Consider the following 260,515-nt stretch of genomic DNA (forward strand, 5'->3'; position numbering starts at 1 on the left):
TAATCTATGTATGCAACAGTCAACCTCGACATACATACAATATATAGATATTCATACATACATACGTACATCCATACACACACATACACACGCACGCACACATACACACACATAGTGTGGACCCCCCCCCCCCCCCCCCCCCCCCCCCCCCCCCCCCCCGTCCTCCCACCTCAGTATAAAATCCTTGCTACACCAGCGCTCCTTTCAGAAATCACTGCCATGTTGTTTGTGAATTGTCTATTGGTGGGTTAACGTCACCAGAAGGAGCTTATGTCTGATTCTTATTAATGTTCAAGTATGATGCTCTGGTAAATCTCTCGTCTATTCCAGCCGTCTATCCAGCATACATATCTGGGCTCAATTTCACAAAATATCGTAAGTTTACGTCCGCGACTAGCAGTTATACCGGGTATACATTTACAAGTGTTTGGCATCGATTTCACGAAGAAAATCACATCATTAAGGAAGATGGAGCATTTTAAGGACAAAAGAAAATGAAGTATGTGTATTTCTAATTATATTTGGTGTACTATAATAGTAATAAGAGTTGTGGTTTAGTCGTAGATTTACGTTCATGTGCAAAACTAGGTGTGACGGAACATGCTCTTAATTTGTTTTCGCCTGTGGCGATATTAATTGTTTTAGAGGGCCGTGTGCAGTTCCAATATGCACTTAAGCCCAGGTGGCCAGTAGTTACGTAATACCTCCGCGAGTGCGGTTTTTACAACCGTGATTTGGCGACTAAGCGTTAGGAAGTCTAGGCTTGTAAGAGAAAAATACCGTTTGGTTACTGTGGAAATATACACATCATAGTATTCGGTGCCGCGATGTACCCCCAGGCGATATTCAGGTTTTATGATAAATAGCTAGGGTTTTAGAGATATCAGGGAGAAACATAGGAAGGCTTCCAGGGATCGCTGTCCGTCCGGACTGGTAATTATATATTTTCTGCTCTGTGTATAACCTTGATGTGATTGATGTGACTTTAAATATTTTAATACTGTATTATACCAATATTATTTAGACGGTGCTGCCGGTCATCTGACGCAGTAATACTGTAGGCTCACTGTTCTATATATATAAAGCTTATCCAGTCATCCCAGAGGACCTAGGTAAACTGTAGGTTATTGTCTTTATTGTGATAGGTACCAGTATTAAGTCTGTATTACAAGGTTATTGAATGAGTAGTTAGGGTTAATTAAAAATTAACCAGTTAGGAATAGAGTTGTAATTCCTTTATTAATTAAGTTCCCCTGGAAGCGTTTCTCCATTATCACACGTGTGTGTGTTAGCGTTTCTCAATTATCACACGTTACTGAATGAGTAGTAAGGGTTAATTAAAAATTAACCAGTTAGGAATAGAGTTGTAATTCCTTTATTAATTAAGTTCCCCTAGAATCGTTTCTCAATTATCACACGTGTGGGTGTTGTGTCACGGTGAAGTGATTAGCGTATTGTGTAAACTATACACCTAGAGATTAACTAATTAAGTGATCAGTCCTGGGTTGTTATTATTTGTTGTTGTTAATTAACTACTGCGGCAGTACATTTGTCAGCGTAGGTTAATACAGATTCCAAAGTGTATTGTGTTTTTGTTGTGTTTTCTAGTGAACTAAACGTGCTATATTACATATACTTTATATAAGATCGTATCTCTGATCATACCTAGACGAGCCACACTAGGGTATAACCGCCCGTTACAGAGAGATCTAATAGATATACAGTTAGGAGAGATATTTGGACAATCGTGTTTCAGTCAGTTACGGGTATTATAGGATCCCCGTGACACTAGGCTTACTATGTTTTGTGAAATTGGGCCCTGAAGGATAAAACTGTAGCACATGGCCAGGGCCGTATCCCTGCACAATAGTCGAAAGTTGAATGGCCATTTGGTAAAATAGTGGTTGATTCCACGAATCTCTATCTAGTTCCTCGTCTATAGGAGGATAGCCTTGTCTATAGGAGGACTGCCACTCCTGAGGAAATCCTTTACTGGAGATTTACAGCATTTTCAAGCAAAAGATTTACAATTACTGTTATATGTTCGAAGCACATTAAACGATGCTAATAATAAGGAAACATTTACTTGTGTTCAAATATTATACCCGAAACTCATCGTTTTGATTAATAAAGTACAATTGTAATTACAATATGGATTATTTAGAAGTGTGATAACGAGTTTGACTGCACGTGAAGTACTATTTGTGTAACATCACGTGAAGTACTAGTTGTGTAACATCACGTGGAGTACTATTTGTGTAATATCACGTGAAGTACTATTTGTGTAATATCACGTTAAGTACTATTTGTGTAATCTCACGTGAAGTACTATTTGTGTAATCTCTTGCATCTCTATATGTCTTTTCTTCTTCTTCTTCTGTTCTTTCATATTCTTCTTCTTTTCTTTCATGTTCTTTTGTATATAATATATAGGGAATAACTGGTTGCTGTCTTAAGATATCGGCTTTATATTGCGAATGGCGAGGAGGTGCATTCGCCATTCGACCTGAGCAATTTTTGTTGGACATTTATATTTAAAATAGTGTCAAAACAGATATTTATTTCATAGCATTTTATGTGATACTTTGTAGTATACAATGCATTTTTCAAAATGTGTATATGCTCTGCTCTTCATTGTTCAGAAAGGAAGTTATTCAGATAGAAGGTAATTCTATACGCCCATGATAATGACATTAACATAAAACATTAAAACACCATTAAGGCAACATTCACTGTCCAGATCAAAGGCAATTCTATACGCCCATGATAATGACATTAACATAAAATATTAAAACACCATTTTGGCAACATTCACTGTTCAGATAAAAGGCAATTCTATACGCCCATGATAATGACATTAACATAAAACATTAAAACACCATTAAGGCAACATTCACTGTTCAGATCAAAGGCAATTCTATACGCCCATGATAATGACATTAACATAAAATATTAAAACACCATTAAGGCAACATTCACTGTTCAGATCAAAAGACCGTGGTATGTGCTATCCTGTCTGTGGGATGGTGCATATAAAAGATCCCTTGCTGCATTAGGAAAAATGTAGGAGGTTTCCTCTGTTAGAATTAGACAAATGTTTGACATCCAATAGCCGATGATTAATTAATCAATGTGCTCCAGTGGTGTCGTTAAACATTCACTGTTCAGATAGAAGGTAATTTTATACGCCCATGATAATGACATTAACATAAAACAGTAAAACACTAATAAGGCAACCATCGACGTTCAGTTTATTTTATATTCCCCTGATAATGTCATTAATAAACATAACACATTAAAACACCATTAAGACAACCATCGACGTTCAGTTTATTTTACATCCCATGATAATGGCATTAATTAAAATAAGACATTAAAACACCACTGACGCAACCATCGACATTCAGTTTATTTTATATCCCCATGATAATGACACTAATTAACATAAGGCATTAAAACACTATTGAGGCAACCATCGACGTTCAGTTTATTTTATATCCCCATGATAATGACAGTAATTAAAATAAGACATTAAAACACCATTGAGGCAACCATCGACGTTCAGTTTATTTTATATCCCCATAATAATGACAGTAATTAACATAAGTCATTAAAACACCAATGAGGCAACCATCGACGTTCAGTTTATTTTATATCCCCATGATAATGACAGTAATTAAAATAAGACATTAAAACACCATTGAGGCAACCATCGACGTTCATTTTATTTTATATCCCCATGATAATGACATTAATTAACATAAGACATTAAAACACTATTAAGGCAACCATCAGAACAGAACAGAACAGAACTTTATTACACTAAGCCATCTTTCGATGGCATTTGAGGAACACATATATACATACATATCAGCGTCAAGATAACAGGCAACAATAAAACAAATAATTCATATACTGTACATACCAGAAGTCTTAGGAGGAACAGAAAGTTATGTTAATAATAGTTATAAATTTACATAGCTTTCTAAGGATGCCAATTTTTTTACAATTAAAAAGCTGCTTAAATTTATGAATATTTAGTCTAATGGTATAATATTTATGAATATATTTACATCTTTCTTCAGTAAATTTTGTACAAACAAATAAATAATGAAATTCATCACCAACGTCATCAGTAGAACAATAAATACATTTTCTCTCTGCATATAAAATATTGGACCACCTTCCTGTCTCAGTAGGTAAAAAGTGATTAGCAATACGAAATCTAAGAAATACACTACACATAGTTTTATCCAATATATTAAAATACTTTTCAAAATTCAAGTTCTCTTTAAATAATCTGTAAGTTAAACCTTTATTAGATTTTGAAAGATCGCTTTGCCAGTTCTGCAAAAACTGGTCCGAGAGTCTTTGTTTAGCTAATGTTTTTAACCACGTAATTGACGTAAAAGTTTGCTTATCCCAAATATTGTTTAATCCAAGCCTATAAAATATATCTTTAACATTAATAATCCATTTATGGTTTGTTCCACATTGTAAATAGTCATAAAATAATAGTTTGTAGATCTGTACTGATGGCTTGGAAGGTTTATCAGTCAAAAGACGAGCCCAAAAACACACAATACGCAATGACAGTATAAGTAACAGTGATTTTCTTCCAAACTCCCCATACAACATATAAATAGGAGTACTTTTTCTTGCATTTGCTAAGTATCGTAAAAACTGGATATGTACATTTTCTAATACATTAATGTTATCAAATCCCCAGATTTCACAACCATAAAGTAATATAGGAACAACAATTGCATCAAATAATTTTAAACGATATTCAATGGACAAACAGTATTCATTTGATTTCTTTAAAATATAAAACATGGCTTTGCGAGCCTGCTGTGCTAAATATTTTTTGCATATGTTAAATTTTTTTTTTTTTTTGAACCATATTCCTAAATATTTATATTCGCTTACATTTTCAATCTCAAGAGTACCTAAGTGGAAAACTTTCTTATAGTCCTTTTTTGTACCTCCGAATATAACAATCTTTGTTTTTGTTACGTTTACTGTTAGTTTCCATGTTTTACAATATATGTCATAAGAATTTAACATGTGCTGAAGGTCACTTTCGTTTCTTGTCAATAGGGCTGTATCATCAGCATATAATATAATAAATAGTGTTAGACCAATGTCAAGATATATATCAAAATCCAAAGCACTAATTGTAATTCCTTTGCACTGTTGAGACTTCAAATAGTCCTCCAAATCATTTAAAAACAAGGAGAATGAAAGAGGTGATAAATTTTCTCCTTGCCTCACGCCAATGTCACAAGTGAAATATTTAGAAAGTTCACCGTTCTTTCTAACACATGATTTAATTCCACTATACATACTATGAACTATTCTGAATTTTTTTCCATCAATGTTATATTTCAATAGTCTGGACCAAAGTCCTACTCTCCATATAGTATCAAAAGCTTTTTTTAGGTCAACAAAAGTACAATATAATTTTTCTTTTTTTCTTTTTAACAATTCAGTTATTGCATAAAGTAAGAAGACGTTATCATTAGTGGAATTTCCTTTTCTCAAACCAGCTTGGGATTCCGATAAAATATTATTGCTCTCAACATATTCAGTTAATCTGTTAAGTATGTTCGTGAACAGTAAAGTTATAGGTCTATAGTTCTCAACACTTCTCGTGTCTCCATGTTTTTTATATAAATTTGTAATAATACCAATCAGCCATTCTTCTGGGAAAATTCCACTGTCCATAATTAAATTAAATAATGTTACATAAACCAAAAGGAATTTGTCAACTGTAGTTTTGATATACTCATTTATAATGCCATCGTGACCTGATGATTTATTATTTTTAAGTTGTTTCACAGCTTTCAGCACGTTAACAGTAGATATAGGCAAATTTAAAACATTGTTTGCATCAGCTGATTCAGCAATCTTATTTACATCACATAAATTATCACTATAATCATTTTCATACATGTAATTATTATCTTTAAAATAACAATAAAACTCTTGTAACGAAGGACTATTGATTGGCATGTCTTGTTTTTGTTTCATCAGTTTAAACATACTCATGGGGTCAGTTTGTAAAGTTCTAGAGAGATCATTCTCTAGTTTCTTCTGATGTGCGTTGCTGTATTTTCGTATTATAGTTTTGTATTGTTTACTCGATGATTTTAGGGCTTGCAGACTATCTCTACTGTTTTGTTGACGGTGATTTCGTTTGGCTACATGAAACTTATTTTTTGCCTTTACACAGTCTTTTCTAAACCACGGCTTGTGAATAGGTTTAACGCGTTTGACACTGTGGTTGATATGTAGTGTTACAACACCAAACACCGCACCGGCTTTTTCAACAAAGAGCTTGTTAATTTCATTAACTGCTGAGGCGATGGCTTTCTTTGGGTTGTGAGTAGTGTTTAATAAAGTATTCAGTATAGTGTCGCTCTCTGTCTGGCCAACAGCGTCTTTGAAGTTATTTTGTAGAGTCGCATTCCATCTGCGTGGCTTTGTTTTATATTGATGACACGTGAACGATGTTGGGGTGCCTTGAGTATTGCAGTTCACTTTCAGTTCAATTGCACAGTGAATATCCGAATATAGTGGGTTGAAATCGCACACCTTAAAATTATATACAAAACTAAAAACGTCATGCGTAGCAATGGCCTAGTCTACAGTACTTACACCTTTACATGTTACTTTCCCGACATACTTATCATCGCCAATCCTACCATTTAAAATATAAAGATTGTTCATTTTACACATTTCAATAAGTTTGTAGCCATTATTATTTGGTTTCCCGTTATCTTGGTTATGTCTTTCAGTTGGTACATGTAAGGATTGTAAAATATTACTATCATCCATGCAGTTGAACATAATATTATTAATGTTATTAAAACACACTATATCATTGTCAATATTTACATAATCAGATAACAAGTTAGTTCTGGCATTAAAGTCACCAAGAAGAAGTAACGGGATATTCAATAGTAAGTGTTCACTTATCTTCATTATTGTATGGTGATCCTTCAGGTGGGATATAAACAATTCCAACTATCATACTTACATTGTTGCTTAGCAACTCTGAATTGATTCTAAACCATACTATATACTTAGATTTACCGCTAAACCAATACCATCAGACAATTTCACCGAGTGACATTTTCTATTTTTCATAATAAATGTATAACCAGGTATTTCTATGAAGTCTAAATCGCACACATTCAAACACAACAATTTTAGGCAAGCAGGTAGGCACACTTTGTTAGCTAACAGATCACAATCTGATCCTCCTAGCCACCCCTATACGTGAGTCATCTCCGAACATGTAGCTTGGGATTGGACTGGGGCTTGGATTTGGCGATTGTGACAACTGCGTTTACTTGCATGCATTTCGGGTCTTGTCTCACTTCTAGGTCGAGTCTGTCGAGTAGAGTTCAGTGGTTCTGCAACATTTTTTTCGGATAATCACGATTTCCATCAATAAATAATTTGTCTGCAACAAAAGAAACCCTCTGATTTTTTTTGTTTCGCCTCTCTGAAAAGCGGGAAAAGTAATCTTCGCCTCTGTACTATTTCGTAGGGGAACTGTTCCATAATTCCGTTTGGCTTTCCTTTTAACATGAACGACTTTCTACGCCCACTTTCGCGGTCATAGAATCTTTCAAATCTCGCCACTATGGGTCTTGGTCTAGGATTTATAGAATTCCCCTCTTTGTCTAATCTTACTTTTCCCAATCTGTGTACTCTATCAAAATACAAATTTGACGTATCCATGTTCAAGTCATTTTGAATAAAGTCATACAAAACATCTTCGGTGTTTTCATTGGCACATTCTTTTATTCCGGTAAACAAAAGATTTTTTTCATGGATCTTGTTTGTAAATCACATATTTTCTCGTGTAGTTCAGACTTATCTCTGCTCATCTTTTCAATTTGTATTCGAAGGACCTCTACTCGCGCATTAACCTCTGAAATATCTTGGTTTATTTTTTTCTCAACACCTGTAACTGAATGCTTAATGCTACCTCTCTCGTGTTTTGCTGTGTCAAACGAGTCGCTTAAAAACTGGTAACTTTGTTCTAATGCACCAACTCTGTCGTTCGTTGTTTTAAGTTCATTACTGAGTTTACTTATAATATAATATTCAATGTTTGTAAGTTTACTTTCAATTGTCGGTAAACAAGCAAGCTTTGAGGTTTGATGCTCGATATTCGCCAGTCTGTCCATTAAGCTTCTAGCCCATGCGGGCGGTGATAAAGCATTACTACTGTCAGTACTCACTGCTTGTTGATCTTGAGGCATCTGATGACGAGCTTGGGGTGGCTTGGTGGTGTTCATTCGATACATGAATTCAGCGCCTGCTCGATGTACCTCGGCCGCCATATTTCCTATACATTAGTTTAAACAATATTTATTGCCGTCAAAATGCGGTTTGGGATTGGCCAACAGGCAAGAGCCTATATTAAGGCCTCTCCTACATTTATAAATACAAGTTTGATACATCAAGATGACAGAAATAGTATAATAATTTAAATTATTTCAAATTAGCTAAGATGAGAAGAATGGAAGAGAGAGAGAAGAAAGGAAAAATAAAAATAGATAGTTGATATGATATTATTTAGTCACAGTTGGGAAGGGAGAAGGAGGAATAATGAATGGTTAGTTATCGAAACGTTTGCTATTAATTATAAAGTCTTGAACAGATTTAAATATAACACTATTTTCGTGGGTACTAAAATTTGGGTCACCAAATAATAAAGTCTTGCAATTAAGATTGTGATATTTTGACAGGTGAGTATTACGAATTACATTATATAGTGGACAATAACATAAAAAATGTTCTGCATCTTCAATAAGATGTCCACAAGTACAAAATGGACTGTCACTTACGTGTCTTGCAAATTTATGACCATTTAGATCGCTGGTTCCCAAGCGGAGTCGACTATGTAATATCTGTTGCCTTCTATCACCATCGTAAAAGTAGCACGGTACAATTGGGTCTGATTTATTTAATTCTGATTTAAATCTATTTAACGATGAAGAATTCCTAATATCGGACGTTATATTATTCCATAATTTAACTGCGGAAGGAAAAAAGGAATTCGCGAAAAGTTTAGTTCGACAAAAGTATAAAGGAGGCGATCTTCATTACGAGTGTAATATGGGGTTTTTGCAGAAATTTCCTATACGTTGTTGACCATTGTCATATGACATATTGTTCATGCTTTCACCATGACTCATTTTAAAAGTATTTCACTGAAGTTGTCATGCACACTAGTTCGACATTGTTTACCAATGTTCAAAAGCAGTTATAGCAACGAATAAAACCATTTACAAACTCAAAATGTATAAAAATTGCGAGAGCTCCTAAAGACTTCGACCTACCATCTTGACACATGCGCATGACGTAACAAGTGGAAAAAAACGTTGTGTTTATTTTATATCCCCCTGATAATGACATTAATTAACATAAGACATTGAAACACTATTAAGGCATCCATCATTGTGAAGGTACTAAAGTAACCGTGTACGTCATTGATAATGGTATTAATTAACATGAATTTTATCACACGAAACCATAAGGCTACTGAATAGCGGGTGCAGTGTGCACGAATCCAGCTTATTATGTTACACAGTACAAGTTTAACTTCGATATATAGTTTACTTTAAAATGGCGCATGATACAAAACCTAATGTCAAAAGATGTTATACCATTATTTAATGGTGCCCATATCAAAGTTACATAATGACTGATAAAGAAGTAATAGGTTTTTTTTAGGTAAGTACAGGCACAGTAGAGCAGGTGTGTGGAGGGGGGTGGGGTGGGGGTGGAGGGGTGCTGCACCAAAAATATTGGTAGTAAATCTTAAGGCAGAGGTGAATTTGACTTGTTGAATACAGGAAATTGCTTTCATGACATCTAGTTTTCATACTTTTATAGTGGAGCATACCCCCGAAACCCCTAGAAACTTTGCTTTGCACTCTCGATCTCAGTCAGCCACCCCCCTCCCACCCGAGCGCTTTACCCGAGTGGTTCACGACATCCCAGCGCGAAAATACGTCGGCTATTGGGTGTCAAATAACTTGAAAGTTAATCGGAGTTCAATTTGAACGAAAAAATCGTTATCAAGACCGTGTCTCTGGGGATTTGGAAAATACTGGCTAATTCCATGAATTAAATCTAGTGCTTCGTTTATAGGAGGACAACCACTTCCTTTACTTGGGAATTCATCCTTTCTGCACCACCTCAAAAAGGTAAGACACTCCCAGACTAGTTTACTATATGGAATAAAAACTTTCTCCTGCGTAGGATAACCGGGGTTTGGGGGTATGCTCAACTATAAAAGTATAAAAACTAGATGTCCTGAAATGCAATTTCCTGCATTCTACAAGTCAAATTGATCTCTGCCTTCAGATTTACTACCAATGTTTTTTGTTTTTTTGTACGTACGAAATTATTTGAAGACAAAATCCTGTTTGGGCTTCTTACAAATATTAAGACGACCAGAAACACATTGAATATACAGATATACAGACACTGATATTCTAAACAAGAAAATATATTTAATATATAAGTTTAATCGTAGAAATATTTTATTAGTCGGAAACATCTTACAAGGCAGCAAACTCAGGAATGCCTCAGATTGAGTTGACGGGGGTTCACGGGCGTGATAGCGCAGGCGCCCGTCAAAAACGAAAGTCTGTAATGGCGTTTTAATGTTTCAAGCATGGTTTACTACGCTTCGAACAGCTATTTGTGTCATTTATCGCGTCCGGTCATAGTCGTAGATTTACGTTTACGTGTAAAACTCCCAGACTAGTTTACTATATCAGGGTTGAAAATTAACACGAAAACCATGGTCGCCAGCAGGGCCAATTGAAGAAAAATCTTACTGACCCTTCTCAAATTCAACTAGCCCTGCAATTTAACTGCACAGCGAAAATCAAAATTAGAATTCTCTTTGTTGAATAATAACGATGTATAATAATAGCCATGTATATAGACAGTTTGCGTCGAAAGGAAAACGATGAATTGGCATGTAACTTCATAAGTAATGAAGTTAAAATTCATATTAAAAAAACATATTATTAAGTTTTAAACCCATATCAACCCAAATCACTTCTTCTTTTTAAAAAGACATTCATTATAAATAAAAATCTTTCATTACAAATTACAATTAAATGATACAGATTAAATGTCATTTTTAATACGGGTAAAGAAAAATGCTAAAACAGCCAATTTATGCAGCTTGACGTGCATTGTCTCTGAAATAATCGATAATGCAGTATAAAGAAACTAAAACCTTAAAAGATAGTACTTTAATAGTGAAAAATACGTCGTAGTGTTTAAAAACTAGGGTCTGTCACTTTAATAGTGAAAAATACATCGTAGTGTTTAAAAGCTAGGGTCTGTCACTTTAATAGTGAAAAACATGTTGTAGTGTTTTAAAACTAGGGTCTGTCACTTTAATAGTGAAAAATATGTCATTTTTAAAAACTAGGGTCTGTCACTTTAATAGTGAAAAATACATCGTAGTGTTTAAAAACTAGTGTCTGTCACTTTAATAGTTAAAAATACATCGTAGTGTTTAAAAACTAGGGTCTGTCACTTTAATAGTGAAAAATACGTCGTAGTGTTTAAAAAAAAACCCCTAGGATCTGTCACTTTAATAGTGAAAAATACAGCGTAGTGTTTAAAAACTAGGGTCTGTCACTTTAATAGTAAAAAATATATCGTAGTGTTTAAAAACTAGAGTCTGTCACTTTAATAGTGAAAAATACAGCGTAGTGTTTAAAAGCTAGGATCTGTCACTTTAATAGTGAAAAATACATCGTAGTGTTTTAAAACTAGGGTCTGTCACTTTAATAGTGAAAAATACATCGTAGTGTTTAAAAACTAGGGTCTGTCACTGTAATGTCCTTATTAACAATCATTTAAAAACATCTACTCAGTCGATCTCTGAAGTTGATGAATCATGAACGCCAGCTGCTACAGAACAAAATGATTCTACACAGTATAAATGGACACACTCGGACACACAACAAGACGAGAATACAAATACATAATTAATATGTAAGACAAGAATGGGCATTGACATAGAACACCGTCCTCGGTTGCGCTGGAAGGTTCTGGGTTCGGATCCCAGTCGAGGCATGGGATTTTTAATCCAGATACCGACTCCAAACCCTGAGTGAGTGCTCCGCAAGGCTCAATGGGTAGGTGTAAACCACTTGCACCGACCAGTGATCCATAACTGTTTCAACAAAGGCCATGGTTTTTGCTATCCTGCCTGTGGGAAGCGCAAATAAAAGATCCCTTGCTGCCTATCGTAAAAGAGTAGCCTATGTGGCGACAGCGGGTATCCTCAAAAAACAAAACAGTGTCAGAATGACCATGTTTGACGTCCAACAGCCGATGATAAGATAAAAAAATCAATGTGCTCTAGTGGCGTCGTTAAACAAAAGAAACAAACTTCTTTTTTTGACATAGAACTGGCGCGGGACCTAGTCCAGTGGTAAAGCGCTCGGCTGATGCGCGGTCGGTCTGAGATCGATGCCCGTCGGTGGGTACATTGGGCTGTTTCTCGTTCCAGTCAGTGTGCCACGACGGGTATATCAAAGACCGTGGTATGTGTTATCCTGTCTGTTCATATAAAATACCCCTTGCTACTAACGAAAACCTGTTGCGGGTTTCCTCTCGAAGACTATACGTCAAAATTACCAAGTCGTTGACATCCAATAGCCGCCCCGTCAGTGAGCCCATTGGGTTATTTCTCGCTCCAGCTAGTGCACCATGACTGGTACATTAAAGGCCGTGGTATGTGCTATCCTGTGTATGGGATGGTGCATATTAAAGATCCTTTGCTGCTAATCGAAAGAGTAGCCCATGAAGTGGCGACAGCAGGATTCCTACATCTCAATATCTGTGTGGTCCATATGTCCGACGCCATATAACCGTAAATAAAATGTGTTGAGTGCGTCGTTAAATAAAATATTTCTTTCCTTCCTTCCAATAGCCGATGATTAAAAAATGAATGTGCTCTAGTTTCGTCGTTAAACAAAACTTTCACTTTTTTGTTTTTCAGAGTGTAGTGATTATCAAGGCGTTTGTAGTTACCATCACTGTTATGGAAACACGCATATGGTTCCTTACCAATGTGTCACCAGTCAACAAATATGCTGCGTACAAGATGCAAGTTGAACAAAAAACAATGTGTGTGTGTGTGTGTAGTAAGCAGGCGCGGATCCAAGGGGTGGGTAGTTGGGATGCACTTCATGGGCGGATCCAGGAAATATTTTTAGGGGGGGGGACCAAAAAAGAAGGGCACATTGACTCGTCAAAAGGGCACCTTACTACAAGTTTTGATATTTACAATTAATATGAATTCCTACAGTTCTACGTCATAATATACTAGCAATAATGAAGTAAATTGGCGTCACTCGCGTTAGAACCTCAATGGGGCCCCATTGAGACTCAATAACACAGACACATATCTGCAAGCTTGCGCATGTACACGAAAATCTTGATTTCATTTATCTACAATATAATTATTGTTTACTTAAAAAAAAAAAAATTCTACAAACAAAAAGGGCACTTGGACATTTTGAGGGCACTTGAACAATGTTTTGGGGGGACGCGTCCCCCTGGTCCCCCCCCCCCCCCCTTGGATCCGCCCATGCACTTAGTAGTGCATTGAAAAAAAACCCATAAAGTAAGCAGGCGCAAATCCAAGGGGTGGGTAATTGGGATGCACTTAGTAGTGCCTTGGAAAAACCCATAAAGTAATCAGGCGCGGATCCAAGGGGTGGGTAGTTGGGATGCACTTAGTAGTGCCTTGGAAAAAACCTATAAAGTAATCAGGCGCAGATCCAAGGGGTGGGTAGTTGGGATGCACTTAGTAGTGCCTTGGAAAAAACAGTATAAAGTAATCAGGCGCAGATCCAAGGGGTGGGTAGTTGGGATGCACTTAGTAGTGCCTTGGAAAAACCCATAAAGTAATCAGGCGCGGATCCAAGGGGTGGGTAGTTGGGATGCACTTAGTAGTGCCTTGGAAAAAACCATAAAGTAAGCAGGCGCGGATCCAAGGGGTGGGTAGTTGGGAGCACTTAGTAGTGCCTTGGAAAAAACCTATAAAGTAATCAGGCGCGGATCCAAGGGGTGGGTAGTTGGGATGCACTTAGTAGTGCCTAGGAAAAAACCTATAAAGTAATCAGGCGCAGATCCAAGGGGTGGGTAGTTGGGATGCACTTAGTAGTGCCTTGGAAAAAACAGTATAAAGTAATCAGGCGCAGATCCAAGGGGTGGGTAATTGGGATGCACTTAGTAGTGCCTTGGAAAAAACCATAAAGTAAGCAGGCGCGGATCCACGGGGTGGGTAGTTGGGATGCACTTAGTAGTGCCTTGTAAAAACCATAAAGTAAGCAGGCGCGGATCCAAGGGGTGGGTAGTTGGGATGCACTTAGTAGTACCTTGAAAATCCGCTCTTTAATGGATGGATATAATGGTGAAGATATAATATCCAAGTCAGCTGGTTATTTCTGTGAACAATATATAATAATGTGTAATCCGGATTTCTTATTAAACCGTTTTGATCTCAAAGTCCTGTTGGGTATTTCTGGGAACAATTGTATATGTGTAATCCAGATTTCAGTGTGAACCGTTTCGATCTCAAAGTCGTGCTGGGTATTTCTGGGAACAATTGTATATGTGTAATCCAGATTTCAGTGTGAACCGTTTCGATCTCAAAGTCGTGCTGGGTATTTCTGGAAACAATTGTATATGTGTAATCCAGATTTCAGTGTGAACCGTTTCGATCTCAAAGTCGTGCTGGGTATTTCTGGAAACAATTGTATATGTGTAATCCAGATTTCAGTGTGAACCGTTTCGATCTCAAAGTCGTGCTGCGTATTTCTGCAATATGACGCCAGGGCATACCTAGGGTTCCAAAGGGTGTACTCACTTATGTATTGAAGGGACATTCCTGAGTTTGCTGTATTGTAAGATATTTCTGAATAATACAACATTTCTACGATTAAACTTACATATTAAATATATTTTCTTGTTTAGCATATTAATGTCTGTATATTCAATGTGTTTTTTTGTCGTTTTTATATTATTAAGAAGCCCAAACTGGATTTTGTCTTCACGAAAAAAAAAGAAAAAAAGGAAATAAAATAAAATTTAACCTAGTACAAATATTAGAACGATCAGAAACACGTTTAATATACAGCCACTAATAAATATATATATATATTACGCAGACAAAATTAATATATTTGATATGTAATTACAATCGTTAAGATGTCTCTGTTAGTCGATAACATCTTAAAAATTGCAGCAAACTCAGGAATGTCTCTTTAACGGGCGAAACGTGTTAAACATTGGTGTTAAGTTCCACGCCATCCATTTCTCCAATCTTACGTTTCAACGAAAACAATCATTTTGTAAACGTTTCTTATGTTTTTTTAAACAATATTGTTTGGTTACGATTTTTGTTACTGATACCACTGATCATTCGGCATAATGAACACTAAGGAACCCTTTGTTATTTATTTATTTATTCATTCATTCGTTCATTCAAGGGATCGGTCTAGGATCGATCCCCGTCGGTGGGATCATTGGGCTATTTCTCATTCCAGTCAGTGATCCACGACTGGTATATCAAAGGCAGTGGTATGTGCTATCCTGTCTGTGGAACAGTGCATATAAAATATCCCTTTCTACTAATGGAAAAATGGTGGGGTTTCCTCTTTAAGACTGTATGTCAAAGTGACCAAATGTCTGACATCCAATAGACGATGATTAATAATTTAATGTGCTCTAGTGGTGTCGTGAAACAAAACAAACTTTTTGCATCCATTCAATCAAGGGATTGGTCTAGGATCGATCCCCATCGGTGGGATCATTGGGCTATTTTTCGTTCCAGTCAGTGCACCACAACTGGTATATCAAAGGCAGTGGTATGTGCTATCCTGTCTGTGGAATGGTGCATATCAGAATTACCCAATGCTTGACACCAAATAGCCGATAATTAATATATAAATGTTCTCTAGCGGTGTCGTTAAACAAAACTAATTTTACTCGTAATCAAGGCGCAGACCCAAGTTTCAGCCCGTGAAAATGGACACTAAGTTTAGTTAATCTACAAACCTGCAAAAGACATTTGGATAAGGTTATAACGGAGATAAGCTAAAGTCTTTGATGTTTAGACGGAGAAATAACATCTAAAATTAACTAGAGCATATCTCAATATCCATTAATTCTCAGACAAACGTGCGTTTTTATAATTCTAAAACCTGGATTACAAAATCCTGGATGACCAGAACCAGTATGTGTACGAAAATTAATATTCTAAAAAATAAAATAAATGTAAGTACTTTTAAAGGGACATTCCTGAGTTTGCTTCAATGTTTAAGATGTTATCGACTAACAGATACATTTTAACGATTGTAATTAAATATCAAATATATTTTTTTACATAAAATATTAGTGGCTGTATATTAAACATGTTTCTTATTGTTCTAATATTTGTACTGGGTTAAATTTTGTTTTATTTCCAAAAAATGTTTTTTTCGTACGTACGAAATTATTTGAAGACGAAATCCAGTTTGGGCTTCTTACAAATATTAAGACGACCAGAAACACATTGAATATACAGACACTGATATTCTAAACAAGAAAATATATTTAACATGTAAGTTTAATCGTAGAAATATTTTATTAGTCGGAAACATCTTACAATGCAGCAAATTCAGGAATGTCCCTTTAACTTAAATTATAACAAAAACGGCTCTAATAGTGAAAAATAAATAGTAGTGTTTAAAACATAGGGTCTGTGTCTTTAAGAGACCATTTAGAGGGTACCGATTGTATTACAAGTGGACCCTAGGGTGCTCGTAGTCTAATACATTGTAGTCTGAATAAATGTCCTCATTTAGAATTGAGTCATATTGTATGGGCTGTTGTTGATGTTGTTTTTATTTGTTGTTCTTGCTGTTGCTTATTTTTTTCAGTGAAAGTGACTCCGGAGTTTTTGTTTCCTTATAACTGGGAACTGTCCACCACTTCGCTTTTCGCAGTTAATGATATATCCTGGTGGCATCAGATCTGTAACGAAGCTCAAGTTTCCAACTTTCGGGTAAAAATAAAATAAAATATTCCTTCTGTATTTGTGTTTATTTATTTATTTGATTTTTATTTCTTTATGATCATGTTTATTTATACTCTGTAATAAAGTCTCTAAGACTAACCCTAAACTTAACCTTAAAACTAACACTAACCATTGAAAGGGGGGTACGGGTCGAACTACTACTACTACTATTATTATTATTATTATTATTATTATTATTATTATCATCATTATTATTATTATCATTTTATTATTTGTTTTAATAAGAAAATGGTTTATTTAACGACGCACTCAACACATTTTATTTACGGTTATATGGCGTCGGACATATGGTTAAGAACCACCCAGATATTGAGGGAGGAAACCGCTGTCGCCACTTCATGGGCTACTCTTTCGAATAGCAGCAAGGGATCTTTTATATGCACCATTCTAGACAGGATAGCACATACCACGGCCTTTGATATACCAGTCGTCGTGCACTGGCTGGAACGAGAAATAGCCATCGTTATTGGTTTAGAGCCCTAATTCTAACATTAAAGGAAAAAACAAAATAAAATAAAGGTATGTTAGTTTCAGTTGGCGATTACGTAATAAGGATCCTGGTGAATGGAAGACCTTAATCAAATAAACATTTGTGGAAAACGGAGCAAGAAATTGCTGAATACTTTTTATTTCTAAACAACTGATTCAATTTTGTATTCTCTTTTCTTGGAAGGGGAGGTGGATGATAATTCTTTACTAAGTATTTAATGACTGGCAGGCAAAATTACAACCCTTCTACAAGTAATACTCTTTGTTTTCGTTCAAAGCAATACTGAATTTTTATATATATATATATATATATATATATATATATATATATATATACAGGCCTTAAGCGAGGTCAAAATCATAGAGCGAAGTCACTTCTCTCTCTCACATTTTTGGGACAAATTGTAAGGCCAGAAAGGATTTAATTATCCCCTGCGCCAGTGCGTTAATATCTATGTATGTAACAGTCAACCTCGACATACATACATACAATATATAGATATTCATACATCAATACATACTAACCAGTGCCAGGTCTGCCCACTGTTTCATGCACGTAAGCGGGATCGACCGAGTAGATTGTAGGCACCATGCATGTAGTTGAGTTAAAGAGCATCCTTTTTATGGATGCCTCAATAACTCAGACCACATCATGGCTAGTCTGCAGTTTGCGGACCATTCAGTGCCACAGGTTCGAGTCCCAGCAACGGCATGGGACCCAGCAACGGATTTAATTATCCCCTGCGCCAGTGCGTTAATATCTATGTATATAACTGTCAACCTCGACATACATACACTATATAGATATTCATACATCAATACATACATATATATCATATGGATTTCTGGTGACTTTCCTTCTGATTGAAGAAAAACCATTGTCATTACTATTCCTAAGCCTGATAAGGATCCAACAAATCCTACCAGTTACCGCCCTATTACTTTGACACGTTGCATTTGTAAAACCATGGAAAGAATAATTAACCGTAGACTTGTCTGGTATCTCGAGTTCCACAAATTGCTTACTAACGTGCAATGTGTGTTCAGGTTTAGACGTAGCACGGTCAATCATTTTGTTAGATTTGAAACGTTTTGTAGGAATGCTTTCATCCATAACCAGCATTTGGTATCGGTCTGTTTTGACCTCGAGAAAGTTTATGATACTACGTGGAAGTATGGACTTTTGAAAGACCTCCATGACATGGACCTAACTTTATCTTAAATTTCTTACAGAATAGGTATTTCAAGGTACGAGTGGGATCTACGTTATCGGATTCTCACTCGTATGACGGCCATTCTGCAGAACGCCACGGTTGTTGGCGTTTAGTCTCTACATGTCCGAGCCTGTCCTAGCAGCACTGGAAGATTGACCGTCCCACTCTAAGAAGAAATAGGAAGCGGGGTCGGCCCCTTCTACTCTTTTCTAGACTTTACTTTGTTTTATTGTGATACCATCTCGTATCCTCCGGAGTCGGGCCCGTCCGCACCACTATACCAACCCATGACGACTGGACTATACCCTAGTCTGATTCTCTCTCTCTCGTTCAAACGGATCCGGCTTCTCAAGATCTGTATTTCAGCACAGCACTACACCTTCAACGTCTATTGACTGTCAATCTAGGGGTTTTCATGACGGGATGCAACCCATCTCGTCCCTACAAGCTGTGCACCCTAACGGCCTTAACGAGGCCACTCATGTGGACATATAGATCGGACTTTAAACTTTTAGACCTTCGTTCAAAAGTTTATGTCGAAATTACTTCTTTTTTTTAAATATTATTAAATAGTCCGATCGTCTCTTCTTTCTCTTATTTATTTTTGTACTGTCCTTCTAAAATGCTCCAAATTATATAAATATTCGACCGAGCAGTCAATTCTTTTTATTTTTGGCTTGTAACGTTTTTTTTTTGTTGTTTTTTTTAAATTCTATTAACTTTTTTACTAATTGCTATTTTCAAAATTCTGCCCATTTTTAACTCTACCCCCCCCCCCCCCCCCCCTCCATCCCGAGTCAGGCCACCGATCTTATCTAATTTCTTTTTGACCACCTGATCTAATCTAGCGACCAAATTTAATGAGTAAAATTTTCTTTATTAATTATATTAATTAGAGATGCGCATCAAAATTTTAAAGGCCCACTATTTCATTTTTGGATGTAAATTTTAAAATTGTCCGCTTAATTTTTTTTCTGTCCTGGGACAAGCCCCTGGCTATCCAGAGACAGGCCCCGGGACGGACATGCTCGAAACTCTAGTGGTATATGAGCATGTAAAAATTATTCGTACTCGCACTTCAACAATGGGCAACTGACAATGGATTTCGATTCTCAAAGTCAAAAACCGTCTGCATGCATATCTACCAGAAAAGAGGTCACCATTTAGATCCTCAGCTCTTTCTGGACAAAAATTCTGTTCCAGTTGTGGATGAGACCAAATTTCTGGGGATTATTTTTGACAGGAGGCTATCTTTTGTTTCTCATTTACAGTATGTTAAAAAGAAGGGCTTGAAGGCCATCAATATCTGAAAAGTTATTGGCAAGACTGAATGGTTGATCGAAAGGTTATGCTCCGACTTTATAGATCTTTAGTTAGGACTAAACCAATCTAATTAAAATTAGCTCCACTATTACATGTGGATCTAACATCAGCCAGTTGGAGTACATGTCCACCAATCAAAACCTTACTTGCATAATCATGCCAGTCGATAACATCTTAAACATTGCAGCAAACTCAGGAATGTCCCTTTAAGATATTTTTGTTTTACATAACGTTGGTATTTCGTATACTGACGTAAACGTCACATAAACATAGTCTATTCACTAAATTTCTTTCAGAGTTAAAAACATACAAATCAGTTGGATAGGTATTATATAGCCCTGTAGGTAGTACTAAACCAAATAACTTCCTGCTAGGTCAAAGTTCGAGGTGCACCCAACTTTTGATACAGAAGTGAACACCACAAGTCTTGTGTTGGTTGTAAAAAAAAAAGAGTTTCATCTGGGCAAAAAATGAATGCAATTTTATTTAATCTAGTACCACTGTGTCAAGTAGCCTTGTATTTGAAACATGTATGGTAAAAAAGAGTACTCGAATTTTGTGCGGAACTAGGATAGTCATAGACTCTACCCGTTATCTCATAAATGAGCAGCTTGACCCCCATTGTTTTCTGATTCACGTTAAGGGCGAGGAGTGGTATGCATTTATATCCGTGACGATTGTTGGGGCGGTACAGCGTCGGAGGGCCCATTGGGCTATTTGGGCACCACGACTGGTATATCAAAGGCTGTGGTATGTACCACCCTGTCTGTGGGATGGTGCATATAAAAGATCGAAAAGAGTAGCCCATGAAGTGGCGACAGCGGGTTTCCTCTCTCAATATCTGTATGGTCCTTAACCATATGTCTGACCCCATATAACCGTAAATAAAATGTGTTGAGTGCGTCGTTAAATAAAACATTTCTTTCTTTCTTTCCGTGACGATTGATACGCTGCATGTAGGAGTTTTAGCCACATATGTTACTAGTGTCGTCTGTGAGGTTTGATTTGGTAGTATACACCCGGTATACTTGACATCGATCCATGATTATTTAGCTTTTTCAGCTTGTGGGGATCTGTGTTATTTGAGATTATAAAATGTGTTGCTTCAATATGGACTCAGAATCCTTTAGATACGGAATGGCACTGTGACTTGCAAAGATGGGATGTTATGCGTTCGACATGCTCGTCAACGGCCATTGCCATTGCTGACATCTCCAGTTGGCAATCCAGAGACTTGACCAGCGACGGACATACCTGAAATCTTAGTGGTATATGGGCATGTTAAAAATGCTCTCTCTATCTATCTCAGTTTTTAATCTGTATTTTAGACTATCTCGGAACCTCGGTGGATCCGTTCGACTGATTGGGTTTTTTTCTCTTTCCAACCAGTGCACCATAACTGGTCAAAGGCTGTGGTATGTGCTTTCCTGCCTGTGCCTATAAAAGATCCCTTGCTGCATTGGGGAAAATGTAGCGGATTTCCTCTGATGACTACGGATCTAATATTTGACATCCAATAGCCGATGATTAATTCATTAATGTGCTCCAGTGGTGGCGTTAAACAAAACGAAATTTGGAACAAACAGAGGAGACCCGCTACATTTTTCCTTATGCAGCATGGGATCTTTTATATGCACCATCCCACAGAAAGGATAACACATAACAAGGCCTTTGATATACCAGTCGTAGTGTACTGGCTGGAACGAGAAATAGCCCAATGGACCCACCGACAGCGAGCGTAGTTTACTGGGCTACGTTCCGCCCCCCTCAAAAGCAACAGATAGTGAAAAACGGGGTCAATATATCAAAATTGTCTGGGGGGAAAGCCACCATACACTCGTCTTGTCTTGTCACCTTCGGTGCTCGTCTTTTCGGACTATGCTGTTCATATATTATGCCCCACCAAAATACCCCCCCCCCCCCCCCACCCACCCACCCCCCGCCATGTACGGGCTTGTATAAATTGTAATTCGCTCATCTTGCCTTCCAGTCAGGACCTATTGTTTGTCTCTCGTGCATTTCACAATCCCGTAAAAGTTGGCGCTAAAAGACTCCCAAGGGTAGCTCCCTCCAATATAAAATTGTCTTTACACCAGTGCCTATGCCATAAAGATAGCATGCAATAATACAATAATTTATAACCGTTTCGGAGGCGGATCGGGAGGGGGGGGGGGGGGGGGGGGGGGGGCGGGCTCCCTAAATTTTGCGATGCTTATAATTTTATTATATATTCATTTTCTTCTTTTTTTTACGATCCCCCTCCGAACCTCCCACAAAGTTCCCTTGGCATTCCACCTCACGTCCCCCCCCCCCCCCCCTCCCCAATGGATTTTCTGTATCCACCACTGCGTTTATTGTAAACCTTACAGTGAAATCCCACTATACGGGATAGGCCTATCCACGGGACCAAGTAAAAAAAAAAAAATCAGTGTGTGTGTGTGTGTGTGTGTGTGTGTGTGTGTGTGTGTGCGCGCGTGCGTGCGTGTTCCGTTTATACCTTTTTGACTGTATTGTTTACAACAAACGGGTACATAGTTCTTGTGATGTTTCATACTGTCTTTGTGACATAAACACTGGTGTAGTCAGGATTAAGTATTGGAGGAATACCCGAAATGTTTTTTTGTTTTTTTTTCAAACGTAATTACTGTTTGTGAAAATAACATCAATGTATGTCTAACATTGTAACTTGCATTGAGTAATTTAAATTACATGAACAAAATAAATATATGGTATCTGGATTTATGTTGTTTTATTCTTATAAGTAGAAACTAGTTCTGTGCGTGTAGTTAAGCATCTTTCCCATCTGGATGTTGTTCACACCATTTCTGTCGCAATTACAAAAATAGCTAACTTTTGTTATACATTTTGTTGAAAAGAAGAAATTTTATTAACACCCAGAAAGAAATTTGTTAGTGTCACTGTTGGGGCCCTGATATGCATGGGCGTACGACCCGGGGGGTGCAGGGGGGGGGGGGGGGGGGGCCCCCCCCCCCCCCCCAAATTCGGGCAAAACAGTGGGAAAACAGTGGGGGAAATTCGGGCAATTTTTATCTGGGTAAAATTTCGGGCAAATCAACCCCTCCAGCCCCCCTAAATCAAAGAGTCCCTATACGCCCATGCTGATATGACTACTTTACCGTAATAATACACTAGTAATAATGTAATTGTATTAAAAAAGAGAGTTTTTTAGGGGTTAGCAGCGAAGAAAGAAAGAAAGAAGAAACAAACAAAGAGTGAAGGAACAAGAGACTGAATTTTAAGAACGAGAATAGAACACTTTGTATTATTATTCGCATACCACACGCGCACACACGTATGTATGTATATATGTATGAATGTAGGTATGTATGTATGTCAAAACTCCGAATGAAAAATAAGCAAAACACCGTACCAAAATTAAAAAAAGTAAAGTTTGTTTTATTTAACGACACCACTAGAGCACATTGATTTTTTATCTTATCATCGGCTATTGGACGTCAAACAGCCTGTAGACCGATGGCCTAACCACGACACCACCGAGGCCGGTAGTACAGAAAATAGACAAATAGGGAGATGTGAGTATATTAGTATTATATACATTTGATTAACCATCATAGTGCGCATCTATCTGGCGTTCGTTACGTTACATATTTACTTCCAGAAACATTGTCTCTTATTTACTGACTGCTAGATATCCAGTGTACGTTTGTAATAAACAGTGTTTTTATGTCCCCACTGACGACCCCCGAACCCCATCCCCTTGCACGCGCTCCTATAGCGTTATGATGACCTGTTACTATATATATAATATTTAAGCTATTCTCAAAGCTCTGTTATTGCAAACATCTTACAATGGCTGCAAACTCAGGACAGTCCCTTTAAACTTATTGTTCATTTATTTGTACTCAAGGAAACAATATCTAACAGTATCTCCCCTAAGAACGCAACAGACAGCAAAATTGAGAGGCCATGTGAAAAAATAAAAACATCAACAAAGGCTCACTTTCACCCATTATGTATCAGCAACATTCATCAGAGCATGTAGCCTTGTTGGCGACTACTATTTCATACTAAATACATTTTCTTGTTCACAATACCAGTGTCTGTATATCGAATGTGTTTGCGATCGTATACTAATTTTTGTAGCACCCAGGTTTTACTTTAATTCGTGATATATATGTTTTCGTACGTACGAAATTATTGGGAGGTAAAATCAGGTCTGGGCTACTACAAGCATTAGGACAACAACAAACACCTTGTAAATACAGACACTGATATTTTATATGAGAACATGTATTTATTTTGTATGTTATGTCATCAGAAAGGCTCTATTGGTCGGAAACATTTTACAATGATTGTAAACTCAGGACTGTCCCTTTAAAATGTTTAATGATAAGTATTAAGTGCGGGACGTAACCCATTTGTAATATGGTCACTTGGTGCGCAGTTAATCTAGGATCGACGGATGCTCGTCATCTGGTCTTGGCTGTTGCTTTGAATCTTCTTCTGCCTCGAGTTGAGCCATTTCACAAGAGACAGCCCTTCAAGATGGTCGTCAAAGTCTTGCTGATCGCTTCGTATATCACAGCTGGTATTCTACACCACAGCAACTGCAATCCAGGTGAGGGCATTCAAAACATATTCATATTTATTTTGTAAATCATAAAATATTAGCGATCGTCAAATTTAGAAATCCAAGTAAGTGACATATTAGCGACATAAAACTTCAGCAAGATCAACATTATCAGTGATTAAAAAGAAATAACTTTTAAGTTGTAGGATCGGCTGAAATATTACTTGTAATATATTATTATATTGCCGTTAGTGACGTAAAGACAGTTAAATTTAGTAGAAAAATTGCAATAATATATGCATGCTAACTAATTATTGTTATCATCAATAGCATATAGCCACTGTGGCGTATTCAGTTAATCACTAACAAAACAATCGCACAAAAGCTTTTCAGACCAATAGCCGATGATTAATAATTCAATGTGATCTAGTGGTGTCCTTAAACAAAACAAACTTTAATGGGGTATTTTCCTGATATTGTGGATGAGGGTTTTGGTTGCAGTATTCTGTCAAAATTCATAGATCTTGTTATCGTTTATGGCCTCATTCACTTTATTCGCCTTTTAATCTTACGTCTTGTTACTGGAATTGGTCCTGGATAAATTACAGTTGCGTTTATATATGAAATGTTGTTACTCGATACCTACATGTAGAGTAATCCTGTAGATCTGGAAAGGCATCTGAAAGACGGAACTTGATCACCATAACATATAATTAACTACATCCAAATCAGCAGGGTTGAAAATTAACATGAAAACCATGGTCGCCAGCAGGACCAGTTGAAGAAAAATCTTACTGGTTCTTCTCAAATTCAACTAGCCTTGCAATTTAACTGCACAGGAAAAATCAATATTAGAATTTTCTTTGTTGAATAATAACCATGTATAATAATAGCCATGTATATAGACCGTTTGCGTCGAAAGGAAAACGATGAATTGGCATGTAACTTCATAAGTAGTGAAGTTAAAATTCATATTAAAAAACATATTATGAAGTTTTAAACCCATACCAACCCAAATAACTTTTTTTTAAAAAAAAAACCCATTATAAATAAAAATATTTCATTACAAATTACAGTTAAATGATACAGATTAAATATCATTTTTAATACGGATAAAGAAAAATGCTAGAACAGCCAATTTATGCAGCTTGACGTGCATTGTCTCTGAAGTAATCGATAATGCAGTATGAAGAAACTAAAACCTTAAAAGGTAGAACTGCCGCGTGTTTTAGTAAAGTAGTCTGGGAGTGGCAGTCCTCTTTATGGCGATGCAAGATGGATGAATTCTCCAGTAAAGGATTTCCTTGGGAGTGGCTGTCCTCCTATAGACAAGGCACTAGATAAAGATTGATGGAATCATCCACTATTCCATATATTTTGTCCTTCAGATTTATCTTGGATGTTCCATCAAGATTTAACCCATGCAGTTTTATAAATATATATATATTTTATTAACACTGAACTTCCAAAAAAGGTTATTTTAGATGGTATGGGTTTACAATTTAATAAATTACTACGTTTTTATATGAATTTTATATTTACATGCCAATTACTAGTAATTGACTTTTAGAATAATCCCTGTAGTAATGGGGAAATGTCATTGTTAGTGTAAATTAAAACTACAAGATAAATTTTTATTTTGTCCCAGAATAAAATACTAGTAAGTTAATTAAACAGGATTAATTTGTCCCATAACATTTAATAATGTCAAAACATAGATCTACTAGATAATTATGGTGTATCCAGTCCATTCCAATAAGCTGACGACTTTTTACAAAAAAATTCAAGTGTCTACAATATTTAGAGCTATATTTGTTTACAAAATATAGAACATGTTCAATAATATCGTCTCCTGCCAGAATTGTTGTTCCCGCCAGCAGAGACGTGGTGTCTTTTGTTACATTGGTCATTCGATTCAGTTTTAGTGCGTTTCTTTTTTTAACTGTTACCATACTCACCACTCTAAAATCGATGGTCGCCCAACGGACTACCTTTATAAAATACTTAGTCGCCCTTAGCAAATATAGGTCGCCACGGGCGACCGGGCGACCGCTAATTTTGAACCCTGCTGATAACTAGTGTAATTATGATTATCGTTTTGTCGTACCTACCATATATAACATTATTATGAATTAAAAATGTATGTTTACCGTTTCAGTGTTAAAAGCAATACAAGGGAACCGACTTAGTTTCCAGATTTTGGCACCTACTTTGGCTCCGACTTCGATGTCAGCTACAATCCCAGATGTGCATCCGAAGGTACAGTCGCCAACAGACGACAACGACAGCCCAATGCCATCGAGTGTCATGGCAACCCCAGAGAACGTCGACGACGAAGACGGTCTCTCGGAATCCGGTGACGGCGACATTAGCAACATTATGTACCTCGCGATCCACAAACAACTGAAAAAGTTTTCGCGCACTATCAGCCTCATGAAGGAAAAACGTCACCTACGACGGCACAACATCTACGACCAATGGAGACGTCGACATTTTGGACACAGGGTCGGCCACCGTACCAGCCCATTGTTCGTTGGATGATTTCAACAATCATACAAGGGTTCAAAGGGTGACAATTACTGTTACATGGTGGAAACACATTAAACAATGCTAATAATATAGACATATTTACTTGTATTCAAATATATATTAAATAAACTCATCGTTTTGATCAATAAAGTATACTTTCAATTACCGTGTGTATTATTTATAAGTGTAATACCAAAAGTTTGGCTGCAAGTATTATTTGTGAAATCTCTGTAGTTTCTAGTCAAGTTGCTAGTTGTCACTTTGGGGTCGAGACAATCTAATTAAAATTAGCTCCACTATTACCTGTGGATCTAACAGCAGCCCGTTGGAGCACATGTCCAGTTGACCTTTCATTCGACCAATCAAAACCTTACTTGTAAAATCATGCCAGTGATTTGAAAAGAATTTAAAAACATTCGGGATTATGCCGAGTGTATACGAAATGATTCGGGTGAATTACGAAGTATGCCGGAAACTAATTTCAATATAAATTTTATATAAAATTAGTTTCAAGACGAAAAAAAACCCTGTGATGGTATAGCCATAAAATCTGTTTATACTAGTATACAATCCAAAGTTTATTACTGCACTTTTCCCCCTGTTTTTTTCAATGTTGAAATAGACCAACAAGTTCGCCTATTGCATAAATAGTCTCGCCCGATATTTTTAGAATTTGTATGCTCCCGAATAACGCTATAAAAGGCGAAGTGTAATTGGTCGATATTTAAATTGTTATTTATAGATGAAAGGTCACCTGGACATGGGAGTCCACGCAATGCTGTTAGATCTACTGGCTAGACCCAGTAGAGCTAATTTTAATCAGATTGGGGTCGAGGTGTACACAGTTTGATGCATAGTTGTTCTTTGCAAATTTTGACTCTGTTGGGGGTCCACCGGCCTCGGTGGCGTCGTGGTTAGGCCATCTGTCTACAGGCTGGTAGGTACTGGGTTCGGATACCAGTCGAGGCATGTCATTTTTAGTCCAGATACCGACTCCAAACCCTGATTGAGTGCTCCGCAAGGTTCAGTTGGTAGGTGTAAACCACTTGCACCGACCAGTCATCCATGACTGGTTCAACAAAGGCCATGGTTTGCTCTAACCATGTGCCAATGTTCATGCTTTCACGGAAAAGTGCACAATTGATCACCTAAGCCGCCCCACTACTAGCATGGATAGTAAACATACCGTTTAGAAATCTACACTGATCAGTTAGATAATGGATTCAGCCATCATATTCATATTGAATTGTTAGTGTCTACGAAAGAAGGTGTTTACTTAGCTGAAATGTACATTACCCGGTCTGTTAACTGATGAGGGCGGGACTTAACCCATTGGTAAAGTGCTCGCTTGTTGCGAGATCGGTCTAGGATCGATCCACGTCAGTGGGACCAGTGATCTATTTCTAGTTCCAGCCAGTGCACCATGGCTGGTATATCAAAGGCCATGGTATGTGTTGTCCTGTCTGTAGGATGGTGCATATCAAAGATCCATTGCTACTAATGGAAAAATGTAGCGGGTTTTCTCTAAGACTATATGTCAGAATTACCAAATGTTTGAAATCCAACAGCAGATGATTAATGTTAATATAGGTGTTAAAACTGTATTGATATATTTAATACTTTATGTGATATTGAGTAAAATAGCTTGATGATGGTGGCCATCTTGGATTTCAAGATGACAGCCACAAATTCGATGTCATCATTGGATTCTTAGACCCCTGAAATGTCAGTATAGGTGTTAAATCTGTATAAGTATCTTTAGTACTAAATGAGATATTGAGCAAAATAGCATGTGGACGGCGATCATCTTGGATTTCAAGATGGCAACTACAACTTGCAAACATTTCTGTCACCATTGGATTCCTAGTCCCTTAAAATGTAGGTATAGGCATTTCAACTCTCTCGATATGTGTACTAGTTAAGGAGATATTAAACATAACAGGTCCACAATGGTGGCCATCCTGGATTTCAAGATGGCAGCCATACGGGATGCGATTTCCAGTGGGCCCTGGACTAAATATCATTGTATTGGGTTACTCTAAGTATGTGCCAATGTTCATGCTTTTACGGAAAAGTGCACAATTCGAACTCTGAAAATTGTAAGGTACAACTAAGTCGCTCCACTACTATCATGGATAGTAAACATACAGTAAGGTTATTCACATATATTTGATTACAAAATAAAAACATTACATACAATTTAGACATCTACACTGATCATTTAGATAATGGATTACTTAGCTGAAATATACATTAGTTAACAAATATGTAAATTGTCATGTCTACATTAGAAGGTGTTTACTTAGCTGAAATATACATTAGCCAACAAATACGTAATGTAATATACCATGATAAAGGAAAGGTACCCTCGGTGGATGATATCGATGTACACTCGGTAGTTAGGTACCGTACTGTAAAATCCACCCTTTTGAAATGTTAAGGATCTCCTTTTCTGACAAATACCCGTGACATGGATAGTAAATATGCAATGAGGTTATTCATATCTTTATTTTAAAAAATATAACATATAAAAATAAAATCTACCCTGATCAGTTAGATAATGGATTAAGCCATCATATTCATATTGAATTGTCATGTCTATATCAGAAGGTTTACTTTGCTGAAATGTAATATTAGCCAACATTATATGTAATGTAATATACCATATTAAAAAAAGTATCCTCGGTGGATGATATTCGTGTACCTTCAGTAGTTAGGTACTGTAAAATACACCCTTTTAAAATTTAGGGATCTCCTTTTCTGAAAACTACCTTACATTGATAGTAAATATGCAGTAGGATTATTCACATCCATTTATTTTTAAAAAACATTAAAATTTTACATATAAAAATAAAATCTACCCTGATCAGTTAGATAATGGATTAAGCCATCATATTCATATTGAATTGTTAGTGTCTACGAAAGAAGGTGTTTACTTAGCTGAAATGTACATTACCCGGTCTGTTAACTGATGAGGGCGGGACTTAACCCATTGGTAAAGTGCTCGCTTGTTGCGAGATCGGTCTAGGATCGATCCACGTCAGTGGGACCAGTGATCTATTTCTAGTTCCAGCCAGTGCACCATGGCTGGTATATCAAAGGCCATGGTATGTGTTGTCCTGTCTGTAGGATGGTGCATATCAAAGATCCATTGCTACTAATGGAAAAATGTAGCGGGTTTTCTCTAAGACTATATGTCAGAATTACCAAATGTTTGAAATCCAACAGCAGATGATTAATGTTAATATAGGTGTTAAAACTGTATTGATATATTTAATACTTTATGTGATATTGAGTAAAATAGCTTGATGATGGTGGCCATCTTGGATTTCAAGATGACAGCCACAAATTCGATGTCATCATTGGATTCTTAGACCCCTGAAATGTCAGTATAGGTGTTAAATCTGTATAAGTATCTTTAGTACTAAATGAGATATTGAGCAAAATAGCATGTGGACGGCGATCATCTTGGATTTCAAGATGGCAACTACAACTTGCAAACATTTCTGTCACCATTGGATTCCTAGTCCCTTAAAATGTAGGTATAGGCATTTCAACTCTCTCGATATGTGTACTAGTTAAGGAGATATTAAACATAACAGGTCCACAATGGTGGCCATCCTGGATTTCAAGATGGCAGCCATACGGGATGCGATTTCCAGTGGGCCCTGGACTAAATATCATTGTATTGGGTTACTCTAAGTATGTGCCAATGTTCATGCTTTTACGGAAAAGTGCACAATTGATCAACTAAGTCGCTCCACTACTATCATGGATAGTAAACATACAGTAAGGTTATTCACATATATTTGATTACAAAATAAAAACATTACATACAATTTAGACATCTACACTGATCATTTAGATAATGGATTACTTAGCTGAAATATACATTAGTTAACAAATATGTAAATTGTCATGTCTACATTAGAAGGTGTTTACTTAGCTGAAATATACATTAGCCAACAAATACGTAATGTAATATACCATGATAAAGGAAAGGTACCCTCGGTGGATGATATCGATGTACACTCGGTAGTTAGGTACCGTACTGTAAAATCCACCCTTTTGAAATGTTAAGGATCTCCTTTTCTGACAAATACCCGTGACATGGATAGTAAATATGCAATGAGGTTATTCATATCTTTATTTTAAAAAATATAACATATAAAAATAAAATCTACCCTGATCAGTTAGATAATGGATTAAGCCATCATATTCATATTGAATTGTCATGTCTATATCAGAAGGTGTTTACTTTGCTGAAATGTACATTAGCCAACATATATGTAATGTAATATACCATATTAAAAAAAGTATCCTCGGTGGATGATATTCGTGTACCTTCAGTAGTTAGGTACTGTAAAATACACCCTTTTAAAATGTTAGGGATCTCCTTTTCTGAAAACTACCTTACATTGATAGTAAATATGCAGTAAGGTTATTCACATTTATTTATTTTAAAAAACAAAATTTACATATCAAAAGAAAATCTACCATGATGGGGGGGTGGGGGGGTTGTTGTTTTTTTATTGTGTTTTTTTAGCTATTTCCAAAACACTTTTACTTTTCTTCTCACGTCAAACCAAACTGAAATTATTTACAAAAAACCAGAACATTTTTCTAGGAGGACGGGACAAACTATAGATGTAAACACACGATGATTATCAATCGAGTTTAAATACATGCATATCTGCGCCATTGGCGTAGCCAGGAATTTATATTGTGTGTGTGGGGGGTAACCCATATTAAACCATCATATTCATATTGAATTGTCATATCTACATTAGAAAGTGTTTACTAAGCTGAAATATACATTAGCCAAATATATGTAATGCAATATACAATATTAAAGGAAAGGTACCCTCGGTGGATGATATCAATGTACTTTCGGTAGTTAGGTACGGTAAAATCCACCCTTTTGACATGTTAAGTGTCTGTTTTTATGAAAACTACCACTGACATCGGTAATAAACATACAGTAAGATTATTCAAATATACTTAAAAATAACAACAATATAATTTTAATGGAAATGGAAATGCACATCTGTTATGAGATGAAAATCTACCCTGATCAGTTAGATATGGATTAATAAAGTTGGAGGGGGCGGACGTAGCCCAGTGGTAAAGCATCTACCTGATGCGTGGTCGGTCTAGGATCAGTCCCTTTTGATGTTCCAGCCAGTGCACCACAACTGGTACATGTATATCAAAGGCCGTGGTATGGTGCATATAAACAATTGCCTGCTACTAATGAAAAAATGTAGCGGGTTTCCTCTCTAAGACCCTATGTCAGAATTACCAAATGTTTGACATCCAATAAATCAATGTGCTCTAGGGGTGTCGTTAAACAACAAAAAAAAACACCGATACGGTGTTTATTTATACATAGGTATGTACATACGTATTTATGTATGTATGTATGTGTGTGTGTGTATATATATATATATATATATATATATATATATATATATATATATATATATATATATATATATGTGTGTGTGTGTGTGTGTGTGTGTGTGTGTGTGTGTGTGTGTGTGTACTTCATCAAAAGTAGGGGAACTCCAATAAGAATTTACAATTGCCAAAATTGTAAGGTATATTAGCTGTGTGGAATGGTTATATGATAATAATGAATTAATTGGACAAACATTATAACCGGTAGTTCAGTATTACAGTAGGTTTTATGACCACCAAAGATCTTGAAGGACGATTGGGGTCAGAAGTGAAACTTGAAAGTTGACGTTTGTTATCAGTAGTGGGTGATACCGCCACGATGTGTCAAGATATCCATTCAGTCGACGAGGCATACTGCGTGTGAGTCTCCCAATGGTCATTTGAGGGAGTCTGTTCCACTCCACTTGCAGTGCCTGACCAAGTTCCGCTAACGTTGACGCACACGTCTCCCTATCATGTCCGAGACGTGTTCAATGGGGGAAAGGTCTGGGCTCATTGCTGGCCATGGCATTCGATAGATGTTGTGCTGCTGGGGGTGAGCATTGAGGGTGTCAGTATGTTGTCCCGGTAGTACTGCCCAGTGACCCTTCCTTGCACAATATGGAGGGGGGTTCTGTCAGTCATAGTGATACCACCCTACACCATAACCGACCCACCGCCAAATCTGTTGTAGAATCGCATTGTGACGTTGACGTGCCGTTCATTTCGCCGACCACGCCTGTCAAGGAAGTCCAAAGTGAATGGGGACTCATCTGGAAACGTGACACGTGAACAGCGACGAATACCCAAGTTCTGACGCTCCCTACACCATTCACGTCTGAGGGCAGTGTGACGATTTGTCAAGGTAGGCACAACCCGGGGCCGTCGAGCATGAAGATGGGCTGCATAGTCTGCTAATCACTGACTTCGAAACATTGAAGGTGTTCTGCCAGTTTGCAGCATGTCACCATTGTAATTTCATGTTAATCCAAGATAATTCAAACTGTTAATTGCCAAAAACAAATCGGACAAAATGAGCTGGCCTGAACACTTTACACCGTGTATTTCCATTATTCTACCCACAATATTAGTTATAATCCATGTAAAAATTGTGTGGCAATTCCTTTGCAACCCTATATATATATATATATATATATATATATATATATGTTTGGCAGTAATGATAATATGAATAAAGGTTGAAAACCAGATTCGGACAGACCCTCGACGAATACCAATTAAAATAGACTCCATTGATATTTTCTATATTAAAAAAAACATTCGTGACGAATCCTCTATTTAAAACTGAGGTAAACATTTTAAAGACAACTGGTCAATGTTATACCTTGTGTTATACTATAATTATTCGTGTTGTTAGCATCTCCTTTCTTATACAATGAAATAATGACACCTTCTTCTGACCAGCTACATGGGAAGTTTCCACTTTCAAATATAACATTAAACAGACGACATAAAATAGGAACAAGAAAATCTAGAATAGTTATAAAATATTCATTAAATAAATTATCTTTTCCATGAGATTTTTTTTTTTTTACATTTCAAACTCTTTATAACACATTCTTAATTTCTTCCTCAATGAACGGGTCGCCTAACTCGGGATAAATGCAATCTGCATTATTACAGGTATACATATCAGGAATTAATGTCCTAACTTAGCATAAATGCAATCTGCATTATTACAGGTATACATATCAGGAATTAATGTTACCATATACATCTTTAAAATGTTTTGTAATGTCATCAAGAGTTAACTTAGTTACAGGAGCACGTGTGCATTTAAAACAAAATTAAAATAAAACAAAACTTATTTGGGTTACTTTTACTTAAATAACCAATTCTATTACCTTCCACTCTTAAAGGGACATTCCTAAGTTTGCTGCACTGTAAGATGTTTCCTACTAATAAAATATTTCTAAGATTAAACTTACATATTAAATATATTTTCTACTTTAGAATATCAGTGTCTCTATATTCAATGTGTTTCTGGTCATCTTAATATTTGTAAGAAGCCCAAACTGGATTTTGTCTTCAAATAATTTCCGTACGAAAAAATATATTTTCGGAAATAAAACGAAATTTAACCTAGTACAAATATTAGAACAATCAGAAACGTGTGATATACAGCCACTAATATTTTATGCACAAAAATATATTTGATATTTAATTACAATCGTTAAAAAGTTTCTGTTAGTCGATAACATCTTAAACATTGCAGCAAACTCAGGAATGTCCCTTTAAGATATTTTTGTTTTACATAACGTTGGTATTTCGTATACTGACGTAAACGTCACATAAACATAGTCTATTCACTAAATTTCTTTCAGAGTTAAAAACATACAAATCAGTTGGATAGGTATTATATAGCCCTGTAGGTAGTACTAAACCAAATAACTTCCTGCTAGGTCAAAGTTCGAGGTGCACCCAACTTTTGATACAGAAGTGAACACCACAAGTCTAAATATAGAACATGTTCAATAATATCGTCTCCTGCCTGAATTGTTGTTCTCGCCAGCAGAGACGCGGTGTCATTTGTCACATTGGTCATTCGATACAGTTTTAGTGCGTTTCTTTTTTTTAACTGTTATCATACTCGCCACTCTAAAATCGATGGTCGCCCAACGGACTACCTTTATAAACATTTTAGTCGGCCGGGCGACCGCTAATTTCCAACCCTGTGATAATCAGTGTCATTATGATTATCCTTTTGTCGTACGTACCACATATAACATTATTGTGAATTAAAAAGGTATCTACAGATGCAAACTACATCTTTGAAACCTTCCTTTGATAAAAAAAACACATCAAAATAAAGCATTTGTTTTCAAGAAAATATACCAAATCATGTTTACCGGGTTTTCATATAATTATGATGCACATAAAAAGCACACCATACAAACATTAATGTTACTGTAATTCCTATTTGCATTTACAGACATGATCCTTGTCTGTAATCAAATATATATATATATATTATTTTAGTTTTTTTTACTCTTTCAGTGTCAAAAGCAATACAAGGGAACCGACTTAGTTTCCAGATTTTGGCACCTACTTTGGCTCCGATTTCGATGTCAGCTACAATCCCAGATGTGCACCCGAAGGTACAGTCGCCAACAGACGACAACGACGGCCCAATGCCATCAAGTGTCATGGCAACCCCAGAGAACGTCGACGACGAAGACGGTCTCTCGGAATTCGGTGATGGCGACATTAACAACATCATGTACCTCACGATCCACAAACAACTGAAAATGTTTTCGCGCACTGTCAGCCTCATGAAGGAAAAACGTCACCTACGACGGCACAACATCTACGACCAATGGATACGTCGACATATTGGACACGGGGTCGGCCACCGTACCAGCCCATTATTCGTTGGATGATTCCAACAATCATACAAGGGTTCAAAGGGTGACAATTACTGATATATGGTAGAAACACATTAAACAGTGCTAATAATAAAGACATACATTTACTTGTATCCAAATACATATTAAATAAACTCATTGTTTTGATCAATAAAGTATACTTTAAATTACCGTGTGTATTATTTATAAGTGTGATAACAAGAGTATGACTGCACGTGAAGTATTATTTGTGCAATCGCTCTAATCTTTAGTCCAGTTGCTAGTTGTCACTTTGGGGTCGAGGTGTACACAATTTGATGCATAGTAGTTCTTTGCAAATTTTTACTCTGTTGGGGGTCCACCGGCCTCGGTGGCGTTGTGGTTAGGTAATCTGTCTACAGGCTGGTAGGTACTGGGTTCGGATACCAGTCGAGGCATGGGATTTTTAATCCAGATACTGACTCCAAACCCTGAGTGAGTGCTCCACAAGGCTCAGTGGGTAGGTGTAAATGGCCATAGCTTGCTTATAACTTCTACCCCATGGTTTTAGGAGCCAAGGAAGACACTGCATAGTGGCGGACATCTTGGATTTAAATAATAATGCAATGCCTTAATCAACTTGGTATAGTTCAAAATGGATTAATGATTTGGACCCCCAATAGGCATCCATAAAAAGGATGCTCTTTAACCAAACCACATGCATGGGCCTACAATCTACGCGGTCGATCCCGCTTACGTGCATGAAACAGTGGGCAGACCTGGCACTGGCTAGTATGTATTCATTTATGAATATCTATATATTGTATGTGTGTCAAGGTTGACTGTTACATACATAGATGTTAACGCATTGGCGCAAGGGATAATTAAATCCTTTCTGGCCTCCCAAATTGTCCCATGCCGTTGCTGGGACTCGAACCTGCGGCACAGATATGCCCGCAAATTGCAAGACTAACCACGATGCGCTCTGAGCTATTGAGGCATCCATAAAAAGGATGCTCTTTAACCCAACCACATGCATGGGGCCTGCAATTTACACGGTCGATCCCACTAACGTGCTTAAAACAGCGGGCAGACCTGGCACTGGCTAGTATATTCATGTATGAATATCTATATATTGTATGTGTGTCAAGGTTGACTGTTATATACATAGATATTAACGCACTGGCGCAGGGGATAATTAAATCCTTTCTGGCCTCCCAAATTGTCCCATGCCGTTGCTGGGACTCGAACCTGTGGCACCTAATCGCCAACAAATTGCAAGACTAACCACGATGCGCTGTGAGCTAATGAGGCATCCATAAAAAGGATGCTCTTTAACCCAACCACATGCGTGGGGCCTACAATTTACGCGGTCGATCCTACTAACGTGCTTGAAACAGCGGGCAGACCTGGCACTGGCTAGTATATTCATGTATGAATATCTGTATATTGTATGTATGTCTAGGTTGACTGTTACATACATAGATAATTAAACCCTTTCTGGCCTCACAAATTGTCCCATGTTGCGAGGTCCGTCTTGGATCGATCCACGTCAGTGGGACCAGTAATCTATTTCTCGTTTCAGCCAGTGCACCATGGCTGGTATATCAAAGGCCATGTTATGTGCTGTCCTGTCTGTGGGGTGGTGCATATAAAAGATCCCTTGCTACTAATGGCAAAATGTAGCGGATTTCTTCTCTAAGACTATATGTCAGAATTACCAAATGTTTGAAAGCCAATAGCCAATGATTAATGTTATTATAGGCGTTAAAACTGTATTGATATATTTAATATTGTATGAGATATTGAGAAAAATAGGTTGTGGATGGTGGCCATCTTGACCTTCAATTAATTACACTATGTTTTCTCATGTAGCTCCATTGGCTGTAGCACTTTTATTAATTTCACCAGGCCATTGGCATTTTACAAGAAACGTTACCTGCCTTCCTGGGACAAATGAACACTCAAAAGGACGACGCCTGTTGTCCAGCTGCCTAATTCACTAAACTTTCGCAACTTTGCGATCCCGCAGTGCAATGCTAAAAGACTTGCAAAGAGGATGCTTTGTTGTCTAGCAGAGCCTAAGAGACCTTTGTGAATTAGTCCATAGCTCTTTTTCATGTTATACCGGCCTCGGTGGCGTCGTGGTAGGCCATCGGTCTAGAGGCTGGTAGGTACTGGGTTCGGATCCCAGTCGAGGCATGGGAATTTTAATCCAGATACCGACTCCAAACCCTGAGTGAGTGCTCCGCAAGGCTCAATGGGTAGGTGTAAACCACTTGCACCAACCAGTGATCCATAACTGGTTCAACAAAGGCCATGGTTTGTGCTATCCTGTCTGTGGGAAGCGCAAATAAAAGATCCCTTGCTGCTAATCGGAAGAGTAGCCCATGTAGTGGCGACAGCGGGTTTCTTCTCAAAATCTGTGTGGTCCTTAACCATATGTCTGACGCCATATAACTGTAAATAAAATGTGTTGAGTGCGTCGTTAAATAAAACATTTCTTTCTTCTTTTTTTTCAAATTATATCAATGTAAACAAACGCACGTGGGCTAAGGGACCGAATCACACCCATTTCTGTGCATTTTACACAAATGTTGCAGTATCCAGTGTAAATCAAGTGCACACATTCACTAACTGCATCCTCTTCCCTGTCAAACCCAGTATAACAAATTCAGCATACAAAACAGCTCCCCAGCCATTAATCACAAGAAAACAATATTTTCTCGCATTTATTTCCGCAACCAAATGGTTGGATAACACTAGTCTGATGCCAAATGCTAGGGATCTTCGTGGATTGGCTCATTATTGGGTTTTTTTTAATGTTAAGTTACTGTTGCTACTACAAAACTTGCGACTGATTCTCCGCACAATGAGTTTCGCTTATTTTTATGACTTTGTAAGCCTATGGTTGCAGACCTCTCAAGACTCATGGTTTTCCGCAAAATCTCACGGTTTCACGGGGGTTTTTTTTTCGAAACTCTCAGGGTTTTTCTCTTGCGATAAAAATCCATTGAAGTTAAAACAATTTCTGTTCTTGCTCAGTCGAGTTCTCGGCACATCCGGCCAGAAATAACAAACAAAGTGAGAGAAATGGACACAACAATCTACATTTAGAATACCAATGCCAAATAAGGTTATCGCACAATCTTCATATTGAACTTGGAAGATTCTGTAAACCTGAAAAACTAATTGAACAGTGGACTTGCTTTGCTTGTAATTCTCAAGCTGTGGAAGATGAAAAACATTTTATTTTAGACTGCCCTAATTATTATGTTGAAAGGCAACAACTATTTGATAAACTATTTAGTTAAACTTCTTTTCCGACTTCTCTACTCCAAATAGCAATTTACAATTTATATTTATTATGTCATACAATAACGGTGACATTGAAATTCTTAACTATGTATTAATATTTATTGACGGCTATATTTCTAAACATAAAGTTCTTGTTCCAGCTATCAGTGGGGCAGTAATTTAATTTAATTATTTCCAAGTACGTTAACCATTTATTTTTATAATATACTTTATTCCTAGAAATATAATACAAATTTTGTTTCTCTGTCCGGCATGTACATTAATATTGTTATTATTATTAATTGTTGTTGTTGTTGTTATATATATGTTATATGTATGTTTTCATTTTATATTTTTGGCTGACACCAGCTTGTTTGGTAATATTTCAATAAGGTATTGAATGAATTGAATTAACTATCAGTCTCTCGCTGTGACATTAAAATATACTTTGATCTATATATGTCACTACGGCGCATATATAGCCTACATATACAGTTTTATGATTCGCACATGCCGAGATAGCTTTGAAAAACTGGGCTCTGGCAGTTGTTTAGTGATGTGCATGGAAATTAGTTGACTACAAAAGGACGTGAAAACTAATCACAACATGGCTCTATAGGTTTCACTAAAGTCAAGGCAATGAATGCTTTTCCCAAAATATGTTGCCCGAAATAGTGAAGCCTGAAATAGAAAACTTCACCTCAAAAGCACTGAAATGTTGAGCTTTAACCAGAAAATAACTTCATATGCATTTTTTTTACTCCAAATTCTTCAGCAAATGTACAGTCTCAAAATTGACCGACATTGGCTGTAGTACAGATATTCAGTCTGGTAAACTACCGAATTCACTCCGGCTGTCTCTTGCGCTCAAAACATGACTGACTCAAACTAATGTGCAAATATAAATGTGAAATAACTGCCGTCCATTTTGTGATGTTGACCAGCAAACACCGGTCTGTACGGCAGTATTTTGACCCCTGCTGTACTAAAAAGAACAGATGAAAAAAACCCTGTTGTGCCCAAAGGAGTCTGATCTAAAGACAGCTATTAGAAACAGAACATGTTGACATGCACATACTGAGTAAGTGTTGGGAGAAAAATACACAGTTTAATACCTGAGCATGTTCATATACCTACTGGTGTATTTGTCTAGCTCCTCACAGGCAAATCTTAGGCACTTTTGTCACAAGCAGTCAGTGTGTATAGATTTATATGCTGCTAAGTATTGTTGTGACAGATGACAAGCAGGACTGGCTACACACCCCGAAAGTAATATTTCAAAAGGAAAAACAAAGTTTAAAATTTCAGAAAGTTTGCGAAAGACACCAATTTTATGTTTGTTTTTGTCTGTTTATTCTTATTTTCATGCTTATATCCAATTAAGGTTCAAGCACGCTGTCCTAGCATGGTACTGCTATTATAAACTTTTTCGATGCACTGTGATGAACAACAAACCAATTTTCAATTGACTAGAAATATTGCTGATTGCAATTTTGAAAACAAAACGTTCCCTGCTCTGCAATGAATGTCGGATAAGTCTGATCAGGACAAAAAGAAGCTGTTCAGTAAAATTTTGTTATGAAATAAATTAAATTGTTAGCCATTGTGAATAAGACGAAATGCAACAATTACTGCACATTGTATGGTTAAAGGCTGATGCCTTCGTACTGCACTGTACAACTATGAACAAACAGGATTCAAAATACAGCGTATATTTTACATATCTCCACACGTAGATATGTATGAGTTATATACACACGCACTTCTATTGTGTGTGTAATAAAATGGATTTGCTTTGTGTAGTACATAGTATCCATAGGGGTGTCCCCATACACCTACCTCACGATACGATACGTGTCACGATAATGACCCGCGATACGATCCGTATCACGATATCAGATTCACGGTGTTTTCACAGTAAAACAACAAGTTGAAGCTTAGGTGAAGTGATTTAACGATACGATCCGTATCACGATATCAGATTCACGGTGTTTTCACAGTAAAACAACAAGTTGAAGCTTAGGTGAAGTGATTTAACGATACGATCCGTATCACGATATCAGATTCACGGTGTTTTCACAGTAAAACAACAAGTTGAAGCTTAGGTGAAGTGATTTAAAAATTAAAAATAAACTTGATAAAAGTAGAAATACCACATCACAGACATATTGACATAAGCATGCACACATTCTATCCACTGTCGTCTTTTGTGAAGAAAATAACTTGTCAGTATGTACATACCAGTACAAATTGGTGTTGGTAAATTAATACAGAATTAATACAGTAATCGATACATGGTCAATATAGGAATCGATACACAAGCAAGGGTATCGTGTATCGTATCGTCGACATCGGTGTATCGTGACACACCTAGTATTCAGCTTAGCTAATAAATATTGATAATATGACCGACAAGCAAGTCTTGAAGATAACATAGATGAGGTATAAAGAATGCCTAAAAATGTGATTCTGTACAAACTATTTACAAGTGTAGTCACTTTAAAACACAATGGTATATACAATGCTAACGATGTTTTTCTTTGTCGAGATTGCACTGTTCAGTTTGCACCATTGCTGGTGCGTCAATAAATACAACTTGCACACAATAATATACACGATTCACATGGACGCCATTCCCAGCGACTCACATTCGTACCTCGTGACAAGCACACTACCCTCTTATTCACCTAGAACCCATCGACTTCTTTAAAAACAACATGCATGCATTTCAACACAGATGACGAATGTTCAAAACATTAAATTAATATGTTGTCTCCGTTCAGTCGGTCTATCTGTAAGTATTTAGGGGTTAATATGCTAAAGTACTTATTACCTTTGGTAACTAAAGGAAAAGCAATCAAATGTGTTTCCATCCCAATAAAAATGCTACAAAAATAACCTAATATTGAAAAAGCTAAACAAGTATTGATGTATGTAAATAATTCAAGTAAAACTAGTGGAAAGTTTTTATTTGCCACTGAACAGTCTGAGATCTACATTGTGTATGCGTTCCTGTCTGATGAAGTTTGTAAGTTTCTTTGTATATAAATCTCGCAAAGAACATCAGAATGTTAATCATGTATGCATTTTAATCCTGCAACCACTGTTCCTATTGGCCAATTACCGTGACTGATTAAAGCAGTCATAAACGGATACAAGCAGATTATGACGTTTGACGTCACGTGCATAGGTACAGGACAAAATCGTTCATTTGATCTCTAGGCCGAATGGGAAATTCCACTTGGCAAGCCTTGCAGAATTCCCCATTCTTACCATCACAGGTTAAAGCCGATATTCCGCGTCATTAACTAGTTATTCTCTATGTCTGTAGGCATCAATGGCAGCATGCAACAAGATTTTTAAACCATTTGTGACATGGACAACACTTTTGCCGTCATCACCGAAGACACATGGAGATGGTGTAACACCCTACAGAGAGCACCATCTCATAACAGGGTTTGAAATTCTCTAAATCTAGTTAACCTAAATATACCATCTCAAATAAGCTTAAAATGAAATTATATTTATATTTGTTTACAATTCTAGAAACACGTGTACCGGTGAGAAGTACAGCTGTGGAAATGAGCTGTTGTGTATTTTGTATTTACAACTTTATCCAGATGTGTTGCCCGTTTATAGATTAACTAAACGTAATGTCGATTTTCACGGCTTCAATCTAGGGTTTGCGACTTTAATAGTTACTTGGTAATTATCATTAATTACATTACGGTAGTCTACATATTATGTACACTCAGACATATATGGTAGGTACATTAAAAACAGTAAAACCCAGTTGAAATTGTCAAAGTACCTATCACTAGAATATATTATTTTGGGTTTTACACCTGCGAATATACTTACATCTTTCTTATTTATAACACTAATAATAATAATTTTAAAAAAACCCAGTTGTGGCAAATCTATGAATATGTTTAGATCTGTATTATTTATAATAACGATACTTTCCTAGACCAATCACGCATCAGGCGACCGCTTTTCTTTAAAATTAAATGTTAGGTTACTGTTGTTACTACAAAACTTGCGACTGATTCTCCGCACAATGAGTTTCGCTTATTTTTATGACTCTGTAAACCTATAGTTGTGTGTGTGTGTGTGTATTTCTATCACTGTGCAAGCATATGGTAATATATGTCGGGTATGTGTAATATGCTACCGTTTTGCTACCATGGCTACTGGTGCCGGAACTGCTTCATTCGTGCTGGCGATGAAATGCGTCAGTCTGTGTCCGTCTGTGATGTGTTAAGCCTGGTTTCCATAAATTCAGTAAACTGTTGTCAATCAACGCAGACTGCAAAATTGTTTGATGACGAGAGAGAGAGAGAGAGAGAGAGAGAGAGAGAGAGAGAGAGAGAGAGTCTAAAATACAGATTAAAAACAAACAGACTCATTGTTCACATTGTTTATTAATATTTGCACATCAGCCAAGATAGTTATAATATATCTACATGAATAGCATCTTGACGCAGTACAATCAACTGTATTTGCAATACTATAATAATAATAATAATAATTGGCCAAATACAGCAAAATTCATAAGATATTGAATTAATTTTACACCTCATTGAATGTTTTAAATACAAGCCAACGTAAATGATTTGCCACTTTTCTTGTATGTAACATTGATGCAAATTTTCTTGAATGCGACATTCTAAAAACAAGAACCTTAGTAGTTCTAGTAACATTTTGGCACATGGAGCTTGGATATAGTTAAACAAAAATGTCTGCTAGGCCACAAAGAGGAATTGAAACACCTCCTATTGCTATATTACTATCTGAAAGTGTGTCATTATGTACAGGTATAGAGGCAAGATATTGCTGTATTGTTTTCATATCCCAACAGTCGATTTTTGTATTCTTTCACATTTTGGAGGTGCCAGGGGGGATATTTCTTTACAAGGTATTTAGTGACTTGAATTAACTGAAAACCTGTGTTCCTAACATTAAAACAGAACTTTGATCTATGATGTCACTACGGCGCATGCCATAGCCTACAACAGTTTTATGATATTGTTATGCCGAGATAGCTTTGAAACTCTGGGCTCTGGCAGTTGTTTAGTGATGTGCATGAAAATTAGTTGACTACAAAAGAAAACAAAAACTAAACACTAACATGGCTCTATAGATTGCACTAAAGTCAAGGCAATGAATGCTTTTCCCAAAATATGTATGCCCGAAATAGTGAAGCCTGAATTAGAAAACTTCACCTCAAAAGCACTGAAATGTTGAGCTTTAACCAGATTAAATAACTTCAAATGCATTTTTGAATATTCATAATTCTTCAGCAAATGTACAGGGGTCAAAATTGACCGACATTTCTTCCAGATATTCAGTCTGGTAAACTACAAATTCTGCCGGCCCGAATCAAAACATGACTGACTCAAACTAATGTGCAAATATAAATGTGAAATAACTGCCGTCCATTTTGTGATGTTGACCAGCAAACACCGGTCTGTACGGCAGTATTTTGACCCCTGCTGTACTAAAAAGAACAGATGAAAAAAACCCTGTTGTGCCCAAAGGAGTCTGATCTAAAGACAGCTATTAGAAACAGAACATGTTGACATGCACATACTGAGTAAGTGTTGGGAGAAAAATACACAGTTTAATACCTGAGCATGTTCATATACCTACTGGTGTATTTGTCTAGCTCCTCACAGGCAAATCTTAGGCACTTTTGTCACAAGCAGTCAGTGTGTATAGATTTATATGCTGCTAAGTATTGTTGTGACAGATGACAAGCAGGACTGGCTACACACCCCGAAAGTAATATTTCAAAAGGAAAAACAAAGTTTAAAATTTCAGAAAGTTTGCGAAAGACACCAATTTTATGTTTGTTTTTGTCTGTTTATTCTTATTTTCATGCTTATATCCAATTAAGGTTCAAGCACGCTGTCCTAGCATGGTACTGCTATTATAAACTTTTTCGATGCACTGTGATGAACAACAAACCAATTTTCAATTGACTAGAAATATTGCTGATTGCAATTTTGAAAACAAAACGTTCCCTGCTCTGCAATGAATGTCGGATAAGTCTGATCAGGACAAAAAGAAGCTGTTCAGTAAAATTTTGTTATGAAATAAATTAAATTGTTAGCCATTGTGAATAAGACGAAATGCAACAATTACTGCACATTGTATGGTTAAAGGCTGATGCCTTCGTACTGCACTGTACAACTATGAACAAACAGGATTCAAAATACAGCGTATATTTTACATATCTCCACACGTAGATATGTATGAGTTATATACACACGCACTTCTATTGTGTGTGTAATAAAATGGATTTGCTTTGTGTAGTACATAGTATCCAGTAGGGGTGTCCCCATACACCTACCTCACGATACGATACGTGTCACGATAATGACCCGCGATACGATCCGTATCACGATATCAGATTCACGGTGTTTTCACAGTAAAACAACAAGTTGAAGCTTAGGTGAAGTGATTTAACGATACGATCCGTATCACGATATCAGATTCACGGTGTTTTCACAGTAAAACAACAAGTTGAAGCTTAGGTGAAGTGATTTAACGATACGATCCGTATCACGATATCAGATTCACGGTGTTTTCACAGTAAAACAACAAGTTGAAGCTTAGGTGAAGTGATTTAAAAATTAAAAATAAACTTGATAAAAGTAGAAATACCACATCACAGACATATTGACATAAGCATGCACACATTCTATCCACTGTCGTCTTTTGTGAAGAAAATAACTTGTCAGTATGTACATACCAGTACAAATTGGTGTTGGTAAATTAATACAGAATTAATACAGTAATCGATACATGGTCAATATAGGAATCGATACACAAGCAAGGGTATCGTGTATCGTATCGTCGACATCGGTGTATCGTGACACACCTAGTATTCAGCTTAGCTAATAAATATTGATAATATGACCGACAAGCAAGTCTTGAAGATAACATAGATGAGGTATAAAGAATGCCTAAAAATGTGATTCTGTACAAACTATTTACAAGTGTAGTCACTTTAAAACACAATGGTATATACAATGCTAACGATGTTTTTCTTTGTCGAGATTGCACTGTTCAGTTTGCACCATTGCTGGTGCGTCAATAAATACAACTTGCACACAATAATATACACGATTCACATGGACGCCATTCCCAGCGACTCACATTCGTACCTCGTGACAAGCACACTACCCTCTTATTCACCTAGAACCCATCGACTTCTTTAAAAACAACATGCATGCATTTCAACACAGATGACGAATGTTCAAAACATTAAATTAATATGTTGTCTCCGTTCAGTCGGTCTATCTGTAAGTATTTAGGGGTTAATATGCTAAAGTACTTATTACCTTTGGTAACTAAAGGAAAAGCAATCAAATGTGTTTCCATCCCAATAAAAATGCTACAAAAATAACCTAATATTGAAAAAGCTAAACAAGTATTGATGTATGTAAATAATTCAAGTAAAACTAGTGGAAAGTTTTTATTTGCCACTGAACAGTCTGAGATCTACATTGTGTATGCGTTCCTGTCTGATGAAGTTTGTAAGTTTCTTTGTATATAAATCTCGCAAAGAACATCAGAATGTTAATCATGTATGCATTTTAATCCTGCAACCACTGTTCCTATTGGCCAATTACCGTGACTGATTAAAGCAGTCATAAACGGATACAAGCAGATTATGACGTTTGACGTCACGTGCATAGGTACAGGACAAAATCGTTCATTTGATCTCTAGGCCGAATGGGAAATTCCACTTGGCAAGCCTTGCAGAATTCCCCATTCTTACCATCACAGGTTAAAGCCGATATTCCGCGTCATTAACTAGTTATTCTCTATGTCTGTAGGCATCAATGGCAGCATGCAACAAGATTTTTAAAGCATTTGTGACATGGACAACACTTTTGCCGTCATCACCGAAGACACATGGAGATGGTGTAACACCCTACAGAGAGCACCATCTCATAACAGGGTTTGAAATTCTCTAAATCTAGTTAACCTAAATATACCATCTCAAATAAGCTTAAAATGAAATTATATTTATATTTGTTTACAATTCTAGAAACACGTGTACCGGTGAGAAGTACAGCTGTGGAAATGAGCTGTTGTGTATTTTGTATTTACAACTTTATCCAGATGTGTTGCCCGTTTATAGATTAACTAAACGTAATGTCGATTTTCACGGCTTCAATCTAGGGTTTGCGACTTTAATAGTTACTTGGTAATTATCATTAATTACATTACGGTAGTCTACATATTATGTACACTCAGACATATATGGTAGGTACATTAAAAACAGTAAAACCCAGTTGAAATTGTCAAAGTACCTATCACTAGAATATATTATTTTGGGTTTTACACCTGCGAATATACTTACATCTTTCTTATTTATAACACTAATAATAATAATTTTAAAAAAACCCAGTTGTGGCAAATCTATGAATATGTTTAGATCTGTATTATTTATAATAACGATACTTTCCTAGACCAATCACGCATCAGGCGACCGCTTTTCTTTAAAATTAAATGTTAGGTTACTGTTGTTACTACAAAACTTGCGACTGATTCTCCGCACAATGAGTTTCGCTTATTTTTATGACTCTGTAAACCTATAGTTGTGTGTGTGTGTGTGTATTTCTATCACTGTGCAAGCATATGGTAATATATGTCGGGTATGTGTAATATGCTACCGTTTTGCTACCATGGCTACTGGTGCCGGAACTGCTTCATTCGTGCTGGCGATGAAATGCGTCAGTCTGTGTCCGTCTGTGATGTGTTAAGCCTGGTTTCCATAAATTCAGTAAACTGTTGTCAATCAACGCAGACTGCAAAATTGTTTGATGACGAGAGAGAGAGAGAGAGAGAGAGAGAGAGAGAGAGAGAGAGAGAGAGAGTCTAAAATACAGATTAAAAACAAACAGACTCATTGTTCACATTGTTTATTAATATTTGCACATCAGCCAAGATAGTTATAATATATCTACATGAATAGCATCTTGACGCAGTACAATCAACTGTATTTGCAATACTATAATAATAATAATAATAATTGGCCAAATACAGCAAAATTCATAAGATATTGAATTAATTTTACACCTCATTGAATGTTTTAAATACAAGCCAACGTAAATGATTTGCCACTTTTCTTGTATGTAACATTGATGCAAATTTTCTTGAATGCGACATTCTAAAAACAAGAACCTTAGTAGTTCTAGTAACATTTTGGCACATGGAGCTTGGATATAGTTAAACAAAAATGTCTGCTAGGCCACAAAGAGGAATTGAAACACCTCCTATTGCTATATTACTATCTGAAAGTGTGTCATTATGTACAGGTATAGAGGCAAGATATTGCTGTATTGTTTTCATATCCCAACAGTCGATTTTTGTATTCTTTCACATTTTGGAGGTGCCAGGGGGGATATTTCTTTACAAGGTATTTAGTGACTTGAATTAACTGAAAACCTGTGTTCCTAACATTAAAACAGAACTTTGATCTATGATGTCACTACGGCGCATGCCATAGCCTACAACAGTTTTATGATATTGTTATGCCGAGATAGCTTTGAAACTCTGGGCTCTGGCAGTTGTTTAGTGATGTGCATGAAAATTAGTTGACTACAAAAGAAAACAAAAACTAAACACTAACATGGCTCTATAGATTGCACTAAAGTCAAGGCAATGAATGCTTTTCCCAAAATATGTATGCCCGAAATAGTGAAGCCTGAATTAGAAAACTTCACCTCAAAAGCACTGAAATGTTGAGCTTTAACCAGATTAAATAACTTCAAATGCATTTTTGAATATTCATAATTCTTCAGCAAATGTACAGGGGTCAAAATTGACCGACATTTCTTCCAGATATTCAGTCTGGTAAACTACAAATTCTGCCGGCCCGAATCAAAACATGACTGACTCAAACTAATGTGCAAATATAAATGTGAAATAACTGCCGTCCATTTTGTGATGTTGACCAGCAAACACCGGTCTGTACGGCAGTATTTTGACCCCTGCTGTACTAAAAAGAACAGATGAAAAAAACCCTGTTGTGCCCAAAGGAGTCTGATCTAAAGACAGCTATTAGAAACAGAACATGTTGACATGCACATACTGAGTAAGTGTTGGGAGAAAAATACACAGTTTAATACCTGAGCATGTTCATATACCTACTGGTGTATTTGTCTAGCTCCTCACAGGCAAATCTTAGGCACTTTTGTCACAAGCAGTCAGTGTGTATAGATTTATATGCTGCTAAGTATTGTTGTGACAGATGACAAGCAGGACTGGCTACACACCCCGAAAGTAATATTTCAAAAGGAAAAACAAAGTTTAAAATTTCAGAAAGTTTGCGAAAGACACCAATTTTATGTTTGTTTTTGTCTGTTTATTCTTATTTTCATGCTTATATCCAATTAAGGTTCAAGCACGCTGTCCTAGCATGGTACTGCTATTATAAACTTTTTCGATGCACTGTGATGAACAACAAACCAATTTTCAATTGACTAGAAATATTGCTGATTGCAATTTTGAAAACAAAACGTTCCCTGCTCTGCAATGAATGTCGGATAAGTCTGATCAGGACAAAAAGAAGCTGTTCAGTAAAATTTTGTTATGAAATAAATTAAATTGTTAGCCATTGTGAATAAGACGAAATGCAACAATTACTGCACATTGTATGGTTAAAGGCTGATGCCTTCGTACTGCACTGTACAACTATGAACAAACAGGATTCAAAATACAGCGTATATTTTACATATCTCCACACGTAGATATGTATGAGTTATATACACACGCACTTCTATTGTGTGTGTAATAAAATGGATTTGCTTTGTGTAGTACATAGTATCCAGTAGGGGTGTCCCCATACACCTACCTCACGATACGATACGTGTCACGATAATGACCCGCGATACGATCCGTATCACGATATCAGATTCACGGTGTTTTCACAGTAAAACAACAGTGAAGTGATTTAACGATACGATCCGTATCACGATATCAGATTCACGGTGTTTTCACAGTAAAACAACAAGTTGAAGCTTAGGTGAAGTGATTTAACGATACGATCCGTATCACGATATCAGATTCACGGTGTTTTCACAGTAAAACAACAAGTTGAAGCTTAGGTGAAGTGATTTAAAAATTAAAAATAAACTTGATAAAAGTAGAAATACCACATCACAGACATATTGACATAAGCATGCACACATTCTATCCACTGTCGTCTTTTGTGAAGAAAATAACTTGTCAGTATGTACATACCAGTACAAATTGGTGTTGGTAAATTAATACAGAATTAATACAGTAATCGATACATGGTCAATATAGGAATCGATACACAAGCAAGGGTATCGTGTATCGTATCGTCGACATCGGTGTATCGTGACACACCTAGTATTCAGCTTAGCTAATAAATATTGATAATATGACCGACAAGCAAGTCTTGAAGATAACATAGATGAGGTATAAAGAATGCCTAAAAATGTGATTCTGTACAAACTATTTACAAGTGTAGTCACTTTAAAACACAATGGTATATACAATGCTAACGATGTTTTTCTTTGTCGAGATTGCACTGTTCAGTTTGCACCATTGCTGGTGCGTCAATAAATACAACTTGCACACAATAATATACACGATTCACATGGACGCCATTCCCAGCGACTCACATTCGTACCTCGTGACAAGCACACTACCCTCTTATTCACCTAGAACCCATCGACTTCTTTAAAAACAACATGCATGCATTTCAACACAGATGACGAATGTTCAAAACATTAAATTAATATGTTGTCTCCGTTCAGTCGGTCTATCTGTAAGTATTTAGGGGTTAATATGCTAAAGTACTTATTACCTTTGGTAACTAAAGGAAAAGCAATCAAATGTGTTTCCATCCCAATAAAAATGCTACAAAAATAACCTAATATTGAAAAAGCTAAACAAGTATTGATGTATGTAAATAATTCAAGTAAAACTAGTGGAAAGTTTTTATTTGCCACTAAACAGTCTGAGATCTACATTGTGTATGCGTTCCTGTCTGATGAAGTTTGTAAGTTTCTTTGTATATAAATCTCGCAAAGAACATCAGAATGTTAATCATGTATGCATTTTAATCCTGCAACCACTGTTTCTATTGGCCAATTACCGTGACTGATTAAAGCAGTCATAAACGGATCCAAGCAGATTATGACGTTTGACGTCACGTGCATAGGTACAGGACAAAATCGTTCATTTGATCTCTAGGCCGAATGGGAAATTCCACTTGGCAAGCCTTGCAGAATTCCCCATTCTTACCATCACAGGTTAAAGCCGATATTCCGCGTCATTAACTAGTTATTCTCTATGTCTGTAGGCATCAATGGCAGCATGCAACAAGATTTTTAAAGCATTTGTGACATGGACAACACTTTTGCCGTCATCACTGAAGACACATGGAGATGGTGTAACACCCTACAGAGCACAATCTCATAACAGGGCTTGAAATTCTCTTTATCTAGTTAACCTAAATATACCATCCCAAATAAGCTTAAAATGAAATTATATATGCATTTGTTTACAATTCTAGAAACTCATGTACCCACGAGAAGTACAGCTATAAAAACGGATATTTTCCCCGTTTCCGTGTCGGAGACTCTCGTTTCACTTCCGTTGTAACTTTATCCAGATGTGTTACCCGTTTATAGATTAACTAAACTTAGTGACTATTTTCATGGGTTCAGTCTATGGTTTGTGACTTTGAAGGGACAGATCCTAGTTTTTAAACACTAAGACATATTTTTTCACTATTAGAGCCGTTTATGATAACTGAATTCAAAATTTACTTATATTTTATTGTTTTGCTTATCCATTCCCGTAGGCCTACAACTGAAGTTTTTCTGATCATCCTGGTATTGCGAATATTATAAAATAATTTTTTTATATTTTAAAAAAATGCACATGAGTCTGAGAAGTAACAGTTATGGAGTCGAGTTACAGTCTATTTTTAACAGTATATCACAGACACTTGTTTCACTCTCTTGTAATATTATCCTAATGTGTTACAGATTTGTAACTTAATCTATGAATAAGCTTACATCTTTATTATTATTTATAGTAATAACAGTACTTTTCTGGAGTTTACATCTTTATTATTTATAGTAATAACAGTACTTTTCTGGAGCTTACATCTTTATTATTTATAGTAATAACGGTACTTTTCTGGAGCTAAATAACATGATCAATATCGTTTTAATATTGTTATAAATAACATATCAATATTACATTTCAAAATTTTTGGTGGGCAATGAGATAAAAATACAGAGAAATGAATATGCAGTAATACATTAACACAGTGTATCACAACAGCTGTTTCACAATCTGTAGAGATGTTTACCTTTACAACTCTGCATTTTAAATGATGCCTGTTTTTCTTGAACAATTTTAACTATTTTTTTAGTTACATACAAGTAAGTGAAAACCGGGCTTTGTAAATTTGGCCCACCGAGTTTGCAACTGTTAATTAGTTTCTCACCAATAGAGCCTTTTCAATGACTAAAATTGCATATTAAATATATACTCTTTTTTTTTTTATGAATATCAGTGTCTGTATAGCTTAAAATTTAAAGTTAAAAGTTTATTTTGTTTAACAACAACAGTATTGCACATTGATTTATTAATCATTGGTTATTGGATTTCTAACACTGTAATTTTGACATATATAGTCTCAGAGAGGAAACCTGCTCCATTTTTCCATCAGTAGCAAGTGATCTGTTATATGCACCATCCCATAGACACAACAACACATACCACAGCATTTGATATTCCAGTCGTGGTGCACTGGCTAGAACGGGAAATAGTCATATGGGCCCACCAACAGGGATCAATTCTAGACCAACATCTAATGAGCAAAAGTGAGATGGATACATTTTTTAAACAAGTTGTAAAATAAATGGTATTCTATTTCTTACATATTCTTTAAAATCAGTCCAAAAACAGATTTAAACACCTTTTCCAACTAAAGGGTATTCTATTTCTTACATATTCTTTAAAATCAGTTCAAAAACAGATTTAAACACCTTTTCCAACTAAAGCCTATTTACGAGGGTAGAGCTTGTAGTTAACTCATGTTTAACCAGCTAATCTATCTCATGGTCCATTCCTTGACGTGGTAAGGTAGCTTGCATGTCTCAATGACTCGGAGAGCTATGCCAGCTGGAGCATCAGCTCCGGGTAGGGTCACCAAGCTGGACTGGTCAAAGGGTAGAGACTAGACTAATATGGACCGGACAGACAGAGGACGCGAGTCAAGAAAGACAACTGTCTAGGAGAAGCAAACTTCACCATCAAAACTCGGCTGGAGAGGCTCAGAATTCTAGTAAGGAAACTCTCCAAGGAGAAGGAAAACTCCAAACTCAAAACAAGTCCACTGAAGTCAGAGTACAGAAGCTATGCAAAAGCATCAGCATGGAAACCGAAAGGAAATGTTTGTACATGCACCAAGCTCTATCATCATCATCATCATCATCATCAACAGGATAATCAAAAAGTTTGTTTTATTTAACAACACCACTAGAGCACATTGATTAATTAAGCATCAGCTACTGGATGTCAAATTTGGTAATTCTGACTCGTAGTCAGGCTAATCAATATGTACATCACCAAGTGATCAATTTCGATTGTGCTTTGTTTTTCATTGGATGATATGGCATTGGTGACCTGATCATCACCACGGAGCAGCCAGTCTTATGTCTTTAAATTATCACACGTGTGTTAACAATGTGTGTTATCAAAAATAACCAATGGTGTTCTCGTCAATGGGTGCATAAGAAAATGTATTTATGATGTTACTTCATTCTGGGGCGGGAGGTAGGCCAGTGGTAAGGATGGTGCATATAAAAAGATTCCTTGCCGCTAATCGAAAACAGTAGCCCATGAAATGGCGACAGCGGGTTTCCTCTCTTAATATCTGTGTGGTTCCTAACCATATGTCTGACACCATATAACCCTAAATAAAATGTGTCGAGTGCGTCATTAAATAAAATATGTCCTTCCTTCTTTCCTTCAATCCTTATTTCAGTCATGAAAAAGCTCCATTAGTAGAAAACATGGCAGTCAACTGAAAACAGCTTGTTAAATGTTAAATGCAGTCATTAGTCTTCCAGCCGAGAAACCCGTTCCCGACAAAAACACATTGTGACGATCTCCATAGCAACAAGTAAACTACTGGGTATTCGTCTTTTGAACTCCTCTCAATTCACAACTGACTTCACTCAAACTAATGCACATGAACAATAATATATTGCAACAAACTAAATCTTTGAAACTTATTTTCTTGGCTTGTTTTTCAAAATCTATGAAGATGGTCACATACTTTGTCTGGTTTATATTATTCTTGCACAAGACATTTTCATTAAAAACAGCAAGCCTTCTGTGAGAATAAAACACGACTTGTCTCAACCAATATAAAATGTCAAATTTATGGAATTTATTTTGACTTGAATAAAAGATGAACGTAGATCTACTCGAATGGTAATTTCTAAAAAGTCGTCAACAGCCTTAATAAAGAACCTCATTCAGAAAGACATTTACTTCTATTTTGACTTGAATAAAAGATGAATGTAGATCTACTCAAATGGTTATTTCTAAAAGGTCGTCAACAGCCTTAATAAAGAACCTCATTCAGAAAGACATTTACTTCTATTTTGACTTGAATAAAAGATGAACGTAGATCTACTCAAATGGTTATTTCTAAAAGGTCGTCAACAGCCTTAATAAAGAACCTCATTCAGAAAGACATTTACTTCTATTTTAGTGTTTACTCAAAAATAGTTGTGCATGCAATACTTATGCAAAGCACTTTGTAGTTATTGAAGAACATATGAATTACCCTACCTTATTGATATAAATGCTGAAATGTCTACTAATATAGCACCAACATCTGCCAAAGATCACCTTTAAATTTAACCTTAAAATAGCCGTCTGTCTCTCTCTCTCTCTCTCTCTCTCTCTCTCTCTCTCTCTCTCTCTCTCTCTCTCTCTCTCTCCCCACACAAAAACAAAACCCCATCTTAACTCCTTATTCAAGTACTAAACTTTTAGCCTCCTTTTGCTAACAAACCCCCACCCCACTCCCAACACAATGTCTAGACCTGCATCTGTGTAATTTAGATTTCTGTTTAAACAGACATGATCTCAAAACTCTCGTTGGGTGACAAGTATTTATAAAAATCTATCTTATGCAGATGTGTGAAAATCACCCAGGGTGCATTTTGTCAGTTCCACATGAATTCAATTTTTAGACAGGAGCCCACTGTGATAGCAAAATTAGTCATTATAAAAATGTCTACCGACCATGTCACTATTAAAATGGCAGAAGCAGGTAACTTTCAATGATTCCCATCAAGATGATAATAATATGGAGGCGGAAGTATGTGACAGAATTGGTTTCTGCCAGAGGGTAAAATGGGTATGGTACCATATCCGAATGTTATGCAGATTTTGACCAAATTTACGCCTCATATCATTATTGTATGATTTTCTTAACCCATTTTCTTTCTGTTTGAGCAGGGCTAGTTCTGGGTGAGCAAAATATTTCGCCAAATAGTCTATTAAATTAAAAAAATTGCAGAAATCAACAGTTATTTTCTTTAAAATGTCAATTATTACATCAAATTATTTCGCCAAATTAAAATAAAATTTGCCAACTGCTTTCAAAATTTGCAGTTGGTGAATGCCAGAGCTAGCCCTATTGAGGTGCCCATACCCACTATTGACTGTGGTTGCATTCAGCACACACATTGTAAATATTCAATTCCATAGCACCATACCCAAAACATTTCTTTCCGGCAGAAACCCTGCTGAAGTATGTGACAGCATTGGTTTGTCGATGAGTGTGTGTGGTCGTGCGTTGAATTAACTTAATACTGTTAGATAACATAAAGCACTAGATCTAAATACATCTGATGCTACAGTTTCTTCCAGAAGTGTTAGATAACATAAAGCACTAGATCTAAATACATCTGGTGCCAGGGTTTCTTCCAGAACTGTTAGATAACATAAAGCACTAGATCTAAATACATATGATGCCAGGGTTTCTTCCAGAACTGTTAGATAACATAAAGCACTAGATCTAAATACATATGATGCCAGGGTTTCTTCCAGAACTGTTAGATAACATAAAGCACTAGATCTAAATATGTCTGCTGACAAGCCTTCTTCCAAAACTGGTTTCTTGCGGATATGGAGTCTTGACTGTATCCCCACTTCTGAAGGCAAATGAAGTCATTACATGGTTTGCTTTATAGATGTAAAGCTTTAACCACGGAGTGTCCGAGAGGCATACATAGCAACAAATGAATGATAAGTGAAGACTGTGGCTTGACTAGGTGGCCATGCATATAGCCGTGGCTATATACACAGCAAAAAAACAAAACAACATATAGTTGCCATGTATAAAGTCTTGAATTCATTATACACGGCCACTATGATGTAAATAGTTTCTCCATTACGATGTAAATATAGCCTCTCTGTTACACTGCTGCATGACACGGACTCCTTGAAAAAGCATCCACGAAACAATTCAGCTACTTTTGAACTTTCTCAAGATAACACCACTCGCAATCCGAACCCTTAAAAAGAAAACCACATTCAGGGTAGGGATTTGTTTTCACTAATTTTTACCCTGTGAAAAAAATTCCTGGAAGCTTTTTTCCGCGGTGCCGTGTGTATATACGTATGTATGTCCTCACTTCACGCCCTGGCAGTTCGAACCAAACATGGGACCATTCAACACGGTTTTCATAAATCATCCTAAAAAATCCTCCTCAACGAGACGTAAGTCGTCTTTGTTACTTCATGTTTGAGAAAAACACGGTAATTAGCGAGCTGTGGTCTAGATCACGCTAGCCGGTAAACTGTCGAACATGTCATTCTTGCCAGGCTGGGTACTACCTCGTCGCCGTGGCAACGTGGGATGTTCAGGACAACCGTTGCTAAGGAGCAGTTCACAACATTCAGTAGAACCTGAGCTTTTTGCATACCACAATGCATTTCTCCCTTCATGGTCCACCACCTTGACACTGGCATTATTCTGAAGAAAGGAAAAAAAAAGAATATTATATTAAATTACAGTTTCATTGTTATGGTAACAGCACAGCATGTTGCAGCACAACCATGTTTTTTTTTAAAACAAGGTTCATAAACAATTTTTTTTTTAAATTCAAGCACTTTTTTTCACAGTAAAATTATAGTTTTCAAGGGCTTTTGCATTCACCATATTCCGACGCCATATAACTGTAATTAAAATGTATTGAGTGCGTCATTAAATAAAACATTTCTTGTTCCCTTCCTTCACTGTATTCAGATTGGTAAAACTTATCTCATATATATTTGTCGTATTCTTAACAGAGTATCCAACAATTTTCAATATTTGTGAGAATGTAACTTGACTCGATAACTCGATAATATGACCAAAAAAACCCTGTTAATAATACTAGCTGACTAATTTGGGAATTACAAGAAAAAAATTTGAGGAAGATAAATTTTAACATTTATCAGTGGAAATATGCAATTCAAGCGTTCGCACACAGAAGATGTGAACACGAAAAAAAGAAAGAAGTGTTTTATTTAACGACGCACTCAACACATTTTATTTACGGTTATATGGCGTCAGACATATGGTTAAGACCACACAGATGTTGAGAGGAAACCCGCTGTCGCCACTACATGGGCTACTCTTTCCGATTAGCAGCAAGGGATCTTTTATTTGCACTTCCCACAGGCAGGATAGCACAAACCATGGCCTTTGTTGAACCAGTTATGGATCACTGATCGGTGCAAGTGGTTTACACCTACCCATTGAGCCTTGCGGAGCACTCACTCAGGGTTTGGAGTCGGTATCTGGATTAAAAAATCCCATGCCTCGACTGGGATCCGAACCCAGTACCTACCAGCCTGTAGACCGATGGCCTAACCACGACGCCGGTACATGTGAACACGACGATTCGGGCACATTTTGTCCAGTATCGCGTCGCGATTCACTATACAAGTTGCTGAGATCGCTACACAATTCTAAAATGTTAAACAGTTTTCAAAGTGACAAGCAATTGCTGAATTTGACACTAAAATCAGTTTGACCGGCCTCGGTCGCGTAGTGGTACATTAGTGTCTAGGATCTTTTAAGTGTATTTTATCACAGAAGATGACACCTAGTAGATGATGTGTAGTTTTACATCATTAAATATTCATTCATTCATTCATTGATGGGGGCAGGATGTAGCTCAGTGGTAAAGCGTTCACTTGATGCGCGGTCAGTCTAGGATCGATCCCCGTCGGTAGACCCATTGGGCTATTTCTCGTTCCAGCCAGTGCACCACGACTGGTGTAACAAAGGCTGTCTATGTACTATCCTATCTGTGAGATGGTGCATATAAAAGATCCCTTGCTGCTAATCAGAAAGAGTAGCCCATGAAGTGGCAACAGCGGGTTTCCTCTCTCAATATCTGTGTGGTCCTTAACCACATGTCTGATGCCATATAACTGTAAATAAAAATGTATTGAGTGTGTCGTTAAATAAAAACATTTCCATCCTTCATTCATTTATTGATGTTTACAAGACCCATCGTTCCACGTACCCACAACAACATCTGGACGAAGACGACGTTCCCGAGGGCAGCAGCAATGTGTAGCGCCGTGCGGCCGTCATCCTTACTGTAGGGAGCGTTGATGTCGTCCGGCTGGCCGTGACCCAGTATAATAATGATGTTACGGATATCCTCTCTCACAAGAGCATCGATTAATTGCTGAAACAGCAACACCAAACACATTACACACATACACATGAACCAGGATTATAATGATCATGATGTTACGGATATCCTCTCTCACAAGAGCATCAATTAATTGCTGAAACACCGAGACCAAACATAATATATTACACACACATACACATGACACAGGATCACAATGATATTACGGATATCCTCTCTCACAAGAGCATCGATTAATTGCTGAAACACCGAGACCAAACATATTACACACATACACATGGCCCAGGATCACAATGATGTTATGGATATCCTCTCTCACAAGAACATCGATTAATTGCTGAAACACCGAGACCAAACATATTACACACATACCCCAGTGGGCACACGACGTTTTTTAGACGTCTATTCTTGGTCATGATTTTAGACATATTTTCTTTGTTGTATTTTGGTCGTTTACACGACGCGACTTAGTTACTTGAAAACTACATGTTTTAGACGTCTATTTTTGGTCATGTTTGGGATGCATATTTTAGACATATTTTATTAATTAGTTCTGATATCCATATGGATCATAAAAAAAGTGCATAAAGACCAAAAAAATAAAAATAAAATTGACATGCATAATGGAATATATATTTCTGTAGAATGAGCCAGAACATGTTTTTAAGTACGTGGAAACTGTGTCAGCGCATGCGCCGACATTTTGACGCAGTCTAGTTAGCACACGTGGTGTAACAGCGCTACACTGGAGTAGTGTTGATAGGTATGTTGCCTTTATTAATATCAATTACTAAGTTAATTACCCATAGAATCAGATTAAGTACAGATGTATGTTGGACATTGTGCCTTAAGACGTACAAGGCTGACAATGTAATTAAACTGAATGATAATATCGCAGATCAAATCAGGCGCCATTTTATAGGTTTTTTTTACTGTGATTTTGTTGTGGTTTTCGGTGATCACATTGGAATCTGTGGTAGCAAAGTACCTAACCTTTGTTTTTAAGCTTGCTTTAGCACCTTTAGGTTATAATATTTAGATACAAAATTGCCCTGGGAGTCATTAAAAAAAAATGCCCGGGGGTCGGGGGGTAACTAATTTAAAAAGGGGAGGTAATTGAAACCTATATTTTTATCAATATCGTTAATTTTGTTGCCAAATAATGATTTATTTTGCATTGGTGGGGAATTTATGTGACTAGCATTTTTGTGTAGTTGACTCCCTCTATGTACAGGATCTGCCTGTTGATCTGCCAAGCAGATGACAAAATTATAGTTTTGGCCTGTTTTATTGAGATACTTAATTGACGTATTAAAAAGATGTCTAAATGGCGCATTAAAAAAGACGTCTAAAAGACGTAATCAAAAAGACGTCTAAAAGGCATATTATAAAAAGACATCTAATTGACGTATTAAAAAGATGTCTAAATGGCGCATTAAAAAAGACGTCTAAAAGATGTAATTAAAAGACGTCGAAAAAATATGTCGAAAAGACGTAGTAAAAATTGCGCAATAATTTCTTTCACTGGCAACTAAGATTTGTCAGTTATTAGACGTCGTTAAAAGACGTCTTTTTGACGTCTATTTTATGCAATTGTGCCCACTGGGACACATGGCCCAGGATTATAATGATCATGATGTGACGGATATCCTCTCACACAAGAGCATCGATTAATTGCTGAAACAGCAGCACCAAACATATTACACACACATACACATGGTCCAGGATTATAATGATGTTACGGATATATCCTCTCTCACCAAAAGCATTGATTAATTGCTGAAACAGCGAGAACAAACATATTACACACATACACATGGCCCAGGAATATAATGATGTTACGGATATCCTCTTGCACAAAAGCATCAATTAACTGCTGAAACAGCCACATGAAACATATTACACACATACACATGGCCCAGGAATATGGGTCGATACCAAAATTGGTAACATTTTGTGTCCCGGCTCTAAATTATATTATAAAATGTATATATTTCCCAATTTTTTTCACAGAATATTACTTTGACATCAATGTACGAAACCACACATATTTATAATACATTTCGAACATTAGTTTTAAAAAACATCAGTATTTTATTTCAGAAATTATGCCGAAATCTCATGTCCCTTGCAAGCGGTGACGTTATATAAAGTTTAATATTGTGTTAAAAAAGATATTATTCTTTAACTTTTTCTGCATAAATGTAAACATGAGATATTAAGTAATAATACTGTGCTATTATACTTTATTTCTGATAATTCTATTTTAGGAATTTTTTACTAAATATGTGTGTCCCTTATATACATGTCCATACTGTTACCTCCATCATAAAATGTTCATAATTGGAGCTCCATGAACTGGGTCTTGTACTTTCTACATACAAAGGATCTTCCACTTTCTGTCTTATCATTTGAATGTGGCCTTAATTCAGTAACTTGGACCAGAAGACACAATATTTTGAACAAGTATATTTCTTTGCATACAAATTTTGAGCATCCATACTGTTACTGTCTTAGCATATGTCAAAATTAGAAATTACATTTTAAAACATTTAAGGAAATTATGTTGTCTAAGAGCACACCATGTACCAACCAAGCATTCTACATTTGACCTTGACCATGTGTACATAATTGCTAAAATATTCAAAAATTGTCCATACTGTTACTTCACCCCTTGCAAGGGACATAGATTTTGGCACGATTTCTGAAATAAAATACTGATTTTTTAAAAACTAATGTCTGAAATATATTACAAATATGTGTGGTTTTGTGTATTGATGTCAAAGTAATATTCTGTGAAAAATTGTGAAATAATATAATTTAGAGCCGGCACCCAAAATGTTACCAATTTTGATATTGACCCATATAATGATGTTACGGATATCCTCTTGCACAAAAGCATCAATTAACTGCTGAACGACATGAAACATATTACACACATACACACGTACCTACGGACACAAACATACAAGCTGTGTCAGGCCAATACAACTGTCATTGGACCTATAAAAAGACTAATATGAAAACATTCATTTAATAACATAATACTACACACATACAACCAGCCTCAGGCCAATACAACTGACTTTAGACCTATAACAAAACCAATATGAAAACACCCACTTAATAACATATATACAGCTAACATACAACCAGCCTCAGGCCAATACAACTGACTTTAGACCTATAACAAAACCAATATGAAAACACCCATTTAATAACATATATACAGCTAACATACAACCAGCCTCAGGCCAATACAACTGACTTTAGACCTATAACAAAACCAATATGAAAACACCCACTTAATAACATATATACAGCTAACATACAACCAGCCTCAGGCCAATACAACTGACTTTAGACCTATAACAAAACCAATATGAAAACACCCACTTAATAACATATATACAGCTAACATACAACCAGCCTCAGGCCAATACAACTGACTTTAGACCTATAACAAAACCAATATGAAAACACCCACTTAATAACATATATACAGCTAACATACAACCAGCCCCAGGCCAATACAACTGACTTTGAATGAATGAATGAATGAATGAATGTTTAACGACACCCCAGCACGAAAAATACATCGGCTATTGGGTGTCAAACTATGGTAATGCACATAAATAAAGTGATGATCAACATCAATATAAAAATTCAAGGTTTAAACAAAAACAGTGTAAAGAACTGTGCAAAAATACAAATACAAATATCACAGAATTTTACGGACACCAAATTTTACTCTAAACTTCAATTTGTGCTGTATTGGCCATTCTCAAAGAGAATGTTACACCCCTGCACCACGGTGAGGTTACAGCACACGCAGGGGCACAACTGACTTTAGACCTATAACAAAACCAATATGAAAATACCCACTTAATAACATATATACAGCTAACATACAACCAGCCCCAGGCCAATACAACTGACTTTGGACCTATAACAAAACCAATATGAAAACACCCATTTAATAACATATATACAGCTAACATACAACCAGCCTCAGGCCAATACAACTGACTTTGGACCTATAACAAAACCAATATGAAAACACCCATTTAATAACATATATACAGCTAACATACAACCAGCCCCAGGCCAATACAACTGACTTTGGACCTATAACAAAACCAATATGAAAACACCCACTTAATAACATATATACAGCTAACATACAACCATCCCCAGGCCAATACAACTGACTTTGGACCTATAACAAAACCAATATGAAAACACCCACTTAATAACATATATACAGCTAACATACAACCAGCCTCAGGCCAATACAACTGACTTTAGACCTATAACAAAACCAATATGAAAACACCCACTTAATAACATATATACAGCTAACATACAACCAGCCCCAGGCCAATACAACTGACTTCGGACCTATAACAAAACCAATATGAAAACACCCACTTAATAACATATATACAGCTAACATACAACCAGCCCCAGGCCAATACAAATTACTTTGGACCTATAACAAAACCAATATGAAAACACCCACTTAATAACATATATACAGCTAACATACAACCAGCCCCACGGCCAATACAAATTACTTTGGACCTATAACAAAACCAATATGAAAACACCCACTTAATAACATATATACAGCTAACATACAACCAGCCCCACGGCCAATACAAATTACTTTGGACCTATAACAAAACCAATATGAAAACACCCACTTAATAACATATATACAGCTAACATACAACCAGCCCCACGGCCAATACAAATTACTTTGGACCTATAACAAAACCAATATGAAAACACCCACTTAATAACATTAATACAGCTAACATACAACCAGCCCCAGGCTAATAAAACTGACTTTGGACCTATAACAAAACCAATATGAAAACACCCATTTAATAACATAAATACAGCTAACATACAACCAGCCCCAGGCTAATAAAACTGACTTTGGACCTATAACAAAACCAATATGAAAACACCCATTTAATAACAAATACAGCTAACATACAACCAGCCCCAGGCTAATAAAACTGACTTTGGACCTATAACAAAACCATATGAAAACACCCATTTAATAACATAAATACAGCTAACATACAACCAGCCCCAGGCCAATAAAACTGACTTTGGACCTACAAACAAAACCATATGAAAACACCCATTTAATAACATATATACAGCTAACATACAACCAGCCCCAGGCCAATACAACTGACTTTGGACCTATAACAAAACCAATATGAAAACACCCACTTAATAACATATATACAGCTAACATACAACCAGCCCCAGGCCAATACAACTGACTTTGGACCTATAACAAAACCAATATGAAAACACCCACTTAATAACATATATACAGCTAACATACAACCAGCCCCAGGCCAATACAACTGACTTTGGATCTATAACAAAACCAATATGAAAACACCCACTTAATAACATATATACAGCTAACATACAACCAGCCCCAGGCCAATACAACTGACTTTGGACCTATAACAAAACCAATATGAAAACACCCATTTAATAACATAAATACAGCTAACATACAACCAGCCCAGGCCAATACAACTGACTTTGGACCTATAACAAAACCAATATGAAAACACCCATTTAATAACATAAATACAGCTAACATACAACCAGCCCCAGGCCAATACAACTGACTTTGGACCTATAACAAAACCAATATGAAAACACCCACTTAATAACATATATACAGCTAACATACAACCAGCCCCAGGCCAGTACAACTGACTTTGGACCTATAACAAAACCAATATGAAAACACCCACTTAATAACATATATACAGCTAACATACAACCAGCCCCAGGCCAGTACAACTGACTTTGGACCTATAACAAAACCAATATGAAAACACCCACTTAATAACATATATACAGCTAACATACAACCAGCCCCAGGCCAATACAACTGACTTTGGACCTATAACAAAACCAATATGAAAACACCCATTTAATAACATAAATACAGCTAACATACAACCAGCCCAGGCCAATACAACTGACTTTGGACCTATAACAAGACCAATATGAAAACACCCACTTAATAACATATATACAGCTAACATACAACCAGCCCCAGGCCAATACAACTGACTTTGGACCTATAACAAAACCAATATGAAAACACCCATTTAATAACATATATACAGCTAACATACAACCAGCCTCAGGCCAATACAACTGACTTTGGACCTATAACAAAACCAATATGAAAACACCCATTTAATAACAAATACAGCTAACATACAACCAGCCCCAGGCTAATAAAACTGACTTTGGACCTATAACAAAACCATATGAAAACACCCATTTAATAACATAAATACAGCTAACATACAACCAGCCCCAGGCCAATAAAACTGACTTTGGACCTACAAACAAAACCATATGAAAACACCCATTTAATAACATATATACAGCTAACATACAACCAGCCCCAGGCCAATACAACTGACTTTGGACCTATAACAAAACCAATATGAAAACACCCACTTAATAACATACATACAACCAGCCCCAGGCCAATACAACTGACTTTGGACCTATAACAAAACCAATATGAAAACACCCATTTAATAACATAAATACAGCTAACATACAACCAGCCCAGGCCAATACAACTGACTTTGGACCTATAACAAAACCAATATGAAAACACCCATTTAATAACATAAATACAGCTAACATACAACCAGCCCCAGGCCAATACAACTGACTTTGGACCTATAACAAAACCAATATGAAAACACCCACTTAATAACATATATACAGCTAACATACAACCAGCCCCAGGCCAATACAACTGACTTTGGACCTATAACAAAACCAATATGAAAACACCCACTTAATAACATATATACAGCTAACATACAACCAGCCCCAGGCCAGTACAACTGACTTTGGACCTATAACAAAACCAATATGAAAACACCCACTTAATAACATATATACAGCTAACATACAACCAGCCCAGGCCAATACAACTGACTTTGGACCTATAACAAGACCAATATGAAAACACCCACTTAATAACATATATACAGCTAACATACAACCAGCCCCAGGCCAATACAACTGACTTTGGACCTATAACAAAACCAATATGAAAACACTCATTTAATAACATATATACAGCTAACATACAACCAGCCTCAGGCCAATACAACTGACTTTGGACCTATAACAAAACCAATATGAAAACACCCACTTAATAACATATATACAGCTAACATACAACCAGCCCAGGCCAGTACAACTGACTTTGGACCTATAACAAAACCAATATGAAAACACCCACTTAATAACATATATACAGCTAACATACAACCAGCCTCAGGCCAATACAACTGACTTTGGACCTACAAACAAAACCAATATGAAAACACCGATTTAATAATATAAATACAGCTAACATACAACCAGCCCCAGGCCAATAAAACTGACTTTGGACCTATAACAAGACCATATGAAAACGTCCATGTAATAAGATACTACTACTACTACTAATAATTATGTGTATGTCAAAAGACGTGCATAAATTAAATGCTTATGTTCATGAGCTATTCTGTCTTTTAAACTTCAGGTACTACAGCAAGTCTATTAATTTTTTTTTTACCATCTATCAATTTAAAAAAAAAAAAAAATTGTTTAGCACCATTTTATCTCGAACACCTATGCTTGTGCCCACCATATCTCCCGTTCCCTGAAATACATGCACACACAATTCCAACAACCCAGTCCATAATCATACCACAACATGCTTCAAGGAATATTTATCATCCATTAAAAGGCTTTTGTAGGAGATATCAATAGCACTATAATTTGCAATATCTCCTGCGATATTCTCCTAGGAGATATTGCTTACGTCACTGTTTATGTTTCAGCACTAAACCTGTCAATAATTCGGGACTTCGCGCCACTGTCGTTCTGCTAGTTGACAAGTCTACCGCTGCCAAATATAGTGACATTCAACCCACATTACTGACATTATTTACAATTGTCACAAATGAAAAGAATTATAATGGATGATAAAAAGAATACCCACCTCATGTCTTGTGATATCATAATTTATCAGCACTTTTTGATAAAAGTATAAAATCCTCAGCATGCCTCGGATTTCATACTTTTATCAACTCGTGCTGATAAATTATGACATCACAAGACACTCGGGGAGTATCCTCTATATATTTTACCTGATTTAGAGGTATATCAACGTAAGGTAATTGAGGCAAAAATTCCTTTTCTCCATATTTTGCCCTTATCCACCTTTCTTTTTCATCTCTGCAAAAAGAAACAATAATAAAAAATAATAAAAAAATACATTTTTTTATTTTTTTAATAAAGCTGAATACACAATATGGGGAGGGGGGGGGGGGGGCTTTTTTCTTGAGGTTTCAAATCCATGGTTGAAAAGCAATTGAGCTATTACATGGCACATCTACAAACTGCTTGAAAACATATATGAAGAGTTTATTTCCAAAACATGATAATATAGAGGTTATTACCTTAGGTGTTTTGGTATGGTAAGCATAATGCATTATTTGTATTCCTAATATATGATACTGACGATATCGAAACACATGAATGTAATAATCTCTTTATCGTATAATCTAAAGCTTAATATTTTGCTTTAACTGGTCATTATAATAGTCCAATAGAAACAGAGGTTACAGGATAAAACCATTTTAATAATACCACAGGCCTCCGCGGTGTCGTGGTTAAACCATCGGACATAAGGCTGGTAGGTACAGGGTTCACAGCCCAGTACCGGCTCCCACCCAGAGCAAGTATTAAAGACTCATTGGGTAGGTATAAAACCATTTTAATAATACCACAGGCCTCGCAGTGTCGTGGTTAAACCATCGGACATAAGGCTGGTAGGTACAGGGTTCACAGCCCAGTACCGGCTCCCACCCAGAGCAAGTATTAAAGACTCATTGGGTAGGTATAAAGCCACCACACTCTCTTCTCCCTCACTAACCACTAACAACTAACCCACTGTCCTGGACAGACAGCCCAGATAGCTGAGGTGTGCACCGAGGACAGCGTGCGGGAATCTTAATTGGATAAAAGCACAAAAATAAGTTGAAATGAAATGAAATAAAATAATACCTTGGCGAGTTCCCTGAAGGTTTCTGCCGGCCTTTCATGTTTCCTTCCCAGACCGAGTTACACGTCAAGTTGCCGATTCCCGTCATCACTTTAATAAGCTCAGGACTGAAACATCAATCAAAGATTCAATGATAGATTCAACACCTAAATAGGTTTTATTTTGAAAAACATCACAGGGTTCATACTAGAAAGTTTGTTTTGAAAGAAAGAAATGTTTTATTTAACGACGCACTCAACACATTTTATTTACGATTATATGGCGTCAGACATATGGTTAAGGACCATGCAGATATTGAGGGAGGAAACCTGCTGTCTCCACTTCATGGACTAATCTTTTCAATTAGCAGCAAGGGATCTTTTATATGCACCATCCCATAGACAGGGTAGTACATACCATGGCCTTTGATATACCATTCGTGGTGCACTGGCTGGAAGTTTGTTTTGTTTAACAACATCACTAGAGCACATTGATTTATCAATAATCAGCTATTAGATGTCAAACATTTGATAATTCGGACATATAGTCTTACAGAGGAAGAAGAAGTTTGTTTTGTTTAACAACACCACTAGAGCACATTGATTTATCAATAATCAGCTATTAGATGTCAAACATTTGATAATTCGGACATATAGTCTTACAGAGGAAGAAGAAGTTTGTTTTGTTTAACAACACCACTAGAGCACATTCATTTATCAATCATCGGCTACTGGATGTCAAACATTTCGTAATTCAGACATATATAGTCTTACAGAAGAAACCTGCTACCTTTTTTCATTAGTAGCAAGGGATCTGTTATATGCACCATCCCACAGGCAGAACAGCACATACCAAGGCCTTTAATATACATGTTGTGGTGCACTGGCTAGAAAGAGAAATAGCCCAATGGGCCCACCAACAGGAATCGATCCTAGACCGATCGCGCATCAAGCGAACACTTTACGATAGGGCTATGTCCCGTCCTGGGTTAATATTAGATTCATAAACTAAAATGTGAATGGACAAATCACAGGTTTGTTACTAGATTCAACATCCAGAGGGTTTTTTATGAAGCGATCTTAGCACTAAGATCACTTTAAGTATACGAGGCAGCTATGCACTTAAGATGATCTCAGCACTAAGACTGCTTCGTAAAATGGGACCCAGGGCCTCTGCTTATGAAACTTTAGAGTCTTAGACTCAAATATTTAATGATGGAGTATGCATGCAATTTGTCTGGCATTGCCATGATAATAAACATCCCAGACTTGATTTTTATAAACTCCGGGTCACAAGTTCATTAGATTTTCTCAAGTGAAAAAGTGTATGTTAACAATGCCCAACCAAAGACTAAAGTAGTATACAAACCCTGAGAATGAGACGAAATGACCATATCAACAAACACACACACACACACACACACACACACAGACAGAGAGAGAGAGAGAGAGAGAGAGAGAGAGAGAGAGAGAGAGAGAGAGAGAGAGAGAGAGAGAGAGAGAGAGAGAGAGAGAGAGAGAGAGAGAGAGAGAGAGAGAGAGAGAGAGAGAGAGAGAGAGAGAGAGAGAGAGAGAGAGAGAGAGAGAGAGGTAGAGATAAAGATAGAGAGGACAAAACAATCACACAAAACTTTTTTCAAAAGAATCTGTTGTACGTCTCTTTAAAACTTAACGTCATAAAATATTAGTGTCTTGTATGGCCTCGCTAAATTCCCTAAAATGTTATGCTTGCAAATCATTCCTGATTTAAAGTACATAAAACAAAGACTCACGGCCAGTCATCAAGATTCAAGGACCTGACTTTAGATATATGAGTTCCTAAGTTTCTGTGAATGCCCGAACACTCAATACAGATTAAAGTACATAAAACAAAGACTCACGGCCAGTCATCAAGATCCAAGGACCTGACTTTAGATATATGAGTTCCTAAGTTTCTGTGAATGCCCGAACACTCAATACAGATTAAAGCACCCAAGTTTATACTTGACCAGTCAGGATCTGGAACAGAAATTTAGCATAACAATAAAATAGACAATGGAACAAAAGGAACATTTCTTTAACATCCTCAAAGACCAAGAAAACATTAACAATGTTAAAGTTTGTTTTGTTTAACGACAACACTAGAGTTCATTGATTTATTAATAATCAAATTTTGGATGTCAGTACATTGATTAATTAATAATCAGCTATTGGATGTCAAACATTTGGTGATTTCGACATTAAGTCGTAGAGAGGAAACCCACTACATTTTTCCATTTGTAGCAAGGGATCTTATATGCACCATCCCAAAGACAGAATAGCACAGGATGTTCACGGTCTGTGATATATACCAGTCATGGTGCACTGGCGACTACGGGAAATAGCCCAATGGGCCCACCGACAGGGATCGATCCTAGACCAACCATGCCATCAGGTGAGTGTTTTACCTCAAAGTTAAAGTTTTGTTTTGTTTAAAGACACCACTAGAGCACATTGATTTATTGTTCCTCCACTTACTTGGAGCACCACAGTCTGCACAGACATTGTTTCCCCGGACATTACGTATTGCCTGGATCCCCGCAACATCAGTTGCCGACAGCTTCTGAAACATACAAACAACACTACAGCACACGACAGGCGAGCTTGTAGCAGGGTTTTTGTTTTCAAATATGACTTGTTGCCTATGGCTTTCACTTTGAGAATTTTAGTTATGTTCAGTAAACTGTGGAAAGTAGGTCACAGTGACTTACATGTAGTAATAGTACACGACACACCGCCATCCCAAGTTGTTCCTACGTGTGAGGTTTGATGGTCCTGTATGCATCTGTATGCAAGATATGGTCCAGACAAGAAAATGTTAACAGATGGACATATGTACAGACAGATGGATGGACAACACCATACCATAATACGACCCATCATAGATGGGCGTAAAAAAAATTGGGAAGTTTTAGTTTCAGTTCAAAAACATCTCATTAAGCTAAGTTAGAATTTAAAAGAGTAATACTATGTAATACATGTACTTGTATTTATTCTAATTACTGTTATCTATTTTGTATTTTGAAATGCTATAGGGGAGGGAAGGAGTATTTGTCAAGTGTTACGTACCACTTTTAAAACATATCTTTATATAATAATTAAAAAAAGGTGAATTATTTACATTCAGATTGGAAATATTTTTCTCCAAAATTGGGAATAAAAACCGACATCACCTTTGTGGAATGGTGGAGAATGGTGCTGATTATCGGGGTCTAGAAACATAGTCGATAAAACCTTGTGAAGTGTCGGGAATCGGTTGTAATCCCATCATCAACTATTGCATTATAATTGGTTTGCACTCTCAGATCAGCTTTCAATTACAAAATCGATTAAAATTATATCAACATAAGAAAGATTTGAGTTACAAGCACTGTGCACCCATATTGTTGGATTCACTGGGATAGAGGCTATAAATTGCTAATTTTACCTTTAATCACTAAAAAAATAATCATATGCAAACTTATTTGTGAAGGGTTTCACCGATTTAACATAATTTGCGGATGGTTTTATTTTTGGTTCATACCCTGAAAAACGTAAAAGAAATAACAGGTGATCCTTAAATGTTGTTAAAAAACATCCCTAAACAAAATCAGTATTTGTGATATATGCTTTAACCATACATAATGGAAGGTTGTGAATGGCAAACATTAATTCTTAAAGGCAGGATGATGAAAAACATGTTTTCAGGTGTTTAAGAGACATTAATTTAAAGGCAGGATGATGAAAAGCATGTTTCCAGGTGTGTTTAAGAGACATTAATTCTTAAAGGCAGGATGATGAAAAGCATGTTTTCAGGTGTGTTTAAGAGACATTAATTCTTAAAGGCAGGATGATGAAAAGCATGTTTTCAGGTGTGTTTAAGAGACATTCATTCTTAAAGGCAGGATGATGAAAAGCATGTTTTCAGGTGTGTTTAAGAGACATTAATTCCTAAAGGCAACATCATCGGCAATTTTTAGGTGTGTTTCAGAAAAACAGATATATAATAAGTATTAAAGGTAAAATAAGCGATAGTAAAAACAAAAGGAACCTCAGGTTTCAATCAGTAGCAGTCACATACTTTAAAATATCCCAGTCAAACTTCACTACAAATCATCTTTTGTACAGAGGCATTAATGATGTATAATTTTAAATAATTAAATTTGTGTTACATTCATTACAATATAACGTCATCCCATTGGTCCACCTGTAGAAAGGGAGTTTGGTTCATTTCTCGATGAATGTAAAAATTATGTCGTCAGGGATCGTCATATCATTTAATGGCATTAAAGGGACAGCACTGAGTTTACAACCACTGTAAAATGTTTCAGACTAATAGAGCCTTTTCGATGATGTAACATACATAGGGAATAACTGGTTACTGTATCAAGATATCGGCTTTATCCTGTGGTGGGTAGAATGGCGAATGCAGCAAGGCTCTGCCATTCGTCCTGAGCAGGATAAAGCCGATATCTTAAGACAGTAACCAGTTATTTCTTTTATCCCGCAATCCTACAGGGATATTCGATTTTTTTTTTTTTATTCCAGTTTTGTGTACGCGCAAATAGAGTATTGTCAACCTAGCAAGGCTTTTGCCGTATGACGTCATACAAGATGCATGACGTCATTATTTGTAAGACGCTAGCTACATTCTGTCACATTAAAAAAGCGTTTTAAAACTCTATTTCATAAATAAATATACAAGTTTGTATTGTTATTGCAAAACTAAAAATTATTTGTATTTACTGACTTCAACAAATGATTTAAAAGAGTATGTTTATTGAAAATATACTCTGAAATACTCAGTCAAGTTTGGCTTATGTCACGTTGCATATATTTTTGGTCAGTGACCGAAAATATATAGATTTATCCAATCATCATATCTTGCCAATGTATACAGTGATTGCTGGATACAAATTAAATACATTTTTTTATTTAAACTATCAGTGTCTGTATTTACAAGGTGTTTGTTGTTGTCAAAATGCTTGTAGTAGCCCAAACCAGATTTCACCTCCCAATAATTTCGTCCGTACGAAAAAATAAATATCATGAATTAAAGTAAAAACTGAGTGCTACAAACATTAGTATACCACCGCAAATGCATTCGATATACAAACACTTGTATTCTAAAGAAGAAAATGTATTTAGCATTAAATAGTAGTTGCCAACAACACTGTTATTGCAAACATCTTACAATGGCTGCAATCTCAGGACAGTCCTTTTAATGATGTAAATTTAAATGACTATTAGTGGAAAAAGTAACTAAATGTAGACCTTGGATTTGCAACTGTCATTCATCTGTAAGCTGGTGAGGATCTGTTGTTCTATTGCAGTGACCCACTGATCCCGCTCCTGAAAAACACACAATTATTATCCACATGGTTCAACATAGCCGAGTCAGTAAAAACCATACAAAGCACATGACATGTGTAATATCATGTGTAATGACCACATGGTTCAACATAACCAAGTCAATAAAAACCATACGAAGCACATGACGTGTGTAATAACATGTGTAATGACCACATGGTTTAACATAACAGAGTTGATAAAAACCATACAAAGCACATGACGTGTGTAATAACGTGTAATGACCACATGGTTCAACATAACCGAGTCAATAAAAACCATATGAAGCACATGGCGTGTGTAATAACATGTGTAATGACCACATGGTTCAACATAACAGAGTTGATAAAAACCATACAAGCACATGTGTGTAATAACATGTGTAATGACCACATGTTTCAACATAACCGATTCGTTAAAAACCATATGAAGCACATGGCGTGTGTAATGACATGTGTAATGACCACATGGTTCAACATAACAGTCAATAAAAACCATACGAAGCACATGACGTGTGTAATGACATGTGTAATGACCACATGGTTCAACATAACCGAGTCAATAAAAACCATACAAGCACATGTGTAATAATAAGTGTTATGATGTGATTTTGGAAATGACATCATAACATAACCTTGCTTTCAAAGACCTAGTTCAGACTGTGCATGTGAAATATGACGTCATTTCGTTATCTCTTTCTAGTTGTGATTGAAATATTTTGAGACTGCCCTTGTTTTTCATTAAAAAACTCCCACAAAAAACCCAATATGGATAATAAAGACATTACACTCGCATGCAAGAGTACTGATGTTATAAAACTCATGACAGGATTCATGTATCACCCTCGCTTTCACTCGGGCAATACAAGAATCCTGACACTTGTTTCCTAAAATCAGTATGACACACAAGCTCATACAATAATCTCTATTTAGAACATTTCTTCACACTGGAAAAAGATAACATTCCCTTTAACACATTTGTATGTTTAAGGCCTCCCGAAATATATATTTGGTCTCTGATCAGACCAAAATTGATGTGGAAAATCATTATTGGTTCGGGTTTTTTGTTTGTTTTATGGGTTTTTTGCTTTGTTTGTTGAAAAGCATGGATTAGACAAAAAAGGTGCCAGTTTTGTGAAATAGGCCCCAAGTGTCGGGCCTAGCCATGGAAATTTTATGTTAAAAGCATGAGCCATCTATGGCTGACATCTTCAGTCTGAAAAGTGTTAATTAAGATTTATTCTTTTAACAAATCTGATCTTACATCATTATTCTGAGCTTCAAAATGCCATTGTTTATTTTCCAGAGAAACTATAACAAACTCATAGCCATCAGAATCTAAAAAAAAGAAGAAAAAAGAAGAGAAAATGTCACAGCAAATTTAAAACATTTTTAAAAATGAAGAATCAAATGATTAGCATCATGGAAATAAAACTATTATTTTATGAAAAATCTAAGGATAGTTTTTATGAAAAACCATATAATTAATTTTTCATTAAAAATTAGTTTTATGAAAATCAAAATGATTATTTTTATGAAAAAAAGAAAAAAAAGACTGCTTTTATAAAACAACAAAATGAATAGTGCCACAAAAATCTAAAACTTATTTTCATGAAAATTAAAGGATTATTTCATGAAAATCAAAGGATTGTTTCATGGAAATCAAGATTAATCTCCAAAACTTAAAGGATTATTATTATTTTCTAATTAAAATTCCTGAAAATATATCATGAAAATCAAAGAACTGAGAAAAAAAGGCTTACCATCTCCTTGACTAGGATCGACATTTTTCACTCCTCCACTTTTGGCCCGCCGGTGCCGTTTCTTCACATTAGGGGTGTCAGCCTTGGTGCCCATTGCCGTGTTGTTGATGCCCAGTCGTGGAACGGCTGAGGTTTTCGGTCGCGGTGGTGGACGGACGGACGGACGCGGCGATTCCGACCCATCAATAACACCTGGTGAGTAAAAGTTAAACAAATCTTAAAGGCGCAAAGTCTAGTTTCAACCTGTGGAAACGAACACTAAGTTTGGTTAATCTACAAACCTATAACATAACTGGATAAAGTTACAATAAAGTTAAACAACGAGTCTGTGTCATTGAAACATTGAAATATCCTTAAAAATGCTTATAAAACTTAAAAGTCTAGACTTTAATAAAGTCCAGACTTTAATGTAATGCTATTTGAATGGCGTTGCCATGACGTTTAAAGTCTGGACTTTATTAAAGTCTAGACTTTAGGGTTTATGACCACGGGGCCAGAGCTTGTCTCCATAACAGATATTTTCTCAGACAAGTGTCCGTTTTTAAAAATATGAAAAAGTGTATTTTGTGGTATTAGAAACACCAGAATGACCAGAAACACTTAGGATGTACAGAAATGGATAAATTAAACAAGTAATGTCTTATTTCAATTATCAAAAATGGCTTTAATAGTGAAAAATATGTTGTAGTGTTTAAAAACTAGGGTCTGTCACTTTAATAGTGAAAAATACACCGTAGTGTTTAAAAACTAGGGTCTGTCACTTTAACAGTGAAAAATACACCGTAGTGTTTAAAAACTAGGGTCTGTCACTTCAATAGTGAAAAATATGTTGTAGTGTTTAAAAACTAGGGTCTGTCACTTTAATAGTGAAAAATATGTTGTAGTGTTTAAAAACTAGGGTATGTCACTTTAATAGTGAAAAATATGTTGTAGTGTTTAAAACTAGGGTCTGTCTCTTTAATAGTGAAACATACGCCGTAGTGTTTAAAAACTAGGGTCTGAACCTTTAATAGTGAAAAATATGTGGTAGTGTTTAAAAACTAGGGTATGTCACTTTAATAGTGAAAAATACACCGTAGTGTTTAAAAACTAGGGTCTGTCACTTTAATAGTGAAAAATACATCATAGTGTTTAAAAACTAGGGTCTGTCACTTTAATAGTGAAAAATATGTTGTAGTGTTTAAAAACTAGGGTATGTCACTTTAACAGTGAAAAATATGTTGTAGTGTTTAAAAACTAGGGTTTGTCACTTTGATAGTGAAAAATATGTTGTAGTGTTTAAAAACTAGGGTCTGTCACTTTAACAGTGAAAAATATGTTGTAGTGTTTAAAAACTAGGGTCTGTCACTTTGACAGTGAAAAATATGTTGTAGTGTTTAAAAACTAGGGTCTGTCACTTTGATAGTGAAAAATATGTTGTAGTGTTTAAAAACTAGGGTCCGTCACTTTGATAGTGAAAAATATGTTGTAGTGTTTAAAAACTAGGGTCCGTCACTTTCACAGTGAAAAATATGTTGTAGCGTTTAAAAACTAGGGTCTGTCACTTTAATAGTGAAACATACGCTGTAGTGTTTAAAAACTAGGGTCTGTCTCTTTAATAGTGAAAAATATGTTGTAGCGTTTAAAAACTAGGGTCTGTCACTTTAATAGTGAAAAATACACAGTAGTGTTTAAAAACTAGGGTCTGTCACTTTAATAGTGAAAAATACATCATAGTGTTTAAAAACTAGTGTCTGTCACTTTAATAGTGAAAAATATGTTGTAGTGTTTAAAAACTAGGGTCTGTCACTTTAATAGTGAAAAATATGTCGTAGTGTTTAAAAACTAGGGTCTGTCACTTTAATAGTTAAAAATACATCGTAGTGTTTAAAAACTAGGGTCTGTCACTTTAACAGTGAAAAATATGTTGTAGTGTTTAAAAACTAGGGTATGTCACTTTAACAGTGAAAAATACATCATAGTGTTTAAAAACTAGGGTCTGAACCTTTAATAGTGAAACATACACTAGTGTTTAAAAACTAGGGTATGTCACTTCAATAGTGAAAAATACATCATAGTGTTTAAAAACTAGGGTCTGAACCTTTAATAGTGAAACATACACTGTAGTGTTTAAAAACTAGGGTATGTCACTTCAATAGTGAAAAATATGTTGTAGTGTTTAAAAACTAGGGTATGTCACTTCAATAGTGAAAAATATGTTGTAGTGTTTAAAAACTAGGGTATGTCACTTCAATAGTGAAAAATATGTTGTAGTGTTTGAAAACTAGGGTCTGTCACTTTGATAGTGAAAAATATGTTGTAGTGTTTAAAAACTAGAGTCGGTCCCTTTGATAGTGAAAAATACGTTGTAGTGTTTAAAAACTAGGGTCGGTCCCTTTGATAGTGAAAAATACGTTGTAGTGTTTAAAAACTAGGGTCTGTCACTTTGATAGTGAAAAATACGTTCTAGGGTCTGTCACTTTAATAGTGAAAAATATGTTGTAGTGTTTTAATCATTTGGTCATTCCATATTAAATCAGTTAGCATTTGTTTGGGTCAAGAAATCAAAAGTAAGTAGACATTTAATAAATGTTCATATGAAACAAACATTCATGTACAAAACATTTACAACAGACTCAGTTATATTTCTAAGTAGCTAAATGCTTCATTTTAATGACACTTAATTTTTCATTCAATTATATTTACCTCATGCCCATGTTAAGAAAAATCCAAAATGGTTAGAAGCATATATGTGATGGTATTACTGAGCTGGAGCTGAGGGTTGATGTGGGAAAGCAAAGTCAATTGGGTGGAGAGGCGTAGAAAACCAGGGCCAATAAGCGAGGTTCATGAGGGTAGGCACAAGCCATTAATTGGCAAATTAAATTAAATATTAAGCGTTGGCTCCTCCTTTTTTTTTTTTCAATGAACCATTCCAAAATGCACCTAAATTACTTCAAGAAATTTGCACAAATATTTTATGTTTTTTATTTAATCCTATGGGATATTGAAAATTCAATAGCACCACAAGTTTGATTCAGTATAATATTTAGAGAATACTCAACGAGCCCATTATCAATCTTTATCATTTTATGGAAGATTTTTAAACGATATTGTTAATTATAAACAAGTTTGCAAGTTGAGAACAAGAGACAGTGTTGCATCATAGTTGTGACGTATGTATCGCTGATGATGTAAGTTAGTTGTTGACATGACTGCCACCATGGAAACGTAAGACGTCAAAGCGTATAGTGAAGCACTGATTATGAGAACAAGAGACAATGTTGCATCATAGCTGTGACGTATGTATCACTGATGATGTAAGTTACATGTAGTTGTTGACATGACTGCCACCATCGAAACTTAAAGACGTCAAAGCGTATAGTGAAGCACTGATTGTGAAGCAAGGAAATATTTTATTTAACGACGAACTCAACACATTTTATTTACGGTTATATGGTGTCGGACATATGGTTAAGGACCACACAGATATTGATAGAGGAAACCCACTGTTGCCACTTCATGGGCTACTCTTTTCGATTAGCAGCAAGGGATCTTTTATATGCACCATCCCATAGACAGGATAGAACACACAACGACTTTTGTTACACCAGTTGTGGAGCACTGGCTGGAATGAGAAACAGCCCACTGACGGGGATCGACCCTAGACCGACCACGCATCAAGCAAACACTTTACCACTGGGCTACGTCCCGCCACTAGAATACATGTAGATATCAGGTGCCAACCCTTCTGAACACACAAGTAGAGGTGAAGGAAGGAAGGAAGGAAGGAAGGGGTGGGAAAGCGGGGACAATCAGATACCATTGGGCTCGGATTTGGGTGGGTGCTGGAAAGCTAGATGTATCGGATACTAATGGGGCTGGAGGTGGGTGGATGTAAAAAAAGCTGGGTCAATTAGAAACAAATCTATTTGGTCCACTTGTTAATGATTTACTGTTGTTAACTTTTAACAGCTTGAAATCATGGGGGCGGGGTGGGTGAAGGTCGTCAGTTCACAAGGTAATGGTACTGATATATGGTTAATAAAAATATGATTTTAATATATAAATATTTACATTAATTCGTTTTAGATACTTGTTATTTTACTGTTTATAAACAAAGCAAACTTTAATATTTAGATACGTTATTGTGTTTAAATAAACATGAAACAAAGCAAACTTTAATATTTAGATACGTTATTGTGTTTAAATAAACATGAAACAAAACAAAATTAATATTTAGACACTTACTATTTATATAAACACACATTAAACAATGCATAATTAATACAAAATGGTTAATACCGAGTTATAGCTTATACTTTATTAAAACATTTTAGATGTTAATTTGAAGACCATTTTTATCATAAGTTAAACCCTATACCAGCCTTAATTAAAAGTGTTTTTTTATCAAATAATTTCAGTTAGGCTTAACATAAAAAGAAAACTCTTTTGGAAATAAGAAACAATTTTTTTTATATTTAGGTATAATTTGTTTATAAATAATGGAAACATGAAAACTGCATCATCGTGACGTCATTGTGAGTCATAATTTGTTTACAAATAACAGCTGAAAGGACCTTTGAAAAGCAGAAACAGTCATTTTGAAGCATTTTTTATCAAATCTAGTCTACCTTGTGAACAGAAAAAACTAAAACCAGATAAAACCCCTAAAAAAATACAACCCTGTGTTATTTTCAAAATGTTTTTCTTTTTACATAAAAGCAGACTGAAATTACTGACAAAAAGCACTTATAGTGGAGGCTGGCATGGGGAATGAGAAAAAAAATTTGTAAGTATATTTATACGAAGCTAAGGTTATGCTTAGAATTGAGAGTTGCGCTACCAGCCCCAGGGAAGGGTGGCTTACCCGACGGAAATCGAGACACGAACAACATCGGTGGAAGACAGCGTACACAGAAAGAGGGAGAGAGAGAGAGAAAGAAAAATAAACACCATCAATTTATTATCTATCACTTGACACACAGCTCTTTACATACAACCCATCATTAGATACTGAGAGAGAGAGAGAGAGAGAGAGAGAGAGAGAGAGAGAGAGAGAGAGAGAGAGACAGACGGACAGACAGAGACAGAGAGACAGACACAGAGATAGAGATAGAAATAAACACCATCAATTTATTACCTATCACTCGACACACAGCTCTTTACATACAAGAACCACCATTAAATACTAATAAACGAGAGAGAGAGAGAGAGAGAGAGAGAGAGAGAGAGAGAGAGAGAGAGAGAGACAGACAGAGACAGAGACAGAGACAGAGAGAGAGTTTTATTACCCATATGTAGACACATAAATCTTTACTTACAAGAATTCAACATTAAATGCTGTATTTCTCTGAAGTTAACACACTCAAGACAGAGTTACAAAAATAAGAAAAGTCGTTCAGGTTACCAGAAGGTTACAACATGTCAAGAAAGTCGAGAACAGTCGTTCAGGTTACCAGGAGGTTACAACATGTCAAGAAAGTCGAGAACAGTCGTTCAGGTTACCAGAAGGTTACAACATGTCAAGAAAGTCAAGAACAGTCGTTCAGGTTACCAGGTTACAACATGTCAAGAAAGTCAAGAACAGTCGTTCAGGTTACCAGAAGGTTACAACATGTCAAGAAAGTCAAGAACAGTCGTTCAGGTTACCAGAAGGTTACAACATGTCAAGAAAGTCGAGAACAGTCGTTCAGGTTACCAGAAGGTTACAACATGTCAAGAAAGTCGAGAACTGTCGTTCAGGTTACCAGAAGGTTACAACATGTCAAGAAAGTCGAGAACAGTTGTTCAGGTTACCAGGAGGTTACATGTCAATAAAGTCGAGAACAGTCGTTCAGGTTACCAGGAGGTTACAACATGTCAAGAAAGTCAAGACCTGTCGTTCAGGTTACCAGAAGGTTACAACATGTCAAGAAAGTCAAGAACTGTCGTTCAGGTTACCACATGTCAAGAAGGAAGGAAATGTTTTTATTTAACGACGCACTCAACACATTTTATTTACGGTTATATGGCGTCAGACACATGGTTAAGAACCACACAGATATTGAAGGAGAAAACCTGCTGTCTCCACTTCATGGGCTACTCTTTTCAATTGGCAGCAAGGGATCTTTTTATATGCACCATCCCACAGACAGGATAGCACATACCACGGCCTTTGATATACCAGTCGTGGTGCAATGGCTGGAGCGAGAAATAGCCAAATGGGCCCACCGACGGGGATCGATCCCAAACCGACCACGCATCAAGCGAAGGCTTTACCACTGGGCTACGTCTCGCCCCCACATATCAAGAAAGTCGAGAACCGTAATCATTCTCCACAAAATTTTATTAAACTGAAACTAGACCTCTAAATGTTTATTTGCGGTTTGTTAATCAGATATTAGAAATACATATATGTCAGTATCAGTACAATGAGTACAAAGACATGAATGAAAAGTTAAAAGTTTTTTGTGTAACAACATCACTAGAGCACATTGATTTGTAAATAAATTGTTCATTGTAAAGTGGAACATATAGGAATTTTTTTTTTTTTTTTTTTTTTTTTTTTTATTATTTTTTTTTTTTTAAAAGGATACCACTCTAAAAATATTGGAATTTTCTTCTTATTATTTTTATTTTTTTTAAAAGGTGACCACTCTAGAAATATGTGCTATCAACCCACCTGGTGTAATTGATGAATTCTGTATGACTAATGATGTGTCCAAATGACTGTCCGTCACCCCATCCAATCCTGAAAAATATCTCACAAAATTAGGAAATAACACATAAAATATAATTATAATATACAATTGACAAACTCAAAACCCAACAATTAACCACTGCTAAATATATATATATATATATACATATATATATATATATATATATATATCTATATCTGTGTGCGTGTGTGTGTATGTGCGTGTGTGTGTGTGTGCGTGTGCGTGTATGTATGTAAGTATGTATATGTATATGTATGTATGTATGTATAGTATATATGTATAGTATATATATATACTATATATATATATATATATATATATATATTTTTTTTTTTTTTTTTTTAAAGCAAGAAAATTAAAAAGCTCTACACCAAGATCTTTTCGAAAATGGTTTGGTAAGGATAGAAGGCTATGCAGACGAGAGTTATCACCAGAATGAAAATGTTACTTGTGACTTTTTGCTCAGCTGATAGGTCATAACAATTTCACAGTACATGATGGGCTAAGTGCTGGGCTAGTTTGCTTACGATGGTCACGATGACATCACGATGATGCAATGTTCGTGTTTTTATTATTAAGCTGGTTAATTCAGCTGATATCTCACATAGCCCGCACATGGCTGTAAATATGAAACATGATAGATATTTTTCTCACAACCACAATTTATGAAAAACTCAGCAAAACCACCTGGACACGAGAGCTATTATCTGATATATCACATAGCCCACACATGGCCATAAATACGAAACATGATATTATTTCTCTCACGACCACGAGAGATGAAAAACTCAGCAAAAACCACCCGCACACAAGAGCTATTACCAGAGCAAAAAGTCTCAAGTTACTTTTTGCTCAGCTGATATCTCCCGTCTCCGATAGGTTTAAACTAGCCAAAAAGGTGGTATATCTATACATGATTTTTGGATTACCTTTTTAGCAAATTAGTTATGAAATATATTCTCAAAATTCAACTTTGATTAACAGCATTTGGTAACTTATCTAACGACGGCTTAAACCCAGAGCTCGAATTAGAACGTAAAATATGGCCAGCTGTTATTTCTTAAAATAGCAGGCCAAAAGAAATACAATGTATGTCCTGCTAACAAAAAATATGGCCTGCTGATATTAAGAAAATGGGGTGATGGGAGGGTTTCAACTTTGGGATAGTGTGTACAAAATTAGGACCTCTCAAGTGTATTTTAGAGCATTATGAATTTAAAATATAATAGAAACGGCAGAAAAGATAATGACCTGCAATTTTTGGGTGGTTTTAGCAGGTGAATTTTTATTTCACCTGCTAGGTCTAATAAATGGATTACATTGCAGGCCGCTATTTCAAGCCCTGAAACCGTGCAAATGGTTAAAGACAAGGAAACTCCACCACACCTGTGCTGGCCGACAGGTTGTTGAGATCTCCGTTAGCCGTGCTGCTAGTGGACGCTGTCCGAGACCCGCGTGGCCGCATCCCCGGAATCTTGACCGTTGTGTGAACCAGCGGGATCTCCTTGCGATGAATGTCATCCATGTAGTCCTAAAGACAGAAAACACTTCAGATTACTCACCCAGACTTGTCGCATGCAATCAGATTATACTCAGTGAGAATACCCGACACGGAAAAACTTTAGTCTTACACGTTCCTAGTTTTGTACGGTTGACAAATTGCATGTGACAAGTTATCAGTGAGACTAATTGCATAATGAAATGTTTTATTTAATGACACACTTAACACATTTTATTTAGGGTTATATGGCGTCAGACATATGGTTAAAGGAAACATGACACGAGACCATATTATAGCTCATTTTAAAAGAAAAATGATATAAAAATAATATACAAATAACTTTATAACAATAAAATACGTGTAGTTAACTTAAAATGAAGAAATTACGCTCATCAGTATCAAAGTACGATTTATGCATATTTCTTCGTGAGCGTTCGGAAAAAAAGGGAAGTGACGTCAGAGCCGCTGTACTCTTCCATTGTTGTTAACTGTTTATATATGGAGTAAGGGGCTTACGATCTTTTCAGTCCAACAGTGCCGTACTGCGCGGCCTTTGGGTGTAAAAATAAACAGTTTAAACGATCGGGATTGTCTTTTTATGGTTTTCCAAAGGATTGTATCCGAAGAAAGACGCGTGTATTTTATCGCAAAAGAAAAGATTGGACACCAACACCGCATAGTACTTTGGTGTCGGCCGATTTACAGCCCGGAGCCCGAACGTTACCCGGAGACAAAAACAGTACTCGGTTGCGAATGCCGAGGTGTACATTGTACATATTTGGCACAAAGATACACCTCAGCATGATGTATTTATATATGTTAAAACAAAAATGTAGAATTTTTTTTTTTTTTTTTTTTTTTGGAAAAAAAAAAGATTTTTCATGTTAGGGCTGTAGGCCTACATAACAAAATCTGTATTCACCGTCCGAAGAAGGAAACGTCAATAAGTAATTAAATATGGCATATACAAACATGGGATTTGGCATGAGGATACATCTCAGTACGATGTATTTAAATATGTTTTTAAAAAACGTGTAGAAAACAATAATAATTTTAAATAATGTTTTTAATCTTCGGGCGGAATACGTCACAAAAACGTTCCTCATCGCCCGAAGCCCCAAAGCAACACGAAGTTCAATACAAAATAAACCACTACTGTCGGTGTCGAAATAACTATTATGTTTCATCCACGGGCTGACTTGAGAATCGGAGTGTTGTTTTAGTTAATTGGTCCTTTCTTTCCGTGGCCTGCACATGTGATTCCTGATTGGCAGGTGTATATTGCAGGGTATCGACCAGGTAAGTGATTACCACGGTCTAGACATACGTACAAAATACGTGCCAGTTTTTTTAAGATCACAGGGTATTGTGGCGTAACCTGTCGCGACTATAGTACAATGTTAATGGACATTATCAGCCGCCCTGCTTCATTACTGTAAATAATGCTGTAAAACCCTTGATTAAGTAGACTTTCCCCATCTAAAATTACAAAACTGACCAATTACGTAGCACCAAAGAAAAGAAAATTATCACTTGGGTATCGTGAGTGGTCGTTTTTACTCTAACGCACCCTACCAATAGGCCTAATAATATGCTACTTTTTTTTTATGAGAGAAAAATACTATAACCCCATTTCGTTCTATTGATGCATAGAAATATATTTAGTTTAAAAGTTGATTATACTCTCAAGTCATTTATGTTGTTTTACAAGCCAGGTTAATGAAAGTGAAGCGCCTTGTCGTAAATTAGAGCGTTTGTTTACACTGTGCATACAGATTTTATTATGTACAGCCCGAACATAAAAAATGCGATATTTTCTAAAAAAAAAAAAAAAAAATACATCATATCGAGGTGTATCTTTATACTAAATATGAACAGTATACACCTCGGCATTAGCATCAGAGTTTTGGTTTTGTCTCCGGGTTACTTTCGGGCTCCGGGCTGTAAATTGGTCGACCGGTCTGGTCTGGCACCATCAGTTTCTCCACCCTCCGACTCGCTATCCGTTTTGTCTTCAGTATCACTGTTGTAAGTAAATGTGTGTCTTTCTTCATTTACTAACAGCTCATATTGATACGGCAAAACGTTTTGCGAACGAACACTCATTGTTTTGGTAAGCTGTGCAAGTCTTAGATTCTTTATGAGTGGTACGGACTAATGCTTTTAAGTGTAAGGCTTCAGATCAAGCGACGCGTCTCTGACGTCACGGACCTCGTGATTGCCCTGCTCATTAAAGATCGGCAATTTCCGCTAAGAGCTCGTATCTGGGGTTCTTTTATGGAGATATTTTAAGTAATTTATTTTTTATAAAAAAATTTTTTAGGTGATTCAATTTATAATTAATTGTACATGGTTGGTGCCAAATATGGTTTATGTGACATGTTTCCTTTAAGGACCACACAGATTTTGAGAGGAAACCCGCTGTCGCCACTACATGGGCTACTCTTTCCGATTAGCAGCAAGGGATCTTTTATTTGCGCTTCCCACAGGCAGGATAGCACAAACCATGGCCTTTGTTGAACCAGTTATGGATCACTGGTCGGTGCAAGTGGTTTACACCTACCCATTGAGCCTTGCAGAGCACTCTCTCAGGGTTTGGAGTCTCTATCTGGATTAAAAATCTCATGCCTCAACTGGGATCTGAACCCAGTACCTACCAGCCTGTAGACGGATGGCCTAACCACGATGTCACCGAGGCCGGTCAATTGCATAATGAGAACATTGATTAACTAATGATTAGCTGCTGAATGTCAAATATTTAACAATTCTGACACGCACGGTTGTATTTATAAAACTCGCTTTTCTTAAATACAGGTCTTTAAACAATATAAATATATATGATTGAATTTTCAAATCCTCTTTTTGTCTTACTACATTCACTTACAATGCTTAAATACCTGTGATTAACAAAAACAGGCTTCGAAAGTTCGGTTCATATAAAAGAAGTTTGTTTTGTTTAATGACACCACTAGAGCACACTGATTAATTAATCATTGGCTATTGGATGTCAAACATTTGGTAATTTTGACATATAGTCTCAGAGGAAACCCGCTACATTTTTCCAATAGTAGCAAGGGATCTTTTACATGCACCATCCCACAGGCAGGATAGCACATACCACAGCCTTTGGTATACCAGTCATGGTGCACTGGCTCGAACAAGAAATGATTCAAGTAACATAAAATTATACATGTGGAAACTGTGATGTATGTTAAAAGCTCACATTAATGCACCCTGTATATATACCAAAGTAAAAACGTAATTGAAGACCATGGTGATATGTTAAAAGTAAAACAATATTATGTTGTAGATCAACCAGCTATATGTCGTGTATATAGACTGAAACGTACGTGGGGACTCCGGTGATATGTTAAAATATTTTAGATATACGCTGTACTACAGACATACTAAAAGTAATACAATATTATGTTGTAGACCGATCAGCTATATGTCGTGTATATATACTGAAACATACGTGGAGACTCCGGTGATATGTTAACACGCCATCATCCTGCAGACAACAGTATTTTTTCTTCCACTCTTTATTCAGTCCATGACTTTTCTTATACAAATAGCCCTGGAAATAACAACAGAAAATAAACTACTTCCTATCACACTGGTCATAATCATAGCTATCACACTAGTCATAGTCATAGCTATCACACACATCATAGTCATAGCTATAACACTAGTCATAATCATAGCTATCACACTAGTCATAATCACAACTACCACACTATCTATAATCATAGCTATCACACTAGTCATAATCATAGCTATCACACTAGCTATAATCATAGCTATCACACTAGTCATAATCATAGCTATCACACTAGCTATAATCATAGCTATCACACTAGTCATAAGCATAGCTATCACACTAGCTATAATCATAGCTATCACACTAGTCATAATCATAGCTATCACACTAGTCATAACCATAGTTGTCACATTAGCCATAATCATAGCTATCACACTAGTTATAATCATAGCTATCACACTAGTCATAATCACAGCTATCACACTAGTCATAATCATAGCTATCACACTAGTCATAATCATAGCTATCACACTAGTCATAATCATAGCTATCACACTAGCCATAATCATAGCTATCACACTAGTCATAATCATAGCTATCACACTAGTCATAATCATAGCTATCACACTAGTCATAATCATAGCTATCACACTAGTCATAATCATAGCTATCACACTAGTCATAATCATAGCTATCACACTAGTCATAACCATAGTTGTCACATTAGCCATAATCATAGCTATCACACTAGTTATAATCATAGCTATCACATTAGTCATAATCATAGCTACCACACAAGTCATAATCATAACTATCACACTAGTCATAACCTTAGCTATCACACTGGTCATAATCATAGCTATCACACTGGTCATAACCATAGCTATCACACTGGTCATAACCATAGCTATCACACTGGTCATAACCTTAGCTATCACACTGGTCATAATCATAGCTATCACACTGGTCATAACCATAGCTATCACACTAGTCATAATCATAGCTATCACACTAGTCATAATCATAGCTATCACACTAGTCATAATCATAGCTATCACACTAGTCATAATCATAGCTATCACACAAGTCATAATCATAGCTATCACACTAGTCATAACCTTAGCTATCACACTGGTCATAATCATAGCTATCACACTGGTCATCACCATAGCTATCACACTAGTCATAACCATAGCTATCACACTAGCCATAATCATAGCTATCACACTGGTCATCACCATAGCTATCACACTGGTCATCACCATAGCTATCACACTGGTCATAATCATAGCTATCACACTGGTCATAATCATAGCTATCACACTGGCCATAATCATAGCTATCACACTGGTCATAACCATAGCCATCACACTGGTCATAACCATAGCCATCACACTGGTCATAACCATAGCCATCACACTGGTCATAATCATAGCTATCACACTGGTCATAACCATAGCTATCACACTGGTCATAACCATAGCTATCACACTAGTCATCACCATAGCTATCACACTAGTCATAATCATAGCTATCACAGCTATCACACTGGTCATAACCATAGCTATCACACTGGTCATAACCATAGCTATCACACTAGTCATAATCATAGCTATCACACTAGTCATAATCATAACTATCAAAACTATCACACTAGCCATAATCACAACTATCACACTAGCCATAATAATAGCTATCACACTAGTCATAATCATAGCTATCACACAAGTCATAATCATAGCTACCACACTAGTCATAATCATAGCTATCACACCTATCACACTGGTCATAACCATAGCTATCACACTGGTCATAACCATAGCTATCACACTGGTCATAACCATAGCTATCACACTAGTCATAATCATAGCTATCACACTAGTCATAATCATAACTATCAAAACTATCACACTAGCCATAATCACAACTATCACACTAGCCATAATAATAGCTATCACACTAGTCATAATCATAGCTATCACACAAGTCATAATCATAGCTATCACACTGGTCATAACCATAGCTATCACACTAGTCATAAACATAGCTATCACACTAGTCATAATCATAGCTATCACACTAGTCATAATCATAACTATCAAAACTATCACACCAGCCATAATCACAACTATCACACTAGCCATAATAATAGCTATCACACTAGTCATAATCATAGCTATCACACAAGTCATAATCATAGCTACCACACTAGTCATAATCATAGCTATCACACCTATCACACTGGTCATAACCATAGCTATCACACTGGTCATAATCATAACTATCACACTAGTCATAATCCTAACTATCACACTAGCCATAATAATAACTATCACACTAGCCATAATCATAGCTATCACACTAGTTATAACCATAGCTATCACACTAGTCATAATCATAACTACCACACTAGTCATAATCATAGCTATCACACTGGTCATAATCACAGCTATCACACTAGTCATAATCACAGCTATCACACTAGTCATAATCATAACTATAACACTAGTCATAATCATAGCTATCACACTAGTCATAATCACAGCTATCACACTAGTCATAATCATAGCTATCACACTAGTCATAATCATAACTATCACACTAGTCATAACCATAGCTATCACTTTAGTCATAATCATAGCTATCACACTAGTCATAATCATAACTACCACACTAGTCATAATCATAACTATCACACTAGTCATAATCATAACTACCACACTAGTCATAACCATAGCTATCACTTTAGTCATAATCATAACTATCACACTAGTCATAATCATAACTACCACACTAGTCATAATCATAACTATCACACTAGTCATAATCATAACTACCACACTAGTCATAACCATAGCTATCACTTTAGTCATAATCATAGCTATCACACTAGTCATAATCATAGCCATAATCATCGCTACCACACTAGTCATAATCATCGCTACCACACTAGTCATAACCATCGCTATCACACTAGTTATAATCATAGCTATCACACTAGTCATAATCATCGCTACCACACTAGTCATAACCATCGCTATCACACTAGTTATAATCATAGCTATCACACTAGTCATAATCATCGCTACCACACTAGTCATAACCATCGCTACCACACTAGTCATAATCATCGCTACCACACTAGTCATAACCATCGCTATCACACTAGTTATAATCATAGCTATCACACTAGTCATAATCATCGCTACCACACTAGTCATAACCATCGCTATCACACTAGTTATAATCATAGCTATCACACTAGTCATAATCATCGCTACCACACTAGTCATAACCATCGCTACCACACTAGTCATAATCATCGCTACCACACTAGTCATAACCATCGCTATCACACTAGTTATAATCATAGCTATCACACTAGTCATAATCATCGCTACCACACTAGCCATAACCATCGCTATCACACTAGTTATAATCATAGCTATCACACTAGTCATAATCATAGCTACCACACTAGTCATAATCATAGCTATCACACTAGTTATAATCATAGCTATCACACTAGCCATAACCATAGCTATCACATTAATAATCATAACTATCACACAGTGTGATACTAGTTATAATAGCTATTAGCACTATACCAAATAACACCCCATTGGTTCAAAGTTAATAGTGACTTGAACCCTGATAGAGATGATAAAATTGGCAGTACTGCTATTAGTAATAAATATGACAAAGGTGTTGTTCAAAATGTTTTACCTCAATAATAAATTTACACAAATATATTGTATTGTAAGTTCCACTTACTTCAGTTAATAATCTTTATGAGATATGTGTAGTATTCTAATTTATGGTTCATAGATATATTGCACATAGTATTTTTCTAAGCACACCCATGTATTTTAAAATTGTGAGATTCTATTTAGTGTAAAACAACCTTTATTAACAAGGGATCACAAACCTGTCTGAGTGGAATGACTCGCCCACTGCCCAGCTTCTCTCCGTCAGGTTTCTTCTCTTCTTCCTTCTTCGGCTGTCAATATAAACACATACATGTTCCAGCCACACACATTTGACTGTCAATATATAAACAAATGTGTCCCAGCCACACACATTTGACTATCAACATAAACACCAAAATGTTTCAGCCACACACATCTGATTGTCAATAAAAACAAGAACAAGTGCCAGTCGCACACATTTGACTGTCATTAAAACAAACATGTCCCAGCCACACACATTTGACAATCAGTACAGCCACAAAACTGTCCCAGCCATGCACATTTCACTGTCAATATAAATACAAAACTGTCCCAGCCACACACATCTGACTCAATATAAACACAAAATGTCACAGCCACATACATTTGACAATCAACATAAACACAAACATGTCCCAGCCACATACATTTGACAATCAACATAAACACAAACATGTCCCAGCCACATACATTTGACAATCAATATAAACACAAACATGTCCCAGCCACACACATTTGACTGTCAATAAAAACACAAACATCTTCCAGCCACACACATTTGACTGTCAATATAAACACAAACATCTTCCAGCCACACACATTTGACTGTCAATATAAACATAAACATATTCCAGCCACACACATTTGACTGTCAATATAAACACAAACATATTCCAGCCACACACACTTCAGTCAAATGGTGGGAAGGTAATGTAATCAAATAATCAACACAAACAGGTAAAATAATACATTACCCGACACTCGGTTATTAAAATGACTGACTGGCGTTTGAAAATAATTATACATTATATTAAGTTAGACAAGATATACATGTACACTCACAGCAGAACGACACAGACAACACAATTTAAAAACAGATTTCTGAACGTTATACATGTATTCATAGAGACCAAATCCAAAAACGTAAGTTTGAGATGTTAGCAAAGAACCAGTTAAGAACAAGATACACTATAAGACCACGCACCACACACATAACATGCACTAGTAAAACAACAGGAAAATCTGTACTCTTTACATGTTCAACTCTTTTGTTAATCTGTTAACCCTTTTACATATTCAACTCTTTTGTTAATCTCTCAGATATTTTACATGTTCAACTCTTTTTTTTAATCAGTCTACCTTTTTTTATATATTCAACTCTTCTATTAATCTGTCTACTTTTTTTAACATGTTCATCTTCTATTAATCTGTCTACTTTTTTTAACATGTTCATCTTCTGTTAATCTGTCTACTTTTTTACAGGTTCATCTTTTGTTAATCTGTCTACTTTTTTACATGTTCATCTTCTGTTAATCTGTCTACTTTTTTACATGTTCATCTTCTGTTAATCTGTCTACTTTTTTACATGTTCATCTTCTGTTAATCTGTCTACTTTTTAACATGTTCATGTTCTGTTAATCTGTCTACTTTTTTACATGTTCATCTTTTGTTAATCTGTCTACTTTTTTACACGTTAAACAGTTTTGTTAATCCACATATCCATTACACATTAAAATTCTTTGTTATTTTGGGTTAAGATTGTCAAATATTTGTGGGAAGGAAGGAAATGGTTTATTTAACTACGCACTCAACACATTATATTTACGGTTATATGGCGTCAGACATGTGGTTAAGGACCACACAGATATTGAGAGGAAACCCGCTGTCGCCACTTCATGGGCTAAGCTTTTCGATTAGCAGCAAGGGATCTTTTATATGCACCATCCCATAGACAGGATAGCACATACCACGGCCTTTGATATACTAGTCGTGGTGCACTGCCTGGAACAAGAAATAGCCTAATGGGAATATTTGTGGGAGTCAGCATGACTCCCCTGAATTCAAAACTGGGAGCCAACAAGAGTAAATTAGGAGTCACTATTTACTTGGGATTACTTAAACATAATCTTTGTATTCACAACTCAAATGTTAAAACATATCAATCTAGACAATAATTAATTAAAAACTTGTACAATGTCAGCAAATTATTTTTGTCAGTCTACCTAACCTTTGACACACTAATCAATTAAATACAAGCAGATATTGTTTGGCTTTTTTTTCTTCTAAATATAGTAAAAGTTAAAATACAGCTTCTTCACTCATAAGGTGTCAATGTTGTTACATGTTCTTAAAGTTAAAAGTAACAGACCCTAGATTTTAAACACTACAACATATTGTTTAACTATTAAAGACGTTTCTGACAATTTAAATTACAACTACTTAAATTTTATTATTTTAAAACTACAAAGAATTACAAATATATTTACTGACATATAATTAATTTTGTTAGGTATTTTAGGTTTATTACTGTATTCAAGAGTTATCTTAACATGGTAATAAAATGTATGCCGTCTTTAACAGCAGATAAATAAACAAGTATTCAAGAGTTTATCTTAACACATAAACTTTGTAATGTAAATGAAACCTATGCCATCTTTAACTGAAGAAAAACAAACAAGTGACTGCTGCAAGTCTTGACAAGTCCTATATTTATCACACTCTACCGTATTATTTTCTTACCATGTTTCCCATAATGCTTAAAAAAATAAAAGTTCAATGTAAAGAAACTATCCTAAGTTTGCTGCCAATCAAAAGATATTTACGGCTAACAGAGCCATTTTAGTAACTAAAATTACATAGTAAATAAAAAAAAATTGTTCTGTATATTCAGTGGTTTTGTTTATCTTAATGTTAAACTTAAAGTTTGCTTTGTTTAACACCACCACTAGAGAACACTGATTTATTAATAGTCGGCTATTGGATGTGAAACATTTGGTAATTTTGACATATAATCTTGGACAGGAAACCCGCTACATTGTTCTATTAGTAGCAAGGATCTTTTATATGCACCATCCTACAGACAGGATTGCACATATTATATATACTGATGGAAAGAAATAAAAGGATCACACAGGTAGCAACAAGAAATAATGACTGCCTCAAAAATCAATTCATATTGTCTTTAGTTGACTGGGAACTATAGGCAGCACAGTCAACACTACAGACATTCAATCCCACATTATAACTTGGTATGAAATACAGACATTGCTACACTAGTTGTGAATTAAATTTAGTCTACAATTCTATGTGTTCCCTTGTTTCTTTCCGTCAGTATGTAATAATACATGTAGTAGTAAAATATCATTTATTTACAACACATTTCTACCCTGTATGAAATGTCAATTTTTTTTAGTTTTTAAATTAAATTTTATTTTAATTCAGAAAAATTATATTGTATTTCACTTGTATTAGATATTTTAGCTGTTAAGCCCTAATAACTTACAAATTTTACTTTAAAATCAACTAGTCAAAAGTAAAACAACTGAAACATAAGACTGTAATCTAAAATCCTTGAAAAATCACTTCAGTGAGAATTGAACTTAAACATTCACTTCGCATTTAACTGTAATTTAACTTAAATGTTCAAGCATTACCTGTACTTCACATTCAGTGTGAATTTAAATTTTCAAGTACATTTCATGCTATTATTTTTGTGAACTAAAATCTACATCATCACATCAAACTAAGTTTAGGAAACCATTTGATAAAAAAAAATAATATATATATATATATATAAATATATAAAATAATTATTAATGGTGGAACAGTACACAAACCATTCATATCTGTAATGCATATATACACTTCAGACATACAACTTGCTTTGGTAGTGACACTTCTAATCGACAAACATGCCAAACTTGAGAAAGGGAGATAACTGCACAGCAATTCTTCAACGGCTAATCAAATTAACTCAAAAGAATCTTGTGTAACAGTGACAGTCGATACACATTTAAAATTATTGTCATTTATTGTTTGCTTAAACATTTATAATTTGAGATATACATACTATTTACAATTCTAAGAACAAACAAAAACATGCTTATTTAAAGGCATATTGTCACAGACCACTGACCTATTAAACAGCCTAAGAAAGTATTACCTAAAAATATATAAATTTGATTTGTCCCTAAATGTACTTTATTCAACCATCTACGTAGCCATCATACACCACTTATTAATGATATTTTGTAAAAATAATTGAATTATGGTAATGGTCTATAATTCAAAAACTAATATTAGCAACAGGGTTGACATGGATTTCTCTCCATCGTGGTTCAGTTAAGGTGATGCATAGCTAGATTTGATTTCCAAATATTAATGTAATTTTCAATTATTATCCATTTTTAGAGAAATAAGGTTCCTAAATCTGTGACAGTATGCCTTTAAATCAATTACTCCACAATGAGATTGACTTATAATGTAACAGTAACTATACTAGAATCCAGGGCTATAGCTAGGATTTATTTTATTGGGGGGGGGGGGGGGGGGGGGCAGATGAATTCTTGGAATGAAGGAGCATGGAAGGTGCAAGACACTAGGGGCTCCAGAGGCATGAAATCTAAAGGCTTTGAAATACCACTTTGCAGTCATACTTAAAAAAACAACCATATTAATAACCAATAAAAAAAAATATTGGGGGGGGGGGGGGAACACAACTGCCCCCCCTGCTAGCTATGGCCCTGGAATCCACTTTAAATTTTAAAATATTATACATTTAATATTTCCTCAAATGTATTTTATTCAACCAACAACAAACTTACAGTTATTATCATTTTGGTATATAATTATAATTTTTTTTTTTTTTTTCAGATGTCGAGTTTTTCCACAAAATTACCAAAAGCCAGGTATTTTAAACAAAATGTTGCAGTCATTTTTTAAATAAAAATTAGCAGTTGGTTATGGGTGGGTGATGCTTGGGCTACACAGTCATAATTAGAAGAAATAGCTTTATTTGTTTGTTTTTTTAGTTAAAGCGGTTTAAAAGTATTTGAAAAATGGCTTGAAGTAGCGAGTTAGCTGTATGTTTCAAATAACGTTTAAAAAACAAAAATGTGACGTCTTTTAGTAAATCAACTTCCGTGTGACCTAGCCTTTATCAAAAAAAATTTAGTTATCTTTAAATCAAGGCCTACAAAAATTAATTCATAAAAACTAACACACTTCCCCAATATTTAGGAAAATGGATGTACGTACCAACTAGTACCAAGAATACGTTTCCACGCATTAATCCCTGCTGTATTGGTAAAACAACACTGTGCACTGATTAATAGAATTATATTGTGGATCCCTAATATCCCAGTGGAAGGAAGGAAATGTTTTATTTAACAACTGAACTCAACATATTTTATTTACGGTTATATGGAGTTGGACATATGGTTAAGGACCACAAAGATATTGAGGTAGGAAACCCAGTCGCCACTTCATGGGCTACTCTTTTCTATTAACAGCAAGGGTTCTTTTATATGCACCATCCCACAGACAGGATAACACATATCACGGCCTTTGATATACCAGTCGTGGTGCACTGGCTGGAGCAAGAAATAGCCCAATGGGTCCACCGACAGGGATCGATCCCAAACTGACTGCACATTAAGCGAAAGCTTTACCAGTTGCCTACATCCTGCCCTAATATCCCAGTGGGTCATGTTCCCTATTTTAATTAATCTATTGAAAAGAAGTTCATGTAAGAATGTGCTTCCAGTATCATTGTTTGGAGAAAACCAATTTCAGAAATACTGCTAATAACCATAAACAATTTCAATTTACAAATTATTATAATTCGTTTTAAACTTTTGTTTTTATTTGATAATAGATGAAGCAAAGCAAGATTGTATTAAAAAGATTTTAAATGGATAAAAATAAATAAATATAAATAAATAAAATCATTATAAATAAATAAATAAATAAATAAATAAGGTCTCTGGTCAGACCAAAATTCCAGAATTGATGTGGAAATGCAGCTCTTTTTTGTTTTGCTTCTTTTTTTTAAAGCATGGATTGAACAAAAAAGGTGGGTATATTTGATACCGAAATAAGTGGCATATTTAAATTGAAGTCAGAATGTATGTCTTAATTCATGGGCAGTGGCATTATGACTCCAAATGCGGTTTTACATCATAACAAGAAAAGCCCGGCAAAAATTAAAAATATTTAAAAAAAAAAAAAAAATGTTGACGTGCGAGGGTCAATATCGACGCGCGAGCTGACCAGAGATCACAAATTTATTTTGTTTGGCTTATCTTGATCATTATTATTATTTTTTTTAAATCCTGATTTGAACTTGATATTTAAAAAAATACATTAATAACACTATGGACTTGAAAATACAATAAAAAAATAGCCTAATTCAGTATTTAAATAAAATATCACTACGGAAGTGAAAAGACAACAAAGAAAAGTGCAGTAGTGTCACTGTTACACAGATGGCTTACATTGAATAGATTTGATCTTCTCCGATTTTTCCTACTCTGTGTGGGTGTGGAGGTTGGCGTAGGCAGGTCTTTTCCCTCGCTCTTACCATCCTGTAAGGTATACATATATACATCGCAAGTCAAGTTAGTGAGCAGGTCAAGCAAACACCTTACACATCAAGCACATCGCATCATCACCAGCAGATCATGCACATTTATACGACCAATACTTTTTATTTCCTGGCCTCTAAAAACTGAAAATTGGTGGAAACTTATTCCTGGGTTATACCAAAATATTTTCGTTTCCAGGCCTCGGAGAATTAAAAATTGGTGGAAACTTATTCATGGGTTATACTACAAAAAAAAATCATTTCCAGGCCTCCGAGAACTGAAAATTGGTGGAAACTTATTCATGGGTTATACTAAAAATATTCCAGGGCTCATGCTTATAAAACTTTTTGAGTCCTGACTCAAATCTCAACTGATGTCACACACATGCAATCTGTATGGCATTGCCATGACGACAAAAGTCTCAGACTATTAAGGGTCTTTGAGTCAGACTGTAAAAGTTTTATACGAGCCAGGCCAGGTCACCCACTTCTATTTGTGTATATCCCTTATGACCATGTACAAAATGTCCTGAATCCAATGCACGAATGATATACAAGGCGTGCAAAACTATTAGTGAATGAAACTATAATTCTTGCATCTATCAGAGGCCTGACTCGACTCTACACCAATGCTTAGGACAAACTTCCAGCAATGTCAGCTAATCAGAGGTTTTGTTGCATAAACCGGCCAATCAAGAGGGTCTGTTGCATAAATGGGCCAATCAGAAGTTCTGTTGCATAAACGGGCCAATCAGAGGTTCTGTTGCATAAACGGGCCAATCAGAGGTTCTGTTGCATAAACCGGCCAATCAGAGGTTCTCTTGCATGGACGGGCTAATCAAGAGTTTCTGTTGCATGAAAGGGCCAATCAGAGGTTTTGTTCCTGACTGAGTAGACCAGTCAACAATACATGCATACAAAATGAGGACTTCCTCGACAGATATGAGGGTATGATGCTGAAATATTGATTCTTCTAGACATTGAAGACATGTGACATTATACTCAGTTGCTATATGGTTCAATGACCACAATACTGTAGATATACCAATGATTTGTTTGTCACAGGCAGTGGTATGTGCTGCCATGTCTATGCAAAACTGCATGAGAAAATGTCTCAGGAGTATCTATGTAATGACCATGTGTTTCATCTCTCAAGCTAATCAATTAATCTTCATCTTGGACAGTTAGCCCAAGTACCAAGTTGTTTGCCCAGGACAGTGTGCTTGTACCCTAGTCCATTAAAAGTATGTTGAAAATAATCCATTTGATAGCCATGTCTTGGTATCAATATTTGTCAAATCCACTGAATCAGAAAGGTCAGAAATCGATCTGGCTCATTAAATGGACTCAATAAAACATGCTCAGCAACTGACCAATGGTAATCAAGGTAACAAACACCCACTGCATAGCTAACCAATCACAACGCTGATTGCTTGAAGGCCAGCCAATCCAAATACTTCTTAATGTATAAAAATTAATTATAAACAACAAACATTAAAGGGGGGAAAAAAAAAAAAAAAAAAATACTTTTGCAGAAAATATTGTAATTTTCATCAGTTCAATAAAATCACATCTTTCTTTTGTACATATTAATTGGAAGCTTTTACAAAAAAATAAAATAAAAAAAAAAAACAAAAAAAACAAAAAAAAAATTAAACATTAAACATTAATTTTGTCAGAATCAAAGGTATACATTTGTATATTCATACATCTGTAAACTCTCCAGACTGTTAACTTTTTAACCATTATGCTAAAACAAGATTTCATTTCACCTCGACCTATTTCAACTCCAACTGCTAGGTCAAAATGTAAAAACCAACATATAACAAATTACAAAAACCTGTAGAAAAAAAAAGCTCATCGTTGGCACTCTTTCTTTCTTTCTTTGTTTTCAGTTAGTTCCCCTTATGTATTACACCTTCTATCCTTTAGCAACATGAGCTGAAATTTATTTATTTTCCAGATGCCAATTACTGAATGTTACTATAAATGGTTTGTTGGAATTTTCTTCTTCTTTTTTCATTCTGAAACTGTTTGATTGATATTGGAATTACCTTGAGGTAATCATAATGTATAATGTTGAGTTGTGGTGGTGTTTGGGGGAGAAAAATCTAAATTTCAATCACAATAGTTTATTACCAATACCTGTACCCATCATCCATTTTAGCCTATTAACATATGGAAGGTGGCTTCAACAAGACAGTATGGTAGGTTTCCGTGCACGCTGTTAATACGCTTTTTTGTTAATACAAACATTAATCAAACTGTGAATTCCATGCAAAATATACCATGCAAAATTTTTTTTTAGTCTTTAACAAAAATTAATACAATTTAAAAAAAGTATTAATTAAATTAAATTCACTTGTAGAGGTAAGGAGTTTTTTTGGTGTTTTTTAAAGTAAATATAAGATTGTGTCATCAGCATTGTTTTTTGGGGGGGGGTTTTCCGGTTGATTTTTCTTTCTTCTCTTTTTTTTTTTTCAGTTACAAGCAGGCATTACTCATTTGTATACAAGAAATATTTTGCTTATTAACAATAAAATATTATTGCAATATTACAATTTATCATCAATATTGGGACAAACTGAAAAAATTATTTCTTATTTGTTGTTTTCTATAAAAAGAAATCTCATGAATTTTAGATTAAATACATTTTCATTTTTCAAATGCAAAACCAAAGCACTCCTAACCTCAAGCTGAATGGGTTAATTTCTGCATGCTCGGCATGTGTTAATTGTCTAAATAGTCTACCTGAACAAACAATCACAAGTTGGAATCTACTCCCACAGTCCCTAGATACACTTACGAGGACAAGACTGGACCGTACCCTGTTCATTCTAGTGAGGAGAGGGGTGAACGGGCTAGTCTCGTGAATTTGTAACTCCATCATGTACCTATCCATTTTATCCTAGAAAAACAAACACACTAATTCATCAAAGAAAAGAAAAAGAAACGAAAGGCGAGGAAAAGAATGTTTTGTTATCGATACCTGACCTCATTTTTAAACCTCGGATCTGTAGAGTCTTATGCATATACGTATGTATCATTAGTTCAACACTTTGTAGAAAGAAAGGAAAACCCCTGATAGGCTATTAAGGTTTTACACTGAAGCCTATAAATATTAGCAATAAAATTCTTTAAAAAAATAAATAAATAAAATAAAAAATTAGCAATTTGGCAAATTTGCTAAGAACATCTGTCATCAAATTCAAGATTCATTTTTTTGTTGGCCAAACAGCAAACATGGTGGTACATCCATAAACAACAAACGATTTTCGAATTAGCTTTTAGGTGAAATAGTAATGGAAAGTTTTTTGACAAATTAAAACTTTAATTCGCATTTGGCGATTTGGCAAGCAATATCTTTATCCCTGACTACTTATACCAACAAAGCAGCAGGAGATCTTTTTTAATGCTTTTCCCATAGGCAGAACAGTACATACCATGTCCTTTCATGTATAATAGTATTAGTCATGGGGCATTGGTTGGAATGGGAAAAAAACCAGAGGCCATCGAGGGTGACCAATCCTGCAACCCACCATACCTCAGGCGAGTGCTCTACCACTGAGCTACATCCCATCAGTTTATCGTAAAAAACAAACACACTATAGTCCATCACTGCCGAATTTGGTTCATTCATACGCTGTTTGGTCATGGTCAAAGAAAAAACAAAACACTTTTACTCTGGGTTTGAAATAAAACACAACAAAATTACTAAGGCAACATAAGAGAATTTTTTTTTTTTTTAAAGCTGAATTTCACTAGCAGAGTATCAACTATAAAACATAAAATAAAAAGCAAATGAAGAATACAAACAAAATAAAGTGTTAACATAACAATTTCCTTTGACTAAAACGTTGAGAAGATTCATGGAGTGACTTCCTTTATAAAGTTATAAAACAAATAGAAACCATTGTAATACAAAAGTAACAACTTCATATAGACACATAATGTTTTGACAAAGTAATTCTTTTTTTCTTTTTTTAAATATGCTTTGCCAGTCTTTGGAAGTTGTGACCTGTTATGCAAGGAGCATGACCAATCTGAACTGAAAGGTCATAACAGTGATTGAAACTGGCAATAGAATGTGCAAGCATCTCTGGAGAAGGTCTGAAGACCATCTTGAACATTTTAATTTTAGATTATGTGCATTCCTAAACATTTTAAATAAGTGTTTATTTATTTTGATATGGAGAAGATAACGAACTCCCCAGCCCCATGGCTAAGTTTGTTTGTTTTGTTTAATGACACCACTAGAGCACATTGATGTATTAATCATCGGCTATTGGATGTCAAACATATGGTGATTTGACAGTCTTAGAAAGGAAACCCGGTACATTTTTTCCATTAGTAGCAAGGGATCTTTTATATGCACCATCCCATAGACAGGATAGCACATACCGCATCCTTTGATATACCAGTCATGGTGCACTGGCTGCCATGGCTCAGTTTTGAAAAATTGCCATTCTAAGATAATCAAGGCTCTTTATGGATGACATCAGTTCCAAAATAGAAACTGCTGCTTCATGGGTTATTATATGTATGCATCTTATCTTTCTCTCTCTCTCTGTTTTCAAATATTAAACAAATATTCCTCCAGTTCAGGTACAAAGATATTATTTATTTATTTATTTATTTATTTAAATGTACATACAGAAAAATTAATTAAGCACACTCTGAATACTGATTAACCAATTTGATAAAAACTCAAGTTTTATTTGATATATCAATAGAAAGTTAAAATTTGTTTTGTTTAATGACACCACTAGAACACATTGATTTATTAATCGTTGGCTATTGGATGTCAAACACTTGGTCATTCTGACATACATGTACTTCTTTAGTCACAAAGGATCTTTTATTTGCACCATTCCACAGACAGGACAGCACATACCATGGCCTTTGATATTCCAGTCGTGGTGCAGTGATTGGAACAAATGAGAAGGGTAGAGGCCATTATCCAGGCACAGCCTGGATCCACTAATACCTATTGGGGCTGTGGTTATCTTTATGAGATAGAACTTTCCATATCCATAGTTATTGTGGCTCCTGCTTTGCCATAAATACAGTACTGTTAAAACTGTGTTATTAATGCAATTTAAAAAAAATTGAACATTGCCGTAATTTGTGTTTTTATTCATAAACGAACTCATCTTTCAGATAATATGATTTAAAAAAAAACTAAAAAAAATCAAGACTGGACACCATTAAGAACATTTTGTTGAAAAAACGACAGTGCTTAGTTAAGTTTTCTGTGTATATATACATATTAATGAATTTTTAATTATCTACAGTTCATTTCGAAAAAGAATAGAAAGTTTTTACATTATTGATTCATGTATCGGATAATGTTAAAACTATTATTATTTTCTACCATAAAATATTTTTTAATACAAAATATATAAAAACAAAAATACTAGTAACAAAATCAAAACTTAATTATTTAATTACAACAGTACAAAACAATTAACGCAAGAGATTCACTAATAATTAAATAATGATTTATTGTTTGAATACTAGTTATGTAAAAAGGCTAAAGCAAGGCATAAAGTACACATCTGTTAAGAGGTTATACATATCTGACTTAATCAGGTTAAATGTTTTAATATTATTTTTGTATTTTCAATTTATTTATTATACAAGTTATGAACAATTTTATATACAGCTAATATTAAGGGGGCATACTTTTAGTACGTACGCATTTTGGGGGGTGGGGGGGTTGAAAATTTAAGAGCCATTTTGCGTACGGCGGGGGGGGGGGGTGTTATTAGGGTAAAATTAAAATATATATATATATATAGTTAATTTGATTATTTACGGACGTTCTAGATCGTCGGCACCTGTTTTGTTCCCCATACTAACCCTTTGCGTCATTCCACTGCATGACCTTTGTGTCATTTGACGCACGCATGCATGGCCAAGAAAATGGCCTCCGGTGGTGATAATTATGACAAATATTCCCAACTTTTGAAATGTATTAAATGTGTAAACCCAACCAAGAAGGCGGGCGAGGTTCAGGAACTATTAGTATAGTATACCATGATGACATCGACGGTGGCATTGTCTACATTTACTGGTACTGACTGACGATCTTTTGTGTATGTACGCAAGGGGGGGTATGGGCACTGGCGTACGCATGCGTACGAGGGGGTGCAAAAAATCTGAAAATTGTGCGTACGTACTAAATGGATGACCCCTAATGTGCAAATAAAGATCATGACTGTAATGGTTGCCAAAAGCACAATTAAAAAATTAAATTGGCAAATAATGTTGAGCAAAAATAGATGTGAAGAAAAATATTTCAAAGCTTAAACAAAAATTTAAATTAATAAACTAAAAGAGAAAATTTATTTTAAATATTTGCATGGATATTAAACTTTATATTAAAAATATGTTTGTAAAGTGTAAAACTTTTTCACTTAAAAAAAGGAGAAAATTTACTTTAAATATTTGCATGGATATTAAACTTTATATTAAAAACGTTTGTAAAGTGTAAAAAATGTATATAATAAAATAATAGAAAATTGATTTAAAATATTTGATTTGATATTAAAACTTTATATTAAAAATATGTTTGTAAAATGTAAAAATTATTTTAATGTTCTTTTTTAAAAATTCTTATTTGATTTTAAAACTCATTTAATCATAAATATATGGCTAGCTAGTTTTAAGCATATACTTTATACCATTAGATTTGTAACGGTATTATATATGTTGTGCCACTAAGCATTGGTTTCATAATGTAAATGATACCATACAGTGTTGCAATACAAGATATATTTCATGCATACAGCAAGAATAAAGACAGAATTATGTTTGAAGAAAAATAGTACAGTAACTTTGGAAAAAAAAAAAGTGAAAATTAAATTTCAGTTACAGCATTGCCTGAAAAGCTGGTCACAAATCTTATGAAGTATTAATGGTGGATAGACCACAACAATTTTTAAATACTTTTTTATTAAGAAGATTTAAAAAAGGCAGTTACTTGTTAAGGTTTTTTTTACAGATGATAGCAAAATCTGGTTTGGCATAATTATGAGCTCCCTGATAAACAAAATATCAGATATTAATTAGGAGATAACCATAATCGAGTTTTTAAGATTTGCGGGTGTTAGGGTCTACTTTTGATCCCGCTAATGTCATTGTTGACCAAAGGCGTTAGCCTGAGGTAAAAAATGAAACATTTGCGGGCATCAAATAGACCATAACACCCGCAAATCTAAAAACTCCATATGGTTATGTCCATTGTAAACTGAATCGTTTTTCTACGGAACTAACTGTATATTTTGTATTTCTTGAAAAAAATGCCTGACTACAATATAACTGTAGACCCTTGACCTGTTCCAATTGCTAATGACATTAGCTTTCCTGGGTGTTATTTTCATTTGATCCCGGAAAAAGAATGTAATTAACCAATCACAATACATAACACACTTGCCATCAGTTTACAATCATCAATACACACACAACAGGAAGAAACCCAACAGCACCCCTTTCAATAATGTTCTGGTTAAATATGTATTTGCTGAGAGGTTTGTTCCTGTATTAGTGATTAATATGAGAAATTTGTTTTATCAGAAATCTCGAAAATTATCAATGTAAAGATGTTTAACGTTAAAAATAGGATTGTTATTGTATTAGAGCAGTAATATTTGACTACCATTTGGTAGGCAGTGATTGTGAAGAATTTATATAGATTGGTCTCTGACAGTTAGAGAGCATTGTAACTGTCCAAATGTCCGTCTAGCTCTCTTACCGTCAGAGAACTCGGGCTAGCGTCAGCAAGACACGGCTCTTTACCTACTGGGCATCAAATTTGTGATTTCACACATACTGACTCGTGCCATTATTTAGGAAATGTTTTATTTAACGACGCACTTAACACATTTTATTTACGGTTATATGGCATCAGACATATGGTTAAGGACCACACAGATATTGAGGGAGGAAACCCGCTGTCACCACTTCATGGGCTACTCTTTTCGATAAGCAGCAAGGGATATTTTATATGCACCATCCCATAGACAGGATAGCAAATACCACGGCCTTTGATATACCAGTCGTGGTGTACTGGCTGGAGCGAGAAAGAGTCCAATGGGCCCAATGACGGGGATTGATCCTAGACTGACCGCGCATTGTTGATTTATAGCCTTTGGTTTTCGGGGTGTGTGTGTGTGTGTTTTTCTTTCTTGTTTTTTTTGGGGGGGAGGGGGGGTTTACCTCGGGGAAAATGGCAAAATGTATTATTTTATATACACTACACCAATGGAAAATAAAATACCTGTATATTAAAATGTATGCACCGGTTGCCTGTGCATATTACAAATTGCCAAACCTATGAAATGATATCAATACTGTATTTGATTTGATTAATAAGATGAATGAAGCTCGTTCAGCACAGTTGTGAATTTATACTTACAATTTGTAATATTTAATAATAAAATATTATAACAATACACAACAATAATATTAAGCATTATGTTAACTGTAATGTATAAATGTATAGTATGTTACTGAAATTATCTAAGTGCTGATATTTTGAATTAATCATCTTTGTGATAATAAAAGAATATAACAATACAGAGCATAATATGAAGGCATTTTGTTACCTCTAATGTATACATGTTAATATATATTACTGAAATTATCCGAGGACATATATTCTGTCTTAATCATATTTGTAAGCAAAGTAACTTGAGAGTTATAAAATAGAGACATCGACAAAAACTAGAAATACATCCAAATATTGCTCATGTCCTTCTTCTTGTGCAATAATGTAAATGAAGGAAGAAAGGAATGTTTTATTTAACGATGTACTCAACACATTTTATTTACGGCTATATGGCATCAGACATATGGTTAAGGACCACACAGATATTGAGAGAGAAAACCCTCTGCTGCCATGCAATGGGCTACTATTTCTGATTAGCAGCAAGGTATCTTTTATATGCAGCATCCCACAGGCAGGATAGTACATACCACGGCCTTTGTTATACCAGTTGTGGAGCACTGGCTAGAATGAGAAATACCATCAGAGATCGATCCTAGACCGATGGTGCATTAGTCGAGTGCTTTACCACTGGAATACATCCTGACCCCTAATATAAATGTTAAAACTTTGTTTTGTTTAACGACTAGGGCCTCCACGAGTCCATAATATTGGACTTGAGTACTCGAGGGTCAAACTCGACCCGGACCCGAGTACCCGACACTTACACTAGTTGATGATGAGATTAAAGAATAAAGTTAAACAGAATTATACATTTTAATTCCAGGGCTGAACATGGATGCCAAATCATGTCATTGTATTGCATTTAGAAACCGGTTGATATATTTAGTGTTATGGTGGATGGACGGCGAGTTTAAAAAAAAGAAACTAGCGCATGATCTTATAATTATTCTGTCACTTATATCGTTGATTATCTAAGCCTGAAATTATTGTCCTACATTGTCCAGTGTATTATAATTGATTCCACCTCGAGTACTGGGTACTCGAGTCCTGTGAGTGGATTCGAGTCTTGCTAGACTCGACCTGTGCCTGAGTACTCAAGTACTCAAGTACTCAAGTACTCATGGAGACCCTATAATGACACCACTAGTGCACACTGCCTAATATAAATGATGAACGTTCTACTCCAACACTCCTTACAAAACTAACAGACTTATTCTGATTCAACAAAAGTCAATTTAATGTTATCATTTTCTCAATTAAGTCTTATTAATTAAAAATGAGTCGATAATTTGTAAACAGAAATAGGTATTTAATGTCTAAGATCCATGACTGCATACTGAATAACATTTAACTATTAATACTGAAATGTATTGGTCTAGATAATCTGACACTGTAGGCCTCAACCTTAGCATTAGTCTGGGATATTGTGGCATATACACACTGTGACAGAGCTCAAAGCATAGTTCTAAAATGTAACCTAATAACCTGTTGATCAAGTCATCATATTTTCAAATTAAACAAAACGTTTGAAGAAATATTAAGAAGTGTTTTCTTCTTAAACAATACAACTAGAGCACATCAATTAATTCATCATTGATTAATTAATCAAACATTTGATCATTCTGACAATAGTCTTCAGGTAAAGTTTTGTTTAGCAACACCACTAGAGCACATTGATTAATTAATCAACTGCTACTGGATATTAAACATTTAATAATTGTAAACTGATGTAATCCAGGTATTTAATACACCAGGTGATAATTTTGTAGCACAGATATTTAATACACAAAACGCTGACTTTGTAACACAGATATTTAATATAACAAAGTGCTAAATATAACCATTACCCATACATGTAGCTAAGCACCAACTGCACGAGCATGAGATTAAATAAGCTTTACACACACCCATTAGCAGTTTAATATAGCTAGTGCTGCTGTGCGGTCTACATACGCATATGTATATTAATTACTATACAGCATACAAACATGTATATATATATAGCTGGACCCCGTTCCACGAAGCGATCTTAGCCCTAAGATCACTTTGAGTGCATAGCTACCTTATGCACTAAGGTGATCTTAGTGCTAAGATCGCTTCATGGAACGGTGCCCTGGCCATCAGTGTTAGGATGTAGGTGAATACAATATTACACACCGCTTGGTCAACAATTAGGACTTACAGTAAAAAAATTTGCCTTGAACATTTGTTTGTTTTTTCGAGCATGTATATTTGCTGAAACGTGAGCATGATGTCGCAAGTCAGTTGCCCCCTGTGAATAAGAAATTGCCACTCATGCAGAACATAAAAAAACACATAAGCATGAAGCAAGACTAGATCAAATGCAAAATAGTAATAAAATAAAACCATCTACTCTTTGAACTGGCTCTGGTAGTGTCTTGTGATCAAATATTCACAATGAAAGGCTAACGTTGTTCTTTTTATTGTATCTTGATACGCATCATTTGTATTTCTTTATAAATAATGATATTTATTATAAGAGGTTTCAAAATAAATAGGTTATTAAAAAATGCTGGGTCAACGTTCTGATATTACAGATGCAGCTACATGTTTCTAAGAACATGTTTTAATAGGTTATTTAAAATGAGATGTTGCTCTTTCTCTTTTTCTTTGTTATTTAATAGTTGTATTATTTGCTATTTTTCAAGCTTCAAGGTATTTCGATTTTAGGCCACTTATCAAAAATATAGTATCATCATCTGTGTGAGACTCACACATGTATTTCCTAATTACCAACTGATATTTGTTACAAATGCAGTAGAAATGTTTTTTAAAAAAATAGGTTACATCATACTATATAACTTTAATATTTACAGAAAAAACCTAAACATTCTATTGTCTTCACAGACTGATGTTTTTTTATGTTTAAAAAATCTTAATTAATAAATTGGTTTTAGCAACATAACATTAGTTACCTCCCTTAATTTATTTCACTCTAACAATGGTTGCCTTCCCTCAATTGTGTAATCAAACACAAGTTATCTCCCCTTATGAACAGTACTGTCTTCACAGATTGGCTTTTAATGTTTAATTAACAAAATGTTTCATGTAATCTAACTTCAGTTACCTCCCTTGATTTATGTAATCTAACAAAGGTTGCCTCCCTTCATTTGTGTACTGACACAAGTTACCTCCCTTTAGGAACAGTACTGTCTTAATTAACAAAATGGTTTATGTAATTTAACAGTAGTCACTTCCCTTGATTCATGTAATCTAACAAAGGTTGCCTCCCCTTATTTGTGTAATCTAACACAAGTTACCTCCCCTTGTGAACAAATGATCAAAGGCAGCAGCTTGTTGGCCATGAATCCCAAAGCAAAATGCACAAAAAAAGAAAAGAACAATTAATTTACCAGATTAACAATGCCTTGTTCAGACTCGTTTAACTGAAAATTTACCTTTAAATGAAAAACAAGCTTATCACAGATAGCGGTTTTATAGGCATGACAATTGAGAACTCGAATAAAACCAGGCCATAAATTACTATTCACCTGACTTCGACAGAACTCTATAGAAGACACAGATATTTGTGTCCATTGAACAGTTAACTGATGGAAGCATGTCAAAATTTATTCACATTCTCTTTACATAAACAAATCAAATAAAAATTTAGTAATAAATGTATTTATCATGGCCCAATTTTATTACAACTTATTTTAACAGATATTGTCAAGAGAGAAATTGAAAAAAATAATACATGTAAATAAAAATATTCCCATTATTAGAATTTTCTGTTCAATTACATTATTTATGTTTTTATTTATTAATTTTGTTCCAAGTTTACCCATGATATAGATTAAACAAGTGTCCAGTTTACCCAGGATGTAGTTTAGAGAGTTTCCACATCTACCCTTGATATAGATTAAACAAGTGTCCAGTTTATCCAAGATGCAATTGAGATAATTTCCACATTTACCTATGACAAATGTTGAGTTAACTCAGGGTATTGTTTATACAAATTCCATCTTTATCCAGGAATTACTTTAGTCAAGTTCCCAATTTACCCAAGATGTAGACAGTTTTGCACTTTAAATTATTACTTCAGCGAAATGTCTACTTTACTCAGGGTTTAACTAGTATAAAAGTGCATTGCAGATGTTTTACAAACTGCTAGTTATTAAGAATATGTACATGTACTATGGAAAGATATAAAACAGCAAGGAGAAAATTTAATGTTAAAGAATGACCACTGAAAAAACAAAAAACAATATACTACATTCTAAAAATAAACAAACAAGAACAGTCAATAAATTAGACATAATTAATATTAAGAAGCCATTACTAAAATAACTATACAAAAGAAAAACTAAAACAGGCTGCATGCTAAACTAAATGCAACTAAACTACTTGGCAATAGTGTTTTTCACAAACGTGCAAGTTTATTTCCTAGTGGTTTGGGATCAAGCCTAGATAACAGTATACGATGCCACTCAATTAGACAGTCGGGTCAAGCTGTAAGCCACGACTGGTCATGTCATTGATTTCATTCACGATAAACAACATGACACAACTCAAATGCTGTATTTAGACTTAAAACGCAATTGGAAAATCATAATCCTATGTTAATGCTCATTAAAAAAAAGAAATCTGTATTATTTCCAATATTTGTAATGTATCAAAATGTGTTACTAAACAATGAAGTGTTTCCCCCAGATGTTTTCAGAAAGTAGCAGTAAAGCTTTTTAATTAACATATGTACACGTGCAAGGATAGATAGTACACTTTTTTTCTTCTTTTTTCAGATTTTTTTAAGGCAACGTGGTGACATGTTTTGTCTTTCTATAATTATTTTATTAAAGACAAGCTTTTCGATGTAGTCCTAGGCCAAATATTTTTCTCTCTCTCTAAAGCAGTATTTCATATTTTATTATTTTGGGTATTTCATATTAATTTTTCATTTTCACTAGCTTTTACATGTACAAGTATACACAATCCCATTTGGTTGAAGTATTTGACTGCAAGCGATTTATATTGGTCACCTGTTCGCTAAAGATACATGCACAATATTGCAAATATATAAAGGCAGGGCTTGGGATCTCAATAAATTGAGCACATCAAGTTTTTTGTCTGTTCTGAGCACACCAAGGTCTTTTTAGCTGGTAAAGAGTTGTACATATTCAGAAATGCATTTCAAATTATCTTAATCTAATTTTTCAGGTGAAATGTTTTGAGGTTAGCATGCTTGTATTTAATTTGGCAACCCTCCAAGTTAACTTTTCTATCTAGGAGTCAGATGGCGCCTACTTGTATTTTTATATAGATAATATGAAATGTTTTAGTCACCAAATGAACAAAAAAATGGTCGCATGTGCGATTAAATCGGTGGCAATGTAAAGGGCTGCTTGGGCTTGCTTATTTTTAGTATACTTATTTTTAGTACACTCATTTTTAGTACACTCATTTTGAGTACACTTATTCTGAGTATCCTCATTTTCAGTATACTTATTTTAGGTACAATGTTTATTGCTTCATCTTTGGTGCAATCTAACGCCCTGAATGGGCAAAGTCCCGTCCGAGGACCGACCTCTGATTGATACAACTCATTTTAATTCTTCCTAAATTACCTGAAGAGAATACATGATAATCACAATTACAAACAATCATGTGAACTGTGTTCGTCCCACAGGGAACGTCTTTTTTCATGCTATGGAATTTACTACAGTTTATTTATTTCTGAGCTGATACGTTTTTTCAATTGGACACGAAAATTGTATTTTTGGGGTTATTTCCAAAACATTTTTACTTTTCTTATGTCAAACCAAACTGAAACCATTTACAAAAAAAAAAAAAAACTTTTTTTGTAGGAGGATGGGATCGACTATAGGTACAGATTTTTTCACTAATTAATTTTATTTGCATCGTATAGTGTGATACAGGCTTTAAACATTTAAAATGGTCCAAGTGCAAATCTTACCAATTTTTTTATTATCGTTATATTTTTTCAATATTTTTTATACAATGGGATATTCATGAAATAATGCTTAAATGTCAACAGACCTGCAGGAAAAAATTCATTAAATTTGAAAACAGCTTATTGTAGCAAAATGAAGCCTTGTGAAATATTGTTTTTGGATATGTGTTTATACATCTGCTTGCTATGCTGGCTTGTAATACAAAACATAATATACAGGTCTGTATTTGAACATAATAATAAAGTTTTAAAGTGACAAACCCTAGTTTTTAAACACTAAGATGTATCTTTCACTGTTAAAGTGACAGACCATAGTTTTTAAACACTACAATATATATTGCACTATTAAAGTCGTTTTTGATAATTTAATTTAGATGTACTTACATTTCATTATTTAGAATATTAATTTTTCGTATGCCTGAAGTGGTTCTGGTCATCCAGGTTTTTGATAATTTAATTTGACACATTGGTGTTGCAATTACAAACAATCATGTGAACTGTGTTGCAAGACTTCATATTTATAGTTACGTCTTTTTTTTCATGCCATCCCAAAATGCATTTTTTTTTAGAATTTTAAAAACACACATTCATCTGAGAAGCAATGGTTATCAAGACAAGCTCTAGTTATTTTAGACAGGATTTCTCTCTTTAAACATTACAGACTTGAGCTTCTCTCTATTATAACCATTTCCAAATTTGTGTTGCAGATTTGTAGATTAAATAAACTTAGTGTCTATTTTCAATGGCTGAAACTAGAGTCTGCACCTTTAAAAATAAATAAACAAACTGCACTTTAAAATGAAACATAAAATTATATGAATTTATAACTTCTGTTTAATACATTACTTGGCTGTCATGTACTGGCAACTGAAACATTAATTTAAAAAATATAAAAAAATTAAATAAAAAACAACAAAATTAACAAAATATTTACTGTTCAAAATACCTTCATCATAATTGTTTACAGTGTTACCTATGGTTCACATTTATTAAATTCTGCTTTATTAAAGGTTAACTTTATAACACTGATAAAAAATGCTTTGCCAAGTTGTAATCAAGTATCAGGTGATGACCTTTCATAGGTTTTAATTTCCAATAACAAGCTTTTTGCCAGAGGGTAAAACGGGTATGGCGCCATACCCAAAAATGTTTGCAGATTTTTTTTTTAAAGTAGAACTTTTGAGAAAATTAATTACTCTTATCATTACTGTATGATTTTCTTAATCCTAATCCTAATCTTAACCCATTTTCTTCCCCACCCCAATACCCCGTTGACCATGGTTGCATTTAATTCCATAGTGCCATACCCAAAATGTTCTTTCTGGCAGAAATACTGAATAAAAGCTATTTAATTTTTATAAAAATTATTAAAAATCCTCCATTAAAATTGCTTTTTTGGTTAAAATGAAAATCAACCCTAGTATAGTGCTGTAAAGCGTGAGGATTTTTTTCTGACTGCATAAATATGTCATTCTTGTTTTCAAATAAACTTCAATCTTTGCCCAGAGCAAATTAAAGGCGAGCTGAAGATCACTCTCCTGAAAAGGATCTAGGCGAGCATTCAAATGAAGTGTCAAATAAAATGTATTTTAAAAATTTGTATTACAAGGTGATCAATTTGCTGCTCTCCTCAACTGTTCCTGGTGAGTATGAATAGGACTAGGAGATTCCTGGTTAAGACTAAATTTGGAACATTTAGTGTAGGACTGGGACCTCTTTTTCCATGCCCATAATGAATGTTCAGGCACGCCAATCTAGGGCTTAACCTCTGACTTCACCAGTGACTAACTCCGGAATAGAAGGGGGAGGGGTGAGGTGGGGGACAAGTTTGAGGTTGGCGGAATTTCGAATAAATTTAGTGTAGGTATTTTGTATTTTGTAAGACAATTTGCCATGCTTACGCGAAAGCAAAAATGGGAATAACAATTTTAATTTATTATTAGGAATATAAAAGTATACAGTAAAATAGATTTAAAAAGAATAGCTCATAGTAATTTTATTGTAAAGTTAACCTATAAGGATGCAAGTTATAGATGTGTCAAAAAGTATAAATATAACTGTAAAACTGCCTATTTTCTTCTTTTAATAAAACCAGAATTATTTTACTCATAGTTTTTACAAATCAAGCTATATTCTTTTATACCATACAAAAAAAAACCCAACACATTTCAAAAGTTTTTTGTTTTTTTTTAAAAAGGGTGGATTTAAAATAAACAAAGGAACTGAATAACTCATTTTCATTTTTTCAACAACCATTTTGCTTTTCATATACATATCCAAATTTCAGCTACATGATACAAAAACAATTGTTTGGGGTTTTTTACCTAAAATAAGCAGATACAGAAAAATTTGCATTCCTTGTCAGTGCAGCATAGCCTCAAGCACAAATATTTGGTTCTGTACATGGGAGATTGCAAAATATTTGTGCAAAAACATAATCTTACTTGCTATTTATTTTGGAAGAAAACCACTAATTTCATGGTGAATCTGTGAAAAACACTAAAAAAGCAAAGGAGGCTAAAAAGTCACTACAGAAAAAAGAAGCTAACTACGATACTACTGGAAGGCTTAGGACAGGGTGTGGCAACAGAATGCAAATAATAAAATAATATATGATGGTAGACAATACGTGATCCCCAATATATATATTTTAAAAAATGTTGTATTTAATGATGCACTTAACACATTTTATTTAGTTATATGGCGTCAGACATATGGTTAAGAACCACACAGATACTGAGAAAGGAAACCTGCTGTCGTCACTTCATGGGCTACTCTTTTCAATTAGCAGCAAGGGATCTTTTATATGCACCATCCCACAGACAGGGTAGTACATACCATGGCCGTTGATACACCAGTCGTGGTGGACTGGCTGGAACGAGAAATAGCCCAATGGGCCTACCGATGGGGATCGATCCCAGACCGACCGCGCATCGAGCGAGTGCTTTACCACTGGGCTATGTCCTACCCACCCCCTAATACAACTAATATAAACTTGTCAAATCTTTCATTTCCCAAAATTTACATTATCATAGATCATATATAGGACATTTACAAAGCCTGTTTTTCTTAAACGTAGGGTGTTTAAGCATTGTAAATGTATGTAGTTACATGTGTGTAAAACATAAACTGGCTTTGTAAAATCGTCCCATTATATTTTACATATTATTAAGCTAACAAATGATCTAGAAAGAGAGAGAAAAACACATATGTAACTTACACCAAACAGCAGTAAAGGATCTATTAAACTGACTTTCCCATGAACAGGACAGCACATACCATGACCGTGTGTGACCAATCCTACAACTCGTTACTCCTCAGGCCAGTGTTTTACCACTGTACCATATTAAAGTCCCTTTTGCCCATTTATATAAACTCATGTTACCCCAACCCCCAAATAATTTATTTAAATAAACAGTTACATTGTGTTAAATTATTTAATGTACAACTTGGAAGAAATTAGCATTATCTGAACATCACCTATACTAAACCAGAAGGAAATAATAAAAAAAAATAATTTGGGACAAATTTACAAAGCCTGTTTATGTCTTACACGAGTTTAAGAAAAACAGGCTTCATAAATTTGACCTTTAGTTTTTAAAAATACTCTGGCTTGGTATATGCTATACAGTTTATGATTATCAGGCAATGAATTTGAGGATTTTTTGTTTTTAGGCTTTCAAACCAGAATCATAAAATGAGTTAACACAGATACTTTGGGATTCCATCTCCTCCTAACTTATGCTTGCAACACAAAATCTGGGATTCAAAGAAGGACGGAATCCTACTAAAATTTGCAGGCTGACCATTGTACACTTAAGACAGGTTTTCACTAGAACCAACCACACTTTTCCACACACACCCTTTCTACTCACTGTCGTCCACGAAGTTGTCCTGGGCCTAGCGCTAAGATCACCTTAAATGCATAACTACCTAAGGCACTTAAGGTGATCTTAGTGCTAAGATCGCTTCGTGGAATTGGGCCCTGGGTGTGTAACCGATTATTCTGCCAGCTTAATGGAAGCAGAGTTGTCTCCCTTAAAAATGTCTGTTGAGAGAACAATTTCTAGTCACATGAGAAAGAGAGACACAGAGAGAGAGAGACGAAACCAACACCGAGAAATAACGATCTGCAAAGCAAAAGCGAAAAGCAAAACAGAGAGCTTTGCAGAAATGAATATTCATGATGAAAGATGTGATTTGTTGAACCCAACAAAATTTTGTGTAGAATTTTATCTCTAAGATTAACACAACACTCACTATTCAGTTTCGTGAAGGTATTTTCTCATTATTTTAACTTCAATGACTCACTTTGTTCTTTGTTACAGGAAAGCAATAAAGCTATTAACTCTTTGTTTCCTACATACGTACCTTTTGTATTCCACATAAAATTAATTTTGAGCTTCTACGGACAGATTTGCCAAAATTTAAATTTTAAGCAAAACATTATAAATAATGTGTAAGCTAACGATAAAAGAAAGCTAGAACCGGCAACAGAAAGCTAGAACCAGTGAAACTATTTTGCACAGCTCGTCACATTGCGTAGTTGTCAGCGTCTTTAAAATAAACAAAAGCTGAATACTATGGAAGTCTGAATGACGTTCATTCAGTACTCGCAATTTTAGTTATGTTAACAAACCACATCCTCAGAAGATTCAGATCTCCCAGTCAAATACAACTGTATAAAAAATCTAACTATAAAATATTTATTTATTCACCCCCATTTTATGTTATTTCGTAGAACATACAATGTACTAAGAGTCAGATGTTTTTTGGGGGTTGTTTACACTTTATTAAGTTTTTGCTAACAGCTCAATTGTTTTATAATTCATTTTAATTTTTTATTGGACTATTTTTCATAATTGACAAATGATATTTTAATTAAGGAAGTCTTTAAGCTGGTTGTTAAACTAAACTTAATTAAAATTAATAGATAATATCTCATTAAGTATTTTAGGGTTTTGTTTTAACAGATGTTAGGGGGAGTATGTTAAACTGAACTTCATTTAACTTATCATATTTAACTTATGTTTACTTTAACATAAAGATCACTTTAGGAGAAGGGGGGGGGGGGGGGGAGAAGATGAATTAAACTGAACTTTAACGAATATTTAATTATGTATTTAAGCTGCATGAAATGGTAAATTGAACTTACTTAAATTAGATCCGTTTTGATTTATTGATCTTTTTTTTTCTTTTTCTTATAATAACGCTCAAGACAAAGTACTAACATAAAATGACGTCATCAGATATGACGTTCTCTAACAATTTTTACATTCATCGACAAATGAACCAATTTGCGTTGGACTAATGGCGTTAAAATGCAATGAATATAATAGAGATTTAATTATTAAGTATTTAACCTGGGGGTTTTTTAGTTTAAAAATAAAATAAAAATTTAAACATAAAGATCACTGGGGGGATGGGAAGGAGGAGGAAACAGAACTTAATTCAATGATCACTGGGGGGAGGGGGAGGGGGAGGAAACAGAACTTAATTCAATTAACAGATACCATTAACTGAGCATCATGGATGTCCCAACTAATTAACTCCGGAAGTATTTACCACCTGGTAGATCTGAACCGACGACAGAAGAAGAAGAAGAAGAAGAAGAGAGAGACTTACGCCGAATGAATTGGATTTCTGTATTGATGCTGATTTTTTATTTTTACGGACAGCTAACGGTGTGGATGAAATCACGTCCCTAAAATCCACTCTATCCTCCTACAACGAACAAAGCCATGCACAATAATAGCAAACAAAATACAATAAAAGATCTTACAATAAGGAAACAAAAATCATCAAATAATAAAAAGGCTGGGACACGAAATATTAAATAAAGTCTTGATAGGGCAAACAAAATACAATAAAAGCTCTAAAAATAAGGACACTGAAAATCATCAAGTAATAAAAAGGCTGCGATACAAACACATGAACAGATGGACAGATGAATATAGCAGGGTGTTCATTTTACAGTTGCCAGGTTACCCCAGGAGAGTGAAAACAACATCAGGTGAGTCAAAACCTTATCGTGAGTCACCTGCCTGGCGACTGAAATTTTGCGTATTTGTTACAGCGTATTATTTCGGAATATCCAAAAGGTAAATTCGGCTACTAAAAAAATTGCACGGGCAAGTCAAAAAGCTGACATGACTTGCCCACATGGCAAGTAAAAAAGAAAGCCCCAGTGCACAACCTGGATGGATGGATATAATATTGACTTGTCAATGTTAATGAAATTCTCTGATATAGCAATCATCATAACATAAATTAGTATTAGTAATGCCAAGTGAGCATAACATTCGTAAATTAAAAAAACAAATGGTGAGGAAAAACAAAATATTTGTTATCACAACACAAAAGATACATGCGTGTGTGTGTGTATATATATATATATATATATATATATATATATATATATATATATAAACATCATGCAAATATTATTAGAACTTTGCAGTCTTACTTTAATAGCACATATCTCAAATGAAGTTAATTGCTGTTTAGAAAAAAGATCAAAGTTAACTGTTAATAAAAAAAAAAAATTAAAGTGTAACTTACATGTAGCAAAACATGCAGTTGTGCATTTAAGAAAACAACATTAATGCAATATCCAAAATTAAAATGGACTCAAAAGAAAATGATTATATATATATATATGCATGAAATTGATCTATTTGTGTAATACTTTAACAAAAAAATGAGTGTTTAACAAATATTTCAAATTTGTTGAACCCTGAAAAATGGACTGCTTTAGTTTCAAATTTTGAAGTGGTTTCAGTAAAAATAAAGAAATAATAATAATAACAATTTTAGGGTATTAAGTAGTAAACATCACTTGTAAAAGAATGGATGATGGGTTTCATTGATACTACAACATGTCACCTAGCAATGTAGTCCATCTCAGAAAAAATCCAAGTTTGTTTTGTTCAACAACACCACTAGAAGGCATTGCTTTATTAATAGGCTATTGGATGTCAAACATTTGGTAATTCTGACATAGTTTTAGAAAGGAACCCTCTACATCTGTCCATTAGTAGTAAGGAATCTTTTATATGCACCATCCCACAGACAGGGTAGCACACACCACTGCCTTTGAAATACCAGTCATGGTACACTGGCTGGAACAAGACTGGCTGCACTATCCCACAGACAGGATAGCACACACCACTGCCTTTGATATATCAGTCATTGTACACTGGCTGGAACGAGACTGGCTGCACCATCCCACAGACAGGATAGCACACACCACTGCCTTTGATATATCAGTCATTGTACACTGGCTGGAACGAGACTGGCTGCACCATCCCACAGACAGGATAGCACACACCACTGCCTTTGATATATCAGTCGTGGTGCATTGGCTGGAACGAGACTGGCTGCACCATCCCACAGACAGGATAGCACACACCACTGCCTTTGATATATCAGTCGTGGTGCATTGGCTGGAACGAGACTGGTTGCACCATCCCACAGACAGGATAGCACACACCACTGCCTTTGATATATCAGTCGTGGTGCATTGGCTGGAACAGTAAATAACCCAATGTGCCCACTGACAGGAATCAATCGCAGACAAACCAGTCGTGGTGCACTGGCTAGAGCGAGAAATAGCCCAATGTGCCCACTGACAGGAATCAATCGCAGACAAACCAGTCGTGGTGCACTGGCTAGAGCGAGAAATAGCCCAATGTGCCCACTGACAGGAATCAATCGCAGACAAACCAGTCGTGGTGCACTGGCTAGAGCGAGAAATAGCCCAATGTGCCCACTGACAGGAATCAATCGCAGACAAACCAGTCGTGGTGCATTGGCTGGAGCGAGAAATAGCCCAATGTGCCCACTGACAGGAATCAATCGCAGACAAACCAGTCGTGGTGCACTGGCTAGAGCGAGAAATAGCCCAATGTGCCCACTGACAGGAATCAATCGCAGACAAACCAGTCGTGGTGCACTGGCTAGAGCGAGAAATAGCCCAATGTGCCCACTGACAGGAATCAATCGCAGACAAACCAGTCGTGGTGCACTGGCTAGAGCGAGAAATAGCCCAATGTGCCCACTGACAGGAATCAATCGCAGACAAACCAGTCGTGGTGCACTGGCTAGAGCGAGAAATAGCCCAATGTGCCCACTGACAGGAATCAATCGCAGACAAACCAGTCGTGGTGCACTGGCTAGAGCGAGAAATAGCCCAATGTGCCCACTGACAGGAATCAATCGCAGACAAACCAGTCGTGGTGCACTGGCTAGAGCGAGAAATAGCCCAATGCGCTTCCCCTTAGATGTGAATAATGATATCAATATGGTGACCATAATTTAAATAAATAGCTCAACATAATTTAAGTTATGGGAGAAATTAATGCTTGTTTTTTTTACTGGTGAAGTCTGATGACACTAATCTCTGTGACAATGCACAGTTTCAGTTGATGGTTACTGTGAACATTTCATTAAAAAAGGACAAAAGAGTAAAGTTTGTTTTATTTAACGACGCCACTAGAGCACATTGATTTTTTTATCTTATCATCGGCTATTGAACGTCAAACATATAGTCATTCTGACACTGTTTTTAAGAGAAAACCCACTGTCACCACATATGCTACTCTTTTATAACAGGCAGCAAGGGATCTGTTATTTGCGATTCCCACAGGCAGGATAGCACAAACCATGGCCTTTGTTGAACCAGTTAAGGATCACTGGTCAGTGCAAGTGGTTTACACCTACCTATTGAGCCTTGCGGAGCACTCACTCAGGGTTTGGAATTGGTATCTGGATTAAAAATCCCATGCCTCGACTGGGATCCAAACCCAGTACCTACCAGCCTGTAGACCGATGGCCTAACCACGACGCCACTGAGGCCAGTCATTTCATTAAAGAAGGACAAAAGCATTTTTTGGGCCCTTGTTAAAATCTATTTCAGTTTTAATCCTGTTTATGACCAAGACCAAGACTAAGCTGTTGTAGCGCATGCCTGTCCTGGGCACAGGTGCCGGCCTCGACCGGCTCCTCCGTCCAGGAGAGGAAAGGGTTGGGGTGGGTGGAGGAGGGACCGCCTACACTGGCAGGTGCAAGGGAGCACCAGCAGTCCGACCGTAGCCGGTAACAGACGGAGGGGGGTATGGTGCTATGTAATTTGGAATGTCCCATAGGATGAAGGAAATTTGGCACAATTTTGATGGTCGTTCTAAAAATAAAGGGTAGGGAGCTATGAATAGGTTTGGATTTTAGTAGGCAGAGAGTAGCTCGTTATTAGTAATGGTTTATGGTAATGGGGTCACTGAAATAACCTAATTCATATTTTTAGTGTTGTGTAGACATGAGTTTTGAATTTTCCCAATATAAACACTAGTTGTTGATCCATTTGTTTCCCACAGTTCTGTAAAAGTTAAAGATGGTTAGTGATCAAATTACGTAATATGGATCTAATCTGAGGCATGTTCAGGACAGTGAGCACTGCAGTGGTTCGATAAGACTGGTTTCTGCACCTAATGAATGTGATAGCATAGAACACAAAGGTACCAGTCCAAATGTTTTCAAGCACCCGGCCTTCTGAAGTACAGTAAAACTGATCCACCAAGAAAAGAATATCAATAGCCCAAGACTAATTTCACTTACAATAAAAATCTAACAAGTATTCTGAGAGTATTGCTAAAGCAATATATGTCCCCTATCAGGTCCAACAAATTTTGTTATCTCCTAACTTCTGGGGTCCTAACTCTGTAAACAAAATGGATAAATTGCTATGAAAGTCACACACTATTTTTATCAGTACATGATAAAGTTATATACAAAATTTCATCTCAATATCTTGAGGCACTGTGAAAAACAAAAGGTCCGGAAAACTATATATAGGATATACGGACATACAGACAGATGGACATACGGACATACAGACAAGACAGACAGACAGACAGACAGACAGACAGAAGGACAGAGATGAAAAATATAGTTTTCTCTGGTTGGGACCGGTAGGGAACTAAAACAATTCGCAGCATATTTCACTGAAAAAGGTAAATTATTTTCCCACTTGTCCAAAAAATATTTTTACAAACAAATTAAATATAGATTAAAACAATATAACTAACAACATCAATTTCTTTAGGCTAAGCAACAAAGACCCCATTATGCTGACATTGTGTCGAGGCTTACCTGTGGTTCAGGGGGGTCTGGGGGAAGAGGTGGGGGTAACTGTTGAGGTGGCGGCAAGTGTTGGTGCTTTTCCTTTTTTCTCTCTGACTTTTCCTTCGGTTCTCTGTGTTCTTTTTCTTTCGTCATAACACCTGGCTGCATCTACAAGACATTTATTGGGGGAAGAAAGGAATGTTTTATTTAAAGTGACAGTTTTTAAAGTTCAAGTTTCGTTTTGTTTAATGGCAACACTAGAGCACACTGATTTATTAATCATCGGCTATTGGATGTCAAACATTTGGTAATTTTGACATACAGACTTGGAAAGAAAGCGCGCTACATTTTTTTCATTAGTAGCAAGGGATCTTTAAAATGTACCATCCCACAGACAGGATAGCACATACCATGGGCTTTGATATACCAGTCGTGTTGCACTGGCTGGAATGAGAAATAGCCCAATGGGCCCACTGACAAGGGATTGATTTTAAACTGACTGGTCATCAGGCGAGCGCTTTACCTCTAGGCTATGTTCCGCCCTGCGACATATTTGAATTATGGATATATGGAAAACAGACATACAGTTAATGACCAGTTGTGGAGCACAGGCTGGAACAAGAGTCCAATAAGCCCCACAGACAGGGTAAACCCCAGACCGATACAAATCAGGTGAGCCCTTTAACACTGGTCTACGTCCTGCCTCTTGCTTACTGGGAAGGAAATGGTTTATTTAACGATGCACTCAACACATTTTATTTACAGTTATATGGTGTCGGACATATGGTTAAGGACCACATAGGTATTGAGAGAGGAAACCCGCTGTCACCACTCCATGGGCTACTCATTTCGATTAGCAGCAAGGGATCTTTTATATGCACAATCCCACAGACAGGATAGTACATACCACAGCCTTTGATGTACCAGTCGTGCTGCACTGGCTGGAGCAACTTGTTTACGGGGAAGTCATAATGTTAGCAATGGTCAATAATTTATTATATTTTTTGGAGCTCAAAAAATCATTACACAACTCCATTAGTGAATTTTGAAATAAGAATGGCTAATGTGCAGATTTTAGGGGCAATAAGATTATTTTAAAATAGTAATAATAATAAAATATATATACTATATATATAGAGAGAGACAGAGAGAGAGAGAGAGAGAGAGAGAGAGAGAGAGAGAGAGAGAGAGAGAGAGAGAGAGAGACAGAGAGAGAGAGAGACAGAGACAGAGAGAGAGAGAGACGGACAGGGAGAGCGACGGAGAGAGGGAAAGCAACGGAGAGAGAAAGAGAGAGAAAGAGAGAGAGAGAGGGAGGGAGGGAGGGAGGGAGAGAGAGAGAGAGAGAGAGAGAGAGAGAGAGAGAGAGAGAGAGAGAGAGAGAGAGAGAGAGAGAGAGAGAGAGAGAGACAGAGACAGAGAGAGACAGAGAGAGAGACAGAGAGAGACAGAGAGACAGAGAGAGACGAAGAGCGATGGAGAGAGAGAGAGAGAGAGAGAGAGAGAGAGAGAGAGAGAGAGAGAGAGAGAGAGAGAGAGAGTGAGTGAGTGAGTGTGAAACCTGTCTAAACCGGATCATGCTGATAGTTTTAAAATGTCAGCTGACATCAGCATGGATGTGTAACGGAGTGATTATTATTTTGGACAAAAACAGTAAAGCAACATAAGGGTAAAATGTTGATATTTTTTAAAGTATCTGGTAAGTTGTACCTGAGAGCAGTTCTGATTGGGGTTGCTATGAGCACTGGAGCCGGTAACAAGTGTCCCTGAGCTGGATGTTGATTGGCTACTGTTACTGTGCGTATCATACGGCTTGTTTGATTGGCTGCCGAAGAACGACCGTTGTGAGTGGTTGGGAGTGCTTGGCACTGGGATGGTGGAAGGTAGTGACGGATACCGTGACTGGACTATTCTTTGACATGCTGGAAAAACAAAACATGTACACCTTAATTATGCATTACTGGATTATTTTTGAACAGCTGGAAAAACAAAAGTTACATATTAGCCACACAGTGACTGGACAAAAAGAGAAACGTTCCACATTAGTTACATGTATACGATGAGTGGACTATATTTTGACATGCTGGAAACAGAACAGCTACACATTAGTTACACAGTGACTGGACTATTTTTTGACATACTGAAAAAAATAATGGTTACACATTACTTATGCAATGACTGGACTATTTTTTGATATGCTGGAAAAACAAAACTTCACCATCAAACAAGTTAAAAGGTGCTGGATACAGACAAAAAAATTATGTTTATTGATGCCAATAAATAATTATGGATATGTCAAAGTTCTATACATTAAACCGAATGACCACTTTGCGAATCAGTCAAAATAATTTGCAAATGTTTAGCGAAAAATGATTGGCTGGTTGTAGGCTACATTGGCGACGCTAGAAAACATGATATCCATTTTTGAACCGAGCACTATAGAGTTGTAACCATCTAGACTCCCACTCCTGCTAAATTCCATGTTCACGAGGCTGAGGTGGTACTGTGTATGGTAGCTCCATTAAAAAACAAAACCAAAAGACACAAATTCTTTTTTTTTAAATCATAATAATCATTTAAAAATAATTAATTTTCTGACTGTTTATTATTTTATTTCAGCATATTCGCCGTTATTTTGTCATGAAATAATATATATTTTAATTATTTGTCATGTACATAACGGACCATCATTTGACAAGTCTCTATACATGGCAATTGAAGAATACATTATATGGCTGTCGCATATATAGCCTCATCACTACATGTCTGTTTTGCCATACATTTCATGACTTTTCACAAGAAGAGTTCTAAATTTTAAAAATGAAGCGTGTCGTGGAATTCCCTCGATCGTGGTTCAATTAAAATGTTTTGGATGATACAATAATGAGGTTTGGTATTCCAAATGAACATAATTTCCATTTATAATCCATATTTAAGAAAAAATGCCCACTAAATCTGTGACTGAGTGTCTTTAAACCCTGACTGGATATACCCATACTGATATTCCAAGTATGAAAATATATTTATGATACAATTAAAATTGTTATGGCTCTGTTAGTTGGAAACACCTTACAATGGCAGAAAACTGTAGATAGTGTCTTTAATACGTACGTACGATCACGGAAATAACTCAACTCAAGTTTACTTTCATTTTTACATTTTAGTACTTGCATCGATAACGAAATGCTAAGTCAGCATCTATGGCCTATGACGGTTTAACCTTCTGACTACTGCAGGTGAGATATCTAGCCCGACGTCACACCAGTCGACATACTGTACACTGTATACAGTGCATTCCCCAATTCATATTTCCCACCGTTTTGCACACGAAACTCACTGGAAAGACTTGTATAACAGGAAACAGAAGTCAATCGAGCTTCCTGTATCTTTAGTTGGTGTTTTTCTTTGGAAAATAACTGGTAATTTTGTGTTGAAAAAGTGGTTTTCGGCAAGTATTTTCGCTTGACAACAATGGCAGCACGTCGCGGTAATTTTCAGGGATCGATAGCTGATTGAAAGAAGTGTTTTATTTAACAACGCACTCAACACATTTTATTTACGGTTATATGGCGTCAGACATATGGTTCAGGACCACACAGATTTTGAGAGGAAACCCGCTGTCGCCACTACATGGGCTACTCTTCCGATTGGCAGCAAGGGATCTTTTATTTGCGCTTCCCACTGGTCGGTGCAAGTGGTTTACACCTACCCACTGAGCCTTGCGGAGCACTCACTCAGGGTTTGGAGTCGGTATCTGGATTAAAAATCCCATGCCTCGACTGGGATCCGAATCCAGTACCTACCAGCCTGTAGACCGATGGCCTGCCACGACGCCACCGAGGCCGGTACGATAGCTGATTGTGACTTATTAATTTGATAATAAATTTGATCGTTTTACCAACAACGAAAATCACCAAATATTGGGATATGAATCATAGTTTGGTGGGGTTTTTTAATTCTGGTCAGAAAACCACTGTTATTGGCAATAATAGACATAAATACTGGACAGCTGGCCACAAATGCCAGTAAGTAAATGCAACTTTTTCGATTTTTTGCTAATTTTAGTCAACATTAATTGATCTAAAATATCATAAAAATTATAAAAAGCCACGAAAATAATACTTATTTATTCATATATGAACTTATTTTATGTATTTATAAATTATTTAAGTGAATATATGTAAGTAAAAATCATAAACTTGTACCCACTCAACACGGTTTTTGTCAAAAATTAATCCAGTAGTCTAAAGGTTAATCTCTACAACACTGAGGTCAAGTTTACAACAATAAATGTTATATTATACAAAATCTAAATGGTCAAGAATTTCTGCCATCCAAGAAACAAAAGCATTTGTATTAAAATAACATTGGAATGTAATGCATACAACAGCCAATAAGTACTTAAACAGTGTCATACCTTTACTGCAAGTAATGAAACCTAACTGTAATATAAACGGAAACAGGGTTCGGAAACGGTGTTCGATGGAACAGAGTCCATGTGAAAGCTAATTAATCTGCTACTCAGTTCCTAGTTGCATGTTAATATTTGACCTCTGTGACGTCCATCACAAAATCAATTACTGATGTGACCACCAGCTTGACTTGTGGAAAAGAGATTCCAGAAATCAACTTGCCAGCAGCAGAGAGGAAATTACAGACCTTTCATCCACTCACTCCCCCACACGTCAATCTTGGCAACCAGAATTAAAATACAGCATTTGTGAAAGCCATCACAAGTCAATCTGGATGATAAACGTCCAATAAGAAACATGATTGTTCTAACAGAAATATTTTAACGCTTCTTCAAAGAAACAATTTACTGGTAGCTAATGAAATGTCTACAATAAACAGAAATCAATTTGTGTATTTATAGAAAACAAAAAGTAAAGTCTGTTTTATTTAACGACGCCACTAGAGCACATTGATTTTTTATCTTATCGGCTATTGGACGTCAAACATATGGTCATTCTGACACTGTTTTTTAGAGGAAACCCGCTGTCGCACAGATCAGACACAAAGAACTTATTATGTTATGTCGCCACATAGGCTATTCTTTTACGACAGGCAGCAAGGGATCTTTTATTTGCGCTTCCCACAGGCAGGATAGCACAAACCATGGCCTTTGTTGAACCAGTTATGGATCACTGGTCGGTGCAAGTGGTTTACACCTACCCATTGAGCCTTGCGGAGCACTCACTCAGGGTTTGGAGTAGGTATCTGGATTAAAAAACCCTCGACTGGGATCCGAACCCAGTACCTACCAGCATGTAGACCGATGGCCTAACCACGACGCCACCGAGGCCGGTTTATAGAAAACAAAGACAGTGGTCTTACAGATACAGTATTTATATAATTTACATCAGATAAAAAGACGTAAGATTTTCTGACACCATAATGATGTCAGAAAATCTGATCGTCTTGAAAAACATCTGTATATTACTGTACACAATGGTCACCATAAATACATAATAAAAGACACCAAACAGTTTTTAACATCATCTTGCTACATGTTTAATAAATATGAAATGAAATAAAGATAATAGGTTATTATAAATGGCTGGATGGATGGATGGATGGATGGATGGATGGATGGATGGATAAGATGGATGGATGGATGGATGGATGGATGGATGGATGGATGGATGGATGGATGGATGGATGGATGGATGGATGGATGGATGGATGGATGGACGAACGAACAAATGAAAAAATTAATGAATGAATGAATGAATGAATGAAAGTTTAACGACACCCCAGCACAAAAATATATCGGCTATTGGGTGTCACACAATGGTAAATATAAAAATTGATTGAAGATAAAACATCAATACAAAAAAATTTCTAAAATCAAGTTTAAAAAGCACAGTGTAAAGAGCTGTGCAAAGGTGTAAGTATCACAGGTAAGGTTATTACATCCGTAATAGTGTTGTTAACTAGTGGGAATTTCCCGTTTATGTTAGTTGGTAGAGCACTGGACTCTTACAATGACTGTGTGGTTCAAATCCACTGAGTGGAAGATGATTCATCTGTTACACGTCTATTATCTATCAACAGTGTTACGTAAATACATGTACACAAGAATTAAAAAAACCCACACAATACACCGTTTCTTATTACAGTAACACAGATCAGACACAAAGTACTTATTCTGTTATGTATGTATATATGTATATGTGTGTGTGTGTGTATATATATATATATATATATATATATATATACACACACACACACACACACACACACACACACACACACACACACACAGACACACACACACGCACACAATCTTGCGAACATTTTATTCATTATCAAGTCGCGATTAATTACGCCAGTGTCGGAGAACGCAACATAATTTTGAAACATTAAACAGTAGTTAATAATCAATTTTCAACTGACTAGAAATATCACTAATCGAGATTTTGAAAACAAAATATTCCCTGAAATCAATAAAACATTTGTTTTGTTATAACACCAACAAAGAGAATAAACTCGAAACAAACCTCCTTCACAGAGAAACTTCATTTCATCAATTATTTACCACCACCACATCACACAGGAGTACAGAAATCTGCATGCAGAAAATCATGAGAATTCCACCACACTGGGCGACACTGCGAGATTAGTTGTTTAGACAATTATATGACGAAGGCGGTATCCACTGAATCACATGTATCAGTCATGCAGTGAGCCAGTCAGATGAATCAATACAGTGTAACACTAACACCTTCAGTTACCAACTAATTAACCTGTAGACTGACAACCAATGCCATGATGCTACACAGCCGTTTAGACTTGCCGATAAAAGAAAACAACTTAGCAGAATGTACCACAGGCTACAATTCCTATTATACAGAATATGTAGTTATCCTTACAGCTTCAACAGGAAACCTAGGGCATGAGGTAGCTCAGTGGTACAGTGCTCGCCTCATGAGCCATCGATCTAGGATCAATTCCAGTCAGTGGGCCCACTGGGCTATATTTTGTTCCAGCAAGTGCTCCACAACTGGTGTAACAAAGACTGTGATATGTACTGTCCTGTCTGTGGGATGGTGCATATAAAAGATCCCTTGCTGTTAATCGAAAAGAGTAGCCCATGAAGTGGTGACAGCGGGTTTCCTCTCTCAATTTCTGTGTGGTCCTTAACCATATGTCCAATGCCATATAACCGTAAATAAAATGTATTCAGTGCGTCGTTAAATAAAACATTTCCTTCCTTCAACAAGAAACCAGTCAAAACAGTTGATGTTGGAGGGTTCATAATTAGAAATGCCTCAATAGTCCAGCACCATCTTGCCTTAATCGGCACCATGCTGGCCAGATATTAAAGAAGCCTTTTTCAATAATTAATTCTATAATTGCCTTCATAAACACTCAGAAAATTAGTAAAATATCACTGCTATATATTTTGCCATTCCTGTATTAATGAATGAATGAATGAATGTTTAACGACACCCCAGCACTAAAAATACATCGGCCATTGGGTGTCATTTATTAAAACAAGCACATAAATTACATTTATTATTATTTCAATTAACATTGTTTTGTCTTTAATGAAAACAAAGTCGCCCTGAGAATTATGAAAATGCCCAAAAGTGTTTAGTCTATCATGCCTTGCCAAATTCCTAGGGAAAACATTAAATCAGTAAATGATGCATGTGACTTGAGCAAGTCTAGTATACGGACTGTGGGTCAGGATTGAGAACATGTGTGACTTCAGGTTTTTAATGCTTCAATTCCTCCACTCTCGGGAATGGCAGCTGCACATCATTTAAACATGCTTACAATCAAGTAAGGAAAATATTGCGTCTCCAAAAATTTCCGGTATTTCTCGACTTAAAGCGCTGGTAATTGTTACGCGTAATGAAAAAAAGGAAAAGCGGTTAAAAAGCAAAGCTTAGAAGCTGCGAGTGCAAAACCTGACACTCATACAACACAAATATACTACATCCTGTGGAGGTAACCAGCGTCGCTGGTGAAAATGTTTAGTGATTACAAAAATACAAATTATTTGAAAACAAATTTGAAAACAAATTGAAGTCATGATTCACACATTGATTTCATTATATCAATAGAAGCTCCGAGTGCAAAACCTGACACTCATACAACACAAATATACTACATCCTGTGGAGGTAACCAGCGTCGCTGGTGAAAATGTTTAGTGATTACAAAAATACAAATTATTTTAAAACAAATTTGAAAACAAATTGAAGTCATGATTCACACATTGATTTCATTATATCAATAGAAAAACAGTAAAATTAACTGTTTTTCTCTTCAATAAAATAGGTTTTTAAGATATTATACCACATCAATCATTTTGTGAAGTTAAAGTTATAAATTTGTTTTGTTTAACAACACTACTTGAGTACATTGATTATTAAAGTTAAAGTTTGTTCTGTTAAAGACACCACTAGAGCACATTGATTAATTAATCATCAGCTATTGGATGTCAAACATTTGGTAATTCTGACACGTAGTCAGACAAAACCCTTTACATTTTTCCTAATGCAGCAAAGGATCTTTTATATACACTTTCCCACAGCCTGTGACCATTTGTGGTGCACTGGTTGGAACCCAAAAAACCAAATCAGCTGAATGGATACACTGAGATGGTTTGATCCTGCGATGCAAGCATCTCAAGCGACCACTCAACCAACCAAGCTATATCCTGCCCCTCACATCAGCTATTGGATGTCAAACATTTGATAAATATGACAATTTAAGTACTTAGTTTTGCAAGGAAAAAGGTTTTTGTTTAACGACACTACTAGAGCACAAAAATGTAGCAGGTTTCCATTCTGAGACTATAACCAATGTGATATCATTAAACAAAACAAACCTGTGTTGGAATAACATAATGGACAACACATCATTAGGTCCAAAACTTAATTAAATTAACAACGTGCCACGTGCCATCAAATTACGTAACAGTTAAAAGTAGGAATAACTCTTTTTAGATCAGGGGTGCAGAAACGGAAAATATTTCACTAGCCCGCGGGACCAGAACCAACTAAAATTTACTAGCCCGGCAGACTTTCTACTAGTCCGTCAGCCTATAGAATATATTATTGTTCAACAATATTAATATACTCTGTCTTCACTTCAAATGATATGTATTTTTTTCTTTTTTTAAATGACAAAATATTAAGGACGCTTGGTAAGTGATCAACATCGTGTAGCAAACGAAAACAAGACCCAAACCTTGACTGACAAATCAATAAATTTTGAAATACTCTGGTAAATACTAAGTTTTTTTTACATTTCATTTATATAGATTTACAAAATTCAAGTGACATCTCGAAAGTGTTTAACAGAACAATCTACTCAGAACACATGGTGGATTCAAAGCAAAAACAAAATATGTATGTATGTCAGTCAGAAAACGACAGATCAGCCGTCAGACTAGTATTTGCATTTTGTAACTCAGCCGTCAGAATTTGTACTCGCATTTGGCAACCGGGCGAGTACTTTCTGCAGCCCTGTAGATGGTGATAACATCACTTCTAACCAGTGATTGATATCGCTGTTACTTCACTCCTACATACATTTTCAGACATTCATCAAATGTTGTACAATAAATATCAGTATTTAACAAACATCATGGGTAAACATCTACCATACATTATAATTGGTGTATTTTAGCTACTAATATTTAAATTTATAGAATTTAATACCAATGAGCTTGTACTATTAAATAACTGTTAAATTTCTCAACACAAAAAAAAAAGATATGTACTCACATTCTAACGTGGTTATGACACAAAAGAACATATCTCCAAACTTGAGTTTAATTTGTACTTTAAGAAAGTTCACCTACATGGGTCACGACACAGGATGTTAAGTAGTAACAGATTTCTTCTCTGAATATGTACACATACATAATCATAATTACCAGACCAGACATTTTTCACATCAACAACCAATGTTCCCACAGCACGATGTACAATTTCAAACATATTATCATAAATCTCTGAGATTTACGGTGACAATTTGTATATCTTTATTTCAGGGATATGTATTCAGTTAAAGGGACACACCCTAGTTACATTTATTTGTTAACCATTACGGCGTTGTTTTTTTGCTATTAAACCCCATTTTTCACAAATAAAATTGCACTTTACTTACATTTTATTATTTAGAATACACATTTCCATTCACCTGAAGTGCTTTTTGGTAATCCTGATGTTTGTAAAACCACGAAATGCATTTTTTCACAAAACGTGTTGTCGAGAAAAAAACGTTGGTATATCACGTGACCGTTATCATTTTGGTTCGGTTTGTTTTCTCGTGCACGGTTCGCGCAATCAACATCCGATTTGTTGTTGTTCATTTGTGAGATTTTTCTTCACAGTTCGTGAACATTTTCAGTAACAATAAAGTTCAGACAAGTAAGTGTCTCAATACAAAACGTTACAAACCCTTAAAACAAACCCTTAAAACCAATAATTTTGCTAAGTCTTACGATATCTGGAGAGGGGATACAACCAGGACAGAACAGTTGGAACATGTCCAGGAGAGGTGAAAGCAATTGGGACATGGGGATTCCCATGGTATTTATCGATATAAAACCTGCTTTTTCACTCCATTTGATAAAAACGTGATCTAAGTGTGTGGTTTTTTTGGGTGTTTTTTGGGTGTTTTTTTGTGTGTGTGTTACAGGTTTGTAGATTAACTAAATTATAATTTATTTTCGCTGGATGGAACTAGGGTGTGCGGCTTTAATAATTTAATCTAACTGAAACTTTAAAACTCCAAGTGTAAATATATAAAGTTGAGTTTCTCAATGCTAATCAATTACATTTCCATTAAACTATGTTCTAATGGATAATTTGCTTCTTTTTTCTTCTTTAACGATACCTCTAGAGCACATTGGTTTATTAATATGCGGCTATTGGATGGCAAACATCTGGCAAGTTTGAAATAAGAGTCTTAGAGAGGAAAACCAATATTTTTTAACTGATAGTAAGGGATCTTTTAGAAATAAATGCATAAACTTGATAAATAAAAAACAACTTTTGTAGCTAAATAAAGTATTTATTTAAAAAAAGAAAAACAGAATTAAATTAAGTTTCAATCAACCAAAGAAATTGGCAGAAGATTATCAAGGGCAATGGATTTTTTTTTTTAAATTAGCTTTTTGGTGAATTAAGAATGATGTACATTTTCCAAATTTATCTTTGTAATTGGCGATTTGGCAGACAACAGCTAGATTTCAAAGCATGTTACTGTTATCTTTTAAAAGAAGACAATAAAATAAACTGAACTGTGGGGTGGAATTTAGCTCAGTCGGTTGAGCGCTCACATGAGGTGCTTATGTCGCATGATCAAAACACCTCGGTGGATCCATTCAACTGACTGAATTTTTTCACGTTCCAACCAGTGCACCACAACTGGTCAAAGGCTGTGGTATGTGCTCTCCTGTTTGTGCAGTGAGATATAGCCCAATGGGCTCACCAATGAAGACTGATCAAGCGAGCACTTTACTACTGGGATACGTCCTGCCCATATGGCAATTTGGAAGACAGCTTAAACCTGGAGACTAGCACGTTCCAAGCATGTTACTGTTGAGAATTCAGTTTTAAAAGAAGATAATAAAATAAAGTAAGGGATCTTTTATATGTACCATCCCACAGACAGAGTAGTACATACCACGGCCTTTGATATACCAGTTATGATGGACTGGCTGGAACGAGAAATAGACCAATGGGGCCACCGATGGGGATTGATCCTAAACCGACCGCGCATCAAGCGAGCGCTTTACCACTGGGCTAAATCTCGCCCCGGTGCACTGGATGGAGCAAGAAACAGCCCAATGGGCCCCACCGACGGGGATCAATCCTAGACCGACCATGCATCGAGTGAGCACTTTATCACTGGGCTATGTCCCGCCCACTTGGCGATATGGATGACAACAGCTTAAAGCTGGAGACTGGAGTTCCAAACACGTTACTGTTGAGAATATGTTTCAAAAGAAGATAATAAAATAAAGTAAAACTGACCATCCTGGAACACTCTCTCGACGTTGAGGCCGTACGTAGCGCAAGTTTCGTAGTACGCACATCGCTTGAGATCCGACGCCAGTTTCCGCGCCCTCGTGTCGTCGATCAGGCGCGGGTTCGACTCACTTATGGCATCTGAAATAATTAGAAGGAAAAACAAAGATGTTTAAAAACAAAAAATTTTGCAAAGCACCAATTTACATATCCACAATGGAGGACTGCAGCATTGAGAACGATGGTCTGCCCATGCACGGATATGGATAGACATCTGGCAAGGGAAGACAATTCTGCAGTGGAGGAGATAACTCAGGTTGTATAGTATAGTATAGTATAGTATAGTTGTTGTGCTGGCACAGTATGCTGAATAAAGATAATACAAATCTGAATAAAACAAGCATTTTGAGAGTATTGCTAATTGTTTTATTTTACCATATTTCAGATGAAAACTTAACAAAAATTACTTATGGCAACCCCATGACTAACAAAATCCAGTAAGTATTCGAAAGTCTTTATCTGTGAACACGTTTTTAGAAGAAGTCTTTAGCTGAAATAATTCTTAACTCCTTGTAGCAAATTGGTTATTCTCTTTATAATCGACTATCAGTTTTAACTGTTTAAATGTAAACATCCCTCTTCTGACTAAAGCGATTCCATCATGCAGCCATTACGTCATACAACCATATGCACATCACTTAATGTAATATAAATGACGTCATCGTATAATGGTGGTCTTACCACAGCCACACACATGTACAATACAAAACAATACGACTGTCATTTTATTAAAAAAAAAAAAAATGTGTATATAATATTGTTAGTACCGCTGCTTATGAAACTATTCCATTGCATGTTTATGAAAAAAGTGAAAGAAAGAAATGTTTTATTTAACGACGCACTCAACACATTTTATTTATGGTTATATGGCATCAAACATATGGTTATAGACCACAGATAATGAGAAAGGAAACCCGTTGTTGCCATTTCATAGGCTACTCTTTTCGATTAGCAGCAAGGGATCTTTTATATGCACCATCCCACAGACAGGGTAGTACATACCACGGCATTTGATATACGAGTCGTGGTGCACTGGCTGGAATGAGAAATAGCCCAATGGGCCCACCGACGGAGATTCCAGACCGACCGCGATGAAACAAGTGAGTCATATATATCATATATATAACCTGATTCATGAATGGAAACTTTAACTGAATGAATGTGAAGTTCCGCCTGTAGCAAACCAACCAAACGTCACAATTTTTAAGCCAGCCAATCAGTGGCTATAGAATTAATCTGCACACTGTGTGTGCAATCATTGAAAAATATTACCCCAAATATTTTAGCCCACATGGATAACAAGTTATAAAATAAATCAAATATATTATAACATATTCAGAATTGACAAACAAACAAACTGAACAGTGAATATAACATCTTAAAGCGACATACCCTAGTTTTTAAAAATGCATGTCCAACTAAGAAGTAATGATTAAAGAAAAAAGCTCTAGTTATTTTTAGACAGTATTTCCCTATTTTAACATTACAGACTTTATCCTCTCTCCGTTATAATCATATCCAAATGTGTGTTGCAGGTTTGTAGATTACCGGTAACTAAAATTAGTCAATTCTTTACGGGTTAAAACTAGTGTCTGCGCGTTTAATTGTAGCTCATAATCTCAAAACGTTGTCAAAAATTGCTACATGTAAGTTATAAAGTTTAGTAAAAAGTACGTGCATTTTAAAAAACTAAATACTGTAAGTTCTATAGCACCTGACAGTTCTTGAAAAACATAAAACAAATTACCAACAGAATAAGAAGAGTTTTCATCCAAATCCAAACAAAACCAGAAATAGTTCAAATAATAAAACACACGACAACAAACTTTGTTTCACATTTACACCAGTTAACACTATGACAAGACTGGAACACAAAGCTGACTAAATACCTTTTTATGTCTTTAAATATATATATATAACTTCACCTTTATCTAGGAATTCCATAAGAAATGAGAAGAGCTGTGACAAAAAGCTGATAGTGTCTGGCTACAACATTACTTCTAGTACAGTAATGAATTCAGCAGGGAAAAAAAGAGAAAAAATTCCTTGCTGAAACCCGATCGTTGCAGACATTTTGAATAAGAAATATAAACTGTGAAGGAATCCAAGCGAAATGCATGAAGACCACTGCAGTGTAAGAGACGTGACTGACACGTTTGGAGGGCAGAGATACGGTGTCAAAACACAGACAGCCCATCACAGGCTCTCGAGACAAGAGGAAGAACCTAACCTACCACAGGAAATTGCTTCGATCTTCAAACAAATTATCTATCTATGTATGATGGACTTTTTTTGTTTTTCTTCTAAACATACCAGTGAGAAACATTGGTTTGTTTTTGTTTTAACGACACCACTAGAGCACATTGATTTATTAATCATCGGCTATTGCATGTCAAATATGTGGTAGTTTTGACATAATAGTTTTAAAGAGGAACCCAGCTTCATTTTTCCATTAGTAGCAAAGGATTTTAGACAGGATAGCACATACCATGGCCTTTGATATATTCCCTTATAATTGGATGCTTCCCATGGTCTCATTTTAATCTCAATTTGTTTAGTTTTTTGAGAGTTTTTTAAATTACTAACTTATGATCAACTTCATCATCGTCTGCCAGAGTTTCTGCCAGAAAGAAATATTTGGCTAAGGCACTATGGAATTGAATATTTACAATGTGTATGCTGCATGCACCTACTGTTTCCCAGAAAGAAAAGGGGTTAGGTTTAGGGTTAAGGTTAAGAAAATCATACAGTAATGATAAGAGTAAAATTGGGTATGGAGCCATATCCGTTTTACCCTCTGGCAGAAACCCTGTCTGCAGATAAGAACAGAAATCTACTGTTAGCACAACTCCGGGTTTCTGCCAGAGGGTAAAAGAGGTATGGCGTCATACCCAAATAATTTTGCAGTTTTTTGGGGGGTTTTAAGTTAACTTTTTGACAAAATTAATTACTCATCATTATATGATTTTCTCAACCCTAACTCTAAACTTATCCCATTTTCTTTCTGGGGGAGGCCCCCCCACCCCATACCCCCTGTTGACTGTGGTTACATTCAATTCAATAGCGCCATACCGAAAAATTTCTTGCTGTCAGAAACTGCAACTGAATTATTATTCTTTATTATTATTATTATTATTATTATTATTATTATTTTAAATAAAACTCATTAAATCTCAAATTGAGGACAATGGAAATAATTATATATATATATATATATATATATATATATATATCTAGCTTGCATGTGGTTTTTATTCCAAATTGGAATATATCTCATTATGAGCCTCATATAAACTAGTGGTATATGCATGAATAACAACTATCTGAAACATGAAACACTGTTTTTCTGAAATTGATATCTCAAGGACTTAACGAGTTTTGCTACTCTTTAGCAGGTATTTTATTTTCAACTCTTCATCAACAAAATCATTAGTTGAAACCAGAGAAAGGAAAATAATGGATTCATTGTGCAAAGATAAAAATGACACTGGAAAACATTACAGAGTTTTGAAAGTAGGGGGTCAGAATGTTCGTTAGTAAGTGGTAGACTCTGATTTTCGGTGGCCATTAAACCTAATAAACAAATATGAGTAGTTCTGGTTACTCGACCAACATTAAACAAATTTAACCATTTTCGCCAACATTAAACCTTCTATTCCACCTACTGATCTTCAAACCAGTGAGACAGATTTTAGGATAATTGGGGGGGGGGGGGAGGGGGGGTTTGACGGGTTTGGAGGGGGGTAAAGTTATAGACTACCTATACGTACCCTAAAAACAAAATTCACATGTAACCAGAGCCACACTTATTTTTTTATTTGGCCTTACTGATGTCACTACTACCTACTTGTTATGCATCAATTGTACACCATCCCTGTCCCGAGTCAGCCCCCCGATCATATCGGAGGCCGGACTCAGGATAGGCGTGTTCGAAACCCTAGTGATATATGGACATGTTAAACAAGTTACTAAGCTAAGCTAATTGTACACCTCATTGCATTCTGTAGCCGGGTATTTTTCTCAAACAGAGTCCTATTTTCAAGGTTTCCAATAGCCGATGTATTTTTCGTGCTTCATTTTTATTTTCAAAGTTAACCTTTATTTCAACTACCCCACTAGAGCACATTGATTAATTATCATTATCACTGGACATTAACCATTTGGTAATTCTGATACACACTGTTTGGAGGATTTAAAAAAAATAGATTTCTCTATTAGTAAGGAATCTTTCAAAAGCTACAGACAGGACAGCACATATCACAGGCTTCTGTCATACTAGCCATGGGGCACTGATTGGCACGGTGAAAAACCCAAAGGGTCCGCAATAGAGGTTTGATCCTTCAACTTACAACACATCAGAAAAGTGCTCAACCGACTGAGCTAAATCCGGTCCTTATTTTCAAATGTAATGAAATAAACATTTGTTTTGTTTAACGACACCACTAGAGCACACTGATTTATTAATCATCGGCTATTGGATGTCACATTTTGTAATTTTTACATTCTTAGAAGAAACCTATATTCTCCCATTTGATATACCAGTTGTGGTGCTCTGGCCGAAACAAGAAATAGTTCACTAGGCCCACCAATGGGGATTGATCACAGACCGACTACGCACCAGGAGAGCGCTTTACCACTGGACTACATCCCGCCACCAAACGTAATGAACATCCTGGGGTACTAAAAGCTCTACATCAAAGCACAAGGATAGGAACGGTTAAATTGGGGTACAACTAAAGTCTGTCATTCCAGACAAAGAAAGAAATGTTTTATTTAACGACACACTCAACACATTTTATTTACGGTTATATGGTGTCAGACATATGGTTAAGGATCACACAGATATTGAGAGACGAAACCCGCTGTCACCCACTTCATGGACTACTCTTTTTTATTAACAGCAAGGGTTCTTTTATATGGACCATCGCATAGACAGAATAGCACATACCACAGCCTTTGATGTACAAGTCGTGGTGCACTGGCTGGAGTGAGAAATAGCCCAATGGGCCAACTGATGGGGATCGATCCCAAACCGACCACGCATTAAGCGAGTGCTTTACCACTGGGACACGTCTCTCAGAAGTTTTTCACTGGCACCGAAATAAGTCAAGAATGGTTGTTCAGGTTTCCACATGTCAAACAAGTCAAGAACCATAGTTTGTTCTCCATATCTTATTGAACTAAAACTGCACCACCTATATTTTGATCAGTTGTGTGTTATTTACATACACATTGTCATACAGTATTCAGCACTGTGAGAACAGTGACATGAATGAAAAACAAAGTATTACTGTAGCTTTGAAGGTATTTTATAATAATAATGGAAATACAAATATGTCATAACCTATAGGTTACTAGGTGTGTATTTTGTAATAACCTGTACATGGGTTACCAGACACACTGCTTATTTCAATGTCTGTTTTCATCTTTAATCAAGAGCGATCAATTTTCACACCTCAGGGGACTTCTCAACAAAACAGAACTAACGCCTGAGTCATTAGATCAGTAAGACATGGAGGCCGTTAAGCTAAAACAGTGCACTACAGTGGTGTGTTTGTGGAGTGTATAGAGTGACACATGAAACAACAAGCTTATCAGTGCAGCATCCAGCAGAAGAACTAACCCAACACTGAGTCAACAGCAAAACACTCAGTGGAACAATCTCACGATAGGCACAGTTAGGTAAGGAATGGCCCAAATGTACAACACCAGTGTACACTAAATGTATATTGTGTGAAAATAACTGTTCAGCTTAATTAATAACACAACAGACAAGACAATATATTAATGAATGAACAGAATGGAATGAATAAACGAATGAATAAACGAATAAATGAACGAATAAATAAATGAATGAATGAATGAATGAATGAATGAACAAATGAATCAATGAATTAATGAACAAATTAATGAACAAACAAATTAATAAACAAACAAATGAATGAATGAATGAATGAATGAATGAATGAATGAATGAATGAATGAATGAATGAATAAACAAATGAATGAATGAATGAATGATTAAATGAAAGAACTGATGAATGAACAAATGAATGAATGAACAAATGAATAAATGAATGGATGAATGGACGAATGAAAGAATGAATGTCCGTCAGTCAATCATTAAGTTTTTTTCAAGCGTGTCTTCACTTAGTCTTAAGGGTTCATTAAAGCTGCACACCCTAGTTCCATCCAGCGAAAATAAATTATAATTTGGTTAATCTACAAACCTGTAACACACTTAGATCACGTTTTTATCAAATGGAGTGAAAAAGCAGGTTTTATATCGATAAATACCATAGGAATCCCCATGTCCCAATTGCTTGAAATAATTTTGAAAGTTAGTATTCTGATGTCACCGGTAGAAGCACAACAATGCCTACGTCACACGACAAATTTCACAGACTTGGGGTGCATTCGTTTCACCTCTCCTGGACATGTTCCAACTGTTCTGTCCTGGTTGTATCCCCTCTCCAGATATCGTAAGACTTAGCAAAATTATTGGTTTTAAGGGTTTGTAACGTTTTGTATTGAGACACTTACTTGTCTGAACTTTATTGTTACTGAATATTTTCACGAACTGTAAAGAAAAATCTCACAAATGAACAACAAAAGATCGGGATGTTGATTGCGCGAACCATGCACGAGAAAACAAACCGAACCAAAATGATAACGGTCACGTGATATACCAACGTCTGTGACATTAAAAATAGATTGGACCTCGCTTGCTCAACGGTTATTTCTCGACAACACGTTTTGTGAAAAAATGCAAAAAATGCATTTCGTGGTTTTACAAACATCAGGATTACCAAAAAGCACTTCAGGTGAATGGAAATGTGTATTCTAAATAATAAAATGTAAGTAAAGTGCAATTTTATTTGTGAAAAATGGGGTTTAATAGCAAAAAACAACGCCGTAATGGTTAACAAATAAACGTAACTAGGGTGTGTTCCTTTAAGCAAACCTCTTAACATTTTATAATAAGCTAAACTAAAGTGACGAAATGTCTGCTGACCTTGAGTCCCGACTAGAATAAGAGGTATTTCTGCTGCATTGCGGAAGTGCGTCATCTTTGCGTAGTAGCTGTACACGGCCTGGAAGCTGAGCTCATTCTCCAGACTGAACACAAACACAATCGCATCCACCCAGTGTGTGAACTGAAACAAAGAAAATTTACATAGAAACATTCATTCATTGGATTTGAATTAAAACAAAAAACTAAATAATACATCATCACCCAGTGTCTGAAGCAAAAGAAATCAATGGAAACGAACTTTTGTTTTAAGTTAGTTTGTTTTGTTTAACAACACCACTAGAGCACACAGATTCATTAATCATAGGCTATTGGATATCAAACATTTGGTAATTTTGACATAGTCTTACAGAGGAAATCCACATTTTTCCATTAGTAGCAAGGGATCTTTTATATGCACCATCCCACAGACAGAACAGTACATACCACAGCCTTTGATAAACCAGTCGTGGTGCACTGGTTGGAACGAGAAATAGTTCAATGAGCCCACCAATTGGGATTAATCACAAACTCACTGTGCATCAAGCGAGCGCTTTACCACTGGGCTACGTCCCCCCCCCCCCCCCAAAAAAAAACAAATAATACACCATCCAGTATGTAAATGAAGGAAATGTTTTATTTAACGACGCACTCAACACATTTTATTTACGGTTATATGGTGTCAGACTTATGGTTAAGGACCACACAGATATTGAGGGAGGAAACCCGCTGTCGCCACTTCATGGCCCACTCTGTTCGATTAACAGCAAGGGATCTTTTATATGCACCATCCCATAGACAGGATAGCCAGTGTTCGAGATTAATGGTATCCCGATATCCAGGGGATACCAGAATTTAATTTTGGATACCAGACTTAAAGAACCCAGTATCCCACCGGGATACCATATAATACTAAATTCTCAGGTGGGATACCAGATTTTGAAATGTTAGTATTCAACTGGGATACTGGCCAAAATTTTTAATCTCGAACACTGATAGCACATACCACGGCCTTTGATGTACCAGTTGTGATGCACTGGCTGGAACAAGAAATAGCCCAATGGGCCCACCGATGGGGATCGATCCCAAACCAGTAAACGTAACTGCCTTTCACTACTGATTTTCTGATCAAATTCGCCAAATTGCTAAATTAATTTTGGATTCCATCTTAAAACCTTATACAACATTTTGCTTACAGAGAGAAAAAGAAACAACTAAATACTGTTGGCTACTCTTAGATATACACAAGTGGTCGGAATAGATCTATCAAGTGATGAGGATTGATCCACCAACCCATCACACTCCAAGCAACCACTCTACCACTGTGATGGAATGAGGATTAACCCAATGTAAAAATGTACATTCTTGTCCCAAGACATATTAAGTGGTTCCTTGGGCAACCATTTTCTTTAAAGAAACAAATTAAACAAAAAGACTGAGTCACCATCAAATGTTTTAATTTTCCTTTTTCAAAACATCCACATCATTTTGAAGCTGAAAATTTATTTGAGCTGCTGGTGTAGTGTAAACAAAATCCTAGCCATTAAATGTACATTTAATTTCAGTCCAATTTTAGTTATCAAATGTCTGTTACAACTCATCAATTCTCCATGCCTATTGTTTTATTAATGTTAATGTTGGAAATCAGTTGGAATTTCAGTTATAATTGGTAATTACACAATAGGTTAGAATTACATGAATGTAAGAATTCATCTATTGTCAGGTTCACTGAGATAGAACCTACATATCACTAATTTAAAAAAAAAAAATTAACTTATCTACATATGACTGAAAAGCAACATTAACCCCAACATATTTAGGTAATTCTCACATACAATCTTAAAATGGAAACTCGCTACATTTTTCAATTAGTGGCAAGGGATCTTTTATATGCACCATGCCAGACAGGACAGCACATACCACAGCCTTTGATTTATTGCCCATATGGGCAGATACAAGCATGGGGGGGGGGGGATCTTTCCCTAGGAAAAAAAACAAAAAACCATTTCTTCCCCATGATATGTTTTCACATCATAATCAATCTTTCACTATAGGTGGTTAATTGTGTGTAACAACTAACTTTCATCATCAGCAATACGTACGTCACAGCTGTGACGCAATGGTGCCTCTTGTTCCCAACTTGCAAACTTGTTTTCAATAACAGTATTGTTTGAAAATCTTCCATAAAATTATAAAGACTGACAATGGGTAATAAATAGAATACCCAACTTGCTACTCGGCAATACCGTTTATCTTGCACTTGCTAACTGATGTGGTCCTTTGGCTCAGGAAGGACTACATTAATTCACTCGTGCAAGATAAACAGTATTGCTGAGTAGCGAGTTGGGTATTCTCTAAATATCAGTTGTGGAGCATTGGCTAGAGTGATCCTAGACCAACCGTGCATCAGGCAAGCACTTTTCCACTGGGTTACATCCTTCCTTCACAATGGGATCGATTGTGGATAAGCCATGGTAAAAAAATTCAACTACCATAATAAATGGTGCTGGGTAGAATTCTAAATAATTGGCTTTCCCCCACCCACCCCCAAATTCTGTAATGAATTGCGTACCTGCATTTCGGGAGCACCTCCTTCATCTCTTATCAAGAGAAGATAACTCTGTCCATCACTAACAACTTCCTTCTTAAATCTTCCACCTGTATATAATAAAAGTAAAATTTTAGAATATTCATTATCTAACAAGCATTCTGATAGTACTGCTAAAGCAATACCTGTCCCCTACCAGGCAAAATTAATAAAAATAACTCTCCTAAGTTCAATGGCCATAACTCTGTGAAAATAGTATATTACCTTCATTTGCACTTTTAAGAAAATCCCAGACATAAACTAAAAAATGCATTTAGAAAGAAGTGATTAACTGCATTTAAAATAAGTGATACTGCTTTCTAACACGAGTAAAAAGAATTGAGTAATGGGGTCCAGATTAGGTGATACTGCTTTCTAACATATGTAAAAAGATCAGAGTAATGGGGTCTAGATTAGGTGATACTGCTTTCTAACAGGTAAAAAGATCAGAGTAATGGAGTCTAGATTAGGTGATACTGCTTTCTAACAGGTAAAAAGAATTTAGTAATGGGGTCTAGACTAGGTTATACTGCTTTCTGACACAAGTAAAACAATTTGAGTAAAGGGATCTAGATAATGTTTTCTAACAGGCAAAAAGAATTGAGCAATGGGGGTCTAGATTAGGTGATACTGTTTTCTAACACAAGTAAAAAAAATTGAGTAAAGAAATCTAGATAATGTTTTCTAACAGGCAAAAATAATTGAGCAATGGGGTCTAGATTAGGTGATACTGCTTTCTGCCACAAGTAAAAAGAATTGAGTAAAGAGATCTAGATAATGTTTTCTAACAGGCAAAAAGAATTGAGCAATGGGGTCTAGATTAGGCGATACTGTTTTCTAACAAGTAAAAAAAATTGAGTAAAGAGATCTAGATAATGTTTTCTAACAGGCAAAAAGAATTGAGCAATGGGGTCTAGATTAGGTGATAATGCTTTCTGCCACAAGTAAACAGAATTGAGTAATGTCGTCTAGATTTGGTGATACTGCTTTATAATAGGTAAAAAGATCAGAGTAATGAGCTCTAGATTAGGTGATACTGCTTTCTAACAGGTAAAAGGAATTAAGCAACGGGGTCTAGCTTAGGTGACACTACTTTCCAACACAGGTAAAAAGACACGAGTAATGGTGTCAAGATTAGGCGATACTGCTTTCTAACGAACCTTCAGGTGATTCTTCCTGCATGAAGGACCCAGTCAGATAACGATGTACAAGCGCTGACTTCCCACTTTGTACACTTCCCAAAATACCCTGAAACACAAACAATTACCATCAAAAATCTCTTTAGAAAAACATCAACACATTTTTATTTTACGGTTATATGGCGTCAGACATATGGTTACGGACCACACAGAGTTTGTGAGGAAACCCGCTGTCGCCACTACATGAGCTACTCTTTCCGATTAGCAGCAAGGGATCTTTTATTTGCACTTCCCACAGGCAGGATAGTACAAACCATGGCCTTTGTTGAACCAGTTATGGATCACTGTGCAAGTGGTTTACACCTACCCATTGAGCCTTGCGGAGCACTCACTCAGGGTTTGGAGTCGGTATCTGGATTAAAAATTCCATGCCTCGACTGGGATCCGAACCCAGTACCTACCAGCCTGTAGACTGATGGCCTAACCACGACGCCACCGAGGCCGGTTATCAAGTATAGAGTCCTGCATTTGATGAGGAAATGGTTCATCTGTATTATACTATTAACGTATCTCCCATCTCCCTGTGAGGGGGCGGATATATTCTTTTGTAATAACATTTTATTTATACCATGTAGCCATAGACCCATCAGGAATAAAGTAATTATGATGTCTCCAAACTCCATGCATTCAATTCTGAAAAGAATGGATGTTCAATGACACCCCAGCACAAAAGAAAATTAGCTACTGGTGTTACAGAAGATATCCGAACAAATGAAAATCTGTACAAATATTTTGTGGTAAAAACGGTGTATGGAAGGAGGAGGAAATGTTTTATTTAATGACGCACGGAACACATTTTAATTACGGTTATATGGCATTAGACATGGTTAAGGACCACAGAGATACTGAGAGAGGAAACCCGCTGTCGCTGCTTCATGAGCTAAGCTTTTCAATTAGCAGCAAGGGATCTTTTATATGCGCCTTTCCAGACAGGATAGTACATACCACGGCCTTCGTTACACCAGTTGTGGAGCACTGGCTGGAACGAGAAATAGCCCAATGATCCACTGACTGGGATCGATCCTAGACAGACCGCGCATCAAGTGAATGCTTTACCACTGGGTTACGTCCCGCCCGAAAATCGTATATAGAGTTTTGGAATTATGCCTCCCACTACTCCTATGTGATCCAGAACACACTGTGAAACAAACTGATTAATTGCTATTGGGCAGCTATTTAAGATATTGAGCATTGATACATTTAAAGGGACATTCCGGAGTTGGCTGCATTGTAAGATGTTTCCGACTAATAAAATATTTCTATGATTAAGCTTACATAAATATATTTTCTTGTTTAGAATATCAGTGTCTGTATATTCAATGTGTTTCTGGTCGTCTTAATATCTGTAAGAAGCCCAAACTGGATTTTGTCTTCAAATAATTTCATACATACGAAAACAAATATTTTAGGAAATAAAATAAAAATTTAACCTAGTTAAATAATTAATTATGCAGAAAAATATATTTGATATGTAATTACAATCGTTAAAAAGCCTCTGTTAGTCGATAACATCTTCAAAATTGCAGCAAACTCAGGAATGTCTCTTCTTTTTACAGTAATTTTCTCTCTTTTTTAATTGACATGGCAAGGGGAGGTAAAATATACTCTTCTTAAACTAGTTTCTGGTGAGCCACAATGATCCCCATAAATTAGCTCACCATAAACGTCCAGGTCTGGAGCTCAACACTGAAACGGCCCTAATTTAATTTCAGCAGTCCGTGTGTAATTTTCACAGCTCACTTTTCTCTCATTCCAGTCATAAAAATGGTTTTGGAATCTGCTATCTTGTCATGAAGTCCCTTATGAGATAACACTAGCTAGTAAAGGCAGATGCCTCAAGCATTAAAACCTTATCAGTGCACACCAATTAAAACTTCAGTCCAGATGTTTGGAAGTGCCCTAATGCTCCACACACTCCCTACTGGTACACAAATCAAGTCATAAATTTTCTTATCTGCTGTACGCCAAAATCTCAGATAAGTGGATATATAAAACATAATTTCAGTGAAAGCATGGAATTACATTCACCAGAGCTTTTTTTCAAGAAGCATATGATATTTAGTTTGGTCTGATCAGAAAATCAGTCAGAAGATAAATAATTGTGGAACAAATTTTTACATCTTGCACTGGCCTTGTTGGTGTCGTGGTTAAGTCATCGGACATAAGGCTGATAGGTACAGGGTCTCGGTACCGACTCCCACCCAGAGCGGGTTTTAGCAACTGAATGTTTAGGACCACTATACCCTCTTCTCTCTCACTAACAACTAACCACTATCCTACTGTCCTGGACAGACAGCCCAGATAGCTGAGGTGTGTGCCCAGTACAGCGTGCTTGAACCTTAATTGGATATAAGCACTAGCCCCACTTTACTTTAAGTTAATACAATTTTGCTAAATAATAGTAATTATCAGATATGTCTCTTAAAGAGGGAGATAGAGCTTAAAAACACTAACGTTGGTGGGTTGGAGTGGGACCAGGATATTCATATTTACAAGAGACTTAACTGCAACATTTGACAAAAATTGCTTCACTAGCCGTAAGGCATGGCAATAGTAGTTTTTTACTAGTGCAACACTGAATATCACTAGCCATGGGAGTGGGGCTACCATAATCTAGAAGCCCTGTCGGGCATGGCAATAGTAGTAATTTACTAGCCCAACATTGAATATCACTAGCCATGGGAGTGGGGCTACCATAATCTAGAAGCCCTGTCGGGCATGGCAATAGTAGTTATTTACTAGTCCAACACTGAATATCACTAGCCATGGGAGTGGGGCTACCATAATCTAGAAGCCCTGTCGGGCATGGCAATAGTAGTTATTTACTAGTCTAACACTGAATATCACTAGCCATGGGAGTGGGGCTACCATAATCTAGAAGCTCTGTCGGGCATGGCAATAGTAGTTATTTACTAGCCCAACATTGAATATCACTAGCCATGGGAGTGGGGCTACCATAATCTAGAAGCCATGCCTGGCATGGCAATAGTAGTTATTTACTAGTCCAACATTGAATATCACTAGCCATGGGAGTGGGGCTACCATAATCTAGAAGCCCTGTCGGGTATGGCAATAGTAGTTCTTTACTAGTCCAACATTGAATATCACTAGCCATGGGAGTGGGGCTACCATAATCTAGAAGCCCTGTCTTACTGAATGTAAAAATAAGATATCATCTAGCCATACTGCAGGGTTTCTGCCAGAGGATACACCATAGTCTGCAAAGGTCCATCCGTGGTTGTGTAAAAAATATATTTGACATATTTTGAGACAAAGAAACATTTCAAATTTACTTCCCAGAATGCAGGAAAACGCATCTCCTGCATTCTAGATTAAAAAAAATTTCGGGGGGCATGCCTCTGGACTCCCCTAGCAACTCCGGCCATCGATTACGCACCCCCATATAAATTTCTGCGTACGGGCCTGACCTACATACACTAAATGTTGGAAAATAATGAATAGATTTTTTCAAATTTTTAGATACCATATATCACTGCCTATAAGCCAACCTTGCCTATAAGTAGAGTCCCTAATTTCAAGACCTGAATTAAAAAAAAAAATTATTGGTCCGTTTATAAGTCGACCCATAAAAAATTACCAACAAATATTATGACAGTAAGAGAAGTGTTGTTTAAAATTTGTCACAGCATATGAAATGCAGTGTCCCATTTCAGAACATTTCAAACCCATAACCACTTAGTCAGGACACTTATGGTCTGTTTCGTTTTTCTTATGTACCCTCAAAAATAATTTTCTGGCGGATGCAAATAAAAACCCATCTCTGATTTGTGACATACTCTGAAGAAGAAGCTGAACATTACTTTTACCACCAGTTTTACATACAGGTACTAAAAATAAATCAGTTCACATTATAGACTGATCTAGCTCTCCCTTCCACACTCATTGGAAAATGTTTGGAACAGGTGCCAAGTGGTTGCTATGCAATAATGTTTTTTAATAAAACCCTGTTGGAGAAAGGATCCACTGAGGAGATCTGATCCTGAAACAAAAGCAGCTCAGGCAAGCGCTCTACAGACCGAGCTAGATCTCACTGGTGTGCATATTATACAGAGGAAAATAAGGTTCATGTCAAACACAGCTTCTAGATTATGGTAGCCCCACTCCCATGGCTAGTGATATTTAATGTTGGGCTAGTAAATAACTACTATGGCCATGCCAGACAGGGCTTCTAGATTATGGTAGCCCCACTCCCATGTCTAGTGATATTCAATGTTGGGCTAGTAAATAACTACTATCACCATGTCAGACAGGGCTTCTAGATTATGGTAGCCCAACTCCCGTGGCTAGGGATATTCAATGTTGGGCTAGTAAATAACTACTATTGCCATGCCTGACATGGCTTCTAGATTATGGTAGCCCCACTCCCGTGGCTAGGGATATTCAATGTTGGGCTAGTAAATAACTACTATTGCCATGCCTGACATGGCTTCTAGATTATGGTAGCCCCACCCACTCCCATGGCTAGGGATATTCAATGTTGGGCTAGTAAATAACTACTATTGCCATGTCAAACACAGCTCCTATATTATGGTAGCCCCACTCCCGTGGCTAGGGATATTCAATGTTGGGCTAGTAAATAACTACTATTGCCATGTCAAACACTGCTTCTATATTATGGTAGCCCCACTCCCGTGTCTAGTGATATTCAATGTTGGGCTAGTAAATAACTACTATTGCCATGCCAGACAGGGCTTCTAGATTATGGTAGCCCCACTCCCATGGCTAGTGATATTCAATGTTGGGCTAGTCAATAACTACTATCGCCATGTCAGACAGGGCTTCTAGATTATGGTAGACCCACTCCCATGGCTAGTGATATTTAATGTTGGGCTAGTAAATAACTACTATGGCCATGCCAGACAGGGCTTCTAGATTATGGTAGGCCCACTCTCATGGTTAGCGATATTTAATGTTGGGCTAGTAAATAACTACTATGGCCATGCCAGACAGGGCTTCTAGATTATGGTAGCCCCACTCCCATGTCTAGTGATATTCAATGTTGGGCTAGTAAATAACTACTATTGCCATGCCAGACAGGGCTTCTAGATTATGGTAGCCCCACTCTCATGGTTAGTGATATTTAATGTTGGGCTAGTAAATAACTACTATGGCCATGCCAGACAGGGCTTCTAGATTATGGTAGCCCCACTCCCATGTCTAGTGATATTCAATGTTGGGCTAGTAAATAACTACTATCGCCATGTCAGACAGGGCTTCTAGATTATGGTATCCCCACTCCCGTGGCTAGGGATATTCAATGTTGGGCTAGTAAATAACTACTATTGCCATGCCTCACAGAGCTTCTATATTATGGTAGCCCCACCCACTCCCATGGCTAGGGATATTCAATGTCGGGCTAGTAAATAACTACTATTTCCATGCCAGGCATGGCTTCTAGATTATGGTAGTCCCACTCCCATGGCTAGTGATATTCAATGTTGGGCTAGTAAAAAACTACTATTGCCATGCCAGGCATGGCTTCTAGATTATGGTAGTCCCACTCCCATGGCTAGTGATATTCTATGTTGGGCTAGTAAATAACTACTATTGCCATGCCCGACAGAGCTTCTAGATTATGGTAGCCCCACTCCCATGGCTAGTGATATTCAATGTTGGGCTAGTAAATAACTACTATTGCCATGCCAGACAGGGCTTCTAGATTATGGTAGCCCCACTCCCATGGCTAGTGATATTCAATGTTCGGCTAGTAACTAACTATTATTGCCATGCCCAACGGCTGGTGAAACAAATTTGTCAAATGTTGCAGTTAAGTCTATTTTGTAAATATGAATATGCTGCTCCCACCCTAAACCCCAATGTTAGTGTTTTTAAGCTCTATCTCCCTCTTTAGGTGACATATCTGACTATTACTATTATTTAGTAAAATTGTATTAAAGGAAGGGTCAACTCAAACAAGAGCCTTATGTGGTGGAAAGATGCATACCCAGACCACCAACACATACTGACACTAACAAATGAAAAATGCGTAATTTTAGAGTTAATAAAAAACCATGATTATTCCTGCTAACTGGGGGCAGCCATTTCGTTACGTTTTTGTGACGTCCGGTGGTATAGCTTGGGGCAAAGTGACGTCAGCTCCGTCCAACTCCTCTATGCACAGTGTAAACAAACGCTCTAATTTAACCGTTTTATTAATGAACTATACGATTATACTTGTTGATATTAAGCAATAATGTGCATTATAGATTGTTGGCCTATGCATACCAGGCCAAATGCCTTAATTGGCCCCTCCTTTAACATAAAGTAAAGTAGGACTAGTGAATTTTAAATTGTGGCAAATAAATGTTTTTATTAAATTTTAATAACTGATCCCATGGCTAGTGGATTTTAATTTTATAAAAATTCTAGAAGCCCTGATTCAGACGTATGACAACTGTGAAATGGGTCCTTCTGATGAGCCGTAACGTATCTTATATACGCTCTTAGTAACTGACACTGTAACTGCATTCTTAGTTAATACATACCAATTTCAGATCTGGTACAGATCGACTTAAGGTCCATTCTTGGCTGTTCACGAACGAATCTGAAAATACACCATGAAACATTATATATATTACGTAACAAATTAATCTGAAAATAGACCACAAAACATTATATTAATTACGTAACAAATGAATCTGGAAATAGACCACAAAACATTATATTAAATTATATTAATTATGTAACAAATGAATCTGAAAATATACCACAAATATATTAATTACGTAACAAATTAATCTGAAAATAGATCACAAAACATTATATTAATTACATAACAAATGAATCTGAAACAAACCACAAAACATTAATTATATTAATTATGTAATGAATACGTCTGAAAATAAACCACAAAATAATGACCTAAATAATAATGATGTCATGAATTTACATGTAGTCTCACAGGATTTAAATATTACATATAACTGTTACAATGGCTAATTTGGCTACCGACAGCGCGAGCCCTGGTAACATGTCGTTAAATATGCTTTTCCCATAAATGTTTGTTACAATATTTTCACTAAATCTGAATAGAATTTTTTTTTTTTTTTTAAACTGTTTTGATAATATTGGCTAAGTTATACATGTAAACAAGTGGATGGGCTTTTGGGTTTTTTCTTCTGTTTTTTTTTTTTATATGGACAGCCTTAAGATTTTTTTTTTTAACCTAAATAAATAATACATTTCAAACCTGGTTTGGTTGGTAGGATTTGCTTTTATTACCATAACGTCTCTGATAAGGCATAAAAATAATTCCGATGGCTTAAGGCAAACAAAATAACTTTTCATTTTGTCCAAGTATTTGTGTACTGAATCCACTAGTGCATACACATGTATATTTTATGTGTGTGTAATTACCACATACAACATAGCAGCATCTGATGTAATGCCATTTATCCACAATTGCCAAGCTGAACAACACACACCCAACAGCTGACCTTAAAGCAGAGAAATGCTAGTAGAAATAAACAATGAATGAATGAATTAAATGAATGAATTAATGTTTAACGACACCCCAGCACGAAAAATACATCGGCTATTGGGTGTCAAACTATGGTAATGTAAATAAAGTGATGATCAACATCAACATAAAAATTCAAGGTTTAAACAAAAACAGTGTAAAGAACTGTGCAAAAATACAAATACAAATATCACAGAATTTTACGGACACCGAATTTTACTCTAAACTTCAATTTGTGCTGTATTGGCCATTCTCAAAGAGAATGTTACACCCCTGCACCACGGTGAGGTTACAGCACGCGCAGGGGTAAACAATGAATGAAGGCACAACAAACTCTGTTGATCAATGGAAAACACCAGTCACAGATTTGTGAGAAATTATAAACATTGCATCTCCATTTGCTGTAAGGTGTTACAAAAATACTGATTTAAAGGGAAAATATGCAGTAATAACTACAGTTATAGACACATAACTACAGTTATAGACACGTAAGTAAAGTTATAGACACGTAAGTACAGTTATAGACACATAACTACAGTTATAGACACATATGTCTCTATCTTAAAATGCATGTTTTAAAAAAAATTAACAAATTAAAATTTTAAAAAATCTATTAATTTTTTTTTTTTTTTAAATGTTTGCTGAATATTCATAGGTGTAACTATAAACCAAGTTTAGGAATTATAGTTAAGTTTGTACTAAACGTAAATGTTGATGATGTCACTGCTGCCACCATAAAAGTAATACCAATATCTGGCCGTTTTCCCTATTATCATACTAATTTTACAAAACAAGTGTTAGGATTCTTGTATTGCCCAAGCGATCCATATTATTGTTATTATTTTATGAACAACAATGACTGTCAAACATGTTTCAAACATAGCTAACACGAGACAATGAAATGACATTATTTTCAGAAATGAAGCAACATCATGTTACAACATTGCTTCCCAAAATTATGTCATTGGTTGGTCATGTGATTACACTAGTTATTACATGTGCTGCGTATAGTTATTACATGTGCTGCGTATAGTTTTTATAAAACATTAATTAAGGATGGACGTATGGACAGACAGAAGTTTGTTTTGTTTTAACAACACCACTACAGCACATTGATTATTAATCATCGGCTATTGGATGTCAAACATATGGTAATTTTGACATATAGTCTTAGAAAGGAAACCCACTATATTTTTCCATTAGTATCAAGGGATTTTTTATATGCACCATCCCACAAGATAGCACATACCACGGTCTTTGAGCGAGCGCTTTACCACTGGGCTACATCACCCCCCCCCCCCCCCCCCCCCCCCCCCCCCCGTCAAAGACAGTCATATAAAAATGGTATAAATATGGTATGAAGCCTGGAGTAATATGAGTTTTCTAGCCATGTAGAAGCTAGCTCCTTCAGTCTTACATACCGGTAAGAAAGAAAGAAATGTTTTATTTAACGACGCACTCAACAAATTTTATTTACGGTTATATGGCGTCAGACATATGGTTAAGGACCACACACATTTTGAGAGGAAACCCGCTGTCGCCACTACATGGGCTACTCTTTCCGATTAGCAGCAAGGGATCTTTTATTTGCGCTTCCCACAGGCAGGATAGCACAAACCATGGCCTTTGTTGAACCAGTTATGGATCACTGGTCGGTGCAAGTGGTTTACACCTACCCACTGAGCCTTGCGGAGCACTCACTCAGGGTTTGGAGTCGGTATCTGGATTAAAATCCCATGCCTCGACTGGGATCCGAACCCAGTACCTACCAGCCTGTAGACCGATGGCCTAATCACGACGCCACCGAGGCCGGTAAGAAGGAGATTGTTTAATCCTCACTATACCACTTCATTTAGTCATTCCAACTATCTTCGTGCATATATCCAATTAAGGTTTAAGCACACTGTCCTGGGCACAAACAACAGCTATCTGGGCTGTCTGCCCAAGACAGTGAATTACTGCTGTTAGTGAGAAAGAAGTTGGTGTAGTGGTCTTACACCTGACTACCGAGTTGCTAAAACTCATTCTGGATGGGAGCCGGTATGGGAACTGGGAAACTCTTTTTACGTGCCCCTATCCACAAGGGTTCAGGCACGCCCACCCCGGATTCAGCCTCTGACTACGCCAGTGACCGACTCCGGGGCGGGGGGGGGGGGGGGGGGGTGTGTGAGAGAGGTGAAGGTGACAATTTTTAATAGTGTGGCAAGACCACTTAAAAACAAAGCCAAAGTTAAAAATAATTTGGGATCTATCATTACATATGTTTATATTTATGTTAATATAAAAGCACCATAATTATAATTAAACCTATAACATTCTATTGTTTTATAATATAATTAGTAGGTGCATAATTATAATTACATTTTCAATCGGGCAGTTCAAAAATAATATATACTATACTTATACATTTAATAATAATATCTATACATACATATACATTATATATATATATATATATATTTATTTTTAATTTCTTAATATAATTATGTAACTTTAGCCCTAGAGGTAAAAGGATTCGCAAAGGGGGGAACCCAGCGCCACCGAGCAGTCCAGCGTTCCAACAGGCGGGGGCCCAATAAGGTAAATCCGGATTTCCATGGGGGGGGCGATCCAGGGGGGGGGGAGGCCTCCCTACCGGCCCAAACCGCCAACGCCCTATCGCACCCAAATATGCACCCTACCACGGTAAAAATGCTAAGAGGAAAGATTTAACAATAATAACTCACTTTATTATAACAATTAATTAAAAGTATAATAACTATACCATACTTAAATAAAATCTAAAACACATTCACACACAGCCATAAATTCCGCCCATGAAGGGCGGCACAGACACTGCCAGGTGTCCGCGCCGCCAAGTCAAGGCAGAAAAACAACATTCACGCAACCACTCTCACACTAGGTTCAGATTATACTTTTTGGCCAGCTAAAAGCGCGGACCAAATAGAAAACATTTATAACGGGACCGGGTTCTAATTGGTCAGAACCCGGGCCCAAAAAGCCAATCGCCCCAGCACCCAATAGTTAATCATTCCAGTAAAGATAACAGTGAAGAGTAGACGTGCTAGCAGCGGCCAGCAAAGAAAGAAGAAAAGTGGAGCGAAAGTTTCCATACGGTTAGATTGGGAGAAGTAGTGAAGAATACCGGACAGGATAATGTCCCAAGGTTACCCACGGCAAGACCCGGCTCTCCGGATATCACCGAATGGCACCTCGGGAACACTCGTGAGCGGCATTCAGCAATTAAGACAGAAGAAAGAATACACAGTGTGTGTTAGAAGTGAACCGGATCGATATTCGACACTCAGTATGGAAGGGTGCGTTGCGATTGGCTGAATCTCGATCCCTAGTCGGAGTCGTTTGAGATAAAAAAAAGGCCAGTGTTAAGAAACAACAGGCGAAGATTGAGCAGCTGCGATTGGCTGGATTTCGATTCCTTATCTGGAAAAAAAAGAAAGAAAGGAATGTGGATGTTACAACTCTCCAGCCAATCGCCAACCTGTGAATGAAGATTATTGTGTGTAGGCTGTTCGGTGTCTCTAAAATTGTTTAAAAAGAAAAACCCAGTCCCTACCAGCCTTATAAATGTCTTAAGTGGCTTAAGTAGCTTAACCACAACACCACTGAGGCCGATAAGGATACCAGTTATACAACTATGATTCCGTTACAGACTGGGATTCCCCCCACCCCATCTCCAACATCCACTCTTGATAACTTCTCTTTGTAAAGACAGAAAATTTTAATCTAGATGTCATTAAATCAAAGTGTTTCAGGGCACCCACATAGAATCTAATCACACTGCTCCATCTGCATGTTCATCGGAGTAATAAATAATGCATTATCATGATCTAGATTTAAGCCGGTTACAGCAGACTCAACTGTATAACATTTCACAATACGAGGACACTGTGTAATTCTATAAACTTCTTTATAAAAGATTACACACACCAAAGACTTCATAAACAACAGGATAGGGCTATCAGTGGGAAATTCTATCCGGTGGTCTGTGACTTGTAGGTTACTTCTTCTGGAGTCGGTTGTAGGAAATTGAGAAGCAGTTTGTTTTGTTTAATGACACCACTAGAGCATATTGATTTATTAATCATCAGCTATTGGATGTAAAACATTTGGTAATTTTTATATATAGTCTTAGAAAGGAAACCCGCTACATTTTTCCATTAGTAGCAAAGGATCTTTTATATGCACTTTCCCACAGACAGGAAAGCACATACCACTGCCTTTGATATACTAGTTGCGGTGCACTGGGTGGAACGAGAAATAGCTCAATGGGCCCACCGACGGGGATCTATCCTTGACTGACCGTGCATCAAGCAAGCACTTTACCACTTGGTTACATCCCGCCAAAGGAAATTGGGAGTCACATGTTTAATTTTACATATTTTTACGGTTATTTCTATTTGTTGTACAGCCTACACTGTACCAACATTCAATTTTCAGTACTTTTATTTTGGAGGGGGCAGGGGGGCAGGGGAGTGGGGAGTATGCAAGGGTGAAAACAAGTCAATTTTGATGCATCACTAATACTCCTTTGTCACTGCTGCGTCAGATTCCTGGGTCACCGAGAGTCCCGAGAGTCCCGACAGGACCCAAGCTTTCTGCCAGTAAATAATATGAGAAGGAAGAAAATGTTTTATTTAATGACGCCCTCAACACATTTTATTTATGGTTATATGTCGTCGGACATACAGTTAAGAACCACACAGATATTGAGGGAGGAAACCCACTGTCTCCACTTCATGGGCTACTCTTTTCGATTAGCAGCAAGGTATCTTTTATATGCACCATCCCATAGACAGGATAGCACATACCACAGTCTTTGATGTACCAGTTGTGGTGCACTGGCTAGAACGAGAAATAGCCCAATGGGCCCACTGACAGGGTTCGATCCTAAACCGACAGTGCATCAAGCGAGCGCTTTATCACCAGGCTACGTCCCCCCCCCCCCCCCCCCCACTACTAAGACATTATGGATTTGAAATGCTTTGAAACTGGACAATGCATCTCATGTGCTTTAACACATTTCTAATAGCAGTTCTTTTGCTATCATCTATCTAAAAATTATTAAAATATATCCATTAGTTTCAAAGATGTTAGGATACGTAACTAAGGAGCTGGCTCTAGCCAAGTTGGTGAAGCACTTGTTTGAGGTGCTTGATTGGGCTTTTTCTCATCTCAACCAGAGCCTGGTGCAGACCTGTCAACCTTTAGTCAAGAGAAAGCAGGAGGTGTGTGTTGAAAAAGCAGGAGATTTTGTCAAAAAGCAGGAGATTTTTTAAATTCACACAATTTAACCCAAAATCGCAAGATTTAAAAAAAACATTATTACAATAAGTTATATGAATACTATATAATGTCATATATACTTCTTAACCTTAGATCTTGGCATTAAAAAAAATTAAAAGTTTAAATATTATTATGATTTAATACATATTTAAAAAAAAAAAAAAAATTTATCCAAAAATGTTAAGAACATGAACAAGAAATAAATTTTTTATTTAGTACATATACGGTATTACACTTACAGCCTTACAGGTTGCGTTACATTATCATTTGTGGTTAGTGTACCTAATTACCAAAGACAAATTTATATAAATCTTATAAATTAATATTCAGTTTTTACTATAATGAGGAACGGTGGCGTGGTACTTATTTAAAATCATTATAATGATGCAATAAACATTGTATTTTCATTAAATTGATTAATCATAAGTAAAACATCGTGTGAAATATACCGGAATTATACCCATTTCTGTGCGTAACTTTATGTCAATGTCAAACACAACTTTTTTTAATTGTACAAAAATAATTTCTTGAAGAGTACCCTTATAACCAACATTTTACTGCACAAACATACAAAATTAACTGACACAAGTATGTTTTTATACAGCTAATTGGTCTTTTCGTTGTCTTGCTGTGACATGTGATTTTAACATGCATCTTGTGTATCGCTGTCAACTCGGAGTCTGGCAGTTCAGATTCGTCATCATAGTTGCATTATGTAATCCAGTGGGAAGACATTTTACAATTCAGAGGTGTTATTAGAACTAAATTGGATAGTTTTTTTGTTTTTGTTTATGCAACACTGAATGTCAATACACAGCCTGTTGAATTAGCGGCAACATGCTTCGTAGCCATTACGATGACAACAAACATTATAATAACACATCATTTTATAAACTCCATGTGCTTTTTTAACAATATAAATAGGCTATCCCACAATTCTCACTTCGGCAAAGGTTAAACAGTCGGGACAATTCGGCCTGTTACATTCTCAGAAAACGAAAGTAGTCGACATTTTCCGAATGAGAAAAAAAAGGTAGAGTTACTTCCCTTATGTTATTTTGACAAAAGAGGATCGATTTTTTTTTATGCTTACAAAAATATCATTTAACAGGAGAAACTGTCTCCCGCACAGGTGAAAAGGAGATTTGATCAAATACCGGGAGACTCCCGCGGAATCCGGGAGGGTTGACAGGTCTGGCCTGGTGACCAGTATATTAAATGTTGTGGTGTGTACCATCCTGTCAAAAAGTTTACACAAAAGATCCTGTGTTACGAATAGAAATATGTTGTAGGGTTCCTCTGAAGATTAAATGTCAGAATAATCAAATGTTTGACATCTAACAGCTGATAATTAATTAATGTGCTCTAGTTAAACAAAAAACAATTCATCATCTATTGGATGTCAAACATTTGGTAATAATTAGAAAGGAAACCTGTTACATTTTTTCCATTAGTAGCAAAGGATCTTTTATATGCATCATCCCAGAGACAGGATAATACATACCATGGCCTTTGATATACCAGTCGTGATGCACATTCTTGAACAAGAAATAAAGGCTACTGGACCCACTGACAGGGATCAATGCTAGACCAATCACGCATCAAGTGAGTAATTTATTACTGGGTATAACCCAAAGCTTGAAATGTAGATAGCAGAGGTGATACAGTTAGCTGCCAAAAATCACTGCCTACTAGTACTATGAAGACACTGAGGTTTATCCATATGTTACAAATTGAAGAATGCCATAAACCATCACAGACTGAGCCGTATAAAAGTTTGGCAATCTCTCCGAGTCTGTGGACCAGACTTCTGATGTTAATCTCAAGGCGGACTGGTAAATGTGAATAAACACAGCTAGCTTCCACACAGAAGACCATGGAAGATATTACCAATTCCACTAACTCCAGTGTACAGACATGGCTGACCTACATGTGTGCAAGCCAAGTGAGCGAACACCTGGTGCATAAACATCAAAGTGATAACATCAGTGCACACCTGCATGAAAATATTGTATTTGTGTACAGCTATACAGGTAAAAAGTCAAACACACCATATGCTTGAAATGCACTTTATCTTATACATGTTCATGAAGAAGAAGTTTGTTTTGCTTAACGATACCACTAGAGCACATTGATTTATTAATCATCGGCTATTGGATGTCAAACATATGGTCATTTCGACACAGTCATAGAGATGAAACCCGCTACATTTTTCCATTAGTAGCAAGGGATATTTTACATGCACCATCCCACAGACAGGATAGCACATACCACAGCCTCTGATATACCAGTCGTGGTGCATTGGCTAGAGCAAGAAATAGCCCAGTGAGCCCACCGATGGGAACATGTTCATGAATGTAAAACACACATTACAGCAGCACATCTTAACCGACGTAAACAGTAATATATTATGGAATATAACCAAGTTAATTACTGCATCTTATCCCCAACGGTTTCTATACATGTACAAGAAGGTACAAACATTTCAGCAACACTTGTTAACCAACTTATTTCAACTTATTTTCGTGCTTATATCCAATTAAGGTTTAAGCACACCGTCCTGGTCACACACCTCAACTATCTGGGTTGTCTGTCCAGGACAGTGGATTAGTTGTTAGTGGTTAGTGAGAGAGAAGAGGGTGTAGTGGTCTTACACCTAGGCTACCCACTGAGTCGTTAAAGCTCGCTCTGGGTGGGTGCCAATACCGGGCTGCTAACCCTGTACCTACCAGCCTTATGTCCAATGGCATAACCATTAACCAACTTACACAGTAGTATACAGGTATTATGTAATACAAGAAAATTAATTATTCACTTTTATCTCACCACCACCACACAATCAAATTTTTACCTAACATATATACTGTAGTATCAAGGGAAATCATTATAAAGCAAATAAAACAAAATGTAGTTCTGAATAAAAGCCACGTGCAAATTTATTTTACTGTGGCCAAAAGAGCTCTGGCTTGTCAATAGCTACATACAATACTGGCTGGAGTGTATCTGTACCATGGAGGCCAACAACAGTCAGTAGTGTTTTCCCTAGCTTGTTTTAGCTTGGTGCAGCACCATGCATCAATAGTCTAGCACCATCTTGTCTCAATCAGCACCATGCTGCCCTGAGATTAAACAAGCCTTTTTCAGTTATTAATTCTAAAACTTGACTTTATCAAAAAACCCAAAAAGGTATTACTGATGAATGAAGTATGAAGTATTAAAGCAAACATATAAATTACATTAATGTTTATTTTAATTAATTTTTGTGTATTTTTAATGAAAAATAAGTGCCCCGAAAATGGTGAAAATGCCTCAAAAGTGTTTGGTCTACCATGCCTTGCCCAATTTCTAGGGAAATCACTAATCAGTATTGTATATATTAAGTGGCTAGCAGTGGTGGACTTGTCATAACACAGCCTGAACATTTTGTTCGGTTTCGTGGGGTTCCAGCAAGTATCTTTAAGAAGGGGAGAGATCATACAATGATGCGTAAGGATTGGCATGTCATGCATTTCTCACACAATATTTTGATTACCACAGATGGTTATTTTGTGTAAGATTTCCGAGCTTCAGATTTAAAATAAAAATTCACCATCAGACCACACTGTTTACCTGGACCTAGCACTGCAGCTTCCAATACTCCCTTGTTGAGACCAGTTCAAGAAAAGTAATGTTTAGCTCCCCTTAGCATGTGAATACATATATGGTAACCGGCCTCGGTGGCGTTGTGGTAAGGCCATCTTTCTACAGGCTGGTAGGTACTGGGTTCGGATCCCAGTCAAGGCATTGGATTTTTTATCCAGATACCAACTCCAAACCCTGAGTGAGTGTAAACCACTTGCACCAACCAGTGATCCATAACTGGTTCAACAAAGGCCATGGTTTGTGCTATCCTGCCTGTGGGAAGCGCAAATAAAAGATCCCTTGCTGCTAATCAGAAAGAGTAGCCCATGTAGTGGCGACAACAGGTTTCCTCTGAAAATACGTGTGGTCCTTAACCATATGTCTGACGCCATATAACTGTAAATAAAATGTGTTGAGTGCGTCGTTAAATAAAACATTTCTTTCTTTCTTTCTTCATTCCTGGTAATACATGTATCTTAATAAATAGCTCCCCATAATCTAAGTTGGGAGCAATTAATCACTCGCTTCAGGATTTTTTTCTATCAATTCATGTACAGGTAAAGGCTGCCGACGTAAAAGCTGCTGAAGTAAAATAATTTAACATCAGCATTTGGTTTTTGCTGAATCAACTTCAGCAGACAGGCGTCTAAAAATTGCAAGAACGATAGTTTCGTTTGCGTGTCGCTCATGTAAGTAGTTTGCATAATCCATTTTTCATTCGAGCATTGAATTTATGACATCATTTACATGTTCATGATGGGTTACGTAAAAACTAAATGCAGGGCTCGAAAAGGCCTGTGGCCAGGTAGCCAAATGCAACCAATGTCCTGTTTGGGCGACTTAAATATTTAAAAAATAATGGTGTTAGTCGCCCAAATAATATTATTTTCTTTACAGGTATAACATATGAGCCACTATTAATATTTGTATTCCACATTAAAATCTTGCTCGTGGTTCGCTTACCATAATTTGCCAACATGCATTATTATTTTTGGGGCCACCATATTTTTTGGCGAGTTTCGAACCCTGTAAATTGGGTTACCTGAATTTGTTTTTGCGTAACCCATAAATCATTAAATGGTTTATGCAAGTTTTTAATTCTCAGAGGCCTGAAAGATATTATTACGAGACATTTAAAATACACACAGGCCAACAAAAGGGTTTGGGGTGTATTTATAAACAGAATCACAAGCTACATGTAAATACAAAATAGTAGATGTCATGACATACATTGTCTCTTAAACAATCACCTGAGATTTTTTAAAAGTGGTTTTAGCAGGTGAACTTTTTACAGGCCACCATTTCAAGCCCTACATGCCACGACTGTGTACACAAACGTCAAGTGATCATTCATCTTTTTTGGAGAAGACTGCTCGTGAATGGAGCAGCAGTATAAAAAATCACTACAGATTGAGTCAAATAAATGGCTGCTCATAAGATGGAAGTGGCTGGTCTAAAGGGCTGACCTTACATTAAGTGGAATGTGATACACAAACAGCGAGGGCAACCCCAGCCTGTTTCAGACAAAGTGCTAGACCTGTGTATGCATAATTCTACTTACACACATCAGTGTACTCACTTTACTGCTCACAACTAAGATAATCATTTCCTCCACGCCACCGAAATCGGCATTTTATAGTCGACGTCATTACAGATCAGTCATAAAAACATGTGCTACTCCTTACATTTCAGTATTAAATCGGTGTATGGGTGTGTTTATGACACACTAGACTTAACAGTAGGTCTCAATGGAATGTGATTATTAAGTCACAAATTGCAAACACATTTAATTAATCACTGGAAATTTTCCCCAAGTATTTTTTTAAAATTAAGATATGCACCTGTATTTGATTTTTCAAGGCAAGAACTCTGCAGAATTAAATGCCCCACCTACTATAAACCTATTTGATATTACAGATAGTTGTTTCCATAGACGTTCTAGCCAGTGCACCATAACTGGTATATATCAAAATTCATGTATTTAAAAAAACTCCAAATGTAAAAAAAAATACTAAAAACAAATGTTTTAAAAAAGGGGCAGGCCCTAGTTTTTACACACTAAAGCATATTTTTCACCTAGACTCTAGTTTCAACCCGTAAAAATGGACACCAAGTTTGGTTAATTTACAAACTTAGATACAACAGAGTGAAACAAGAGTCTGTGACGATGAAATACCCTTAAAAATAGACTAAAATGAGACTCCATAATCATTGCTTCTCAGACGCACATGCATTCTTAAAAAATATGAAAAATGCATTTTTTGGTATTAGAAACACCAGGATGACCAGAAACACTTCGTTGTACAAAAATGGATAATCTAAACAATAAAATATAAGTATTGTTTGATTTCAGTGATCATAAAATGGCTCTAATAGTGAAATATATGTTGTAGTGTTTAAAAACTATGGTGTGTGCCTTTAATGAGAGCTATCGCACATTGATTATCTATCGTCAGCTATTGGATGTCAAAAATAGGATTAAAAAAACAGCTTCATTAGCAGGGCTAGCTCTGACACTCGCCAACTGCTAATTTTAAAGGAATGCTTAAGCAAGGCTTTTGGATTGGTATGCATATTCAACGATATATAATGCACAATATTGCTTAATATCAACAAGTATATTTTTATATTTAATTAATAAAATGGTTAAATGTGACGGCTATTAGATATAACGGGCGCAGCCATTTTGTTCCATTCCAGTCAATACGCCCTCTGGCGAGCTGGTGGTTACGTAATACTTAACGGGTAACATCAGTAATGAGTCTTAGAACTAGAGAAACAAATCTGGTTTTCGCTGGATGATAAAATAGTCATGCATTGCAATGTCCTGTAATAATATACATCCCAGTAAGCCAGCAATATCTATATATTATGTTTCAATACAAAATAAACCACTATTGTCAAAGTGGCTACACAACAAGTCGAAATAAATACATCATGTTTTGTCCATGCATTAACTTACACACTGAAATGATAATGTTTTCTTAGTTAATTGGTCTATTCTGTTAATTGCCTCTACCTGTGATTCCTGATTGGCAGGTGTGTATTTGAGTGGTAATCAGATGATCCAATTAACTCAGGCTGTCTAGACACAAAAATACATACATGTATTGTGTAATATTACCTGTCACCCCCTAAAATAGAAATGGACATGGTATATTACTGTAAACAGTTCTGTAAAACTATTGATTAAGCAGACTTTCCCCATCTAAAACCACAGAACTGACCAATTACGTAGTCCCAAAGAAAAGAAACTTATCACTTGGGTATCGTGGGTTGTCGTTTTTGCTCCAACGTAGCATACCAATAGGTCTAATAGTGTACATTTTTCCTTTGGATTATTTAACAGAGAAAAATATTATAACCCCATTTCGTTCCATTAATGCAAATTGAAATATATTTAGTTAAATAGTTTATAATATTGTCATGTCATTTATGTTGTTTTACAAGTCAGGTTGATCAAAGAGAAGCGCCTTGTCAAAAATTATTGCTTTTGTTTACACTGTGCATACAGGATTTGGTCAGTCCTGAACTGATATCACTTCACCCCAAGCTAGCTGTACCGGACGCCTTGAATTTTTTTAAAAATGGCTGCCCCCAGTTAGCAAAGAAAGAAATGTTTTATTTAACGACGCACTCAACACATTTTATTTATGGTTATATGGTGTCAGACATATGGTTAAGGACCACACAGATTTTGAGAGGAAACCAGCTGTCGCCACTACATGGACTACTCTTCCGATTAGCAGCAAGGGATCTTTTATTTGCGCTTCCCACAAACGATGGCCTTTGTTGAACCAGTTATGGATCACTGGTCGGTGTAAGTAGTTTACACCTACCCATTGAGCCTTGCGGAGCACTCACTCAAGGTTTGGAGTCGGTATCTGGATTAAAAATCCCATGCCTCGACTGGGATCCAAACCCAGTACCTACCAGCCTGTAGACCGATGGCCTGCCATGATGCCGGTCCCCCCCCCCCCCCCCCCCCCCCCCAGTTAACAGGAATAATCACGTTTTTTAATTCACATTAAAATTACGCGTTTTTCATTGGTTAAAGTGTCAGTATATGTTGGTGGTCCGGGTATGCATCTTTCCAACACATAAGGCTCATGTTTTAGTTTACTCTCCCTTTAAAGAGCTAGCAAATATTATTTTAATTTGGCCACGATTCTTTTTTTAATACTTGATATTTTGTTGAAAAATAGCTCTAGGTTTTGCATTTTATGATTCTGAGATAGCCATTATTAGTAGTAGTATATATTTTTCTAAAGACAGCACTTTACATGTCCGTGTTTCTGCCAGAAAGAAATGTTTGGGTGTGTCGCTGTAAAATTTAATGCAACCACAGTCAATAGGGGGTATGGGGTGGACCTCACCCAGAAAGAAAATGGGTTAAGTTTAGGCTTAGGGTTAAGAAAATCATATCATAATGATAAGTGTAATTAATTTTGTCAAAAGGTTAACTTAAAAAATAAAATCTGCAAAAAGATTTGGGTATGGCGCCATACCCGTTTTACCCTCTGGCAGAAACCCTGCTGATGTATATATATATCAAAGGCTTTGATATACCAGTAACAGAACACTGGTTGAACTGTGTGGGGGTGGGGGGGGGGGGGGGGGGGAGAGAGAGAAAGAGTCCAATAACCAAATCACCTCAGGTAAGCACTCTACCAACTGAGCTAGACCTCCCCATTCCCCTATTCCCCACTCCCTTGAGAATGAGAAATGCAACCAAATGGTACCACACATAATACATAGACAAGGGAATACTGTGTTTTCAAAATTTTTATTAGCGATATTTCTAGTCAAATGAAAATTGATTACCAACTACTCTTTAATGTTTCAAAATTGTGTAGCGATCTCTGAAATTTGTGTAGCAAATTAACATGTTCCCTGTAGACTTCTGGGGCCTAATTCACTAAACTCTCGCAACTTTGTGATCTCGCAGTGCAATGCTAAAAGACTGGCAAAGAGAATGCTAACAGAGCCTAAGAGACCTTTGTGAATTAGGCCTCTGATTAACAGCAAGAACACTTTTATATGCACTTTTGGAGTGACATATAAAAAGACATGCCACTAGACCATCAAAGGAAGGTAAGCTTTGCGATTCACTCCACCAGTCATCCTCACAGTGAGCAAGCCATCAATATAACTAATAACAGCAGGTCACCAAAACACACTACTACATGTATTTATACATGTGTATATAAATAGAATACTGTTAGGTTGTGGTGAGACTTTTTCGTTTTTCTTTTTCTTTAACTGAACTATTTATAGGTCAGAGAAACAAAATCCTTGGGGTGGGGGGGTTCTTCTGTTTCTTTTACTATAAATTGATGTATTAATAGCCCAGAAAAGAAAGGAAAGAAAAATATTTAACAACACTGCAACACTTTAAACCATGACCCTTTGGATTAAAAAAAAAGAAGAGAAGAAACTCGCAAAAGTTAGAGATGAGCTACTGTCACTGACATTTGTTTTGCCACTAAAAATACCGTAAATCCTTTATTAGAAACCTGCCTCAATTAGAAGCCTGCCTTCTATAAAGGTTAAGAATTATTGTAGCTTTATCAAGTTAATGACCGTCATATACGGTACTTGTCATTTACATAACTACACAACATCAAAAGGTTATAACCACATGGTGAGAACAGCAAGGCAGTGTTTCTGCCAGAAAGAAATTTTTGGGTATGGCAATATGGAATTGAATGCAACCATAGTCAACAGGGGGTATGGGGGGGCCTCCCCCAGAAAGAAAATGGGTATAAAGTTTAGGGTTATGGTTAGGAAAATCATACAGTAATGATAAGAGTAATTAATTTTGTCAAAAAGTTAAATTAAAAAAATAAAATTGTGGGTATGGCACCATACCCGTTTTACCCTCTGGCAGAAACTCTGCAAGGTTTCCACATGTACAAAAAAGTTTGGAAGCCTACATTAGAAAAGTTGGCCTTGAAAAGAGGCCTGGCTAGGGATTTTCGAAACTATCTTAGAGCTACGAAATTGTAAAACAATCGTAGGCTGTGACGTCACTATAGCATACACGTCATAGCTTACAATGGTTTTACGATTTCATTTCGTAGCTCTAAGATTGCTTCCAATATATGGGCCCTGGCCTCAGAGCATCACCAAAAAAATAATTAATTTTTTTTTTTTTTTTTTTTAAAAGCCTAGGTTTCTATGTAAGCATTTATGGTACAGTATATCAGATTTCTCCACTATATGGAATTGCTTATTGTGTCTCTGGTAAATATAAGTGTATGTTATAAGCTTGTTTCTTTGATTATTTAAACATGCAACAGAGCATATGGATATAGTGCCAACAATCCATTCAGTCTCTTTAATTACGCTAATGTCCTGTCTGAATGTTTTTCACACACACAACTTCAGAGTTTGCCAAACACAAATAAACAATTTGTTTCTGCCAGTAACTCAGAGTGTAACACATTATTAAATAGTAAGACACTAACAAAACAAACACTATGCTTTTCTCTGCCTCCTCAGCACCCGGGGCAGTTTTTGTTTTGTTTAATGTTTTGACAGGCTGCCAATACAGAAGCTTGGACACTGTTTGTGCTAGCAGTACTAAAGTAGAAACCATGCTACGCTCTCACAACACAAGTACAACACAAGTACAAGTTATCATCTAACATGATCATTTGTACAGTGAAACCTATCAAAACCGGACCCTCTGTAAACAGGAATTCCCTCAAAACCGGACGTTTTTCATGGTCCCTTTTTAAATATCTGTACAGAAGAGAACCTCTCTAAACCAGATCCTCTGTAAACATGAATTCCCTCAAAACCAGCCGTTTTTCATGATCCCTTTTTAAATATCTGTGCAGACAAGAAACTGTAAACAGGAATGCCTTCAAAACCAGACCTTTTTCGTGATCCCTTTTTAAATATCTGTGCAGACAAGAAACTGTAAACAGGAATTCCCTCAAAACCAGACCTTTTTCATGGTCTCTTTTTAAATATGTGTGCAGAAGAGAAGCTCTCTAAACCGGACACCTCTTAAAACTGGACTTTTTACTTGGTCCTGAGGGTGTCCGGTTTAGAGGAGTTAGACTGTACATGCTTTTTTTTTGCTTTTTTTTTTATCCTCTATCCTCTGGCCATCTTTTTAAATCTGGTTTGTAGTCACTATTCAGCAGTCTTAGTCCAGTTGTAGAGCACTCGCCTGATGCGTGATCAGTCTGGGATCGATCTTAGTTAGTGGGTCTGGGATCAATCCTAAATGATGGGCCCATTGGGCTATTTCTCGTTCCAATCAGTGCACCATGATTGGTATATCAAAGGCTGTGGTGCATATAAAAGATCCCTTGCTCCTAATAGAAAAATGTAGCGGTTTTCCTCTCTAAGACTAGATGTAAAAATGATCAAATATTTGACATCCCAATGGCCGATGATTAATAAATCAATGTGCTCTAGCTTTTATTTATAAGGTTTTAATAACAAAATATCAATCTAAACCTAACCAACTCACATTAATATGATGTCACTTATTACCGACGACGTAATACTCCCCCATGTTAAATGCAATGATGACAAAGCCTATACAAAACAAGATTTATTCCATATGGGCTGACATCATGGAATGGGTCTTTCTCTCATCCTCAGGTTTATAGGATAGAGCTATCCAATGAAAGAAAGCTATGTAAGAAATTTCTATCCTATATGAGATATCACGTACACTCGTTTAACATGACGTCATTGGTAATACATGATGTTATATTACTGTGAGGTGGCGACATGAGGTCATTTGACAGAGTTTTAAATTAATATTTTGTTATTAAAACCTTCATTGTTATTAAATTTTATTTAACACATGAAACAAACACAATAAATATGATAAAATGGTTAAATAAAAAAGTTACTTGTTCAGCCATCTTTGTCTGTTCGTGTAAAATAATGGTTTATTTACCGAATGAATGAGATAAAAAGACTCCAACATATGTGGTCATGTGGGACAGAAAAAATATACCCGAGGTGGTGGAAATTTCAACGAGGCTTGCAGAGTCCCATGCATAGCTAGGGAGGGGAGAAAAACATCAATAATATACTGATAAAAGGAAGGAAAAGACATTATGACTGAAAGAAATCGGTCAGGATACTCTGTATATACATGTGGGTGAAGGGTGAAACTAAGGAGTAACCATCGAACAATAAGTGCAAATACTACTCAAACAGGTGTTAAAGTATTAACAAAGCTAACAAGGCAATAACTATACCATTCACTTCCAGGAGAACAGAATCAATTGAATGGAAGTTCAACAACATCCAGAGGGGGGGAAAAAAACAAAAAACAAAAAAACTTATTTCCAAAACAGTGTGTACTTCAAAAGATTGTGATTGTGCATTCCACACTGAGAAACTGAGAAGAGGAAAGATGCCTGTCCACATTAATTTATCAGTTTTAGAGAACACCACCTCTCACCAACATGACCACGATGATGATGATTAGTGTTGATTGTAGTACAATGTAAATAATGTTTTCTGCAAACAAGAAACTCTGTTACTGACTGCAGACAAGTGACCCGTGTAACCCATACAACTGTACATTGTAATTTGTACATGAAGGGGCTTCATATACATGTGGCTCAGTGGTTGAAGTTAGTTTGTTTTGTTGAATATCACCATTAGAGCAATTATGAATCATTAATCATCAGCTATTGGAGGTCAAACATTTGATAATTCTGACACATAGTGTTATAGAGGAAACCCGCTACATTTTTCCATTGGTAGCAAGGCATCTTTTATATGCACCATCCCACAGATAGGATAACACATACCATGGCCTTTGATATACCAGTCGCGGTGCTCAGGCTAGAATGAAAAACAGTGGTAGAAATTAAAGTTTGTTTTGTTTAACGACACCACTAGAGCACATTGAATTATTAATCATCGGCTATTGGACGTCAAACATTTGGTAATTCTGACATATATTGTTAGAGTGGAAAGTCACTGCATTTTTCAAGTAATAGACAGGTTAGCACATACCATGGGCTTTGATGTAGCAGTTAAAGTGCAGTGACTGGAACGAGAAATAGCCCAATGGGCCTACCGACTGAGATTAGTTCCAGACCGACCGTGCATCAAGCGAGTGTTTTACCACTGCGCTACATCCCGTCCCTTTGTTAAACAATATTGTTCTATATAGGCTGACAATCTAGTCGAAATGCTGGCAGTCTAGTAAATTTTAGTTCGTTCTGGTCAGGCGAGCTAGTGAAATATTTTCGATTTCTGCACCCCTGAATTATGAGAGCAATTAATCAATCCCCTCAATTTAGTTTTATGTAGAGGTCTGCTTACCAGTGGCCCACATCTGACACATCAAAAGGCTACATGGTATGTGCTGCCTCTATGTGAGAGACTGCATATAAAAGAACCCTCGTTACAGCCTTTGACATTCAGATCATCTTGCAATTTAACAGTATTATTATCTATATTAATAATACACATAATAACGACGACGAAATGTGCACACTGAACTTATTTTGAAATGTTTTACGACATCGACTTTTAATTTTTATTGAAAATTTTAATATACAGTAGAATCTCATTGGGTTGAACTTGAATGGTTGAATACACCACAACGTTCAAACCAAAAACAAAGTCCCAAGTTACACTTACATGATGCTGACCGAATGGTTGGGTCGAACTCTTACTCGAGCACCAACGGAGTTCGAGTCAACAGGATTTAACTGTACTTACCTGTGATATCTATATATATATCTATATATATATCTACATATATATATATATCTACATATATCTATATATATATATATATATATATATATATATATATATATATATATATATATATATATATATATATATATATATATATATATATATATATATATATATATATATATATAATTGCATGAGCGGGAGTGCCATATGGAATTTATGAAACAAGTTTTGGTATTTTTTATTCTCCAAGTGAGAGTGAGTGGTATAAAACAATTTCCAAACAAGTTTCATGAATTTCGAATGGTACTCCCACAAAAATTATAATTTATTTATTATTCACAAAGTGTGCTTTATAACAAACATTAAATATTATTGTAATCGCTTCACAATAGAAGTTAATAACATTCAACGATTTCAATTAGTGACTCGTACATAGACGCAACTATCGAAAGCTTGCAAGCAGCTACTATAGCCATTATGTAGTTACATCAGAAGTGTGTTATAACAGTTTTTAATGTATTATTATAGCCCATGCCATAAAGAGTGGGAAAATACGATATTTATGTAACCGTTTATTGTACACCATATGTGTAATGAATACTGGAAATTTTAATATACTTGTGATATTTATGCTTTGCACAGCTCTTTACACTGTGGTTTAATTTTAAATATTGATGTTGATAATCATTTCATTTTTATAAAATTTAACCATTGTTTGACACCCAATAGGCTATATATTTTTGTGCTGTGGTGTTGTTACACATGCATCATTCGTTCATGGATAATGGAGCAAAACGTAGCCCAGTGGTAAAGCTCTCTCTTCCTCTAACACTTGTGTTAAAATAACCAAATGACATCTAATACACAAGATGATGATTAATTAATTTGCTCTAGTGGTGTCAACGACTGTCACAATGATCATGTGTTAAGACTCCAAAATAACCACTGCAGGCAACTATTTTTTTCTTTTCTTTTTTTTGATTAGCTGTATTTCTGGTCAACTGAAAATTGATTAGCAGTTGCTGTTTAGTGTTCTGAAAATTGTTTAACGGTCTCTGAAACTTGCACAACGAGTTGCAGCGCGAAACTGAAAGTTGTACAGAATGTGCTGAGGTGTCGGCAAAAAACCCACATTAATCATCTCTTCCTATCATGGACAGAAAACCTACATAGTTGAGGCATGTGCCCAGGACAGAATGTCTTAACAACTAACAGAACTTTAGAAGCATAAAAATAAAATTTTCAAACATAATACATGTTCTATGCACTCCCCACCCCCCCCCCCCCCCCACCCCACCCCAGCTGACACATGTGCCCAGGACAGAATGTCTCAGCAACAACTAATAGAACTTTAGAAGCATAAAAATATAATTTTCAAACATAATACATGTACTATGCACTCCCCCCCCCCCCCCAATTTTTTTATATATATATATATATACATAAAGGAAAAAGAGGAAACCCGCTACATTTTTTCTAATGCAGCAAGGGATCTTTTATATGCACTTTCCCACAGACAGGAGAGCAAATACCACGGCTTTTGTCCAGTCGTGGTGCACTGGTTGGAACGAGAATAAAAAACAATCAGATAAATGGATCCACCGAGGGGGTTTGATCCTGCGATGCAAGCACCTCAAGCGAGCACTCAACTGAGCTAAATCCCACCCTCCCCACACCCCACACACCGCCAAAGCCCAGTGTTCACTACTATGCAGCCAGTGGTGATTTTCAGAAGCCACTCCTGTCATCACTGTCATCTACTTTGTATGCTTAAAATGATACACCTCACTGCACTGTAGATATAGTCACATACGTTTTTCTCAACTTCCGACTTTAAAAAATAATAATTTAAAAGCCAAGAACTGATATATATTTTATTAATTGATCACTTTTATAAAAAAAAAAAATCGAAGATCATTTCCGACATGTGACATTTAACAATGTTAAATACTCTGATCAGTACTAAAAGGTCATTCCATCAGACTGCTCCAGAAACATCAAGGTGGTTGAATAGAATACATTATATCAAAGATCTGAGACTTGCAGAGTCAGTTAGCCAGAACAAAATGGCCACCACATGATGGTGATCCATTCCTTCTACATGAAAAGGCTTCCACGTAGACGAATATCAAAGAAATTCAATAATTACTACTTTTACACATGCTGAAGACTAATAAATATTTCACACTACTATGTGCCTATGTGCGTGCTGCCAAAGACAGAGCTAAGACCATACATGTGGCAGACATGTTGATGAGAACAAAGATACTACTATAGCCAAGGCAATCACAGAAAAATAAACACAGTTGCAGTTGCCAGCAGAGACAGACCTATTATGTACAAGTGTCAAATTCCACTATAATGAACTAATTTCACGTCTGGAAACACAGAGCAGCAAATTGCACAAACACTGAAACAATATAGATAAATATATACACCGGGATATAACTGGGTGAGCAGAAAATTGCACAAATACTGAAACAAAATAGATAAATACATACACCGGGATACAACTGGGTGAGCAGAAAATTGCACAAACACTGAAACAATATAAATACATACACCGGGATATAACTGGGTGAGCAGAAAATTGCACAAATACTGAAACAAAATAGATAAATACATACACTGGGATGTAACTGGGTGTGCAGAAAATTGCACAAACACTGAAACAATATAGATAAATATATACACCGAGATAAATATATACACCGGGCTATAACTGGGTGAGCAGAAAATTGCACAAATACTGAAACAATATAATTACATACACCTGAATATAACTGGGTAAGCAGAAAATTGCACAAATACTGAAACAATATAGATAAATACATACACCGGGATATAGCTTTGGGTGAGCAGAAAACTCCACCAAAATTATCAATTGATCTTTAAAAATTCCAGTAATCCACAGCTACAGCCAAAAAGATCAATTATAATTACATAAACATATTATGCGGCATTGCCATATTGAAATTAAATTTGCCAATTGTTTTTAAAATTCACAATTGGTGAATCTAGCGAGTACCAGAGCTAGCTCTACATACATGATGTACATTTGTACGTACTTACAACAATACTGATGTACATTTGTACGTACTTGCAACAATAGTGATGTACATTTGTACGTACTTGCAACAATAGTGATGTACATTTGTACGTACTTGCAACAATACTGATGTACATTTGTACGTACTTGCAACAATACTGGTGTACATTTGTATGTACTTGCAACAATACTGGTGTACATTTGTACGTACTTGCAACAATACTGGTGTACATTTGTACGTACTTGCAACAATACTGGTGTACATTTGTACGTACTTGCAACAATACTGGTGTACATGTGTACGTACTTGCAACAATACTGGTGTACATGTGTACGTACTTGCAACAATACTGGTGTACATTTGTACGTACTTGCAACAATACTGGTGTACATGTGTACGTACTTGCAACAATACTGGTGTACATGTGTACGTACTTGCAACAATACTGGTGTACATGTGTACGTACTTGCAACAATACTGGTGTACATTTGTACGTACTTGCAACAATACTGGTGTACATTTGTACGTACTTGCAACAATACTGGTGTACATTTGTACGTACTTGCAACAATACTGGTGTACATTTGTACGTACTTGCAACAATACTGATGTACATTTGTACGTACTTGCAACAATACTGATGTACATTTGTACGTACTTACAACAATACTGATGTACATTTGTACGTACTTACAACAATATTGATGTATATTTTAAGTACTTACAACACAACAAATTTGTTAGCAGATAATTTCGCCAAATTACAGAGGTTAAAAAATAAAAATTTTACCACTATCCCAAAGGAATAGTGAATTTCAAAACACTATTCCGTCTAAAAATGTACTATATCCCTTCAATTATTAATGTATCACTAGTTTTTCTGACTGTGCTATTTCACCCTGTACAACATTGCTTAACAAACAATTGTTTATATACCAGTCTATGCATTACTGCGTACTAGCTGGAATTACAAACGAACTCACTCCAAACATCAAAAAGACGGTTATTTTGTACCGGTAAGTGCGTAAGAAAAGTCTTAGTAGTGCGAGAATTTGTTCTGCAGAAAAATGTAGCTGAAGAAAAAACATAAGCGGAATAGTCGCAGACGATTTTCGGTATTCCGTGCTTTATTTTTACTTTCATGACGAAATATTGGTAGAATTGTTTTACTATTCCGTTTCGAAATTTACTATTTGCGGAATAGCATAAAATTCCACCCCTGAATTATCAATATTAAAACTTCAAAATTTATAGAAACCCAGTTATTTTTTAACAAAATATCAATTACTACATTAAATTATTTCACCAATTTAAATTAAAATATGTCAAATTAAAGTAAAATTTGCAATTGGTGAATTTGGCAACTGCCAGAGTCAGTCCTGCCTTTGGAAGAGATTACATTGCTAAATGCAGGGCTCGAAACACAATGTGACCTGCTCTTATTTTTTTAATTTCTGTTTCACCTAACAGGTCTTCAAAATGGACTGGGGTGTTTTGTTTTTCGTAGGGCGCTATTTTGAGCCCTGGAAATTATTGTTTGCTTTTTGTTTAACGACACCACTAAAGCACATTGATTTATTAATCATCGGCTATTGGATGTCAAATATATGGTAATTTTTTCAGTCATAGAGAGGAAACTCGCTACATTTTTCCATTAGTAGCAAGGGATCTTTTATATGCACCATCCCACAGACAGAATAGCACATACCATGTCCTTTGAAACACCAGTTGTGGTTCACTGGCTGGAACGAAAAAGAGCCCAATGGGTCCACCGACAGGGATTGATCTTAGATGGACAGTGCATCAGGCGTGCGCTTTACCATTGGGCTACATCACACCAGTTTCCTGGAAATGAACCGGCAGTCTACTGGTGATGAACATTATGTGTGTTGAATATTACAGTTTAGAGGTTAATAAACTAGTTATCAGTAAGTGGTACTAGCAAATTTTTGTCCTCGATTTTCAAGATATTAATGTACATATTATCAGTGCAAAAACCTAATTTCTAATTTTATAAACATTGGAAGAAACAAACTGAATAATGTCTTCAACAGCACTACAGCACATTTTATATTATAACTGTTTGGTGTTTAACATTTCCACAACTGGTTAAAAACTGGATATCTAATTTTATTAACATTGGAGGCAGGTGGGGCTTAAATAAAGGAAATGCATATTAAAACAGCACCTCAGCACACTGTTATCTAACATTTCCACACTTGGTTGAAAGATTAACACAAAAAACCCAACTCTCAGAACACAACTGTTATTTCCATTACCCAAAAATATTTTACATGTATGTATCAAATTCAGCAATTTTGAACTGATAATAGCGATCTACAGGTATAATGGTATATCATATACCACTGAGATGAAAAAACCAACTGCTGTAGACTGAACAAATTTTAATTACTCTCTCTCCACATATACCTTGCAAGTGTGTATTAGACTGGCAAGAAACGCCAGGCTAGATTGTAAAAGATGTATGTAAAGAGGTGCTGGGTGCTGCTGACTATGATCTGTGTGAGATACACAGGTACCATAAATATCTCCCAGATACTCACATGTTCAAGGAGCCACCTAGACATCTGTTTCTAACCACAGCCAGAAAAATCCCTTCAACTTAGGTCTAGATTGAACATTTCTATTGGTGTATATACATCTTCAATATAAAGTTTGTTTTGTTGAACAACACAACTAGAGCTCACTGATTTATTAAATCATTGGCTATCGGATGTCAAACATTTGGTAATTCTGACATATAGTCTGAGAGAGGAAATCTGCTACATTTTTCTATTAGCAGCAAGGGATATTTTATATGCACCATCCCACAGACGGAATAGCACATACCACGGCCTGTGATATATACTAGTTGTGGTTCACTAGGTGCAACAAGAAATAGCCTAATGGGCCCACCGACAAGGATCTATTCCAGACTGACAGTGCATCAAGCAAGTGCTTTACCACTAGGCTACGTCCCTCCCCACCACCACCTATAGACAGGAAATGGAACAAAAAAACATACTTCAAATAAAATCTTTAAACGAACAGACCCTAGTTTTAGAACCATGAAAATTAACACTAACTTTAGTTAATCTACAAACCTGTAACACATTTGGATAAAGTTACAATTGAGTGAAACATGGGTCTGTGACTTAGAAATGGTGAAATACCCTCTTAAAAATAAACTAAAACTCGACTTCACAACTGTTACCTCTCAGACGCACATACATTTTAAAAAATATGAGAAATGAATTTTGTGATATTAAAAACACCAGGATGACAAAAAAAAAACTTTGAATGTACAGAAATGGATAATCTAAACAATAAAATCTAAGTAAAGTATGATTTCAGTAATCAAAGACGGCTCTAATAGTCAAAAATATGCCGTAGTGTTTAAAAACTAGGGTATATCCCTTTAATCCTTAGGATGGGATCTAGCGCAGCCAGTAGAGTGCTCGCCTACGGTGCTTGTGTTGTAGGATCAAACCACCTCAGTGGACCCATTTTCTGATTGGGTTTTCCTCCATCCCTAGCAGTGCACCACAGCTGGTATATCAAAGGCCATGGTATATATTGTCCTGTCTGTGGGTAAAGTGCTGCTAAAGGAAAAATGTAGATGAAGTTTTATTTAAGATGAGTAAAAATTACCAAATGTATAACATCCGATAGTCGATGATTAATAAATCAATGTACTCTAGTGGTGTCGATAAACAAAAGAAACTTTTAACTTGCAATCTGTCATTTCATTTAGATTAAATAGATGTAAATAGATGTGAACTATGTAACTTCACACAAAATCAAATAAGTTTTATTTTAGTCTTCTTTGAATCTGAACAATTTCAATACCATTTACCACAAATCACAAGTTAAATTTACATTCTATCTACAATTCACTTTGAAAACACTGGATTTCTTCTCAGTGATAGAAATAAACAGAAATTTTATTAGTCCTCCAGACAAATATATCTAGAAATCTACTTGTCCGCCAACACTTTCACGTGTCCAAATAAGTAGTTAGGTTTTATTCAAGTGCAAGAACATTAGTTTTGATTCTTCAAAATGAAACAGCATTGAAATTTTCACTTGTCCACTGAGGTACATTTTGCTTGTCCAAGCAAATTTTCACTTGTCAGGACAAACGGACAAGTGCTTATATCGAACACTGCTTCTCAACATCTCAAAACTAGGCCTACACTAAAGCACACAACTACACTATATCTACATATGTATGTATGTACAGATAAGATAGGTTAAGAAGTTTTCTTTGAATGTTATATTCTGCCAAAAATCTTACCAGTTATAAATTAAGTTATCAGATTTATACAAGTGCACATATTATTACTAGGCGAGACTAAATACATGTACATATTTCAATATCTCACTCATAAAAACATGCTCACACACACAGAGAGAGAGAGAGAGAGAGAGAGAGAGAGAGAGAGAGACAGAGAGAGAGACAGAGAGAGAGACAGAGAGAGATACAGAGATAGACAGAGAGGGAGGGGAGGGACAGAGTGAGAGAGGGGGGATGTAGAGGGAGGGTGGGGAGAGAGACACAGAGAGAGAGAGAGAGAGAGAGAGAGAGAGAGAGAGAGAGAGAGAGAGAGAGATTAAGAGAGAGGGGGGGGGGAGAGAAAGTGATCAAGAGAGAGACATATAAAGAGAGAGGGAGATAGACACACACACACAGAGAAGAGAGAGATGTGGGAGAAATGTGGTGGGGGAGTGTGATTATCATTTATACGTCCCTAAGACTAAGCTTCAAAGAAAATTTGTAACAGACAATTTGATATATGGTACTGAATAAGCTGTAAAGCCTACACAAATTCACACACTAATTGGATGACTACATATATATACAGTAGATCCCTTTCCCACGAAGTGCTGCACTCATAAAGGAAGTTATTTGGTCGGGTGGATAGCTCAGAACACAAGAGTTAAAGGTAACTGATATTTAAGTTGTTGAAAATGACTAAGCACACAGGAAATATTGGACTTCCTTGTTTTTGTTTGCCTTTTTTTTTTATATCAATATGATGAAAATGGCTAAAGTGAAGCCAGCCGTATAAAAAAAGAAATCATGGTTTGTTTTGTTTAACGACACCATTAGAGCACAATGATTTATCAATCACCGGCTATTGGATCATGTCAAACATTTGGTAATTTGGACATATAGTCATAGAGAGGAAACCTGCTACTTCTTTGCATTAGTAGCAATGGATCTTTTATATGCACCATCCTAGACAGGATAGCACATACCACTGCCTTTGATTTACCAGTTGTAGTGCACTGGTTGGAATGAGAAATAGCCCAATGGGCCCACCAACAGGGATTGATCCCAGACCGACCGCATATCAATCGAGCGCTTTACTAATGGGCCATGTCCCGCCCCCATTTTTGATGGATTCACAACATGTAAAAGTCTAAATTCTGCTCCATTTGATCAGTCTCTTTAACAAGCTACATGTACATACTAAAATGAAATAAGTAACTGCCAATGCTAGAGAACGTAAGGATCTGAAATGAGGTCAACAATGGACATTCCATCAAAGGGTATACAGTTGAGTGTACAGCTGGGGTTAATAAATCAAGTCAGATGTGATGATTGGGCCTGATCTTTTAAAACAGACTGGTTCATTCTTCAAGTGGATTAACATGGCTACAAGACAAACAAAGCAATGTATACTGGTATTATATATGCAAAGTCAATAGGGTAAACACAAGCAGGTACGTTCTTTAATAGTCGATTTCTGGGTACGTTTATATCAGGGCCGTTATAAATATGTTAATGTCAGATAAAGTATACTCTGTTCTGGGTCTAATAAAAACAGACAATAAATAGACAAAGTAAATACATGCCCAGGAGTCAAAATAATCAGTCGCCCGGTCACAAGTGGCAGGCTTCTTTCTTTTAGTATGGGTCTAGAAAAAATAACTAAATCACCTATAGTTTAATACAGGGTTCAAACACCTTGGAAACAAAAAAAATTTCAGACCTTTTCCAAGACAAAAAAAAAAAATTCAAGACTCACGTTACTCAATAATCAGTAAATACATCTCCCCATATTTTTTTTCGAAAATTGGACAAAATGGACTATCTTTTTTGTCATATGCATTGCACAAGCGCGTACTTCAAATCTTCAGTAAATGTTGGCAATTGTTAGTCTCAATTTCCCAAATGTACGTTAATGCCAAGATCAGGAAACATCATCAGATTCTGCCGGTTTTACGCAACCGAAATTTTCTACCCGAGTTCTGTTCTGGGAAGCTTTCCAACTGTGATTATTGTAGCAGTAACCATAAAGCATTCATTAACACCTCAATCATCGAATTAAACTAAATGGCAGACCGTTATGTGACTAAATCATGTAACGCATGCTTTTAAATTGTGTAAAGTGATTGTATTTTGGGCCAGAGGCCTTTTACTGAATAAACTGTCTGTCTGTCTGTCAATCATCAAATTGGCAAAAAATCTGAAGTTGATATTCCATTCAGAATACCTCGGGCAACATCAGTTATGTGACATTATGCGCAACTCGCAAACAGTCCGAAACGCAAAAGTTTATGCTTATAGTTTTGATTTTCAATATATGTGTCATCTGACCGATACTTTAAAATAAAATTGATGTCATAATGATAGCCAAGTATGACACAATAATCTACTTGCCGAAAGACAACTTATTTTAATCGTCATAGCAGAATTTCACTCTCATAGGTGATTGTTTAACTCACAATAACAATATTACACCCTGACATACACCAGTCATGGGGCACTACATAAAGAATAAAGAAATAATTTGAGTAAAAAGAATTATGAGCATCTACAAACTATCACAAATAAAACGATATAAACTTCCACCGTATTTGATTATAAAACTACATAAAGTTAAAGCTACATAACCTTGATGCTGATTATGCATCTTCTGCTAACACCTAAAAGGGCTTTGAACCGCAATGCCAATTCGATATGGCCTCTTTGGTGAGCATTATTCTAATTGTGGGATTATCTTTAAAGGGGCGAACTGGTACCTTTGTGAGGGTGAACTGGTACCTTTGTGAGGGTGAACTGGTACCTTTGTGGGGGCAAACTGGTTAAGCATGCGGGGGCGAACTGACATCCGATTTGGGGGCGAACTGACTGGGGGCGAACTGGCTTGGGGGTGAACTGGCTTGGGGGTGAACTAGCTTGGGGGCGAAACGTCTGGTACCCCATAAAGCTATATAAGAGAACTGAACAATACTATTAAAAGAAAATGTAGATGATGAAATCACACAGATGATGTGTGTGTGTATATATATATATATACACACACACAGAGATGATAAAAACACATACACGTCACATGTACATAAACACATTCAATAGTTTGGAATCTCTCATTTGACACTGGATAAAAATATCTGTAAAAAATATTTTCATCAAGTATGGGAATACATGTATACACAGTGGGTAAAGCATAAAAACTAAACTATAAAAAATAAATTATTAATAAACAAATAATAACTCCATTTGGGTAGGAGTTTCCTTTGGCACTGTCAGGTATAAAGAACATTATAAATACTTATCATAGAGAGTTAGGGTTAGGGTTAGTGACAGTGCCAAAGGAAAGTCCTTCTTCAATGTGTAATACTATATTGATACACGACATTAATATCTTGTTATACTGGTATGATACAAGAAATTAATAACTGGGCGAGACTACCACTGAGTGAGATCAGCAGATCACTACCATCAAATTGTCTGCTCCAACTTGAGGGTTTTGGGAGTTTGTTTTTCTTCAGATGTGTATTCTCTTTAAAAATACTTCAGTGTTTGAATCTTTGATGTCAAAAATAATTTCCTGTTTGTTACTTTTATTTAACTTATTTTTGACAGCACAACAACTAAAACCATCATCAAAAACCGCACAAATATTTTCATCTGTCAAAACGTAAAATCATAAATTTGTCTGCAAACCGCAACTCTTTATTGCAGACAGTTTCCCGTGCTTACCATGCTCACTCTTACTGTTTGTGGGGTGGGAATGTGAGGAAATATAGCCGATGATACTATCTAATATCTCACCTTCAATGCAAACTACATGTTCTCGTATTTGTTGCTGTATCAAAGGATCTGGGATTGCCTCGATCAGGTCATAAATGGCATAAATACTCGGATGCACACTTTCGAACCGCTGTATTTCCTGGCGAATCGCCAGGGAGTTGCTCCAATAAGATTGCATTGGGCTCCGCGGATTCATTCCTAATATTTAGGAGAGTCATTTTCTCCCCAGAAAAGTCATCTTCAGGAAAACATTTGTGCAAAACACAAACAAATATATGGTTAATCCAACTTGCTTTCATCAAAATGGCAATTGCTGTGAATTGCTACTGCGCATGTCATAGATTACTAATGCTACCTACTGGAACCGCTCCTTGAAAGACAAACCAGCTTCTGTCGGCATATCTAGACATCCCCAGTTACGATCAAATCTACACCCATTGGATAAAGATACGTGTTTTTCTTTGCTTTTTAAATTTTAAAATATATACTATTTAAAAACCAAATATACTATTATGTTTTATATTATTTTTATATCTGGGTAAGATGTTAGCGCTGAAATAGTATTACCATTGTGTAGCCCGCCTTGTTTGTGGACATTTCGCCCAAAGGGGGTCAGTAACGCTTCGGTGACAATCGCGGTAATCCGTTGATTAAATGCCCCGGGCCCGTGACCTGATCACAACTGTTGTGTTGTGCAGAGTACACACTAAACCGTTAGTACGTATTGAATAGTAACGATTGATAACTGTGTCATGACCGGTTTTAATGGAAAGAAAGAAAGAAATGTTTTATTTTATTTCAATGGTGTAAGTGTATAGTAGAGCCTTGGATTTGAAGTTAACGTTTTGGTGTTTAACGACACCACTAGAGCACATCGGCTATTGGGTGTCAGACATTTGGCAATTTTGGCATATAGTTTTACACAGAAAACCCATGATTTTTGTTTCATTAGTAGCAATTAAGGGCTCTTTTATATGCACTATCCCACAGAAAGGATAGCACATATCACGGCATTTTATATACCAGCTGTGGTAGACTGGCTAGAACGAAAAATAGTCTAATAGCCCACAGACGGGGATCGATCCCAGACCGACCGTGAATCAGACGAGTGCTTTACCCAGCAAAGGACAATCTAATTAAAATTAGAAAGAAATGTTTTATTTAACGACGCACTCAACACATTTTATTTACGATTATATGGCGTCAGACATATGGTTAAGGACCACACAGATTATGAGAGGAAACCCGCTGTCGCCACTACATGAGCTACTCTTCCGATTAGCAGCAAGGGATCTTTTATTTGCGCTTCCCACAGGCAGAATAGCACAAACCATGGCCTTTGTTGAACCAGTTATGGATCACTGGTCGGTGCAAGTGGTTTGCATCTACCCATTGAGCCTTGCGGAGCACTCACTCAGGGTTTGGAGTCGGTATCTGGATTAAAAATTCCATGCCTCGACTGGGATCCGAACCCAGTACCTACCAGCCACGACGCCACCGAGGCCGGTCTAATTAAAATTAGCTTCACTGGTTAATAACGATAACTGGTAGACCAGTAGAGCTAATTTTAATTACACTGAGCATAGGATTTAAGGCTGGTTGGCACATTCGGGGTGGGGAGGGGCGCACTGCCTCTAATAGCAGAGTGGATTTTAACTGACTTATTTAAAGAACTATTCCAGTAATATGTCCAGAATATCACTACAGTGGAGCAATTAAAAGTTCTGTCAATAACATAGGCGTGGGGATGGGGGGGGGGGGGGGGGGCTATGTATTAATTCGTCCCTCAACTGCAGTGATCTTACATGTTCAACTGCGGTGCATGTTAATATTCAGAGTTGGGGGGGGGGGGCAATCTAATTAAAATTAGCTTCACTGGTTAATAACTATTACTGGTAGACCAGTAGAGCTAATTTTATTCAGTTGGGTGGGGGGGGGGGCGTAAGCAGTGGCGGATCCAGAAAATCCATTTAGGTGTGCCCCAATGACATAAGGCGGAATGCCAATAAAACTTTGGGGGAGGTTTGGAGGGGATCGTAAAAAAAAAATCAAAATTAGTATATAATAAAATTATAACTGTCGCAAAATTTAGGAGGTGGCGGGCCTCTCCCCCCCCCCCCCCCCCCCCGATCTGCCTCTGGTAAGAGAGAATGTGTTGCAATGGCAGCAAGCTGGAGAAAGTTTTTAAGCAGCACCGATTAGCTGTGAAAGACTACCATACTCCCCCCCCCCCCCCCCCCCCTTGCCTCTCGTGCTCTCTTGCACTTTCCAGCGCGGGCGGGCGGTCTCTCTTCCCACCCACCCACCCAAACCATTTCCTGTCCTTGACGGAGGAGCCTGCATTGGTCGACACATAAGCCCATAACAGGCGTGCGCTACAACATCTTGCTGTGAATGTGCACGTTTATGACCTGACCCAATGACCCTGACCGAATGATGTATTTCAGAATATAGCCTAGGTGCATTTGTTTTACGTTGCACCCTGCATTAAAAGGTTATCCGCGTCCCATGACTAGAGATTTAATATAGCGAGTACTCCGTTGCCATACCACAGATATGATATTCTATGATTTGATTTTAAACATGATTTTTGTTCTTTTGTCTTATTACGGTTCAAGCACGCTGTCCTGGACATACCTCTCAGCTATCTGCGCTGTCTGTCGAGGTGTTAATGGTAAAGTGGTTAGTCGACGTGGTAGTCTTACCACGTTACTATTTCTCGTTCCAGCCAGTGTTCAACAACCGTTACCATGGTGTGTACTGTCCTGCTAGTCGAAAACAAGTATGGGGCTGTAGCTCGCGGTCGGTTTGGGATCGATCCCCGTCGGTGGGCCCATTGGCCTATTTCTCGTTCCAGCCAGTGCACCGCGACTGGTATATCAAAGGCCGTGGTATGTGCTATCTTGTTTGTGGGATGATGCATATAAAATATATTTTGCTAATAATGGGAAAATGTAGAGGGGTTCCTCTCTATGACTGTGTCAAAATTACCATATATGTTTGACATCAAATAGGCGATGGTTAATAAATCAATGTGCTCTAGTGGTGTCGTTAAACAAGACAAACTTCTTCTTCTTCTTCCTCTCTTAGACTATATGTCAGAATTACCAAATGTTTGACATTCAATAGCCGACGATTAATAAATCAATGTGCTCTAGTGGTGTAATTAAACAAAACAATATTTTACTATTATGGTCCGTAACCATATGTCCGACGAAATATAACAGTAAATACAATATTTCGGTCTCGCCTCGCCATATTATAACATCATTTATTAAGGAAATGTTTTATTTAACGACGCACCCAACCCATTTTATTTACGGTTATATGGCGTCGGACATAATATGGTTAAGGACCATCATTTATTAATGCTGAATGTAAACACCAGTATGATTTTACTAAAGCAGGCGCGTGTGCAGAGGAAGGTTTCGAGGGTACACACCACCCCCACTCCCACCCAGCTCATGCAAGTGTTTTTCAGTATATGTTCTGTTATATAAACTTCGCTCGTTACCATCTATGAATATTGTTTAAGAATTATTTATAATTTTAGACCAGCCCATCTAAATTTGCGTCGAAATTATATTATATTAATAATTTACATAGGTTAGGAATGTTAATATTTTTCTTTAAGGGCGCAGCCAAAAATTATTAACCCCAATTTTTCCCTTTTTATACTTTTGGCGTTAATATTCGAAATTTTAAAATTTACCCTATTTGTTAGGTTATCCCTGTTCCGAGTCAGACCCCCGATCCTATCGGAGGCCGGACTCGGGATAGGTGTGTTCGAAACCCTAGTGGTATATGGACACGTTAAACCAGTTACTAAGCTAAGCCACCATCTAGATGGCTAAACTTCCTGCACACGCGCCTTTAAACGTACGGTATAGTCAAGTCATAATATATTATTATTTACTAAATTTATTTAAAACATGTTTTTATTGTTTGTTTTTTTTTGTTTTTTTTTTTTGTTTTTTTTTAGATCTTTAAAAAACAGAATACTACGTTACGTTCGTATCAATTAGATACCATTTATTTTACATCTCGTTGCTTAAAAGCATATCCAACTCTCGTTAGCTCGCTAGATACTTTTAGAAACAAAACGTTGTAAGACAAATATGTAGTATTCTCTGTTTCTGTTTCGTGTGACATAGATAACCAGTATAGCTACACGGTGATTACAAACTTAACCTCCACACACATTTAACAGTGGAGGATCCAGAAAAAACATGGGGGGGGGGAGGCAATGTCTTGAGGCGGAATGCCAATGGAACTTTGGGGGAGGTTTTGAGAAGGGACTGTAAAAATAAATAAATAAATAATAATATATAATAAAATTATAACTGTCGCTGCCCCCGCCGCCCCCCCCCCCCCCCCCCGATCCGCCTCTGTATAACACAGAGACAAAGACATTCTTCTTTTTGGACATTACAAATGGTGAAGCCGCAGCTTGGAGTACACGAAACCTGCAGTGAATATCGGGTAATCATCCCCCATGTGGGGTCATACACTCGGGAGACATACCCATAATCGCACAAGTGGGTGAAACTCGGTGTATGTGGCCGTACACCTACCCATTGAGCCTAGCGGTGCATTCACTAGCCATGGGATTGGGGCTACCATAATCTAGAAGCCCTGGATATGATGAAAACACACACAGATGATGAAAAAATATATGTATACATACATACATACATTCATACATACATACATACATACATACATACTTATACACAGATACACAGATGATGACAACACATACACAACCGAGGCCTATTCTATTACAGTACTTACTTTTGACACCCAATGGCCGATGCCTGTGTTTTTGTACCAGGGTTTCGTTAAACATCCATTCATTCATTCATTCTGTTGTATCAATGGTAAACTAATATTTTCGTGACCGAACTTTAAAAGAGTAATATATTCAATAGATTGATATCAATGTTGAAAATCGCTATCTCAATTAAGCTGATAGTGTTTTTGTCACAATATTTTGAGCGATCTTTCGCAATCAGATAAAACTTGATCTTTTCATTTTAATCCTTTGCGATAAACAATTGCCCCCCCCCCCCACCCGCCCCCTGTCTTGTACGCTTATAAGAGGTGTTTATGTCTTGATCAGGTTTGATTAAGTGATAAAAAAATTTAAAAAAAATTAGCTTACTTATCGTTCATTTTCCTGTTTCGGTGGTTGCATCGTTTATGCGCAACAATTCGTACGTACATTTGAAGATTTCTGACATCGTTGACTTTTACATGGGGGAACCGGCCTCGGTGGCGTCGTGGTAGGCCACCGGTCTACAGGCTGGTAGGTACTGGGTTCGGATCCCAGTCGAGGCATGGGATTTTAAATCCAGATACCGACTCCAAACCCTGAGTGAGTAGGTAGGGTAGGTGTAATGGGTAGGTGTAAACCACTTGCACCGACCAGTGATCCATAACTGGTTCAACAAAGGCCATGGCTTGTGCTATCCTGCCTGTGGGAAGCGCAAATAAAAGATCCCTTGCTGCTATACCATACCATATGTCTGACGCCATATAACCGTAAATAAAATGTGTTGAGTGCGTCTTTAACTAAAACATTTCTTTCTTTCTTTTACATGGGGAAAATAAACAGATGTCTTTCACATTCACCGAAATGTTCATAAACATAAGGTTAAAACGCGCAAAGAAACCAGATTCAATTAACCCAATCATAAACACGGCACATTTTTTAATACCTTTTTTTCCCTATGATTTTCAAAGACTGTAATTTGAAAGAAAACTGAATTTTAAAAACTATTTGTGTCTGTTCTCAGCTGTACTGGTATCTAGTTATCGAAGTCACATTGGTTGTCACGGCGTCTGCTGGCAGATACTTGCCAAAAATAATTAATATGGTGCTTACATGTTTTAACGTAAATGTCTATCTGGATGTCTGTTCATATTAAAACTCAGAATACAACTTTATTTACCAAACTATTTTACAATTCTCCACTTATAACACGATTGCAAGACATCACAATTGTTAAATTCGTTTAAAAAAAAAAAAGTTGAATGTTAACATTGATTCTCGAAGACGCCATTTTGTAATTTGCCTTAAAATATTTTTAATATTTTTATATAGAGAAAAATACATGAGTGGCCGTTAGAAAGAAAGAAATGTTTTATTTAACGACGCTCTCAACACATTGTATTTACGGTTATATGGCGTCAGACATATGGTTAAGGGTCACACATATATTGAGAGATGAAACCCGCTGTCGCCACTTCATGGGCTACTCTTTTCGATTAGCAGCAAGGGATCTTTTATATGCACCATCCCACAGACAAGGTAGTGCATATCACGGCCTTTGATATACCAGTCGTGGTGCACCGGCTTGGAACGAGAAATAGGAAAGTTTTGATCACAGATAATTTCAAAATGTTGTTTAACTAAATTCCGACCAGTGCTCTGAAACTGCAAGTTTTGTATGCTTTGTAAAACCGAGGACAAATGAATTTTACAAGTACATGTACCATAAAGACAAAATAAAAGAAATAGCTAAAAAAAAAAAAAAAAAAAAAAAAAGAAGTTAAAAGTTTGTTGTGTTTAACAACACCACTAGAGTACATTGATTAATTAATAATTGGCTATTGGATGTCACACATTTGATAATTTTGACACGTAGTCAGCAGAGGAAACCCGTTACATTTTTCCTGATGCAGAAAGGGATCTTTTAAATGCACTTTCCCCTGAAAGCACACCTCACGGCCTTTGACCATCACGGCCTTTGACCAGTTGTGGTTCACTGGTTGGAATGGGGAAAAAAATCAGCTGAATGGATCCGCCGAGGTGGTTTGATCCTGCGACGCAAGCACCTCAAGCGAGCACTTTATCGAATGATGATCCTAAATTAATTTTTTTTTAGTATAATATTTCAAGCAAATATTTGTAAATATTTTACACAAAATTATTGCTCACCTTATTTTGATGGTGAAGTACCATACAATTCTAAACCTAACAGCTCTTGTTTACATCCCTCCCCAAGTCAGTGGCGGATCCAGAAAATCCATTTAGGGGGCCCCAGATGACATGTGGCCGAAGGTCACAAACGTTACCGAATGGATTCCTCGGATTCTCCAACGTAAAATAATAATAATAATAATAATAATAATAATAACTGTCGCAAAATTTAGGGGGTACCTAGCGCCTGCACTCTCTTAGATCCGCCACTGCACGTCTAAAGTCACGATTTCATTTTAATATATAGCTAACCCCTCAATATGTGGGGGCGGGACGTAGCCCAGTGGTAACGTGTTCGCTTGATGCGCGGTGGTTTTGGGATCGATCTCCGTCAGTGGGTCCATTGGGCTATTTCTTGTTTCAGCCAGTGCAACACGACTGGTACGTCAAAGGTCGTGGTATGTGCTATCCTGTCCATGGGATGGTGCAAATAAAAGATCCCTTGCTGCTAATCGAAAAGAGTAGCCCGTGAAGTGGCAACAGCGGATTTCCTCTCTCACTTTCTGTGGTCATTAACCATATGTCCGACGCCATATAACCGTAAATAAAATGTGTTGAGTGCGTCGTTAAATAAAACATTTCTCTCCTCAATATGTGGGGTGGTTATGGAAGTGAGTGATGCAGTAACACTTGCGTAGGAAGCAGATTGGGGGCAAGAAGGCTGGGGGGGGGGGGGGAGATACTTATTAGCAGCAGCGACGGTTTATATATATTTATACATGTATCTATATAAATATATATATATATATATATATATATATAATATATATATATATGTCTGTGTGATACTCCCCCCCCCCCCCCACACCACCACACCACACACACACATACTTTTTGGCATCTTCCTACGCCCGTGAGTAATTATGTAATTTATTACCATGAAATATCGACACGACGTTACCACTGAACAGAAATATCGACGAATTATTCATTGAATGTCTCCCATGATACTAACTACCACATTGCTTTGTGGAAAAATGTCTTATCGCACTGTTATCACTAGCAGAGCCAAAGACAATAAGGATTCTGACCTTTTTTTTTTTTTTTCTGACCTTTTTAATGTCCTTATATCTCTGTCTCTCTCAGTGTTTACCGACACCATTATAAAATATAATGAGTGCGTCGTTAAAAAACAAACATTTCCTTCCTTCCTTCCTCTAAGTTCATTGTTTGGATTTTTTACTGTTTGTTGTTTAGTAGTGTTACTTATTTGAAAAAAAAACCCTCGGTGGCGTCGTGGCAGACGGTCTACAGGCAGGTACTATCCCAGTCCATGGGATTTTTAATCGAGATACCGATAAACCCTGAGTGAGTGCTCCGCAAGGCTCAGTGGGGTAGTGTAAAAACACATTTCTTGCACCGACTAAGTTCCATAACTGGTTCAACAAAGGTTTGGTTTGTGCTATCCTGTGTGGGAAGCGCAAATAAAAGTCCCTGCTGCCTGTCGTAGTGAGTGTTACTTATTTCAATGAAAAACATAACTGGTTGTTTAGCGAATAGTGTTAGATGCTGTAGATTACTTGACCATGCGCACACAGACTTCCGTTTTTCTTCCTGGTCGGTCGATGTGGGCGGGGCATTTGAAGATTTCTATTTGTGGTGCTCAGTTGTAATTTGTTTAACTTATTTATTTTATTTTACAGTAATCATCGTGAGATCTATATTTTTACCAGTAAGTTTTACTAATACAAAGGTGAACTAGACATTTGATTTATATATAAATATGTTGATGTTTCAAAACTTAATCTTATTTCAGCAAAGCAGACAGACAGGCACCGAGGCAGTGCTTAGGACATCCGGTTTTAGTACGTCAAATCATTTCTGGATGATTTATGTGTCTTTACACGTGTGGATACTATAGCTTATTATGACCATCATAAATTTCAACATAAACTGTATTTGACATATACAACTAATACACACACTACTGGAAGAAATTTATCAACACAAACATTATTTAACTCTAACATCATGGGGGGGGGGGGGGGGGGTGCAGTCGGGTTTCTTCCTGTAGTGAGTGTATTACTATTAGTGGTTAATACGTGAAATCTTTGGAAAATACTTCGACTCATACCTCTCTATATCAAAGGCTGTAAAGACTAACCCTAACCCTAACCCTAAAACTATTCCTAACCATTGAAATGAGGGTACAGATCAAACTCATGCCAATATTTGCTCTCATTGGAAACTATGGCTCTATGGGAAAGTGTTGTTGCTTTTATCATTACCCATAGTTAATGTGGCAGCAGCAGGTTCCATCTATCTTTCTGTGAACCATGCGTCGAAATAACCAGATGTTAAAACTAGGCGGGGCTAGCTCTGGCACTGTTGCAAATTATTTTAATTTGGTGAAATAATTTCACGTAGTAACTGATATTTTGTAATTTTTGAAGTTTAATTTGACAAAATGTTTAGCTGACCCAGAGCTAGCTCTGTCTAACTCAGGTCGACCATGCTATTACAAATATCACTTGCCAACTGACTTTTCAGCAGCAGACACCGATTGTGCCACAGTTGCATCAAACATGTTCCTCACTAATCCAGTATGATCCGAGTGCTCTTATGACAATCAACATCAGTCGACGATCCAAAGAAATAATCCACCAGAAGAGTTCAACATATTAAAGTAGTGCGATGCGACAAAACAGGTCACCAACCATCCGACCCAGATCGCAGTCGACTGAGCGAGCTTGTGATTTTCCGTGTGCAAATTGTACACGTCGCACGATTGTCATACGATTTCCCCCATTTGTGACCTAAATGTGATTTGTTTTTTGACCCAGACTGTCAAGGTCTGATCTCTGATCTGTCTAATCACAAGGTTTACCTGAGCTAGGCTTTACCTGAGCTAGGCTTTACCTGAGCTAGGCTTTACTCGGCACCAAGTAGTTACAGAGGGGCGAGATGTAGCCCATTGGTAAAGTGCTCACTTGCTGTGTGGTGCATATAAAAGATTCCTTTGCAACTAATGGAAAAATGTAACTGGTTTTGCTCTCTAAGACTATATGTCAAAATTACCAAATGTGGTATGTGGTATGTGCTATCCTGTCTGTAGGATGATGCATATAAAATATAGTTTGCTAATAATGGGAAAATGTAGAGGGGTTCCTCTCTATGACTGTGTCAAAATGACCAAATGTTTGGCATCCAATAGCCGATGATTAATAAATCAATGTGCTCTAGTGGTGTTGTTAAAGAAAAGAAACTGACTTTTTTCTTGTTTTGTATTTTAGGTCAGTATTACAATGAATGTTGAACATGAAGTTACTCTTTTGGTGGAAGAGATCAAAAGACTTGGAACTGTGGGTAAGTTTGTGTGGTATTCAATTCATAATAAAAGTGTACCAGCCTCGGCGGTGCTGTGGTTAAGCCATCGGTCTACAGGCTGGTAGGTACTGGGTTCAGATCCCAGTCGAGGCATGGGATTTTTAATCCAGATACCGACTCCAAACCCTGAGTGAGTGCTCCGCAAGGCTCAATGGGTAGGTGTAAACCACTTGTACCGACCAGTGATCCATAACTGGTTCAACAAAGGCCATGGTTTGTGCTATCCTGCCTGTGGGAAACGCAAATAAACGATCCCTTGCTGCCTGTCGTAAAAGAGTAGCCTATGTGGGACAGCGGGTTTCCTCTAAAAAAACAAAAACAGTGTCAGAATGACCATATGTTTGACATCCAATAGCCAATGATAAGATGAAAAAAATCAATGTGCTCTAGTGGCATCGTTAAATAAAACAGCTTTACGTTCATAATAAAAGCAAACATTCATTTCACAGTAACCATTGACTAAAAAATGTGCTGGGGTGCCATTATACAAACATTGGGGCAGGACGTAGACCAGTGGTAAAGCGATCACTTCATGTGAGGTTTATTTGGGATCAATCCCCGTCGATGGGCCCATTGGGCTATTTCTTGTTCCAGCCAGTGCACAGCGACTGGTATATCAAAGGCCGTGGTATGTACTACCCTGTCTGTGGGCTGGTGCATATAAAAGAACCCTTGCTGCTAATCGAAAAGAGTAGCCCATGAAGTGACGACAGCAGGTTTCTTCCTCGCTCTATCTGTGTTGTCCTTAACCATATGTCTGGTATATCAAAGGCCGTGGTATGTACTATCCTGTCTGTGGGATGGTGCATATATATAAAATCCCAAAGGTTGCTACTAATGGAGAAATGTAGCAGGTTTTCTCTCTTAAAATTAACGGTACCATGGGTCGAATTTACGAAGCCTGTTTTCTTAGGTGTTTAAGCATTGAAAATAAATGTAGTTACACGCCTTGTAGATCATAAACAGGCTTTGTAAATTCGGCCCCATATGTTTGACATCCAATAGCTGACGATTAATAAATCAGTATGCTCTAGTGGTGTCGTTAAACAAACATTCTTTTTGTTTCTTTCCTTTCTCAGTAGCGACTGATTAATCGTTCTTTATCTTCAGATGACAGTGGCCACCACCAGGTGACGTTTGGTGAACTGTTCCATGACGACCGATGTGCAAACATATTTGAAGCTCTAGTCGGGACTCTGCGGGCCGCGAAGAGGAAGAAGATCGTTACGTACGATGGAGAACTACTCCTACAAGGCGTCCATGACAACGTTGCTATAAAACTACTTCAAAATTAGTTGAAATCGGAGTAAATTAACTCCACTACCTAGTTCAAAACTATATAGTTGAAATTATAGTAAATTAACTCCACTGTTTCAAAACTAGGTGAAATTATAGTAAATTAACTCCATTAGGCATAAGCTACCAGTTGGCTCCTAGTTTTGTAAGGGCGCTGGTCGATTTTTGCCTGAATCTATACAACAACATTTATTCATATTAGCATTACTGCCAAACAGCTATATATACTGTTCACTATGCATGTCTACATGGACTACATACTAATTTTGTTTGTAGAATGATGGAAAAACAGGGTGAAAAAGTTTCAGGCCAGCTTATTTTTTTCGAATTATCTCTATAGTTTTTGCCCGAATTTAAGGATTTTCTTGTAACACTGGGGGGGGGGGGGGGGGGGGGGGGGAGGGGGGGAGGCAGACAGTTTCCCACCCACACTATCTCGTATGTTTATGCCATTAGGTTTAGTGTGCATCTCAGTAGTAAGCAGTTAAGATACATTTTTAAATACTGGTCATTTATCTTGGTGGGTGGGGGTGGAGGGGCATCCAAGTTGATTTGCTGGCACAGGTTAAATAAAGTTGATTAAGAATAAAGATTTATTTAAAGGTGCTGTCTCAAGTCACCTGATTTATTACAAGGCAGAATCACGAATTACAAGATTTGAAATAGACACTGGGTGTACATTCTGCTTCGGCTACAGGTGCAGACCTGGGGGGTGGGGTGTCAGGGTTAGTTGTGGGTGATTGGAAAATTTCACCAATATTATCTCAAAAATACATAACCTAAATTTTTGCAACAGTTATAAGTTTATTATATATTAATTTTCATTTTCATTTTTTTTTACGATCCCCTCCAAATCTCCCCCAGAGTTCCATTGGCATTTTCCCTCATATCATTGGGCCCCTCGTAAATAGATTTTCTGGATCCGTCGGTTGTTTGCAAAATTTACACATTGTGAACACATGCTAAGAGACATATTCTTGAAAAAAACTAAAAAAATCCAACATATTACCATGAAACCTCTCAAAACTGGACCCTCTGTAAACCGGAATTCTCTCAAAACCTGACATTTTTGGTCCCTGTTTAAATATCTGTGCAGAAGAGAACCCCTCTAAACCGGATACCTCTCAAAACCGGACTTTTTACTTGGTCATGAGGGTGTCCGCTTTAGAGGAGTTCCACTGTACAATATTGATCTGGGGCCTAATTCACTAAACTCTCGCAACTTTGCGATCTCGCAGTGCAATGCTAAAATATTTACAAAGGGGATGCTTTGTTGTCTAGCAGAGCCTATGAAATGCAATCTGATTAAAATTAGCTCTACTGGACTCTCATGTCCAGGTCACAGTTTATCTATAAATAACAATTTAAATATCGACCAATTACACTTTGCCTTTTATAGCGTTATTCGAGAGCATACAAATTCTAAAAGTATCGGGTGAGACTATTTATGCAATAGGCAAACTTGTTGGTCTATTTCAACATTAAAAAACAGGGGGGAAGTGCAGTGATAAATTCTGTATACTAGTATAAACAGATTTTATGGCTATACCATCACAGGTTTTTTTTCGTCTTCAAACAAATGTTATATAAAATATTATATTTGATCTAAAATGTCATGTGTTCCCTTTCTATCAGTGTATATGTTTTCATGTGTGCTCAAAATATACACAAATACACAAAAACGCTCAATGAAAATTGATAATATGTATATTTTTATAGTAACAAATATTATTATCCACATGGTTAAAAATATCCTGGTTCATATCAAAATGTTACAGGAGGAAATCATACGACTGGCGCACTACAACCTTACTGGAGCGTCAGTCAAACGAGTTCAGTGATATGAATTAAAATCAGTTATGGGTAATAAAGAGGATATTAACTCGCTATCATTTCATATCATGTTTATGTTCCATGTGCAATAATTTCCACTGTCACATGCTAAATACCTGTGACACAGGGCTTCTAGAATTTTTATAAAATCCACTAACCATTGGATCAGTGATTTAAAAAATTTACTAGCCACAATGAAAAATTCACTAGCCCTACTTTTCTGTAAGTTAATAAAAGTTTACTAAATAATAGTAATAATCAGATATGTCACCTAAAGAGTGAGATAGTTTAAAATCACTAACATTGGGGGTGTTGGGATGGGGGCAGGATATTCATATTTACAAAATAGACTTAACTGCAACATTTGACCCTCAAAAAATTCACTAGCCATCGGGCATAGCAATAGTAGTTATTTACTAGCCCAACATTGAATATCACTAGCCATGTGTGACAATTGAAATTTATTTCACTCAGGATATAAATGTGTTATGAAATGGAAGCTTGTGTATATAACCTACAGCTATTACATAATATTAGGCCTTTGAGAATTGAAAATCTGCGTAACTCATTTATGTCTTCTTACAATTATGGGGAGGGATGTAGCCCAGTGGAAAAGCGTTCGCTTGATGTGTGGTCGGTTTGGGATCAATCCCTGTCAGTGAGTGGACCCATTGGGCTATTTCTCGCTCCAGCCAGTACACCACGACTGGTCTATCAAAGGCCGTGGTATGTGTTATCCTGTTTGGGATGGTGCATATAAAAGATCCCTTGCTGCTAATGGAAAAGAGCATCTCATGAAGTAACGACAAAAGGTTTCCTCTCTCAATATCTGTGTAGTCCGTAACCATATGTCTGACGCCATATAACCGTAATATTAAAAATGTGTTGAATGCGTCGTTAAATAAAACATTTCCTTCCTTCTTACAATTATAGCAGCAAATTCTTTATTACATATTGGTAAACCAAACTACTACAGAGGAATGATAGTGGATCCAGGGAGGACCTGTAAACAACTGCCCAATTCATCACTCCGATCGGAATATCTGTATGAGACAATTTTTACAAATTTGAACGAAAAAGAAGAACATACATATATAGACATTTCGAAATTCATTCATTTGTTTAGATTTGTGTACGTAATTTTTCCCTCGATACATTTATGTCAGTACGTAGATGGATTACACACAGTTAAATGGGTTACCTGTAACACAGACTTTCAGTTCTCAGAGGTTTTTATGTTTTGCTATTGGAGACCACTCTATAGTCCGAAGGTTCAATGGTCCGAAGGTTCAATAGTCCGGGGTTAGGTGTATAAACCTTCGGACTACTGAACCTTCAGACCACTGAACCTTCGGACTATAGAGCTGTAACCTTGCTATTCAACATGTTTCCTAAAGTGGCCTTATCTTCCTTTTTCTATAATATATAAGTATTTTTAAAAATGATTATTTTTCTGATATATTTACTAGCATTTAAACATATAGGGCTGAATTTACAAAGCCTGTTTATGACTTACACAGGCGTGTACTATGTAAATTTACAATGCTTAAACACCTGCGTTTAAGAAAAAAAAAAACTTCGTAAATTTGGCCCATAGTTTTCTTACTTAACTGTTAACTGTATGAAAAGTATACTAAGTATACTGAGTTCAGTGTATACGTATTGTCAAAATATTATCTTGTTTGAAAATAACAGTGCTGTGCCAATGCTTCTGTAACTATTTACCTGTACCGGTAACTCAATGTGTTTCACTAGGGGTGTCACGATACACCGATGCCTCGATGTATCACAATACTATACTGCTGACGATACGATACACGATACCCTTACTTGTGTATCGATTCCTATATTGACCATGTATTGATTCCTATATTAATTCTGAATACTAGGGGTGTCACGATACACCGATACACATGGATTTCACAATACTATACTGCATGGTTACAGTTATAAGTGTGTATCGATTCCTATATTGACCATTTATTTTCCAACAATTAATTAATACTTTTTCATTTATTATCCATTTTTCCATCAGAACAATAAGGTGCGATAGCTAAATCCGTGACAGTATGCCTTTAATTTTTATTATCGATTTTTACCAACACCAATTCCGTGACTGAGCCTTTATTTCATTTCGATTACCGACACCAATTTGTACTGAGATCACGATGTACATGTTGACAAGTTGTTGCCTTCAAGGAAAGACTCCGCAGGCCCTCTTTGATTTCATGGAAATGATCATTTCTGGAACCCTGTCAGTAGCTTATTTGTCAAATCATGGAGTCAGTAAAATCATGGAACCAAAATTTTATTTCCCATGAATATTATATCAAGTATAACTATTCAACGAAAATAATAATATATATATATACATGTATATACATGTAATTATTTTTTAAAAACAGTTTCCGATGGGTTCCCATGATGACAAGGCACGGAACTGAAAACGTGTTTTCCATCAAATTTGAAATCCTGTGGCCTGCATTGAAGTGGACAGATAATAATGTGCCTGTTTGTGTCAATATGTCTATGATGTGGTGTTTCCACATTAAAACTGTGTTTAATCAGTGATTCACTTTCGTCATGTTTCTTATTTTTAAATTATTTCACCCAAACTTCAACTTCTTGTTTTGCTGGGCAAACAAGATAAATCTGGTATTATTATGATCTGTATCGCAGGCTATGTATCATGATAAGTATCGTATCGTATCATATCGTGAGGTAGGTGTATTGTGATACCCCTGCCTTTTATATTAGTTTTAAAATGCACAAGAATGGTTTAATACCAGGTTGATGGTCGATTCAGTGTCTATAAAATATTTAAAGTCCTGGACCCATATTTTCGAGGTTATCTTAGGGCTACGAAATCGTAAAAAAAACTTCGTAGGCTAGGACGTCACTGTAGCACACGTTACAGTGACATCACAGCTTATAATGGTTTACGATTTCTTAGCGCACAGGTAGCTTCGAAAACATCGGCCTTTGATAAATGTTTTATGTTAAAGGTACTTTATCCTTGGTATTTTTCGCTAAAATTATTTTTTTGCATCTAGTCATGTGAATTTATTTATCAATCAATTTCATATATTTTAGTCACTTCCCATGACCTAAAAACATTAATTATGCACCACGCAGTTTTGATCAGGTGATTTACACTTCGTAAATGATTGTAACCAATTCAAGAATACAAAACAATGAAATTAAGGTTTGGTGTATACAGAGGATATTGAAAAAGATTGACGTTAGGACAACCAACATATACAGAAATTGATATACAGTGAAACCTTTCAAGGCTTGACCCTCTGTAAACCGGAATTTCCTCAAAACTGGATCTTTTACAGAGTCCCTTTTTAAAAACCAGTACATAACTAAACCTCTCTAAACTGGATGCCACTGAAACTGGACATTTGTATTGGTTGCAAGGGTGTCTGGTTTAGAGGGGTTCCACTGTATTAAAGGGATTAATTATCCTGTGTTTTCAGCCCTGGTAAGACGTTTGTTCCCTAAAAAAATAAACACTTCGTCATGTTTTTCAAAACCCTATCTTACCTTAAAAGATGTTTCAATTGGTTGAACTTAGATTTGATAGGTCTGTAACAACACTTCTGGTTAGTTTAGGTATCTCAGTAATTGTTCTAACTGTTTTATTGTCTTGAAGTAGTTGCCTGCAGCTGTTCATTGTCAGACATTATTTATTGCCTATTTATTACTGCATGGTGTTTGTGTTTTCATTTGATATACACGTGTAGTAGTCTGTCTGTGTATTTAAATAAAATATACAACTGTTCATGAGTTTATTGTATTTTTAAGGTAACCATAACCTTCTAGGAGTAAAGTTAAAGGTATGAATGCACATTCAGAACAAGCTGTTGTAGTGCACGCCTGTCATGGATGCATGTGTTGTCCTGGGCGGGCTCCTCAGTCCAGGACAGGAAAAGCATTTGGGGTGGGTGGTAGGAGGGGACTGCCCGCACAGAGCACCAGCAGCCTGACCAGGGTCGGTTAGTAGCAAGGGGTCTTTTTTATGCACCATCCCACAGACAGGATAGTACATACCATGGCCTCTGATATAGCAGTCGTGATGCACTGGGTGGAATGAACAATGAGCCACTGACAGGGATTGATCCCAGGTCTACTGTGCATCAGGCTGGTACTTAACTATGTCCCACCCCTCTGCCCCAATTAAATCATGGATGCATATACACAAAAACTATGTCGGTAGCCCAGTGGTACAGTGCTTGCTCGATGCACGGTCGGTGTGGGATCGATCCCTGTCGGTGGTGGGCCCATCAGCAGGTTTTTTCTCTCAATATCTGTGTAGTCCTTAACCACATGTTTGATGCCATATAACCGTAAATAAAATGTGTTGAGTGCATTGTTAAATAAAACATTTCTTTCTTTCTTTCTAGAACACAGTAATTATCTGCTATTGAACAATGGACGTCAAACATTGGGTTATTCTGACGGTGTTCAGAGGACACCCGCTATGTATTTTCATTAAGGTTAAGTATTATAGGGACAGACCCTAGTTGTTTTTAAACACTAAGGCATATTTTTCACCTAGACCCTAGTTTCAGCCCGTAAAAATGGACACTAAGTTTGGTTAATTTACAAACCTGTAACAGAAAAAGAAATGTTTTATTTAACGACACACTCAACACATTTTATTTACGGTTATATGGCGTCAAACATGTGGCTAAGGACCACACAGATTTTGTGAGGAAACCCGCTGTCGCCACTTCATGGGCTACTCTTTCTGATTAGCAGCAAGGGATCTTTTATTTGCACTTCCCACAGGCAGGATAGCACAAACCATGGCCTTTGTTGAACCAGTTATGGATCACTGGTCGGTGCAAGTGGTTTACACCTACCCATTGAGCCTTGCGGAGCATTCACTCAGGGTTTGGAGTCTGTATCTGGATTAAAAATCCCATGCCTCGACTGGGATCCGAACCCAGTACCTACCAGCCTGTAGACCGATGGCCTAACCACTATGCCACCGAGGCCGGTAAACCTGCAACAAATTTGCATACAACAAAGTGAAACAAGAGTCTGTGACATTGAGATACCCTTAAAAGCAGACTAAAACACATGTGCATTTTTAAAAATATGAAAAATGCATTTTGTGGTATTAGAAATGCCAGGATGACCAGAAACACTTCAGTTGCACTGAAATGGATAATCTAAAGAATAAAATATAAGTAATGTTCGATTTCAGTGAATGGCACTAATAGCCTTAGTGTTTAAAAACTAGGGTCTGTGCCTTTAATACATGCACATTCAGAATAAGCTGTTATAGTGCATGCCTGTCTTGGGTGTAGGTTCCGACACTAGAAGGGGTGGGATTTAGCTCAGTTGGTAGAGTGCTCGCTGAGGTGCTTGTGTCGCAGGATCGGACCACCTCTCTGGATCCATTCACCTGACTGGGGTTTTTCTTGTTCAAACCAGTGCACCACAACTGGTCAAAGGCCATGGTATGTGCTTTCCTGTCTGTGGGAAAGTGTATATAAAAGGTCCCTTCCTACATTAGGAAAAATGTAGCAGGTTTGCTCCGATGACTACGTATCAGAATTACCAAATGTTTGACATCAAATAGCCGATGATTAATTAATAAATGTGCTCTAGTGATGTTGTTAAACAAAACAAACTTTCAGAGACAGGAAAGGTTTATTGGGAGGGAATCGCACACTCTGGCGAATGGAAGGAAGCATAGACCGTTCGAACCTGGGTAGGGGGTGTGCGAAATTTGCAATGTCTCCTCAACCCCCTAGAGAAATTTAAATTCTAAATTTTAATTTATTCATGGCATTGTGCACCTAAGTTTGACGGTTCGGTCAAAAAGAATATATCAGACTAGTATGAAGATATACCCAAAGGTGTAGCCCAATTTGAGCCCCCATTAGCAGCAAGGGATCTTCTATATGCAGATTTCTAGACAGCACATACCATGGCTTTTGACATACCAGTCATGGGACATTGTCTGGGATGATGGGCGGGATGTAGCCCAGAGGTAAAACGCTCGCTCGATGTGCGGTCGGTCTGGGATCGATCCCCGTCGGTGGGCCCATTGGGCTATTTCTCGTCCCAGCAAGTGCACCACAATTGGTATACCAAAGGCCATGATATGTGCTATTCTATTTATGGGATGGTGCATATAAAAGATCCCTTGCTGCGACAACGGGTTTCCTCCCTCAATATCTGTGTGGTCCATAACCATATGTCCGATGCTATATAACCATACATAAAATGTGTTGAGTGGGTCGTTAAATAAAACATTTCCTTATTCCCATTATTCTTGGGGAAGTGGCAACCATTATTCTTTAGCACAATGCAACCATTATTCTTTGATGAGTGGCAACCATCATTCTTTGGCAAGTGGCAACCATTATTCTTTAGCACATGGCAACCATTATTCTTTGGCAAGAGGCAACCATTATTCTTTGGCAAGTGGCAACCATTGTTCTTTAGTTGCCTGGAATCCAAGAGCACTTTCCATGGCCGTTTAGTTAAAACATCACAACTAAAAATAACAAACAATGCTTGTTCTTTAAAGTTTATTTATTAAAATGATTAAGTTTGCTCCAATTCTGTACAAAGCAAAAAAAACAAGAGAGAAAAAAAAGGCAACAGATTCATCTATCTACATTAATAGCATTAAATTATTTACAACAAAATCAATGTTACATTTATAATATCACAAACATAAAGAATACAAATTGCACAATTTTTATTTTATATTTCCATCTGTACTCTCTTCCTTAATCGGTAAAAAAAACCTAGAAAAAGGGTATCTGAACAAACCTTGAAAATATAGAAAAAAAATTCAAATGTACACTATGCCGCAAAAATTTAAATTTAAATTTGAAATAAAATCCATCAATGATTGGATAAAGTGTTACCTGAAATTGAATGAGAATAAATTCACACAAAAGTACACAAGGATGAATCAATGAAAACTTAGATCATATTTAAAAAAAAAAACATAATCAAGGGATGAGGGTGTTCAATGCCTTTTTAAATACACCTATTATTTTGAGAGAGAGAGAGAGAAAAAAGAGTTTAAATTTAATACATGATTGGTTTTAAAAATGTAATTCAACATGTGTATGATATTTAAAAGGACTGCCGAGTTTTGTGCGATTGTTAACATGCTTCTGACAAAGCCGTTTTATCGACTCACGTATGTAATACATTTTCTAGTGTAGAACATAAGAAAAAAAAGAAAGGAAATGTTTTATTTAACGACGCACTCAACACATTTTATTTACGGTTCTATGGCGTCAGAAGAACATAAGAGTACGAGCAAAAAACCTCAAATTCGGGCAAAAATGATTTTTCTTTTTTTAATTCGGGCAAAAACCAGTTTACCTCCCAACAAAAACTGGGAGCCTGTATGCCTATGGTGTAGAATATCGGTGTCTCTATATCCAATGCATTTCAGGGCATCTTAATGTTTGTAGTACTTAAAACTTCATTTTGTTTTCTAACAAATATTTATTTTCAAAATTAATGGAAGACACATTAAATATACAGACACCGATATTCTAAATACGAAAATGTATTTATGCTGTCCATTTTAGTCGTTTGGGAATATAAAAATATTAGGTATCTTTTTTATAAATCTGTATTTTTAATAAAGCTGTATTTGTTGCTCTTAGGTGAGTGGGTAGGTGTAAAACCACTAAACCCTCTTCTCTCTCACTAACAATTAACCCACTGTCCTGGGCAGACAGCACAGACAGCTGAGGTATGTGCCCAAGAAGCGTACTTGAATCTTAATTGGATATAAGCACGGAAATAAGTCAAAATTAATGAATATGTAGTGAAGCATACATATAACACAATCGGATTCAACAGTAACAATAACATTGGTTTTGAATAGGAAATGAGATATTACACATGCATCTGATAGCACAAATCAAAACATTCCAATTTTCCCCGTCACAGCCATCCATGATGTATTTGAACTACTACAAACATTCGAATGACCAGAAACATATTGGGAATACAAACACAGCACACTGAAAAACAACAACGAAAATTAATAATAGGAAGTCTGTAAATTAAAATGTCTGCCACTTTGGGGAAGGTGTTCCTTACACATATCGTGGGTGCAGAGAAAAATTGAACATACAAATTCGCAGCCGGTTTGTCTCGACTGTGTTCATGTGAAATTGACAACTTCTGTGCGACAATGGCGATGCATCTGATATTGTTATGACGCCGTTATATGTTGACTAGTTGAGGAATAAATTCAACTACTGCGAACTGACAAAACCAAGGATTATTTTGCCATGCTTCTCACATACTTACTACGTGAAATAGCCTAAACAAGTGCATGATGGTCTATGTAAAATGGGTGTTCTGTAAATTGTGTTTTCAAATTATTTTCTCAAATATGCCACAATGTTTGATTTTGAAGAAAAATATTAGGTACAAATTAGGAACAAGAAACAAAATTACCCGGTATGTACAGTTTGGAAGAAAGAAAGAAAAAAACATTAAAAAAACGAAAAAAAGAAAGAAAAAGAAACACCCCATAAAAGGTGGCTACGGGAGACAACTCAACACTGAATAATAAATGCATACTCGAATGTATAGACAAAACAACAGACCCAACAAAGTAATAAACTTACAAAGTTTGTACAGATCTACGTCAACAAATAACAATTTTATCAAGAAATTAAAATGAATACAATCAAAAGAACTCAAAATTAAAGGATCTACGTGGGGGAAAAACAATCCAACATCATAATTACATACTAAAGCTACCTCCTTCACAAACACGTTTCAAAAAGTACTGTCCATGTTGAAAAAATATCTAGTAATATATTATAGAATAGCTATATTATATACATAAACATGAAAGCAAACATACAGAATCTAATACCAAAATAATGTTTTCCCTTTCATGACATTTCTATATACAGCAGCAAATATTCCCCAATACAAGTTCATGCATTTCACAAACACACAAAATAGTAGTAGGTAGTCACAAAAATACATGTGTACATGACTCACCAAAAAACATTACTTTCTTGGGCAGTTGGTTTTGAAAACTGAAATAATTCAATGACTGAAGACTTTTCAAAGAGAAAAATGGTTTACTGTCTATTCCTTTCATTCTGTTAATTAATGTATACATAATGCCTATTTATTAATTTTATTTTCAATGTGAAAATACTTGGAGAGAGTACATGATAAAAAAGCTGCTAACACAAGGATAATTTTTAGAACTACCATGGGCAGACTTATAACTTATAACACATACATGTATAAGACTTATAACTTATAAGTATAACTTATATATGAGATCATTTGACTTTGAAACCATAATCTAAAAATTAAGTGTGTGAAAAATAAAAAACCAACAACAATCCTCCCCACTCCAAAAAAAAACCCCATGCAAAATCCCAATCTTTATTAACACATATTTGCATTTATCCTGCAACCACTGTTTCTACTGGCCGATTACGATGACCAATTAAAGCAGTCATAAACGTATACTAGCAGATTACAACTCCTGATGTAAAGTACACGCCACATGGAATCAAGAATGTAAAGACATAACCTGTCTAAAACGAATCATCCTAACAGTACCCATCTTTATCAGTACAAAGAAAATTTGGGGTTAGACCAGCTGAATTGCCCGTCTATAGAACTACGTGATAAAATACATTTGTAAAGAATCTCTGTATTAAGAATGTAATGGCTGCCTGTACTTCAATCTCAATCTAAATTTCATGCCAAATGGAAAATTTCTTTGAACATTTATTCTCGTTTCTCTGAAACTGTTTACTGTATCCTTGGTGCACCTGTGAAGAGGTGGTTTAATACTGAGAAAAAGAGGAAACATACCTGCATTACAAAATTGTTCATTTGACTTAGGTCATCATACAATGTAGCTTAAATAAATGGAAATAATAGTTTTTTCACCTTTAATTTTTAATACATTGCAGGATAAAAAAACCCAAACTAGTTAATGACATAGGATATCGGCTTTATCCTGTTCAGGCCGAATAGGAAATTCCGCTCATTAAGCTTTGCCGAATTTCCCATTCTTACCTTCACAACATGAAGCTGATATCCTACGTAATCAACTAGTTATTATCTATGTATACATTCATTTGTGGGAAGTCTGTATTACATCATGAAATTTGGTCATCTGAAGAGTGGTTGAAATGTTGCCCAATGTGTTGTGGTTTTGTCGATTTCATTTTAACCTGCTATATTATTCTTTCAACATTTTTACCACTGTTACCAGGGTTTCAAATGGCTTCCATAAATAACCTGTATTTAAAAAAAATTAATAATAATAATAATACGGTAAAAACAAGCATTCTGAAAGAAGAAGTGCTAAAGCAATGTATGTCCCCTACAAATGTTAATAGCAAGGTCCATAACTCTGTGAAATAAAAGAAAAAGAAGGTAAATCCTCATTAAGTTAAACTTGATCTGTACCAGTACATAATAAGGATATATATGTATATATAAACAAAATTTCATCTCAGTATCTTGAGGCATTGCCAAAAAAACGTCAGGAAAACTAATTTTGCTATCTTGTAAGTTCAAGGGCCATTATGACAACTGCTAAAAATGGTAAATTGCTCGATATGTAACAGTACATGATAAAGCTATACACAAAATTTCAGCTTAATATCTTGAAGCATTGTGAGAAAAAAAAAACATTCGGAAAAGTTTATATGGGACAGATGGACAGACAAGAGAGATGGACAGACAGATGAAACCTATATTCCTCCAATAAAATCAAAGTTCTAAACATGTTCCCACCACCACTTCTCTACCCCTTTCATGTCGTGGGCAGACCTCTTTGGCGAAGAACACTCTGATAAAATCAGCAGTTGTGCCCACGACAGGCATGCTTGAAGTTTTTTGATATTATTACACCAATAATTACCCATACCATAAGTCAGCTGCCAAATGACAATACCTTGTGATTATCAGTACAGTGGAAAACATCCTCATAGAGAATAACATACGAGCACACGTAAGTGACAATTTATCTTATGAGTGGCTGCCAGTGTATCTCTAACGAGAGAAGCAAGTTAACATACTTAAGATACAGAGAACCATGAGCTGTACAATAAATTGTCTCCAACGGGCACACGAGTATTGTTCTATTTCTTACATGCACGTAAAAAGTATTTTTTAATAAAGTTTAACTGTAAAACGCCAAACAAAAAGTCTCAATATTGTGTTGAAAGTGCAAATTAATGACGTCATAGACATAAATGACCTACTAAAAATTATGTCATCCGTTTTTATGGTTACTTAGGACAACTGGGTCATGACCTCAGAAACAGCCAATCACAAGTTTCAGAAGTGATCTACATGTATGCTGAAGACAATATAATCAACAATGGGCCAGGGGTCTAATTCACAAAGGTCTCTTAGGCTCTGCTAGACAACAAAGCATCCTCTTTGCAAGTCTTTTAGCATTGCACTGCGAGATCGCAAAGTTGCGAGAGTTTAGTGAATTAGGTGCCTCGTGCTTGTAAAACTTTTACTCAAAGACTCCAGTAGTCCGAGACACTAACACCATACAAACTGTATGCATGCGACTCATTTAGAGATGAGTCTGGAAGTCTTTACAAGCACTGGCCCAGGTCATCCCTTACACGGGTGTAAGAAAAACAAATCGTAACAAAAACGTGAATGAGTGATGTTTATTTTACAAGTTGGCTTCCTGAAAACAGAACATTTATTTATAGGTATACCTAGCTCAGTTGTCTACAATTTATTATTGCATTTTATTATCCATATGGTTCAACATAATCGAGTTAATAATAATCATATGATGCACACGTGTAATGACGTAATTTTGGGAAGCGACGCCATAACATGATGTTGCTTTTCCAGTCCTAGCTCAGACTGTGCATTAGAAATAGAACATTGTCTCCTTCTAGATGGGTCTTGTTGTTCATAAAGAAAACAACAATAATAATATGGATAATAAAGAAATTATTACACTCGCGTGAGTCGTACTGATTTTACGAAACTCGTGTCAGGATTCATGTATTACCCTCGCTCATAAAATCAGTACAACTCATATAATAGCTCATATAATAATCTCTATGAAACATTTGTTTTTGCACATTACGAATTAGGATGGATGATAACCAATAACAAGATTTTGACAAATATGATCAAACACCAATTATAATATTTAAAAAATGCTATACCATCCAAGCTCACAATTTAACCTTTTATTTTTCCTTTTTTTTTAAAAACATATACACTTTCAATCAATACAATGTTCATAAAAAAATAGTAAAATGACCGTATAAGTGGTTTATTTGTAGTATCCATGTAGAAAATACTGAAAACAATATAAAAAAATAAATTATGCATCAGGTTTTTGGTTCAGACATGTTACTATTGGTTTTCGAAAAGTGCATTGGACTCCAGATTTAATTTTACTCCTTCAACTATTAACAGTGAATCACTTGACCCAACCCAGACCAAAATCTATTATTATGTCTTACACAAGTTTTGGAATGATGGTAAAAAAAAAGAAAAAAAAAGAGAGAAAAAAAAAAAAAAAAAAAAAAAAAAGTATTCTATTTAATGTCTTTATAAAAAAAAAAAAAAAAAAAAAAAAAAAAAAAAAAAAAAAAAAAAAAAAAAGTTTTTTAAGAGGAATGCAAATCATATTAACTTAGAAAACCACAACACAATGTATTTCTCACAAAATATATTGTGTTCATATTAAGCATTATTATTATTTTTAAATATTCAATATTTTATGTTCCCTCATTCCCAAAATCAATAGAAATGGGGTGGACATTTTCCAAAACCTTCGAACCTACATTACAGCAAATAACCAAATGTCTTGAAGAAATTATAGCCCTTCTGTAGATTTTTTTTAACGTTAGCTCATTTTATTATTGTTCACAGGTAACAGGACATTGCCTTACAAGACCAACTACATATTGCTATGGTCAAAATGACAAAAGTCGAAATGCTCTGCCGAACGCGTCAAAAAAAGCATTTGGTATTCTACTCAGACATCTTAAAGTTAAAACAGTGCTAGCAGCACTAGCTCCGACAGTCGCCAAAATCGCCAATTGTGAATATTAAAAACTATTGGCGAATTTTATTTTAAGTTCACGAAATATAATTTTACTACATTAGAAAATAACTGGTTTTCTGCCATTTTTGAAGTTTAATAGACGATTTGGCGAAACTTTGTGTTAACACAGAGCTACCCCTGGCTAGCCTTTTGACGATTTTAAAAAACAAAAATCAAAATCAAATATGAAACAGGGGTCGAAATTGGTTGAAAATCCTACCGGACTTTCAGTCTAATAAGCTACAATTTCTTCCAGACTGAATCAAAATCTATCAGACCAAACATAATAATAAAGCATAAAGGCAAAATAATTGCCGATCTGACAGGTAAAAAATATCTCCCAGACCGTGGTGATGTTGACAAACAAAAACAGGTAGGGACGGCAGCATTTCAAGACCTGTGCAATATGTCCAGCATCAATTTGTTTTTAGTCATTTTGGAAATCAACAATAAAAAAAAACCCTTGAAAATGTTTTTGGATACACTAATGATTATCTTGAATAATAAAATAATAAACAATTCCATAATATATTACATTGTAGTGATTGTAATAAGCCACTGTATTAATTTAAGAAACTTTTTTCAGAAGTTGAAAACGCTTCATCATACTTAAATAAAGGTAATTAAATTTATAAAAACGGTTTACTTTGCAAAATTATTTCAGACACCAAAGAAAAAGGGGGCGGAGGAATCTGAAAAAAAAGAAGAGAGATTAAGTAAAAAATACCCCCCCCCCCCCCCCCCCCCCCAAATATATATTAGTTATTTTACAGAGTCGTTTCTTCTGTGAACAAACCCATCCACTATGATCCAGGTCGACAAGTTAAGACTGGGTTAGAAAAATCCACTAACCCTCAGTCCTGGCTAGTGAATTGCTTACGTGGGCTAATAGAAATTATCACCTGTATTACCCATAATACATAGAGACACTAGCCGAAGCTTCTGTGAGGACTAGCAACTTTCTGAAACATCTGTCGAACACTGGGTTAATTTATAGTCACGTGAGAAGGCAGGAAGAAAGCGTTGAGATTGAAACATAACAACATATGACCAACACCGTCCCGTAGTCTGTATGTCTGTATTTATGTACACGGCTGTGTCAGCATATAACACCACCACACAATCGCTTTTATTCAACCGTTTTATTTATAATTAGGATTCGTCTTCAACATCTTCATCCATTAATGACGAAAATTTATTTTTATCTGACCAGTCCTGCAATTAAAAAATAAACAACAATTAAACTTGATTTGTAACAGTGCATGATAAAGCTACACACCAAATTTCAGCTCACTATCTTGAGGCATTACCAAAAAAAGTCTAGAGAACAAATTTATTATGTTAAAAATGGGTAAATTGACATGAAAGTCAAACTATATCTGTAACAGTACAATGATAAAGCTATTCACGAAATTTCATATCTCGAGATATTGTGAAAAAACGTCCGAAAAAATAGACGTGGGACAGGAGGCCGGAGACAAAACATATAGTCCTATAGGGGACTAAAAAAAAAAAACCCAGCGATATTTCTTTACAACAGATGATTCAGAAAACAAGAGAGTAAATAGAAAGAAATGTTTTATTTAACGACACACTCAACACATTTTATTTACGGTTATATGGCATCAGACATATGGTTAAGGACCACACAGAGTTTAAGAGGAAACCCGCTGTCGCCACTACATGGGCTACTCTTTCCAATTAACAGCAAGGGATCTTTTATTTGCGCTTCCTACAGGCAGGATAGCACAAACCATGGCCTTTGTTGAACCAGTTATGGATCACTAGTCGGTGCAAGTGGTTTACACCTACCCATTGAGCCTTGCGGAGCACTCACTCAGGGTTTGGAGTCGGTATCTGAATAAAAAATCCCATGTCTTGACTGGGATCCGAACCCAGTACCTACCAGCCTGTAGACCGATGGCCTAACCATGATGCCACCGAAGCCGGTAAAAGAATAAATATAGCCTTAGTACAAGTGCTGGACGTTGCCCAATACATCTGCTGATGCTACTTTAACAGTTCTACTAATATCTGATTGAAAATGACCCAGAAACATGATGTGTACTTTAAACTGCTGATACTTGTGAATGGCTGTTCTGAGGTCATGACGCAAGTGTCCCAAGTAACCATAAAAACAGATGACAGCATTTTTAGTAGGTCATTTATGTCTATGACGTCGCCGATGTATTTTTCGTGCTAGGGTGTCGTTAAACATTCGTTCATTCATTCGTTCATTAACACACACTGTGGTTTAGTCGCAGATTTACACTTACGTGTAAAACTAGGCTTATAGTTTCTGAAACTTGACCCTGGTTCACATACTTGTGAAAATATACATGCATGGAAATTAAACATTCCGAGAAACAAAATCATGTGTGAAATCGCATACACTGATAGCAGTCCTATAGTCCTTCCGACTGGGAATGCCTTTTTTCAAACTATGGAAGTTTATTGATTTATGAGCGAATTGTTTTCTAAATTACACACAAAAATAGTGTTTTTTGTTATTTCCAAAACACTTTTCCTTTTCTTCTCACATCAAACCAAAGTGATATTATTATTATTATTATTATTTTTTATTTGTAAAACAGGATGGTCAACAGGCCTTCTAGATTATGGTAATCCCACCCCTATGGCTAGCGATATTTAATGTTGGGCTAGTAATTAAAGAAAGAAATGCTTTATTTAACGACGCACTCAACACATTTTATTTACGGTTATATGGCGTCAGACATATGATTAAGGACTACACAGATTTTGAGAGGAAACCCGCTGTCGCCACTACATGGGCTACTCTTCTGATTAGCAGCAAGGGATATTTTATTTGCGCTTCCCACAGGCAGGATAGCACAAACCATGGCCTTTGTTGAACCAGTTATGGATCACTGGTTTGGTGCAAGTGGTTTACACCTACCCATTGAGCCTTGCGGAGCACTCACTCGGGGTTTGGAGTCGGTATCTGGATTAAAAATCCCATGCCTCGACTGGGATCTGAACCCAGTACCTACCAGCCTGTAGACCGATGGCCTACCACGATGCCACCGAAAACTAATATTGCCATGCCCGATGGCTAGTGAAATTGTTTTGGTCAAATGTTGCATACAAGTCTATTTTGTAAATATGAATATGCTGCTCTCACTGACGCCCCCAAATATTGGTGTTTTTAATCTCTTTAGGTAACATAGAGTTTCTGCCAGAGGGTAAAAAGGGTATGGCGCCATACCCAAATGTTTTAGCAGATTTTTTTTTTTTAAGTTAACCTTTTGACAAATTAATTACACTTTACACTGTATGATTTTCTTAACCCTAACCCTAACCCTACATTTAAGCCCTACATACAGCTCCCCATACCCCCGTTGACTATGGTTGCATTCAATTCCATAGCGCCATACCCAAAAATTTCTTTCTGGCAGAAACACTGCATATCCATTTATTACTATTAGTAAAATTGTATTAAGTAAAGTAGGGCTAGTGAATTTTTAATCATGACTAGTACTTTTATAAAATCACTGATCCCATGGCTAGTGGATTGTGTAATAATACTAGAAGCCCTGTGGTCACAGACTACCAAATAAGAATGTGAATGTATCTCACCTGTCTAATATTTACTTCCAACTTGGGCATCTCTTCTATGGATGTGGGTATATGTCGTTCTCTACTTCCTCTGAAAACAAAAACATTCCATTAGTAAATCAAATTCAAGTTTTCACGATGCACAGTTTATATGCCAGCAACATTTGACTAAGTATGCTTTTGAAACAAGTGCTTTCGTCAAAGTAAGCTTTTTAATGCACATACTTAAGTCATAGTAAGATTTTGATGTACTTACTTTAGAAATAGTAAGATTTTGATACATGTACTTTAGTCATAGTAAGATTCTGATGCACGTACTTTAGTCATAGTAAGATTTTGATACACGTACTTTAGTCATAGTAAGATTTTGATACATGTACTTTAGTCATAGTAAGATTTTGATACATGTATTTTAGTCATAGTAAGATTTTGATACATGTACTTTAGTCATAGTAAGATTTTGATACACATACTTTAGTCATAGTCAGATTTTGATACACGTACTTTAGTCATAGTAAGATTTTGATACACGTACTTTAGTCATAGTAAGATTTTGATACACGTACTTTAGTCATAGTAAGATTTTGATACACGTACTTTAGTCATAGTAAGATTTTGATACACGTACTTTAGTCATAGTAAGATTTTGATACACGTACTTTAGTCATAGTAAGATTTTGATACACATACTTTAGTCATAGTAAGATTTTGATACATGTACTTTAGTCATAGTAAGATTTTGATAATGTATTTTAGTCATAGTAAGATTTTGATACATGTACTTTAGTCATAGTAAGATTTTGATACATGTACTTTAGTCATAGTAAGATTTTGATACACGTACTTTAGTCATAGTAAGATTTTGATGCACGTACTTTAGTCATAGTAAGATTTTGATACACGTACTTTAGTCATAGTAAGATTTTGATAATGTATTTTAGTCATAGTAAGATTTTGATACATGTACTTTAGTCATAGTAAGATTTTGATACACGTACTTTAGTCATAGTAAGATTTTGATACATGTACTTTAGTCATAGTAAGATTTTGATACATGTACTTTAGTCATAGTAAGATTTTGATACATGTACTTTAGTCATAGTAAGATTTTGATACACGTACTTTAGTCATAGTAAGATTTTGATGCATGTACTTTAGTCATAGTAAGATTTTGATGCATGTACTTTAGTCATAGTAAGATTTTGATACACGTACTTTAGTCATAGTAAGATTTTGATACATGTACTTTAGTCATAGTAAGATTTTGATACATGTATTTTAGTCATAGTAAGATTTTGATACATGTACTTTAGTCATAGTAAGATTTTGATACATGTATTTTAGTAATAGTAAGATTTTGATACATGTACTTTAGTCATAGTAAGATTTTGATACATGTACTTTAGTCATAGTAAGATTTTGATACATATACTTTAGTCATAGTAAGATTTTGATACATGTATTTTAGTAATAGTAAGATTTTGATACATCTACTTTTAAGTTTTATTAACATAAATGTTTTATTACTCTTCTTCACCAGCTCATATCAAATCACCGCTATTGTGGGTATTGGAAACATGTTTGCTGAGGATTATTTGAATGCAATTCTTGACATTTTCGTGAACAATTTCTAAATAAACTTAATTTCCTGCAGCTCAGAGTGAGTTACCTAGATGACTGTTAACAGAAAGCCAACAAATTATGTAACACAGGTTAGTAGATCTATATAAAACGCAATAGGTTAATACCAATAATAAAGAAAAAACCTGCAATCAATAAAAGGTGCATCCACCCAGACACCCCCCACACACAACACAACCAGCCACACCCCCACACATGCACACAACCAGCTACACTCCCACACAACCACATAGTCCATGAGTCAGAGGTCACAAAACGGGTGGATACACACAGAAAGCTGTGATTCCTGCAATGCTATCATAATTTTTCCATTCCCGAGGGATGCAGTCCTTGACAAAAATCACTATGACTCGAGTATGAGCATTTGTCCCACCAGGTGGTACCAACTGACAAAATTTTTGGTCCTGGCTCATGAACTAACAAGCACACAACCAGCAAAACTCCCACATGCACGCACGCACGCACGCACGCACGCACTCACGCACTCACTCATTCACTCACTCACATACATAACCAGTCACATACACACAATCAGTTGCACACAATATATTTCTAGTCATTTGGAAATTGAATTAACAACTACTGTTTAATGTTTCAAAATTGTATAGCGATCTCTGAAAATTGAGTATCGAATCGCGAATGTTCCCCGCACACACTAGAATAATACACACTACAAGCATACCATGACAATTCATATACCTGATTCTAATTGAACAAATCCATCCGATCAAGTAACTCTCGTTGAAGAAAATGTTCTATTTAACGACACACTCAACACATTTTATTTACGGTTATATAGCATCGGACATATGGTTAAAAACCACACAGATATTGAGAGGGGAAACACGCTGTTGCCACTTCATGGGCTACTCTTTTCGATTAGCAGCAAGGGATCTTTTATATGCACCATCCCACAGACAGGATAGTAAATACCACAGCCTTTGTTACACCAGTTGTGGAGCACTGGCTGGAACGAGAAATAGCCCAATGGGTCCACCGACAGGAATCGATCCTAGATCCATCAGGCGAGCACTGTACCACTGAGCTACGTTTCACCGTAACTCTTGTGGATGCATGCCACTGAGGTAAACTATTTATGTAAACACAGGCCAAGAAACCTAGAGTCCTTTCCACAGAGTACGCAATTTTTACATACTATAGAATTTACTGTGTTTATAGAATCTAAATTCAAATCTCTAAAGAAAGCTTCTTTTGTTTAACGACACCACTAGAGCACAGACTTATTAATATTTTATATGCACCATCCCACAGACAGGATAGCACACATCACAGCCTTTCATAAACTAATCAAGGAGGACTGGCTGGAATAAACCAGAGCTTTATATATCACTAATTTGGGCACAACAGGATTTTTGTCTACTCTGAGTCTTTTTCTGCACTAATGTTAATAATAGCTGGCAAAGAGTTGTATATATTCAGAAATGGATTTTAAATTATTCAGGGATGTGAGAAGGGCTGAACAAAAAAGCTTACTGCGGCCGGGGTCCAGGGGCCACCCAAGGGCCTCTGAAGGAAAACTGTTGTTTGCAACCCCTGAAACTACCAAAAATTGCATTCAATGCTAACAAATCTAAACTGGTTATAACTTATAATATAAAGCCGTGAAAACATGCAAATGAACTTTGTGTGATCAACAGTATTGAACATCATGTTTTTTTGTTTTTTTTAGACGAAATGGAAAAGAGTGTTTCCGCATAGCTCTCACATCCCTGGTTATTTTAATCTAGCTTAAAGGCATATTGTCACAGATCACTGACCTATTTAAAGGCATATTGTCACAGATCACTGACCTATTTAAAGGCATATTGTCACAGATCACTGACCTATTTAAAGGCATATTGTCACAGATCACTGACCTATTTAAAGGCATATTGTCACAGATCAATGACCTATTTAATGGTCTAACAAAGTATTACCTGAACAAAAATAATTTGATTTGTCCCTAAATGTAGTTTATTCAACCATCTTCATAACCACCATACTCCATTTATTAATGACATTTTGTAAAAATAATAGAATTAAGGCAATGGTCCATAATTCAAAAACTAAAATTGTTGAGAGGGTTGACATGGATTTCACTCCACCATGGTTCAGTTAAGGTGATGTGATAGCTAGATTTGGTTTCCAACAATTAATGTAATTTTTATTTATTATCCATTTTTCAAGAAATAAGGTCCTTAAATCCGTGACAGTATGCCTTTAACATTCCATTGATTTTGAAATGAAATGTTGAGGTTAGCATGTTTGTACTGAATTTGGGCTTGCTTATTTTGAGCACACCTTTCATTGCCTCAGCTTTAGTGCAATCTAAAGCCCTGATATAACTTACCTGTCACCGTTAACGTAAAAAATTTTTTTTATTATTTACACCGCTAGAGCACATTTTAAAAATTAATCATTTGCTTAATGGATGTCAAACATTTTGATCATTCTGATAGATTTTAGAAAACATTTTTCAGTAGTAGAAAATAATATTTTGTGTGTACTTTCCCAGACAGAACACATACCACACACAGCCTGATTTTACGGCAATACCAATTGTGCAGCCTTGGTTGGGACAGGATAAACACCAATGGGTCCACAGAAGGGTTCAATCCTATGACCCTTGCACCTCAGATGAGTTTTTGGGGTTTTTTTTAATGAGCTCAAAACCAATAAACATGGACTGCCTATTGGATGTCGAAACATTTGGTAATTTTGACACAGTCTTAGTGAGGGAAAAAAACTCGGACACATGGTTATGGACCACACAGATATTGAGAGGAAACCCATTGTCTACACTTCATGGGCTACTCTTTTCGATTAGCAGCAAGGGATCTTTTATATGCACCATCCCACAGACAGGATAGCACATACCACAGCCTTTGATATACCAGTCGTGGTGCACTGGCTGGAACGAGAAATAGCCCAATGGGTCCACCGACGGGGATCGATCCTAGACTGACTGTACATTAGGCAAGTGCTTTACCACTGGGTTACATGCAACCCCTTACACTTTTGAAACAAACATGAATTGAAATCCTGTTGGTATCTTTATACAGAGCTTCTAGATTATGGTAGCCCCACTCCCATGGCTAGTGATATTCAGTGTTGGGCTAGTAAATAACTACTATTGCCATGCCTGACAGGGCTTCTAGATTATGGTAGCCCCACTCCCATGGCTAGTGATATTCAGTGTTGGGCTAGTAAATAACTACTATTGCCATGCCAGACAGGGCTTCTAGGTTATGGTAGCCCCACTCCCATGGCTAGTGATATTCAGTGTTGGGCTAGTAAATAACTACTATTGCCATGCCAGACAGGGCTTCTAGATTATGGTAGCCCCACTCCCATGGCTAGTGATATTCAGTGTTGGGCTAGTAAATAACTACTACTGCCATGCCCGACAGGACTTCTAGATTATGGTAGCCCCACTCCCATGGCTAGTGATATTCAGTGTTGGGCTAGTAAATAACTACTATTGCCATGCCCGATAGAGCTTCTAGATTATGGTAGCCCCACTCCCATGGCTAGTGATATTCAGTGTTGGGCTAGTAAATAACTACTATTGCCATGCCTGATAGCCCCACTCCCATGGCTAGTGATATGCAGTGTTGGGCTAGTAAATAACTACTATTGATGCCCGATAGAGCTTCTAGATTATGGTAGCCCCACTCCCATGGCTAGTGATATTCAGTGTTGGGCTAGTAAATAACTACTATTGCCATGCCAGACAGGGCTTCTAGATTATGATAGCCCCACTCCCATGGCTAGTGATATTCAGTGTTGGGCTAGTAAATAACTACTATTGCCATGCCCGATAGAGCTTCTAGATTATGGTAGCCCCACTCACATGGCTAGTGATATTCAGTGTTGGGCTAGTAAATAACTACTATTGCCATGCCAGACAGGGCTTCTAGATTATGGTAGCCCCACTCCCATGGCTAGTGATATTCAGTGTTGGGCTAGTAAATAACTACTATTGCCATGCCAGACAGGGCTTCTAGATTATGGTAGCCCCACTCCCATGGCTAGTGATATTCAGTGTTGGGCTAGTAAATAACTACTATTGTCATGCCCGAGAGAGCTTCTAGATTATGGTAGCCCCACTCCCATGGCTAGTGATATTCAATGTTGGGCTAGTAAATAACTACTATTGCCATGCCAGACAGGGCTTCTAGATTATGGTAGCCCCACTCCCATGGCTAGTGATATTCAGTGTTGGGCTAGTAAATAACTACTGTTGCCATGCCTGACAGGGCTTCTAGATTATGGTAGCCCCACTCCCATGGCTAGTGATATTCAGTGTTGGGCTAGTAGATAACTACTACTGCCATGCCAGACAGGGCTTCTAGATTATGGTTGCCCCACTCCCACGGCTAGCGATATTCAATGTTGGGCTAGTAGATAACTACTATTGCCATGCCAGACAGGGCTTCTAGATTATGGTAGCCCCACTCCCATGGCTAGTGATATTCAATGTTGGGCTAGTAAATAACTACTATTGACATGCCCGACAGGGCTTCTAGTGAATTTTTCTTTGTCAAATGTTAAGGCTTATTTTGTAAATATGAATATCCTGCCCACACCCCAACCTCCAATGTTTTTAAGCTTATCTCCCTCTTTAGGTGACATATCTGATCAGTGGTTCTGCCAGAAAGATATTTTGGGGTATGGCACTATGGAATTGAATGCAACCACAGTCAACAGGGGGTATGGGGGGGCCTCCCCCAGAAAGAAAATGGGTTAAGTTTAGGTTTAGGGTTAAGAAAATCATACAATAATGATAAGAGTCATTAATTTTGTAAAAATGTTAACTTAAAAAAATAAAAATCTGAGTATGGCGCCATACCCGTTTTACCCTCTGGCAGAGACCCTGCTGATTATTAATATTATTTAATAAAACTGTATTAACTTCAAGTAAAGTAGGGCTAGTTAATTTTTAATCATGGCTAGTAATGTTTTAAATCACTGCTCCCCTGGCTAGTGGATTTTATAGAAATTCTAGATGACCCATTTTATATTTTTTTTTTACTGACCAAATGTCATTTTGTTTCAAAATCCATACGTCTGATTTGTTATTTAAAAAAACGAAAAAGAAGAAAACATGGAATACTTACCAAGTCGGACAGGAAAACAACTAACAGAACGACTCCATTGTTTTTTTAATAAAAAAATTATTTCATTAATGAGAAACTAGGTTTCATACTGCATCCAAACGTGTACAGTTAAAGAGACTATTAGAGTTCAGTGCCATTGTAACAGATTTCTGACTAATAGTTTGTTTTGTTTAACGACCCCACTAGAGCACATTGATTTATTAATCATCGGCTATTCGATGTCGCACATTTGGTAATTCTCACAGACAAAGTCTTAAGAGGAAACCCGCTACATTTTGTTTTTCATTAGCAGCAAAGGATCTTTCATATGAACCATCCCACAGACAGGATAGCACATACCATGGCCTTTGATATACGAGAAATAGCCCAATGGGCCCACGGAATGGGATCAATCCCAAATCGATCACGCATCAAGCGAGTGGTTTACAAATGGGCAACGCCCAACTCCCATGCCCCCCTCCCCACTCCCCACTAATACTTTTCAACAACTAAATTACTGGTTAAATACTATTTCATAACATCTCAATGCCTGTATTTTCAATGCATTTCTTGTTGTTCTAATATTCATAATAGCTCAAAATATTCATAATTGCTCAAAATATTCATAATAGCTCAAACGTTTTGATATATATTATTTTCATACATACAAAATTAGCAAAGCGTAAAAACCAGTTTGGGCCACTATATACATGAAAATTACCATAACCACCATATACATATATACAGTGGAACTCCTCTAAACCAGAGACCCAGAGAACCAATTAAAAAGTCCTGCTTTTAGGAGAATCCAGTTCAGACAGTTTATGTTCTCTTCCGATATATAAAAAGGGATCTTGGACAAACATCCTGGCTACGTTCAGCCAGACTGAGAGGAAATATGTCCGCCAGACTGGTTTATACACTTTGCGTTAAACAGAATGGCCATGTCGGGAACCAATCAAATAGTTTGCAAACGTTAGCGAAACATTTGCTTGCTGAATTTGGGGCTGGTTTTGAGGGATTTCCGGTTACATAGGGTCCTGTTTTTAAAAGGTTTTACTGAATATGCAGACAATGATATTCTCAATGAGAAAATTTTAATTTATCCGTTAAAAGGATTTTGAGGGATTTCCGGTTACATAGGGTCCACGTTTTAGGGGTTTCACTGTATATGCAGAAATGGAATAAGAAAATTTATTTAATGGTAAAGTTTATTGGTCAAAAGGGTTCTATTAGCAGGAAACATCTTGCAGAGGGAACATTTTGTTTCTAAAATTTCAATTATCTACAGTCGGTGATTAGTTGAAAATTGAGTAGCATCTAATATTTGATGTTTTAAAATTGTGTAACAATCTCTGCTATTTGTGACACAATGATGAACAAATATTTCCGTTCAGGGAACATTTTGTTTTCGAAAAATCTTGATAGCAATATCTCTAGTCAATTGAAAATTAATTAGCAACTACTGTTTTAATATTTTAGAATTGTGTAGAGATCTCTGAAATTTGTATAGTTTGTTTTGTTAAACAACAATAGAGCACATTGATCATCGGCTGTTGGATTTCAAACATTTGGTATTTTTTTTTACATATAGTCTTAGAGGAGAAACCCACTATGTTTTTCTATTAGTAGCAAGGGATCTTTTATATGCACTACCCCATAAACAGGATAGCATATACCACAGCCTTTGATATATTAGTCGTGGTGTGCTAGCTGGAATAAGAAATAGCCCAATGGGCCCACCGTCGGGGATCGATCTCAAACCGACCGCGCATCAAGCGAGCGCTTTACCACTGGACTATGTCCCGGCCCCGAAATTTATATAGCGAATCGTGACGCAATGCTGAACAAAATATTCCCTGTTACAATGTTACAATGGCAGAAAAATTTAGGACCAGTCTCGTGCAAAACTATTTCCATGTGGGCGAAAAAATGCTTGCCTCGTCACACGCTGATATCATTAACATTTATTTAAAATTACTGTGAACTGTTACGCGGGTAGCAATTGCTCTTGTACGTAATTTCAGGAGAACAGTTTCTTGCTCACAATCAATTTTCAAATCATAAGCACCGAAGGACCGGTTTTTTGGGGGTTTTGTTTACCAACAGTGACACTAAACAAAATGTTCTCTGTTTCAATAGCAGCAAAACTAAGGACCGTCTATTTTTGTTGTTAACATAGCGGTGATAGCAAATCGTGACACTATCCTGAACAAAATGTTCCCTGTTACAATGGCAGCAAAACTAAGGACAGTCTTTTTTTGTTTTATCCAGCAATCGTGTATACATTTGGCAAGATATGAAGACTAAATAAATCTCTATATTTTCAGGCACTGACCAAAAATATAGGTCACGTGACATAAGCCCGACTCGACTCGAGTATTTCAGAGTAGATTTTCAATAAATATACTTTTTAAATCAGTTGTTTAAGTACAGTGAATACAAATAACTTTTAGTTTTGCGATAATACAAAACTTGTATATTTATTTATGAATTTTAGAAATGCCCTTTTTAATATGACAGAATGTAGCTAGCGTCTTACAAATAATGACGTCATGCATTTTATATGACGTTATACGTCAAAAGCCATGCCAGGTTGACAATACTCGATTTGCGTACACAAAACTGGAATAATTAAAGTTTTTCCGAATATCCCTGTAGGATTGCAGGATAAAAGAATTAATTGGTTACTGTCTTAAGATATCGGCTTTATCCTGCTCAGGACGAATGGCGAATACAGCTCGGCAGAGCCTCGCTGCATTAGCCATTCTAACCTTTTCAGGATAAAGCGATATCTTAAGACAGTAACCAGTTATTCCCTATTTCCATAGTGGTGATATGAAGCTGACTGGACCTGGCTGACTGGAAGCTCAACAGAAAGCTCAAGCTGCAACGACTTACTTGGGTTTCAAGTCAGAGATTCTCCCTCTGCCACTTGACCCCTGACCCCGTCCTCGACCACGAGAGCCGTCAGAGGGACCTGGCCAAGAAAATATCACTCGGTTAACGTGCATCTCATCAATAGAGATTATTATACAAGCTTGTATGTCGTACTGATTTTACGAAACGAATGTCAGGATTATTGTATTACCCGAGCAAGAGCGAGGGTAATACATGAATCCTGACACGAGTTTCGTAAAATCAGTATGACTCACACTTGAGTGTAATAATTTCTTTATTATCCACATTATCCAAAATATTATTTTCACGAATAATAAGCTAGGAACATGTCAAAACGTTTTAAATGTAACTAAAAAGAGATGACGAAACGTCGTCATTTTTAGAAATGATGTCATTGTGATAAGGGTTTACAGTGGGAAAGCTGCATTAAATTATGACGTCGCTTCACAAAATTATATGATCATTTGTTGTGCAAGTGAAATCATTATGACACACATGGGTCATACTGGTTATATTTCCTTGAATAGCTTGAACTATGTGGATAATAATAAGAAAATATCACTCAGTTAACGTATGACTCATCACAAGAAAATATCACTCGCTTAACATATGTCTTATCACAAGAAAATATCACTCAGTTAACGTATGTCTCATCACAAGAAAATATCACTCAGTTAACATATGTCTTACCACAAGAAAATATCACTCGCTTAACGTATGTTTTATCACAAGAAAATATCACTCAGTTAACGTATGTCTTATCACAAGAAAATAACACTCGCTTAACATATGTCTTATCACAAGAAAATATCACTCGCTTAACATACATATCATCACAAGAAAATATCACTCGCTCAACGTACGTCTTATCACAAGAAAATATCACTCGCTTAACATACGTCTTATCACAAGAAAATATCACTCGCTTAAGGTACGTCTTATCACAACAAGCAGGGATTTATCCAGGATATTTGTCTGGGATTGGAAAAAGTAGTGTGAGTAATTCAGTTGTGTATATCATGGTCACAATGACGCACTAAATTAAAAGGTTAAAGACCATTAAAAGTAGTTGGTAAATTATGCTTTCTTAGGTCACGACTACAGAGTTGTAAACGTTAAAATTTTAAAACCTTACTAAAAATGAATGAATGAATGAATGTTCAACGACACCCCAGCACAAAAAATACATGGGCTATTGGGTGTCAAACTTACTAAAAATGTGACATCACTGGTTATTTCCGTGTACCCTTCACGTATACATGTATACTTTTAGTACAGAAATTGGGGATTATCTGTGCCACTTTCTTTTGGGAAGGGGCCTATGTTCAGACCCACAGAACAGCTGGATAAATCCCTAACAAGATACAGTTAAATCTTTGGATACAGTTCACTGCTGGAAGATTAAAATATTCAATATCCACCACTAGAGTACATTAATTCATAAATCGGCTATTGGATGTCAAACATTTGGTAATTCTGACATTTAGACTTAGAGAGAAAACCCACTCTTTTCCATTAATAGCAAGGGATCTTTTATATGTATCATCCCACACATTATAGCACATACCACAGCCTTTGAAATACCAGTCGTGGTGCAATGGCTGTATACTTAAGGAAGGAAGGAAGGAAATGTTTTATTTAACGACGCGCTCAACACAGACCACACAGACATAGACAGATAAAACCCACTGTCGCCACTTCATGGGCTACACTTTTCGATTAGCAGCAAGGGATCTTTTATATGCACCATCTCACAGACAGGATAGCACATACCACGGCCTTTGTTACACCAGTTGTGGAGCACTGGCTGGAACGAGAAATGGCCCAATGGGTTCACTGGTGGCGATCGATCCCAGACTGACCGCACATCAAGCGAACGCTTTACCACTGGGCTACGTCCTGCCCCAATGTACCTAACAAAGGATAAGATCGCATTTTAAACTATGGCCATTTTGTCTTTATGTGGTTATTTTAACACTTGATTCAGTGAAAAAGAGGAAACCTGCAGCCGTCACCGAGACTACGTCTCCGGAAAAAGAAGGAAGAAGGAAGGAAATGTTTTATTTAATGACACACTCAACACATTTTATTTACAGTTATATGACGTCAGACATAATGGTTAAAGTTTCTTTTGTTTAACGACACCACTGGAGCACATTAATTAATCATCGGCTATTACATAATGGTTAAGGACCATACAGATATTGAGGTAGGAAACCTGCTGTCGCCACTTCATGGGCTACTCTTTTTGATCAGCAGCAAGGGATCTTTTATATGCACCAACCCACTGCTTTTGTTACACCAGTTGTGGAGCACTGGCTGGAACAGTCAGTGCTAAATTCAGAATTGTGAATAATTAGGATTCTCATCCAAGTCTGTATCCACTTTCACAGGCAGGACATCAAACATTTGGTAATTCTGACAGTCTTAGAGAGGAAACCTGCTACATATTTCTATTAGTAGCAAGGGATCTTTTATATGCACCATCCACCAGACAGGATAGCACATACCATGGCCTTTGATATACCAGTCCCTTAATTGTCTGCATACAGTTCATTTGCAGACAGATTAAAATATTCATCGAATGACTTTCCAGGATACACCCATTAAAAGTAGGTCATGGTAACCTAGTTATGGTACGTAACACCCCACCATTCCACTTTGATGACGTATGACAGATAGGAAAGATATGTTATGAAAACTAAACGTTTACGGGTCAGACGTACAGATCAGGGCTTCTGGAATGTTTATAACATCTAATAGCCATGGGATCAATGATTTTCAATATTTACTAACCACGATTACTAATCACTAGCCCAACTTTACTTTAAGTTAATACATTGTTACTAATAGTAATAATGTCACCTACAGAAGGAGATAGAGCTCAAAAACACAAAGAATTTTGAGGATGGGGGTGGGTGCAGGATATTCATATTTACAAAATATACTTAAATGCAGCATTTGACAACTTTTTGTCACTAGCCGTCGGGCATGGCAATGGTAGTTATTTACTAGCCCAACATTGAATATCACTAGCCATGGGAGTGGGGCTACCATAATCTAGAAGCCCTGTCGTGCATGGTAATAGTAGTAATTTACTAGCCCAGCATTGAATATCACTAGCCATGGGAGTGGGGCTACCATAATCTAGAAGCCCTGTCGTGCATGGTAATAGTTATTTACTAGCCCAGCATTGAATATCACTAGCCATGGGAGTGGGGCTACCATAATCTAGAAGCCCTGTCGTGCATGGTAATAGTTATTTACTAGCCCAGCATTGAATATCACTAGCCATGGGAGTGGGGCTACCATAATCTAGAAGCCCTGTCGTGCATGGTAATAGTTATTTACTAGCCCAGCATTGAATATCACTAGCCATGGGAGTGGGGCTACCATAATCTAGAAGCCCTGTCGTGCATGGTAATAGTTATTTACTAGCCCAGCATTGAATATCACTAGCCATGGGAGTGGGGCTACCATAATCTAGAAGCCCTGTCGTGCATGGTAATAGTTATTTACTAGCCCAGCATTGAATATCACTAGCCATGGGAGTGGGGCTACCATAATCTAGAAGCCCTGTCTGACATGGTAATAGTTATTTACTAGCCCAGCATTGAATATCACTAGCCGTGGGAGTGGGGATACAATAATCTAGAAGCCCTGTCTGGCATGGCAATAGTAGTTATTTACTAGCCCAACACTGAATATCACTAGCCATGGGAGTGGGGCTACCATAATCTAGAAGCCCTGTCTGGGATGGCAATAGTAGTTATTTACTAGCCCAACACTGAATATCACTAGCCATGGGAGTGGGGCTACCATAATCTAGAAGCCCTGTCTGGGATGGCAATAGTAGTTATTTACTAGCCCAACACTGAATATCACTAGCCATGGGAGTGGGGCTACCATAATCTAGAAGCCCTGTCTGGCATGGCAATAGAAGTTATTTACTAGCCCAACATTGAATATCACTAGCCATGGGAGTGGGGCTACCATAATCTAGAAGCCCTGTCAGGCATGGCAGTTGTAGTTATTTACTAGCCCAACACTGAATATCACTAGCCATGGGAGTGGGGCTACCATAATCTAGAAGCCCTGTCAGGCATGGCAGTTGTAGTTATTTACTAGCCCAACACTGAATATCACTAGCCATGGGAGTGGGGCTACCATAATCTAGAAGCCCTGAAGATGTTTTATTTCACGACACACCACTAAACACTAAACAAAAATTTTAATTACAAGTTATATGGCGTCAAACATATAGTTAAGGACAACACAGATAACGAGAGAGGAAACCCACTGCCACCACACAATGTGCTACTCTTTCCTATTAGCAGCAAGGGATCTTTTATAAGCAGCATCCAAAGAGGGGATAGTACAATACATATCACAGCCGTTGTTACACCAGTTGTGGAGCACTGGCTGGAACGAGAAATAGGCTAGGAGGTACCGAGTTTGCAGCCAAGTACTTGCTATCATCCAGCACTCCAATTGTTATTTTGGTTAATGAAGGAAGGAAATGAAGAAAATGTTTTATTTAACGACGCACACAACACATTTTATTTACGGTTATATCGCTCGCTGGGTGAGTGCAAGAATGTTGTATATACAAAATTCCCATTTTGAGAAAACGAGCATTAAAAAATAATAAAATAATCACGGAAGCCACGACTTTTTGTATTCTTCTTTTGATAGTTTCCTCCAAAATCTGAAGCAGCATACACTGATATAACACTTACAACACTTTCGCCCCGAGTCAACTACAATACATTTACAGCAGTTTAGCTGACTTCAAATTAAGCAACCAGACCTGTTATATGAACATACAACATTTTTGCTCTGGAACATATAGGGTCCATTACATTGTGAAAATTAAGACCTTATTTATCAACATTTTGTAGATACTACATTTTTGCACTGACCCAGCGATATTATTTTTCAATGCTCGTTTTCTCAAAATGGGAATTTTGTATATACAACATTCTTGCACTCACCCAGCGATATGGTGTCGGACATATGGTTAAGGACCACACAGATACTGAGGGAGGAAACCCGCCGTCGGCACTTCATGGGCTAGTTATTTCGATTAGCAGCAAGGGATCTTTTATATGTACCATCCCATACCACGGTCTTTGATATAACATTATAGCACATACCACGGCCTTTGATGTACCAGTTGTGATGCACTGGCTGGACGAGAGATAGTCCAATGGGCCCACCGACGGGGATCGATCCCAGACCGACCGCACATCAAACGAGTGCTTTATCACTGGGCTACGTCCTGCCCATATGAAACCATTAAGCACATTGATTAATTAATCACTGGCTACTGGATGTAAATCTTTTGAGGTAACACACAACAGTTTTCCATTAGAGATCTTTCATATGCACCATCCCACAGACAGGACAGCACATACCACGGTCTTTGATTTGTCAATCGTGATGCACTTGTAGGAACAAGAAATAGCCCAATGGGCCCACCGATGGGGATCGATCCTAGACTGACTGTATTTCAGGCAAGTGCTTTCCCACAGACAGGACAGCACATACTATGGCCTTGAATTGTCAGTTGTCGTGGTAATGATTGGAACGGGAAAAAACCCCAACGGATCCAGACACCTCATGCAAGCACTGTACTGACTCGAGCTAAATACTGGTCACTTGATACAAAGGAAGGAAATGTTTTATTTAACGACACACTCAACACATTTTATTTACGGTTATATGACGTTGGACATACGGTTAAGGACCACACAGATACTGAGGGAGAAAAAACCCACTGTCGCCACTTCATGGGCTACTCTTTGCGATTAGCAGCAAGGGATCTTTTATATGCACCATCCCATAGATAGGGTAGTACACACCACAGCCTTTGATGTACCAGTCGAGGTGCACTGGCTGGAGCAAGAAATAGCCCAATTCAAACACATGGAAAGAAAGAAAGAAATGTTTTATTTAACGACGCCCTCAACACATTTTATTTACGGTTATATGGCGTCAGACATATAGTTAAGGACCACACAGATTTTGAGAGGAAACCCGCTGTCGCCACTACATGGGCTACTCTTCCGATTAGCAGCAAGGGATCTTTTATTTGCGCTTCCCACAGGCAGGATAGCACAAACCATGGCCTTTGTTGAACCAGTTATGGATCACTGGTCGGTGCAAGTGGTTTACACCTACCCATTGAGCCTTGCGGAGCACTCACTCAGGGTTTGGAGTCAGTATCTGGATTAAAAATCCCATGCCTCGACTGGGATCCGAACCCAGTACCTACCAGCCTGTAGACCGATGGCCTGCCACGACGCCACCGAGGCCGGTTCAAACACATGGAGTAGCTATAAAGATTATGTGCAACCTGATGTTAGTGCATAAAATGCACAAATGATTATTATCTTTGTGCATTGGTTATGTGCCAGTAATTTGTAAAGTAGATTTGTTTCAGCATTTTAAAACAGTGAAACCTCTCAAAACCAGACCCTCTGTAAACTGGAGTTCCCTCAAAACCGGACCCTCTGTAAACTGGAGTTCCCTCAAAACCAGACCCTCTGTAAACTGGAGTTCCCTCAAAACCGAATGTTTTTCACGGTCCCTTTTTAAAAATCAGTACAGAAATTAACCTCTCTAACCAAACACCTCTTTCAACCAGGCTTTTCACTTGGCTGTAAGGGTGTCCAGTTTAGAGGGATTTCACTGTAAATATAAAAGATATGTCCGCGGCGATGTTAGTACATGAATCTGTAGTAATTTGTGTGGTAATTTTGTTACACTACATTTGTTTAGTACAGTGAAAAAACTGGATGAAAGGAAAAGGAAAAGAAAAGAAAAGAAAAAAAAAAAAAAAAAAAAATTAAGAAAATAATTAAGAAAAAAAAAAAAAAAAAAAAGGAGACCAAAAAAAAAAAAAAAAAAAAAATAGAGGGGGATTGATTCTGCAAACCCATCACACTTCAAGCAAATGCTCTACCACTGGACTACATCCCATTGCAAAACAAGGAAAAAGATAGAAATTATTAACTGGAGCAAAGGAAAAAAGAAAAGAAAGATGTCTGAACCAAATCAGCAAAGGAGAAAGAAGGAAGTTACAGTCATGTGACCCAGAACAGGAAGGACGACTAATTGAAAGAACTTTAGGCCATCCCATTGGCTGTTGGATGTTCAGACCAGACTACTATCCTTAGGAGAATATGCTTATGTTTTGAAGGAAGGAAGGAAATATTTTATTTAACGTCACACTAAACACATTTTATTTACGGTTATATGGCATTGGACATATGGTTAAGGACCACACAGATATTGAGAGAGGAAGCCCACTGTCGACACTTCATGGGCTTCTCTTTTCGATTAGCAGCAAGCGATCTTTTATACACACCATCCCATACACAGGATAACACATACCACGGCCTTTGAAATACCAGTCATGGTGCACTGGCTGGAGCGAAAAATAGCTCAATGGGCCCACCGACGGGGATTGATCCCATACTAACCGCGCATCAAGCGAACGCTTTACCACTGGGCTACGTCCCTCCCCTTAAAAAGAAAAGAATAAATTGCTCAAGTCTACCTTTGCCCCCATCTTCGCGGGTTTGCTGCCGTTTTGACCAGACGTTATCACTCGGTGAACTGTTCTGTGAGCGGACATCGGGCCGTCCTTTCGACCAGGCATTGGTTGGTGAGACTGGTGAAGTCGGAGACTGAAAGAGAACAACAAAAGTTACAGCGACGAAATTATCACAAGAAGTATTTCGGTTTTTATATTTTGTTGCAAACTGGCAAAATTCTCTATTACACTTTTAACAACAAAATATCATTACATGAAATGATAGTGTCAAATTAAAATAAAGTATGCCCATCTGGGTTTTTTTAAATTCGCAATTGGTGAATTTGGGAGTGGCAGAGCGGGGTGGAATGCGAGGAGGGGTGGTGGGAGAGAGATGCTAGTGATTTTTCATGGGACCTGACAGCCTACGTTCCTACAATATGATGAGCTGCAGAACACTGATCAGGAAATTCCACCAGGCAGGGCAAGCTCTGACACTCCCCAAATTCGCCAACTGCGAATTTAACAATTTTATTTTAATTTGGCGGAATTGTTTTGTTTTTTTGGGGGTTTTTTAAAGATAATTTGGCGAAATTTTTTGATCACACATAGCTAGCCCTGCCAGGCCGTGTATAACACCTACCTTTGGTAACTGGTTAGACTCTGTTGCCGGGGGCGACTGTGGCTCTGATGTTTGAGATCCGGGCGAATGCTGCCCCGTCTTTCGAATCTCCCATACATTCTCCTTGGGCGGTGGAGCGGGAACCAACTTCGCAAGTTCCTCTTTTTTAGTCGGTGTGACGGCTTTCGCATCCTCTCTCTCGTCGGACACCACGTCTGAATGGTTCGATAAATCACTGTCTTTGCGTGTCCGGCTGTTAGTGACTGGCGGAGGTACTGAAAACGAAAATCGGTCATCAAACTTACTGAGCAACACAAGAAGAGAAAGTTAGTTAAGTTTGAAGAAGTTTGTTTTGTTTAACGACACCACTAGAGCATATTGATTAATTAATCATCGGCTACTGGATGTCAAACATTTGGTAATTCTGACTCTAGTCATCAGAGGAAACCCGATACATTTGTTCATTAGCAGACAGGGATTTTTTACATGCACTTTCATAGTAGCGATGTGTGTAAATCCAGATCTACTTTTATTCCAGGATACACAGAGATGATGTATATAAAAACATTCTTTGGGGGAGGGGGATGGGCATTGGGCGATACTTTTTACTGATAAACATTAATACATCAGAGAAACCTACTGGGGATGCAACTGCCCATTGCCCTTCACGCTTAAATTTTTCTATGAATATTGTGACCTAAAAGTCGAAGTGAATTCTGTCGGTAGAAACCTTTGTTCATCATTTGCATTCTCTTGGCGGGAAAAAGGTAAAACTTGTTTTATTTAACGACACAACTACAGCACATTGATTTATTAATCATCAGCTATAGAAATCTTATTAGGATGTCAAACATTTGGTTATTTTCACATAATCTTAGAGAAAATCCCCCCACTTTTTTCCCATTAGTAGCAAGGGATCTTTTATAGGTACCATCACAGGATAGCACATACCACAGCTTTGATATACCATTAGTGGTGCTGCACTGTCTGAAAGAAGAAATGGAGAAAACTTAAGATAATTTTCTCTTTTAAATATACTTAACCCAAGAGGCCACTGACGAGGATCGAACCTAGACCTACCGCTCATCAGGAGAGCGCTTTACCATTGGACTATGTCCAGCTCCTCTCTTGGAGTAAGAGCTCCTAGATATAATGATAAAGTTTCACCTGTTCGAATGCCTTTCCCAGAACTGTTACTGAGATGTCTCTCTCGTTTGGGTTCCCCGTCACTGGATCGGTTACTGTCACGTCGTGGGCGACTTCCTGATGACCTGTGGTAATCAAACAACAGTTAGAAAAAGGAATGTTTGTGTAACAACACCTTAGCACATTTTAAAACTATAGCAGGGCTAGTGATATTCAGTGTTGGGCTAGTAAATAACTATTATTGCCATGCCAGACAGGGTTTCTAGATTATGGTAGCCCCACTCCCATGGCTAGTGATATTCAGTGTTGGGCAAGTAAATAACTACTATTGCCATGCCAGACAGGGCTTCTAGATTATGGTAGCCCCACTCCCATGGTTAGTGATATTCAACGTTGGGCTAGTAAATAACTACTATTGCCATGCCCGACAGGACTTCCAGATTATGGTAGCCCCACTCCCATGGTTAGTGATATTCAATGTTGGACTAGTAAATAACTACTATGCCATGTCCATCAGGGCTTCTAGATTATGGTAGCCCCACTCCCATATGGTAGCCCCACTCCCATGGTTAGTGATATTCAATGTTGGGCTAGTAAATAACTACTATTGCCATGCCAGACAGGGCTTCTAGATTATGGTAGCCCCACTCCCATGGTTAGTGATATTCAATGTTGGGCTAGTAAATAACTACTATTGCCATGCCCAACAGGACTTCCAGATTATGGAAGCCCCACTCCCATGGCTAGTGATATTCAATGTTGGGCTAGTAAATAAACTACTATTGTCATGCACGACAGGGCTTCTATATTATGGTAGCCCCACTCCCATGGCTAGTGATATTCAATGTTGGGCTAGTAAATAACTACTATTGTCATGCCAGACAGGGCTTCTAGATTATGGTAGCCCCACTCCCATGGCTAGTGATATTTAATGTTGGGCTAGTAAATAACTACCATTGCCATGCCAGACAGGGCTTCTAGATTATGGTACCTCCACTCACATGGCTAGTGATATTCAATGCTGGGCTAGTAAATAACTACTATTGCCATGCCAGATGGCTAGTGAAATGTTTTGGTCAAATGATGTAGTTTAAGTCTATTTGGTAAATATCAATATCCTGTTCCCAGCCCAGCCCAACCCACCCAATGTTAGTATTTTTAAGCTCTATCTCCCTCTTTAGGTGATATATCTGATTATTATTCAGTAAAATTGTATTAACTTAAAGTAAAGCAGGGCTAGTGAATTTTTTATCGTGCCAAGTAAAAATGTAAAACTTACTGATCCCATGGCTAGTGGATTTTATAAGAAAAACTCTAGAAGCCCCGACTATAGGCTACTATCAGAGGTCTAACATATGGTTAGACCAATATTCTAATGTTATCATGACACCCAACAATAAATGCTATGTTTTTCATCCTTACTTGCCATCAGGATTTATGCCAGAGGGCACGGATGGTAAAATTGCATACTTTAAAAATCTTGGAAATTAATGGAAATATTTTTTAAATGTTTAGACAGGTCACGTGCATGAAATGTAGTATCCAATTTAACAACATTTAATCTGTTTTGTTTTTATTACCAAACACTCAAATTATTTTCTGGCAGAAAGCCTGGTCACTGTGAATCGAAAATCCGCCATGGTGCCTTTGTCACCATGCCCTTATTATAGGGTGAACTCAATTTTGTCTGAGAAACCTAATAGAAAGTTTTAACACTTACATTTCTCTCCTGTTGCTGTAATCCCTGTTCTCCTTCTCTTCGTCCAGTTTGTAGTGGTCTCCCAGCACTTTCTGCTGAGCTAGCCGTTTCTCAATCTCCATTTCTTTCGACGCTGTGTCCACGGGTTTCGCCGAGCCGAATATAGACGCAGAGCGGGAGACTTCCTTTGCCGGTTCGGGCGCGGCCACTTTTTCGGTTGGTTTTGACCGCGGCTGCAGCTGTAATCGAGGTCTCTCCTTTCCCCCGTCTGTAATATAGTGAATGTTTTATTTACAGAACACACAATCGGCGATATCACAAGTGAAAGCGACTGATGTGCAGCTGAAAACACGAGTTGTAGTAGAAAAGGGTTTATTACGGGAACAAATAAAATAGAAACGTTTCATTTAACGACGCACTCAAAACATTTTATTTACGGTTATATGGCGTCAGACATATGGTTACGGACCACACAGATATTGCGAGAAGGAAGGAAGAAAATATTTTATTTAAAGACGCACTCAACACATTTTATTTTACAGTTATATGGCGTTAGACATATGGTTAAGGACCACAAAGATACTGAGAGAGGAAACCCGCTGTCACCACTTCATGTGCTACTCTTTTCGATTAGCAGCAAGAGATCTTTTACATACACCGTCCCACAGACAGGGTAGTACATACCATGGTCTTCGATATACCAGTCGTGGTGCACTGGCTGGAATGAGAAATAGCCCACCAATGGGGATCAATCCCACACTGACCGCACATTGAGCAAGCACTGTATTACTGGATTATGTCCCGCCCAATTCCAAAGTGTTCAAAACTTACCACTACTACTAGGTTCCCGAATCTCTTGTCTCTCCGATCTGAAATAGAAGGCAGTAAAATCAGTGATTTTTTAAAAGTCTGTTTTGTTTAACGACACAACTAGAGCACTTTGATTTATTAATAATCGGCTATTGGAAAGAAAAATGTTTTATTTAACGATGCACTCAACACATTTTATTTACGGTTATATGGCATCAGACATATGGTTAAGGACCACACAGATTTTGAGAGGAAACCCGCTGTCGCCACTACATGGGCTACTCTTCCGATTAGCAGCAAGGGATCTTTTATTTGCGCTTCCCACAGGCAGGATAGCACAAACCATGGCCTTTTTTGAACCAGTTATGGATCACTGGTCGGTGCAAGTAGTTTACACCTACCCATTGAGCCTTGCGGAGCACTCACTCAGGGTTTGGAGTAGGTCTCTGGATTAAAAATTCCATGCCTCGACTGGGATCCAAACCCAGTACCTACCAGCCTGTAGACCGATGGCCTGCCACGACGCCACCGAGGCCGGTCGGCTATTGGATGTCAAACATTTGGTAATTTTGACATATAATCTTAAGAGAGGATACCCGCTAAATTTTTCCCCATTAGTAGCAAGGGATCTTTTATATCCACCATCCCACAAACTGGATAGCACATACCATGGCCTTTGATATACCAGTTGTGGTGCACTGGCTGGAATGAGAAATAGCCCAATGGCCCCACCAACGGGGATCAATCCTAGACTGACCATGCCATCAAGTAAGCGCTTTACCACTGTGCTATGTCCCCCACCTAGTGATTTTTATTTACTTGTTTAGTGTTTCCAACTCATTCAATGATAAGTTAAGCTTTTCACGCTTTTAATCACATCCCAAAATCTCCAGTAGTATAAATTAACTACTAACAGACATTCAGGGCTCGAAACAGCCTGTGGCCAGGTCGCCAAATACAACTAATATGCCGTTTGGGCGATTTAAATATAAAAAAATAATGGCGTTAGTCTTTGCAGCTATAACATATGAGCCACTATTAATATTTGTATTGCATACATTTATTCCACATTAAAATCTTGCTCGTGGTTTGTGGTTCGCTAACCATAATTTGCCAACACCCATCATTATTTTTTGGGCCACCATATTTTTGGGCAAGTTTCGAGCCCTGTTCAACTATTTTTAATTAACATTGAAATTTAAACAAAAGATAACGTTATAACAAGAAAAAGTAAAGCTTCAGATAATTAATATTTCTCAATTTCTGCAATTTTATTTCCTAGTGTTTTCCCTAGCTTGTTTTAGCATGGTGCAGCACCATGCCTCAATAGTCTAGCACCATCTTGCCTTAATCAGTGCCATACTGCCCTGAGATTAAACAAGCCTTTTTCACTAATTAATTATAAAACTGACTTTATAAATCACCCAAAAAGGTATTGTTAATGAATGAAGTATGCCTTTTATATATTTTGTCATTCATTTATTAAAGCAAACATATAAATTACATTAATGTTTATTTCAATTAATTTTTGTGTATTTTTAATGAAAAACAAGTGCCCCGAAAACGATGAAAATGCCCCAAAAGTGTTTGACCTACCATGCCTTGCCTAATTTCTAGGGAAATCACCATTTCCAATATACTAAGAAGCCCCTCAAATAAAAAATCTGCATATACACACACCATCCAAAAAACCACACACACCTAAAAACAACATTGCAACACAATATTTATTTATTGTTACTATTAACACAAAAAAAAAGAAGAAGAAAAAAAAAAGCATACACAAAGCAGAGATTTTATGAACAAATTTATGCAAATAGAAAAACACCCACCCAAGAGAAGACAAAAAAAGCATACATAAGCAAACAAATGTATTCAAATAGAAAAACACCCACCCAAGAATAGATCAAAATCTGCCATATACTAGTTTGTTTTCAGACCTAGGCAAATAAGCAACTCCCAACGGTAAAGCAGTGTTCTCATTATCAAATTTGTCACACCGACTCGTCGCATACAATTTGACTTGTCATATAAAGAAGTTTGCTTTGCTTAACTACACCACTAGAGCACGCTGATTTACTAATAATCGGCTGATGGATGTCAATAATTTGGTAATTTGATATATAGCCTAAGAAAGGAAACCTGCTACATTGTTCTATTAGTAGCAAGCGATTATTTATATGCACCATCCTTGACAGGATAGCACACACCACAGCCACTGATATACCAGTTGTGGTGCACTGGCTGGAACGGGAAATAGCCCAACAGGCCTACTCTGGGCTAGCTCTGGGTCAGCAGAACCTATCGCCAAATTATCTATTAAACTTCAAAAACTGCAGAAACCCAGATATTTTCTAACAAAATATCATTTATTACATGCAAACATTTTGCCAGATTAAAATAAAATTCGCAAATTGTTTTTGAAATTCGCTATTGGCGAATTTGGCAAGTGCCAGAGCTAGCCCTGCCACTGACGGGAATCGATCCTAGACCGACCATTCATCAAGCAAACACTTTACCACTGGGCTACGTTCCACCCCGACTTGTTGTATAAAGACTAATGTCTTTCCTATTTAAAGTATTCTCACAGGAAGTCGGTGTGACTAAGCGCATAATGAGAAAGCACATTAAACCGTCGAAATAGCATACAAACTAAAAAAGCAGTATAAAGCATATCAATGGGGACATTAGGGACAGTGTGTAATCAAGTTCTTGTTATCTATAGGTTTTGCTTTTTTAAAAATAATTGGCAAACTTTTCTGATCACCCTGCAAGATAAAATACCTCCAATCCCGTTTCAGAAATGCCAATTCAACAAAATGTTTGTTTTGTTTAAAGACACCACTAGAGCACATTGCCTGTGATGTCGTGGTTAAGCCAATATACATGAGGCTGGTAGGTACAGGGCATCGCAGCCCAGTACCGACTCCCACTCAGAACGAGTTTTAACGACTCAAATCAATGGGTAGGTGTAAGACCACTACACCCTCTCCTCTATCACTAACCACTAACAACTAACCCACTGTCCTGGTCAGACAGCCCAGATAGCTGAGGTGTGTGCCCGGGACAGTGTGCTTCAATCTTAATTAGATATAAGCACGAAAATAAGTTGAAATGAATAAATTAATGATTTATTAATCATTGGCTTTTGGATAACAAACAGTTTGTAATTCTGACATATAGTCTTAGAGAGGAAATCTGCTAAATTTTTTCATTAATAGCATGGGTTCTTTTATATGCACCATCCCACAGACATAATAGCACATACAATGGCCTTTGATATACCAGTTGTGATGCACTGGGCAATTCAACACTGTCAAATAACACACACAAAGGTTTTGCAAAGCTGTCGACAAAGACGAAAACAAAAGGTAGCAAGGGTTCTTCTATATGTACCATCCAACAGACATAATAGCACATACAATGGCCTTTGATATATACCAGTCATGATGCACTGGGAAATTGCACAATGTTAAATAGCACATACAAAGGTTTTGCAAAGCTGTCGACAGACGAAAATAAAAAGCTATACTCTTCAAAAAAAGAAATGCATAACTGGTATATGTTAGGATTGGATTGCAAATTTATAGCATCATATCTTTGCTCAATACCAGAGCAGTAAAATTGAAACTTGTTAAACATGATCAGATCATCACTTGGAATGAAATCGTTTATCAAATCAACAGGATAAGGCCACCGTATCAAGGTCACGGTCATGGACACTAATATCGAGTATGAGCCCCATGAGCAGCAATGACAGCTTGGCACCTCCTACGCATGGAATCAAATAATGCTTGATTCACAGGCTGGGGAATTGTAGCCCATGATTGTTGCAAAGCCTGGAGCAGCTGGGGTAGCATTTGTGGCGCAGGGTTACGTTGCCGTAAACGTCGATCTAGTTCATCTCACAGGTGCTCGATGGGGTTAAGATCAGGTGATCTTGAAGGCCATGGCATCACTCCGACATTGTGTTGATTCAGGAAGTATGTTGTTATACGTGCGCTATGTGGTCGTGCATTGTCGTGCTGGAAGGTGACATTTTCTGTGTTGATGAAAGTTATGGCGTGACGCTGGAGAATTTCGTTGCAGTAACGTTGGGCTGTTAGATGACCTGGGACATGTATAAGGTCTGTTCTGCCAGTGGTGATGGCCGCCCATACCATAACACTCCCCCCTCCATATCTGTCCACCTGCCGCACACAATTATTGGCATAACGCTCGTTACGTCGTCGGTAAACTCTAGCTCTGCCGTCGGCGCGTTGAAGCAAAAAACGCGACTCGTTGGTGAGTCACTCTTCGCCACTGCTGTCGACGCCATATCAGACAACGTCTGCACCATGTAAGCCGTAGACGCCTATGTTGCGCGGTTAAAATTATCCGTCTAGCTTGTCTTCTAGGATACTGGCTTCACGTAAACAGTTTCTTACGGTCTGGTCCGAAATTCTTCGCATCCCAGGTATGGCAGAAGCTGATGATGAAGCAGTTAGAAATCTGTCACGTAAACGTCGTAGACGTATGTATCTGTCTTGCGCCGGTGTGGTAACTCTGAGACGACCGGATATGGGGCGGTCACGTGACACTCCAGTTTGCTGACAACGGTGCCAAAGCCTAGATATTGTACTTTAAGATGTGTTGAAAAGACGTGCAACTGTTGATTGCGATTCCCCGGCTTCCATCCGGCCAATTGCGTTGTTACGTTGTGGTTCTGTCAGCCTGGGCATAATTTCAATGTTACGTAGCGACACTATCGATAATGCGTGTGTGAATGTAACTCAATTTTCTGTCAAGGGGTAGTGCACGTGCTGTACGTGCACGATTTGTACGTGATAAATGTGAGCTCTGCAACCATTATTATGGATATTGTGAAAAACATTTGCACGTGCTGACGTCAAATCATGCATTTTGTCAGCTTCAGAATTGCATGATATCATATCCACTAGCTATAGAATAAGATAATACTAAAACATTCACTATTGTGTTATTTCAAAATTAATGTTATAAAAAATATGCTCTATGCATTTCTTTTTTTGAAGAGTATATTAAAAAAGCAGGAATACGTGCACGCAGACAGTGATAATTCCACAAAGAATTATTACCTGTCCCCATACCGCTCCCTACGTCCATACCTATCGTATCCACCCTCCCGCCGGTATCCACTGCCGTAACTACCCCCCTGATCGCGACCACCAAAACCTGAAACACAAAAAGACACAGACCTCTATGAAAACGGAAATCATAATCAACAGGCAAATGAAATTGTCATTCTCACAATTTTTGTGAGGCCTAAAACACCAACCATTTAGTACAGTTAAAGTTAAAGTTTGTATTGTTTATCGACACCACTAGAGCACATTGATTTATTAATCATTGGCTATTGGATGTCAAATATTTGGTAATTTTTAGTCTTAGAAAGGAAGTCTTAAAAAGGAAACCTGCTAAATTTTTCCATTAAAATAAGTTTTTTTTGTTTAACGACACCACTAGAGCACATTGATTTTATTAATCATTGGCTATTGGATGTCAAATATTTGGTATTTTTAACAGTCTCAGAGAGGAAACCTGCTACATTTTTCCATTAGAAGAAGTTTTTTTTGTTTAACGACACCACTAGAGCACATTGATTTATTAATCATCGGCTATTGGATGTCAAACATTTGGTACTTTTTAGTCTTAGTGGAAACCTGCTACATTTTTCCATTAGAAGAAGTTTTTTCTTTTTTTAACACCACTAGAGCACATTGATTTATTAATCATCAGCTATTGGATGTCAAACATCTGGTAATTCTGATATATAGTATTAGAGAGGAAACCCACTACACGTTTCCATTAGTAGCAAGGGATCTTTTATATGCATCATTCCACAGACAGGATAGCATGTATCATGGCCTATGATATACCAGTCGTGGTGAACTGGCTGGAATGAGAAATAGCCCAGTGGGCCCCATCTATGATATCCCTCCTAAAACCCCAATTATACAGGGTACATTTTTTATTCATAATCTTGATTAGCGATATTTCTAGTCAATTGTACTGTTTAATGTTTTAAAATCACTGACACTTGCGTAGCAAATCACAATGTGATACTGAATAAAATGTTTCGTGCTATACTCACTCCCTTTTGGTCAAAACCAATTAAGTCACTATTACACAAACCTGCCAAGTCTAATCATTAAATACCACCCAATAAAACCTTGTTTGTCAAACCTATCAATTCCCTCCCACATTACCCTCACCCACTATGTCTCTCCTGCACTACACCCCACCCCATAATCTTTGTTGTCAAACCTATCAACTCTCTCCCACACTACCCTCACCCAGTGTTTCTCCTGCACTACACCCCACCCCATAACCTTTGTTGTCAAACCTATCAACTCCCTCCCACACTACCCTCACCCACTGTTTCTCCTGCACTACACCCCACCCCATAATCTTTGTTGACAAATCTATCAATTCACTCCCACACTACACTCACCCACTGTTCCCCCTGCACTACACCCCACCCCCATAACCTTTGTCAAACCTATCAGCTCCCTCCCACACTACACTCACCCACTATGTTCCTGCACTACACCCCACCCCATAACCTTTGTTGTCAAACCTAACAACTTCCTCCCACACTACCCTCACCCACTGTGCTCCTCCTGCACTACCCCCCCCCCCCCCAACTGCGGAATTCCTGTATGGACCTGCCCTTACCTCGACCTCCATCTCTTCCACCATCGCGATCAGAGAACCCATAACTCCTGCCACTGTCTCGGTCGCCATAGCGATCACTGTATCTCCCACCGTCACGATTTCTATCACCAAAATCTCGATCACCTCCGAAACGTTTGTCCCGATCGCCGAAACCTCGATCCCGATCCCCAAAACCACGGTCCCGATCCCCAAAACCTCGGTCGCGATCTCCATACCGATCACCAAAACCACCCCGATCACCTCCCCTATCACTGCCGAAACTCCTGCTGTCCCTGTCTCCATAGCGATCGCCAAAACCACGATCACTGCTTCTATCATCTGAAAAACAATGTGAGCTCCTCATCAGTTTGAGAAAAACAAATTACAGTAGCTGCCTTAATACATGCTTTTTGGAAAAAAGAAAAAAAAAAACCAGAGGGGAAAAAAAATAATCTCAATATCTGTTTAAAGGCACAGTTATGTAAATTAGTTTGTTTATATATCAAATAGCTTTTGTTTTAAAGCATAGGTTAATTAATCATCAGCTACTGGATGTCAAAAGATTGGATAATTCTGACAGTCTTTAAAAGAAATGGGGGTGAAAATGAGCCCAGTAGTAAAACTCGCTTGATGCGTGGTCAGTCTGGGATCAATCCTCGTCAGTGGGCCCATTGGGCCATTTCTTTTTCCAGCCAGTGTACCACGACTTATATATCAAAAGGCTGTGGTATAAGGAAGGAAATGTTTTATTTAACGACGCACTCAACACATTTTATTTACAGTTATATGGCGTCAAACATATGGTTAAGGATCACACAGATATTCAGGAAACCCGCTATCGCCACTTCATGGGTACTCTTTTTGATTAGCAGCAAGGGATCTTTTATATGCACCATCCCACTGCCTTTGATATACCAGTTGTGGTGCATTGGCTGGAACTGGAAATAGCCCAATGGGCCCACTGATGGGGATCGATCCCAGACTGACTGTGCATCGAGCTAGCACTGTAGCACCGGGCTACGTCTCGACCCTAGTCCGTAGTATGTGGGATAGTGCATATTAAAAAGATCCCTTGCTACTAATCGGAATAAAGGAAATGTTTTTTATTTAACAGCGCACTCAACACATTTCATTTACGGTTATATGGCATCAGACATATGGTTAAGGACTAGGGGTGTAACGATATACTCGAATATTCAGTGCACCGAACAGCGATCTGTATTGTAGTTGCATTCGTATTCGTCACTAGCTGAACCGAATACACAAATACTTATATATAATGTTTACTGTATAATTTATGTTTCTAATTCATACTAACCAAAACGCAATAACGATTCGATCGTTTTTATTGTCCTTTTTTATATTAGGTCAACCACATAGTCAGACTCATAGACCGATCCTTTTTTTTTTTTATTCCATGCTTTGGACTGGTACTCTACATACAGCTTGACTGCGCTTCTGTCAAAACACTGTATGACGTCGCATAGTCTCGTTCAACCAGCCTAATACGAGACACGGGCGAGTGTAGTTCGTTAATTTATGCATTCTACACAGTGCAACGTCAATAATGTTGAACCAATATTCTAACGTTTAAATGGCAGCTCAAAGCAAAATATATTTGTATAATTCTTAACGAGAACTGTGGCATATTAGCAATTCAAATATGGATATAAATTGATTAATACTAGATACCAAAAACAAAAATAGCCTTAAAAATATATATTTGATATTCAAAATAAAATTAATTTATCGGTAATCCATAAATTCTGTCTACATTATACAATGTATATAAGGTTTCGGTATAAGCACTTAAGAATATTTTTTTTTAAATATGTACAATTTGTACATTTATGTTTGCAAAGGACATGGTATATTTTAAAATTCCGATAATAACATATACATATTTTAACGTGTTACTATTTTGGTTCCCGTATGAGGCTTTTAAAATGTTTTGCGCGAAAAGGTGATTGTAGGATTGTTGCAGTGAATTTTGTTCACAGCTAGTGAGTAGTTATCTTTCGACATTTTCGAATTCGAGCGCTCGCGGCAAACAATATATTGCTTAATTGAACAGAAAAAAAACCCAGCAAACAGAAAACTAACAACAACAACAAACAGTGTCAAACAGCCCCACAGAAACAAAGGAAAACGTTTGTAAACATTCGCGATATGAAACGCGCACCATACTTCGGCTATTCCCGTTAACTTTCGGGACTTTTTTTTCCTTTCAGCAAAGCCGTTGTACTTGTGTAATGTGTATTCATGGATATGAATACATATTCGTATTTGTCACCTCATATTCGTGATATGTATCGTATTTGCCACCATGTGTATTCGTCACACCCCTATTAAGGACCGCACAGATATTGAGAGAGGAAACCAGCTGTCGCCACTTCATGCTTCCATTGCTACTAATAGGAATAAGGTGAGCACTTTACGACTGGGATATGTTCCGCTCCTAGAGTTGAGATAAAAACAAAACACACAAACCGTTGGATGGCGCAGGGGGCGCATCCCGTCGTCTCCAGTCTCCCTCCGTTCTGTCCGGGTCGCCAGTTGACCGGTGGTCGTCACGGTGATCATTCCGGTCACCTGAAACACACATTTAAAAACAAATTAGAGAGAGAGAGAGAGAGAGAGAGAGAGAGAGAGAGAGAGAGAGAGAGAGAGAGAGAGAGAGAGAGAGAGAGAGAGAGAGAGAGAGAGAAAAAGATAGATTAACGCTTTTCCTAGTTTTAGCATGGTGAATTTTGCCATTCATTTATTGAAAGCAAGCACATTAATTACATATATTTTATTTCCTTCTTCTTTTTTTTTGGGGGGGGGGGCGGGGTGTGTGTGTGTGTGTGTGTGTGTGTGTGTGTGTGAGGGGATCTCTAATGAACATGGTGAAAAATGCTCCAAAATTTCAGTCTACCATGCCTTGCCAAATTTCTAGGGAAAACACTAGCTATAATTACATTGGCCTAAGACCAGTTACCTGGCAGGGACAGAAACTAGCAGAATGTCTAATCCCGAATAGTTTTCAAGTTAAAAAAGATAGTTTGCTTTGCTGAACAACAGTAGAGCATATTGATTTTTTAATCATTGGCTATTGGATGTCAAAACATTTGGTTAGCCAACAAGATTACCTCCTATCTTAGACCACAGGCGATCGATCCACTCGATCTTGTCAGAAGCTACTCATGGTTGGTTATACTGGCAGATATCTTGCACTTAATTCCGTTTCTTTCTTTTATATTATGCAGCTTGTAATATTTTCTCAGACGTTGATAAGGTGAGTAATAAATATATATTTGTTACAAGGAAATTCTTAAAGGGACTGTCCTGAATTTGCTGCTACTCTTAAGGTATTGTCAACAAACAGAAGAAGTTTGTTTTGTTTAATGACACCACTAGAGCACACTGATTTATTAATAATCGGCTATTGGATGTCAAATATATGGTCATTTTGAGTCATAGAGATGAAATCCGCTACATTTTTCCATTACCGTATTTGACTGGAAATAAGCCCAGGGGGCCAAGACAAATTGTGAACTTAGCATGGGGTGGGCTTATTCCCAGACAAGGGGCCAGTTTTGTTGAGAAAAAAAAATGATAATAATTAAAATAAATAATAATAATTAAATGAACTAGGAAGAAAACAAAAAACGTTCAGTAGCATATCTATTAATTAGTGTTCCATTTGTTATTAATAAATAATAATTGTTCATTAATTAAATTGTGGTTTTTTTTACTAGTATCTAATTATCACAAACACACCTTCTATGTTACAATTACTTACCAGTGCTGTTTATTTACATCCAAAATTTAATGCTGAGAAGACTTAAAACAACATCAATTAACAACAAACTCAATAGCTATACACACGTTTCTGACACAGGCAGCCAGCTTACACTACAAAAAATTGTCAATCTAAGGTCATTGTTCTTAGCCAATCAGAATATGGTATTTGCTTAATTAGCATTAACTGCGGACCCATTGTGGTGGTAAAAATAGACATTGGTTTTTAGTTCATACTTGGGCTTGGATACTTCAAAGAAATACTGCAGGCATGAAATTGAAAACAATGTTACACACTGTTATTGTTAGACTGCTAAATCTCACTGGTGGTAAAATATAGTGTTACATTTGTGTTTAATTATCTGCAGGAGGTATGACCTTTTAAATGAACTTTGAGCAAACTTGCAATTTAGTGTTATTTATAAGGTGACGAAGTTGGGGGTGGGCTTATTTACGAATGAGGGCCTAATTTCTTAAATGCTATCAAAACGGAGGGGGCTTATTCAAAGACATGGGCTTATTTCCGGTCAAATACGGTAGTAGCAAGGGATCTTTTATATGCACCATCCTACTGACAGGATAGTATATGCCAAAGCCTTTGTTACACCAGTTGTGGAGCACTGGCTGGAACAAGAAATAGCCCAATAGGCCCACCGATGGGGATCGATCCTAGACGGATGGCGCATCAAGCTACATCCCGTCTCTTGTCGACAAATAGATGCATTCAAATGACTAAAATATTAAATATATTTTTCTGCATAAAATATCAGTGGCTGTATAATAAATGTGTTTGTACTAATATACTTTTTTTCCATATGTACGAACGTATTGGGAGTCCAAATCCATTTTGTGTTTCTTACAAATATTAAGATGACCAGAAACACGTTAAATATACAGACATAATAAGAAATAATAAGAAACTATAGTGTGTAATTTTAGATGTTACAAAATTATATTGCTGGGCTGCAGAAAGTACTTGCCCGCTCGCCAAATGCGAGTAAACATTCTGACGGACGAGTTAAAAAATGCAACTACCAGTCCGACTGTCTACCTGTCTTTTTGATTTGGTTTGCACGTGATGTTGATCACTTACCAAATGTTCTTATTTATGTTTTGTCAATATATATCGCTGTATATAAGTTGAAGTGAAGACACTGTATATTATAATATTGTTAATAATATATTGTTTTATAGACTGGCGGACTAGTAGAAATTCTGGAGGGCTTGTAAATTGTAGTTGGTTCTGGTCCAATGGGCAAGTGAAATATTTTCCATTTCTGCAACCCCTGTATTGGTAGGAAACATCTTGTAATGCAGCTAACGAAGGACTGTCTTGCCAATAAACAAACCTCCACTCTGACCTTGTCCAGCCAAATCGACTCGGATCTTTCGACCAGCGAACACCTGAAAAATTATCAAAAACCATATGCACAACACTGCTACTAAAAAACATTCTGAGAGCAATAGATTACCCCTACCAGGCCCAACAATGTTTTATATCTCCTAAATTCAAGGGCCATAACCTCTGTGAAAATAAATCACCATAAAAGTTAAACTTGATCAACAACAGGACATGATAAAGCTATATACAAAATTTCATCTCAGTATCTTCAGTCGTTGCAAAACAAATTTTCATCTCTCCTAAGTTCAAGGGCCGTAACTCCATTTAAAAAATGGGTAAATCACCATGACAGTTAAACCTGATCAGCAACAGGACATGATAAAGCTATATACAAAATTTCATCTCAATATCTTCAGCCAATGCAAAACAAATTTTCATATCTCCTAAGTTCAAGGGCCATAACTCCATCAAAAATGGGTAAATCACCATGAAAGTCAAACTGGATCTGTAACAGTACATGATAAAGCTATATACACAAAATCTGTATTGGTAGGGGGACTAACAAAACAGCTAATATTGCAATGTCTGTATGACCTACTAGAGTACAGGGAAGGAAGGAAGGAAATGGTTTACATCCAGTGTCTATATCCCGCGTAAAACAATTCTCACTGTCACTTGCTAAAGCTTGTAACAACTGAAAACTATTTCCCTCGGAACACATACACAACACAAAATGGAAGCATTGTCCAATATCCCAAATTATTACATTTCTGAAAATATATAAATATATATATATTTATAAAAGACTGTGGTTAGCTTAACCATTCTTTGAATAAGTGGCCCCTGGTGCATATAACAGCATTTTCAAGTATAACGGCATATAATTATACATACATGATACATGTCGTTATAAATCAAGTATCGACCTAAACACATAATGGTTCAGTTTAATGTAATGCAATTACCTCTTCTCTATACTTTAAATGCTTTTACAATATAGATTCCGAAATTTTTCAAAACATCTTCATTCCCTATTGCCATTAAGTTAGCAAACGTATAAAAGGATCTGGTAATTCAGTTAATCACTAGGGGACCTTTAAGTAGAAGCATTTATCAGGAAACAAAACGCATAATAAGAACATGATTTGGAGGCTTTTTTCTTCAAGAAATAAAATGTTATGAGGCAACTTTTTTTTTTTCTTTCTTTCTTCTTTTTTTTAAAAAATCCCACTGCCCCCTTTCTTCTCTCCTTTGAATTCCATCTAATTTCTTCCCGATCTGGCAACAACTCCTATCGTTAAACTTCTTTTGCTGTCCACCTCCACATCCCAGTCCTTGTCTCTCCAACCACGACAGGTGCTGGTCTCTTGTGGCTATCTGTGCCACACACCTGCCATTCCCCATCAGCTTTTAGCTGTGGGCTTAGTCTGACCACTTCGGGGAGTGTTCAGTAGTTACTTCTAGCATTGTCAAGAGGCCTCTGTAACTACTTACTATGCACCTCTACTACGGCGGTCGTTAGTGCTGTGGGTCAGACAAGCTTTATTAGCGGTAGAGGACGAGGATGCCAGGTGGGTGCAGGGAAATACAAAGAGACTGCACCCATAGAGAAAGTTCAGACAGATAGGTGATGGTGTGGACAGCTCGGAAGACAAGAGTCGGAGGAAACTGACAGAAAGGGTCGACACAGATTGTAATCGTGGGAGAAATTGGAAAGTGTTTTATATTAAGATAATGAGAATGATAGGCAGAAGATGATAGATGAGAAAGATGAATGAATGTGTGAGCCAGCTTTGACTTGGGTTTTGAACCACTGTCATCAGCTTGATTGTCTAGCAGCTTAGGAAGGAAGGAAATGTTTTATTTAACAACGCACTCAACACATTTTATTTATGGTTATATAACGTCGGAGCAGCTTAGGAGGAAACTTACCGACTCATTCAATGTAAGAGCGTCAATCAAAGATTCCCGGTCCGCGAACTCCACATACCCAAATCCACGTGCACGTCCCTGGTCACTAGGCAGTCGCACATTCAACACCTGTTGCAAAAGACACTCTCATTAAATACCAGCAGAGAAATACAATAAGGGTCGAACTTACAAAGCCCGCAACAGTTTTTGGCTTACACACGTTTAACTACATACTTTTACAATCTTTAAAGTCCTACAGTTAAGAATCACACAGGCTTCATAAATTCGGCTCTAAATGTTTAAAGAGAACAACAAGTAACATGCTACAGATGTCTGCTGTTTTGAAAGAAAGACATGTTTTATTTAATGACACACTCAACACATTTTATTTTCTGTTATATGGCGTCAGAGATATGGTTACGGACCACACAGATATTGAGAGAGGAAACCCGATGTCGCCACTTCATGGGATACTCTTTCTGATTAGCAGCAAGGGATCTTTTATATGCACCATCCCACAGATAGGGTAGTACATACCACGGCCTTTACAATCTTTAAAGTCCTACGGTTAAGGATCACAGGCTTAGTAAATTCAGCCTTAAATCTTTAAAGAGAACAACAATTAACATGCTACAGAGGTTTGCTGTTTTGAGTAATTTAACAACAGATGGGAATCGAAATAAGCATAGCATGTGGTAAACGTGTAGCATAGGTTACCATTAGTTACGGACCTGGCTCCATATTCATAAATATACTTAAGTGAATGTATGATACTTATCTATGTACTTTAAATATGTATTTAGGTATCATACATTGACTTAAGTATGTTTATGAATACGGAGCCTAGGGCCTAACTCACAAAGTTCTCTTAGGCTCTGCTAGACAACAAAGCATCGTCTCTGTAAGTCTTTTAGCACTGCACTGCGAGATCGCAAAGTTGCGAGAGTTTAGTGAATTAGGCCCCCACAGGTTGTGACAAATTCATAGTTTACAATAAATCACAGTACTACTATAAAACCCTTCGTAGCTCCACTGATACTTTGTTCTTCATTCAATGTTCTAATTGTGTTGATACTTGAATGTGTATCTTATATTTGAATATTACAACTTAGATGGTGTTACTGTTGTTTACCAAGATTTTGTGAAAAATGAAAGTACCATTCTCCGACTTTTTTGACATGTGGTAATAGGCTACTAGATCTCACCAATTTCGACACAATGCAGGAAGGTTGTTTTAGTTCAGTACACTGTGATGCATATATATAGATACAACTATAAACCAAGTTTCACTGACCTAGGACTTGTAGTACTTTTGTGAGAAACTGAGCTAAATGCGAAACTTTTGTGCAAAGTTGCAATCTGATTAAAATTAGCTCTACTGGGTTTACCAATAGATCTAACAGCATTGCGTGGACTCCCATGTCCAGGTGACATTTCATCTACAAATAACAATTTAAATATCGACCAATTACACTGCGTCTTTTATTGCGTTAATCGGGAGCATATAAATTCTAAAAATATCGGGCAAGACTTTATGCAATTGGCGAAATTGTTGGTCTATTTCAACACTGCAAAAAACAGGGGGAAAAGTGCAGTAATAAACTCTAGATTGTATACTAGTATAAACAGACTTTATGGCTATACCATCACAGGTTTTTTTTTCACCTTGAAACAAATTTTCTATAAAATTTTATATTGTAATTAGTTTCCAGCATATTTCGTAATTCACCCAAATCATTTCATATACCCGCGGCATAATCGTGAATGTTTTCAAATTTCTGGCATGATTTTGCAAGTAAAGTTTTGATTGGTCGAATGAAAGGTCAACTGGACATGAGCTCCAATGGGCTGCTGTTAGATCCACATGTAATAATGGAGCTAATTTTAATTAGATTGTGCAAAGCTGATACCATCGTCGTCAGTATAAACAGTATACAGACAGTATAAAGTACACAGGGCACAATATTTTATGAGAACTGTTGTTCTGTTCGCATGTCAGTTACGCAACTTTAAAATCACGTGAACAAATAATTTCTAAAATTAAAAGTACCCTATTACAAGTCAAACTGAAAATCAGTTTATTGTCTTAATACATTTGAAGCACCAATGTAGCATATAACTGTAGTTCAAGTGTTTTAGGATTAGGTAGGTCTAAGTCATTGGTTACTAGAACTATATTCACGTCACCGAACAATCGGTTATCCAAGTAAAACTCACGTGAACAGTTAAAAAAAGGTTTAACGACATCACTAGAGCACACTGATTTATTAATCATTGGCTATTGGATCTCAAACATTTGGTAATTGTGACTCATAGTTATCAGATGAAACCCGCTACATGTTTTTCTAATGCAGCAAGGGATCTTTCATATGCACTTGCCCACAGACAGGATAACACATACCACAGTCTTTGATATACCAGTCGTGGTGCACTGGCTGGAGCAAGAAATAGCCCAATGGGCCCACCGACGGGGATCGATCCCAAACCGACAGCGCATCAAGCGAACGCTCTACCACTGGGCTACGTCCCGCTCCCTTCTCATATGAACACTTTCAGTTACCTAAGATTTTGAAATATTGTCCCCCAAGTACATAATCTAAATAATAAACGGAACCTTCTGGTCTTTGAAAAAATCTTCAATCCTCATTTCATCAGCTTCGTACGGCAGGTTTCCAATGAATGCCGTAAATGGGGCCACTGTTGGAACCAGTTCAAGGTCCACATCGGGACCGCGTGCAGCTTTTGGGGCTGTTGGTAAAATGGACCGATCAAAATTGGGTCGAAATTCTTCATTAGGATCTAGAAATGAAATAGCAAAACAATGAAAAACTGGTTCAACTCCACCCCCCCCCACCCCCCACCCCATATTTGAAGTAACACCACAGGTGTAATCCACGTTATAACATTGTAATATTATGTATGAATGTAAAACAAATAACAGACGATCCATATAATTAAATTTAAAAGATATTTACTCACAATAACACTAAAAGCAGGGTTGAAAAAAATTATGATTTGTTTTTAAAAATCAAAAACATTTTTGATTTAAATCAGATTTATTAGATTTTTTTTATTTTTACTTTAATTTGGAACTTCTGAATTGAATACTTGCTCCCTATTAAATACACGATTTGGAAGCTTCACTGCATTCTGAAAGGAAATACCTCGAACATCTAGAAACGAGGCACCAAAATGCATTTTGGGGATTATTGAGTTAATGTTTAAGTACTTGGTGTTTAGCCAGGATGGCTATATAAGGTGATTTGACATGTGAAGTCAGTGACTTCAAGTCACATCTGTTAGATCCGACTCTAGAGCACCCCCAAATTCGTCCAATTTACCACATTGAAGCAGAGTGGCTTCACTTGACACCTTCTATTGTGTTGATCTCCCAGGATCATCCCAACCATAGATTTGGGGGAATTGTCACTGATCAGTATGACTTGTTAGACTACATGGTGTCAACATCTAATTGCAATTCAATTATAAATATATGTAAAAATAATTATCTAGCAAAAGTAACAATTGATTTTAAATAACACTTCATTTTTTGTACTGCAAGTTAATTGATAAATCACATGTTTACAAAATAATCAATAAAAATAAATGCAATAATCATAAAAATGAAATGAAACATAATAAAAAATAAAAAAATAAAAATGCATGATTTTTTGGATTTGTTTTGCAGTGATTTAAATCATGATTTAAATCAAATGATTTAAATCAAATAACTGACTAAAAGTACATCATTTATTTTGAATTTCTTTTTGTTCATAAACAGTAACACTCCTTAAGACTAACTATATAACTATCAATATGACATTCCCTGATGTTATTTTTAGGTTCATCTAGAAATGAATATGCATTGCTACAGCTGGACCAATGGGATGACATTATATTGTAATGAATGTAATGAATATTTAATTATATACCCCTAACCAGGGTTTATACTGTAACTCATGAAATAATAGCAATTTGAAGAATTTGCTATGTAAATCTGTTGCCAAATTAGAAGTTTCATTTAGCCAATCAGCAAAAAGGGCGGAACATCCCTAGTAATGAAATATATTCGCCACATTGAACTTTAATTTGCATTTGGCGATTTGGCCTAACATGGGGCTTCTAGTAATATTCTATGTTGGGCTAGTAAATAACTAACTACTGTTTTGTAAATATGAATATCCTGCCCCCACCCCAACCTCCAATGTTAGTGTTTTTAAAGGGACATTCCTGACTTTGCTGCATTGTAAGATGTTTCCGACTAATAAAATATTTCTACGATTAAACTTACATCTTAAATATATTTTCTTGTTTAGAATATCAGTCTGTAAATTCAATGTCTTTCTGGTCGTCTTAATATTTGTAAGAAGCCCAAAATGGATTTTGTGTTCAAATAATTCCATACGTACGAAAAAATATATTTTAGGAAATAAAATCAAATTTAACCTAGTACAAATATTAGAACAATCAGAAACATGTTTAATATACAGACACTAATATTTTATGCAGAAAAATATATTTGATATGTAATTACAATCGTTAAAAAGTCTCTGTTAGTCGATAACATCTTAACAATTGCAGTAAAGTCAGGAATGTCCCTTTAAGCTCTATCTCATATTAGGTGACATATCTGATATATTATTTAGCTAAATTGTATTAACTTAAAGTAAAGTAGGGCTATTGAATTTTTATTAGTGGCTAGTAAAGTGTTTAAGTCACTGTCCCATGGCTATTGAATTTTATAAAAATTCTGGAAACCCTGCCTAACACATACCGTCGTTGACAGCCAAGTTTTCCATTTCCGATGCCCAGTCGAGGGGTTTGTTTGACAGCACATAACTTGGTCCAGGACCTGCCGACCCTTTGTCATCAGTTAAAAACTCTGTAAGGGCCAGGGTCTTGCCCTTCATTTTCTGTTTCTTCTTGCCTGCTTAAACAAAGGCTGGGTAATTAACATTCACACAAAACATTCCAATTAAAACTAAAAATATTAATCTGTTTGTAATGCACATAGATGTGAAGACCAAAAGACAATATTTTTTAAAGAACTTTTACATTACTTGATGCAGGTGTGTATTTGCAAAAAAAATCTTGTTGAAAATGCCAGTGTCTTTTTTATATGGTTTTTTAGGACTAAAAATTAATATCATTTCCAGGTTGGTTACTATTTTACCATCCCTGTAAAAATATTTTTATTTGACAAGAAGTTATATTAATATTTGAATGGGTTGAAAACATGTAAGTCAGGGTTTCTGCCAGAGGGTGAAATGGGTATGGTGCCATACCCAAATTGTTTTGCACATTTTATTTTTTTAAGTTAACGTTTTGACAAAATTAAACTCTTATCATTACTGTATGATTTTCTTAACCCTAACCCTAAAATTAACCCATTTTCTTTCTGTCTACTGTGGTTGCATTCAGCACACACATTGTAAATATTCATATCAAAAATTTCTTTCTGGCAGAAACGCTGTTTATAAACACTGCATTTATTGTGTTTTTCATATATATGTGTGTGTGTATATATGTATTTTTGTATTTTTTTTGTCGGTTTTAAAAAAAAAAAATTAAATTAAAAGAAAAGCTACAAGTTAAACCAACCACAGCATTTCAATTTGTGTGGGGTTAAAAACAAAATTTTACTAAAATCAAAAGGTTGTGATTTTCTGTTTTGACAAATTGTTCGTTTTTCTTTTATCATTTCAAAAACCTTTCTTATTAGCGTTTTGTTATGTAACCGGAATAACAGGTAAAAATGGCTGATTTTCAAGCAAAAATTGTTCTGTACTGTGAACACATTCAACAGCTAACAATATACCTAATGTATATTAATAATATATTTGTATTTCTGTGCTTTTAGGCCTATGTAACAAAATAACAAGAACACAATTCTTGAGTCTGCAACTGCAACAGAAAGAAATGTTTTATTTAACGACGCACTCAACACATTTTATTTACGGTTATATGGCGTCAGACATGTGGTTAAGGACCACACAGATTTTGAGAGGAAACCCGCTGTCGCCACTACATGGGCTACTCTTTAATTTGTCGAAATATTCTGCCGATTCAGAGCTAGCCCTGTAATGGTATTTAGCGTCAAACTTACAAGCACCCCCTTTCAATGATGTTCCGGTTATATATGTAGGTGCCGACGGGTTTCTTCCTATAGTGTGTGTATTATGGTTACTATGTACAACATTTGTTATCGGCCAACTTTAAAATTAACAATGTAATGGTATTTAGCGTCAAACTTACAAGCACCCCCTTTCAATAATGTTCTGGTTATATATGTAGGTGCCGACGGGTTTCTTCCTATAGTGTGTGTATTATGGTTACTATGTACAATATTTGTCATCGACGAACTTGAAAATTACAATGTAATGGTATTCAGCGTCCAACTTACAAGCACCCCCTTTCAATGATGTTCCGGTTATATATGTAGGTGCCGACGGGTTTCTTCCTGTAGTGTGTTTATTATGGTTACTATGCACAATATTTGTTATCGGCGAACTTGAAAATTAACACTGTAATGATATTCAGCGTCAAACTTACAAGCACCCCCTTTCAATGATGTTCCAATGTAATGGTATTCAGCGTCAAACTTAGAATTTTTATTGTATAATATTAGTAGATCAGGAATCTTTGTCTACTGCGTGGTAGTCGGCCTTTGTTTTCACTACAGAGATCAATTATAACAGTACAAAAGTCTGTCTAGCTCTCAAACAACAAAGTACTCAGGCTAACCACTAAAGAATTTCTTAATTTGTCATTGTGGCCCTAGTGTATTTTCAAAATTGCTGTGATGCATTCCTGGTCCCAAGCCTGGAAAAATATCTGCCTGGTTCTCCCCCCCCCGCAACCCTAACTAAATATAATAAAGGGGGGACTGGGCAGATATTATACCCCAAGCCCCTCTAAGGTAATATTTGCAGTGCCCCTTTTACGTACGGGATAACAGCCTGATTGAAATTAAACAGCAGTTTTTGGTTAAAATGATGAGTCAATTTATACTATAGACATGAAGATATCGGTATAATATCCGCCCGGTCCCCTCCATTATTATTTTTAGTTAGGGTTGAGGGTTAAGGTTAGGGTTAGGGTTGGGGTTATGGCTGGGGTTAGGACTAGGGTTGGAGTTAGGGTTGGAGTTAGGGTTAGGGTTAGGGTTAGGGGAAGGGGGGACCGGGCGGATATTTTTCCAAAATATCTTTTAAATCCCTATGCATGACAACATACCATGGCCTTTGATATACTTAGATATATATATATATATACTAATCAAAACCTGAGGGGATTTGATCCTATGACCCAAGCTTTATTAACTGAGCTGTAACACCCACCTCCACACCAACCCGCACACACACACCACCATGCTTAGACCAATGAGATGCACTTAAACTGTCATTACTGTAATTTAATCAATTTTATTGAACGAATATTATTGCTACCCCAACGGAGTTTGAGGCATCGATAGTAAAAACCACGTTATTTCACGTGGATTTTGCGAGCAAATCATACGGACTTCCGCTACAGTAAAAAGGCGAAGCAAGCAAACCGCATCGGTTAATTGCGTACCGTATGGTCCTTCCACCGACATTGATAATCGAAATAAGTTTACAAATCTCATTTCTTTGGTTAAATAATAATAAAAAATAACACCCAGTATAAAAATCTATAAAATAAAATCATTATTTTAATTATTAAACAACAAAACTAATGCTTATAACTAAAATTTAACAGCGCAAAACCCATGCTTTTCCCCTCACCTCCAGACGCCATGTTGGATGACCAGTCTTGTCACATGGACAGAAAAGGATAATAAAAAAGATGTATTTTTCATAATATTTGATGGTATATTTTTTACATTTTCATTTCTTTCATTATCTTTAATTAAAATATAATTTTCTTTATATTTATAAAGTATTTTCATAAATGAGGTCAAAAATTAGAAATGGGTGTAAGGCCATACGTTAAGCAGGCTTGTAAATGTATATGGATGTACTCTTTGGCATGGTGCGCAGATAAATGCTCACAGGACAAATGCTCACAAGATAAATGTTCACAAGGCAAAACCCATCACATCATATCACAATATGTAAGAAATATAATACTCAACGTGTCAAATTATATGCATATCACGAGCGTAGGAAGGTGCCAAAAAGTGTGTGTGTGTGTGTGGGGGGGGGGGGGGGGGGACACTTTTATATTTACACACTTTTACACTATTATAAAGCAAATATAAAGCAAAATATCTGAAAAGTGCTCCCCCTCCCCCATCCCCGTTTCCTACGCCAGTGCATATCTAACTTTGCATAATTACCTATTTACAAGTATGAGTCTGCAAGAAAAATTTATATTTATTATGCAAAACCACAATCCAGCCTGTGCTAGTGCGGTCTGCAAGTTTGTTCATGATTATAAATGTATTGCCAATAATTAGTCCTTATTTAGTCCTTAGAATAGAATGATGTTTATATTGGTCTTGTCTATGCATATGTTTTGCATCCAGTTCCGTATGTAGAATGTCTATATGCAATACATGTTTTATTTTTTTTATCGTTTTATCAGGAATATCACATATGGAATATAAACAGTCAGTTTCACGTCAGAAATAGCACACGTGAAATATAAACAATCAGAGTAAAACATATCATAAAAGAAATAGACCACATGGAATCGAAAACGATCAGTCAGACTTTCGCTTAGGAGTAGTGAGTAATGATGTTCTAGTCATCGATTATAATCGAAACTTGATCGGTTTATCTCTACCGATGTGATAATCGATTACAAAAATCCCTAATCGATTGTGTGGGAAAATATTAAATGTGATTGTTCATCCAGTTTAGGTGCTGGAATTGATTAAATATGTTTGGGTTGGTGTTTGTTTCCAGGTGTAGGCTACAAATAGAAAAATTATAATAAATAGTTATTAAAGGTAAAATTAGCAATTTGTATAGGGTCTGTCATGGAGAACACAACAATAGATGCATGATTCTTTTAATTCAGATCCTTCTTATGTTCATATAATTCTAACCGACCGTGTACTCGAAAGTTGATCGGTTGGTGCAAATCGATTATAACCGATGATCGATGATGAAATTCCAATCGATTCCCAACACTAGCAGTCGGTCATATGTCTTCAAAATATTATCGCGCGTATAGGTGTTATAATAAATAAGTAATGATTTTCTCAATCAACAGGTATGTATGAAAAATAAGCCAGCAATACTTTCCCATAGTAAAGAATGTTGTCTGCTCCTAAAAAAAAAAAATGTGTTTGTTAGTCAGTTAGTTCAACCTACTCAACTTTATATTTGGTTATTCTTTTGTTAATATCTATCTCTACTAGTTGAATTTTTTTTTTTATTATTATTATTATTTTTTTTTAAACGAAGAATATTATATATAATTTCAAACTATGTGAGCAGACGACGTTCTTCACTATGGGTGAGTATTGCTGTTTTATTTATATCTATTAATATAATCTTTTACAAATTGTTCATACAAATATAACATATTTTCCAAAACACCTTTCACTTTTTTTTTTTTTTTTTTAGTGTTAGTCAAGCCAAAATGTAATTATTGGGGAGACGTGGCACGAGGTATCTATAGATAAAACTCGATATAGAGTGGACCTACGTTTTGAATAAAATATGATTAAGTATAAATTGATATGCTTAATAGTAAGAAAAGAAAAGAACATATAATTTTAAAATGAATAAACCAAAATTATGGGTTTCAAAACTTGGTAGTAAGGAACATAGGCCTGTCTGCGTCAGGAGCGGGATGATGCATAGGACCCTCAATATAATGCATTGCGCATTCCCCCATAAAATAAAATTAATATATAGCCACCCTCACTCCAGGTCGCTGTATCTTCCAACCTGAACGACACCGTTATCCGTGATCAAGATCATATCTCTGCACAATGCAGAGTCGAATGTGCATTTGACAAAATGGTGGTTGATTCTATGAATCTCTATTTAGTGGCTCGTCTATAGGAGGACGGCTATTTCCTAGGAGATCCTTTACTGGACAATTACTGGACTGCCACTCTCAGACTAGTTTACCAAATTAAAACTGACACATGACAGAGCTAATTGGAATAAATGATGATGTACTCTTATGAATCATTGTGAAAACGGGGCTGATATAAGGTGTTCGCAAAAGGTGAGCATATCCTGCTCCATTGGTGCAAAAAAACATTCCCAAACTTCCAGACATTTGTTTACCTCTGGGTACTCGACTTGGGGGTCCTTCATTTCGTTGTTTTTGTCAGCGAAATGAAGTTTTGTACTGGGATGTATGCGGCCATTGGAACTGATTGAACGCTGGAACGCTTCTCGTTTCGACAGCCTGCACCACCAGGATGGATTCTTTTTTAGCGAGATTCCTTGCCTCCACGTCATTTTTCCGTCTGACTGTCGACTTGGTTTTTTTCGTGACTCGTATGACGGCCATTCTGCAGAACGCCACGGTTGTTCGCGTTTAGTCTCTACATGTCTGTCCTAGCAGCATCGGAGGTCGGACTCGGGATGGGCGTGTTCGAAACCCTAGTGGTATATGGGCACGTTAAACTAGTTATCATCATCATCATCTGGGGTCCACATGGATATTGTGATGCGTCTTACGGGGATTAAAAAAAAGTTTGGTTTGTTTAACGATACCACTAGAGCACATTGATTCATCAATCATCGGCTATTGGATGTCAAACATTTGGTAATTTTGACATATAGTCATCAGGAATGCCAGACAACTCGGCCCGGAGGACAACTCGGCCCAGACAACTCGGCCCACGTCGAGACAGCTCGGCCCAGAGTTCTGAGACAACTCGGCCTGGAGTTGAACAATATTGTTGAACAAGTGTTGTTTTTTAAATTAAAGTATTCTCACAGAAATAAAAGAATGTGGTTTTTGTTTTTTGTTAAATTGATAAATTGTTGATCCATTTATCTTTGAAGATAGTTTCCGCTGTTCGAATAATTTGTTTTGTTCTACAGTCGGTGACCTAAACATTGGAGATGATCCCAGAAAAAACATGCAAAAGTTATTTATCGCTGTAACAACACTCGTGGATATAGCCTCCTGACTTCCTGCTTTTAAGAAGTAATTCCAATTGGTGAGCATGATGACATTTTCAGAAAATAATGTATATAACCGTCCGAATTATTGGACTTATCACTTTCTAACAAAATGCCGACTTATCCGTGTGCGTTTTGTTCTAATGATGTCCGACCCAGACAACACGCATTACGCTGAGACATTTGTTCACGATGGCAACACCGCACCTGTAATACTGGTGAGTATATATTATTGATATTATTATATATATATATATATATATATATATATATATATATATATATATATATATATACATACCGAAAACCGTGAAACAAATGCGTGCGTATAAATTTCGCGTCGTTCGCTTCCAACCTTATGTCGCGAAATTAATACGCACGCACTATTTTCCAATTTGAAGTGTGCTTAAAGTAATGTCTAGATTTTCGAGTAAACCATAAAGGAAAACACAAACAAAATACAGCCATAATTCAATTTATTGAAAGTTGTATTAGAATATTCATTTTAAAAGGTAACACAACTATGGACTATGTGGACCGCACCTGGAGAAAGGAATACAAATAAAAATTATAAAATCATTTAAAAGGTGATATTTGCCAAATAGTGCTTTAAAAACAAAATCATATTGTCATTTGTATATTTTATATCTTGAATCATGAGTGCGAAACGATAAACATCAAAACATGAAAGAAAAACAAAATCATCAGCGAAAAAAACTAATTATATATATATTTTACATAATTGAATAAATAATATAAAAAATAAAAGTTATGCATTTTAACTTGGTAACTAACACTGATCAGAAACAAAAATATTCAGAAATAATTATTAGTAGCCTAGTTGTTCCATTTCGCCAACTCATAAACATAAATCTTGAGCGAATAATCTGTTTTGTTTTGAAATATTTTAATGACAATAAAATTCACAAAAAGATTCACTCAACAGGCACAACCTATATACGAGCTGTCCTTGATGGCGACTAATCGTTAATTGTTTTATGTAACTTCAATCGATGGCGACTAATCGTTTATTGTTTTATCTACCAAAGGGTATGCACAATTGCTTGATGTAGGATAACAGAATATTGATTTACAGACAGTAACTTTATAACAATTACAGTGAGCTGTCTTTATCCACTTTGTTTTTCTGAGCTGTTTATTTGTTTTATATTGCTTGCTATAAGTGATATTTGTAGTACAATATTTGAGTATTTGGGTAGCGTTTTACCTTAAAATTGAAAAATGAATGTTATTTTATGTTTACGTAAAATAAAAATGGAATTTTTTTATTCCTAACAATTTTAATAATGCAGGAATCACTCAAGAGGATTACCGGCGGATGGTAAGAGATAACGCAGAAATTGACTGGACCTGTGCACAGGTATCAGCCAAACAGCAGATACAGATGGGGAGGGAAATTCGTTCAACGTGACAGCCGACTTCGACATCCCTCAGCGTGTAGAGGAAAGGTAATCATAAAGTGTTATAATAGATCCTTCGTCAATAAATCATAAAATAACATAATAATGGTATCAATGACAAACTTAGTATTAGGAATAACACATTTCACGTATTCACGTACACAATTCAGTCCTTGAACTATGCGAATTGTATGATGGTTAGTTGCATTATGTACCGTTATATGTAGTATATTCATGACATTCCTGCTTTCATTTATAGGTCCATTGTGGAGGAACCCCCCCCCCCCCCCCCCCCCCAGGAGCAGGCCGCCACGGCTGATGATGAACCACAGTTTCAAATTCTCGATGTGGTAAGTTTGAGGTGGGCGGAATTTGGAAAAAAGCCGTTTAGTAAAGTCAACGCGAGCGCGGACCAAATAGCAGACACTTCGCAAACTTGAAGTAACACCGAGTGGGAGCCGTGTTCTGATTGGCTGAATTTCGATTCCTCGGTGAAGCCTGTTTTTTTACCTAAGTCTACAAAGAGTAACTGCCTCCAAAAACATGTCTGGACTCTAAAATTTGACCCAAATTAGTTAAGACTGCTCGGCCAAAAGGTTTTTAAGGTGATTTTGAGCAATTGATCGGGCGCCAAAAAAATAAACATAAGAATTTTGAACTGCTTCTAAAACGTTTAAAGTCTAACTAGCCCAAAAAGGAGGTTGGTACTTGTCCTAGGAAAGGTTGTTATCGGGGTTGTCGTCAAGGAGAGGCGATGAACAGGGACGAATCCAGATGGTGGAGGGCGTGCCGGTGTGTGGACTTGGCGATGATCTCGGTGATCGGACGGTAGTCTT

The 260,515-nt window shown here is 36.6% G+C and overlaps 3 protein-coding genes across 12 annotated transcripts; 1 reads left to right on the plus strand and 2 right to left on the minus strand.

Annotated features, from left to right (window-relative positions):
• Nucleotides 1-53,831: 53,831 nt before the first annotated feature.
• Nucleotides 53,832-182,208, minus strand: LOC121385171 (arf-GAP with GTPase, ANK repeat and PH domain-containing protein 1-like). 10 transcript variants are annotated; one of them, XM_041515722.1, is made up of 25 exons: nt 181,920-182,208; nt 151,201-151,259; nt 144,656-144,743; nt 143,481-143,566; nt 140,912-141,053; nt 133,843-133,977; nt 123,553-123,764; nt 121,870-122,010; nt 117,349-117,447; nt 107,974-108,063; nt 100,146-100,247; nt 97,251-97,340; nt 90,957-91,028; nt 86,963-87,064; nt 83,373-83,517; nt 81,947-82,015; nt 75,304-75,429; nt 74,805-74,878; nt 73,467-73,544; nt 70,692-70,776; nt 70,076-70,193; nt 68,220-68,324; nt 67,301-67,388; nt 58,947-59,114; nt 53,832-57,403 (listed from the first exon to the last, which is right to left on the minus strand). In XM_041515722.1, the coding sequence occupies exons 1-25, from the start codon at nt 182,092-182,094 to the stop codon at nt 57,206-57,208; spliced, it is 2,847 nt and encodes a 948-aa protein (XP_041371656.1). In that variant the 5' UTR covers nt 182,095-182,208; the 3' UTR covers nt 53,832-57,205. The 10 variants fall into 10 exon arrangements, with proteins under 10 accessions (XP_041371656.1, XP_041371655.1, XP_041371654.1 ...); XM_041515721.1 differs by having other exon boundaries at nt 70,692-70,773; nt 75,304-75,495; XM_041515720.1 differs by having other exon boundaries at nt 75,304-75,495.
• An 8,225-nt stretch (nt 182,209-190,433) lies between these two features.
• Nucleotides 190,434-193,878, plus strand: LOC121385596 (costars family protein ABRACL-like). Its single transcript, XM_041516336.1, has 3 exons — nt 190,434-190,555; nt 192,117-192,189; nt 193,321-193,878. Exons 2-3 carry the CDS (start codon nt 192,129-192,131, stop codon nt 193,503-193,505), a joined length of 246 nt encoding a protein of 81 aa, XP_041372270.1. The 5' UTR covers nt 190,434-190,555; nt 192,117-192,128; the 3' UTR covers nt 193,506-193,878.
• Nucleotides 193,879-209,166: 15,288 nt separating this feature from the next.
• On the minus strand, nt 209,167-254,956 carry LOC121385524 (eukaryotic translation initiation factor 4B-like). The gene is made up of 16 exons (XM_041516231.1): nt 254,944-254,956; nt 251,952-252,110; nt 249,792-249,976; nt 247,199-247,306; nt 245,274-245,328; nt 242,632-242,733; nt 240,163-240,480; nt 238,563-238,659; nt 233,488-233,525; nt 232,678-232,924; nt 230,979-231,082; nt 229,833-230,086; nt 229,214-229,343; nt 221,650-221,728; nt 212,030-212,099; nt 209,167-209,647 (listed from the first exon to the last, which is right to left on the minus strand). Exons 1-16 carry the CDS (start codon nt 254,954-254,956, stop codon nt 209,585-209,587), a joined length of 2,022 nt encoding a protein of 673 aa, XP_041372165.1. The 3' UTR covers nt 209,167-209,584.
• Between the last annotated feature and the right edge of the window lie 5,559 nt (nt 254,957-260,515).

The sequence above is a fragment of the Gigantopelta aegis genome, chromosome 11 (assembly GCF_016097555.1).
Source record: "Gigantopelta aegis isolate Gae_Host chromosome 11, Gae_host_genome, whole genome shotgun sequence".
In the NCBI taxonomy this organism is placed as follows: domain Eukaryota; kingdom Metazoa; phylum Mollusca; class Gastropoda; order Neomphalida; family Peltospiridae; genus Gigantopelta; species Gigantopelta aegis.

Bases quoted from the DNA above. Each gene is read 5' to 3' on its own strand.
- LOC121385171 (XM_041515720.1), bottom strand. From the start codon at position 182,094: ATGAATCCGCGGAGCCCAATGCAATCTTATTGGAGCAACTCCCTGGCG. The intron at 133,978-140,911 runs GTCAGCAGACAT...TAATTATTTCAG, and splicing joins TATTCTAGTCGGGACTCAAG to ATGCCATAAGTGAGTCGAAC. The intron at 57,404-58,946 runs GTACGTGGAACG...TCCTTTCTTCAG, and splicing joins TCGTCCAGATGTTGTTGTGG to AATAATGCCAGTGTCAAGGT.
- LOC121385596 (XM_041516336.1), top strand. From the start codon at position 192,129: ATGAATGTTGAACATGAAGTTACTCTTTTGGTGGAAGAGATCAAAAGA. The intron at 192,190-193,320 runs GTAAGTTTGTGT...CTTTATCTTCAG, and splicing joins CAAAAGACTTGGAACTGTGG to ATGACAGTGGCCACCACCAG.
- LOC121385524 (XM_041516231.1), bottom strand. The intron at 249,977-251,951 runs GTATGTGTTAGG...TTTCATTTCTAG, and splicing joins AAACTTGGCTGTCAACGACG to ATCCTAATGAAGAATTTCGA. The intron at 238,660-240,162 runs GTAAGGGCAGGT...TTTGTGTTTCAG, and splicing joins TGGAAGAGATGGAGGTCGAG to GTTTTGGTGGTCGCGATCAG.